Source organism: Heloderma suspectum, chromosome 2, assembly GCF_057233095.1.
Source record: "Heloderma suspectum isolate Gila_16-S chromosome 2, 16-S_ref, whole genome shotgun sequence".
NCBI classification, from domain to species: domain Eukaryota; kingdom Metazoa; phylum Chordata; class Lepidosauria; order Squamata; family Helodermatidae; genus Heloderma; species Heloderma suspectum.
The window spans coordinates 46,746,039-47,034,396 of NC_139459.1; the positions used below are offsets into that span (position 1 = coordinate 46,746,039).

General features: G+C 42.1%; 1 protein-coding gene across 5 annotated transcripts; it reads left to right on the forward strand.

Moving 5' to 3' along the window:
• The first annotated feature begins 23,466 nt into the window (after positions 1 to 23,466).
• On the forward strand, positions 23,467 to 234,277 carry AP3B1 (adaptor related protein complex 3 subunit beta 1). Of its 5 annotated transcripts, XR_014787618.1 has the most exons (28): positions 23,467 to 23,681; positions 47,804 to 47,879; positions 52,451 to 52,525; positions 55,887 to 55,982; positions 58,163 to 58,323; positions 59,124 to 59,190; positions 67,673 to 67,855; positions 87,502 to 87,660; positions 89,184 to 89,281; positions 90,178 to 90,232; positions 90,327 to 90,398; positions 93,321 to 93,383; positions 94,114 to 94,246; positions 100,321 to 100,430; positions 119,597 to 119,773; positions 125,769 to 125,955; positions 126,917 to 127,047; positions 128,058 to 128,181; positions 130,966 to 131,116; positions 133,252 to 133,420; positions 143,893 to 143,965; positions 145,465 to 145,571; positions 186,838 to 187,069; positions 194,965 to 195,049; positions 204,618 to 204,701; positions 208,696 to 208,793; positions 214,654 to 214,792; positions 233,514 to 234,277. XR_014787618.1 is itself a non-coding variant. In XM_084833384.1 (27 exons), exons 1-27 carry the CDS (start codon positions 23,551 to 23,553, stop codon positions 233,665 to 233,667), a joined length of 3,306 nt encoding a protein of 1,101 aa, XP_084689510.1. In that variant the 5' UTR covers positions 23,467 to 23,550; the 3' UTR covers positions 233,668 to 234,277. The 5 variants fall into 5 exon arrangements, 4 of the variants coding, with proteins under 4 accessions (XP_084689510.1, XP_084689511.1, XP_084689513.1 ...); XM_084833384.1 differs by lacking the exon at positions 204,618 to 204,701; XM_084833385.1 differs by lacking the exon at positions 204,618 to 204,701 and having other exon boundaries at positions 214,654 to 214,739.
• Positions 234,278 to 288,358: the final 54,081 nt, after the last annotated feature.

The window sequence follows — 288,358 nt, forward strand, 5'->3', positions numbered from 1 at the left end:
CTTCCTCCCAAGCTATTCCTTCCAGGTTTGTTGTTGGCATTAATGGGTCAACATATGGGTGGAGTCCCTGCTTGAAGGGAGTCGGTCCCTAGGGGGATGCAGGCTCTGAGGGTATGGACTCCCGAGGTCCCATTTCAGGGGCCCCTTAGACAGATGGCCTCCAATCGAACAGGCTCAGACCCGGTCATGATGTTGGAGACTGGGTTGGTTGCCAGCTGCTGTTCTTATGGATCTGGCTGGTCCTTCCTCATTGGAGACTGAGTTCAGGTGGATGGGGGTCCTAACGCATGTTGGTTAGGCTGAGAGTCAGTGACTGGCCCAAAGTCACCCAGTGATCTTTGTGACAGAACGGGGACTAGAAGTTAGATCTCCTAAGACCCAGTCCAACACTTTAACCACCACACCACACTGGCTGTCTAGGTTTACTACATTATGTGTCCCATTTGAACTGAATAAACATGCTTAGGATCATGTATCACATGTGTAAATGTGAGACTTTTTATTACTTAAATTTCCATACTTTCTAAAAAGCAGTTTTAAAAAAATAACATATTCTATTAATGTCTCGTTTTGTTCTCTTGAGAAGGGAGAGGGTAAGAATAGCAATTACTAGTGGATAATATGATGCAAGGCATTCCTTAGCTGACCTTGGAGAAACCATAGAATTTATTGTTGAGCTTAACTATAAATGTAGCTTCTTTTCATTTAAGAGCCTGTGGAGTGCTGAGGAAGGGGGGCAGAGAGCTCCAATTTCATTATTATTGTAGTGATAATTAAATATGCTTCAAGGTGGCTAACAATATCAGATAACAATAAAAACTATTTAGAAGGTCAATAAGGGGCTGCTGATAAAACAACAAAAGCCATTTTTAGCCACCTTGAATGCTGGTTCTGCATGATGTAAATTATGTAAATAAATAAAACACACATTAAAACAATCAATTCTAAGGGAGATCAAAATGTCACCTGGCATGTACCACTGGTCGTCATGGCTAAACAACCCCTGATGAGCCCGGCATGTCATGTGAGCTAGCTAATGAAAACAAATTCCAAAAGAGCCATGATAAAACACATCAAGATAATTTTTTTTAAGTTTTGAAAGCAGCAACAGTAATTTAAAAGAATTTCTTTTAAAAGAGACACATTTCCCATGTTTTCACTGCTTGGGTATTTGTCTCTTTTAAAATCATTTTAAATTATTATTGCTGCTTTAAAAATCATTAAAAATTATCTTGATGTGTTTTATCATGGCTTTTTTAGTATTTGTTTTCATTGGCCCAGTTTTCAAAAGCAGCCTCAAGGATACCATAAAAATAAATAAAGCAAAGTTCAAATACTTTTAAAGGCCTGGGAGAATGAAAAGGTCTTTGCCTGGTGCTGAAGCATCAACAAAGTAGGCACAAAATGGGCTCTGTAACAGCACTGGGGGTGGAGGGTTAGGCTGCATCTCTCTAGATATTTGATGTGAGAGCGGTGTATTTTGGCTGTCTACTGGAGTGTTTAAGCTGTTCCTCCAGCTATGCTCAACCTCTATGTTTGTAAATAAACTCAAATATTACAGAAAGCTATAAGCATTCAGTGACCTTCTTCCAAAGGAAACCAAACCTGGATAAGCACTGCACACCTGGACCTTCTCACTGCTATGAGGTGAACATAATTTATTTACAATGTATATATTATTTACAAGATCTATATACCACTCTTCAGCCAATAAAATATCTGAGAGGTGAACAAAGAAAGGGGAGAAATAACAATCACTTGAAATATAGAATTAAATCCTTTAAAATCAGATTGTGTCAATAAAACCATGGCTGGTTAGCCAGGGAAGGCTTATTTAAATAAAAATGTGCAGGTGCTGAAAATGAAACAATGTCGATGCCTACCTCACATCAACAGGCACGGAGTTCCATAGAGAGGGAGCCAATACACTAAAGGCTGTACTCTGAGTGGACCTTAAATGGACCGCAGGTGCATATGGAACCACCAGGACTGCCTCTTCTGATGACCTCAGTGACTGGGCAGGCTTGTAAGGGAGAAGACACTCTCTCAAAGATCCTGGGTCCCAATAATACATATAATGGGATGTGTGAGGTATTGCATTATCCGCTACACCTAATTCTCTGGTTCATCTTATTGGCCCTCACTTTGGTGAAATCCAGATGTGTAAAAAAAAGGTAAAGGTGTCCCCAACCAGTCGTGTCCGACTCTAGGGTGTGGTGCTCATCTCCATTTCTAAGCCAAAGAGCCAGTGCTGTCCGAAGACGCTTCCGTGGTCATGTGGCCGGCATGACTGAACACCGAGGTGCACGGAATGCTGTTACCTTTCCCACCAAGGTGGTACCTATTTATCTACTTGCAATTTCTTGCTTGCGAACTGCTAGGTTGGCAGAAGCTGGGACTGAAGATGGGAGCTCACTCCGTCATGCGGCACTCGGGTCTCGAACTGCTGTCCTGCTGACCTTCTGGTCTGCAATTTAGCGTCATAACCACTAAGCCACCACGGATGTGTAGCCAGCCCATATTCACAGTGTTAGGTGTAGAACCCGTGTAGGCTGTATAGTCCACATGGCTGGCTCAATGCAGGGTGTCTTAGGGGAAGACAATACGTATATTTCCCCCTGCAAAATATATCCTGTACTCTAGATGCACACTACAGCACTGAATCAGGAACAGTGGGAAGCTGCTTTCCTGATGCGTTCAAGCCAGCCTATTCAGGACCAGCCCAAGGCATTGTCCTGCCTGAGACAGAGCAGCAAATGGTGTTCCCCCACCCATCCATCAAGGTGCATAGTACCCAGCCAGCCTAGCTATTCCGGCACATGAGGCAGAAAATCCCCAAAGCACCTTTCCCCATCCCTGGCAGTAAAACTGTTAAAGTAACAAATTAATTAACTATGTATTACCTTTTTCTGCCCCTTCATGGATCACTGCCTTGTTGTGGCGAAGGGGCTTGCGTAACTCAGTGAAGCCATAAGCTATGCCGTGCAGGGCCACCCAAGACGGACAGGTCATGGCAGAGAGTTCTGACAAAATGTGGTCCACTGGAGAAGGAAATGGCAACCCACTCCAGTATTCTTGCCAAGAAAACCCCATGGAACGTAACACAAGGCTAAAAGAGATGACACCGGAAGATGAGCCCCTCAGGTCGGAAGGTGTCCAATATACTACTGGGGAAGAGCAGAGGGTATTTCCAAGTAGCGCCAGAAAGAGTGAAGCAGCTGGGCCAAAGCCGAAAGGACACTCAGCTGTGGATGTGTCTGGTGGTGAAAAGAAAATCCGATGCTGTAAAGAACAATTTTGTTTAGGAACCTGGAATGTCAGATCAATGAATCAAGGTAAGTTGGAGGTGGTCAAACATGAGATGGCAAGATTGAACATCGACATCTTGGGAATCAGCGAACTAAAATGGACAGGCATGGGCGAATTTAATTCAGGTGACCATCATATCTACTATTGTGGGCAAGATTCCCTTAGAAGAAATGGAGTAGCACTCATAGTCAACAAAAGGGTGGGAAAAGCAGTACTGGGGTACAATCTTAAAAATGATAGAATGATCTCAGTACGAATCCAAGGCAAACCAACATCACAGTAATTCAAGTCTATGCCCCAACCACTGAGGCCAAAGAAGCTGAGGTTGATCAGTTCTATGAAGACCTACAACACCTTCTAGAACTAACACCAAAAAAAGATGTCCTCTTCATCATAGGAGATTGGAATGCTAAAGTAGGAAGTCAAGAAATCACTGGGATAACAGGCAAGCATGGCCTTGGTGTAGAAAATGAAGCAGGACAAAGACTAATAGAGTTTTGCCAAGAGAACACGCTGATCATAGCAAACACTCTTTTCCAACAGCACAAGAGACGACTCTACACATGGACATCACCAGATGGTCAATATCAAAATCAGGTTGATTATGTCCTTTGCAGCCAAAGATGGAGAAGCTCTATACAGTCAGTAAAAACAAGACCTGGAGCTGACTGTGGCTCAGATCATGAGCTTCTTGTTGCAAAATTTCGGCTTAAATTGAAGAATGTAGGGAAAACCACTAAACCATTCAGGTATGACCTAAATCATATCCCTGATGAATATACAGTGGAGGTGAGGAATAGATTTCAGGGATTAGACCTGATAGACAGAGTGCCTGAGGAACTATGGACGGAGGTCCGTCACATTGTTCAGGAGGCAGCAACGAAATCCATCCCAAAGAAAAAGAAATGCAAGAAAGCCAAGTGGCTGTCTGATGAGGCTTTACAAGTAGCTGAGGAAAGAAGGGAAGCGAAAAGCAAGGGAGAAAGGGGAAGATATATCCAACTGAATGCAGAGTTCCAGAGAATAGCAAGGAGAGACAAGAAGGCCTTCTTAAATGAACAATGCAAAGAAATCGAGGAAAACAACAGAATGGGAAAGACTAGAGATCTCTTCAAGAAAATCGGAGATCTCAAGGGAACGTTTTGTGCAAAGACGGGCATGATGAAGGACAAAGAAGGCAGGGACCTAACAGAAGCAGATGAGATTAAGAAGAGGTGGCAAGAATACACAGAAGAACTATACAGAAAAGATCTGAATGTCCCTGATAGCCATGATAGTGCGGTCACTGAACTTGAGCCGGACATCCTCGAGAGTGAAGTCAAGTGGGCCTTAGGAAGCATTAGTAACATCAAAGCTAGCGGAGATGACAGTATTCCAGCTGAGCTATTTAAAATCCTAAAAGATGATGCTGTTAAAGTGCTGCATTCAATATGCCAACAAATCTGGAACACTCAACAATGGCCGCAAGACTGGAAAAGGTCAGTTTACATTCCAATTCCAAAGAAGACCAACGCCACAGAGTTGTTCGAACTACCGCACAATTGCGCTCATTTCACATGCCAGCAAAGTGATGCTCAAAATCCTACAAGCTAGGCTTCAGCAGTATGCGAACCGAGAACTACCGGAAGTACAAGCTGGGTTCTGAAGAGGCAGAGGAACTAGAGATCAAATCGCCAACATTCGCTGCATCATGGAGAAAGCAAGAGAATTCCAGAAAAATGTCTATTTCTGCTTCATTGACTATGCTAAAGCCTTTGATTGTGTGGATCACAACAAACTGTGGCAAATTCTTAAAGTGATGGGAGTACCAGACCACCTTACCTGTCTCCTGAGAAACCTGTATGAGGGTCAAGAAGCAACAGTAAGAACCAGACATGGAACAACTGATTGGTTCAAAATTGGGGAAGGAGTACGACAAGGCTGCATATTGTCACCCTGCTTATTTAACTTATATGCAGAGTACATCATGAGAAATGCCGGGTTGGATGAATCACAGGTCGGAATTAAGATTGCTGGGAGAATTATCAACAACCTCCGATATGCAGATGATACCACCCTAATGGCAGAAAGCGAAGAGGATCTCAAGAGCCTCTTGTTGAGGGTGAAAGAGGAGAGTGCAAAAGCTGGTTTGAAACTCAACATTAAAAAAATGAAGATCATGGCATCTGGCCCCATCACTTCCTGGCATATAGAAGGGGAAGAAATGGAAGCAGTGACAGATTTTACTTTCTTGGGCTCCAAGATCACCGCAGATGGTGACTGTAGCCATGAAATTAAAAGACGCTTGCTCCTTGGGAAAGCTATGGCCAACCTAGACAGCATAGTAAGAAGCAGAGACATCACCTTGCCGACAAAGGTCCGTCTAATCAAAGCTATGGTTTTCCCAGTAGTAATGTATGGCTGTGAGAGCTGGACTATAAGGAAGGCTGAGCGCCGAAGAATTGATGCTTTTGAACTGTGGTGCTGGAGAAGACTTTTACGAGTCCCCTGGACTGCAAGGAGGTCAAATCAGTCCATACTAAAGGAAATCAACCCTGAGTGCTCATTGGAAGGACAGATACTGAAGCTGAAGCTCCAATATTTTGGCCACCTAATGCGAAGAGAAAACTCTCTGGAAAAGACCCTGATGCTGAGAAAGACTGAAGGCAAAAGGAGAAGGGGACGGCAGAGGATGAGATGGCTAGACAGCATCACGGATGCAATGAATATGAACTTGAGCACACTCCGGGAGAGAGCGCAGGACAGGAAGGCCTGGCGTGCTATGGTCCATGGGGTCATGAAGAGTCGGATACGACTGAACGACTGAACAACAACAACACATTTTCTGACCCCAAATCTGCTGCCTGAGGTGGCCGGCTCGCTCTGCCTAATGGTAGATCTGGCCCTGAGCCTATTAACCAACTAGCAAGACTCCTGAAATCTGCAAGTGCTCTAAGCATGTTATTACGGATAACTGGAAAAGTGTATTGCATCCCAGAGTCCTGCCACTTGACTTAGGGAGCAATCCTATGGCCACTAGACGGAGGCTAGATGGCCATAGGATATCTTGTTATCCAGGAACCAGCCTCGGAGCCCGTGCTCCGAGGTTGGTTCCTGGAGAACCGACCTCCCCCCACTTCCTTGCTGCCCCAGAGGCAGTGTGGAACAGCCCTGTCCTCTGCGCTCTGAAGCGGAGCATGGAGCAACCGAAAAGGGGCATTCTGGGGGGCGTTCCAGGGTGGGGAGGGTGGAAATGCCTGTACGACACATCCAATGTGTCGTACAGCAGCCTCCTCCCCTGCTCCATCCTCCTGCGGCTCGACAGCTGCAGTCAGATGTCTAGCCAAAAATGCAGGGCAGGAGAAGTGCAAAGGGAATGATCCTCTCTGTGCTTCTCCTGCTCTGCATTGGATAGGTGGTCGCCTCTGAGTTCAGAGGCGGCCGTCTATCTGGATAGGATTGCGCCCTTAAAGTTCCTGAACTATCTTTGTTAGTAGATCTTTAGAATGTTCTACAGTTACTGGGAAGTCTCTCCTTCATGGGTCAAGTTTGGTAAACCTGATTGGTTCAGGTTAAAACAGAAACAAAAGCACAATTTCACCAAAGTATTTGGAGTTGATAACTTTCTCTGATAACTTATTTAGTTTCAACATTATTTTACTAGAAGTCATCAAAGTAAGTTTACCTACAACCCAAGAATGATACAATTAATTTTCAGGAAAAATGAATTTGCTTTTATGAGATGCCTGTGAAATTAAATTGAGTTGTTCTTGAAAGGTATGTATGTGTATACATACATACGTATGAAATCTGCCATTTTCCCTCTCCCATTGGCTTCATAGTACATTTGGTTCTTTTAAGACAGAGTGGGCAACTTGTGATCTTCTGGATGTTTTGGCTTACAATTCCCTAGCCCTAGCAAGCATAGCCAATGGTGACTGACGATGGGAGTTGTAGGCCAAAACATCTGGAGGGCCACAAGTTGCTCACTCCTGTTTAAAGATTTCTGGTTGGGAAAGCACATACTCATCCTCCATTTTTTCTCTCTCCTGATGGCAATCTTGATAACAAACAATAGCAGTTCCAGTAAATTTAAGGTGGATTTCCAGTGTGTGTGAGGGGGTTCAGTTGGGAAATTTTAAAAGTTTGATTCACTGTGTTACTATAAATCATATACCCTCCTTGGGAATAAAAATGAGAGATCAAAAATCTCTGTATTAACATACTTTTTCAGTTTAAAAATATCTATGTTTTACACATAGTACTTTTCTTGTGATATGGTTTTGCGTTAGTCCAGTTTCTGTTTTTCCTTGCATTTTCTGTATGTCAGCAAAACAGGGAAACCTTTTTGACCTAATCATGGATAGAGGGGCCTTGAATAATTGGTCAACAATCACCACCTAAAAAGAAAATCGGCATACAAAAGGATAGAATAGACTGGAATGTCTGAAAGCTTCCGACTCTCACAGTTGAGTGCAATATAGACTCTGCAATGAGGCAAACTGCGAGACGAGCCTGCAACAAACAGCCTGATTAATTTTCTGCTAGTCTGAAATTACCATCTGTGTATCTAGTGTTGTTTCCAAAATAGATCTTTCAAATTCCTCATCCTTGATCTGCCAAGAAAATAATTTATTGGCCTTTTCACCTCGTTCATATAAAAGTGCACTTGAGTGTGGCAAATGCTTACAGATCTGATTCTCAGACAATTTGTTACATTCCACCCAGAACCCATTTATAAATTATCAAATATTAGAGAATATTTTACACTAGGGCAAATAAGTTAAGTGTTTCACTCTTAGCAAAATGTCATCGGCTCCTGGACAGTCTGCTTTCCATCCCTTTTTTCTCTTCATTATTGCCCAGCAGCAAATTTCCTTGGGTTACTAATACAAAGAATCCTGGTGGCTGGTTCTGAACTCATAATGGGGCAACTGCAAATAAGTAGGCAGCTGGTTGTCTGTAGCTTTCAGGAAGGTGGTACCACATTGGCACATCTGGGGAGTGGCAACAAGCAGCCAACTTCCCATGTGGATGATGTCACCTTGCAGGTAGTTTATGAGTGGCCTCCACGCAACAAAGTCATAGTGTTCATGTACCATTAATTATAATACTCATCATGTTGTTGTTGCAACCCCAAAATGTGTTGTCTCTTTTTCCATGTTTTGTCGCTGCTTTCAGTTCACAAAACAGAGCTCTCTTATGCCTATGACCAAAATAAGAGTACTGCTGAATTAGGCCAGAAGTATGTCTAGTTTAGCATCCTTTTTCTATAGTAGTGCCCAGCGAGGTGCCTCTGAGAAGTCCACAACCAGAGCATGTGGTTATGGATTAAAGGGGTATAGAATATGGTCCAAGTGCGCTCCTCCTCAGTTCCAATTATGACTCTAACTTGTTTTAGTTATACCACTACCATAAGATACTCTGCCTCGTTTTAGCTATACCGCTACCATATTCCATACCATAGAACAGCTCCAACAGTGGAGTCTTCTGCCTGTGCATCTGCCATGGTGGCAGTGTCTCTAGCACTCCATCAATGTAGCAGGACTTTCACCAAATCTTATGTCCCACTCAGCTAGTGGATCTTGAGTCTAGGATTGCTCTGTGAACTTCCATTCCTATGCAGGCTTGCTTAGAAGTAAGACCCACTGAGTTCAGTAAGACTTATTTCCAAATAAATGAGCACAAGATTGCAGGCATAGGTTTGGGGAAACAGCTATGTTTTTGGTTTGTTCTCAATGCTGATTGGACTGGGGTGTGTGTGATTTATTTATTTATTTGTTCAATTTATATACCACCAAACTGGCAAATGCTGTAGAGGTGCTTTACAATCACAAGTTCCGTCATGGTTGATGATGGAACTTCTTATGGAACTGCTGCTACGTGCTTACATGTAAACATATGTGCCTGAATTAATGCTTTTACAGTGTAATCTTAATCATGTCTACTCAAAAGTAAGCCCCATTGGGTTCAAGAGGGCTTACTCTTAGGTAAGTGGGTATGCGATTGCAACCTTAAAAACTATTTTTGTATTAAGCATTTCAGAGTTATACACTCAGAGAAAAAGCAATCAACCTTCAAAGAGATGGAACAACAATAACAAAGTACACTTTGCTAGAAAATAAGTATAAAAACAGAGTGATACATAAAAGCATAGTCACTAGACGACATTCTTTAACATTATGAAGAGATCACATCTTCCAGAATGTGGTCTGAGACTGAGCAAAAACCTGCGTGTCCGGGTTTCTTTTAGCATACAATATGAATGGGAGCCGCTGCTCAATAAAGTGATCATTCTATGCCACAACATAAACTACATGAAATTGCTGTTTGTCTTTGTAAATAGACAGGTTATTGTATGGATACTGTAAGTCTCCAGTGTCCTTTTCTGCAAAGGAAACTGATCCTATAAAGGTTATGTTGAGCTTTTCACTGCTCAAGAGGAAAGACAGAGCAAAGAACAATATTTTAGCAAGTAGAGGTTAAATTGCCTCCTTTTTTCTGAAGCCAGCACATATTGCCTAAACCTGACTCAGATAGAGCTAAACCTTCCTCACCATTGTAGACAGATGATGACACTTTTTATTTGGCTTATGTGATCCAGGTCATATATGATGACACTTTCGATTTGGGTTATATGATCTAGGTCAAAGCTGAATCAAGATGGAAAGAGTAAACATGAAACCACAGTGGAAAAATGTCTAGTTATTTTGGATTCTTCAAGCATGCCAACAAATGCTCCGCTTATTTCCAAGACAACAACAACCCCCGTAAAAGATGGCATATTTTATTGTTCTGTAGGCATTGCTGTTGTTGTCTTTTTAATTGTCTAATCTTAAATAAATGAATTATGCTACTCTTTATTAATGCAGCAAAATCTTGTACATAATTTCCCTCTCAGTAAGAATTCCACAAGAGACAAATCACATTATAATTGCACTGCATAATAAACAAGTAAAGCCAATTATGAATCTATGCTGCTGTCAAACTCTTGACCTATGTCCCTTTTGTGCATTGCTATTTCCTTGAGGGCCCAGAGTGCTAGACGTGGCAGCAGACTGACAGCCGAATTCTATGCCGAATTAGGCGCCCGTAACACCATTAAAATAAATGAGCTTAGAAGTGCCTAACTCAGTATAGGATCAGGGTGTGAGTCAAATGCTTTACTTTCATTCTGTAATACTGCGAGGCACTGTTTGCAACTAGGTTACCAGCCAAGAAAGGTTTAATATTTATTATACTATTAGAAGTGTTTTCAAGATTTGGAAAGGCTAAACAACTAATCAACAAATAGTCCTTTTTACCACACTAAAATGGAATAGAAACCAGTGTCTACCGCTCTCTATTTCTTCAAGCACAATTTATATGAACAATGCTGTTCTGACGATTGATTAAATAGCCATGATTCCTGCGTGCATTGAGAGCTTGTGCTTATTACGGTTGAGTTTTTTTACCATATTTCAGCCTTCCCCAACCTGGTATCCTCCAGATGTGCTGGACTACAACTCGCTGGGCATTTTATTTATTTATTTATTTATTTATTTATTTATTTATTTATTTATTTCATTTCTATACCGCCCAATAGCCAAAGCTCTCTGGGCGGTTCACAAAAATTAAAACCAAACAACACACAATAAAACAATTTAAAATATATAGAACATTAAAACCACAATATAACAACACAACCACAATAAAACCTAGCAGCAGTACAGGAATTTAAAATACAGATTTAAAACAGCAAAGATAAAAATTTAGAAAGCTAAAAAGCCTGGGAAAATAAAAAGGTCTTCACCTGGCGCCGAAAGGAGTACAATGTAGGCGCCAGGCGAACCTCACTAGGGAGCTCATTCCAGAGCCGGGGTGCCACAACAGAAAAAGCCCTCCTCCTAGTAGCCACCCGCCTCACTTCCTTTGGCAGGGGCTCACGGAGAAGGGCCGCTGATGATGATCTTAAGGTCCGGGCAGGCACATATGGGAGGAGGCGATCCTTCAGGTAACCTGGCCCCAAGCCGTTAAGGGCTTTGAATGTTAACACCAGCACTTTGAATCGGGCCCGGAAATGGACCGGCAGCCAGTGCAGCTGGAAAAGTACTGGCGTAATATGAGCTCGCAGGCCAGTCCCTGTTAACAATCTTGCTGCCCAATTTTGGACCAGCTGAAGTTTCCGAACCGTTTTCAAAGGCAGCCCCACGTATAACGCATCGCAGTAATCCAGATGAGAAGTTATCAGAGCATGGATAACTGTAGCTAGGCTATCTCTGTCCAGATAAGGGCGTAGTTGGTATACCAGCCTAAGCTGATAAAAAGTGCTCCGTGCCACTGAGTTCACCTGTGCCTCAAGTGACAGTTCTGGATCCAAGAGCACCCCCAAACTACGAACGTGATCCTTTAGGGGGAGTGCAACCCCCTCCAGAACAGGTTGAATATCACCTAGCCGGGCAGACGAACCACCCACTAACAGTACCTCCATCTTGTCTGGATTGAGTTTCAGTTTATTAGCCCTCATCCAGTCCATTACCGTGCCCAGGCACTGGTTCAGAACAGCCACTGCCTCACCTGGGTTTGATGAAAAAGAGAGGTAGAGCTGGGTGTCATCCGCATATTGATGGCACCTCAGCCCACACCTCCGGATAACCTCCCCCAGCGGTTTCATGTAGATGTTAAACAGCATGGGGGATAAAATAGAGCCCTGTGGAACCCCATGGCACAATTGCCATGGCACAGAGCAATAATCCCCCAGCACCACCTTCTGGAATTGGCCATCCAAGTAGGAGCAGAACCACTGTAGTGCAGTGCCTCCAACTCCCAACCCAGACATCCTATCCAGAAGGATACCATGGTCGATGGTATCGAAAGCCGCTGAGAGGTCCAGGAGAATCAACAGGGTCGCACTCCCCCTGTCCCTCTCCCGGGACAGATGACAGAAGTCATCCCACAGGGCGACCAAGGCAGTTTCTGTTCCAAAACCAGGCCTGAAGCCCGATTGAAATGGATCTAGATAATCCGTTTCATTCAAGAGTGCCTGGAGCTGTCCTACAACCACCCGCTCAAGCACCTTGCCCAGGAAGGGGATGTTGGCCACTGGCCTATAATTATTAACATCCTCTGGGTCCAGGTTAGGCTTTTTCAGGAGTGGTCTAATTACTGCCTCTTTTAAAGCAGCAGGCACCACTCCCTCTCTCAAGGAGGAATTTACAACCTCCTGGACCCAGCCGGACAACCCCTCCTTGTTTGATTTAATAAGCCATGAAGGGCAAGGGTCAAGCACACAAGTGGTCGATCGGACTTGGCCAAGCACCTTGTCCGCATCCTCAGGCCTCAGTAACTGAAACTCATCCAATAAAACTGGACCAGATGGTGCTCTGAACGCCTCTACCAATGGAACTGCATTAATGGTGGTGTCCAATTCATGACGAATCTGAGCGACTTTATCCTCAAAGTGCCGCGCAAACTAGTCACAGTGTGCTACCGAGGGTTCCACCGTCTCTCTCCCTGGCCCAGAATGTAACAGGCCACGAACCACTTGGAAAAGCTCCGCTGGACGACACTGAGAAGATGCAATGCTGGTGGAAAAGAACTGCCTCTTTGCCACCCTCACCGCCACAGAGTAGGCTCGATAGTGGGCTCTTACCTGTGTTCGGTCAGACTCAGCACAAGTTTTCCTCCACCTGCGTTCTAGCCGTCTCCCCTCTTGCTTCATTGCTGTCAGCTCAGGTGTATACCAAGGAGCTGGCCGGGCTCTGCTCAGAGGGAGAGGGCGCTTGGGCGCGATTGTGTCAACCGCCCGAGTCATCTCTGCATTCCACAGAGCGACCTGGGCTTCGACAGGAGCACCAGCCATACCAGCAGGAAAATCCCCCAGAGCCCTCTGGAATCCATTGGAATCCATTAATCTCCGGGGGCGGACCATTTTAATAGGTCCCCCACCCTTGCAGAGGGGAAAGGCCGCCAGAAGTCTAAACCTCAGCAGGAAGTGATCTGACCATGACAAAGGGACAGATGTTAATTCCTCCACTTTCAGATCACCATCCACCTGCCCAGTTGAGAAAACCAGATCAAGCGTGTGTCCTTTTATATGCGTTGGGCCGATGACATGTTGGGACAGCCCCATGGTTGTCATGGCGGCCATGAAATCCTGAGCCGCCCCGGATACAGCGGCATCGGCATGGAAGTTGAGATCCCCCAGGACCATCATCCTAGTGGTCCTCAACACCAAGTCCAAGACCACCTCCGTCAGCTCAGGCAGGGAGTCTGATGGGCAGCGGGGTGGGCGGTACACCAACAGAATCCCTAATCTGTCCCGGGTACCCAACACAAGGTACAAACACTCAAGATCTGCACTCGAATGAGCAGGAAGCCTGGAGAGGGAGATTGAATTCCTATAGACCACGGCAACCCCACCTCCCCGACCCGCAAGTCGGTGTTGGTGCTGCACCGAGTACCCAGGAGGGCACAGCTGGGAGAGAGTGACCCCTCCCAGTTCCCCCACCCAGGTCTCAGTAATACATGCCAGGTCAGCTCCCTCATCCACAATCAAATCATGGATGAGGGAGGTCTTATTTTGGGCTGACCTGGCATTCAGCAGCAGCACCACCAAAACTGAGGGCAGACTGGTAAGGCTGCCAGGAACCATCAGGTTGGGGAAAGAACCCGAAGAGGGGACAGCTGTAAGGTGTCTAGCCCCTCTTCTCCTCAGCTGGCCTGTTAATCCCCCAACGCCCTACCTCCCCCTGCGCGTGACCACAGTTATGGTGGCACCTCCCCCACCCCCTGAGTTGCCCAATAGTCCTCCCAGGCACATATTAAAATATTAAGATATAAAATACACAACAGTTTAAAAGAATATAAAAGAGATAAAAGAGAACAGCAGCTAAGAAGGAGCAGATAGTCCACGTTTGCCCCTTCCCCTTGTCTTTAAAGCTGCTGCCCTCTGCTGCTGCTGCTATTTGCTGCTGGTATTGTGGCTGCTGGTGTCTCTGGAGAGGCAGGTGGGTAGATCTTCAGGTTCTATGCGACTCCAAGTGCGACGCTAAGTGCGCACTTAGCGTCGCACTTGGCGCGATGCCGAGGCGCTGCCTCTGGCAGCCCCGCCTTAAGTACCTGTGGGCGGGGGCAGAAGCAGGCTCAGGCTCACCCGGTGCAGCTGCTGGCTGGTCCTCCTTCCCGAGCAGCCTCTGGCAGCCCCGCCTTAAGTACCTGTGGGCGGGGGCGGGGGCAGAAGCAGGCTCAGGATCACCTGGTGCAGCTGCTGGCTGGTCCTCCTTCCCGAGCAGCCTCTGGCAGCCCCACCTTAAGTACCTGTGGGCGGGGGCAGAAGCAGATGTGAGTTGTCATCTGGAGGGCATCATATGGGGAACCATATGGGGGAAGGGCACCACCCGAATATGCATTATTAGTTCAATGGGCTTTTATTTCACAGAAATATGGTACTGTCTTTACCATCAGATGGATAGTTATATTTGGTATAAGCATCTTGTGCAACATTTGGCACTTCATAAAAAATAATCTCTGCTTGCAATCCTATACACACTTATCTTGGAGTAAGTCCCATTGAATTCAATAGGACTTACTTCTGAGCAGACATGTATCAGACTGCACTGTCAGCTGGCTGCTACTGGAGTGAAAGAGAGAGTTTCCCGTGTGTGGATTTCTACATCAAGACTTTAGTCCTGCCCACTATTACTTGTCACTTCAGTGAAACCTACTATTCGAATGGACAGACAGATGCAAAGTAGACAGGCTCTTGCACCATTCAAAATGGTTGTTCTAGAAGAAGATATTTTGGCAGAAGAAGCTGGTTGTGTAGGAATGAGAAAAGCTGCACTTTTTGAAATTTCCTTGGCTATACATCAGTGCTTTGAGTGCAATTTTTAGTTAGAAAGGTGGGCTACTAATCAAATAAACCGAATAAATAAACCTCTTTCAGCCCAAGAGCCAAATTCAATTTCGGAGACGCTCTTGGGGGCTTTATTCCAGTGGTGGGTGGAGCTGAAGGCACAGGGTATGGGGCCGACAATATAAAAAGATACCAGCATAGTTTGGCTTAAGGGTGTTTCTACATTAAGAAAACCCACCGCAAAACCCCATATCCTTTCTGGAGCTTCCTGCTTTTGGTTTCTTCGCGGGATTAGGAAGGGCTTCTTTACATGACAGCCACTTCGCAGCCATCCGTGGTTTTCTCCCAGAAAATGCAGATTTCTGAGGAGGCGTTTTGCTGTGATTTTTTTGGTTTGCTGAGGGTTTCCCCACGGTTGCGAGCCATCTATCTCTTCCCCGAACTGACTTCACATTTTGCGATGGGCGTGTTATAGGTGTGCATAGTGCTTGTGTCACTCTGTGATGCCCCCTTAGGCCCCCCATCCCTTTGCAGCTGCGCAGTTACAGAGTCACAGAGGGGCATTTTCATTTATTTAATCACACTTTTGCAGCTTCGTATCTTCACAACAGTTGCTTTCGGACTCAGTGCCCAGGGGCCGGGGGGGTCTTGGGGGAGGACCAACTTCTCTCCGGCCTCCATTTTGGAGCGATGGGTAGGCACGTACTGCTCACGCAAACCATCGCAAGAGTTTCAGGCTGGGTAACTGACAAACAGATGGCATGCAAGTGAAGGAGCACAGAGCACCCACTTTTTACCTAATGAGGGACAGAAAGACACAACAGAACACCTAAAATACAAAATAGCTATTGCAGTGTCGCACCCCCACACTCATGGGCTGCACAGCTGTGCATTAAAGTATAATGGCAAAAAAAGGGGCACGGTGGAGTCTGTTAGTGAAGTGTTCAGTAAATCACGGGTGTATACCTCCAGCAGCTAATTCAAAGCTGCAATGCTGCGCAGTTGCGATGGGCTGGGGGGTGGGGTGAAAGTGGTGCCATGTAAATGGGGCCCCAGGGAGCAAAGAAAGGGATTAGACAAAAATCCAAATGAAAGAGAACAATGCCCTAAGTATAAGGAGAATAATGCATAGATGCAGATGCCATTCAGTAGACTTCGCAAATACAGAACTGGGAGTGTAAAAGCACTATGAAATAAAATGTTATGATGAACAAAGTTCTGGTTTTTCCTGACTGGGAATTAAAAAATTTGAATCTAGGGTCATTGGAACTTGCATGGCTAGTGTGAAAATTGATTATGTTTCAGAAACAAGAATCAGATTACTGGCTATTGATCAGGCTTGGAAATGGCTGAGGTTTGTGGCATTTTGTCACTGAAAAGAAAATATTATATAGCCGATTAATTGCAAGTGTGTGTGTGTTTATATAAGCAAGGTCAGTTATATCACACACCCATACACTAATTTAAATTAACTCAGTGAGGCTTGCTTACAAATAAACATGAATGGGATCAGACTACCACTTTATACATGAAATTATTACAACCTATTTTAATTTTGCAGTTCACAACCTGAACCACAAGAGGGAACCAAACAAATATGCAGTACTACAAAACACATAGGTATAAAGAAATACATAACATATTCCAACGTGATATTATCATCATCATCATCATTACAATTTATAACCTGTGCCTTCAGCACAGCACACAAGTTCTTGCAAGTTGGTTCACAATAAAATAACAAAAACAATCAAAATAACCACGTAAGACCAGTAAAACAGCAGTGTAAAACAAATAAAACATAATAAATAAGACAACATAAATAAAAATGTTCACAGTGGCTTAAAACGTGCATGAAGTTAGAATGGGCTTTAGCTTGGGGTACTGCATTATTGCTGGATACTTAGGTGACATCAGTATGTTGTGGTGCCTTTCTCAAGTTTTGGCTGGCACTCCAGAATCCCTTCTTGGAAGCAAATGACCTTGTCACAGATATTCATGCCCAGGTAATATCCTGCCTGGATTACTGTAATGTGTTGTATTATGCTGCCTTGGGAATGGATCTGAAAATTTCAGCTGGTTCTCAATGTGGCAGCCAGACTGTTAACAGGGATGGGGAACCTATGAGCTATTATGCCAGTACTGAAATTGCTGCCTTGGCTACTGGTTTGTTTCCAGGCTTAATTCAAGGTACTGATTCTGGCCTTTAAAGTCTGAATTGGCCTGCGCCCAGGGTATCTGAAGATTGCTTTTCCCTGTCTTCACATGATCCTATAAAGCAGGTTTGCAGGAACTGCTTCAGGCTCGTTGGGTCTACTTTGGTTTTTACAAGAACACTGAGGTCTACCAAGTGGAGCCAGGTGCAAAACAGTGGCTCAAGAGGCTAAGAATTAAGAAACAGGGTGCCTCTGTGCACATGCTCAGCCCAGGAATTTGTGATCAATACCAGGGCCGTCTTTTCACACAGGTCCTTTCACACACAAAATCCACTCCTAGTTTTCCCTTGAGCATTCTTTTTCGGCAATGTAATTTAGGAGAAAAAAGCTTTTTAGTTGTTGCTATTGTTAGACTATTAGGAGTCCAGAAACTCTTGCTGATCTACTGCAAATTACCCAGAAATCTACCAGTAGATCCTGATTTACCTTCTGCCAACCCCTACTGTAAAGAAATTAGGGTCTTAATGTGAGTCCCTTCTCCAGGTGTTCCTGCCTTCTGAGGTTAGCTACCAGAGGGTGGCTGTTGGAGAGAGGACCTTCTCAGTGGAGGCACCCAAATTGTAGAACTCTATTCCTAAGCAGGTGCACATAGCACATTTCTTACTATCTCTGAAGCACCAGATAAAGTCCATCCTGTTTTCTTAGGCTTTAACAGCATACAAAGCTACCTTTTTATTATATGTTCCCCCTGGTTTGTGATCTGTTTTTACTGGGTTCTGGCTTGTTAAATATATTGGTCTTATGCTGCCTGTTGCTGCTTTTATTGACTGGGATCACACAACCCAGCAATCCACAGTTCACAACCCAAGAACAAACGATTGGTTCTCTTTGTGGATTGTTCATGGTTAACAAACCATGGTTTGTTATTGCAGCTGGGTTTACATAACTCGGCAACCCATATTTCAACAATAATCCATGGTTCAATAAGCTTGGTTCAACAAGCTTGAGTGTGGGTTGTTGTGTAGTGTGAACCCGTTGTGAACCCAGTTGTGTGAACAACCGTGTTGTTGTTATGTTTTATTCTGTCATTTTATTCTTAGCTGCCTTGAAACATATGTTGAATGGTGGGATAGAAATCTTAAAATAAAATACAAAGATTACAAAGCCTGGGAGAATAAAGAGGTCTTAGCTGGCACAAAAATGACATCAATGTAATTGCCAGGCAAGCTTCTCTGAGTATAACATTCCAAAGACAGGGTACCTCACAATCAAGAAGGCTCTCTCCACTGTAACCACCTTGCCTCAGAAGGTAGGGACACACAGAGGAGAGCCTCATATACAGTCTCAGTGATGAGGCAGACTAGTATAGGAAAACATGGTCCAACAATGGATGTGGTTATTTGGTTAATTCTAATTAGGAATGGCAATACTAATCCTGTTTTATTAGCTGTATGCTTTTACAGGGAAATCCCACAGTTGAGTTACACCAGCTGAAAAGCTATGCTGGTGGAATGCAAGGTATGCTGCTGACATGACAAGTATGCCGATAGAACTGCCCAGATACGTTGGTGGAACACTCCACCAGTGTAGCTGAAATGCCAGCAAAGGCATATTGGCAGAATGGCAAAAATAGGATGACATTGTGAGACAAGGGTGGCACAAGGGAGGAGAGCACTTAAGCTCTATCCTATGTTCCTCCAGGCCATGGCCATGCCCTGGTGCAGCTTCACACCAACCTCTGACCTGGTGCAAATAACTTCCCTCCCATTTATTTCAATGGAGGGGGGAATTAAAAATAGCCACTTTTGCATCAACAACTGTTCTGCTGACATTGCCATGACAAAATATAGGATATGGTATAACCTTTTTCACACCAACCCAGATACCGCCATCCATATATAAAGAATACACAAGGAGACCACAACTTGGATGATAGGGCACACACTAGAGCTCACAAGGGGAAAGTCTGGTGAGGGAAAGTTTGTAGAAAGAGCACTTTGCACAAAGTAGCCTGTCTCTCCAGACCACGCCTGTGACTTTGAGAACGTTGCTAGCTCGTCTCTTCCTAGAACCTAAAAGGTACTTTGCCATCTGACTCCAGACACAAACACCCATTCCACTCTAAACTGGGGATGCCAGGAAAGAACACTTCACACAGGTAAGCAAGGGAAGGGGGCAAACATGCTCCAAAGCATGTCACCCTTTGGTCTCCCCAACACTCTCTTTGCCATATGTTACTACTGTTTCTTGTCTGAATTCATTGTTCTAACTTCTAATACTCTTTTTCCTCCCACCCCCACAGTCCAGCAGATAGCAATGTCTCCCATGCACAGGGGAGGCCCTCACCCCCCATTCTCCGGTAAGCTATTTGTATTGGCAAAGGCTAGGCACTCTGCTCTAACCCTTACTGTTGCTGGTCAAACACGAGCCCTTTGCTTTTCAGGATTACAGCTAGGATTCATGGAGCAGAACAAGCTGTCATCACACACAGAGCGTTAAACAGCCATCCCCAAGGGGGAAGGGGCAGATATGATATACTTAAGGTCATTGTAATCTCCCCCTCTCCCCCACTGGTGGAGGCTGCGGCATGGGGCACAGGTTTAAAAAAAAGAAAACACCTGGGGTCCTAGAGTGCAAGAGTGATTGTGGGGTGGGGGTGGCTCTGGAGCCCCCTACCTCTCACTACTTTTTTCTCATTTTTTCCCACCAATATTTTCTTTTTTTCAATTAAAAAAATGTTTTTACCTGTGTCTTTGAGTATGCAGAAATTATTGTGGATGGGGGTGTGGGGGCTCCTTCACCTCACTACTTTTTTATCCCATTTTTAATATTTTAACTGGTGTCCTGAAGGGGGGGATTGTGGTTGGGAGGGGGGCTACCCCTTGATACTCCCCCCCTTTTCCCCCACTTCTTTAAACATAGTCCCAGTCTGCCTTTCTGTAAAATGTGTTCTGCTGGAGCAGATAAATGTGGGTTCAAAGGAGTGGGTTTGTGTTGTGGTGCTCAGATCCCAGGGACCCATGTGAGTGGTGTGTCTTCTCCTTCCTTCCCTTTATGTGTGTTGTGTTTCAAAACGATGTTTGTGAGTAGATAAGGGGATTGAATTCCCTGCCTACATGGATTGGCTGTACCAGGGTTGTTGCTGTTGTGCCATTGGGGTTGTTAAGAGTATGGCTGCATGTGTTGTGTATGTGTTGTCCACTGTATGTGTTGTGATGCAGGTTGTGTGATGGGGATGTTTCCCATTGGGTTGAACTAATTGGCTGCCTCGGTATGTGGGTGTCTTCACCAGCACAGTCCCTGATTAGTGGGCTTGGCAGTGTTTCCAGGGATACTGGGGGAGTGTCTGTAATTTTCCCATATTTTTTGGAAATGTGACCTGTCTGGTTTTTTAACTCCTGTCCTGGGCTCAGCAAGCTTGGCATGTAGAGGCCATTCTACTGGCTTACTGGTAGTGTATCTCCACGATTGCTTGCCCGACCTCTAGGATAGTTTGGATGCTTTAAGGCTGCTAGCATAAGCACACTTCCTAGGGAGTATGACTGCAGTGTTTAATACATTAATTGGCTAGATTACTTATTATTATTTAACTGACTAAATGCTTTCAATTAATCAGGCAGCATATTTCTTTTTAAAATATTATTGTTAATACATGTACCTATAAAAACCACAGATGGCAAGCAACATCTGAAGAGAGTTATTTCTCCTTTTATCTCACACAGGAAGGAATGCCTCTTTTAAAAAAACTCCTGCTACAATGTGTGTACATGGTCTAAAAACAAAGTATGCTTCCTGCTTCAGAACTATTTTTACCCATATGAACATTTAATAGGTACATTAACAAATGTACTGAATGAAACTCATAATACAATTACGGTGCAATCCTATGCATGTTTAGACAGAAAAATAGTCCTACAACTCCCAGCATTCCCCAGCCAGCCATGATGGTTGGGGCATGCTGGGTGTTGTAGGACTTTTTTTCTTTCTAAACATACATAGGATTGTGCCTTTAGGACAGAAAACAATGAAAACTTTTGGCGCACCTTAAAGATCAACAAATTTATTCTGCCTTAAGCTTTTGTGGACAATAGTTCACTTCATCAGATGCATGGAGTGTTACGGAGAATTCCTGAGAATTTTATACAGTACATACGGGGGTGGGGGGATGAATTGTAAACAATGAGGTCAGAAGGAAATTTAATGCAGAATTTACCTCCAGGAAGGAGTAAACTCCACTGAGCTCAGTGGGACTTCCTTCTGAATAACCATGCTTATGAATGTGCTGGATGTGAGGTAAAAGGTAACTATCTACATTAACCTTTCTTAAGCATGGACCATGGATGATGGTTATTGTAGAGTTCAAAGTCTATCAAATTTAACGGCTAGAAGAATGGATGACTACATTGAAAATGTATCTTCACTTTCTTCTTCCTCCTCCTCCTCCCTCCCTGTGACACTGTGGGTGTCCATGGACTCCCAGCTGGTGGGAAGTAGACCACCTAGAATAGAGGTGGGCAACTTGTGGATCCAAGTACATTCCTCACCATTGGCTATGCTGGCTAGAGCTGAGAGTTGTAGGCCAAAACATCTGGAGGGCCACAAATTGCACACCCCGACCTAAAATCATTGTTACTTTTATTTATGTATTATTACATTTATATCCAGCCTTTTTTCCTCTTGCAAGGAACCCAACATGGCTTACATGGTCCTCCTCCTCTCCATTTTATTCTCAGAACAACCCTGAGAGTTGGGTTAGGCAGAGAGTTAGCGGCTGGCCCAAAGTCACCCAGTGCACGACATGGCAGAGTGGGGGCTAGAACCCGGATCTTCCGAGTCACAGGCCAACACTGTAACCACTATACCACACTGACTAGTAGTTTGCCCTCACTACATTACATTTGCTTCTTCTGACTTTTTGCCTCCCAGGAGAAAAAAATCCTGTCTAGGAGGAAAAGATGGAATAGCTGCACAATGCCTTTTGTAGTGCTAGCTGCTCTGGAAGCACCTTAGAGAACTCAAGAGGCATCCATTGAGAATCAAACTTCCTCCCACGTGCATAACCATATCCAGGGTTTTTTTTTTTGGTCATGCCAACGTCTGACATAGTTTCGTGAGAGCGGGACGGATATTTGTATATTTTATTATTACATTTATATCCTGCCTTTTTTCCTCTTGCAAGGAACCCAACATGGCTTACACGGTCCTCCTCCTCTCCATTTTATTCTCAGAACAACCCTGAGAGTTGGGTTAGGCAGAGAGTTAGCGGCTGGCCCAAAGTCACCCAGTGCACGACATGGCAGAGTGGGGGCTAGAACCCGGATCACCCGAGTCACAGGCCAACACTGTAACCACTATACCACACTGACTAGTAGTTTGCCCTCACTACATTGTCTCCAAACAGAGAGTTTTACATTTGCTTCTTCTGACTTTTTGCCTCCCAGGGAAAAAAAATCCTGTCTAGGAGGAAAAGATGGAATAGCTGCACAATGCCTTTCGTAGCGCTAGCTGCTCTGGAAGCACCTTAGAGAACTCAAGAGGCATCCATTGAGAATCAAACTTCCTCCCACGTGCATAACCATATCCAGGGTTCTATTTCTTGGTCATGCCAACGTCTGACATAGTTTCGTGAGAGCGGGACGGATATCTGTATATTTTATGTATTACTACATTTATATCCTGCCTTTTTTCCTCTTGCAAGGAACCCAAGGAGGCTTACATAGCCCTCCTCCTCTCCACAACAACCCTGTGAGGTAGGTGAGCCCGAGTCAGCGACTGGCCCAAAGTCACCCAGAGCCCGGATCTCCCGCGTCCCAGACCGTCACCGTAACCATTACACCACACTGGCTCTCCTATCTATGGGGTAACGAGACCAGAATAGAAGAGCTTGGCTTGTACACGCCGTGCCGTCAAGTACGTGCGCGCGAGCCGCCGCTCGGTCAGCGGGTGACGCGGCACCGCTCAACGGCCTCTCTACGCCCTCGTGACCGCGATGCCGTGAGAAGATCTCCTCGCGACGGTGGGCCGAGCCCGCAGGGCAGGGCGGGAGGAGAGCCCTGCGTTTCCTTAGCAACGGCGGCGCTGGGAGGCAGGCCGTAGGAAGTCCGTTGGGCCGCTCTTCCCCGCCCCTCTCGGCGATCACGTGACCAGCCTTCTGGTGCTGTTTGCCGTCCGCTTCCGGGAAGAGCCGGATTGTGAGGGAACAGCGGGAGGGCGGGTGAGTACGGTGCGGGCAGGCGACGGCGACTGTAGAGGTAGCAACGGTTCGGTGACATGTCGGCCAACAACGTCGGTTACAACGAGCAGGCCGGGGATGCTCAGCCCGAGGTGGGCCAAGAAGCAGCGCCCACCGCCCCTTCCTCTGCTCTGGCGGCCTTCGGGCTCTTCAGTAGCGACACCAACAAGTAAGTAAAGAGCGGCCGAAGAGGGAGTGAGGCGGGCGTGGGCAGCACTTTGGGCGGCCAGAGGCCGGGCTTCCCTTTTCAGGAACCTTTCCCCGTCCTCCGAAGAGACCAGAAGCTGAATCACCGGTGGTTCTCTCTTCTTTCTGTTCTCTCTCCCCGCCCCTCCGCCGAACTTTAGGTCACGAATACGCTGTTTGTGGTCTGTGCCTTAAACTTACCTAAGTAGTTGTTTCTAACTGACCGACACGGCTACCTGAGATTTTTGTCTGCCTTGAATGTATGAGTAAGGAAAAAGTTGATTCTGGATTGTTCTTACTATGGTGGGAGAAATTTTTGAACGAGGTTTGGTTGATCGTCATTATGGCGACCACCTACTGAGTGGGGCTGTCACGGTGCTTCTTGATCTGCCCAACCTCTTGAAAAAAAGTTTGGTTATAGGATATAAATACAAGGAAAGGGGCATGCTAAAATGGAATGGCTACAAAGTGCCCATTGAGAGCAATGTAAGAACTATCTCCAAAATCTCTCTTTTCTGATTACCCACTTTTAGCTGTAATCCTAAACACATTTACTAGGGAGTAAGTCCTATGTGGTCAGTAGGATTTTCTTCTGGGTAAGCAGGAGTATGATTGTGTTATTGAGGGATCGGAAAGATTTGGGATCAGGAAAACACTGTGGCAGAAGTTATCCTGGAATGGTGATGGGATCACAGCATTATTTCTTGACCCACACTGTACTTTGGATTGGCCAGCGTGGAGAGCCTGGACAAACCTTTGGTTCATTGGGTGTGTGTGTGTGTTAATTTCTTATGACTGCTCCTGCCTGCCTATGGAATCTTTTCCATTGTTATACCAGCCTGTCAATATTTCTAGCATTATAATAAAAAAGATTATAGTTGGGACATACATTGCAGCAATGTGCACTTTTTCTCTTCTCTTTCCCTGATGTTTTTATTTTCTGACATTTGACTAAAATGGGGGCTCCATTCCCACAAGGATGGGGTCTTGTGCCTTCTTGATAGTTCCCAAATATCCATTGTTTTTAGAAGAGTTCCTTTATTCTGTTTTATCTCCTCTGTAAAGTATACTGGAGATCCTTTTTTTGGGGGGGGGAAGACTTCAGTTTCATAAAACCTGATAGAGCAATACTCTGGTGCTTGTTATGTTAACGTTTCAGCTTTGACAGTGCATTTCCTATGTCCATTCCTTTCAGTAGCTTCCAAAGGATATTAACAATTAAGTAAATTTCAGATATTGCTTATAAAAAACAAGTGTCATGCATAGAATACTTAAATCTGCTGGTTATTGCTTTATAAATCTTTTGTCCAATGTGAGTGAGTAGTCTGTCCTTTTGAATCATGCAAAAATTAATTTAGAATGGTTTTTAATGATCAAAAGACGTTTCTTACAAGACAGTGCAGTTCATTTGTAACAAAACCAATAGCCAAAATCAGAAGGTATTATGTGTTTTCAACTCAAATTTCAAAAGAATTTCAGTTCATAAACATTTCCCTTCTGATGCATAATAACTATATAGTGGGATAATCTTGATAGCGTTCTTGCCTGAGAATAACTGGCCACGTTATTTAGCCAGTTTATAGTTTTGTTTACCCATACAGACATGCACATGTGTTTGGGAATGGATCCTACATAGATGATTTCCTGATTTTGCAGAAGTGGAAATTAAGGGCAGTATCCAATTGCGTGCTTGCATCCCCACCAGTTCTGTTGCGCCCTGCTGATTCCCTTCTGCAAGTGGCATCCATCACTTGCAGAACAAGCTTTAGGGCAACCAGAAATGAGAGAAAACCCTAGTTTCTGGAATGGGGCAGGTCAGTGGAGCTCGCATAAGGAAGCTCTGCCGACCTGTCCCGATCCAGAAATGAACGTTTCCTCTCATTTGGGTGCTTCCTCTAGGAAGTGTTAAATCTCTGTTGCAGAAGTGGTGGGTCCCGCTTGTGCAATGGAATCAGTGGGACCTACTGCTGAACAAAGGGGCTTTCTTGCAAGTAAATATGCATGGTATTATAGTCTTAATCTCTAACCTGTTATCTCTTTGATTTGTCTCCTGCAGTATGCTGTTCTTTGCCATAAATTCTTTTACTTTTGTTATATAGATGGTACTCCTTGCTTTCAGTCTTCCTTGACATGTCACTTTGAAATAAAGAAAAGTGGAATATAATTATAAATAAATAAATATGCTCAACTCTTGTGAAACCTCAATGTCCTAATCCTGTCTAGGGCACAAAATGCTGATGAATAGTTTAGAAGTATTAATAACATAACTTCTGATTTACACTTTATTTTCTACCAACATTGAAAAATACTACTTTTGAATGACTGGATATTTAATTTTATGTGAATTTCACTCCCCAAACAAAATTTGGTAGCTAGTACTCAACCCATTCAGAAGTGGCGCTGACAAAGATCTTAAGATATAAGCGTTAGGGCCAAACTACACTTTATCTTAAAAGTGTAGTATGATGTTGTGTGGTTCTTTAAAAAAAACACAACAACTTTAAATAGCAGCTCTGGGGAGGTGCCAATCAGGATTGGGACTGTAGTGAGCAGGGAGGGTTTTTAAACCTTTTTCTTCCACACAGTGGTCTTGATGAAAATCTGTCTTTTCCAAGCTACTATTGTGTCAAGAGAAAAGCCACTGTTAGTGCCAATGGCAGCTTCTCCCCTGAAGAGTAATGCGGGCAGGGCAAATTTCTTGGGAGGAAATTGTTTAAAAAGCCTTCTCCTTAACTCTTCCCCACCCCACCCCTGGCAGCTGCTGTTTACATTATTAAAAAATATAGTGCAATACCAAACTATATGTTTAATTTTACATTTCGTTTGCCCCTTAAAGTTTTGTAGCAAGAATATTTAAAGTGGCCCTATGGTTTCTGTGATATTGATATGGGAGGAGTTATTAATACATTTGATGGCTCATTGAAGAAAGTGGAATTGGAAGATAGTGCACGTTAGAATATGTCAAAAACACTGTTTTTGGTTGGCAGATCTCACAGGTACAATATGGTGCCTTCCAGATGTTTTGGACTTTAGCTCCCATCAGCCCTAGCTAGCATGGCAAATTGACAGGAATGCTGGGAATTGTAGTACAAAACATGTGGAGGGTACCAGGCTCGGGAAGGCTGGTCAAAGGACTTGTAGAGCTTTGTGCAGGAGGCAATTCCATTTAGTGTTAAAATTCATTTGTTATGTAATCTATATTGGCAGCCTTGTTTTAATATGTCTTTTAATTACTAAATAAGATTTCATTACATTCCGTAAATTAGGAAGTGTTGTTAATGAATTGTGTGTTTTTGTAATCCAGATGTTTCCTCTGTTTATATCTAATAAAATGTATCAGTACAATTTGACATTTTCAAAGAGTTGCTGCTGTAAGTGAAGCATTTGCTTCTGAAATTGTTGAGTTTATAGATAAAGTTGAGAATATTAGCTTTTATTTTTTAAAAATGTTGTGCATAATCATTATGAGCACGCAGGCAAATGTTAGATTATCAAGGGAAATGCTTATAGTAACTCATAGTTTTGGGTTGCTGATGGTTCATCTTGGATTTAAGAGAACATTGGTAATTTACCTCCAAAATACATTAATTTGTTATAAGTGGGATGTAGATGCTTCATGCAAGCTGATCCAGAGGATTATTGCCAACAGATTTTGTATTGCTAAAACCTCAAGGAGAAAGATAAATGTTCATGCTTCCAAGAAAAGAAATTGATTGACTATGCAGTATGAGATTGCATAGTCTATACTCTACCTTGTACTCCTTTATTTACTGCAGGCCATCACGTTCTGAAGAGATCCCAGCAACAGTCTGTAAATCCTCTGCTTATGTTAAGTGTTGAACTTGGTTAGTTGCAATCTGACACCTAGTAGTTACTCATTAATTAATTTGTCTATAATGGAATTTACATATCTCACAGATAAGTGGCATCACAAGACCGCATCCTATTTTTTGTTTGTTTGTTTAGGCCACTATCTGAAGTGACTATAATACTTGTACTAATCACTACACTTTCTGTGTTTGACTGAGAATTAGTTATATTTCCATGCATTGGATAGTTTTTCTACACATTCCAGCATGGGCAGTTTCCATACCCAGCTGTTCATCTCATTAAAATGCTGCCTGCATGTGGAATGCTCCCCCTCTTCTGTGGGATTTCTCATGAGATTGACCAGAGCCTGAGCATCTTTTGAGAGTACTGTAATCCTTTTTTAATCAGGCTAGTTTCTGGTGGCCTGTTGATGCTAGAGGTGGTAGTGATAGTTACGTGTTTGTTTTTTGTTTCTGCTCTTTCATTTATATGCTATTTTACTAGAAAATCATTGTGAGTAAAACTAAAGTCAAGTTTAACCAGAGCAGAATAAATGTTTTAAATGATAGAGTTTACGTATTTTTCATTTATATATGATTATATATATATATATATATATATAATCATTATACGTGATGGATGTTGTAAGGCTGTAATGTTTCCAACCATATACTGCTGTGTTGATTTTCCAAAAAAAACAAAATCATATTTAGTTCTTTCTTCTCTCTCTCTTCTACTCCAGCCAGTTCTATGACCTATGGCCCCAGAGGTTATCAGTCAAATGAATTATGTGATTTAAGCAGGCCTTGAAAGCATGTTGTCGCTATAAGTAGCATAAGACTTTCGTTAGAAATGTGGATGAAGTATGAGATATTGAGGGAAATGGATTTGAATGAAGGCATAGCTTTTATACATTAGAAGTTTTCCCCTACATCACTGAAGGCTAGAAGCATGCAGTGTCAAAAAAACAGAATGAAGGCTGCTTCATGCAGTACAATAGATGCTGCATGTGAGATTCAGTTTCCTACATGGATGAGAAACGCCGGGTTGGATGAATCACAAGTTGGAATTAAGATTGCCGGGAGAATTATCAACAACCTCAGATACGCAGATGATACCACCCTAATGGCAGAAAGTGAAGAGGATCTAAAGAGCCTCTTGTTGAGGGTGAAAGAGGAGAGTGCAAAAGCTGGTTTGAAACTCAACATTAAAAAAATGAAGATCATGGCATCTGGCCCCATCACTTCCTGGCATATGGAAGGGGAAGAAATGGAAGCAGTGACAGATTTTATTTTCTTGGGCTCCAAGATCACCGCAGACGGTGACTGTAGCCATGAAATTAAAAGACACTTGCTCCTTGGGAGGAAAGCTATGGCAAACCTAGACAGCATAGTCAGAAGCAGAGACATCACCTTGCCAACAAAGGTCCATCTAATCAAAGCTATGGTTTTCCCAGTAGTAATGTATGGCTGTGAGAGCTGGACTATAAGGAAGGCTGAGCGCCGAAGAATTGGTGCTTTCGAACTGTGGTGCTGGAGAAGACTCTTACGAGTCCCCTGGACTGCAAAGAGGTCAAATCAGTCAGTCCTAAAGGAAATCAACCCTGACTGCTCATTGGAAGGACAGATCCTGAAGCTGAAGCTCAAATATTTGGGCCACCAAATGCGAAGAGAAAGCTCTCTGGAAAAGACCCTGATGCTGGGAAAGACTGAAGGCAAAAGGAGAAGGGGACGGCAGAGGATGAGATGGCTAAATAGCATCACCGATGCAATGAATATGGACTTGAGCACGCTCCGGGAGAGAGTGCAGGACAGGAAAGCCTGACGTGCTATGGTCCATGGGGTCACAAAGAGTCGGACACGACTGAACAACAACAAGCTTTCTGATAAATGCAACAGACTTTACATCTGTTGCCCAGTTCTGAGAATTGAAGCCGTATGATGGCTATATGGATTCCCAGATTTACTGCCTGTTTTAGTTTAGACGTTTAGTGGCATTTCTTTCTTTTATGAATAACATTATTTATGTTAATGGGGCTGCCTGTATATTTAGTTTGGAAACTTCAGCTGATACAAAATATGGCAGCCAGGTTGGCCTCTGGGACATCGCACAGAGACCATATTACACTGATTTTAAAATCTTTACACTGGCTGCCAATTTGTTTCTGAGCAAAATATAAAGTGTTGGTTCTTATCTTAAAAGCCTTACATGGTCTAGATCCAAGGTACCTTAGGGAGTGCCTCATCCCCTACATCCCAGGCCACCACCTAAGGTCCTCTGAGGGCTCTGCTGCAGCTGCCTAAGACTGGCAGCCACATGCAAGAGGACCTTTTCCTTTGCTGCCACTCAATTGTGGAATGACCTGCTGGTTGAAATGCGCCTGCTGACCTCTTTGAAGGTTTTTAAGCTGGCGTGAAAGACTCTATTATTCCAGCAGGCCTTCCCTTTTTAGAACTCTTGTTCCTTTTGCTGACTTCTGTATACTGTTTTTAAGCTGTGTTGTTTTGTTGTTGGATTTATTAAAAATTGTTTTTAGATCAAAGTTCTTTTTAGTTATATGTTTGTATATACTGTCCATATGTTTTTATGTCAATGGTTATTAAACTTTGTATATTGTATTTTAATGTTTTAATTTTTGTAAACGGCCCAGAGAGCTTCAGCTATGGGGTGGTATATAAATGTAATTAATAATAATAATAATAATTTAATCGAAGTTCAGAAGCAGAGAGCTTCTGAACTATTTGGCACTAGCGCTGACATAAATTATGTTGCACTAGCATAAGCTTTCTCAAGTGCAACACCTTTAGCATTTGCTGGCCTGACCGGTTTCCCTGGAAATCCATCATGCCAGCAAATGCTATTGGTGTTGCACTAGAAATAGCTTGCTGTAGGGTAAGGCAGTTTAATTTACGTTAGCTCTAGTGACGAATAGGACACTGCTCATATATTTGGACCAGCTTCTAGGTTCTTCCCATGGCAAAATGACAGGCCAATTCAAAACATCACTGCAGTAGTATAGTTGGTTCTGAAAATTGATTCTAATTGATTCGGCACTATTGGGATGATAAGTCTGGATTTGAATTCCTACAAGAGTTGGTTGTATTTTGTGGCAAATACCTTTGACAGCACTGCTAGCCCACAGGGATATGCTCTGTTGGGGAGGTTATCTAACACAGGATCCAGGCAACCAGTTGTGAAACCAAATCCAGATGTTTCCACAAATGTATTGAGGCCTGCATCATGGAAGCTGTGCTTTGGTAGCAACCATGCTATCATTATATTTGAATTGGCCCAGTTCGTGGCTGTTTCTAGACTTGTTAATATTTAGATGTGTGTTCATAGGAGGAATTGGAGAAACTTTAGGTGAGGGTGAAGTTTCCCTCATCTTTAGTACTTAGTAGTGACAAGTTTATATTTTGCTCTTGTATTAATAAAGGAAGGAGTGTGTGTGTGTGTGTGTGTGTGTAAGGCCACAGGCCTGAACCAAGCTATTAGTAGTTTTAGAGTGGCTTAGATCCATAATGCTTTCTGCCTTTGGTCAGAGGCCTGCCTTTTCCCTTCACCGGCCTCTTGATGTAGCCAGATGAGTCAAAAGGGTGAGAAGTGGCTCCAAGAACATTGCTTGCTAATGAGAAGAATGTCTTATCACTGATGTGCCTGAGAAGCAGAGTTTGTTTACCTTAAAGCTTCAGGTGGCTGTGCTGAGAACCTAGTGCTGTTAATCCATGCTGGGAATGCCCACTAGGGGGCGCTTGCTGCTGTTATGCTGCTTATTGCTAACATGTATTGTATAAAACCCATTGTACCCCATGGCTCTTGGTTCAGAGAAGCTGCCTGATCCAACCATTGGGTACTCCTGTGTGCTGTAAGTTACTCAGTAAAGACTCCTTGTAAGTAAACCATTGAATCTGATTTATCACTATCTTGGCACTTCTAACCTAAGAGTTCAATGCCCACTGCGGGGGCAATACAGTGTGTGAACATATGTCTGTGTGTTACGCCTATACAATTATTTTACTATAATATTTTGCATAACTGAAAACAGTTACATGCCCTGAAACTTCCTTGAGCATAGGTAGGGAGGAATTTGAAAGACCATTCTGAATTGGATTACATTGGAAAGTGGAGTACCTCTACACCAATCTTCTATATTATGGCGCTTTGACCAGAGTTGAAGAATATAACCAAGCTATTCAGTATGCATTGCTTCTAACAAATATTTTGATTGCCAGAATCAACCCAACCATATCAAGAACATAAGAGGTGAGTAACAAGGCTTGTTCACCTGAGGGTAGAATGGTATGATGAGAAAGTAATGGTTCAGATGTCTTGATGGAATAGAAAATTGGTTTAATGACTGAGTAGTATTGATAAAAGTTCCATAAATCAAGATGTAATTTGGTCACTTATCTAAACCAAGAACCACAAGCTTTATATAAGATTCTCATGCAATTAAAATAGCCCAAACTGATCCTTCACCTAAAGTTTATTTGATTGGAAATTAGGATTTTGTAGGTATTAGTGGAAAGTTGCTAGTACAAGACTGTTCATTCACCATGGACGATCACTTGTCGCTTATTAGAACTACTGCTGAAACCAGCATATGACTGTCTTGATTTAAAATAAACATGTTTGGTAAGCTTAAGCACTTTTTATATATCTGCATTCAGTAAAAACTTTTATGTTCTTTACCTTTGGAAACTGTATATTAGCAGTCAGCATTAAAAGTGTTAAAATCTTTAATCAAATGTCAAAATTTGGAGACAGTTCATACGCAAAAGATAAGTTCCTCCTGATAGGCACAGTATATGAATATTTGAGCAGATGGCAAAATTTAGCAGAATAATGTTCAACTTCACCAATTTGCATCGTTAGGATAGGTTCCTGCCAAACAAAATGCATTTCTAATTTATTGGAGCCTTTTTCCTTAGAAGGGGTATATGTATGTTGCTAGGATATATGGTTGGAAATATAGTTGGGTAGCAAACTGTCTTTACTGAGTTTTACAAATGGCTCCTTTGCTAAGAACTGAGCAAAGATGGTGATTTCAGTACAATACTGAAACAATTCTTGGGTTTTCTGTGAAGGAGACTACTCTGAATTAATGTAAAAACTTACCTCAGCTGCTATGTAAAGTGTTTTTAGAATTGTTAAATTAATTTTGTTTTGGCCAGGTATAACCTATTTAAAAGTCGTGGGAAGGTGTAGAGATAAATGGATGAATTTTTTGCAGAGTAGTCCAGCCCTAATATTTAAATATGATGCATATACTGGTTCATTGGCGTGTCTGCAGTCAGGGCCATCTGTTAGAGTGGCACTGTGCCTCCTACTATAGTGGTTTGCCAATTTCATTAGGCATATGAGCCAGAAAAGATGAATGGTTTGGATGGAGTAGCCTATAAAATAAGTCCTTAATGAATTTTGAGTTAATAAATCCACATGATGTAATCCAAGTCTCAGACTGTGGCACAATACTAATAAATAGCATAAAATAATGGAAAACTTTGCCGGTATTATTCTGACATGTGGGGATGGGACAAGGGTGTGGTTCAGATAAGGCTCTAGTTGAGTAAAGCCTAGTGCAAGGGTGAGGAACCTGTGTCCCTTGAGATGTTTGAGTCCAACTCCCATCAGCATGGATAATGGTCAGGGATGGGAATTGTAGTCAAACATCTTGAGAGCCACAGGAAACCTGCCCCTGTCCTATTGCATTGGAGTATTGGGATTGACCCCTTTGTGCCTCCATGTCCATGGCTTAGATGTAGGATACATAGGGCTTATGTGGATGGAGTCTAATGTGCGTAGGCCCAAACTATCTTCTTGTATGCCTTTTGAAAAATCTCGGGAACAAGCATACAGATTGGGCCTGTGTGCTGGGCTTGGGTTTGAACAGAGGTCCAGAGTTGCATTGGAAATACAGACCTAGTTGTGTGGGTTTGTGGGGGGCGGGGGGGATCCTGGCCTCTGTAAAGACTAGTGCAGAGCTGATAAACCCAATGTCATTGAGCTACCCTTCAACACCAAACCTCCTCTTCACCAGCATTGTCACTGCCCACAGCTTCTATTGCACAGCCGTTAAGTTGTGTCCGACTCTTTGTGACCCCATAGACCATAGCACACCAGGCCTTCCTGTCCTGCGCTCTCTCCCGGAGTGTGCTCAAGTTCATATTCATTGCATCGGTGATGCTATCTAGCCATCTCATCCTCTGCCGTCCCCTTCTCCTTTTGCCTTCAATCCTTCCCAGCATCAGGATCTTTTCCAGTAACTTTTCTCTTCGCATTTGGTGGCCCAAATATTTGAGCTTCAGCTTCGGTATCTGTCCTTCCAATGAGCAGTCAGGGTTGATTTCCTTTAGGATTGACTGATCTGACCTCCTTGCAGTCCAGGGGACTCGTAAGAGTCTTCTCCAGCACCACAGTTCGAAAGCATCAATTCTTCGGCGCTCAGCCTTATAGTCCAGCTCTCACAGCCATACATTACTACTGGGAAAACCATAGCTTTGATTATACGGACCTTTGTTGGCAAGGTGATGTCTCTGCTTCTTTCTATGCTGTCTAGGTTGGCCATAGCTTTCCTCCCCAGGAGCAAGCGTCTTTTAATTTTATGGCTACAGTCACCGTCTGCGGTGATCTTGGAGCCCAAGAAAGTAAAATCTGTCACTGCTTCCATTTCTTCCCCTTCTATATGCCAGGAAGTGATGGGGCCAGATGCCATGATCTTCATTTTTTTAATGTTGAGTTTCAAACCAGCTTTTGCACGCTCCACTTTCACCCTCAACAAGAGGCTCTTGAGATCCTCTTTGCTTTCTGCCATTAGGGTGGTATCGTCTGCGTATCTGTGGTTGTTGATAATTCTCCCAGCAATCTTAATTCCGACCTGTGATTCATCCAACCCGGCATTTCTCATGATGTACTCTGCATATAAATTAAATAAGCAGGGCGACAATATGCAGCCTCGTCATACTCCTTTCCCAATTTTGAACCAATCGGTTGTTCCATGTCTGGTTCTTACTGCTGCTTCTTGACCCTCGTACAGGTTTCTCAGGAGACAGGTAAGGTGGTCTGGTACCCCCATCTCTTGAAGAATTTGCCACAGTTTGTTGTGATCCACACAATCAAAGGCTTTAGCGTAGTTAATGAAGCAGAAAGAGACATTTTTCTGGAATTCTCTTGCTTTCTCCATGATCCAGCAAAAGTTGGCGATTTGATCTCTAGTTCCTCTGCCTCTTCGAAACCCAGCTTGTACTTCCGGTAGTTCTCGGTTCGCATACTGCTGAAGCCTAGCTTGTAGGATTTTGAGCATCACCTTGCTGGCATGTGAAATGAGCGCAATTGTATGGTAGTTTGAACACTCTTTGGCATTGCCCTTCTTTGGAATTGGAATGTAAACTGTGCTATTCCAGTCTTGTGGCCACTGTTGAGTGTACCAAATGTGTTGGCATATTGAGTGCAGCACTTTAATAGCATCATCTTTTAGGATTTTAAATAGCTCAGCTGGAATACTGTCATCTCCGCTAGCTTTGTTGTTACTAATGCTTCCTAAGGGCCACTTGACTTCACTCTCTAGGATGTCCGGCTCAAGTTCAGTGACCGCACTATCATGGCTATCAGGGACATTCAGATCTTTCCTGTATAGTTCTTCTGTGTATTCTTTCCACCTCTTCTTAATCTCATCTGCTTCTGTTAGGTCCCTGCCTTCTTTGTCCTTTATCATGCCAGTCTTTGCAGAAAACGTTCCCTTGAGATCTCCAATTTTCTTTAAGAGATCTCTAGTCTTTCCCATTCTGTTGTTTTCCTTGATTTCTTTGCATTGTTCATTTAAGAAGGCCTTCTTGTCTCTCCTTGCTATTCTCTGGAACTCTGCATTCAGTTCGATATATCTTCCCCTTTCTCCCTTGCTTTTCTCTTCCCTTCTTTCCTCAGCTACTTGTAAAGCCTCATCAGACAGCCACTTTGCTTTCTTGCATTTCTTTTCCTTTGGGATGGATTTAGCTGCTGCCTCCTGAACAATGTTACGGACCTCCGTCCATAGTTCCTCAGGCACTCTGTCTATCAGGTCTAATCCCTGAAATCTATTCCTCACCTCCACTGTGTATTCATAAGGGATATGATTTAGGTCATACCTGAACAGTTTAGTGGTTTTCCCTATGTTCTTCAATTTAAGCTGAAATTTTGCAAGAAGCAGCTCATGATCTGAGCCACAGTCAGCTCCAGGTCGTGCTTTTACTGACTGTATAGAACTTCTCCATCTTTGGCTGCAAAGGACATAATCAATCTGATTTCGATATTGACCATCTGGTGATGTCCATGTGTAGAGTTGCCTCTTGTGCTATTGGAAAAGAGTGTTTGCTATGATCAGCGTGTTCTCTTGGCAAAACTCTATTAGTCTTTGTCCTGCTTCATTTTCTACACCAAGGCCATGCTTGCCTGTTATCCCAGTGATTTCTTGACTTCCTACTTTAGCATTCCAATCCCCTATGATGAAAAGGACATCTTTTTTTGGTGTTAGTTCTAGAAGGTGTTGTAGGTCTTCATAGAACCAATCAACCTCAGCTTCTTCAGCCTCAGTGGTTGGGCCATAGACTTGAATTACTGTGATGTTGAATGGTTTGCCTTGGATTCGTACTGAGATCATTCTATTGTTTTTGAGATTGTACCCCAGTACTGCTTTTCCCACCCTCTTGTTGACTATGAGTGCTGCTCCATTTCTTGTAAGGGATTCTTGCCCACAGTAGTAGATATAACGGTCACCTGAATTAAATTCGCCCATGCTTGTCCATTTGAGTTTGCTGACTCTCAAGATGTCGATGTTCAATCTTGCCATCTCATGTTTGACCACCTCCAGCTTACCTTTGTTCACTGATCTTACATTCCAGGTTCCTAAACAATATTGTTCTTTACAGCATCGGACTTTCTTTTCACCACCAGACACATCCACAGCTGAGTGTCCTTTCGGCTTTGGCCCAGCCGCTTCACTCTTTCTGGCGCTACTTGGAAATTCCCTCTGCTCTTCCCCAGTAGTATATTGGACACCTTCCGACCTGAGGGGCTCATCTTCCGGCATCATATCTTTTAGCCTTGTGATTCATTCCATGGGGTTTTCTTGGCAAGAATACTGGAGTGGGTTGCCATTTCCTTCTCCAGTGGACCACATTTTGTCAGAACTCTCTGCCATGAACTGTCCATCTTGGGTGGCCCTGCACGGCATAGCTTATGGCTTCACTGAGTTACTGAAGCCCCTTCGCCACAACATGGCAGTGGTCCGTGAAGGGGGAATTGTAATTTAGGATATTTGAATTACATCTTGAGTTGGCTTCATTTATGCAAGCTTGTGTCAGAAGAACTGGATTTGTCTACTGTTTTTGAATTACAGACATTCCTTTCTGTGATGCAGAGCTTCTAAAGGGTGTCTTGTTCAGGGTTGGGCAGTCAGTTCTCGTTATGAAGCACTATATGTTGTGATCTGTAATGTTTGGACATCGGTTTTTCTTTTACAACATAATCAACTAGATGGCTTTAATTTTTCCACATTTTAGTACAGTCTCCCTCCACACTGCTGCTCCCGGCATTAATATATTGCGAACAAATTTTTTAACTTCATATCTGGTCAAATATTTGATATTTCATTCTTAAATAGTATGTGCGTAAAAAAACAACAACACCCACTACCACTATGCACTTTACTTTTACTGGTTGTCAAGTTAAAGGTTTTGCCCTATTTGTATCTTTTGGAGCTTGATCCAGACAAGGCAGAAATACTATTAGTTGGAGATTCTGGTACTCTTAGAATAAGTGTTCGCCCTGTCTTGGGCAGGGTTTTATTCCCCTTGAAGCAGCAAGTTTGCAAGTTGGGAGTATTCCTGGATTTGGACCTACTCAATGCCCAGGTGATGGCCAGAAGGGCCTTCTTCCAGATTTGCCTTCTATATTAGTTGCACCCTTTCCTGGAAGAGCTAAACCTGGCTTTAGTTATTCATGCTCTACTCACTACCAGGTTAGATAATGATAATATGATCTGTATTGGCCTGCACTTGAAACTAATTCAAAACCTTTCGTTGGTTCAGAATATGGCTGATGGGATTTTTAACTGGAGCAAGGAGAGTGGATCACATTTCACTGATCCTTTATTTGCTTCACTGTTTACCAATTTGTTTCCAGGCTCAATTCAGGGTGATGATTTTGAGTTTTAGGCTACAATCCTATACCCACTTACTTGGAAGTAACTCCCATTGATCTCAGTGGGACTTACTTCTAAGTAGACGAGTATAGGATTGCACTGTTAAAGTCTTAAATGGCCTAGGACCAGAATAACTTAAGAAATGGCCGCTCTCATATGAACTTGCCTACGAGCTCTGTTTGACTTCAGAAGCCCTTCTTCTCCCATTCCCCCTGCTGTATAATGGGTGGCAAGTGGGCACCATAGGTAAGGCCTTTTTGGTTGTGGTACCCAGAATTTGGAAGAGCCTTCCTAGAAAGGTATGACTGGCTCTGAAGTTTTCTTTCCGTAGGATGTTTTAGGGTATTATTTTTAAGGATGTGCTGCTGCTTTTATCTGTTGCTGTTTTGTTTTTAGCTTATTACTGTGTGTTTTAACATTTATAGGCTTCTTTATATTTTATAAAGGTGGGATAGAAATGTAATAAATGAAATGAATTTGATAGCATGGTTGATATATGGTATAGTAATGCAGAGGTACACCACAAGATGTCACTCAAACAGCTATGGTACAACATGATGGCAGAAAATGAGATTTAAGGCTTGAAACATTTTATGCACATTCTGAATAGATTTTGAACATGCATGTACTGGAGCATATTGCAAGATAAAAAAAAGCATTACTCTATTTTAGATTTATAAAATTATGCTTTGTTTATTTAAGGTAGCATTGCTGTAACTAAGCTATACGTGTATAGAAAAATAAACTTTCCCCCTACATTAATAAAAAGTGAAATATTATTAGGATTGTGGGACAATGGGCAGTATCCAATGATGTCATTCCACTTACACTGTGCTAGAATAAGGGACCTGTAGAGCAGTGCCACTAGTGTTAGCCTGTGGGATGAGGAAGGTAGTTGTACAAGCTGATGCTGTTGGTGTTGCACTAGAGGTCCAGCATAATGTATTTTGCATTAGCGGAATGACATTGTTGGATACTGCCCAATATTTTTAGTTCAGTATGTGTAATGGACTTAATTAACACTGTTGCTCTAATGTAGTCATTAGGAGAGACCCTGTGCTTGTGACATGCCTGAAATCTAAAACAGTGATGTAGTTAAGTCCATTAGTTTAAATGGACTCAAGTGTTCCTGTGCTGGATTAGAGTAGACTAATTTGTGAAATTTAAATAGCCTACTTTGATATAGGAGGTTTATAGAAAGACTAGCTTGGTGCAGATATAACACTAATCATAGTTAGTGTTATATATCCATATGTATGAACCATGGTTGTTGCTAACAAGGATTCCATAGTAACCAGGTTTTGCAAGCAAGGCATAAGATCTTGACTAGTGTTAACTATAAGTAGAACCAGTGCACACATAACAAACTATGGTTAAGGATGGAAAAGGAGTAGAGAGGGATCCCACAGCCTGCTCCTTGCCTCTTAACCGTGGATAAGAGATCAGCAGCGTTACATCTGCACTGTACCAGTCTTGTCCAAGATTATAAACTAAGTAAGGGAGGATCAGGAGTTCATTGCCTATCTAGAAGCTGTCATTTATATTCAATGTTATCATGTTTTCTTTCTTTACATTCTGATAATCCACCCTTCCCCAACCTGGAGCCTTCCAGATGCTTTGAACACAACCCTCTGCATTTCTGACGATTTTCTATGCTGCTGGGGCTGATGAGAGTTGAATTCCAAAATATCTGGAGGGCACCATGTTGGGGAAGACCGTGATAATGCATTCATGTATCATAGTGTAAATCAGCCATTCTGTATTAATTAGGTTTATATAGCATTTGAAAAACACTACAGTTTTTTTAAAAATGTAAATTTATTTATGTAGGGTGCATGTAGGCCACCTTTTAAGGGCAAATCCTCACACAACAGCTTCCAACATAAAAACACAAAATACATAATCAAAATTTCAAAGAATTACCAAGATCACCATAAAATAGCAGTAGGAATCAATAACAATAAAGTATGAGTAAAACAACGTTCAACCTAGCATAATTTCATTTTAAAATCTGATAAAATCATTAGGCTATTTCAGCACCAATTCAGACAGCAGCAGCATAACAGACTTTTAAGGAAAAGTGACTCAAACAGGTAAGTCTTTAATGCCTGTTTGTAGGCCTGTACAGATGGGCTATCTGTACCTCAGTTGGAATAGCATTCCATAAACCTAAGTTCACTGAGAAGGCCCACTCCATCATGCCTGCCAATCTGTTTGATTTTGCTGCCAGGCACATAAGCAGTGCCTCTGTGGCTGATCTCAGGACACAAACAGGTTGTTAAACGTGAATGTCCCAAACCATTTAGGGCTTTAAAAGTCAATATCAGTACTTTGTATTGGACCTAGAAATGTACTGACAACCAATGCATCTGGTGCAGTATTGGTGTCATATGATCCAGCCAACCTGTCCCTCACAACTTCTGACTGGTCATATTCCACACCATTTGAAGTTTTCAAACTCTTTTCAAAGCAGTCCCATGTAGAGTGTATTACACTGGTCTAGTCTAGATGTCACTGGTGCGTGGGTAACTGAGGCTAGTTTCACCATGTCCACCTTTTCTAGATAGCATCACAGCTAGCTTACCAGCCTAAGCTGGTAAAAGGTACACTTAGCCACCATCACCATGGATAGTGCAAGTCCAGGAAAAAAGACCACATTCCAAACTTGGTTCTTCAGGGGAAGTGAAACCCCAAGACCAAATGCAAACGTCCATTCAGATCAGTTGGTTTCCCCACCACCATCTTGGATTAAGCTTCAGCTTTTTTGCCTTCATCCACCCTAAAACCACCTCTAGGCATCAGTTCAAGAGTTCTGTAGCCTCACTGGGATGAGTGGAAATGAGAGAGGGGGAGAGAGAGAGAGAGAGCGCACATATTAGTAAACCATTCCATTTCATTGTCCTGTTTTGTTTTTAAATATAGGAGATATTGAAGTCTGCATTCATGTAAAGTATTGTAGATTGTAGCCCATGTCCTGCCTGAATACTGTTGATTGTTTTATGAAAAGTACCTCTAATAAAGCTGGATATTGTTTGGCTTGCACGGAGAGGATATAGGCTAAACATCTTGGCAGTTTGATCAAAAGATATACAGGGCACAAAGAAAGAAAAAGTAATAAAAATGTTTTAAGCAGTGATTCAACTTGGCAGAAGGTTCCGGCTCTTTGTGGCTATTTTGAGATATAAATCCTTTGGAATATTACTGGTTTCTGATCCTGGGTACAGGATATTTTAAGTTGCATTCTGAGTGGGCAATATCCAGTGCAACAGTACTGCTAACGTAAATAATGTTGTGCTAGCATAAACAGCCTCTAGCGCAATGCCAGTAGTGCTTGCTTGCACAAGTTTCCATTGAAAATCCATCGGGAGAGCAAGTGATATTGGTTTTGTGCTAAATTAGCGGTAGTTGCATTGAATACTGCTCCATATCTTGTTCTCCCATAGTTTCTTCTGTCATCTCTAACTCTGCACATAGCATCTTTCTAGAATTCAAAATACTTTCCAGACTTGTGTAAATTAGTTTTTACACTAAGATAAACTGTACTTTTCCTTTAGTTTGGCCTGTGTATATCAAGGTCATCTTTCTAAAGAGTCTAGGAAACTGGGGGGAAATCCTGTAATTTCAAATGGACTTTTAGAATGCAGCATAAACTGGAAGGAGGGATCTATTGTATGTTACTTCATCTTTACAGCTAAATAAAATTCCTGGTATGTTTCTGAATTCTGGTTGAGAAGCTAAAACAAGCAATATGATAGGAGTGAAAAGTATTTGCTGTATGTTTTGTTTGTTGAAGTTGGCTGGTAAGATGTGCTTTTGTAAGGAAATGACCTTTGATATAGTACACATTTTCTTCAAGTGAAGGGAGTGGGTATCCTGTTACCTCATATGTTTTCAAATCATACTGCAATCTTGATACTGCTAAGTAGGTTTGGTTACCAGAGTGCTGATTTCTTGTTTCTAAGTGTGGAAGAATGGAGCACGAATCTTCTTTGTTGAGTAAAATCAGTGGGGCTGCTTGCAACATTAAACTTATTCTTGAAAAAGCAGAGACTCTCCAGGTTACCCTAAAACCAGAGCCTAGTATAGAAGAGAGCAGGATTACTAGTAGTTCTGCTGATCCATGTGAGGAAAATACTATTTTGTAAGTATTATAATTGTCAGTGAGCTTGCTCTTCTCCTTTCTTGTGATGGCTACTTTTCATACAGTTCAGATCCAGATTGACTAATGCAGCCTTCCCCAACCTGGTGCCCTCAAAATGTTTTGGACTTCAACATCTATCACCCCTAGCCAGCATGGTCAGAAATGCTGGTAGTCCAAAATATCTGGATGGCAGCAGGTTGGGGAAGGCTAGACTGTGTCATGCTGTAAATGGTATACAAGTTAATTAACCTGGGCTAGACCACTATATTGAACTGCATGTTGTATTGCTCATTGAAACAACTATTTTTTTTTATTTACTAGTGAATCTCACCAGGAGGCTTATTATCTGTATTGGCTACTGCAGTCTTTCCCAACCTGATGCCCTCCAGGTGTTTTGGGCTACAATTTCCAGCGTTCCTGATCACTGGCCATATTGGCTGGAGCTGATGGGAGTTGAAGTCCAAAAGATCTGTAGGGCACCAGATCGGAGAAGGCTGGGCTAGTATATTGAAATTCCCTTTACAGATTAAACCTTGTTTTTTTCTGTAGTCAAGTGCTTATGTTACAAATAAAAAAAATCATATGCTACTATTCCCATTTATAAAATATGCCTTCTGGTTTTTTTTTTTTAAAAATCATATGCTACTATTCCCATTTATAAAATATGCCTTCTGGTTTTTAAAAATAAAGAAGAAAAATGCCACTGGTTTTTATGACTTGAACATTCTTCTGGCTTGTTTCCTTGTTTACATGGTTAACAGCATATTAATGACGAAATGTAAGGGATAATAGTGAACTGGCCTCCTGAGAATGTGTAGCATTTGTTGATCTAAATCAGGGGTGTCAAACCTCAGGCCTGTGGGTCAGATCTAGCTGTCCTCATGCCCCCTTCCTCTGGCCCCACCACCTTTCCCCTAACTTCCAGTTGTTTGGTGATTTCACTGCTTTTTTTCCCCATTCTAAAAGGTAGAAATGCCTTTCCTAAAGCTTAGCTTCTGGCAGTAAGAACTTTTAGCTGGTATTTTTGGCCCTGCCCCTTTTGCCTTTGTGGCCCCTGAGAAATTCTTCATACTAATTTGACCCTTGGGCTGAAAGAGGTTCTTACTGTCAGTAGCTAAACCTTAGGAGATGCATTTCAACCTCTTAGAATGGGTAAAAAATTGTACAAAAGCCAGAAAACCATCAAATAATTGGTGGTTGGGGGAAGGGGGCATGGCCATCTGGGGAAACCCAGAGGGCTGTATTCACTCCATGGGCCTGAGGTTGCCCAGCCCCTGATCTAGATAAACAGTTTCTTCCAAAAATCCCTGGACCAGTATTCAACAACCCTGATCTAAATATAACAGTAAAGTATGATCTGATTTGGGATAGTGCCTGTAATGCTGTGCTTCCAAAGTGGCTAGAATCTTAAAAATCATATACCTTGTTCTGAGTGGCAAAAGAATAGTTGTGTTTTTCAACATTATAAACTTTTTAAAAATCTAGGACTTCTTGATCTGTTAAGGATATTTCATGGGGGCTTTCTGTCAAAATGGAAGTCAGTAAAAAAAACAAACAAACAAAAAACTCATGCAAATCTTTGATCTCTAAGTGCAATGCTACATATTGGTCCAGGGATTTTTGGAAGAAACTGGTTATCTAGATCAGGGGCTGGGCAACCTCAGGCCCATGGGGTGAATACAGCCCTCTGGGTTTCCCCAGATGGCTATGCCCCCTTCCCCCAACCACCAATTATTTGATGGTTTTCTGGCTTTTGTACAATTTTTTTACCCATTCTAAGAGGTTGAAATGCCTCTCCTAAGGTTTAGCTACTGACAGTAAGAACTTTAAGCTAAAATATGCTGGTATTTGTTTTGTATTTTTGCCCTCACCCCGTTTGCCTTCAGTTCCACCCACCACTGGATTGTGGCCTCCAACAGCTTTTCTGAAATTGAATCCTGCCCTTGAGCTGAAAGAGGTTCCCCACCCCTGATTCTAGGTTCTTTCCAGTCAGTCTTTTGGACTGGTTTTGGGACTGAACTGCCATGGTTGCCCTGGTTGGATGACTTGCACCAGTAGATAGACAAGGGGAGTGTGATCCTGTTGATTCCCCTCGACCTCTCAGTGGCATTTCATACTATCCACCATAGTGCCCTTCTGGACCACCTCCTAGGAATAGGCATAAAGAGGGCACTATGTTGAGCTGTTTTGCCCACTCCTGGGAGGGAGGACCCAGAAGGTGGTGCTGGGGCACCACTGCTTTTCCCACTTGAATTGTGGGATTCCACAGGGTTCCATCTGTTCTCCTATGCTATTCAGCATCTACATGAAACAGCTGGGTGAAGTCACTTGGGTTGTAGAATTATCAATAGGATACCCAGCTCTCTCTCTCTCATTTTCACCTCCCTAGGATCAGAGGTAGTGGAACCCTTGAACTGTTCTTTGTAGGGCTGTGCCCAGACCCCCCAACCCAATATTGGGCCTGATCTGCTTCAGACTGTTTTGGACCTGATCTGACCTGATTCGGACCTCAGATCAGAATCAAGATTCGGAAATCCGAATTATTCAGATGTTAATTTTCTCATTGTCTTGCTTTGGAAAACAGAAACCGTTATCGCCTGTTTAGTTTTAATGATAAATTCATGAAATTTGGAGACCTGGCAGTGCTTAAGGAGGTGATTGAACCTGCCAAGTTTCACACAGATAGGTCCAGTCGATTTTGTGGTAGCCACAGGTAAAATTGGCTTTTTTTCAAGAAAATCTGTCAAAAGCAAAGACCTATACTGTGCTTCCACATAAGTGCATGGAATTTGGGGACGTGACAGACCCTGTGGAGGTGACTGAACCTGCCAAATTTCAGACAGTTAGGTCCAGTAGCTTCTGTACTAGCCATGCATATTATGTATGTATGTGTCTGTCTGTCTGTCTGTCTCTCATTTCTATACTGCCCAATAGCCGAAGCTCTCTGCATAAAGTTTCCTTTTCTCAAAAGGTAAAAAAAACTGTCAAGCCACACAGGGGATTAGAGATCCTAATCAGAAGGTGTTTAAGGTGACAATTAGGAAGTCACTGTCCCTGTTCTTTGGTATAGGGTTTTTTGAATTGCAAAATAACCCCTCTCCCCTAGTACTTCCCTTTTGTCTGTCCTGAATCTGCCACCGTTCAGCTTTACTGGGATGACCTGAAGCTCTTCTCATTAAGGGAAGAAAAAAGTTAAACCTCTCTTTAGCTGCAATACACATTACCTGGGAGTAAGTCACACTGAACTCAATGGAGCTTATTTATTGCACTACTCTACTTTCTCAACTCCATATAATTTTATAAACCTCCCCCCTTATTTTCCCTTTTTTCTAAACTAAATAGCCCAAACATTGAAGCCTTCCTTTATAGAGGAGTTGTTCCAGGCCACTGATCATTTTGGCAGCCCTTTTCCCCATTTGTAAAAGGAAGGGTAAGATGAAGCAAACATTAAAAAATGCATATAGCCTAGCCTGATCATATTCTTCTTATGATCATTTGATGTACATAAGGGAGAACAAACGACAGGCAAAGTGTCTTGGAAAATCAGCAAAAGTGAGTAGGTATAACTTCTTTGTTTTTTAGTATGGGGACATGAGCTTTGGGGACATGGTGGTAGCCCCTTCAGAAGTAGCTGACAACCCTGCCAAGTTTCATAGGTAGGTCCAGTGGCTTTTACCACAGGTAAAAGTTTTCCAGTGTTTCTTTAAGAAAAACAAAACAGGGGCCATCATAGAGAGAGCTAAGTCATCACCACTAGCAGTACCAGCCAGCCACCGCTCAGGTGGGCATGCTGAAGGCTGGCACAGTCCCCCTGGCAGTGGAGGAACTGTGCAGAAGTTGGTGGAGGAGGAGGCAGCAGCAAGGAGGGCACTGTGCAGGCACGGGGCTGGGGGAGAAGCAGAGAGCAAGAGAGAGATACCCGTTTAAGGATGGCACAGTCTCCCTGGTGGCAAAGGGACTGTGCGAGACAGGCTAAGAAGAGCATCTTGCTCGTTCAGAGTTGATTTACTGCACCGAGGGAGATGTGGTGAGCAGGCATGGGTGGCAGAGGCTGACAGAGGAGGAAGGCAGAAGCAGCAGTAAGGAGGGCCCTGGGCAGGAACTGGACAGGCAGAGAGGCAGGCTGTCAGGCAGAGAGGAGGAGAGGCAACTATGGGCATGGGTGCAGCAGTGTGCAAGCATGCCATAGGCCTGTGGCATTAAAGTCATCAAGCCCAACTACATCACCCTGGATTTAAAGGAAAGGGAAGACTGCGAAATGGAATTGAGAACGGCTGGGTACTGGGAAGAACAAACAAATAAAGCTGCACTAGCACAGTTCAACAAAGACTCAGCAATAAATAACTCTCCTCCTACACGTCTTCCAAATCTTTCTCACACTGGAAAATGAAAGCAGAATCTCTGGTTATATCCAACCTCTCTTCCATCACTGTGATTAGAGACTGCTGGGTTAAAGGTTCAGCCCTATTAGCAGCTAAAGATATCACTTGCCAAGGCTCAGTTCCCCCCTCCCTAATCTTAAACAAATAGTTATATTTCTCAGACAGGCTGTCTGGGTTTAAGAATTGTCTGGATTGGTCCGAATCGATCCGAATCCAGATTGATTTGGTCCAAATTACCCTGCTTTGGTTCAGAATTTGGATCCTAGTTATTTGTCAGCAGTGAAGGACTGGATGGGACAAAACAAGCTGAAACTTAATCCTGACAAGACAGAAGCATTGTTGTGGGTAGAATATCTGACTTGGGGTTGGGTGTCCAACCTGTTTTGGCTGGAGTTGCACTCTCCCTAAAATACCAGGTTTGTGATCTGGGAGTGGTCCTCAATCCAGTGCTTCTGCGTAGGTGGCATGAGAGGCGATTGGTGCTTCTTTCTAGCTTCAGCTGGTATACTTCAGCTGCATGTTTTTTGTTTGATATGTGTGCATTTAATGCTGTTCCCTTCTAGTTGCTTGTACAGGTTGCTATGCTGTGTTTATATGTTTATTTTATGTTCTTAATTTTTTTTGGTACATTGTTCTTGTTTTAAAGATGTTTGCTTTGTGAGTCCTTTTGAGTTTACTCGGGGGGGAATGGGGTTAGCATTTAAAATAAATATGTCTGTTCAGATGTTAGCCCAGTTGAGTTCAGTGGGATTTACTCCCAGGTAAATAAGTGTGTACAGAATTGTTGCCTAAAGTAACTATTTGGATCTTGGCCAGTGTTAAGAAATAATATACTCGATTTCAACAGAGGGGAATGGCTTTCTTCCCTCAGTGAAGGACTTGACTTCTTTTTCTCACTTTTCCCTCTTCCCTGTCCCCTTGTCCTTTCTGTTAATGTGTGAGTGAGCAGTGATGAGTGTCAGAGCATTCATTCACCTTCACTACTGTTAGAAGGTATTTTCAACATTCTTTTTGTTAATAGGAAGAGAGAAGGCTACCCATATATTGCTCTGTGTAAACTACAGCTATCCGAGTGTGCAGGAGTAGAAAATTACCACAGTTATGTACACAATTACCACAATGAAGCAATTTGTCATTTCTTTCCCATTTTCTTTGGAAACATTGTAAAAATCAAGCCAGTCCTTGTCTGGAAACATGGTCTCTAGCACCAGTATGTTTGGGTGTTGATTTACATAGTCACATTCTGTAAAATCAATAACAATTAAAGTTCAAAAAGTAACCAGTTGTAAGTGTATGTATTGTATGTATAAGGGATTGCAATAGCTAGACTCCAATAATCGTTTGACCCTATATTAGCACTTAACCTTCAAAACATGTTCTTTGTATTTGTATCTTTTAACTTTGATTTCTTGGGGAGAGGGTGGTAGGCAGGCAACCTATATTCCCAATAGGTTGATTTCCAGCATCCCACTTTTTTGGGCAAATACCAGCACTATTGCAACATTTAAAACTATGCGGTACATTGGAACACTTATTAATTCACAACCAGGTTGTGGTACCAATGAATTACACAGTAGTTTTCTCTTCCTTTATAGAAATGAAGATCTGAAGCACATGTTGGAAAGCAACAAAGATTCTGCTAAGCTGGATGCTATGAAGAGGATTGTTGGGGTATTTTAATGTGTATATAATGTTGGCAGCTCTGAATGTTTTGTTTCTTCACATTTTTAACACACACATAGACACACATAGTCTTACTCACCAGGTTTATTCTGAAAGTGGTGGAAGTTTTAAAAGTAGCTATTGACATAAATATGCTTTTGCTTATTCTTGTGTCCGCTTTAATTTCTTCATGAAATTAAACGTGTGTGTGTGTGTGTGAGAGAGAGAGAGAGAGAGAGAGAACCTTATTGACACAGTATATTAACACTACAGACAATATTAGTTGAGAGCCAGATGGAAGATAGAGTGGACATATATCTGTCTAGCTTGAGCTTCTTGGCTTTGGATATAATTCAAATGTTTCCTCTTGATTGCACTTCTGTGGTTATTTGTGTGATTGTTCTTATTGACCTGGTTAGCATGTAATGACAACCCATCGGTTTAAAAACCAATAGGCTGTCATGCATGAACAGGCATGATGCTTTCAGCATTCCCGCCACTTCTGCTTTTACTGCACAACCCATGATTGGCTCCTTCATAGTTTGTGGAGCATGATGTGCATACCCACACAGCTGGATTGTTCAGGGGCTAAGCAACCCAGTGGTTAACCCATGGTTTGTTGTTAAGTGTTGGGTTGTTAAGCCCCTAAACAATCTAGCAGTCCAGGTTTATACGTCATGCTCCACAACCTACGAAGGAGCTGATTGTAGGTTAAAAGCAGAAGAGGTGGCACGCCCGCTTGTGCACAACAACCTATCTGTTTTTAAACCAGTGGGTTGTCATTATGTGCAAACAGGGCCATTATTTTGAATACTGGAGACAGATGTCAACATGGGTCCAGTCACAGCTGTCTTGACTTTCTTACATACATCCAATGGACACCAAAACAGCAGGCCTCACCACCACTTCCACTCCAAGCTATATCACAAACTGCTTCTGAAACTCTGCTCAGTTTTAAAAACAATCTGCCATGTGCTGCAGTTCAAGAAAAACAAGGCAAAATCATCCTTTGGCATGTAGACCTACACAATTAAAAACTAGCGTGGAAAACATCATTAACAATAAAACCAGCAAAGGAATATGCTAGAAGGCATATGACAGCAAGTCATGTATTTATTGGTGAAGTATTCCTACTTGGTCCTAGGGATTAACAAGTCATCAGAGGTATGAGGATCAAGGAGAGGACATTTACATCATACCAGGACCATCCATGCAGCCCATATGCATGAACTTGTGCTCCCACTGCATCTGCCTGAGCTCTGCAGTGTGTTGAGTACTCAAATTAGGAATATTTTTTAGTCACCAACCAAACAGCACAGACATTTATTTTCCATATAATAGAGGAACACTATTTTATTCACTAGTTACTAGTACTTGCTTTGCAAACATTTAATACATTTGCTGCCTATTCCTATTCAGCTTTACTTACTTTACTTAGACGAAAATCCCACTTTGTTTACTGGGATTGACTTCTAAATAAGTCTGCATAGGATTTAAGCCTTAGTCTACAAGTCAGTAATCTTCTTTAATATCCTTGCATGCGTATGCGTATGCGTCAAACAATTCAAGAAACAAACACATTTATTAAGTACAGTTAAACCAAGGAAAAACAATGAACTGAACAAACAGCTCAGCATAAGAACCTCAAAATCCTACCCCAAAGCTAACTTGGTGGGAGGAGTTGAAGCTGGTGCAATTCTACAGTGGAAAATCATGTGGCTTGCATGACCAAAGGAACATAACACAAACTCAGGTTGTATAAAGGTACTGTTTAGTTGCAAATGAGTATGTTTTATTTATTATAGCAAACACTTAGCTGACATGCTTGTTCAGGAAATATATGAATTTTAAAACAGAAAATTTGGTTTAGATCAGTAATTTAAACATTTTCTCTATTTGGTGTGTGATTGAAATCATGATTTAAATTAAACCACCATGCTAGATCCTGAAAGTAGATAATGAACTGGAGTGCATGTTGGAGAGACTGCTTGATATGATAGTGAGAGGTAACACCTAGCTTTATAATGTGACAAAACTAAAGGTGTGATCTCCAGTGTAGATTTTATACTCAAGCTACTTTAGGTTGAACAGCTGTGTTGCTGCTTGTAAAGGGTAACACTGGCTACATGTAGCTGATGTGCAATGTTGAAAACTGCAACAGGTTAGCAAAGAAACTTGCATACTCTAAAAGCGTTATCCCTCTTTTATACAGTATACAAGACTGGAGCTTTTAACACACAGGCTATTTAAAGCTGCTAAATTGAAATGATATCTTAGTCTTTGAAAGACCCATTATGTTCTCTTGGGTTAATGAGCCATGAACAAAGGAGGATTTACACTGATCATTATGACTTAATGAGACAAAATACATTTTTAAAAGATCCTAAATACATATTTACATGGTACACTGCAGCTATTATGGTTGGTCAGTTAAATAATGCAAGTTACACATGTGAATTTCCATGATACATTTTAAAAATCTAGTGATATTTTAAATATTAAATACAATAGGATGATGTGTTTTATACCAAATGTGTCTGAAACTTTTTTTTCGCATATTGTAGTATTAAATCCAATATTTGAATTATCCTAGAATTATTAGAGAGCAATCCTATGGTCGCTAGACAGCAGCTAGACAGCTATAGGATACGCTGTTTTCCAGGAACTGACCTCAGAGCCCACGCTCCGAGGTCGGTTCCCGGAAAACCGACCTCAGCAGCGCGGAACAACTCCATCCTCCATGCTCGCAAGAGGAGCGCAGAGTGGCTGAAAAGGGCATGTCTGGGGGCGTTCTGGGGCAGGGAGGGCGTAGCTGCGTGTATGACACATCCAGTGTGTCATACAGCAGCCTCCTTCCCAGCTCCGTGCTCCTGCAGCTAGGCAGCTGCAATCGGCTGTCTAGCCAAAAAAGGAGGGCAGGAGAAGCGCCGAGGGAACGATCCCTTCTGCACTTCTCCTGCCCTGCTTAGGGTAGGCGGTCGCCTCCAAATTTGGAGGCGGCTGCCTATCTTGATAGGATTGCGCCCTTAGTGTGATATTTGTGATCTCTGGAAATAGTTTGATTTCCAGAATAATTATCAGAGCAACATTTTACAGGATGCTTATCCTTCTAAAGGCTGGAGAACCTGGCAGGGAAACAAATTGTGACCAACAACTTTGAGTGGAAACAGCAACATTATTCTGATAAATACAACCTTCCTCCTGTGTATATTACATTCTTGCTCAATAGCTACACAGAATTGCTTGTTTGTTAATATTTGGTACACTTTTCAGATCTTAAAATTTTATATACTGCCCACATTACCAGATGCTTTTCCTTGATCATTTTGAAATGAAATGGCAATTTTTCATAATTTTGCTCCTCCAAATTAGGAGATATTTCTTTACAAAAGCTTAGAATTTAGGATTTCGGATTTCTCTTTAGTGTAGGTATACAGCCGTGCTGGGGAATCATTTTCAGCCTGAGGGCCGAATTGGTCCTGAGCTAGGAGGTTAGGGACCGTAAGCCAGAAGTGGGTGGAGCCCCTGCCCAATGTGGGCCTCTCTACTGCTGGAATGTACCCCTTCCCTTTTTTTCACACCTCATTCATATATATAAGGAAGGGGTGCATGCCAGCAGTAAATATAGCTACGCCAAAGAGAAATATGAAGTGTGTGTGTGTAGTATGTACACACACATACATACACTTTACCCAGCCCTACCTCCTCAGCTGATCTATGCATATCAGCTGAGGGGGAAGTATTTTCCCTGCTCTGTACCATGCTGAACAGGGAAAAGGGCTTATCTTTTATTTGCTGCTGACTAGAGATAGGCCCTTTCCCCTCTCTCAGTGCTGGGGCAGGAGAAAGGGTGGGGCTGGGGGAAGAAGCTTGGCAGGACAGATGGGGAACACCTGAGGGCCATATTTGGCTTACAGGCTGGAAGTTCCCCATGCCATGTTACCAGTGGCATACTTATTTGGAGGTTCCCTGTGCTATATACCATGTTGCCAATGATTTTGAAAGGACATACATATTCAAAGATGATTTTGAAAGGACATACATATTCAAAGCTTTAGGGTGCAATCCTGTGGGGATAGGCAGCCGCGTCCGAACTCAGAGGCGACCACCTATCCAGTGCAGGGCAGGAGAAGCATGGAGGGGATCATCCCCTCTGTGCTTCAGCTGCCCTGCATTTGTGGGTAGACAGCCGAGTTTGGCTGTCTAGCCGCGAGAAGGTGGAGGAGGGGAAGCGGCTGCTGGAACGACACACAGGATGTGTCATACTGGCATTTCTGCCTTCCCTGCCCAGGAACACCCCCCGGAACACCCCGTTTTCGCTGCTCCACACTCCTCTTCTGATCGCAGAGTGCGAGGCCATTTCGAGCTGCCTGCAAGGCAGCGTGGGGGGGGGGGGGGTTTCTCCAGGAACCGACATATCCTGTTGCTGTCCAGCTGCTGACTAGTGGCTATAAGATTGCTCTCTTAAAGAATTTGAAATTTGCAGTATCATAGTAACAGCATATGGTCCATGATGGCATAATGATTTTATTTGAAAATAGCATGTTATCATAAATACATGTTTCATTTTTTGTTTTAAGATGATTGCCAGAGGGAAAAATGCATCTGAATTGTTTCCTGCTGTAGTGAAGAATGTAGCAAGTAAAAACATTGAGGTATGGTAACAAATCTTGTCATTCTGTTATTTTTAAATGCAACTTTTAAAGCTTCCAACTTCATCCCATAAAATTGCTTTTTATCAGAGTTCATCACAGTTCAATTCCAGTTAAACCTGTGTAGAAATATGAAGTGAACTAAATTAGAAGCTTCTTCTGGTGAGGTATTCTTAAAAGCCTTTGTAAATCACGAAGCGGTGAAATACTTCCTCGCTGAGTAAACAGTATGTTGGATAGGAATGGAATTTATTTCCAACATGTAGGGTTGGGTCTAAAGAACAATGAGCACAAGAAAATAATCTCTGGTGATGTTCCACAAGCACTAGCAGAAGACCTTGCACAATGTTATAGTAGGTAAATTTTTATAGCAGGTCTCATGTTTCTACTTGTTTCACTCTTGCACAATGCTCTAGCAATAGGTATAAAATAGAAGATGCCGTCTGCATATTGGCCACCTTTGGTTCCAACCAATTTTAAGATGTGAAGTCCTGTATCGAACACTTAGCAAATATTCCACTACCTTCCTCTTTAATTGATCACTGCAGATAAACTTCGGCCAAGTGATTGAAAGTGGTTTTCTTGTTGGTGGCCATTCCTGTATACCTATCCCTGAAGATGAGGGAGAAAGCATTTTCTTAAGTAGAAACGGTTATCTGTACCTATATTATGGAAAATCAATTCAAAATAAAAGTGTTTGTTTTGTGGTGGGATTTCCAGTTAATAGGATCTCAGGTGGCAGTGCTTGAAAGATTTTTGCCTGAGAGTCACCACCCGTTGGAGCAGATAGCGCTGTCACGTATGGAGCATTTGCCCATACCAAAATATTTTAAAAAGATCCTATGTATTTGTGTTTCATTTTCGTTGGGAGGAGTTAACATACCACCACATCAGTTTTAGTCAAACTCTTATTCTGTACCAGTCTATCTTTATGTTTTATTCCCTTAACATTACTTTTTTAATGATGAAAAGTGAAAGTTTATTGCTTGATACACACTGTATCCAGACATCCTTATAATAGTTAATGGAATGTGCTGCTATTACATTTATGAAAGTGCATAGTATGTTGTACTTCAACTCATATATTCAACCACCATGGCCATTGACCATTGCTGGCTAGGAATGATGGGAGCAGTTATCCAACCCATCTCGAATGCAGCAATTGGGGGAGGCTGCAGTAAATGCTGTATAGCTCTTCAGCTGTTTGATTTGCAAATATGAAGCTAGTTGTAATCACTTTTCATCTTCAGCTAAGGAAGATTGTGGTAAGATCTGTTTCTACCTGAATGTGAGTTGTAGAGAGTATATTTGCTTTTAAAAAGGGGACACACACACACACACCCCGGTGATGCAAAATACTTTGGAGAAGAAGTCCAGCTACCTGATCAGCAATTTCATGTAATATTGGTGGTGCAAAACACTACAACATTTCTACAAAACTTTGGCATAGATTTTGAGTGCAAATGACCGTGTTGTTTTTTGGGTGCTCAGTAGGGCCCCATAGTCAGGTGAACATTTGTGAGTGGTGGTGCAAAACACTGTTGAACTACTGCAAAACCTTGGGATAGATTGAGTGAAAACGACAATGTTGTGTTTTGGGGGGTTAACTAGGAATGCCGAGTGGATATGTCAGTTATACACTTGCAGGTGGCGGTGCAAAACTCAGGGTTGGCAGTGCAGAACACTATAAAACTAGTACAAAACTTTGGCATAGGTTTTGAGGGGACACCAAATTTGGGGGTTTGTAGTTAACAGAGCTCTTGTAAGATGCTCAGAAATTGGTGCTTCCAAGAGCCTCTAAAGCCTAGAGTGAGGTCAGAGACAAGTCCCTTTGAGCTCAGCACAAATAAGTTTACTAGCCTTGCCACTGGTGAGCTCATTTGTGGGTCCTTAGCATAGCCCTCTGACATGCTCATTTTAAACATGCAGGAGGTTTTTACATGAGGGACCATTCAGACATGTGGTCCCCTACGGGCAGTTTGAAATGGTGCAGTCTAGCAACAGCTAAATCATGTAAAGCTGTTGATTGTACTGGCTTAGAATTATCAGTGCATTTCAGTGGACTGTGGACTTTCAGTGGTTATCTGTAGTACATAAATCAGCACTCTGAAATAGCTGTGCTTCAGCAGTAGAACTGCATCATATGCATAATATATTTAAGGTTCAGTACACTTGCTATTTACAGGAAAAACCTGCATTACTAAGCAAGGCTTCAGGTCTTGCCAAATGGCATTTTGGCTGCTGGGAGAGTAGCTGGCTTGCCATATGACATTTTGGATGCTGTCCAATCACCCTAACCCTATGTACTCTGGCTAAATAGTATCTGGGTAAAGGTTTGGACATGCTCTCTCCATATATTTTATGGTTATTGTTCCTACTTAGAATTCCCTTTAAAGTGGGTTTTGTCTACAGAGTGAGTGGCAGGGGATCGAAAGGATTTCAAAACTACTGAAGGACACTTTGTTATAGAGTCTAGTAAAATTCATTTTCATAAGAGCACATTGCCCTAGGCTTAGTTATATGCCTCACGTCAAAAGATACGGAAAAGTGACCTAGAAAGCAATTGGTGGAGTAGAACAGAAATAATCAAAGGTTTAGTCAATAACTCATGAAGTTTGATATACGTGTATTGATAAACTAATTAAATAGATCTGCCTGTGTTCCTCAACTCTAATGTGCCTCTGTTAGTATTAGTTTTAAAGGGAGGAGTGCTGTAACATTGAATGAAGGTAAATGATAAAAGAATGGTGCAGTCACGAAACTGAAGTACTCCTGCCTCTAGTCTCAGAGTGGTTTCAAGGAAAGGAGGCTTTCTCTGCACACCTGCAGTCATTCACTATATAGGCCTCTTGTTGTCAATGTTGATTGCTGCTTGTTCATAGTAGAACAACAAATACTTTACTGCCTTGTAGCCTTCTGTGATTTAATATCTTGCTTTTTGGCAGAATGAGCAGAAAAATCTTTCTTCAGATAGTGACAACAATTATAGCACAGCTGTAGTTAAATGTTTTTCAGAGTTTCTATTATAAACCCTTATGGTCAGTTTATAAGAAGATTTTTTTGTCTGTGCCTAGGTTAAGATACACAGGCTTTGTTTAGAACTTAACTAAAACATAATTCCTTTAAGACATAGTACTTATGAAACTATTTGAGAGTTTGGAACCTTTTAATATAGATGTATTGTCCCAGGGAGTTAAGAATTACCATTCCTCATGACTGTTACTTTTGAGATATACACAGGCTACAAATATATTGCATGAGTAGTTTGGAATGCAGACTTTTTCCTGATCATTTGTATGGGTGTAAATTCTGAACAATGTTAGATCATAATATTCAAATCTAAATGAACTAATGTGTTTTTCAGATTAAAAAACTTGTATATGTTTACCTGATGCGCTATGCAGAGGAACAGCAGGACCTGGCACTGCTGTCAATTAGCACCTTTCAGCGTGCTCTGAAAGTGAGTAAATATCAAATTAACAGTGCTTCCTGGAATGTTCTGTCATTACAAAGGAATAAATCATTTTAATAGAGAAAAACAAAACCAGAAGAATATCTAAGATCTAAATTGTCATAGGACCCTGTTATTATGCTAACCTCCTCGGTTGCCATTACACAGTGCCCCAAATCCATTTTGGGAACCAGCATTGCTTACAAAATACTCTAACATAAATCTAACATAAATGTCAAGTATGTGACATTTCCTTTGTTTAATCCTGTTTGTTATACACAGGGAAAAAGTTTAGTGTATTTTGTCAAGTATGCTTTCTCTCATTCTTAATTTAAAGGTGAATTAGCTTCTGTAGCAGAGATATGGTTCATCAACTCTGGTGTGATGTCATTCATGACTTGCCCACCTCTCTTTGGCTCAGGGACTTGGGGATCTTGTCAACAAGGTGGGATGTTTTAAGTTTAGAAGAGTTGGGGGTAGCTTAGAAGCTATGAAGTCAGTGCTGTCTCTTTGAAATGGCCTGAACAAAGGATTTTGAAACCTGTAAGTCTCGAGCCCTGCTTCATACTGAGACCCAAGCTAAGCAATTCTTTATTTTGCTGTTTCACACTATTTTCACTGCTTCTCTTTATTTCATTAGAATGTTGTCTGAAAGGGTATCAATTTTCCACCCACATTTTACAAGACCCTGCTTAGATTGCTTGGTAACATACTTTCTTGAAAAGGGCTTCATTCCCAGATGAGGAAAGGGAACCGAGAACCTTGGCTGCTACAGATACAGTGGTACTGGGCTTTAAAGCAGTTCTTTCTCATGGTTTGGATTTGATTTTTGGGGTTCAGGTGGCTTTAATAATTTGGAGGTATTAAACTACAGTGCAATACTTGTTGCTAGCAGACTTAGGGCGCAGTCCTGTTGGGAGTCCCTTCAGCCTCCAAACTCAGAGGCTGATGAAAATCCTATGCAGAGTGGGAGGAGTGGGCAGGGAGCTCAGACTCCTGGGTCTGAGGTCGGAGTGCTGTCCAGGATCCAGGACTATGTCTAGGGGCCATAGGATCGCTCTCTTAAGCATTGAACAGACTTGGACTGAGTGTCATACTCCTGTGCAAACAGATCAGGGAGTTCAAAGGCAATGAAAAAGGAGGGACAAAGTGTAAGTCCTAGATACTTTAAGTACAGTAACAAGCAATTTAACTATATAGTAATGAAACAAAGCCAAGATTTTTTAATTTAAACTCTTTTATATTAGGTCAGATTAAGAAATGCCCTTGAACAATGTTGAGTACTTGGTCTTAAGAATATCTCTTTCTATTAATGATGAGGAATAAGGGCCAACTACTGTAGTTGCTCAATACCTTTAGGAATGGAGATAATACTTTCGATGGTTTTGGACTCTGTCAGTTTGATTCTAAATATTTCTGATGGTGTATCTCCCTAGGCTGGCTGACAAAGTAACATCCCTGTAACACAGTGTAATGTCTGAGTATATCTGTTTCAGCTGCATGTGTGGCCCAAATGAAATTTATTTTCTTAGCATAAGTCTTTAGTGTTTGCCACTATAAAACTTAATCCTGTTGCTTTTTGAGATGGTGCTGTTTGGTGTATAGGTAGCTGGACTTGAATCTTGTATACCATGGCTCAACTTTCTCCTAATTCCCAAGGCAGCAGGATTGAGGTATTATAGTGGCAAACAAAGTGATTTACCTCACAGGACTATGTGAGCATGATACAAGTGTTTGCATTAGTAGCTGTACGTGGAAGGCGCTCTCTTGTAATGGAAACCCAAACAGAAAATACTCTTGTCATTATAACTTCTTTGCCATCATTCAGTGCTCAGCCAAAGCAATTAGTAATGCTCCCAACAAGGTGCAATTACCACATGGTAGTTAAAACAAACATGAATTTCTCTGTGTAGGTCAGCTTCCCCTCCATTCTATATAATGGCAGAACTTTGTGTAGCTGAAAACATTTTGTACCCCTTTCAGGTATATCATTAAGGAAAGGATGTCTGCAACAGGACTGAGGGCTGGACTAAATGATACTGTTTGAGTCCTTTTCCCCCTCTGAGAGCCCATTTCACAAGCTAAGAAGTGGGGTACAAATTTGGATGTGTGTGTATATATCTATATCTATATATAGATTTCTGTCATGCATTTATCTGAAGATTACAGGTATTTTATTTTCGTTTTAGGATCCTAATCAGTTAATCCGTGCAAGTGCTTTGAGAGTTTTATCCAGTATCAGAGTGCCAATTATTGTTCCGATTATGATGCTTGCTATCAAAGAAGCATCAGCTGATTTATCACCTTATGTAAGAAAAAATGCCGCCCATGCAATTCAAAAGCTTTACAGGTAAGTTCTCTATAGCCATAAATATAGAAGAGATGTATTTAATGCTCAGTAGAGTGTGTTATAATGAAGTTTAGCTACAGCTTATGATAACTGCCTTCTGCTAATGGGCATAAAGTCAGCAAAACGACTTTGACTAAAAGGTCTGTGTTAACATAGTTGGAGACCAGACAAGGCTGTATATGTGAAATGTTGTATGAATTTTATCAAAGTGGGCAGCTGAAAAAAAAATCTGAAATTAATTGTTTAGTGTCACCCTGCCTATATAGTTTATACCAGCATTCCCCAACCTGATGCCCTCCAGATGTGTTAGACTACAACTCCTATCATCCTCATGCTGGCTAGGAGTGATGGGAGTTGGAGGGCACCAGGTTCAGGAAGACTGTTATCCAGTAGAGCAAAGAAAACTGGGTTGGATCCAGATTTAGTCATACTGCTATACCTATTGAAATCAGTGGGACTTGAGCGAATAATGACTACTACCCATTTAGTCTGTAGCTTGACAAAATATTCAGTTCTTCGAAATAGAGCTTTAATATTGTATTTTTGTGGGCAAGATTGAAAGGGCTATATGCAGGATTTCCACACCTTCACAAAAGCTTCATTGTGCAGCTATTTGTGTCCCCCATTCAAGCTACTCCCTTCCCAAAAGTCATATAAAATTGCTGATGTTCCTCTTCATTCTGTTTCCCCTTTTACATTCTTTCACCTAGTCTTCAATATTCTTTTCATGTAGGATATATACTTAGTACAAAATTGTGGAATGTCTTAAAATGATAGAATCTTTTTCATTCACTTTTTAGCCTTGATCCTGAGCAAAAAGAGTTATTAGTTGAAGTGATAGAGAAACTTCTGAAAGACAAGAGCACAGTAAGTAATACAGGTTCAGCTGCTTTATAATGTAATTAGTACTGTGAACTTTTCACCTTTAATGTTAACCTATTTTAAACTTTAATCTGAACAGGGTAGAAGAAGTACAATGGCTAGGGAGGGGGCAGGTTTTATATGTAGCATGACTATTGCTGTAGAGCAGGGTGCAAAAAATGCTGTCTGTAGATGGCCCCCCCATGCCCTGTCTTGGGGGGGGGGGGAGGGGAAAATGCTCTAAGAACAGGCTCTATGTTTCTTGCCATAGAGCAGGAACCTCATTGCTGGAGTATCCCAGGAAGCAGGGTTGATGGTTCCTGCATACTTCCTGCGATGTTCTAGGAATGAGGTTTGTGCTCTATGGCAAGAACCATAGAGCTTGTACCTAGAGTGCCCCCCCTTTTTTGGTGATTGCTTTGGGGTGGTTGAGGCTGGGCAGGGACTTTGGTACCTTGATGCTGTTGCTGCAAGACCAAGCTCTGTTGCTGCTGGGGTGTGTGTGAGTATGAGGTGTGTGTGTGTGTGTGTGAGAGAGAGAGTGTTGTATGTGAGTGCACATGCATGTATGTGTGTGCGCATGTTCAGCCCCTGCCACCCCAGCAGACACCTGATGCGGCCCTCAGAACTGAAAATGTTGTTCACCCCTGTTGTAGAGTGATAGCAGCACTACTTTACTGCAAAAAAACAGATTGGCAGTGTTGGCAGAGGAGCCTGTTGCCAGTACCTCAGTTATTTCTTGTGGGTCCCAGACCATCCCTGTCCAAACAGGCTGAGAGTAAGAAGTGACATTTTAAAAGCAAATTCTATTTATATGAAACTGTGAACACCTTCTAAGCCACAAGATCTGTCTCTCCACCTCCTGTGAATAGCACCTTAAGTGTGAATGCTGGAAGTCAACATAGCTTCATACATAGCTACTTCATAGTAGCTTTGAAAGATGTTCAGGCTAAATGTCAAGGTAGTTCAGATTTATTGCATTCATGGCATGATCAGAAGAGCTTTCCTGAAACTGCAGTGGGTTTCTCAGTTATGTAACTCCTGGGCTGATTTGGGATTTTATAGGCCACATGCAACACCACAAATTCTTTAGTTAGTGTAGATCACTCTGTGTTACCAGGAATTAGGCTGCCATATTCTGTGTCAGGTGTGGTTTCCAAGAAGCCTCATATGGAGAGCATTCTCATTGTTCATACTCACCATTATGAAGGCATGCATGATTATTGCCAGATGTCATTCAGAGAATAAGTTTCATCCCTTTCAGAGTTGGAGAAAAATGCCCCTAGTCATAGTTTCAATATGGGTCCTAGGATAAACCAAGACTGAAAGTAAACATAGTGAGCGTCACCAGTCACCATTCTATGGACTTGTCACATTTTGTCTCCCCTGCATCTTGAACAGAAACAAAGTGGTTTTCTCTCATCCTTAGACACAAGATGTGAATGTATGTGGAGAAACAGGATATCTTACTGCTTATTTTATAGCAGATTCTGGTTCACTGATGTTCAAAGGGCTTTTGAGGTCTCCAGCTGTGAGTGTAAATACATCATTCTTTTACAACAAATTGAGTACCCGTGTGCCCTGTGAATACTAGATAGGATTATCTGTAACAGCTGACTCTTGGGAGGTCAAATAATTTGCTTGTTAAAAATGAGCTGAAGAATTGGTGATGGCTTTGTGATGAGATTACTGATGTGTTCTAAACTGGAATATTGCCTTTGGGAAAATGGAGCAAAGTAAAGGTGCATTCTTTAACATATTTAACAGTTATGCTAGAAGTAATGTGTAGTGTTCAGATTGCAAATGTGTGGGTAACCTAGTGTTTTCCAAAGTTATTGATCCAGTGTTGGTAAAAGATTTACTGTTGTAGGGAAAAAATAACTGAGTTTTTGCAGATGCTATATTGTGATAGATCTATTATCCAGCTATTAGAAGATAAATGACTGATCTTTACCAGCTTCCATGCTTCCAGAAAATTGAAATAAGAAGGGGAATATCATTTGGGCTGTATGATTAGGGCAGGTGGGATGGCCATTAATTTAAGAGAAGGAAACGTTGGCAGCACAGGCCAACATGCACAATATTATCAATCAAACCTTGATACACTTCTTGTGATGACCCAGCACTCTCAGGTTTTTGCAGCATTAATTAGAATTCATGACAAAATAGATGCAAGGAAACGTTTTGTACCCTTCATAATTTTATAGAAAATTTATTGTTATTAGAGGAACCATTTGCTTAGTGTGATTTTTTTCATTACCAGCTTGTCAACTAGCATAGATAATCTGGAGAAAATATGAACTCCATAGATTGGGTGTCACTTTTGTTGATGGTTCATGTAGTTTACCTTGGAGCGCAGCTAATGGCTGAAGTTCATAGCAACAGCACAGAAAAACGTGGCAACCAGTGAAAGACAAATGAAGCATGTTTATTGCTTTAATATAAAAAATACATAAATGGAAAGCTGTATTTGAATTTGATGAGCTCATTGCTAGTTTTGTAGGAATGATTTATTTTTACTTGTACAAAAAGGCTACTATTTAATTTTCATCTCACTATGTCAATGACATTGTTTTGTAAGCTGTTTTTGTTATTTGTTTTATGTTTTGGTTGGATCATTTTATTTTCATTCCCAATATTTTTATGGAATGTTGAGCATTTAATAAACTAAGATCATCAGCTGTTCCTCAGATATTTAAATATGGAGTAGTTCCTACTATAGCAGAAATTGTTGGGAGATTTGCTTTGAGATAGGTTCTTGCCTTCTCTCACTGTCTTTGGGAAAATATATAACATTATTGTTAGCTTTCCCCATTATTCTCTCTGAATATTAAAATCTCTGGAAGTATAAATTACATTCAAATTATAGCTTGAGTTTTAAATTGGAAAGAACTTGTTGATGTTAACCACTTAATGTTTAGCACAGAACATGTTTGCATGCAGAAAGTCTGTAAACTTGTGGGGCAGGGAGGGGATCCTGTTACACAATGATGTTGTTGAAACAAATAGGTTAATATTTGTATCTCTATTTTTGCATAAATAAGATTAATACTCTAAAGTGGATGCCAAAAATATACTACTTGTGGGGAGGAAAAACACATTCCTGTATAGTAATTTAAACATATACATGTTGCCCCACCTCTGTGTGTATGCTACTGATTTTCAAACCCTCTTCCAAAATGTGTAGGAACAAACAGCATCTTGTAGTGTAATCCTGTACATGTCTAATCAGAAGTAAGTCCCAGTGAGTTCTCCTAGGTAAGTCTGTATAGGATTGCAGCCTTCGTTTATCTTGAGCGGTAATGGAAACATCAATTTCTGCCTAACTTCTAGTTAGTTATGTATTTAAAGGCAGCATTGCCAGTTTTCTTGAAGAGCAATCCTACCATTTGCAAGCCCCTGCTAGTTGGAGCTCCAATGTTGGAGTCTCCGACATTTCCAAAGTAATTATGGATTTGGTTTTCATTATTTTCCCCTCTCCAGGGTTTTTTTTTTTAACGCTTCCTTTTTTAAAATGCTTTTTTGTTTATGCATTCTCTGAAGAATGGGGGGAAATTCATTTTGACCAGCTCCGGGGTTGGGGGTGTGGTCAGTGGCTGGGAGGGCTGTGGATACTGTGGACCCACAGTTACCCCCCCACACACGCACACACACAGAGCACACCTTGACATGCCTCTTTTTCCTCTTCCCTGAGGTCGAAGTTCCTGGAACGGGCAGGAAGAGAAGGTCTATGCTTAGATTTTCCCCTCTGAGGTTAGAGACCTGTCTACAGCCTCAGAAAGGAATATCTGAGGAATATTTGACACAGTCATTTTGTCCCTGGGACACCCTCCGCAGGACCATAGGATTGCTCTCTTAGTTGAGCTTTATTTTTGGAATAATATGACATTTAAATAAATTATCAGCTAAGGAAGAATAACCCTTCTTCAGCTCTCTTCCCTGTAATCTTGCCCAAAGAAGTAGCAGTGGTCAATAAAATGATTAAAATATATAGGTTGTTTTTGGTACCAGTCTGTGAATCTCCTAGAATTTGAAAAAAAAAAATGGAAAGGAATTTTTTTTATATGCAACATTTAAGGTTTGTTAATTGCAATATTTTTATTTTACCTGCACGTTTTCATGTATGCTCTGATAATCCTGATAACAGTAACTAGTGATAGTGTTAACAAAGATAAGAACTGTTTCTAACAGTTGTACAGAGAGAGGGGAAAAGATTGTACATGTCAACCATGGAAATAATTTTTTCTCTACAAGTGATGTGACAGAAAACAAATGTAACCATAATGCATTTTCTTTAGTCCTTTACAAATAATCAATTCTCGTCTTTATGGAACGAGTTGTATACATGCTGGGACCAGCAGGTACCAGTACATAGCAGGGCTGAAGACAATAAATGCAACGTCACGTTTACAGTTATTGGTAATTTATAAAATCCCCACAGGACTTGAAACTTGTTTAGCATAATAGCAAGGCTATATTCTGAGCTGTTTTCTTTCCATTGTAATGGTAGGTGCATACTAATAAACCAAGTGTCAACCAAAAAATAGGGAAAAACTCTAACATATGAATATCATTGTATTTAATATTTTTCCAAAAGTGCCATTTCAATAAATTGTATTTCTATTTAATTGCTTACTTTAAATCATTGGGGAAATTTTAGAGGTTGGAATGCAGATCCCCAGTGCTCTGCCAGAATGTGACATTAATTTGCTGCCAGAAACCTGCTTCATATGCATGCTTAACTGCATACATATCATTTGCTTCATATACAAACCTCATCAGAGTAGCTATTTTGCACAGTATGTGGTTTGAAACAAAACAAAATGACATTTAATTAAATCAGTTAGAAAAAAAGATAATAGGTAACACGCAGTGACGAGTTATGTCATGTTTGCAACTGATAGCTGACAGAGGCAACTAGATCTAGTATTTTCAGTAGTTCTTGTACGTTCAATAACTCTTGTAGAACACTGAAAGGGTCAAAACAAACTACAGTTGGAACAGCAAAAAAAAAAAGTTTTGAAATATTGAGGAATCTTGGGCTTGTTCTTGAAGCCAGTCTGAAATAAAATGGTATATTGTGAATAATTCAGGGAGGGCAGATTTCTCCCCAACCTGTTGTCCTTCAGATGTTTTGGAATTTGACTGCCATCATTCTCTACAAGCATAGTCAATGGTAAAACATGTTGGGAGTTTTAGCCCAAAACATCTGGAGGACAACAGGCTGGGGAAGGCTAAGCTAGGGGCTAAGTCATCCTTGCATTTAACAACTTGCCTGGTCATTACAGAATCATAGAGTTGGAAGGGGCCATTTAGGCCATTGAAGTTCCCTGCTCAGTGCAGGAATCCAGTTTAGAGCATCCATGACAGATGGTTGTCCAGTCTCTGCTTGAATATCTGCAGCGACCGAGAGCCTTCCATTTCCCCAGGCAGTTAGTTCCGTTGTCTGACTGCTCTGACCATTAGGAAGTTTTTCTTGATATTCATCTGAAATCTGCCTTCCTGTAACTTAAGCCTGTTATTCCGTGTCCTACAGCCTTGGATGATAGAGAACAGTTCGCAGTCCTCTTCTGTGTAATAATCTTTTAGGTACTTGAAAAGTGCTATCATATCCCCCTAAGTCTTCTCAAGGCTAAACATGCCCAGTTCCTTCAATCTCTCCTCGTAGGGCTTAGTTTCTAGTGGCCTGATCATCTTTATTGCCCTTCTCTAAACTTGTTCCGATTTATCTGAATCCTTCTTAAAGTGCGGTGTGGTTTGCTATTACAAACTTTGGAAAACATACATCATAATAGTAAAACATAAATTTATACTTAAAGCTGCCCTCTTAAATTCAGTTGTAGCTTCAGCAACAAAAAGAACAAAACACACTAACTTAAGCTTATTTATTTATTTATTTATTACTAAATTTATTAATCGCCCATCTGGCTGGTCACCCAGCCACTCTGGGTGATGTACAACATACAATAAAAACAGTTTAAAACAATAAAATTCTACAATAAAAACATTTTCTAAAATACCCTAACCCACCCCAAATGCCTGCCTGAACAACAACGTTTTTAATGCACGACGGAAGCTCATTAAAGAGGGGGCATGACGGAGTTCCCTAGGGAGGGAGTTCCACAGAGTGGGGGCCACCACAGAAAAGGCCCTCTCCCTCGTCCCCACCAGTCTAGCTGTCCTGGCTGATGGGACAGAGAGAAGGCCATCCGAGGCTGATCTTGTTAAGTGGCCTGTCTGGTGCTGCTGGAGGCGCTCCTTAAGATAGGCTGGGCCGGAACCATATAGGGTTTTAAAGGTCAAAACCAACACCTTGAATTTGGCCTGGAAAACACCTGGTAACCAGTGCAACTCCTTCAGCACTGGAGTGATGTGATCTCGCCGGCGGCTGCCTTTAATCAGGCGAGCCACCACGTTCTGTACCAGCTGCAGTTTCCGAACCGTCTTCAAGGGTAACCCCACGTAGAGCGCATTACAGTAGTCTAAACGAGAGGAGACCAGGGCATGTACTACCGATGGGAGCAGATGGTCGGGAAGGAAGGGGCGCAGCCGCCGTATCAGATGGAGTTGATACAGCGCTGTCCGGCTCACAGCTGACACCTGAGCCTCCATGGACAGCTGGGAGTCCAAAATGACCCCCAGGCTGCGGACCTGGTCTTTCAAGGGTAGCCGTACCCCATTCAACACCAGGTCAACATCCCCCAGCCTCCTCTTGTCTCCCACCAAAAGTACCTCGGTCTTGTCAGGGTTCAGCTTCAGCCTATTCCTCCCCATCCAGCCACTCACCATCTCCAGACATTTGGACAGGGATTCTACGGCCAACCTTGGTGAAGATTTAAACGAGAGGTAGAGCTGCTTGTCATCCGCATATTGATGACACTGCACCCCAAACCTCCTGATGATAGCCCCCAGTGGCTTCACATAGATGTTAAATAGCATCGGGGAGAGGATGGAACCCTGTGGCACCCCACAAGTAAGTGGCCACAGGTCCGAAACCTCCTCTCCCAGTGGTACCCTCTGGTACCTGCCGGAGAGGAAGGACCGGAACCACCGCAATACAGTGTCCCCAATGCCCAACCCCTCCAGGCGGTCCAGGAGGATACCGTGGTCAACGGTATCGAAAGCCGCTGAGAGGTTGAGGAGAACAAGGAAGGAGCATTCACCCCTATCCAGAGCCCTCCTCATATCATCTACCAAGGCGACCAAGGCCGTTTCTGTCCCATGCCCAGGCCTGAAGCCCGACTGAAATGGGTCTAGATAATCAGTTTCTTCCAAGTGTGCCTTCAACTGCACCGCCACCACCCGCTCAATCACCTTGCCCCAAAATGGCAGATTTGAGACTGGGCGAAAGTTGTTCAAAACTTGAGGATCCAAGGAGGGCTTCTTTAAGAGCGGTCTTATCACTGCCTCCTTGAGGCCTGATGGCATCACTCCCTCCTCAAGGGAGGCGTTCACCACCACCTTGATCCCCCCACCCAGTCTCTCTCTGCAGCTCATAATGAGCCAAGATGGGCAAGGATCAAGTAAGCAGGTGGTCGGCCATACCGATGAAAGCACCTTGTCCACTTCATCAGGAGAAAGAAGCTGGAACCGATCAGAATAGGAATATTAATCCTATTCAAGGCATTAAAAACATTAATTCTGGTTAGCCAACCCCAATTCTGATACATCATATCTTTTTATTTCTCTGAATATGCGCATAAATCGAACACTTGAAAAGACAATGAAGAAGATCCTCTATCTCATTTCTTCCTCAAATACAAAATATCTGCTCTATTAGTCTTCTCATATATCTTCCCATGCTTCATATGGAAGGGTTTCCACTCCCAGTACCTTCACTGTTCTTTTTTTTTTTTACAACCTCCTCTGTTCTGCTGTATTGTCAAGACTGAACAAACAGAAGTGCATATCCCATGGATTTATATAGTGTCATTTTGATAGTGAGCTTGATCTGAAAAGCCAGGATAGCATTGCAGTGGCTCAAACAAAATTGTAGTCTTGATGAACAAAAATTGGCCACTAGGGAAGATGGTAATCTTTTCATGTTCTGTCACTGTTTCCCACTCTCCGCACTTGCTTATGACTGTTACATGGCATCTCTCGCATTTAATACCTTTTCTTGCAGAATGGTCCTCTGTGGGTGAGTTGTTACTTCTGGATTGATCACATGCTCACTTCTTTGTGAGAAGTGTAATTTTAGACGGAGCATTGAATACATTTGGAATCATGTGTCTAGAGAGTGTTTCTGCAGGCTGGCAAAATAAATGGATAAAGGTCACACACCTGTGCAAGAACATAATTTGGGAAATACTCAAATGTACAGCAATTGAAATTCTCACAATCTTGCTGAGTAATCATAATCTTTCCCTTCTGTGTTCTTCCTTGTCACCCCACTTTCCTTGTCGCACCTGTCATTACATTTAAATTTAGATGGCAAGTTCTTTAGAAGAGTTACTGATTCTTTTGCGTTTAAATTCTTGTTTTCTAGCTTGTAGCAGGGAGTGTTGTGATGGCATTTGAAGAAGTATGTCCAGACAGAATAGATCTGATTCACAAGAACTACCGAAAGCTCTGTAATCTGTTGGTTGATGTGGAAGAATGGGGACAAGTCGTCATTATCCACATGTTGACTCGATATGCACGTATGCAGTTTGTGAGCCCTTGGAAAGAGGTGAGAAGTTTTAAATAAAACAATTATTTTGGGTATTTCTGCTTTGCTAAAAGTAGGCTTTTTGACATATTTTCAGGAGTATGTACCAATATCATTGAACTAATAACATGTATGCAAGTTTAATACTTTAAAGTTAACTACGACTAGAACTGCCAAGACTCTTTGAAAGCAATGCTGCTTCCCTCACTAGTACTGCTGAATAATGGGTGATAGCCTCCCCCTACCAAATCAGTTAATATTGTCAGTGATGGCACTGCCTTTAAGGGGTCCTTAGGCCAGAGTTGGGGTACCTGTTGCCCTCCAGATGTTGATGAACTACTGCTTCCATCATCCCTCACCATTGATCAGGCTGGCCAGGGCTGATGGGTAGTGGAAGCAAACAACACCTGGATGGTCACAGGTTCCCCAGCCTTTCCTTAGGCAATGCAAGAGTAATTGCCCAGGGAATATGCCTGAAGGTTGCTATATAGGTTGTGGTTCTTGCATTGCTTACAGCAGCCAGGTGCCCTCTAGCTGATTTGTACTACAACTCCCATTATTCCTGATCATTGGTTATTCTGGCTGGGACTGATGGGACTTCAAGACAAAAACATCTGGAGGGGCAGAAATCATGAAAATAGTACCACCTGTTGGCTGTCTGTTGGAATAGGAAATAAAGGAGGCTGTGAGAAAGGAGAGTATCAGATGGATGTAGAGGTGAAGTGGATAGAGTCCTTCCTTCTTCAAAATATATACACACCCTGTGCATCAAATTAATGGGCTGTTGGCTAGTGCATATGTAACAAAGAACTTGCTTTCTGTTCTTCAAAAACCTGTGCTAGCCTTGTACACTATAATAAGAAGCAGAAATCAACCTAGCTTACAAACACAAATTAACATGTTAATTCTTGGAGTAATATTCTCTGGTGATTAGGGTATACCATGTTTAAATTGAAATTTCATTTCAGGTTCTTGGTGTTCTAAGTTTAAACAAGTGTGTGATGAAAAGTACTGTGCTGGTCTCAACATTTTCTATCATACCAGTTCAAAAACATAGATATCAGTTGTTTAAGAATCTGGATGTAGAGCAGGAAGGGAATAAAATACTAGGCTTTTTTTTATCATATTGGTGTCCCATTCTACCCTACACACTCAGATTATGCTTTCAGCATCTACTTAAAACAAAGTTTAAGAGAAACACTACAAAATTCAACCATTCAGAACATAGCAGCTTTTCAGTCGATAATTTGTTTCTGGGATCCTACCTGGGGCAGAGGAATATCAGGGGTTCATCTCAGGCTTCTGCTTTCCTTCCCTGTTCCCCTCACCATAGAGAGAAATGAATGAATTGTGAAGCTACAGTGTTTTAGTCATTTCTCTATGCAGCAAGGCTAGTGACGGGTGGAGAGAACAAGGTTTTGCCCTGTGCTGTGTGGCACAACCCTTCAGATATTTAAGAAGTGCCTTCATGTCCCCCACTCGGTCTTCTCTTCTCCAGGCTAAACATACCAATTCCTTCAACCTTTCCTCACAGGACTTGGTTCCCACTCCACCGACGACGCTGGTTTGCTTACCAAGCTTTTAGCAGCAAACAGAACCAATTTCACTCAGCCTAATTGGGTACATAAGAGGTACCAAAGGTGGTTTGGAGGCCTGACAGAGCACACTGGAATCACGGGGGAGGCCCAGAAAACAGTTGGTTTTGGTCAGTTTTTCCCTTCTTACTTAAATACTGTACCACAGCTCTCTTGCTGCAATGCCTGCTCTAGCTACCAGAGGGGACCTTTCTTAACAGAGATTATTCCTCTGCTTCCTTGTTGGGTTCTCAGCAGGCCAGCCCTTTAGTCTTCTCCTGTAACACTCATAGAGCACTGATGCTGAGGGCAGTCTGGTCTCCAAAATTAAGCAGCCAGGTCTTGCTGAACTTTCCAGCCATTTTCCTCAAAGTAAGCACGAGCAAGGTAAAAGAGACTGCAGGTGGGGCTGGTCCTCCGAGTCTTCTTCCTCGCCTCAGCCTAAGCATAAATCAAAGCAAAAACAACTTAAATTAAAATAATCCCAGAAGTAGTCAGACATGTGGTACCACGTTCATCAAAGGAGTTTGCAGTGGACTCATCAGACCCTATTGTAATTTCAAGGGAAAGGGGAAAACCTTTGCTGCTGCTTCTAAACATTCTAAAGTATAACATTCTAGTGACTGCTAAATCCTTGTCTAGATCTCAGGATCTTCTGTGAAAAGGAAGGGGGTTCATGGTCAGAGACAGGACCCATTTTGAGGCACGTAGTCCTAGACCGCTGAATATCGAGGATTATTATCGAAAGCTATGGCTTCCCTAGGTGCAAGCTACACCTCAGGAGTCACCCAAGTCAGCGCTGAGAGCCTTTGAGTGGTTCTTGGAACCCTCCACATCAAACAGGAAATACCTTTTCCTCCCTTTGATAGGCTTGTCCCATTCATAGATACTCTGGTGGCTGCTTTTCTTTATAGAGCTGTAGACTGAAAGACAGGGATGCACCACTTAAGGATCTGGGTGAGAAGCGATTGAACACGGCCCTGTGAAAGATGCATGGGGTTGCTCCTTTAGCATTATGTGCTTCCTCCACATCTTCATTCTTTATGAGAACCTCACTTCTTTGGATTGAGGACCTCATGAATAACAAAGATCTGGACAGTAATACCATCTTCAGTGGATTGATTAAGCTCCACATATCCCTTGGTGGTAGATGTCCCCCAGGACACAGTTATCTATGTAGCTACGTCTATAACAGCTACAACTATGGCTCAAGCATGGACCATGGACACTTATTCCAGAGGCAACCTGGTGACAGTCCCTTTCAGAGAGGCTCACCTTTTGGAGAAGTGGCCTTAAAGGACATTTTATGAGACAAAAGATCAGCAAAAATGCTTTGCCTTCCTCTAACAAAAAGGATGTGATGTGCTGCAAGTTTTGGATGGAAACCCTCCAGACCATCAAATAAGACCTCAAACTCAATCACTTGTTGGCACTGATAGACCTTATAGAGGCTCATCTGCTCGATGCATTCCCATGTATTCCCCTCATTGCATGGATACTTTGAAAGGACAGGAAAGAATATCAGTGGTTCTGCTGGCTCCTTACAGGCCCAGAAGACCCAGGTTTTCAGAGCTACTGCTACTATCCCAAGGAGACGCATGGTTCCTTCCTGTCAAGCCTTACCTACTCTCTTAGACCCCACTGTGTCATCTCAATCCAGGCTGGCTGGGCCTAGCCATCTGGCCTCTGAACAGAGCACCTGTCTCATCTTAGGCTACACAGAGCAAGTTACCATGGTTCTCTTATCTAGAAAGGCTTCAAAAAACCAGAATTTATGACATGACTTGCCAGCCATTTCTGAAATGATGAAGAAGGAGGTCTTATGACTATAAGAAAGCCAGTCTAAAAGAACGTCTCCTCTTTTTGCAGCCAGATTTGGAGTTCAGCCTTAGTGCTAACACTGTGTAGACAGACCTCTGCACTATCGTCGGTCCTTTCGAAACAAGGGCACAAACCACTGGGGATGCACCCTCATCTAAATCTTTTTGTCTGAGGGGTCTCATAGCTCTCCCCTCCAGTGTTGCACATGTTTCCCTCATAGAGTCTGCAGGTGGTCCTCACTGAGTGCATGAAGACATTGTTTGAACCCTTAAAATCCATTTCACATGGTTAACTTCCACTGGAAGTTTTGTTCCTAGTTGTAGTCACCTTGGCTAGATGGAATCTGGAGATTTCAGCCCTACGAGAAGGGGGTCATGTGTGTATTTTCCAGAGAACTCTTGTCAATCTCCATCCTGATCATTTTTTTCTCTCCAAAATGACATCGGTCTTTCACAGATCTCAAGCTCTCATACTACCTTCTTTTTGTTGCAGCCCCTCCCATCCCTCTTGAGAGGACATGGCACAAGTGGGATGTCTGCAGAGCAGGCAAGATTTACGTTAAGAGGACAGCTGATTTTCACTGCTCTGACCCTTTTCTCTGTTTCTTTTCACCCAGCAACAATGAGTAAGAATGTTTTCAGCCTCACATTAGCTAGGCAGATCAAATCCTGTATCTTTATGGCTTACAAGTGGCTATAACATCCCAAGCCATCCCATGTCACAATGCATTCTACAAGAGGAGCTGCATATTCAGCATTCAGTATCAGCCTCCTTATCAGAAATCTGTAGGACAGTTACCTGGGTCATGCCAAACACCTTTTTGAGCATTACAAATTGGACACATGTACCTGATGCTGGGAAAGACTGAAGGCAAAAGGAGAAGGGGACGGCAGAGGATGAGATGGCTAGATAGCATCACGGATGCAATGAATATGAACTTGAGCACGCTCCGGGAGAGAGCGCAGGACAGGAAGGCCTGGCGTGCTATGGTCCATGGGGTCACGAAGAGTCGGACACGACTGAACGACTGAACAACAACAACAATCTGCATAAATGGTATTTGGAAAGAGGGTGCTTCAGCAGGTGGTGCCTAAAGTATAGACTCAGCTTGTATAATGCCCACTCTATATATGGTCCAGGTTGGATACATCCCATCCTGAATGTGACCCTCTCTCCAAACACGGAACAGATACTCACTGAAAGTTCCTTCTGGTTTGGTGCAAAGGAGGCATCCAGGCCACACTCTAAATTACTGGCAAAGTCTGTCAGTGCTTTTCATTTTTGTGATGCGTATATTCAGCTTGGTAGCAACTTCTGTTATGTCCTTTTCAGGCGGGTTGGAACTTTTATCCATCCTTTTCTCATCCTATTTTCTACAAATCCTGTTCCTTATCGGTCTGTGAAAAGACTTCCCTCTCTACTGCTTGGCCATGAATGGAACGGGAAGGGAGGAGCCAACAGTGTCAGGACGAAAGCAAAGGTTCTTGGTCATGTGATCCCTGCCTTGCCCTGGGCAGTGGGGGGACATAACCTATTCTGGATGCTTCCTTTGCACCAAACCAGAAAGAACCTTTGTGGTGAGTATCCAACATTCTGTTCTCCATTCCCCCATCCACCCGCCTCCCCCCAGCACTGTTCCAGAAGGTCCCCCAACCCTCTGGAGTAGATACTCAAAGGGTACAGGAGGCTTGAAGGGGAAGGAGAATTGGCAAAAGTCACCTCCCTCCTTTCCCCCAGTGGTACTGTGCCAGCTATGAGTGGGAGGGGGAGGGCAGTTTCCTGGCTCTGAGCTCAAAGCACTGTCTACAAGCTCAGAGCCAGCAAACCAAAAAATCCTATGAGAGTGTCTAGTGGCCATAGGATTGTTCTCTTAGTTAACCATGATATCTATAATCATAATAATGAATGAGATTCATATTTGATTCCTGCATTGAGCAGGAGGTCAGGCTAGATGATCTCCAAGATCCCTTCCAACTCTAAAAATTTTATGATTCTATATTTATAGTTAATATTTACAGTTGGATCAAAGGGATTATTTGTGTTACCTTGCAAAAGCTTATAGATGAGGCAAACTAGTAGGGCATTCTATTTTTATAGAGGTTTGCCTATGTCATCAGAAGTTGTGCAATTCTTTTGCAGTGTTGTTGTGGAGAAAAGGTAGTAAAAATACTGTATTAACTCATTTGGGGGAATATTCTGATTGGATCTTAGCATGGAGCCTTGTAAATTTATCTCCATTAGTCAGGGTTAAGATTGCATTATGCTAAAAGATGACACGTAAGTCTTAAGTACTAATGTGGGTCTAAGTAAGTATTAGCATCAAGTATCAAGAAGTGCTCTGAATCCATTGAAGCTTAATCTAGAGAACGTGAAGTTCCGAGTGGGGTCATGTTCCCTTAGAAGGATCATGGTTGTAATTTGGGAGCGCTGTTGGATCTGGATCTGGACTGCCTCCTGAACATTCAGGTTGAGGTAGTGACCAGGAGGAATATGTTTTATCAGCTTCAACTGATTTCTCAACTTTACCCCTTCTGGCCATGGAGGTGCATGCTTTGGTAATCTTCTGATTAGGTTACTTACTGTAATGGAGTCTAAATGGGGTTGCCCTTGCAGGCTCTTTAGAAGTTCCAATTAGTCCAGAATGTGACAGCCGGAGTGATCTCTCGTGTAAGCTGCAGGGAACCCGTGACACTGATTCTGTTTGATCTTCATCGGTTACTTGTTTGTTCTGTCCTAGATTCAAGGTGTTGGTGTTTTACCTTAAAGCCCTTTAATGTTTGGTACAGTGATACTTGAGGGAGCATCTTCTCCCATATGTACCTCTTCCTGTTTTAAGAACTGGTACAGAAAAATCTTTTGATGGTTCCGTACTCCATCAGGTTGATGGCCAGTGCGGAGTAGGCATTGTGGCTCCCAAGTTATGGAATTGGCTATCTGCTGAGTTAGGAATTTATTTTTAGACAGGCCTTCTAGGTAGTATCCAATTGATGTACCTCTGCTGACAGAAGGCATTGTTCAGCGGAATGGGGAGGTGGTGATTCCCCTTTCCCCATGCAGCTCCCACGCCATCTACCGTGCTGTTCCAAAGGGCCCCCCAACACTGGGGGGCACAGTGGGTTGTAGCGGGAGGGGGGATTACTGAAATTCGCCCCTCCCCGTTCTGCAGTCAGATTCGTTCCGTCAGCAAAGGGACACTAATTGGATACCACCATCTGTAATTAATGTGCTTTTATTTGTTTGTTTGTTTTATTTGGTGTATTGTGTTCTGTTCATCTTCTCACTATTTTCATTGAAGGATTTAGGCTGATTTTGGAACTTTAATTGTTCCCTGACTTGGAAATTGCTATATTGAAAAGCATGCTATATAAAATGAATGAATGAATAAATTAATTAATTAATACCAACGCTCCTACCACAGGCAGAAATTAGAATGCATATCTGTCAAGGTGGGGTAGGATTAAGCTATATTGCATTAATAAGGTATATTCCATGTCCTTGCTGTAGCAAAATGTTTACCATTGGGAACTCTGTACCTATAAATCAGGAGTGGGCAACTTGTGGCTTCCCAGATGCTTTGGTGTACAACTCCCATCAGCCCTAGCTAACATAGCCAATAGTGAGGGCTGATAGGAATTGTAGGCCAAAACATCTGGAGGGCCACAAGTTTCCCATTCCTAATATACATCAGTAGGAAGCTTGGCCTCAGTTCTTTCTTGTAGCCAACTGTTCTGCTGTACCTTCAGTTGAGGCAAGCCTCTGCTGAATGTCCAATGGGTGAGATCAATTCTCTCTGTAAGCTCTCACCCTGTCTCTTCATCTCCTCCTTCCCCACTTTTCCCAAAGCTGTATGTGTGGGATAGTATTTTTTTGGCAATTGTGTAGTCTATTTAGAAGCTCTCATTTGTACATTTGCCTGCCTAGAATAAGATATATTTTAATAAACACTGGTTTCCTTTTTATTCCTGTCCTAATACCCTACTCTTTCTGAACTCCAATAAAGCAACCCTTATGATTTAAGATAGCTTTTGTATTTGTTCCAATAGCTTTTTACCCCACGATCATCAGACAGCTCTGAGACTTGCTATATGATTTAACATTACTATACAGTTAAGGACCCCTGGAAAGCATCAACAGCCAGGCTCATGTAATGGTAGTAATTAACACTGCTATATAATGTGCCCCCCCCACTAGTTTTTATTCTTTTCAAATAACAATTTGGAATGACAGTATGTACTGCTTAGGACTTGGGCTTCAGCTCTCAAAGTGCTGCACTGAAAAGCACATGAATGGGCTTTGGGATGACAGCATTAAGGATTAGTGCTTCAAGTTTTAGCACGTTAAAAGAAAACTGAATTGAGTATATATAGTACTGAGTATGTAGTACAGTTGCTAGTGGCATAAGCCTGGCAGAAAAATGGAACAGAATAAAACAAAGTTATTATGATATGCCAAAAATTTATACTTTAAACCACACAGTGTACTCTAGATATCATTAATGTCATTGTTTTCATCAGATTCGTCCGTGGTGTTTTCCAGATTCTCACACATCTCTTCATGGCAATTGCCACACTCTTAATGCATTTTAAGTCTTGTTTAGAAGATGAGCAAGGTCCTGTACTAAATGGATGCTTTGTTGACATCTTGGATTTATGCCTAATAATATTAAGAATGCAATCTTGAGCAGCTGCCTGATCAGACACAATAGGAACAAACCTCCTTCTCAATTTTCCAAACCCCTTCCTTCAGAGGTGTGTGTGTGTGTAGATTCTGCCACAGATTACCTGGAAATATACAGTGGAAATACATTATTGTTTTGTTGGTGTAAGTTTTTGTGTTTGAGGTTTCCCTGTATCTATAGCTTCCATAATTGTGAAATAACTCAGTGAGTGATTGGGTTGATTCAAAAGTGCCATTCTGTTCATGGAAGGACCTTCAATCCAGTGGAAACTCACGCTAATGGAACAGGTGGTGGTGATATTTGCCAATACCATGTCTCACCTTCAGCCCCATGCTACCACTGGCCGCAATGTTCAGAGTCCTCCAACCCTCCAGAGCAGTTTTTCTTTTGCGGGGGGGGGGGGCAATTTCTGGAGTCAAGTCCAGCTGAGATCAATGAATAATGCTATAAACCTATCTTCATTTTGTGAGTGCCCTTGAAGTATGTGTTGGTTACTTATGAAAGGTGTAGCTTTGTTTGCTGAGATGAAAACTGTGCAGAAGTATTTGTGGTAAAGCAATGAGGTCTGTTCAGTCCTTTCTCCCTAATTATCATTCCTCTCATTATATGTACATATGATTTTATCACAAGATGGTAATGTGTAATGTGGATATCTTCATAACCTGGATGCAGAGCATCAAGTTACGTATTGTCAGCACAGGAAAGACAATGCTACTTCCATAGATTGAAAAACTAGATCTTTTGCTGTTTAACCTGCACACTGATATTACTCTGCATATCCAGATGTCTTCTTGTTTGGCATAATTTTTTCAATACATTTTGTGGCAGAAGATGATTACGCTTGGCACAGATATATAACATATATTCAATGATTCAGTCAGCTTGCTCTATACTGGCTTCTCTTATCATCCACACCTTTCTGTGTTTTTGCCTGACTACTTCAGAGCAAATAATAACTGCTAAGAGGATTCCATTTCTTATGCGTCTATAGAACTTGAAGTCAAAGAAAATAATGATGTATGTTATTGTAAAAACATTTCAGATGAATTGCATCCACAGAATTCTTGTCCATGTTTTATCCCAGTCTTTTTTTCTTGTAGCTGATACAAATAAACCTGGATTTTGGTGTATTTTGGAGAAGTTATTGTAGTTGTCTTCATCCTTCATTCAAGCCCTTTCCTTCTATACCATTTTTCGTGGGCATCTTTAGCTTCTGCTACCAAACTAATAGCAGGATATTACTGTTCCTTAGGGATATGAAATATCACTAGCTGATGATTCATAAATGCATGATAGAGGCCCAGTGCAATTTGCGGTACTGCCCGTCTCCTAAATGTGGTTAAGAGTCTGGGAGTGGGCCATGGACTTGCATATTGCATTTCCTTCACTTATCAGTGCTGTGGTCTAGTGTTACAAGTGCATTGGTGCTAACCCAGATTAGTGCCGGTGCAGATGTAATACTACACACTGGTATATACACACTGGTATATATGACAAAAAAGGGGACCTGTGGCGAGCTCCCATTTTGTTAACCATGATTAAAAGATTGGCAGCATTATGTCTTGCAGGGCAGGGAAGTTCAGATACCAGAATGGTGTCTTACTAATTTAATTGCTAAAATAGCAGAAGGAAAACCTCTTTGATATTAGCAGGTCTCCATGATTTTTTCAATAGGTTCTTAAATAAACATATAACAAGGCTTCTTGTGTAGTAGAACAGATTTTTAATTTAGTTTATTTGCATCATTATAGATCAGTATTTAGACTGTTTATATGTAAATGTATGATTTGAGGAACAATTAAGTGTTGACAGAGTATACTGCGGTCATATCAATTGCAGTGCATTTTCCATAATTTTTCTAACTGACATCTTTGATAAATAGTGGTTGCCAAGTCAAAACCGATTATACAGTGCACTAGGAATTCATGGTGCTGTCAGGGAGAAGACCGATTGACTTTAAATTTACATATTAATGAGAAGATTTGTTAAGGGGGTGCTTGACTATAGAAAATAACAGCATATTTATAGGGCACGACATTTTATAAATAAAGCTGATGCAGGAAAATGGAAATTAAACCTTTCAGATTAATACATTCAAGAATGTTAAAATGCATATTTGCATTTTTATTTTCTGAATTTACCTTCCTTTCAGAGCAGCAGATTTTGTACTCCCACCCCCTGCCCAAGTTATGTGTGCTGCTCTATAAGGATTAGTCATTTTGAATTATTTTGTATGCCTCAACAGGTAAAGGGACCCACCAATAAACAGAGAGGAAGAACAGTTTCCAGTGTATTTCTTAATTCTGATAACAAGTCCTGTTACCTTCATTCTAAGAAGAGAATAAAGATACATATCCATATTAGGAATCTGTGATAGTTCAGAACTGCTGGTCATACTGATAAAAAGAATTATAACTATATGGGTAATTTTTACACACTGAAATGTAACTTGTTTCATACAAATGAATTTGTTGAAACAGCTTTTCATTCAAGATTCAACAATTCATTAGCTGTTAGGTTTTAAAATGTGAGTTCCAAGCTTGCTTACACAGAGTCACTGTAACTTTGGGCAGATTTGTTGGAATGGATGTTCAGATCTTGTCTGGCAAAATTGCCTTTGGAAAATAACAAAAAGTTAGTAAAAAGTTAGATTCAAGCACCATGAATCAAGTTTTAGTCCATGTCTGAGGCTGTCTTCATGGATTCAGCCATTTCAGTGATTTGCCAGACTCTGACACAATATGTCTGGAAGATCCCCCGTAACACTGAAAGCAGATGGAATTCACCTGGATTCTTTCTCACTGGCATGTTTTTATAATTGTTTCTTGATCATCAGCTCAGTGAAACTGACTTCTCATTTCCCTGTTACAATCACCATTGCCTCTGCTTCATATCTTACATAAAATATGTCCTATTTTAAAGTTCAGTGGCTTCTACTGGGATGATGAAGATGCCATCTCTGTACATTCAGGAGAGGTTTTCTGCTTTTGCCTATAGCATTGAAATATACAAGCCTGTATTTATACAGCCAGGGCCAGAAATATTGGAACAAGGATAACTGTTTTGGGAGTTGGCCTCTGTACACCACCACATTGAAGTTGAAAGGAAACACACCCAGATGGGAGTGAAGTCAGGACTTTGAGCAGTAATTCAAAGGCTTTGACAAAAGTGAGGCACTAACCGTTCAGGAAGGACAGCCAGTGGCATACACACACACCCATCGTTGGTGGCTCATAAGTAATAGAACGAATGACTGACAAGCAGCTGCATGGCTAGGTGTGGCATGTTTCCTGGGTACCCCATGACAAATCAAGCAGATAAAAGGCCTGGAGGTGATTCTGAGTGTTACATTTGCATTTGGTAGCTGTTTCCTGGAACTCCCATCATGAGGTCCAAAGAGGTGTCCATGCGAGTGAAGGAGGCCATCATTAGGCTGAGGAAACAACATAAACCCATCAGAGAGATACCAAAAACAGTGGGAGTGGCCAGCACAACAGTTTGGAACATCCTGAAAAAGAAGGCATTAACTGGCAAGCTCAGCAACAGCAAAAGGCCTGGAAGACCACGGAAGACAACTGAAGTGGATGACTGCAGAATTCTGCTCATGGTGAAGAGGAACCCTTTCACAACATCTAGCCAGGTCAAGAACACTCTTGAGGAGGTAGGCATGTCATTGTCAACATCTACAGTCAAGAGACAGCTTTATGAATGTAAATACAGAGGCTTCACAACAAGGTGCAAACCACTGGTAACGCTCAAGAACAGACATGCCAGCAAACACCGAAAAAAGCCTGCCCAGTTCTGGAATAAGATCCTTTGGACTGATGAAACCAAGATTAACTTGTACCAGAATGATGGGAAGAGAAAGGTATGGAGAAGGAAAGGAACAGCTCATGATCCAAAGCATACCACATCATCTGTCAAACGTGTTGGAGGCAGTGTTCTGGCATGGGCATGTATGGCTGCCAATGGAACCGGGTCACTGGTGTTTGTTGATGACCTGACTGCTGATAAAAGCAGCAGGATGAATTCTGAAGTGTATAGGGCTATACTTTCTGCTCAGATTCAGCCGAATGCCACCAAACTGATAGGACGCTGCTTCATACTGCAGATGGATAATGACCAAAAACATACAGCAAAAGCTACCCCAGAGTTTCTCAAGGCAAAGAAGTGGGATGTTCTTCAATGGCCAAGTCAGTCACCTGATCTCAACCCAATAGAGCATGCTTTTCACTTACTGAACACAAGACTGAAGGCAGAAAGACCCATAAACAAGCAGCAGCTGAAGGCAGCTGCAGTAAAGGCCTGGCAAAGCATCTCGAGGGAGGAAACTCAGCATTTGGTCATGTCCGTGGGTTGCAGACTTCAGGCAGTCATTGACTGCAAAGGATTTTCATCCAGGTATTAAAGGCGATCCTTAAGTTTGAAATGATGTTGGTTTGTTCCATTACTTATGAGCCACCAACGATGGGTGTGTGTGTATGCCACTGGCTGTACTTCCTGAATGGTTCACTAAGTTTAAATCCCCATTCCAAATAAACTGTCTTGCTATGTGTGGTTCCTAGGGGCATAACCTCTGATTTCTTCCAGTTCACTCTGTAACCTGAGGCGTTGCTATATTGGTTTAGTGCGCTAATTACCTTAGGTAGGGACTTTGGAGTGTTGGAAAGGGACACCAGGGCATCATCCACATACAATAATGTTTTTTGTTCGATGTCACCCAGTGTAATCCATGTAATTTCTGGGTCTTCCCTCAGTGCACAGACCAATGGTTCTGATGACAGAGAGTAAGGGGGACAGCTCTGGCGTGTTCTGATGACAAAGAGTAAGTGGGCAGCTCTGGCGTGTCCCTGTTTCTATGGGTAAAGGTTTAGAAATCAAGCCATTAGTTAACACTCTTGAGGTGGGTGAGCGATATAGAATATTAATCCAATTTATAAACTCAGCGAAATTGAAAGGCTTCTAATGTTTTAATAAGGAAGTCCCAGGAGACCCGGTTAAAGGCCTTCTCAGTGTCTATGGCAATTAGGGCACTTGGTGGTGCGTTAGGTGGAGTAGAGAAAATTAGGTCTATAACTGTTCTGATATTATCTGCTGTGTGTCTGATGACCCTGTTTGATTAATGTGTGTTATACTTCTAATGATGCCTGCACTCTCTCTGCCAATATGGCTGTTGGGATTTTTAGGTCTACATTAATGAGGGAAATAGGCCTATAGTTATTGACCAACGTTGGGTCCCTGCCCCCCTTAGGGAAGACAAGAGATCACTGCCGCATATTGGGAGTCTGATAGTCTGCCCTCACAAAAGGAGGTTCTGTATGTGTCCAACAGCTGGGGGGTCAGTGTCTCTCCAGTGGCTGTATACCACCCCACTGGAAACCCATCCAGGCCCAGTGCTTTACCTGTATGTATTGAGCCCATTGCTTGGTGAACTTCCTCTAAAGATACTAGTGCCTGCAGAAGTTCCCATTTGGCATGACTCAGGGTGGGGAGGTTAAGGGAGTTCAGGAAGGAGCCTGGATCTGCTGCAGTACTTGCCCCCTCTTTCGTGTATATAGGTTTCGATAATACTCATAGAATGCGTCTTTTATTTTATTTTTTTTGATCCATGGTATGATCAGGGTAACTTGATACTTGGGATTGTCCTCCGTGAAGTGTTTAGTTTCAGTTTGTAGGCCAGGAGCTTTCCTACCTTGTCTCCCAATTCCCAAAATGCTTGCTTAGTGCATTGCATTAAAAACCCTGCTTTTAGGGCATAGAGCTTGTTAATTTCAAATTGGGCTCTACATCTTATGTAGTAAAGAGGGGGTGGGTGAGATGTGCTATAAGAATCTGTGAGTTCCCAAATCAGTCTCAAGCTGTTTAAGTTGCTGTTCTTTAGCCCTTTTAGTGTAGGATGCGAAGGCAATAATTCTGCCCCTAATGTAGGCCTTGTATGTATTGCAGAAAGTTAGTTGGGATGAGACTGATCCCTGATTTAACTTTAAAAATTCCTCTGTTTCCTCTTTCGTCTGTTGTATAAAAACCAGGTCACGGTGTAAAAACGTATTTAGCCTCCATGAGCGATTGGGGGGAGGGAAATGTTTAAGTTGCAGTGAGATAATGATACTACCTATTTTTACCTCCCTTATTAACGGGGCCATTGTGTCAGACAACAAAAAATAATCTAGTCTGGCGCAGAGTGGTAGGCGGCAGTATTGCAACCGAAACTCTCCCCATGACCTGAGTTCGATCCCAGCGGAAGCCGGGTCTTGGGTAGCCAGCTCAGTTCGACTCAGCCCTCCATCCTTCCAAGGTCGGTAAAATGAGTACCCAGCTTGCTGGGGGAAAGGTAGTCACAACTGGGGAAGGCAATGGCAAACCACCCTCCTATAGTCTGCCATGAAAACGTCAGCATAAGCGGCGTCCCTCTAGGGGTCAGTAATGACCTGGTGCTTGCACAGAAGGATCCTTTCCTTTCCTGAAAAAAAGATATATTCCCTGTCTGAGGGATGGATAAGTCTCCAAGGGTCAATTAGTTTCAAATCACGCATATAATCCAATAGAGCTGCTCTCATGCCTGTGTGTGGTTTAGTTGGTGGAGAGGAATTTCTATCTAATAAAGGGTCTAGAATTTTGTTAAAATCCCTGCCCCATAGAACTGGGGGGACAAAACAACTATCTTATTAACACATTCTCTCAGTGTCTATACCGAATCAACTTGTGAACCATATAAATTTGCCAGAATTAGGGATTGCCCCTCTATACTTGCATCTAGCAATAAATATCGGCCCATTGGGTCCACTACAATTTGATTTGTATGTTCATGTTTTTTTGGATAAGTATTGCCACCCCTCTCACCCTTTTTGAGGAGCCAGCTGCATACACTTCCCCCACCAACTTGGACGTAGAGCCTGTGTGCATCTGAGGGGAGTAGGTGGGTTTCCTGCAGAAATACTATGTCTGCATGGAGCTTCCTTAACTTTAACAACACCTGTTTATGTTTATGAGGGGAACCCAGACCTCTAACTTTCCATGTTGTTACTTTAAGCATTTGAGATGCGTCAAGGTATGAAAATCAGACATAAATACTTGCTCGTTGCATTGGAGCTAGGTGATAGCCAGTCCCCTGGGGGAGCGAAGCCAGAGAAACCTTGAAGCCAGTGTAAATAATTTCCTATGACCAGGAAGGAGCGACTCTGATCTAAATATACAGCGCACAGACAGGAGAGGAAGCCCCAGGATAGATGTTTCATTGCCTTCATGACTGCATGTTGAGAGGGCTTTCTGCAGGGAGCCATTTGGAGTGGAAAGAAAGTAGGTTAACACCTACATAATGATAAAAGAAAATGTTCAACAAACCCCTACGCCTTAACAGGGTGTAACACAAAATCCCCAAGTACAAATAAAGCAGTGGAACAAATTCCATGCTGTACTCTTCCCCACCTTGTAAGAACAGGAACTTTCTGGCTTTCCAGGCTCAAAAAAGAAGTCAACCCCCCTTTGCCCCCCCATTACAGAGTCCAAACGTCTCAGTTCTATAAACCTCCTGCAGTTCATAGAAACCCCATGTTTAACAAGCTGCCTAATTCCCTTGTATATAATTGAGCAGATATACCCAGCCCATGGAAGGGGGGGGGGGAGAGAGAGAGAGAGTGAGTGTGTGTGTAAAACTCACCTGGCATGGATTTTTCCATGCTCCCCTGGGATATGTCACCATGGTCAGGTGAAGGGAGGAAAGGAGCCCCCTCCTCCCAACATTCAATAGACTATTGGTAGTTAAAGGAAAAGGAAAAAAAACCTAGTAGAAAACTTCTCATTTTCAGTTCCAATTTGCCCTCAGCTATGGGGCTGAGAATTGCTCTCAAAGTCATGTTCTAGGAAATGCTCAGAGTACTCAATAAGAGGGGCTGTATGAGTATGTTCCCTTCCCTCAATGTCATGAAAGATATGAAATGCATGTCTTAATCATTCCTTTCCCCCTTCTCTTTCTTCTCCTTTTTCTCCCACCCCTCTTCTTTTCTTTTCCCCCCGCCTTTCCCTCCCTTCCCCATTCCACCCCTCATCTCCTTCCTTCTCTTCCTCTCCTTCTCCTTTCCTCTCTCCTTCTCCCTTCCTGGTTAGTATTGTTTCTTCTCCTTTCTCATTGTTCTACTGGGTGGGGGCTCTGTGGGTCCAGACTTAAAATATAGTCCTCTGCTTCTGTCGAGCAAGGAAATGTGCATATCCTCTCCCCTTGCTGGATACAGAAGACTGCTGGGAACCTTGTGAAATGTTGGAGGTTGCGTTCATGAGCCATTGCCCATGCTCCCATGAAGGCTCTTCATTGGTCTGCTACCTCCTTGGCAAAGTCTGGGAAAATATTTATTCTGTGCTGGTCTGAACCCCATTTTAATGGAGCTTGCTCTTTTGCCTTCCACAGCAAGTCATCACATATTGGATACTTCAGGAGCTTGATAATAAATGGCCTGGACTTGTTATTATCTCGGGGTAGTGGTCCTGAAGCTCTGTGTGCTCACTCAATGTCCAGTTCATCTGTTGTCTGGGAGATGTAGGATTTCTCTAAGTAGGACCTGTATAAAAGTGGTCAGGTTACCCACTTCCACTCCTTCTTTGACCCCCACCACTCTTAGATTATTTTGTTGGGAGCGTCCCTCCAAATCCACTAATTTTGCATTAATTTTGGTTTGTTTCCTCTTCATCTAATCCTCCGTATTCTCGAATGCAGCTACTCTATCCTCTGCAGAGGCTATTCGGATTTCTATTGCCTCAGTCCTAGCACCCAGAGTAGTCAAGGAGGTTTTAATATCTGCCACCTCAATTTTCAGAAGAGCAACATCTGATTTCAGAGACGATGTGTCTGCTGAGATTGATCTTAACAATGTAAGGGATTCCCCCTCTCCAGAAATATTTGGAGTGTCAGCGGAGTCTTTTTCAGTAGAGGTGTCCGAGGGTGGTTTGGATGAAGTTTTGTCATGTTAAAGTGGGGTCAGTAATGTAAGTACAGGTCTCAATGTATTATTATTGATTTTGGTATGGCTCCAATAAGATATCACAGGCCAGGAAAGGTTAAAAGACGCTAATTTTCCATACAGATACCAGTAAGCAGATCTGGCCAATCTCAGAAAGAGAGGGGAAATATTAGGGAGGCTACCAGTTTGAATCTTATCTAGCAGACAGAGAAAAACAACTGAGCAAAAAGAGGAGACTTTACTACTATTAAATGCTGTACTTTCTCTTGTCTCAAAGTGGGTGGGTGGAGGGAGAGATATTTTTCAAGTATGTCCCCTTTGTGTGGCTTTTTCTCCAGGGGTGGAGTGGGGTCCCCTATCCTTCAAGGCCTTACCCTCTTGTGGGTTTCTTTGTGCTGTGTGGGGTCCCGTTTCAGCCAGGCCCTTTCTAAGGTGGTTGAGGGGTGCTGTACTTGCCCATTTATGCTTGATGGCCAGGGGCTGTTGATTCAGGAGTAGGAGGTACATTAGATGGATCCCTCTGATTTTTTCTTTGCTTCTGGAGTGCAGATGGTGGACCCCAGAGGTCAGATATGGCAAGGCTTTGCTGCAGTGGAGGTTGTCGGGCCTAGGATCCTGCTGTGCTATTTTCCCCCCTGGAGTGTTCCCCGTCTCTGTGGAGGTGCTCTGAGCCAAATGAGTCTCGAACCTGTCCCCTCCCTGTGTTCAGGAGGTCTTAGGGATCATGAGTGGGGGTTTTGTGGGACAGATGCAGCCCAAGAGAGGCAGGATTATGCCAGATTGTCCGGTGTGGGTAGGAACAGCTGTGGTTTGCTTCCTAGTGCGCCACGATCTTCGCTGGAAGTCTTTTTTCTCCAATGTTGTTTTACATTTATATGAAGCCATTAGAGGGGACATCAGGAGATTTGGGGCAAGGAGATTTGAGGCATTCAGATCTATTTCTCCGTAATATCTGAATTGGGAGAGGCCGTGCACATTCTGAGCCAGTGCCTGGATGCAGTTATGGGCTGGATAAGGGTTACCAAATTGCAGCGGCATCCTGACAAGACAGAGATACTGTTCGTGGGTGGTTCCCAGGCCCAGGAACTGGGTTGTTTGCTGTTCTGGATGGGGTTCCACCCTCTCTGAAGGAACAAATGCATAGTCTGGAAGCAGTTCTGGTTTCATCATTGTCACTAGAGGCTCAGTTGACCTCAGTGTCTTGGAGCCCCCATTACTAGCTTTAGCTGGTATGCCAAGTATGCCTATTTCTGAATAGGAATAGCCTAGCTACTGTGATCCATGCACTGGTGACCTCACAATTAGGCTAGTGTAATGCACTCTACATCAGGCTTCCATTCTGCCTGGTTCAGAAGCTGCAGCTAGTATAGAATGCAGCACCTAGAATGCTCAATGGAGTACCTAGTTATATACATATTACACTTGTATTAAAATAACTGCATTGGCTGCCTCTTAGCTACCAAACCATGTTAAAGGTTTCGCTGTTGACATACAAAGCCCTAAGCAACTCGAGACCAGAATACCTAGCTGACCGTCTTCCCTTATATGTATCTACTCAACCTCTGAGATTTACTGAGGAGGCCTTTCTGGTTGTTCGGCAGCCAACAGAATGTTGCCATGTAATGATGCATAAATAGGCCTTCTCAATGGTGCCACCCAACCTTTGGAATGCTCTCCCATGTGTGGTTCTAGAGGCAGAAACGGTGGCAAGTTTTAAACACCTCTTGAAAACACATCTATTCACACAGGCTTTCCCAGACTCTGTGAGAAACTCTGTTACTACCCTGTTGTTGTTATTATAGTATTGTAATGTTTTTAATGTTTTATCTGGGCTGTTATATTGTTATGTTGTATTTTTTAATGTGTTTTAATGTATACTTTTAATGTGAACCACTTAGGGATTTAATATATTAAGCAGTACAGAGGTATTTTAATAAATAAATAATTAATATTTTTGTGTCCTTCATATTTTAAATGATACAGATATTTTTAGAGTCTTGAACAGAGATACTTGGGCGCAAGAATTCCCCATCCCTGAGCATCATCACATTACAGCCTTTTAAAACATATCTCTCCAGATCGTCTGCCTGTAGAGTATGAGAGTTAAAATTTTGAACTAAAACATAATCTTTCATAAGATTCCAAAGGTTTCTTTCAAAAGAATAAACTAGTGTTTTCTGTGAACTCTTGTTCTCATACTATCTCCTGAAAGTCTCTGAAAAATGGGTGTTCAAGCATATTTGGAAGTGTAGGTGTGTTATTAGGAACAGGTTTATTCCCGGGATACTTCACTGATCTCTAAAGTTTCATGCTGTATTTCCTACTAGGCAGAGTTCTCTGTTCTGATTTATGGTGCTTCCTCTGCTCTACTGTGTAGACATACTCGTTATTAGGTTTTTGCTTGGTCAGCTGAGTTATAGAGGCCCATGCTTTGAATCTTTTCTTCAGCCTCTGAGAAAAAGCAGTCTTTCTGTCGTTAAATTGTTGAGAATCCCTTGAGAAATTTAAGATGTACTTTGAATTCAGTGTTAGAGGAAATTTAGAAGATGATATACCATATAAATGATTTTGAAAATTATAAAAAATATATCTGAAAATAAAAAGTAAATGTGTGTCTATGTTTGTTCTTCTTTGTCTTTATAGGATGGTGGCCTGCAAGAGTATAGTGAAAAGAATTTCTATGAATCTGATGAAGAGCAGCAAGTGAAAAATCAGAAAGTGAACAAACCCTATTCCATGGATCCAGACCACAGATTACTGATACGAAATACAAAGCCTTTACTACAAAGCCGGAATGCTGCTGTATGACTAATTCCATTCATAAAATGTCTTTTTTTTTTAAAGGCTGTATTTCTTAGCTTAGGCCATAAGGTAGCCTCTAGAGCTAAGCATGTGTAATGGGGAGTAGGGGGAGGGGAAGTCAGTTTCCATCAGCCCCATTATGCCTGCTTACCTCTAGATTCAACACACTGAAAAGAGTGCATACTCCAATGTATCCAGTTTTAACCTTTGGGTAGAATATTTATACAAAATGATATCTGTTATGTAGTTGCTATTCATATTAAAAAAAATTCTTAAAATATAACTATTTTTTGTTAGCACTCCTTTGATAGATTTTCTTAAAACAGACGTATCCTGAGTGTAATTTTCCCAGGTATCAATAATATGAGAGACAGGACAAAATATCAAAAGGGGAACCATGTGATTATAAAGTGGGCATAATTACAAATAAACACCAAACATCTCGTCAACAAACCACAACAACTGTAACCATTGTTTTTATACAGTGCATTATATTTTTGGTGTTTATAATTATACACACTTTATAATCACAGAGTTCCTTTTGATAATGTTTTACCTGTTCGTATTTTGCAAACCTTTTCCTTTGTGTTACCTATATATGAGAGATGCATTAGGCATTGTAAGAACTTGATTGTGGCTATAGTATTTTAGGCTGTTAATTAGTCCCCTCAAGTTAAGCAGGAGCAAGTCTCATTGCTGCTAATTGTTAAGCTTCCCAGAAACAGTAGAATAATGTTACAAATCTATGGTAATTAAAAATAAATCTGTCACACATTTTAGAGAAGCTTTCACTTTATAATGGATAGACTTAGTTTTATTATTTGACACTATCCTATGCTTTCCTACTTGGCTATTTTACTAATTAAAAAAAAACACCTCTTAGTTAAATACTACATGAGTTTTTGGACATTGGGCCTACATAATCACCCTGATCAGCAAGGAAGATCTGTGTGCATAATTGATGTGTATGCAAATATGCATCTGAATGTGTAAATCAGCGTCATGATGCTCATCTGGGCCACTTTGAACTGACTGCATGTTTCTTTTGATGCAGATGGAGATGCTTATCTTCATCCACATCAAACACCCTTATTAAGTTCAGCGTGAGACAGATACGTGTTATAATGTTGTCAGCTGTGCACACAGTTTTTCTTGCTGTAGTGAAGTAAAACAGGTTTATTGTTAAGTTTAGATTATAAAATAAATTTCATAGACATTAAGAGCCTGGTATCTTTTTCAGTATACCTTGTTCCCATATAATCTTACTGGTTTACTAAATCTTGAAGTTTGATAGTTAGAATTTGAATCTAGCATTTATTTGCAACTGCTTTGCCCTCTGATATGAACAGCTGTTTATAATTTGTTTTAAGTAAAGAAAATAACTTCTGATGTCTTTGAATGTGTTCCTTTGCTTCAGGGAATGTTAGAAATTAATGTTTTCTGAAGGTAAATACATTTATACTGCTTTAAAGTATAGCATAATCACCAAGTCAGTGAAAGTGGATAGCTGCCTTTTTTTTCAGGTGGTGATGGCAGTTGCACAACTTTATTGGCATGTGGCACCTAAATCTGAAGCTGGAATTGTTGCTAAATCATTAGTGCGTTTACTTCGCAGTAACAGGTAAATCAAGTATACTCTTTCTGCCAGCTGTTTCTCCCAACAGTAGTGGGTATGCAGTTACGAAAATTTAAACCCTATTCAACTATCTATTGTAAAGAGACAAGCTGAAGTGTATTAAAAATAGTTTTTAGTTCTATAGGAAAAGCAATTAGGTATTCATCATTCATTCATGGATATGATCAATATTTACCAAATTTGAAAATTATTTATAGTATTTAATGAGATCGATTTTATAAAACCTAGTGGAAAAGTAATATACAGTACTATTATATTTATACAATTTCAATTTTGCTCAAGTCCAAGGCATAGTGCAACCACACAATGTAAGTAGCATTTAGAGCTCAAAGTACAGGAGTTGTGCATGCTCTCTACCACCACCAGTCTCACGTGTTAATTCCATACACTCCCCCCCCCCACACCTTTACCCTGGTTTGTCAACCCATATTAAAATAAAATGAAAACAGTTGTGCTCCTGTAAACTCACTTTGAGAATCTGAGTTTCATTAGGATTCTCAAAGGTTTGTTTAGCAGTGTACCAAGGTTCATTCCAAGCCAGGTTGGCAATGTTTTCAGTAACATGGACCTAGTTAGTACTTTAAATTATGAGACTTGGACACTTTGTTATGGATTTTGACTGGTAGAAAAATTCATTTCTAGTACTGGCAACCAAACGCTTGCATACACTTTTGACATTGTTTATAAAATGAATATTGTGTGTTAATAATGTTTGTAGATTCCATCCCTTTAAATACATATTCAAAATCCTTCTAAGAGCATTCTAGTAATTTATCGAAGGACAGTCTTAAAATTTGATATCCAGTTCTTTTTTCATTAAATGCTTCTCATGGAAAGATATGTGAGAAAGTTGCATATTAATTATCAGTGTTTACTTCTAGGGAGGTACAGTACATTGTTCTCCAGAATATAGCAACCATGTCGATCCAGCGCCAGGTTTGGCATATTGAATATATAAATTCAAATTTATAATATTTAACCTCAATACAATTGATAATATTGATTTGTGTTTGCATCTTTCCCTCCACAGGGCATATTTGAGCCTTACTTGAAGAGTTTCTATGTTAGGTCAACAGATCCAACTATGATCAAGACATTAAAGGTATATTTGTTTTATGTAAAATTAACACTGTTCTGAATCATATGAGTAGATGTGTTCTTTTAGCATTGGCCTTGACAATACTGCTTTGCTAATATTAAAACAAAAGAACAAAGTTGTCAAGGTTCCAGCTCATCAGTTGCAAAAATCTGGTTCTGAGCAGCAATATGGTTATACTGTGAGTTGTGAACAACTTAAGCCAGGTGTAGGCCACCTGATGCCCGGCAGATCTTTTGGACTACAAATCCCATAAGCCCCAGCCAATGTAGCCAATGGTCAATGGTTATGGAAGTTGTAGTCCAAAAGATCTGGAAGGCACTAAGTTGTTTACCCCTAATTCAAACTCTGACAGCACATGTTCTCTGCATATTGAGTCAGAAGTAAATGTTGCTGTTCAGTGGGCCTTACTCCCTAGTAAGTGTGATTAGGATTGCTGGCTGAGTATCTAAAAGGAAGCAAAATTATTTTTGAATGTAGAGCTTTAATGCAAGTTATAATAAGTATTAGTAAAAAAAGACTTCAGTTTAGCTCTGCTAATGTCAGAGGACAGAAACACTAAATGGCTATAATGTTTATTGTATTTAAACGATCTGTTGAAGTAGAAGGTAAGGATGATAGTGCAGAGGAAAGAAGAACTTCCTAATGTATTTTGGAAATACTTAATTTTTGGAAATAAGCGCTGCAGTCTTAGACAAGCCTGTGTGTATTAGGCTTCCACCATTGCAAATGCAGATGTGGAATTATGAATTGAGCACATAATGAAGTTTCTTGAGAGAGGCTCCTCCAAATTATATTTATAAAAACGTGTTTTTACATTTATGGTTGCAAATATGCAATGGCTGAAAAATTTGGGTTGGCCTTGCTGGCTAACCAAAAATTTGCTATCTCCAGGCATCCATGGGACAGGGTCTTGTCCCTGACATGTGCTATGTCTCTGAAATGTAGCATGAGGGCAGGGGAAAATCTCCAGCTCTTCTCTCCAGCTCTGATTTTGGAACTAGGGAATGAGGGGGCAATAAGTAAGTCGTCATCGACCAGCACTTAAGAGTTGGAGTGGGGTGGGGGAGCAGAGGCTGGTATGCCTCCACCTTCCAGTTCCACCTCTGAACTGGGAGGCAGAAGTGCATTGGCTGGCTGCAATATGTGGAGGTTTGATCTCACTCAACAGGGCTTGGCTTACCTCCTTTATGGCTAGAAGGGCTAGTGAGATTATCAAACCCTGAAATATGAGATTGAAAACTTCTAGTAAAATATCAAACCAGAGAGGGCTGAAGTGAATTTCATGTGGTCAGAACATAGGCTTCAGCAAGGGAGAGAAGGAGTGAAGGCATCAGTATGAAAACAAAAGAGTAAACCTCCAAGGTGCACTAAAAATGTGTAGTTTATTAGACCGAGTGCATTTCATGTGAAGAATATTCATCAGAGGCACTGGGTTCTATATTTTCTGTTGCAAACACGTTGTGCCTACTGAGCTAGATACTTTTTGTGTATCTTGGAAATTTTCTGTTTTGTTGATTCCACTTGTTCAAGCAGAACATAGTGGACTCTCGTCACAAAAGCCTATGCTATAATAAAATCACTATTTATTATTATAATATTTATTTATTTATTTCATTTCTATACCGCCCAATAGCCAAAGCTCTCTGGGCAGTTCACAAAAATTAAACCAAAGAGCACACAATAAAACAATATAAAATATATAAAACATTAAAACCACAGTATAACATTACAACTAGAATAAAACCAGAATAAAACTTAGCAGCAATGCAGAGATTTAAAATACAGTTTTAAAACAGCAAAGCTAAAAGTCTAGAAAGCTAAAGGGCTAAAATGCCTGGGAAAATAAAAAGGTCTTCACCTGGCGCCGGAAAGAATACAATGTAGGTGCCAGGCAAACCTCACTAGGGAGATCATTCCACAGCCAGGGTGCCACAGCAGAAAAGGCCCTCCTCCTAGTAGCCACCTGCCTCACTTCCTTTGGCAGGGGCTCACAGAGAAGAGCCGCTGAGGATGATCTTAAGGTCTGGGCAGGCACATACGGGAGGAGGCGATCCTTCAGATAACCTAGCCCCAAGCCGTTAAGGGCTTTGAATACCAGCACTTTGAATCAGGCCCGGAAATGGACTGGCAGCCAGTGCGGCTGGAAAGTACTGGCGTAATATGAGCTCGTTGGCCAGTCCCTGTTGGCCAGTCCCTTGCTGCCCTATTTCGAACCAGCTGAAGTTTCCTGACCATTTTCAAAGGCAGCCCCACGTATAACGCATTGCAGTAATCTAGACAAGAAGTTATCAGAGCAGAGATAACTGTAGTAAGGCTATCTCTGTCCAGATAAGAGCGTAGTTGGTATACCAGCCTAAGCTAGTAAAAGATAAAAAGTGCTCCGTGCCACTGAGTTCACCTGTGCCTCAAATGCTATAGTCTTTGAGGTGCCCCAAGACTGTTACCTTTGCATTTAGTTTCACAGTTCTCCAGTGTAAAACAGCACTTAAATTAGTAAAAGACATCTTCCATATGCAGAAGGGAATTTTGAAATGTAGCCCATACTGCATGGCGCAACATAGGCATATTGCTTCCTTTTCCAGCTCCTCTGGCAGACTTAGGAATAGTTTGAGAGCATCTATACACGACCCAGGTAAAAGCTTCAATGAACGTTGCCTTTAGGGCACGGACTATGTTAGGAGTTCTTACAGTCCACGTGCATCTTACGTTGCGCAAGCTGGATAATATGTTGTTTTGAATACTGATTCCTTTAATCTTGGAGATAGTTCTTCTCAGTATGTTAAAGGTTTGTGGTGCTTTATGTTTCAGCCTTCAATTTGCTGAAGGTTTTGTTAGGTTTAAAGTGGTAATTCTGAATGGTTTACAGTGTAGAAAAACGTTTTCTATTCTACAAGCTTTTCCTAAACAGTTTACACTCTCTTCTAGCTTGACATCTTAACTAACTTAGCAAATGAAGCCAACATATCAACTCTTCTCAGAGAATTTCAGGTTTGCACATTATTTGTATTTTTACTGCATGAAATTTCATCTGATGTGTATGTTTAAGTTGATTTCAGATGGTCCTGCATAGGAAAAGCAGCACTCCTTTAAAGTGTCTGAAACTTGTATCCATAGATTACAAAATAAAATTTGTTTTTGTAGTAAATCAGCTTGATGCTGCTGCAAGTTGTAGATGGGCAAAACTGTGTGGAATATTGCTTCCTGTAGTTTAGAATACCAGAAAGGGATTATCTTGTTTCTTGTAGTATTTTTGTATTGACACACACCGTTATTGACCTAAGGTAATTAGTTTCAGGGCATATTACTATCTACCATACATCTGTATCTATAATGTTCCAAGGACAAGCCAGGTTTTCCCTTCATCAGATATAACAAATGTTTTAGTGTCTCCGGTTCCTTTTGTGTGTGAGAGAGATTCTTCTGTTTAAGTAGACAGAAATGTTTCTGAAAATAAATTCTGAATCACACTGTTCTTGCACGTATACTAACTGTTGGCACTGAGTTACTACCCTCTACTAATATCATGGACTCCATCCCAACTAATATTCTGAACTCATTGGCTAACTAAAGGTAGCATGTTACCCTGTTTCTAAGTAGGGTTACTCTTACTCACATATTCACTAATTCAAAAGACTGAGTATAGTTTTCAAAGAGCATTATTCCTCTGTTAAACTAATAAGGCCAATGTGTTGACAACTGAAATTCCAATTTTCTTCAGACCTATGTGAAAAGCCAAGATAAACAATTTGCTGCAGCTACAATTCAGGCAATAGGCAGATGTGCAACCAACATCTCGGAAGTGACTGACACATGCCTTAACGGCCTGGTATGCCTGCTGTCCAACAGGGATGGTAAGCTAATTGTTCTATTTTATGTTTTGAGTGATTGATAGCTTGTATTCTCTGGTGGTATTCCCAGATCGAAATGGATTAGTATATTGAATTGTGGTGTGTTTCTGGACAAATTGTGGCATTGTTCTATAGTTCCTGTTTGTAGCTCTTTAAAATGATTTCCTTTTTTCTTAATTATTAGCATGGGTTACTGTCAGTGCACAGTTGATACTGATATCTGAAATTTCTTAAAGGACAATAGTTAAAACCTGTAGAATGTTGTATCTTCACATAGAACATAAATAGTGAGGGTTTTTTTTCCCCAGTTGCATTTAAGTGACTGTACTGCAGAGGGTGCTACAAGCAGAGAAATGTGGGGGTTTGTGTGTAAGTGGCTAAATAAGAGTGCATATCAAACAGTTTCAGTAGTCACCAATAAACTTGTGAACATTTCATAATTTATTTTCCTTTAATATACAGAATAGGAAAAATTACAGACACCTATAAAACCTCAAGATGCAAATATCGTGAAAGCCAATAATATGCAAATCTTACCCCAAAAATGTGTATGGTTAAAATCCTACAGAAGGAAAAAATGTGGTAATCAGATATGTTTATAGTTTCACCAAGTGTCCACTTAAGTTGTGATATTATTTTTCACTGAAATTAATACTTTTCATATTAAAATGTCATTGATATATTCAGTTGGATTGGTCACTGCCTTTGACCTGCCACTTTTACCCTGCAACTCCATTGCACACATGGGTCTGGAATCCAGGTTCTGGGATAAGCAACTGGGAAGGGAGTTGCAGAGGGAACGCAAAGGCCAGGGCTTGGATTAAGTATCCTTCACACCTCTTCTCTCTAGAAAATCAATGCCTTCTGATGCCACATTGCAAAGTAAAAGTGGTGGCCAGATTACAACAGAAGATGTAACAGTTAGGGCTGGAACTAAGCTTGCCTAAGACTGTAGTCTTGAAAGGATGCTAAGAAATGCATTACATAAATACAAATAAATAAAGTCCCTGGATGTAGAGAATCTCCCCTACCCCTCTCTGGTACCTTTTTCCATGAGTAGGGGGTGTGAAACTGTTTTCCAAGGATTGTTCCCAACTTCGCAAGATGAGGATATAAGTGCACATTTCCCACTTTCTTGTATTAACTACTGGATGCAACGTTAAGTGTAAGGAAGTGGAATTTGGAGGGAGAAGAGTGGGCCAGGGCAAGACAATTACTTACGGAGGGAAATTAGTATATATTAGTAACATATGCTAAGCTTAATCTATTCTAGGAGTTATTCAATCTCATAGCACAACTCAGTTTGAAATATATTAAAAGTACACGGGGTATTTTAAAAATGTGTTAGTAATAAGGAAACACCGTGCTTTCCAAAATGGTCTGTACTGCATATCGTTTTGGAGTAAAGTATTTGGCTTCACTGGGTGTATCCATTATAAACTTCTTCCACAATTCTCATTTTGATAATGAAGTCCAAATTAACCAGTTTTTCATTGTGTCCAGACACTAAATGTGGTGCCTTCAAGATGTTTTGGACTAAAACATCCTGCCCTAAACTATGGTTCATTTTTGGTTTGGGGAAACAAGCCAACTTCAAAAACCACAGTTTGAAGTTGGCTTGTTTCAATAAATCATAGTTAAGGCTAACCAGTATGTCCAGGTTCAGACACAATGATACACTGCAGTTAGTGAAAAAACAGAAGCAAAAGCTTGTGGACTCTGCTACTGCAGCTGCAAGAAGGAGAAGAGGAAAGTAGGGGGCTGATAAGCCTGAGGCTGATTCATGTAATGGTGAACATTTAGCATTTCATCCAAATAAGGTCAGTGAGTTTTCTTGTGTTTTAATGTAGTTACTGTATTAATTATTCATGAATTTTCTGGTCAAGCAAAGAATTGCTGCCTGTCTACCTGTTGAGATCTTTCATAATGCACTCATGTTTTCTACTTCCTACCATCCAAGTGTTTGTGCTTTGTACTTGTGAAGCCTCTACTGATAGTGATACCAGCTTACAGTGCCTGACAATTCTTGATGGGTGTTACATTGTCCTGGCTTTGGATTAGTGTTGGGAAGATACATTGTTACTCAGATAATATAGAACAGGGGTCTCCAATCTTTCTGGACCCTTAGGCACATTTGGGAATTTGAGAAACAGTGACCTAAAAAGGTTGGGGAGAGAGAAATAGCGAGGCTGGGAGGGAAGGGGAAATTCAAGGCAAGGGGTTGGAGGGGAGAGAAAGAGCAAGGCTAGAGGCTAGAAGGGGAGAGAAAGAAAAAATGCTAGGGACAGGGAAGGGAGAGAAATAGTGAGGAAAGGCATTGTGGGGAGAGAAAGAGCGAGGCTAGAAACTGGGAGTGGGGAGAGAGAAAACAAAGGGGAAGGTCTTTGTGACCAGAAGACTGAGTGAGTCAAGAAAGCAACTCTTTCCTTCTCTGCCTGCCACCTGATATGCAGCAGGTTCAGGAACCAGAAGGAGTACCTGTTGTCCTAACATTTTTCAAACTATTCTATAAAAGCATCTACTCACCTGTTTACTAGATGGCAATGTAAAAGCTTAGTGATATTAATACCAGGGGTCTAGAAATTACAGCTGGGCTTGGTAGCCAAGGTTTGGTTTCTCCTAGCCAGCTGTGAAGTCGAGTCCCACTACGATGGTGCAGCAATATTACATGCATTTGTCAACACAGATATTGGGCCTGTTCAGACATCATGCTAAGCCATGATGGTTAGAGTTTTTGAGCTAGCCATCATGGCTTAGCATGATATCTGAACGGCGTTTTTCCCAACCATGGTGGTTGGGAAAATCACAGACTAACCACGCTCACTAACCATTTGCTGCAAGATGGCTAGTGGGGTTTATCATGGCTTAGCATGATGTTTGAACAGCCTCTGTGGTTAATTGACAGCTGCCATAGAACTCCATGGCAAGAGCAGCCAAAGAAGAAGTAGCTGCTCATGTCTGAGTGGCAGATCTCTATGGTCGAGATCTGCCTAGCAGCAAATGACACGGCTGCTGTGAGCCCGCTGATACGCTGCCCCTGGCAACAGCCCACTTGCATGCCAACAAAGAAGCAAGCATAGAGCTGCTGCTTGCAGCCGCTTGTGCCAAGGCCCACCACCACTATGGGCACGGCCAGGTGCGATGGTGCCTGTTGCAATCTGACTGGAGAAGCAGCATGGACTCCAGCACTATACCTGCAGTGGCATAAATGGTCAGCAGAAGCGATTCCTGATGGCCGTCTGCATCCATTTGTGCTGCAGGGGTCTGTTGAATGTGCTATGCATTGGGGCAGCGGATTATGGCAGTGAGCAGTAATTATAGGCCTCCAGAATGGGAAAGATGGATCTCAGACTGTATGAGTCTATGCTGTGGGAAGTGCCTGGGGGCCATGTGCCATAGCACAGAGGGAAGCAGGCTGCTGCAGTGCCAAGCACCAAAATGACCAGCAGCACCAAGCATCAAAATGGCTGACAGCACAAAGGCCGCCGGGATGCATGGCTGCCCATCCGGAGGACTGTGGGCTCCTGCGGGATGGAAGGTGGCTAGAGAATGGTTAGTCTAATCATGTTGAAGAACATGGTTACTTGAGCGTATGGCAGTAGCACTTTCAGTGGTTAGCGGTAACCACCATGCACCATGGTTAGCCTAAGCATCCTCCCCCAATGTGCATCTGAACACGGAGTGATAGAATTGATGAAGTTTAACTCGGGCTGCAACCTTATACATACTTCTGTGGGAGTAAGCCCCATTTAACTTGTGTAGGATTGCACTGCCAGGCGTTATGTAGGCTGATGAACACATGACATTTCTGCTTTATTTTTTAACCTGTGCTTAATTTCATAGCTTTTGATAGGGTTTTTCCCTTTCAGATTTTTAGGACTATTCTTTTTTTCCCTTCAGACAAATATATATGTTTTATATATGGTCAAATGTTAAGCAACATTTACACTTTTTAACACAAACAAGAAAACATTTATTTTGGTTAGTAAGACGCCTATTCTAACTATCTGTCTTAAGACATTTTACACAAAACTGAAGTAATAATGGCCAGTTTTTCAAGGAGGAGTTCTGTAGGACCTTAAAGATTATTCTTCCTTAAAGACTAAACTTTATGTGCCATAAAAAGCATGACCTCAATCCTGTGCGTAGTTTACCTGGTAGTAAGCTCCATTGAACTCAGTGGTTCTTAACTTGTGAATGCATAGTTCAACTAGTAAACTGCATTGGGTTTTAATAAAGGATCTTCAGCCAGCTGAAATGCAACATTTAGCTTTTAATTAAGCCCTTTTCAGGTTTTCTCCTGAATGCATGAGGGATTAAAGTGGGTAGAGGGCCAAGGCCATGCATGCTGACCTCATCCCCTATGTCTCTGGGAGTGCTGGCCCCACCCCCTTCTGTTCAGACCTTGTAGGTTCAAAAGGGATTTCTACTTGTGTTCACTGTTCAGTCTCGGGCCTTGCTTTATCAGGGTCCTTGATTGCAGTGTTCCACTCACATTCAAGCAAATGCAAGTAGAAGACCCTCATTAATCCCTCAGCGTTGGGGTGAACACCTGAACAGGGCTATAGAAATGCAAACAATATTACAAAGAAGTGTTACCACTTAAACTGCTAGCCTGAAGTAGGAATTCTATTAATTCAGAAAAATGCTTTCAGTTATTTCAGTGACTGGAAGGGTTACAGACCAAAAGAGAGGATCAAACTCCGCCCTCCATTCCCCCAGCCTTGTTTTTAATTGGAGTTTTTTGCTTGCTTCAGTTGATTAGCATAGGTAAAATAACTGAATGAGCATTTTTGTAGCCTAGATCAGCTTCCTCTATCTCCACACTTTTCGAATTTGAGCTAATCTATCACAAACAGTAGTATAAACTGGAAGCCTCATTATCACCTCATTCACTCACCAGAGGAGGGAGAATTATTGCTATAATTACCCTAGCGAGTACTTTATGGAAGCCTGATTAATAGTAACAAATATCAAGCAAAATATCTTGCTTTTTTATTAGAAGGATTACAGTAAGTACACTGTTTGGTTAAACTTTGACCAGGTTACCATTTTCCTTTCAGCTTAATTCTTGCATAAGAATCACAATGTGATTTATTTACGGAATACTGTAAATGTAATGCAGTGGCATAGCTGACCAGTTGTGCACTTTTTCATAAAAGCACCAAATTTACACTACTTGTGGACTAATGCATAGTGGTCATATTCAGATATGGAGGCGTGTGGTATTGCCCATGTATATTCATGTGCAGACAATCAAACTTTGGTGCTTATTAGCTTGATCAAACTTTGAATGTTCATTGTTATGGTAGCTAAGTACTTTGTTGCATAACATGAGTGTAAACCTCTGAACAACCAACCTATTTAGGATATTCATTTGCACTTCCTGAGCACTGGTATACTCTAATGACCTGTGTGCTTAATTTTAGAACTAGGGTAAAGGATGCTAAGTAATTAGATACTAAATTATTGATAACAGTTTTCAGAACATGGCTAACATAAATCAATATGACTTCATTTTTCAAATGTTTTGCAGATGATCACCAAGCTTTGATTATGGCTTTTGCATTGTATGTTTCAAGATTTTGTATTTTCAGGCCTTCAAACATATAGCAGAAATTAAAGTATTAAAACTGAGTAATAATACACAAAAAAGGAAGTAAATTGCTTCTATGCGGGTGGAATTTAAAGATTTTCAGGACCAAGCCTTTTTCCCCTTTATGGCCCCTTTATTTTCTCGAAGGGACATGTCTTAGAATTTGAAAACTGATCTACATCTGATGCTAAAAGAGATATTGAACTGGTTTGCACATAACAACAACCCATGGGTTGTTTAAACCATGGGCTGTTGGGCACAAACGGGAGCATGCACGCTGCCTCTGGCGTACACCTCACTTCCACTTTCAGTTAACAACCTATGATCACGCGCCCCCCTTCATAGCTTGTTAGCATAGTGTCCAAACCCAGACTCTCTGGGTTGTGATAATATCTGACTTCTCGTAAATTGGCTGTGGTACATGACAAATTTTATGGCACTATAAACCTTTAAAATTGTGAATTCTCTTTGTCTTTACCAGAAATAGTAGTTGCTGAAAGTGTAGTAGTCATTAAGAAACTGCTGCAAACACAGCCAGCGCACCATGGTGAAATAATTAAACGCATGGCCAAGCTCTTGGACAGTATTACTGTGAGTATTTATAAGATTCTGACTCTTAGTTACCCAAATAATATTTTGGAGAAATCTAGACTTGAAAGAGTAATATTAGGATGTACAGTGTGGGGACAAAATGTGTCTTGACTACTTTTGTGGATAGATAGTGGGGTAATGTTTTGTCTCACCAAATAGTTTTGACTATGTTAAACACCTTTTAAAATGAATACGTATACTGTATTGTAAACTTAAGCCACAGTTAACTCTGCCCATAGTAGTATCAGCATAGTTCAGGTCTGTTTGATTATGTCATAATCACATTCCAGGTTATATTGCAACAGAGTTGCATTAAAGTCGCATGGGAAACCTTGTGGTTTTTATCAAAGCAAAACAAGATGACTTGGTAGTATGATTCAGATGTTTAGGGTTTGATTCTGAAATGCTCAAACTGGATCCCGCTGTGAAGAGTAACAATGTATACCCAAGTGTATCAAGTTCATTTCATTGTTTTATGTATCACTACATCCAATATCACTATTGGATGTTTTGTGTGACAAACATTAGATCTTGTTTGCTACTTGTTTAGATACCCATTTCCTTCAATGAAAAATCTAAATAAAATTGAGTGTACTTCAGAGGGCTTTATCATGAAATAAGGTGAGATATTGAAACACAATAGCTTTCAAACAGCTGCTTATAGTGATCTATAAAATCCTTCTAGATGTCTGTCTTTGACTGTTTTGGAAAACTAAGGTTTCATTGTGTTGTTTTTTGCAGACTGAAGTTTTGCATTAACCCAAGTTAATGGGTTCAAATAGTAGCAAAAACTGCTTTCTGACACAAAGGTTTGAAAAGTGCACTTAACCACTTGCTCAGGCTACATAGAATATAAAATATCAGACGGTGCAATTTCCAATTCTGTTTGGCCTTTGAGAATAATGCAAAGTAGAGTTATATAATGAGTTATATAATGAATATATTATTTCCTGTGTTCTTGTAAATTCAAGGTCCCCACTTATACAAAACTGGAAAAGGCAGTGAAGGCCTTAACACAGTGTCATACCTTGTTAGCTGTCTGTAAATTATTTAAAATACCATGAAAAAGGTACATAGATTATATAGAAGCTTTTACATGTTCAAGAGCTTGGAAACAATGGCTTATCTCCAGAATTTGCTTCTACAGAGGATTTGGCTAGAGATGCTCCCACTAGTGGAAGGGGTGTGTATCTTTTGCTGATTACTCCCTCCTTCTGCAATGGTTTGTGTCCTCCGAAAATCTGCTCTAGAGACCCTCCGGACCATATTTTCAGAGGGTGCAAGCAGCTGCAGGGTTAGGGAGGTTCAATAAAAGTCTCCTTCCTTCTAAAAAATTAAAAGTCTTTAATGAGCTTCCATCATGCATTAAAAATGTGGTTGTTCAGGCAGGCATTTGGGGTGGGTGAGGGTATTTTAGAAAATGTTTTTATTGTAGAATTCTATTGTTTTAAACTGCTTTATTGTATGTTGTACATCGCCCAGAGTGGCTGGGTGACCAGCCAGATGGGCGATTAATAAATTTAATAATAATAATAATAATAATAATAATAATTCCCCCTCCCCACTTCCACCACTGAGATCTTTCCACTGGAACAAACATCTTTTGTGAACAGAAGTAATCCTTCTGTTCATGGAACACCAAGACTTGGTTCGCATGACATGAGAACCCACTATGGTTAGTTGTCATGTCATCTGAACCTGGAGCATTTTCTGCAGGGTGGCTTATTTTTCGCGAACAAGCCACGCAGAGAACCCATGACTTGTTGTGGGGTTGTTCATACCCATGGTGGATTGTCATGCCGTCCGACCCTGGTAGACCGATTTTATCGTGGGCTGCCCATGCTGCTCGCTCTTGGCGAACTTGCCAGTGACTGCCGTTCTCCTGATGCTGAAATGGCACTTTGGAACAAGCATCACTTGTTCCCCGACTTTTTTCTTCCATTGCCTCAGAAATGTGCAATTCGGGTCATTATTTTTTAAAATTATTATTTTTGTTGGTCTTTCCCAAGTGCACACTTAACAGTTCTCCGATATGTGTAGTGTTGTCTGGTCAATTTTCTTGTATGTTTCAGCTGTGAAAGGGAGCAGGGAGGTGGAGTAGGTAACATTTAAGAAAACTGAGAAAACAAGGTTGCATATAGGCAAAATGTGTGCAACTTTAAAGGCTAGGGAGTAAATGGAAGAGAAATATGTGCTCTATTACTACAGGCATGCAAATTTCCCCGCCATTTATATTGCACAAATATTCCCGAGAATTGGAGGAGGAGGAGGAGGAGGAGACTTTAGAGGGTGTCAGAACTGGACAGAGCAAATGGGGCACCAGCAGTACTTACATCCGACCTCCAAATGGAGTGCCTTTTACTCCATCCCATGCAACCACCTTCTCAGTTTCTTTGTTTTTTAAACTGTCAGATAACTGCAGTAACTGTTCTGAAAAGGAGCCACCAAAAGCGGGAAGTTAATATCTCCCCTTTCTGGAGTATCTGGAGACTTGGGGAAGTGTTGAAAAGCTCATTCAACACTTAAAGTCCATTCAGCACTTAAAAAGTGGAAAAGTCCATTCAACACTTAAAAGTGAGAGGATCGCATTGCCAAGTCTGGATCCATATGATGTAATACTGATGTTATTTAAAGGAAAAATAGCTGTTTCAAACTGTTTAAAATTTTTGGATGTTTTAATTTGTAAATTTTATGTCACCTTGAGTCTTTTTTTCAAGAAGGTGTCTACGAAATTTAATAATAACAATTATAATACCGTGTTCATCAGTTCTGTAGATATATTTTATTAAAATGTTTTACATGGCAGTGGATTTGGCAGATTTTAAAAGTATTATTTATTGATTTCTTAACTGCCTTTCAAGACTATAGACTTCCCAAGGTGGCTTACAAGCATATTAATAAAACCATATTAAATATAAACCATTTTAAATAAAACCACTTCCAATAAACTTCTATTGAAAGATACCTGTCAGCAGTGAATAACTTAAACATTTTTGATGAAGGCTAGGGAGAACAGATGAGTTTTGTGGCTACTCTTCAAAGTAGCCACAGATGGGGTGAGCTGTTTCTTTCTCTCCGAAATTCCATAGTGTAGGGCCCATTGCTGAGAAGTCCCTGCCTCTAATGCTCACCGACCTTACTGATCTTGGTGTTAGGCCTGGAAGGAGACCCTCCGAAGATTATCTTAAATCACGGGCAGGTACATATGGCTATATGAAGTCCTTCAAATAACCTGGACCCCAACCATTTAGGGCAGGGGTGCACAACCTCATGCAACCCTCGGCCACTCCCCATGCAGACTGCAAAGCCAGAAGCACTCCAGACATTTGTTCCTGCAGCCCAGCTGATCCACCTACCAGCTTCTTCCCCAGACCCTGCCCTTTCTCCCAGTAAGGAAAAGCTCTTATCTGCGACCAGACTTTTCCCTCCTGGGGAGAGGAAGCAAGGCCTGGGGAAGAAGCTGTTGAGTGATTCAGTGTTCCTTATTTCTGAGGCTTGTCCTGCAGAAGATTGTCCTGAGTAGGTATGCAGAGGCTTGCCCTGCTTACTTGGGAATAGACATGCTGCTCGTGCTTACTTCTAAGTAGACATGGCTTGTTTGGGATACTCTTTGTAAGTGCTGCTCAGTGATTCAGTTGTGCTTTCTTATGAGTAAAAAAAAGTTACCCACCCTTCTAGGGGTGGTGGGGAAACTACATGCCCCACCAGTGGCAGCGTGTGTGTGTATATATGTGTGCGTGCATGCGTGCATGCATGCATGTGAGGCCCATGTTCCCTACGCAGATACTGGATGCAGGCCTTGGACATAAAAAGGTTGTACACCTGTTTTAGAGCTTTAAAAGTCAGTTGGACTCAGAAATGCCCTCTCAACCAGTGCAGCTGGTACAGGATTGGTGTAATGTGAGCTGACCATCTAGCCCCAATGAGAACTTGAGCAGCCACATTCTGTACTAGCTGAAGTTTCTGAGTCATGTTCAAAGGCAGCCCCACGTAGAGCACTTTACGGTAGTCCAGAGTGGATGAGTCCAGGTCCACTTTCCCTAGGTAGGATTGCAGCTGATGTATCAGCTGAAGTTGGTAAAAGACACTCCTGGCTACAGTTGCCACCTGTGCTTTTGCAGTCAATGATGAATCCAGAAGGACTCCCAAGCTATGAATGTGGTGCTTAAAGGGGAGTGCAACCAGGTCTGATGCCAATTGAACCTTTTTATTGAGATGAGCAGAATTTCCCACCCAAAGTACTTTCATCTTGTCTGGATTAAGTTTTAGGTTGTTCACCCTCATCCATTCCAAAACTGCCTCCAGCCACCTTTTCAGGAGTTCCACAGTTTCCCTGAGATTAGTTGGTGGAAATAATAGACTTTGTTGCACAAGACTCTTGGGACTGGATCTAAACTAAGAGACTTAAACTTAGGTGCCTTGAAATCAGTGAAACCTAAGTTGGACTAACTCCAGTGCAATCCTGTACGTGTATACTCAGAAGTAAGCCCTATTAAGTTCAGTGGGTCTTACATCCAGGTATGTATGGATAGGATTGGAGTCTTAGTCTGGAGCCAGCCTTTAAACTTGACATAGTAACTAGCCTAGGCTGAATGAAAAGGAAGATCTGTCACAAGGCAGCATTTTCTGACTATGTTTATTTATTTACAACATTTGTATACCACTCCACATCTGAACAGATTCCAGAGCAGTGAACAACAAGAGATAAAGTGAACAAAAGATAAAAATGAAGAAACATATTAAGATTATTCTTTAAAAAACAGAGTACCAATAAAACCAAGGCTGGTAAACTAAGGAAGGCTTCCTGGAAAAGAGCTGTTTTCAGGAGGTGCAGAGAGCAACCCAGTGTTGGCACCTGCCTGATCTCCAGAGGAAGGGAGTTCTATAGGACTGGAGCAACCACACTGAAGCCTCTTCTCTGGGTGGACTCCAGTGGGGCCATAGGTCCACGTGGAACCACCAGGAGCATGCCCTCCGGTGACCTCAGTGACTGGGTAGGTTAGTAAGGGAGAAGACGCTCACTCGAGTATCCTGGTCCCAAGTTGTTTAGGGCTTCATACACTAGTACCAAAACCTTTAACCTGGCCTGGTAGTGAATAGGCAGCCGGAGCAGTTCCCTCATTAAAGGAGTTGCATGCGGAAAAGGGGCAGCTCCCGACAACAGCTGAGCTCTTGCATTCTGCACTAACTCCAGCTTCCAGAGCAGCCTTAAGGGCATCCCTACATAGAGCGCATTGCAGTAATCCAGCCTTGAGGATACTAGCGCCTGGACCACTGTGGCCAGGATTAGCCATAGCTGGCAAACCAGCTGAAGCTGGTAAAAGATAATCTGACCGCTGTGACCACTTGGGCCTCCAGCAACAGTGATGGATATAGGAGTACCCCCAGAGTACAAACCTGATCTTTCAGAGGCAGTGGAACCCCATCCAGAACAGGCAATAAACCTATCTCCCAGACCTGGGAACCACTCACCCACAGGGCTTTCGTCTTGCCAGGATTCACCTTCAGTTTATTGACCCTCATTCAGCCCATTACTGAATTCAGGCACTGGTCCAGGACTTGCACAGCCTGTCTTGATTCAGGTGTCACAAGGAGATAGAGCTGTGTGACATCAGCATACTGATGGCACTTGGCTTCAAATACCCCAATGACCACTCCCAGTGGCTTCATATAGAACTTAAATAACATTGGGGAAAGAATAGTACCCAGCAGAACCCCATAGTTCAATTACCAAGGGGCTGATGAATGGTCACCTGATGTTACTTTCTGAAATTAACCCTGCAGGTAAGACCGGAACCACTGTAATACAGTGCCCCCAATGCCCATCCCATGGAGTCAATCCAGGAGAATATCATGGTTGATGGTATCAAAAGCCGATGAGAGATTGAGCAGAATTAGCAGGGTTGCCCTCCCCCTGTCCCTTTCTCAATAAAGGTCATCCATCAGGGTGACCAAGGCTGATTCAGCCCCAGGTCAAAACACAGATTGGAATGGGTCTACATAATCAGTAACCTCCAAGGGTCCCTGCAGTTGTTTCACCACAACCTTCCCTAAGAAAGGGGTATTTGCAACTGGGCAGTAGTTGTCTAAACCCATTGGGTCCAGAGTGCGCTTCTTCAGGAGTTGTCACACTACTGCCTCTTTAAGGACAGTAGGAACCACCCCTTCCCGTAGAGAAGCATTCATCACACCATGGACCCACCCAGTCATACCCCCTCGGCTAACTTTTATTAGCCAGGAGGGGCAAGGATCAAGAGGGCACATGGTTGGTCACATTGCTGCAAGCACCTTGTCCACCTCATCAGGCTGCAGCAACTGAAACTGATCCCACAAAATCGGGCAGATGGTGGCATCAGACACCTCAACTGGAACTGTGCTAACTGTGTCAAGTTCACTGCAGAGATGAGGAATTTTGTCTTCAAAGTGTGATGCAAAAAGAGTGTTAACAGCCCCCGGACCACCTGAAAGAGCTCCACTGGACAGCTACTTGAGGACACAATGGAGGCAGAAAAGTAACCCTTCTTTGCTGCCCGCACCACCACCCAATAGGCACAATTATTGTTCTGTGCTCAGTCATCTTCACTTTGAGTCTTGCACCATTTGCACTCTAGCTGATGTCCAGCCTGTTTAGCTTTCTAGTATACCAGGGAGCAGAGCGGGCTCCACAGCACTGGCGAGGGCACGCAGGTGCAATCAAGTTGCTGGCCCTCCACATCTCACTGTTCCACAGCGAGACTACAGCCTCGTCTGGATCACCAGTTTTCTCCACTGGGAAAGCCCCAAGAGCATTCAGAAATCTATCAGATTCCATCAGTCTCCTGGGGCAGACCATCTGAATGGGTCCCCTATCCCCACAGGAGTGAAGGAATGCCCTAAGTTCAGATCTCACCAGGAAATGGTCTGACCATGACAATGGGATTACTTGGAAACCCCCCCCCTCCCCATGTTCAGATTACTCATCTGAGAGCTTGGAGCAAAACCCAAATCAAGTGTATGCCCTACTTTGTGTGTTGGGCTGATGACAAATTGAGGCAGCCCCATGGTTGTCATGGAGGCCATGAAGTCTTGAGCTGGAAGTTCCGAGCTAGAATGCCAAAGACAGCCTCGGCATGGAAGTTGAAGTCACGTAGAACCATCATCCTGGTTTCTTCCAACACCATACTTGAAACCAACTCCTCCAGCTTGGTCAGGGAGGATGCTGGGCAGCAGGGTGGGCAGTACACCAGCAGCATCCCTGATCTGTGTCTGTGGCCCAGTATCAGGTGCAACTCCTCAAGGCATGCTCCAAGATGGAGTGGTTTCTTGGTGAGGAAGATGGAAACTTTGCAAACCGTGGTGACTCCCCCTCACCTGGCTCTCCAGCCTATGTTGGTGCTGCACCAAGTACCCAGGTAGACAGAGCTGGGTCAGGTCAACCCCACCCAACTCGCCCACCCAAGTCTCAGTAATACATGTCACATAGGCCTTCTCATCCATGATTAGGTTATGGATGAGATCTAATCATTAGGAGTGCTGTCTAATTGCAGGCTGTTGTTGTTCAGTCGTTAAGTCGTGTCCGACTCTTCGTGACCCCATGGACCATAGCACGCCAGGCCTTCCTGTCCTCCGCTCTCTCCCGGAGTGTGCTCAAGTTCATATTCATTGCATTGGTGATGTTATCTAGCCATCTCATCCTCTGCTGTCCCCTTCTCCTTTTGCCTTCAGTCTTTCCCAGCATCAGGGTCTTTTCCAGAGAGTTTTCTCTTCGCATTAGGTGGCCAAAATATTGGAGCTTCAGCCTCAGTATCTGTCCTTCCAGTGAGCAGTCAGGGTTGATTTCCTTTAGGATGGACTGATTTGACCTCCTTGCAGTCCAGGGGACTCGTAAGAGTCTTCTCCAGCACCACAGTTTGAAAGCATCAGTTCTTCGGCGCTCAGCCTTCCTTATAGTCCAGCTCTCACAGCCATACGTTGCTACTGGGAAAACCATAGCTTTGATTATACGGACCTTGGTCGGCAAGATAATGTATCTGCTTCTTACTATGCTGTCTAGGTTTGCCATAGCTTTCCTCCCAAGGAGCAAGCGTCTTTTGATTTCATGGCTACAGTCACCGTTTGCGGTGATCTTGGCGCCCAAGAAAATAAAATCTGTCACTGCTTCCATTTCTTCCCCTTCTATATGCCAGGAAGTGATGGGGCCAGATGCCATGATCTTCGTTTTTTTAATGTTGAGTTTCAAACCAGCTTTTGCACTCTCCACTTTCACCCTCAACAAGAGGCTCTTTAGACCTCTTCGCTTTCTGCCATTAGGGTGGTATTGTCTGCATATCTGAGGTTATTGATAATTCTCCCAGCAATCTTAATTCTGACCTGTGATTCATTCAACCCGGCGTTTCTCATGATGTACTCTGCATATAAGTTAAATAAGCAGGGCGACAATATGCAGCCTTGTCGTACTCCTTCCCCAATTTTGAACCAATCGGTTGTTCCATGTCTGGTTCTTACTGTTGCTTCTTGACCCTCGTACAGGTTTCTCAGGAGACAGGTAAGGTGGTTTGGTACTCCCATCTCTTTAAGAATTTGCCACAGTTTGTTGTGATCCACACAATCAAAGGCTTTAGCATAGTCAGTGAAGCAGAAATAGATGTTTTTCGGGAATTCTCTTGCTTTCTCCATGATCCAGCAAATGTTGGCGATTTGATCTCTAGCTCCTCTTGCCTTTTCAAAACCCAGCTTGTACTTCCGGTAGTTCTCGGTTCACATACTGCTGAAGCCTAGCTTGTAGGATTTTGAGCATCACCTTGCTGGCATGTGAAATGAGCGCAGTTGTACGGTAGTTTGAACACTCTTTGGCATTGCCCTTCTTTGGAATTGGAATGTAAACTGACCTTTTCCAGTCTTGTGGCCACTGTTGAGTGTTCCAAATTTGTTGGCATATTGAATGCAGCACTTCAACAACATAATCTTTAAGGATTTTAAATATCTCAGCTGGAATGCAGCACTGCAAGATAGGCGGCCTCAGTGGATGAGCTACCAGGTACATGAGAGCTAGAGGAGAGAGGTAGAAGGGGAACAGTGTATAAACATCAGTGATCCATTCTGCTTTGATGCCCCAACCCCCTCCTCCTGCCATATCTCCTTTTGCCCCAAATCACTGGGATAGAGGCACCATCTCCATGGATCCCTGCATTTTCTAAGCCACACATCCTTGCCACACCAGAACTTCCCATAAACTCTCAACACCCACTCACAACTCAAACATTCAAATTCAATACAAAACTTGCATACTCCATTCATCCAATCAATTATCTACAGCCAACCCGACACAAGCACAGATGATAATTCATGGTATAACCAGCCACTGGTCACATAGAGGATGTCAAGCTTGTCAGCCCACCAGCAGGAAAGAAAATAAATTATCTCCCAGCGATTTGCAGCTACTTCTGCTACATCATACACACTCCATCTCTCACCTGGAGTGTTACAAACACTTCTCCCCCTGTCTCTCACCCAGAGAAATCCACTTCTAGCCACCACAGGCTCCCACCCTGGGCAGAAGATGCTGTTCTAGTCCACACAGCCCCTAACCCCTGTCTCTCACCCAGAGAAGGCAATTGTTGAAGATAGCTACTATCAACAGGAAACCCCCTACTCTCATCCAGGGAACCTCCCCCCCCCCACACACAACAGGTATTAAAGTAAACAAGCAAACACAGGCAACAAACAACCAAGTGTAGAGAAAGTGAGAGGTGCCCCCGTGACATCTGTAAGGGGCAAACCAAAGGGGCGCACCCCCTTTGGTGTCACCCCCTTCAGGGACTCCCCTGCCAGGGTGGCCCACCAGTGGCAGCCCACTTCCTCACAGCAGGGCCGCCTTGATCTCTCTTGGGCCTGAAGGTGTCCAGTGGCTGAGAGAAAGCATCCTGCTTTGGCCAGATGGATCCTCCAGCAGGTGTTTTCACTGGGTAATTAGTGTGAGTTCCCCCAGGAAAGATTACTGCATGTGGGGGTGGGCAGTTGGAAAGCAGTTGCAGAGCAGTTCTTGAAGTTCTTAAAATAGTAAAGTTGGAAGGGGCCTATAAGACCACTGAGTCCAACCCCCTGGGCCAATGCAGGAATCCAAGTCAAAGCATCCCTGACAGATGGCTGTCCAGCTTCATCATGAATGCCTCCAGTGTGGGAGAGCTCACCACCTCCCTAGGTAATTGGTTCCATTGTTGTATTGCTCGAACAGTCAGGACATTGTTCCTGATGTTCAGCTGGAATCTGGCCTCCTGTAACTTGAGCCCATTATTCCATGTCCTGCATTCTGGGATGATCGAGAAGAAATCCTGGCCTTCCTCTCTGTGACAACCTTTCAAGTACTTGAAGAATACTATCCTATCTCCCCCCAGTCTTCTCTTCTCAAGGCTAAACATGCCCAGTTCTTTCAGTCTGTCCTCATAGGGCTTTGTTTCCAGTCTCCTGATCATCTTTGTTGCCCTCCTCTGAACCCTCTCCAGTTTGTCTGCATCCTTCTTAAAGTGTGCCCAGAACTGGACACAGTACTCCAGATGAGGCCTAACCAGTGCTGAGTAGAGGGGAACTAGTACTTCCTGGGATTTGGAAGCGATGCTTCTATGAATGCAGCCCAAAAGAGCATTTGCCTTTTTTGCAGCCACATCACATTGTTGGCTCATATTCAGCTTGTGATCGACAACAATTCGAAGATCCTACTCGCTTGTAGTGTTGTTGAGCTACGTATCCCCCACCTTGTAACTGTGCATTTGGTTCCTTTTTCCTAGGTGCAGAACTTGGCATTTATCCCTATTAAATGTCTTTCTGTTGTTTTCTGCCCAGCGCTCCAGTCTATCGAGATCACTTTGAATTTTGTTTCTGTCCTCCAGGGTATTAGCTATCCCACCCAATTTTGTCATCTGCAAATTTGATAAGCATTCCCTGCACTTCCTCCTCCAAGTCATTAATACAAATGTTGGAAGAGCACTGGGCCCAGGACTGAGCTCTGCAGTACCCTGCTCATTACCTCTCCCCAGTTTGAGAAGTTCCCATTGATAAGCACTCTTTGAGTCCAATTCCGTAGCCAACTGTGGATCCCCCTGATCATTGTTTCATCTAGCCCACTTTGAGCTAGTTTGCTCATCAGGATATCATGGGGCACTTTGTCAAAAGCTTTGCTGAAGTTGAGGTATATCATGTCCACAGCATTTCCACAGTCCACAAGGGAGGTTATCTGATCAAAAAATGAGATCAGATTGGTCTGGCTTTATTTGTTCTTGACAATTCCATGTTGGCTTCAAGTAATCACTGCCTTGTTTTCAAGGTGCTTACAGATTTATTGCTTTATAATCTGCTCCAGAATTTTCCCAGGGATTTATGTCAGGCTGACTGGTCTGTAGTTCCCAGGTTCCTCCTTTTTACCCTTTTTGAAGATAAGGACAACATTAGCCCTCCTTCAGTCATCTGGCACTTCACCCGTCCTCCATGATTTCTCAAAGAAAGTTTCAGACGGTAGTTCTGAGAGTTCTTCTGCCAGTGCCTTTATTACTCTAGAAGGCAGTTCATCTGACCCTGGAGATTTGAACTCATTCAAAGTAATTAGGTGTTCCTTGACCATATGCCTGTCGATCTGAAGCTGCAATCCTGCCCTTTCAGCCTGTACTTCGCCTTTGCCAAGGGGGTCATAGACCCTCTTTCAGGAGATGACTGAGCCAAAGTAGGAATTGAGCACTCCTGCCTTTTCTTTGTCATCTGCTGTCATTTTGCCATCCTTATTTAATAGCTGAACCACCATTTCTTTCCCCTGTCTTTTACCATGCATTTTACTGAAGAAAGCCTTTTTGTTGCTTTTCACATCCCTCACTAACTTCAGCTCATTCTCAGCTTTAGCCTTCCTGACGCCATCCCTGCAATTCTGTGCTACCTGCCTGTACTCTTCCTTTATAGCTTGGCCTTCTTTCCACTTCCTATATGTGTCCTTTTTTGTTTTCAGGTCATCTCTAAGCTTGTTGTGAAGTCACATTGGCTTCTTTTGTTGTCTTCCACCTTTTCTTCTTGTTGGAATTGTTTGTAATTGTGCCTTGAGAATTTCCTTTTTAAAAAAACTCCCACCCATCCTGGACTCCTTTTCTCATTAGAGTCACTTGCCATGGAACCTTACTTATCATTGTTCTGAGTTTATTAAAATCAGCTTTCCTAAAATCCAGGGTATGTGTTTGGCTACACATGGCTTTTGCTTCCTTTAGAACCAAGAACTCAAGTATAACATGGTCACTTTCCCCCAGAGTTCCCATAACTGCTATTTTATCCACTAAGTCATCTCTGTTGGTTAGGATCAAGTCAAGGATAGCCGATCCTTCCTCTACTTTCTGTAGGAGGAAGTTATCAGCAACACAAGGCAGGGATTCCTTGGAGGGGCCATCTTTTACAGAATTTGTCTCCCAGCAGATATCGGGGAAATTGAAGCCCCCCGTTACTACTACATCATGCTTCCTTGGAACCTTGGCAATTTGCTTTTCAAAAGTTTCATCCTTGTCTTCTCCTTGATTGGGTGGCCGGTAGTAGACTCTGACCACCATATTCCTTTTATTCTTTGCTCCTTTTATTTTTACCCAGATGCTCTCGATAGGGCTACCAAGCTCATCCTCCTGTACTTCTGTGCAGAGATACGTATTTTTAACATATAGTACAACTCCACCTCCCTTTCTGTTCTTCCTGTTCTTTTTGAACTTCTTATGTTAGGAGAGATTCATATACATATATTTATGTAAATTTATATATCCAGGTTTATGTTGTTCATAGTCTCTGTAAAGTCTCATAACTGAGCCTGCGAAGTGCATATCTATGAAACCTCTGGCTCCTTCCCTCAACTAGAGACTTGTGTCATGTGCATTGCATTGTACTGTATTGTATGCTTTTAAATATTTGTATTGTATTGTATATTTTTAACTGTTTCTGTAGTGTTTTAGACTTCTAACTGTTTGTAATCCACCCAGAGAATATTGGTTAGTGGGTGGGTTAAAAATGTAATAAATAAATAAATGTATGATATCTGGTAGAATTGTAACACTAAAACACAAATGCATTACATTTCTTGAGGTAATTTATTTAGAAGTATTTTTCAGTTCTGCAGGCAACTTGAACTTCTATATTTGAAAATTCAATGTACCACTCAATTACTGTTCTTTAGCCCAATTTAAAATGATAGTTTGGGAGTAAGGTCTTAATGCAGCGTAACCTCTGGAACATTAGAAATAACCCCTTTCCCAGTGTATACTAATGACATCAGTCTTACCACATCTCATTTAGCAAATGTACTCAAGCATTTAAAACTTTGCATAATAGATGTTCAGTGCAACTTTTTGTGTTGTCACTGTTTTAAACCTGTTTTAAAATGCTACCGTCACAGTATTGCATTTGTTATATTTTGAATTAGATCAATTTTTCCATAAGATTTTGTCATGATCTATTTGAGTTTTTTTCTTTGGCAAACCTTAAGTGGGAATGTGCTCAGGTCTTTGTGGATCTGTGCAGCTGAATGAAGTATAGAATAAAACACCATAGGATACCTATATTGTAATGGCATGCCATTTGGAGCCATGTGTGTAGTAACCAGGCACATTCACTCAATGAATTCTATTAAGTAAAGCAGTAGTTTCTTTCTAGAGTGAGAAGCTTTGGTTATTACTAGTAAAACAGGAAATGTCCATGAGGCCAGATGCTCTGTGAGCACTGAGAAGCTCTACTTTATTGAAGCTGTGGAAAGGATCAATTAATGTTTGGATCTGTGAATCTTTAGAAAAACAGAAGCAAAAGCTGTTGTTAGTAGTGATGAACTTACCCCTCAGAAATCATAATTTCTTCATCGATTTAGGAATCCCTCCATCCAATCTTGGACAAAAGTCCTCCATTATTCTGAGATCTTGTTGTGTATATACAAATTGCTGTGAATGTGCCTCAACAAAGTTCATCTTCAGAGCTGTAGTATGGCATCATGCTATGCATCATAATGTCATGCATTACTATGTTGCTGTCACAAATAGATCATTCATCCTCCCTCTTCCCAGTCAACACTACAGAGAGTCAAAGCTTCAGACTATTAGGCCTTTACTTTGCTAAAGACTAGCCTTTCTACAAATGCAGATTCAGGGAAATTCTCAGACTGCCCCAGGCTCTGAACGACTAATCTGCGATCTCCAAATAGAGAAGACAAACAGTAGAGTACTGAAGTTGCTGACAGTTTGCCCATGAACCTTACAGCCAAACTTGCTTCACAGTGACGCCCTCCCTTAGGGCATCTTCCTCCTATTTTGGCTTCTAAGAGTGGCTATTGGTCTCAGTCCCATCCCTAACTTTTCCCACTTTGCCTTGCAACTCTCCCTAGTGTCTCTGAAGTCACACCCCTCCTCCTCCTCGGAAACTTGAGTTCTCACAGGGGAGGGAGGAGGCAGCGAATGGGCCTGGGCCATCTGTCAGTGCTTTGGGGCTCTGGGGACAGTTTCTCCCCCTGACTAGCTGTTCCAGCTCTGATTCAAAATCGGAGCTGGGACATCTCAGGGGGCTTGGACTCATTCCTAACAGTTATGTTCTCCCCTCTGACTGTTTTCATATGCCCTACTGTTTATCCTACTGTCGGTATGGAGCTGGTAGAATTTTTAATCCCTTTTAATCCTTTTTGAAAGGTGGAAATTCATACCCTGCAGCATTTAATTGAAAATGTATAATGACATGTAAAACTTGGAATGTTTTCTAATAACAGGGTTCTGCATCTCAAGGGTTTCTTGTTTGCTTCTGTTCATATGAGCCATTTCTCTTCACATGGACAATGTCTGGGTTTGCACGACACGTCAACCATTGTAGGTTGTTGTGTGAAATGAGTTATGGTGGGTTGTCATCTTATCCAAACATAACATAGACTGCTTCCTACAAGGTGGTTTGTTTTGGGTCAATAAGCCACTCTGACAACCCATGGCTTGTTTTAGGGGTTGTTTTACCCATGATGGGTTGGCGTGTTGGCCGAACCCAGCAGAGCCAACCCATTGTGGGTTGCAGTGATTGGGTACAGAGCCACACTGTAAGAGCAGCAAAAAACCCTGCTGCTCTTCCTGATCACACCAGCCTGAACTGCCTCAAGCCTCCCTCACCAATGACAGCCCCTCCAACAATGCCCAAATGGCACTTTGGGGAAGTGTCACTCATTCGGAGCAGTTACTGCCACCATTACTGTGAATGGGAACCTCAAAAAGGTTGGGGGAGCCTAGATCTCTCTTAAAAGGAGTTGTTGGAGGTTCAGGGAAGTGTAGAATGGAAGCAGAGCACCCACAAGTGTCAGTTCAATACTTAAAACCCTGGGGTCCACCTTGATAAGTAGGTGATCTTGTCCCCTTTTCCTGACCTGTCACTGTCAATATGTAGTCTTGCCTTGCCAATTTCTTTGTATGTTTCATACTGCACTTCCTTCCCTTTGACAGCTGAAACTTACAAAGGCATTGACAAGGTAAGGTTATATATATTTGACAGCTATAAGTGTGCACTTGCGCAGCTGTGAAAGACCGACCAAAAATAATAATTAAAAAATTACAAACACATTTGCACCAATTCCTGGGGCCAAAAACATCAGAAATACATATATTACATCCCCATTTGTGCAAATGTGAGAGGGTGTTTGGTGTTTTTTTTTAAAGCTGGGGAACAAAAACTGGGTCACGATCACAGTGGGGAGGGGACAGGCAGACTAGAGAGGTTCTGCCACACAGGACATTGGGATACTGGGTGGAGGGGGAAGGAGGGGGGGAACAACCCACAGTAAGCCCGATCATCTGTCGAGCGCACCCTGGGTTGTTCTGAAAGTAACCCAACTGTGTAGCTTATCCGCAGGGTGGGTTATCATGTTGTGCAAACTAACCCAATGACTGGGTTTGCATGACTTGACAACCCACCATGGGCAGCTAGCACCAAAAATGGAAGAAAAGGGCGAATAGAGTAAGCGTACCAGAAGCGGAAGGGACAATATTTGTTCCCTGACAATGTGATCTGCTCACTTTTGAACACTTCCCTGAGTCTCCAGCTACTCCAGAAAGGGGAGATATTAACTCCCCACTCCCCATTTTTCATTGCTCCTTTTCGGAGCAGTTACTGCTGTGGTTATTGCATTTCAGAGGATATGCACAAATCTTCTTGACAGTTTTTTTTTTAAAACCCTGAGGGTGCAAATTTAAATGCTGGGAAGTAAATGGAGGAGAAATCTGCTCAAATTTAAGGGCTTGGAAGTTGAGGGGGGCGATTTATGCACCTGCAGTAACTGCAAAAGCAGCAATGAAGCATGGGGGGAGTCAATATCTCCCCTTTCTGGACTTGCTGGAGACTCAGGGAAGTGCTGAATGGGAAGAAGACACTGAGAAGTGTCAGTTCAACACTTAAAAGTGAGAGGATCACATTGCCAAGAGGAGCTATTTTCCCTCTCACCCTTTTTGGTGCAGTTTGTTCACTTTTCTTCCCCATTTTTGGTGCTTCTGAATTGCGCTACTGGGTCTCTCCTTTCTCTTACAATTATTTCTCCCCTGGTCCTTCGCAGGTGTGCACAAATTAGCCTATATGCAGCCTCATCTTGTCAGTTTCCTTATATGTTACCTACTCCACTTTGGCACTTGCTTTGACAGCTTGTTTTTGTGGTGAACAAAAAGGGGTAGCAATTTGAGCAGATGGGGGCCGGGATGAGGAGACAAGACGGGTTCTACTGGAAAGGTGCCTGGAATATGGCTTGTCTCCTGACAGGAGTGGACCTTTGAGAATAAAGTACACCAGTGTTCCAGGGCCTGTACTATTTTCCTGGAGCCTGCCAAACAATTCGCAGTTCTGGGTTTGATCCATAACCCCCTACATGACCTGGGTCATACAAACTTCAGATAGCACCATCTTCTGTGTGACAATTAAAATCAATTGAGAACACATGCTTTACAATACTATGAAGCTGTTCACCTGTAACAAACACCGAGAGTCCTCTTTAAGTCTGAATGCAGGATGATGGGTTAATTGTGGATTGTTAACCATGAACAACCCTCGTTACGGCCAAACCCAGAATTGAGGGTTGTCTGGGGGTTGTTTTGTCTGGCTACAGAGGCAGTGGACAGGAGCAGTCAGAAATAGTCCACTTTAAGTGCTGCTGTGCAATGTTGGTAGCACTTCTGCCTTACATGCAGCTTAGTTGTATTTGCAGTGTAGGGTGTCCCCAAACAAACACAAATCATCTGTTTTCTTTCTCTCTTTTTTTAAAATATATTTTTATTTATTTTATCTTTATAAATAAAATAAACAATACCAAAATTACCAACAAACTGATAAATACTACAATTTCCCAACAATGCAATATTCTGATGAGGACACCACAATAACAAAAAGAGAAAGAAAAAGGAAAAGGAAAAAGGGAGGAGGAAAGGAAGTGAAGAAAAAAAAGAAGAAAGTTCTTTCCCCTTCCCTCCCCTCTCCCTCTCCCTCTCCCTCTCCCTCTCCCTCCCCTTTAAAGAATTAAGTTTAAACTCCAGTACCCCCCAGTCTCCGATGCCATTCTATTTTAAAAACTATTTCTATAACCTTAAGAATCTTACAGTTTAATAAACAACCTTACATTTCAATATCATCAATCTTATATCAAAGAAACAGGTCTACAATACATTCCCAGAAGCCATTATTATTATTATTATTAATTAATAGTAATAATAATAGTAATAATAATTAATAATAATAAAATATAGCGTTATATAATAATAAAATTTAATATAAACCTTGAACAGTAATATATTTTATACTAGATATATAAGTACACAATATACCCTCAAACAATAAATTTAAATACAGCATACCATATCTATTTTGAAATAAAAAATATAAAGAAAAGCAAGAAAAAACAAAAGATGAAAGAGAATAAATGAATATATGTATAATCATTTATCTTCTGACCTAGCCTGGATCATGTAGACTAAACCCAAACAGTTCACAAAGCTTGTTTAAAGATTCCAGTTCATGGGGTTGTAACAGAAATCTTGCACATTTTTACGTTCAGCCTTGTCTCTGCCATTTCATGATTTAGAAACTTCTTCATCTGACCTTCAGACATAATACAAAGTGTAGCAGGATATTTAAGTAATATTGTAAGTTCATGTGTTCTGCCATATTTATTGCTTTGATAAATTGCCTTCTTTTATTCGCCATCTCTTGATGTGATCTGGAAATAACATAACTTTATCTTGTTTCCAGGAAAGGCTTCCACCCTCTCTTGCCAAACGCAGGGTATAATTCTTTGTGGAGACTTTTGCAAATTGGACTGTGATCGTATAATCAGTCCCTTTAGCATTTAGCACACGAAATGCCTGCTCAATATCAAGTAAATAATCAGATGGGATAGGGAGTATCTCATGCAAAAGTTTATCCACAAAAATAGGCAATTTTACATCATTAGACAGATTTTTAATCCCAATAATACATACATTGGATCTCTTCGCGAAAGCCTCCAGTTGAGAAATTCTATCAGAGGCATTTTTAAAACAAATTTGTATTGTAGTTTCATTTTCTGCCACTCGGTCTTCTAGCTCATTAATTTTCGTCTCCATTTTTTGTCATGACGCATTAATTAAATTCACAGCTCCTTGCAAGGTGGTGATGGAATTTTGGATTAAATCCAACCTTTTGCCTTGCTCCATAAATTGCGACGTTAAAGTCTTTATAAGAGTAAATAATTCTGCTATATCTTCTGTTTTTGAAACTTTTGACACAGGGGGTGTGGTGGGAGTTGATGCCAGCTCCTTTGTTCTCGGTGCAGTCATGTTTCTCTCAAACAGATCTTGCAGGTCCTCAGATGTTCTCAATATTGTTAACATTTCTTAAATTATCCCTCATAAGTTGTTGATATTTCTTAAAGCATATATTATTATGGAACACGTCAGCCCTCTTTTCTACTATGAAATGGGAGTCTCAGTAGAAAGAGATGTCTTCTTTAAACGGAGTGTTTAAATGTTTAGATCTCATACTTGTGCCTCTTACTAGCTCTAGATACGTATTTGGTAGGTACTGAATGCTTTTAGTATGTGGAGGTTCTCTTTCAACCACCTTAATTTTTTTGCTAACTTGTAAACAAATTTTTAGAAATGTATTTCATGGCTACATAAACTGTTGTTTTGGCTCATGTATTGCTTAAGGTTCCTGTGGCAAGGGCCAGCATTCTTTGGCTTACTGGAGAATACTGTGAACGAGTTCCAAAAATAGCCCCTGATGTTCTAAGAAAAATGGCCAAGAGCTTCACTGCTGAAGATGACCTTGTAAAACTGCAAATTTTAAATCTTGGAGCAAAATTGTACTTAACCAACTCAAAACAGGTAAGGTTGAAGAAAATTAAACCACCAGTATGTTTAGCCATGTTGAGGGACATAAATTAAGAGGAATTGTGTTTTATACTTAGTCATACCTCTTTAATAACCTTTGCTTCTCCCTCCTGTGCACATTCCTTGGCTCAGAAATTTATCAAAATACCCAAAGTTGATAATATAAGAAAACTAACAAAGAAGAAAAGGTGAATCGTAAAACATGACTGAAGGCCCAAAGAAGTTCACCCAAAAATGATTATCTGGAAAGCATATGTATAGAAATATATGGTGTCTAAAATCACAACTGCACAATGTTGACCAGTGAATGGATACAACTCAATCCATAAAAACATAGTATACTCCAACTTGGACATAAATGCAGAATCCATAGATACAGAGTTGAATCCAAGGTTGAGTGAGTAGAATGCTACTCACCCCACCAGGTTTTTCCATGCTGCCTTCTCCAGTGCAACCCAATAAAACCGAGGCCGCTAGACTACGGAAGGTTTCCTGGAAAAGAGCTGTTTTCAGGAGGTGCCGAAAGCAACTCAGTGTTGGCGCCTGCCTGACCTCCAGAGGAAGGGAGTTCTACAGGACTGGAGCCACCACACTGAAGGCTCTTCTCTGGGTGGACTCCAGTGGGGCCATAAGTCCATGTGAAACCACCAGGAGCATGCCCTCCGATGACCTCGGTGACTGGGTAGGTTGGTAAGGGAGAAGATGCTGTCTTGGTTATCCTGGTCCCAAGTTGTTTAGGCCTTCGTACAGTAATACCAAAACCTTAAACCTGGCCTGGTAGCAAATAGGCAGCCGGAGCAGTTCCTTCAGTAAAGGAGTTGCATGCATAAAAGGGGCAGCTCCCAACAACAGCTGAGCTCTTGCAATCTGCACTAACTCCAGTTTCCAGAGCAACCTTAAGGGCAGCCCTACATAGAGCACATTGTAGTAATCCAGTCTTGAGGATACTAGTGCCTGGACGATTGTGGCCAAGCTATCCCTGTCCAGGATTGGCCATAGCTGGCAAACCAGCTGAAGCTGGTAAAAGATAATCTGACCGCTGTGACCACTTGGGCCTCCAGCAACAGTGATGGATATAGGAGTACGTCCAGAGTACGAACCTGATCTTTCAGAGGGAGTGCAACCCCGTCTAGAACAGGCAGGAAGCCTATCTCCCGGACCCGGGAACCACTCACCCACAGGGCTTTCGTCTTGCCAGGATTCACCTTCAGTTTATTGACCCTCATTCAGCCCATTACTGAGTTCAGGCACTGGTCCAGGACTTGCACAGCCTCTCCTGATTCAGATGTCCCAGGGAGATAGAGCTGTGTGACATCAGCGTACTGATGGCACTTGGCTCCAAATACCCTAATGACCACTCCCAGCGGCTTCATATAGATTTTAAATAATATTGGGAGAAGATAGTACCCTGCAGAACCCCATAGTTCAATTACCAAAGGGCCAATGAATGGTCACCCAGTGTTACTCTCTGAAATTGGCCCCGCAGGTAGGATTGGAACCACTGTAACACAGTGCCTCCGATACCCATCCCATGGAGTCGATCCAGGAGGATACCATGGTCGATGGTATCAAAATGAGAGATAGAGCAGAATTAGCAGGGTTGCAATCCCCCGTCCCTCTCTCGATAAAGGTCATCAGGGTGACCAAGGCTGATTTAATCCCGTAACCAAGACAAAACCCAGACTGGAATGGGTCTAGATAATCAGCATCCTCCAAAGGTCCCTACAGTTGTTCCGCCACTAACCTTTCCAGAACCTTCCTTAAGAAAGGGGTATTTGCCACTGGGCAATAGTTATCTAAACCTATTGGGTCCAGAGTGGGTTTCTTGAGGAGTGGTCACACTACTGCCTCCTTAAGGACTGCAGGGACCTCCCCTTCCTTAAGGGAAGCATTCACCACATCCTGGACCCGCCCAGTCATACCCTCTTGGCTAGCTTTTATTAGCCAGGAGGGGCAAGGATTGAGAGGGCACGTGCTTGGTTGCATTACTGCAAGCACCTTGTCCATGTCATCAGGTCGTAACAACAGAAACTGATCCCACAAAATCAGGCAGATGGTGGTGCCAGACACCTCAGCTGGAACTGCGCTAATAACAGCAGCAAGTTCACTGCAGAGACAAGTGATTTTGTCCTCAAAATGCAATGCAAAAAGGTCACAGTGGGGGACCAGCGCCTCATTTGCTGGGGAGAGTGTTTACGGTCCCTGGACCACCTGAGAGAGCTCTACTGGACGCAGTGTGGGCAGCAAAGTAAGCCTTCTTTGCTGCCCACACCGCCACACAACAGGCACGATTATGTGCTCTAGAGTGTGCTCGGTCATCTTCGCTTTGAGACTTGTGCCATTGGCGCTCTAGCCGACGTCCAGCTTGTTTCATTGCCAGTATACCAGGGAGCAAAACGGGCTCCACAGGACCGGAAAGGGCACTCAGGAGCAATCAAGTCGATGGCCCTCTGCATCTCACTGTTCCACAGTGAGGCTAGGGCCTCAGCTGGATCACCAGCTTTCTCCACTGGGAATTCCCCAAGAGCATTCAAAAATCCATCAGATTCCATCAGTCTCCTGGGGTAGGCCATTCGAATGGGTACCCCACCCCTGCAGGAGGGAAGTAATGCTGCGAGTTCAAATATTAATTGCTAGAATAGACGCTGCTTTCAAGTGGTAAACAGTGGAAAGAACTAACAGTGTGTGACTGAAAAGGACATGGAGTATTTTGCATATGGTAAAGATAATACATCTTGAGAATTGAGAATTTCATAAAATGTAAGATACTATGAAACTGGGTTTGGTCATTTAAACATATTGTGCAAGATACATATGTATAGAGCAGGGGTGAGCAACTTGTGGCCCTCCAGATGTTTTGGCTTACAACTCTCATCATCCCTCACTATTGGCAGTGTTGGCCAGCATTGCTGGGAGTTGTAGGTCAGAACATCTGGAGAGCCACAAGTTGCCCACCCCTAGTAAAAAACATTACTATTTCAAATTATCTAAATGTAACATACTGACGTCTTTTAAAATAATTCTATATGTATTATTTTAAAAAGAGACATCCAAGAGATATCCATATGTTACATTTGATCATTTGAAGTGTGCACGTGCTGTTATATGTACACATTCACACATACATACAAACAAAAATGTCTCAGAACATTCCTTGACAACTGGTCTCTCAGATTTGTCACCCAGCATTCTAGATTGTCCTCTCAGATTCCTCAATATCAGAGGATAAGCTTTCCCCCCAGGATTGCCTTCCCCAAGCTTGCTACGACCATGGAGACCCTAGAGCTCAAATCTGCAAGAGATCGGTCCCAACCGTTGTCTTCAGAAATGGCAAAACCATAGGAAGACTAGCTTTCTAGTAGGCCCCAACCTTGGTGCCTTTTTCAGGTTGCTTCACCAATATACCCAAGAAGGAATGGCTGAAGCCCGCCAATTCAAGATCTCATCATTTCTGTGACAAATTCCTTCCACATTCTCCAAGCCCCTCCCCCCTTCGAACTGGATGAATTTCCTGTCAACCAACATGAGACATGAGAGGAGCACTGAAGCTATCCTAAGCAAAGTTTGATGCATCTGTCAGGGGGCCCTAGCTGGCCTCTTTCAGTCTACTCCAGTAGCCAACTCCAGATACAGACAAAGGATTCTTTTCAAGGCTTTATTCCTTTTATGACTTAATAACTATCACCAGCGACTAAGCTATGAACAGCAGAGTAACCTATGCCCCAGGTTGGAAACAGTTGGTCCCCATTTGAACGAGAATCACTTGCAGACCCTGAACTTATGGGCTAGGGAGAGTCCCTCCCCTTTTCCCTTGGGTCCTCTGGACACAACCGTTGCTTGCGTGCCAAACGGGCGCTACACCTCCTTTCTGCGCCCTCCATAGCTCGTCGCTCTTTGCGTCTGCGTCGAGCATCCAGCCAGCCCTCCTCCCGCGCTCTTTCACTCCCAGGACCGCTATATATCTCTGGAATGCCGGCAGGAGGAATCTCTGCCAGCTGCAGGGCCTGGGAGGGATGAGCGCGCTCCTCTCCCATGGACAGCTGTTCCTCCTCAGAATCAGAACTGCTCTGAGGTTCTATGGGCTCAATGTCCACCCTGACAGCATCAGGCATAGCCTTTAGGACTTACATCTCAGTGTTCACCTGGGGCACTGAAATTCTAGACAAGGATTACCTGGATAAGGAAACCAGGCACTACCTCAGGAAACTTTCCTCCCCACAGCCTTCTTGGCAGACACCTCCGTTGACATTCTGCAGCAGGAAGCCAGTTCCATGGCCTCCAACATAGTTGCCATGAGAATCTTTGGCTTCTGTTTCTGTGGGATGGGTACCCAGAACAACCCAGAGTTCACAACCCAACAACTAACCATGGTTTCTCTTCCTGGGTTATTCATCGTTAACAACTTAAAACATAGTGCAGGGTTCGCACGTAACGACAACTCATAACCCATACTCTGGGTAGTCATTATGCACAAACCAGGCCATTGTCTGGCATCAGTAGCATTGGCAATCACAGCAGACTTGGTGGATTTGATTAGCTATTTCAGCAATCTTCTGTTGATGTCTCAGTGCTGTAAAGCCCTGAAATTCCCAACTTGCCTCAATATTCCATAATCACTAGAGGCCACAGTCATATCCAACTTGGCCCACTTAATACAGGTTGGTAGTTAAAACAAATTATTCAAAACAACATTGCCTATCTGTGGAAATTTATGCAATTACTCTTTTGTAGAATCATATTTTTAATAAAGCATTTATATTAAACTAAAAAGGATAGATTTTTCTTGACTATTAGGTAACTTCAAAGAATATTGTCCAGTTACATGATATACCGCTTAACATTCTATAGGCATAGTTATGGAGTAAGAAAAGCATAGAACTATACTTAGAAAAATTCATACAAGTAGATTGAGCCTTTTCAATATAAATTTTGTTGATAAATAATATGCTTATACATCAGAGTTTAGGTCTGTGCACTGGAACGATGTCTTTATAAGGGTTTTCAGCTTAAATAATATTTTCAGCTTTTCTTCAACTGAAGAAATATACTTATTTGCATAGTTTACCTTTAAATGGTGCAGTGTTTTGATCTTTCTATCTATTGCATTTTTGAAGGCATTTACTGAACAGAATGTAAAATGTATTCAGCAGACTATTTTTATGTTTCCAATTTTCTGCTTTGCAAAAATTCAAACTTAATGTGCATTGAGTAATTTTAATAATTAATATTCCTACACATCAAATTAGAGAATTTGGTTATGCTGTAAAAATCTGTGATAATATAACTTGCTTTTACGTATATAAATAAATGACCAATATTACCACAAGCTTTAAGCTGTGAGGGGGAAAATAGAAGAAGTCTTTTATCCTGGTTTTTAGAGGGCATCAGCAGCTTGCTTTTATGAAAAAGTAACAGCTAAATGCACTGCAAATAATTTGCAGTAATCCAGTTCAGTGATTCATGTGTCTGCTTTAATGGGTCATAATTCAGAGTAAAGTAACTGAGTGCAGTCAGAGTGCAGACAGTGCTTATGCCAGGGACAGTATCTCTTCATAAAACACACCTCAGCAGAAGCAGTTTGCCAGCCTCCTAATACCCTCTGATGTTTTGATGTCCTGCATATTTTTCCGATTAAGTTTTGAGTGCCATGTTTTTAGTTGTATTTCCACATTCATTATTCTCACGTAGGCCCTTCAGCGGGTTTGCCATATATGATTATTTTTTTAATGATGCCTTTCTTTCCACTTCAGCAGTTTAATAATCTAGCACATGGCTGCTTCTCAGTACTCAGCATTCACCTCCCCAATGCAGAAGAGGACATGTGCTTTGGCTTCAAAATTCCATTTACTGCTTTAGAAATGCATATTCCCTATGGAACGACATTTGTTTGACATAACCATTCATTTTTATTACCTCTTTAAATATGTTTATCCAGAGTTATCAATAATCATAAATAACCTGTATTCTCTTCTTGTCCTGTTTTTCACAGACAAAATTGCTTACCCAGTACATATTAAATCTCGGCAAGTATGATCAAAGCTACGACATCAGAGACCGTACAAGATTTATTAGGCAGCTCATTGTTCCAAACGAAAAGAGTGGAGCTTTAAGCAAATATGCCAAAAAAATATTTCTGGCACAGAAACCTGCCCCACTGCTCGAGTCTCCTTTTAAAGGTATGTCAGTTAATTTTTCTACCAAATCTTAACTGAGGCTATGCATATCTGTAGTCTTAAGTTACCAAAACTCATGTTGCAAAATGGTCAACTTAAAAATTTATATATGAGCAATATGATTTTCTTTTTTCAGTCTTTTAAGAGAGAGTGATCTTTTCTATTCTGACATTTAAGTATAAACCTGGTAATTTACAATGATATAAAAGCTCTGCTAGTTGTGTATATGTTATAATTTTGTTTGAGTAATAAAAACCTATATTTTTGTACTAAGCATAGTCTATGTAGAAGATCTTTAGCTCCTCAAAAGACTTGTAACTTCAAAAGTAACTTTTAATTATTACTTCCATTGAGAAACATTATACTGAAGCCCTTCCATATGTAGTTTCTCTTGGTATGCCACAATAAATGGTATTTTGCTTCTAAGCAATTTCAAAAACAAGGCTGTTTTGCAGTGCCCCCTCCATTGCTCCCTGCCCAGATTGTTTTAAAATGCTATAACCCTGATTAGTGATTTTATTATGTTAATTATCTGCATTTTGAATTTTCCCATACTTTGGTGTTTTAGTCTTGCTTTATACTGTGAAAGCAGCACTCCTTCTGAAGGAAAAACTATTAAAATTCTGGATGTGTTTGTGCCAAGACATGTATATGGATTATTTAACTGTGCTGTCATTCTTAATATTCACAGTAAAGTAATTTTTAGAGAAGCTACATTTCAGAGCAACACCTCTAAACACACTGACTGATTAGCTTTTTTATTGACCATTATGGGGGAGATTATTGTAATCTATGGACTGGAATCAGTTTTTTGACCTATGAAGAGCTTCCTAGTTTATATTTATTCCATGACATTTTAGGTAATGTAGCACCAATTACCTTTAGTTCTGATTAAGATTGCTCTTTGTAATATAGTGCTCATGTCTATATTTTTCACCTCTTCCCTGTCCTCACTCCCCAATAGATAGGGAGCACTTCCAGCTTGGTACTTTGTCTCATACCCTGAACATGAAAGCCAATGGCTATCTGGAGTTGTCTAATTGGCCAGAGATTGCACCTGACCCTTCAGTGAGAAATGTAGAAGTAATTGAGTCGGTATGTTGACTTTTCAAAATAATATTTTATTATTTGGGAACTAGGAATTGTGTATCTGTGCGAGTCATTTTTTCCTAAACACAAAGATTTTAAGTGAGTTGCAATAGACATGTCATAAAATAGGGCCTTTCTTCTGTAGATGACTACTTTGAAACTTTTCATATTCTTCTGCTGAAGTTCAATGTATCTTAATATATAACTTCAGTCACCCTGCTTCCAGCTTTGTTTGCTGGTCTTTGAGCACCTCCAGATATTTATTCATTCTTCCCAGTTTAATCTGAATATTTGTAGCTTTTTAGGATAAGCAAGCAACAAAAGAATGAATAGCTGTCTCTGGATAATTGCAACCCCCGATACATCCTTCCCCTTTACCATCACGAGTAGCACCACCAAAATGCTCATAAGTGGCCTAAAAGAGGTAGCCCACTTTGGCATTGTTCAGAGATGGCTATCCACAATAGTTGAAGAGAAGTTTTGCCAGCTTGGTAGAAGGGTGGATGGAATCAGGGCAGATATTTGAGGCCTTTTGCAGGTTGGTATAACCATGTTGGTCTCCTGCCTTCAGACACCAAGACAAAAAAAACTGCTGGCTGGTTGGGAGGAGGGGCAAAGCCAGGACACATGTTGAATTATCCCTATTATTAAACAGGTTAATTGTTCAGAATGATTTATTCAGCTAGCTTTCTCATTTTTTTGAAAAGTAAAGATGGATGAGCTAACAGTTTATTCTAAATTGTTTGTGGTGATGAAAAGTGGTTTAATCATTTTTTTTATTGTAAGGTACCAGATAATTCTAACTGAAGAGCAGGATACAAATATTTATCATAAATGATGTTGGTATTGGCTTTAACTACATTTTCCCTTATTTTATGCTCTTGATTTCAGCTTGCTTCTTTATTGCTGTGAATGTGCTCCTACATGTCTGCTCAAAAAAGAGAGGTACATAGTACTGACAAGTCTAAATCTTATCTCTCAGATTTAACTATATGAACTTTTAAACTTATGAACAGAAAAAAGAATGGACTTCAAAATTAGAGAAGGCAGAGAAAGAGAAACCCACTGAAAGGTTCTACTCAGAGGAGGAGGATGACAGCAATGAGGAAAGTGATGATTCTTCTAGCAGTAGTGACAGTGGTATGTGTTGACACAGAAAGATCATAATCAAGTACTATCAATAAAGGTTTTGTGCTTCCTCCAGTATGTTCCATTGCTTAAACCTTAACTGCATTGCAACCGAATGCTTTCAGCTTTTAGGTAACAGCAGTTGTACTGTCATCAGCTGGTGTAATAGACTTTGCTACAAGTGCATTCTTACTGTTACTTAATGTGGTTTTCCAACTTAAAGCACAATGCTGAACACATTTATTCAGAAGTAAATCAAATTGAGTTTAGAGGGTTACTCTGACATTAAGTGTACATAGATAGTAGCCTTAGCTACACTTTCAGTGCTCATCTGTGCTTTCATGATCATAGAAGTATGTTTTAATGGGCACAGGTTGTGATTATTAAAAAAATTGTCCAGCCTTTCTCCAAATAGCTTAGAGGAATGTACTGTTTTCCTCACAACAATCCTGTAAGGTAGGTTAAGCTGAGAGATGGTGACTGTCCCAAAGTCATCCGGTGAGTTTCATTTTAACCATAGTCTGCACAGTCCTATGTTCAGTACACCATACTGGCTCTCAGTGTTTGACTCTTTTAAAATACACAGAAAATTATTATTCTGAATTATGAATAGGAACCCCAACGTTTGATGTTGGTTACATAGCTATTATACACAATAAAAGGAATAGATTAATGGTAGAAATTATCAGACTACAAACACATGTGTGTTTCCTCTCCTCCCTTCTAGAACATAACCTGGTTCACGCATAATGGTGGCAAATGGTGTTTGGCAGCCATTTTGAATCAACCCCTGATTGGGCTGATCGAGGTTGCTACATGACATCTGAGCCCAGACACTATTGGTTAATCATGGTTAAGCAACCAACAGTTAACATATAATTAGTAGTTAGGTTAACTGTAGGTTGTTTAACCCACAGTTAACCTATAGTGTCTGGGTTCGGAAGTAACATAGTACACCCCCCCCCCATCCCAATCAGCCCATTCCGGGGTTGAATATTCAAAAAGGCTGTGGAACGTGACTGGTGTGTGCCCAGATCATGGGTTAATTAGCTATGAACAACCCCCATGTCTCTTAACAAAGGACATGCCCAAAGATGGCAGACATCTGTAGATACCAAAACTTTGCATTACTCCACATCTAAGGTTTGACTTCCCCCTTATGATTCAGCTTTAAGTACATGTAGGAAGCACCTGAAGGGTGCACAATTAAGGTCACTGCAGGTTATTTATTGGTCATTTTGAATTTCCAGACCCTCTCTGGGAGTTGCCCATCCCCCACTGAAATACCCGTGCTTGTGTAATCCTTCAACTTTGAACAACTGGTTAAGCCTAAAAGTAATTTTAAATAAATAAGAGTCAAGACTAGACTCTTCCATTCCCAGATTCCCCCCGCTCCCCAGCACAAGCTATTTTGGTGAGTTATTCTTAGGATTTAGGTTCCTGAAAAGTAAAGTATTCACTAGTTGATTCTGTGTTTCATTTTGTTTTAAAAGCAACTGATCATTTCTAAACATCTCTGCCTGGTTCTTGAATAAATATATTCAATTGGAAACTTTAATTGATTCAGTTCTTTTGCCTAGCCTTGAGCTTGGTCTTGCATGGTGGACTACTTGGCACACATGTTAACTTGGTTTTCACCGAAATTAAAAGAAGCTCTGGAAAAGGGCTCTATCCTTCTCCCTAGGTATAGCCCATAAGCCTGGATTCCCATCTCTTCAGGCTGTTCATGATTGATTTCGTAGGTGGCAGCAGCCTTACTTCTGAAATAGACAACAAAAGGAGTCTTACAGCCTGCCCTCCCTTGCAGGGCTGGAAGTGCAGAAGAGTTCAGTGGAAATATTAAGATATGCTTTAAAAAATTAAATTTGTGCTAAAGTAAAATGTTCTTAATACTTTAGGTCTCTGAATGTACGTATGTACGTCCGTTTGCCAGTCTGCAATGTGTTAGAATTTATTACTTATCTGGGTCCCGAGTACTTTCATTTATTCTTCCTAAAGCTTTCATTCTGGTTGTATGTAAGTCATGTTGCATCTGAAATTACTTTCTTGTGGTGAATTATGAAAAACTAATATATACCACAATATTTTCCTAAAACTCGCAAAATTTGAAATTGGAGATCCTATTGAAAATATGAGGTGGAAGGATTTAACATGTGTAATGCCATATAAGTCTTTCCTTAACCATTCATTTTGCCTTGTTGTCAGTCTGGATCCTCAAATCCAGCATTTGAATCTAATGAAGTAACCTAATAAATACAGACACACGTACATATAGATATAGAAAGGACATGTTTTAAATCCAGTTGGGCTACTCCCCTGAACACTGAGGACACAAGAGAAAAATTGTTAAGGGTTATAACTAAAAGCAATGGACTGAAACTGGGAAAGTGTACCTTCAAGTGAGATATTAGAAACACTTTCCAGCTGATTAGAAAGTGAATAACTTGTTTAAATTCCTGATTAAATTGTCATCACTAGATGTGTGTTCAAGAACAGATTAAATACTTAAATATTGAAGATGATACTATGTTAGAGCAAAGGAGTGAGAGTAGAGGACATAGGAGGTCATGTCTGATTTCTTTCCTGCCTCCACCCCCACCGCAGTATGATGGCCACAAACCAGCTCAGTAAGTGCCTGAATTTTAACAAATACGTTGTTGTAGAATTAAGAAAAAAGAAGTGGTCAGCCTTCACAGTTTTAGTGCGTGGATTTTGTCAGGATGTTTAAACATCAATTGACTTCAGTATTATAAGTAATTCACTTCAGTTGTTTACTGAAGGCTTTTTTCATTCTAGAAAGTGAATCTGATAGTGAAGAAGAAAAAAAGGAAGGGCAAGAGGACAGCAGTATGGAAAGTAGTGAGAGTTCTTCTGCTGAAGATGAGAGTAACAGGAAATCAAAGGCTAAAGCGGGAGTCTCAAGAAAAGGGACTACAGTTTTACAGAGGTATGTATGTACTTTGATTATGATAGACAGTAGTTCGGGGCATTGAAGCTTCAGAGCCTATGCAACAAAAACATTCAACACTGTTCTTCATAACAACATTCATTATGGAAAAATGCTAGGAATTTCTATATTTTCAGATTATATATGTTACATGTAAGTTGAGTAATTCTTTTTTATGTTGAATATTTAGGCAGTGAGCAGTGTATATTAGCATAACCTTGGGAGGCTGAATAGTTATCGGCTACTTTGTGAAACACTGAATTACCTTATACAGCAATTTTGCTGAGAGCTAAAATTAAATCCTTCTATATTCTGCCATTACATAACTAAGGCAATTGATTCTTCCCTAAATAATGTTATATTAAAAGGATTATGATCCAGACATTGGAGGCAAGTGCTATGAAGGGAGACGGTCAGAAGCTGCTTAAGAGTAAGGGCTTTTTAAGATTGCCTATTACCAACAGAGTTAACATGTATTAAAATATCATTAAAATTTTAAGTAATTGGGGCTAATACCTTGGATTGTCTGAATCTGTTTCTTCCACTTCTGTTAGCAAGTGGCCTCTGCAGACATGATCACCCTTTTACTCTGTAGCCTGCTGCCAGCTCACTTGATGAGTTTGCAGCTCAGCTCAGTCGTGGCTGACAGCGCTGATTGGGGCACAGGACGCACTCTGCTCCTTTTGTTACAGACAGTAATTAAAGCAGCTCGCCCTGCCACTTCCATAACAAACACAGCATAATGCCCTAATTATGACTTTATTAATTTAAGTCAGGATTTAATGATTTTAAAAGTGATTTATATTGTTTTTCCTGTTCAGAACAAATGAAATCTGTAGGTTAAATTAATACAGGCTTTTCATCATTGCAAAGTTAAAAAGCTAGTTACCAGTAAATTTTTTTCATTAGGTTAACATCTGAAACTCTTAAGTAGTAAGGTAAACAATGATTCCCTATCAAAGTGAGTAATGAAATAAGTTTGCCCTGAAAAATCTTATCTTCAAATTAGAAATTGTGTATATCTCAAATAGTTTTATTTTACTGAAGAAATATTGGACTTACACTGAATCAGTTCAGGAACTAATTCTACATTTTAAATCTTATGAATTAGGGGGGTTGGGTGGGATAGAGATAGAATTTGAGGAAGTATTGCGCACAGTTGCATTTACAGTTGAGGAACTGTGTTTTGGAAGGCTATAATAGAGTTGCATTTTTCTGGAATTGCTGTTGTATGTGAACGTTTATTTATTTGTTTGTTTGTTTTATATCCTGCCTTTCTCCTATAGAGGTGGGGTTTTTGCTTCATAAAACATTATTCCTGGGAATATTAGCACAATGTAGTGGTTACTGTCTCCAAAGCCTTAGCAAAAATATCCAGACTTATGGCTAAAGCCACAACCGCTACCACCCCAGTAATCAAACGTTATCATTTTAGTTGTATGGTACGGATGTTTCTGTTTAGTCAAGTAGCTGAAATTTCTGTGGTATGGTCCATGTATCACATTTCTAAAACTGTGCCGTATAATTTAGTTTATAGTACCTATAAAATGTTTGGTGAGCTGCCAGAACTAAATGTGTAAATAGTCCATTATACATGCTCGTAGGCCTTCACTGAATCGACATGGCCAAAACATGGTTTAGTCACCAGGAGTGTGCTATGGGCATACATATTCATAATCCCCTTGCATGCACCACTTCTCTTTCCCACACCTAGTTTGAAGTAATCACGTTTTGTGGTGATGTCCGAGTCAGTCATATTGTGGCTACTTGTAGCTATAGCTTGTGTTGAAACCAGAATGGGGAACTCACTTCAAACCATCACTGCAAACTGTGGCCACTGTGCACCAGAATATGGAGGAGAGAATCAACATCTGTGAGGGAATGGGGGGTGGGGGTGGGGGGAGCACGCAATCCCACAGAGCTGAGCCATAGCTGGCAATGTGTGAACCAAGCCTCACTGTGTGCCAGTTTACTTGTAAGATTACTAGTAAACTCATCCTCAGAGTTCCAAATTTTTTTGAAGTGCTGTTAACAATATATGAAAAGGCTATATAACATTCTACATTTTTATTAAGTTTAGTTAATAGATTGCATAATTTTCCATGGAGTTTCTTATACATTTATTTTATATTTAGTGACTCTGAAGAGACAGAAGAAAACAAAGTGAAGTATCAAAAAGCACTAGGTTCTTCAAACTCAGAATCTAGCTCAGTTGAGGAAAGTTCTTCAGACTCCAGCTCAGAAACTGACTCTGAAAGTAAATTGGAAGCTAGAAAAACAGCATGTGCTGCTCTTTCTCCAAAGGTATATCTCTGTTCAAATGTGTTCTTGAAGTTGCATTTGCAATACCTTTATGATATGTGGAAGCAGGACTTCTCAGAATGAGTTGTATGTCTGAATTCTTTATTTCTGAGTTGCAAGTCCTTTGCAAAACATTTATTGGAAGTTAATGAAAATTAATATGCTGTTACTTTGCAATTGTGGAAGGAGGTGTCTGTTTATAGCCAATTATTAACCACTGTAGAATACACTAATGGAATATTTCTCAGTTTCCGTTATATGAAATGTGTGTTGTAAAGTACAAGAAGTTATAGAAGCCTTTTTCATTGGAAAGAAATAGATGCAAAGTGTTAAGAATGTAGTTGTAAAAATTCTTATTATAATACTACATTATTCATGTTGCTGTTCAACTACATATCTGTATAACTAATGTTCCAGGATTAAGATTCCCATCATTCTTAGGGGGTTGTTTCGATAGACCCTTTGGAAGTTAAAGGAAATAATCAAGTAAAAATTGATAGCTTGAATGTTGTAATATTAGCATCCCTGAAAATTAACTTTAAATTACTAATCACAGTGTTTACCCTTACTTGTAGAAACACAATTTGGACTTAATATGCACATTGTGTGTGGTTTGTATACATTCAATTAAATATAGACATCACTTGGAGCTTTTGGCATTAGTGGAGTGGTAGGATTGGGCAGAGGGAGTGAAGACCTGCATTATATTGATGCACTTGTGGCTGGGAAGTTAAAGGGAGATTCTTTGAAAACTTGAACAGCTATGGAAGGTGCTTGGGGCTCATAGTAATAAATAAATGGTAAGAAATAGTATTAATCACATAGCGCGTAGACTTTCTGGGTAGGATCCAATGGTGCCCTACTGTTGGTGGCCAGCACCACTGGTCCTGGTGTGCACACGGTTGGCTCCACCGGCGGCAGCAGCAATGTAGTGCTTCCAGGGGCAAACCCCCAAATGACTGGAAACTCAAGTTTCTGGATGGTGTGACCTGCTCCTTCCAGAAGCTTGCATTTCTGGTTGTTTGGGGGGCTTGCCCTTGGAAACGCTACATTGTCTCCACTGGCGGTAGGGGTTGCGTGTACTCCGGGAACCAGCTTCGCTGGCTGCCAGCGGTAGGGCACCATTGGATCTTACTCCTTATATCCAGCTTCTGGAAGCCTCACTTTCACATTCATTTAGACATTTTATGACGGATTAATGGAAGTGGGAGGAGTTGAGATTCCAATATATTGTGCAGTTCACGAGATTCCACAAATGTGGTGGCAGGTTGCCATTGGTGACTGAAGTACTGCCCAATCCTAGCATGATGTGAGAGATCCTTCCCCTCCCCCAATTCCTCTAGAATTTGCAAAGGGGCACAGTCATTCATTCACTTTGTGCTGGACTTTGCAGACCCTTGGAAGCAGCAGGAATCAATCTAGCTGCTTTTGAGTGTCTGCAGAGGCTGGTGTGGCTGATCCCTCTGCTGAGTCTTCTACACCACCAAAGAACTTGGAGAGGCGAGGCTGTGGCAATCACGGGTAATGACTGGCTACCAAGGTCAATCAAAATTTGTGGACTTCTGGCAAATATATATAGGAAGAGAACTACAGATGGAAGCTAAACGTGTTGCTGGAGAGTATCTGACATATGTAAATGGACCATGGAAATAGTAGTTGTTATCTTGAAAGGTTGTGGTATGCTTAATTACTGCCAAATGATAAGCATTGCATCCATGCTTATAAAACCTCAGCTGTGGCTGACTCTCAAATACTGAAGGTTGTATTTTATGGCCAGTTAAAAACAAGACACCTGCTGTCATGGTTGGTGAGAATAAACTGCATAAAGGCACCTTGTAGTCAAATTCAAAAGCTTTATTTCTGTACTTGAGAGTAATAGCAAAGTTGTTGTGTTTTTTACTTAAAAATAAGTTCTGCAGAAATCAATAGGGCTTCCTTACAGGTAAAACAATTTATTTTATTTATTAACAGCACTTTTATACTGCCCATTAACAAGTTCTCTGGGCAGTATTTTAGTTAGTGTGCAAAAATTTGAGCTTCGGCTTGTAGTGTTGACAGCTCTAGATCAGGGATGGGGAATTTCAGGTTTCTTGTAAATCACTCTGTCAGCCTGACTGCTGACCCGTCAGTATTCAGTGTGAACTATGATGGAGGGCTGACATGCACCATTTTTCCCAGCCAGAACTCCTTCCAATCTACAATATGGCGATAATGAAGTGCATTTATCTTGGAATTTGCCAGTTCTGTGTTGTTTCTTTAGAGCAGGGATGCAGACCCTCCAGGCCCTGGGGCCTTAATACAGCCTATGAAGGTTCTGCACCTGGCCTGCAGAGCCTTGGGTTCCTCTGTGTGAAGATGCTTAGCCTCAATCCCATCTCCTGGAGGAATCCCTGCTGTTAACTCCATTCAGAAATAACTGCAGGCAGTGGCGGAAGTTGGCTGGCACGGAGAGGAGCCATCTTACCTTCCTGGCGCTGGCCAAGTGGCTTTCACATGGCACGCACTGCCCCCATGGGAATGATATGTGCTGCGCAAAGAGAGGGATTGTCTGGTGCCTGCCTGCTAAGTCTTTTTCTCTGTGCGTCACTTAGCATGGAGGAAGGCAAAATGGGGGAGGGGGATGAAGTCAGTGACCGTGGTCACACCCCTTGACATAATCTGGCCCATGGAGGGCCTGGTGGGGGGTGATTTGGCCCTCCACCCAATTCTGTTTTAGCACCTATGTTTTAAGTGTTGAAAAACTTAGAAGTTTTTAACTTTTACACTCAAGACTGAAGTTAGAAAAACCATTTACTGCTATCATCTGGGGGCATACAAGCTCGTGCCCAATCACAACTAAGTTTAAAATCTTAAAGTTCTCCATTTTTTTCTAGAGGCTGCTTTTACTTGCACCCAAGGGGATATTTTAAAAATCGATGAACCAGGAAAATACCTATCCAGACGAGATAGGTCACTTTACACTTTTTATGTTTCTTCCTCCATTCATCTTTGCTCCATCAGTTCCTTAGCCAGACTCTACTGTGCAAGCTCTTGGATGCACTTGTTCTGAGGAGGAGAAGGAGGAAAAGGCACCAGGTAGAGCTGATATCTTCTCTGAGGGATTCTAAGAGCAAGGGCTTCTTTTAAACACACCCCTTTCTAAAACATTCTGAAAAAAATCAAACACCAGCATAAAATAAAACTTTCAACAAATAACTGCAGCTGCAACCTAGTCGGATAACACATAATCAGGGAAAGGCCAGAGTAAAGCAGTACGTTTTCAGGGCCTTCTTAAAAGCATGCAATGATGGTGCCTAGTGGACCCCAGATGACAATTTGTTCCAGAGGTGTGAGGCCACTGCAGAAAAGGCCCCCTCTCACGTGGGTGCCAGCCTAACTGCTTTCACAGGGGGGCAAATGGGAAGGGCCTCTCTTGCTGATCTTAAAGTGAGGGCAAGCTGATCTGGGTGAAAGTGGTCCTTCGTGTAATTTGGTCCCACACCGTTTAAGGCATTAAAGATCAAAACCAGCACTTTAAATTGGGTTCAGAAACACACTGGTGCATAGGATTGCACTGTAAATCTTCCTTCAGGTTTTGTATAATCCTTAACTTCACCTGCACCCCCACCATAACTGCATTTCCCTAAAAACACCCAACATCTAGCAAATTGAATGGCAACATTGGGCTACGCTTCAGGGATGGCATACACTACTCTCTCTCCTTCCCAGCAATTTGGACATAATGTTGGGTTTTATTTTTATTGTCAGGTGATTTTTTTAAAACACAGTAAAAAAAGTTCCATGAAAACCTGAACTAGAAAGTACAAGAACTACCTACTGCTACCTGTTTTGGGCTGGATATGCTGCTGAAAATTCTGGATTTCTCAGTTGTTTTCTATGGACAGTAATCACTGTTCTATAAGGGTAGACTAAAAATGGGTTAAAAATGAAGCAAGAGGTCCCTTCTGAAGACAGTGGTTACTCTACACTTATCTCTATGGCCAATACTGCTCACAAGTTGGCAGTCATAACTGTGACTGTATTGGCTAAACACTAAGGTAGTAGCTGACTTGTTTCTCACAAAACAATTGGACAGAATTGTGTCTGAACATTTTGTATTGCATCACGGATTCTACAGGGACTAGAGGTGTGCTGTTTTTTATTTGAAAGCTGCGGATCTGGGCTAGCTAGTGGGCTCCCCAAGATGGTCGGCTGGGAGAGGCAGTCTTAGCCCAATGGTTAAGCCAGCCATGACTGGTTGCAAAGGAGAACTTGAGCATTCTTGCTGTTTTGTACCAAATGTGTGTTCATTATCATTCCTTTATAACTATCTTAGTTCTAGTAATAAAAGTGCAAATTCTGTGTTGCTGTTTATAATTGTGGCTAGAAAATAGCTAAAGCCTAATCTATGGAGTTTATAGTTCACTAACATTGTCCAGCAACTGGTCAGCAGTACACCTAGGGCTGGGCCTTGGGGCCGAAGTCCAAGACCCCAGATGACCACCCAGAGAGCAGCAGATGATAAGGGCAGCTGCAAACAGACCCACCCATCAGTATCTCGGCTGGCATGGCCATGTGCCCACTAGAGCTGGTGCTGCTCTCTACAGCTTGCTTGCTTTTTCTTACTTAAAAAAAACATTTTATAGTAGGATGACTGGATGGGCATCAGGTGCTCATTTTATTATTTTTACTTTAAATATCTATTACCCTTTTCTACAACAAAATGCTGCTTGTTCTCAAGTAAATGTTGTTTTAATATCGGGGCAGCAGAAGCAAACCCTGTTTTATTCCTATAGTCATGATAGTGCCATGATTTAAAATGCAAAACTGCACATGTTTTATCATGGTGAACAAACAGGTTTTTCGTTTTGTTGCTGTAACATATCAGGACTATAGAAGCAGTTATAAAGCATAGAATGGTGGTCGTGGGAAGAAGAGAAACCGTAGTTGTATGCTTTACAACTGAACATGGCATTCTAAGTGGGGGGCATAAGAACATCAGCTCCAGGATCTAAAATTACCTAGCTGTTCCACTGCAACTGGTGGTTTGTGACCCACAATGGGTTGTACTGACCTAAGGTGGAGTGTGGACAGGGAGGATGGTGGACAACAAAGAAAGGGAAGGAGGAGAAAACAGTCAAAAACAGATATAGATTTAGATGAATTAATTAATTCTGTATCTGAAAAGCTTGTGTAGAACAAGTTGTTATGCACTTAAATAGTCAGATGCCTCTCTGATATTAACATAATGTACTTTTAAAGTTGTGTGTATATTTCCATATACATTACTGGAAATAAACATAATATAGCTGTATTATCAAAACATAGAATTTTGTTTTGTAGCTCTACATTTCAGCACTCCCAATGTATGTTCCCCCTTGGATTTTAGAGTTTAGCCTTTGTGGTGGTTAGCACAACATTTCTAGAAGTGAAGTATGCCAACTGATGCTGACGTGATTCTTTCCCCACATCTTGCTTTGGTGTATGTGTGACCAGAGATCAATCTTGGACTGAGCAGTCATGGTTATCTTGATATGGACAAGCAGTGAAGCTGGCTGCCTAGTGCAGTAACATTTTTAGGACCGGAGGTGATGAATAGTGTGAGCCTGTTGCCACAGCTCTGTGGCAAGAGCTGTGTTCCAGCATCTTCTGAAAAATTAAAGGGGTCAACTCTTCTTAATTGTGTGGCACAGCCATTTGGGCACCAAATGTTGTAGGGACTGAATATATCAAATTACTACATTCAGGACAAAAAACATAATGTAGATGTGTCTTGTATGTGTTTGTCATGTTATCCCTTGGAGATATCAGGCAGAGCAATGTTTGTTAAAATGGTTAAGTGTTTTCTCCCTTCATATTGGAAAAAAAATCCAATCGGTTGGATGTAGAGAAAAGTGCACATAATGGGTGTGACGGAAGCTGATTTCCCCATCCCTCCTCTTCCCAGCAGCTGAAAAGGCTTTCCCGAGGTTCAGGGGATCCTGTTGAAAGGGGTGGGCTCTGGTGTGGATGGCTGAAGGGGAAGGGGGATCTCCAAAAAAACCAGCAGAGGTACCTTCTGGGAGTGTCACAGAAGTTCCCTCCGTCTGACTTTTGGGGCTCCCCTCACACCATACCTCACCCCATTCAGCAGGGTACTGCCTGGAGGGAGAATGGGGTGGGGGAAGTCTGTTTCCGCCTGACCCATTAGGCATGTTTTTCTTTAGATCCTACCCAATACATTTTAATATAATCACCCTTTGGCTTGCCAGAAAAAGTATATACAGTTTTGCAGTTTACTATATTGTTTAGTCGTTGCTTCAGGAATAAAATGGCTGCAATCCTGAAGCAGTTCATTTTGGAGTAGTTTTAGGCTACAGTCCTATACACACTTTCCTGGGAGCATCTGATTGAGTCAGTGGAGCTGTGTGCATGACACAACAGTCCACTGTAGTTTATTTAACCTACAGTGAGGCTGCGGAGCATGCAGGGCACGTGCGACTGCCATTTTGAATATGTAACCCCCCACTCAGGTTGCTATCATGCGAACCCGGTGAGTGTGGGTTAAACAACCCTTGCATAACCCATGCTTGCGAGGTTCGCACAACACGATAACCCCCAAGCGGGGCTTGGATATGCAACTTGGCACCCATAAATAACACAAGATGAACCATAGCATGTCATCCAAACCCAGTTATTGTCTGGGTTCACACAAAACAACAACCTATACTCAAGGTTGGGTGTGGGTTGTTCTTGAACCGTGGGTGGTTGTGTTGTGTGAACCCACCCCTGCTAAAATATCTAATTATATACTGAATGTGCCCTCTACCATGTGAATTTGTAAAATTCTGTTGTGAAAAAAATTGTTGTATATCGTAAATGTAATTCTAAACAGCTTGAACTTAGAGAAAAATCCAAGTTAAGTTTCATTTTAATAATCGTGAGAAAAGCTGTGTGCATTTGAAGACTTTGACCTACATTACTATTTTAAATCTTGACTATTTCTGTATTATGTCAATTTAAAATGGAAATTGCTGTTTTTGATGTGAGCTTCTGTTAGATCCAAAATATATTTTATTATAAATGCAAGCACCTTTGAAGAGAGGAGTATTATGGAACTCTTCATGATTTATAAAAAACCAAAATAATGTTGAGGTTGACCTATAAAACAAATATTAAGATGAAGACATATTGGTGTCAATAGTTATAAATTTCCAGTTATTTATTTATTTTTACAAAACAGATGTAAAACATCCCCTGATAATGACCATAGTTTGGTACCTCCAATGCACTGAACACATACAAATGCAACTGCTGTTGTGTACAGCTAAAACACAGCAGGTGATCTCTTTCAAAAATAGCAAAGCATTTGGAAAAACATAAAATACTGAAATGCTCAGATACATAATCACATAACGTTAAAAATGAAATTCAGATTTGAGTATGATGCATGAGTAAATAAGACCCTCTGCAGTGGGATTTTAAAATCAGTTACTGTTGGCCTTCTATACAGCATAATACAGTCACTCAGCTGTTAAAAACCTGATCCACTATTTAAAAATATATATAAAAACAAATTGTCTATCTTTCTGCCTGATCTCTTTTCAACTGCTAACACAATGGAAACAGTAGGTGATCAGTCAGTGCATTTGGTTTGTCAATGATGGTTTTGTATAAATATTGGAAGGGTGAGAAACAGAATTCGCACAGTAAAATATGATTTCATCTGCCTCTTCTCTGCAGTTCCATGGCTCATGCTGCGGTGTGAAATTCTCATTTTACACACTTTGCAGGCGGAGCACATGAATTATGCATTGAGCAAGAGAAATCTCCTGCTTCAAGTCCTATATGCATTTACCCAGGTTCTGTCTCTATTATCAAGATGAATTGCAAATGGAGAAATGTTTGAGGGATATTGCTTAACTTCTTTGTTTAGCATTCAGCTTTGGATTGCATTCTCTTCTTTAAGAAGGAAACACATTTATTTTTTGTGTGGATTGTAATTTTAAGAAAAAAACAAAGAGATCCATTTTTAAAACTCACTTTCAATTAAACTGTCTATAAATGGAGGACATCAAGTGGGGGTTTATATATTTTCTTAAGTTTTAAATTAAGTTTTAAATGACCTTGGGCCAGTCCAGAATGTTGCAAATATAGTTCCCATTTGCAGAAGGAAAATAGTAAAATTATCTTACAGGGGGACTGGAAACCCAATTGTAGATTGTAAAGCACTTCATATATATCAACTGAACTGCCTGCTGATCCATTTCCAAGCACAATTTAAGGTCCTCGGTATTACCTTTAAGCATTGTGGCTTGGGGCCAAGTTACCTAAAGGACGGTCTCCCTGCCATATGAGCCGGCCCATTTTCTAAAACCGTCTGCTTGTGCCTTCTGAGGCATGGCTGGTGGTAATACGTGAGATAATCTTTTCTGTTTTGGTAAGCAGTCGCTTGAATCCAAAGGTGTCTTGAGTAAACAGAAAGGCCCTTCCACTTGCATAAGGCAGTCCTACCACATTCTTCCAATTTCACTGTCTTTCTGCAGCTCCCACCCATTCCCACCACTGCAGTGCTCCATTCCCACACCATTCCAGAGGATCCCATGACCCCCAGGAGCAACTTAAAGGGGGCAGGTGGTGGTAGGGGGAGGAATCAATAAAGCCCTGTTGTGCAAGAGGAGATCTGCTTTCTGTTCTCTGGATCCACCCCAGTATGTAGAACTCCCTGCCACGGGTTCCTCTCTACCAGTGTTCTGCTGTCACTTGCAAACTTTCCTTTTTCACAAGGCTTCTCGTTTCTCTGTTGCTTAGATTTTTGTGTATTCTGAATTGACTTAGTTCTCTGCTCCTGATTAGTTTTTTTATGTTTTATATTAGTCACTTTGGCATATAAATAAATAACTATAAATAATAACTTATTTATAAACAAACATGTCACTAGCTTTCTGTTTTCAGAATTTTTTTTTAAATTATATATAGTTTTATAAATGCCATCACAATTAACTATGACTTCCACGTTCTGAAGTGGACAAAGATGCCTGAGGATTGGTCCTGAGACTGATCCAGCTAAAGTTAATCCCACTGAAACCCATTACGTTAGTTGTAATTAAGTCCCATTGCTTGTAGTGAGAGATAGTCACAACTAACTTGAACTGGATTGGAACCCATCTATTTGGTAAAGTGAGGTTGTGCTAAAGACTGAAGTGATTTTTCTCTTGGAGAACAGGATCTATAAATGTCAGCTAGTCATGGTAACCAGCCATTATTTGCGGTTGTTCCCTCCCTCTAAAGCCTCTTGCACATGCAGTGGATAGAAGGACAGAGCCAAACTTACATTCCATCAGGTTTAGAGACCCCCTTCTCTCTAAGTTCTCTTCAATGTGCAGAGACCTTGGAAAGGGGTATTTTATGTAATGCTGAGTTTGGCAGAGGGTCATCAGGGAGAGACAGTCATGGTTGCCAGTGGTGAACACATTTGGGGAAAAGGCTCAATGGGCAAGTTGGCTTGGTATTTTTATGGATCTGCTTAATCTCTGCCAACAGAGATTACACTTTCCTTTGAGGAAAAACACTAGTTCTTCTAGCAACCTTCTAGAAACCTAGATATTGGCTATGTCATTCTATAGCCACTAGTGAAGTCTGTGCAATTATTTGATGATGTTATACCAGGGTAACATGCTTTTTGGTTTCTTGCTCTCCTTACACATGTTTGTTGAATGATATATTTGAGTGTCAAGTATAGAGGCAATAATATATAAACACAGTTTCTTTCCTTTTTGAAAGTGCTTGTTTTATCAGGTCTTTCAGTCACTCTGAAAATGTGTTGAATGTTTGATTAATGAGAAGTCTCAATTCAAAGACTTTTAAAGGCCAAAGATATCTGGGCTTTATCCCAATTCTCATCTGGCATTATTAGCTCTCTGTTGATTTGCTCACACGTCACAAAAGAAGCAGACCAGGTATCCCAACCTCATGCTTTCCAGGTGTGTTGGACTATATCTCTTATCCAGATGTGCTGGATTATATTGACCATACTGGCTGAAGATGAAAGGAATTGTAGTCTAAGACATTTTGAAAGGTGGGAATACTGTGTTAGCATCTGCCAAGGAAAGCCTGAAGTTAACTTAGACCCTCAGGATTGTAGGAAAGAAAACTGTGCTAAATGCTAGCATGAAAAGCTGCTCTCTCATAAACTATATCAAAGCCATCAAAATGCTTTTTAAAACTAAAACATAATAAGCCGATAGCACAACTAAGTCCTTAGAGCAGGACACTGACCTGCTGTTGAAGCAGAACCGCAAACTATGACATAATGTTGATGTCACGAGATCATTGTGCTAGTGCTTCAGGCAGATAACTTCAGAGCAATGGTGTTGAAAAGGATTCATTTTTGTGAATTTTTACCATGTGACTCTTACAGAGATTGAGCCCAGTGAGTACAGTCTTTTAGGTATAAAACCTGGGAAATGTTTTTACTCAATGATAAAAAGCATCAAATATTTATATGCTTTTTGCAGAAAGAAGAGAAAACTTTGCAAGAGAAAAGAGCTCCTACTAAACAAGATGTGTCGCTCTTAGATCTGGATGATTGTAAGTACTTCAGATATTTGCCCCTTCACATGATATTTTTACTTCCCTGAAAGTTAAGTCAATTGACTTAAATTGTGAAAGGCTTGAAGTAATACTTTTTGTCTCATATGTGTATAGTTGAATATATACATGCACTTTAGCTATGCATTTGTCAAATTGTACAAGAATTGTACACATTTTTTTAAAAAAAACCTGGATAATCTACTTGATTCTCTAAACTATTCTTTCTGAACAATTTCATGTTGAATGTGGGAATCTCTCTTTGGAGTTCCTTAAAAGTTTTCGGTCTATATCAAATACAGTCATCAGTTCATTGTAATACTGTTATACATTTTATGTTTAAATAAATATATAGTTTTCTAAGACAAGGTAGTAATTGGGCACACAGGGAAGTATCCTATGCTGTTCACACGCTAGTGGACATACCGCTGGTGCAGCGGGGAGCTAGTGATTGGTAAAGTAACCCAAAATGAGCAGAAACATTTGTTTCCGGAACAAGGCAGGTCAGCGATGCTCATAGAAGGGAGCTCTGCTGACCTGTCTCAATCCAGAAATGAGCATTTCTGCTTGTTTCCAAGGTTCTTTATGAAGCGCTAACTACCTGTTGCACAAACAGTGGGTCCTGCTGGTGCAACACAATCAGTGGGAGCACCATGCCCTGTTGGATACTGCCAAATATATCTGGAAATAATTCAGAAAAATTGTATGGTGGTGTGGGGGATGTAAATCACTGTCTGATTAGTAGTATGGAAATATTTACCAGCCTCAAATACAAACAGAATTTGAAAAGCATCACAACTAGAAATGATATTTTTAAAATTATGGGTTGGATGCAAACTTAGCCTTCCAAGAACAGAAGGGCTCCTTCCATCCACCATTCAGTGGAGGGTTCCTAATGGCAGAAGTGTGTGGGGGGTGGGAATGATTTTTGCCAATTTCCCTGTGCCACTCACAGAGCCATCTTCCACACTGTTCCAACCCTCCCAAGCAGCTTTTCGGAGGGCAGAAGGATTGCAGGTGGGGGTTGCCTCCCCACCTTCCTCCAGCAGGAGTGTCCACTGAGCAGAACTCCACTCAGGGCATTCTCCTGCCAGCAAGGGCAATGTATGAATCCAGTTTTCAATGTATGTTTTGAAAATAACTGAGACTCCCATTTTTGTTTTTAAGCTCTCAAAATACATTTTGGTTCATTTTTTAAAAATGTGTTTATTCTATAGCCATGCAGCAAAGCAAAGTACAGAATCCTGGCCTTGAAAAATAATCAAATAATATACGAACATTAATTTCCCATAGTTTACTTTCAGTTGGGAAGTCTTGTATCCATATTACAAAGTATGTTTCCTATTTTATTAAACATTGGGGAGTATACAATAGACAAATATGAGTCTAGTTTTTGATTTGTTTGAATATAACATACCACAGAATCATTCTATCCTTATAATGAACTTAAGAAGTTGTATTAAATTCAGTTATTTAACTATTCTGTTTCTTTTCTGCAGTTAATCCTGTATCGGCTCCAATAGCACTTCCCAAGCCAACTGTTCTCTCTCCCACTTTAGCTGCTGACCTACAAGGTTTAAGTTTATCGAGTCCTTCTATTATTGATGTAAGTAATTTTCTCATGGGCTAGTTTATTTTTCTAGCTCATTCTCTCTTTTAAAGTGCACTTGCATCTTGTTCCATAATTAGCTTACAGGCTATTCAAATCCCCTCACCTCTTTAAATGTAGATGAAAGGCAAACATTGGGAACAATATATTGTAGATTATTTTTAAAACCCTGTGCCTACATGATAAAGTTTGTAAAATAAGCATTGCTCTTTTGCTAATCACTTTGCTAACTTTTGGCCCCCATAAACCTTGCTTACAAAGATCTTAACCACTTACAAATTCTGGACAAGTGTCCTAATTGCTAAATTGTCCTAATTGCTAAACTGCTAAACCTATGCTAAACTAGTAGCACAGAAACATATTTGCTTCTTACCAAAGGTATTCTTGAACTGCCTCACTTTGAGAAAAGAAGGTCTAATTTAGATTTTTAGATTTTTTTTCTGAAATCCTATGTTAACTCTTGAGAAACTGCTTATCATTTTTCTGGAGTGTCTGTGTACTAGTGAAAGTCTTGACCTGGCAATTAATGATGACACTTGGCTCAAAGCAGGCCTCATTAGGAAGTGCCTTCCACTGTCAGGCGGGGGAGGGGGGCACCACTGAAAAGGCCCTGTCCTTTGTTGTCATCCTCCAAATACCCCTCAAAGGAAGCACTTTGAAGAGCACCTCAGATGTTGATCATAGTGTACAGGTACGTTCATAGCAGTAGAGGTGTTTCATCAGATATTGCAATCCCAAGATTTATAAGGCTTTATAGGTCAAAACCAGCACCTTGAATTGGGCTCAAAACGTATAGGCAGCCAGTGCAAACCAGCCAGAATTGACATTATATCTTCGGATCTTCTGGCCACCACATTTTGCACAACTGCAGTTTCCAAACCAAAGGCAGCCTCAAGAAGAGCATGTTGCAGTAATCTAACCTGTAATCTAACCTGGAGGTTACCAGAACATACATTACTGAATCCAGGTTATCCCTGTCTAGATAGGGGCATAGCTGTGCTACCAGCCAAAGCTGGTGGAAGGCTTTCCATGCCACTGAGGCCACCCAAGCCTCAAGTGACAAAGATTACTCCAGGAGAACCCCCAGTCTACAAACCTGCTCCTTTGCAGGGGGAGTGCAACACCATCCAGGACAGGCTGAGCACCCTCAATATGGACCGAGGAACCACCCACTAACAGCATCTCGGTCTTGTCTATATTGAGCCTCAGTCAGACACCGATCTAGCACATCCACCACCTCAGCTGATGAAGATGAAAAGGAGAAATAGAGCTGTGTATCATCGGCATACTGATGATAACACAGTCCAAAGCTCCTGATTACCCCACTCAGTGGTTTCATCTAAATGTTAAATAGCATGGGGGACAAAATGGAACCCTGTGGAATCCATGAGGCCAAGCAATAACACCCAAGTACTACCTTCTGGAGCTGACCATCCAAGTAAGAATGAAACTACTGCAATGCAGTACCTACCACTCCGAACTCAGGCAATTGCCCATACCATGGTCGATGGTATTGAAAGCTGCCAAGAGATCAAGGAGAATCAACAGGGTCACATTCCCCCTGTCTCTCTCCTACCATTGGTCATCAGATAGGACAACCAAGGCTGTTTCTGTGCCAGAACCTACCCTGAACCCCAACTGAAATGGATCCAGATAATCAGTCTTATCCAAGAGCCTGTGGAGCTGGTCGGCAACTACCCAATTAAGGACCTTGCCCAGGAAAGGAACATTTGCCACCGGCCAAAGTTGTTGAGATCTTCAGGGTCCAGGGAGGATTTCTTCAGGAGTAGTCTTACTGCAGCCTCGTTCGGGCTGCCCAGGAGGACCACTCCCTCTCAGAAGGAGGCATTAATTGCCTCCCTGGACCAGTCAGCTGTTCCCTGCCTGCCAGTTTTATTAAGTCTGTTTTAATAATAGTGGATGGAAACAATAGGCTATTACAGTTGGTTTTTAATCCTAAAAAAACCCCTTAGCATAAAATGTAACCGAGATTCAAACAAAAACCTTCAAAATTACCCATATGCGAGGCAGCTTTTACCAAGGCAGGATACAATTGCCAGACAAGTCTAAACCAATTCAGTAAAAGTAGATGAGAAAGCAGCTTGTCTGGAAGCAACTGAGGCCATTGTGAATACATCATTTATCTAATGGTTTGTATTAATCTTATTTAGCTTTAAGGTTTGTGTGCTAAGTATTTTTGGCCATGTACAGTAAGGTAGTTTTACCCATGCAAGTCCATAGTATTGAACTGCCACACCAATGTAATATATCTTGTTTACACCATATGTGATAGGGACTGTAATAAGAGTGCCAAGAGCTAAAGTCCAATCAGTATAGAAGAGAATAGGTCTCCTATCGGAGCCTGTGTAATGCTCACTGTATTCATGTAGCCAGAGAAAATATATGGATGTCACTCCTAATTCCAAATAGGAATTATATAGTACCTGGTAAGTACCACCTCAGAATCATTTAAAAACTTATTTTATGTGCATACTAAATAGAAAGGAAAGTAAGCAACCTTCTAACACTTGCCTGATTGTATAGGAGGAGAGCTGAATCTACTATTTTTAGTGTACGGGAGCTTCCTCCAGAGACAGAGAATAATAGAATTATCGAATTTTAAAGTTGGAAGGTACCTTGGGGTTTCTAGTCCCTTGCTCAATGCAGGAATCTTGCAACTACAGCATCCTTGACAGAAGTAATACAACCTCTCCTAAATACCTCCAGTGAAGGAGAGCCAACCACCTCCCAAGACTGAAATATCAACATTTATTCATTTTATTTATGTAAATATTTCTGAACTGCTTTCCAGTCAATTTGAGATTCAAAGCAGTGTACAGTACAAAATTTAAAAAAATTCCAAATCATAAAACTTAAAACATAACCTTAAAATCTTGAAAGCAGGGCAACACAGGAACGAGAGCAATGATCAGTCCATACTGCCAGTTAAAGGACAGCCATGCTGACTAAAACATCTTTACTACTCTCCAAAAGGCAAGCAGTAAAGGAGCTTATCTAATCCCTTTGGGCCCTATCCCCACCAGCCTAACCTCATTTGGGGGCGGGGGCATGGAGCAGAGCCTCAGATAACTATCATAAAGTATGGGCAGGCACATATGAAAGCAGGTGGTCCTTCAGATATCCCTGCCCCAAGCGGTATGGTTTCTGTGCATCACACATGCAGGTTCTGCGCCTGCACAGAACCTTCATCATAACTTTGTAGAGCTAAGCCTTTTAGGCAGGAAGCCCACCCCCACCCCCATGCATGTCTAGAAGATGGCGTTTCTACCTTTCCCCTCAGTTTCTCTTTGACTGCTGTAGCTGCAGTATCGTTGAGAGCTTTCATCTGCTAAATCGCTGATATATCTTTTGGGAGATTGAGCTAAGTCTTCTCCATTTTTTTCTTCCTACCTATCTTCTTATTTTGTGTTGGGCTTTTTCACTCCTTCAAACTGTTTAGAGTTTTCTTTCCCTTTCGTGTGATACTGCCTCGGTGGGCCTCTTCAACGGCCCGTGGCCCTTCGGGGCCCGTTCCATTAATGTGCAGACTGTGGGAGGAAACTACTGTTGACAGATGGCCACAGTCTCTGCCTGTTCTGTTTGGGTGAAGGACATGTGGTAGAGTTGTGTACACATTGCCAAATATTTTCTAAACAAGCATGGCATAACCGCATTTCCCGCCTTCGTGCAGTACTGTGGGAGCATGACCTGCAGTCGACAGATCCAGTAAGATAGTCAAGATTACATGCAAAGCTGTCCCCCTCAATGGCTGTGGCATCATCATTGGCTTTAGTACCGTCTTTGTCAACTTCACCCCAACCATCAGTCTACCACTACAGTACCAAAGGGTACTGCGCCAGGGACCTACCCCTAGGCGGCACCTGCTGATACTGGATCACCCCATCCCTGAAAGCACCAAGTCCAAGCATTCTGCACTTACCAATACGATGACTGAGCCTAAAAAGAAAAAGAAGTCGAAGCCAAGAAATCGGGATACATGTTCACCAACACCCATGCCCTCACCTGCTTTGCAGGATGAGATGGCTGTCTCTCAGCAGAAACCTTTTCTGTCACCACCTCCTTCCTTGATGCAAAATCCCCCACAGATCTTCCCAGTATCTCTAAACGAGACTCATATTGCTGGCTCTGCTTCAAAGGGATAAATAAAGACTCCTCCCCCTGTCACTCTTGGACAGCTACCTCGTGCAGAGGCCCATGCACTGTCTCTCCAATACAGTTGTTCACTGGATTCCAGAAGGGACTTATTAATCTTCTGCTACTTGAGATATTCTGACTGGAGAAAAGAGATTGAGGCTCATCCTAGTGAGAATCATATAAGAGGAGATACTCTCGCTCTCCATCCTGTTCTTGGGACTGAAGGTAGCCAACGAGGGAAGCCCACCAAGACACTACAGAGAACATCCATGGTACTTTGAACTGTATCCTCCTTGAAGAGCCTTGCCTCTTATCAAGAAGGTCTCCACAGTACAAGCCAGCTTCTTACAAAAGCTTCAGTCCACCTCAGCAACTCTAACAAAATCTCCAGGATCAGAAATGGTATCACAGCTGTTACCCATCCTAACCACAGTGCTCCCAGCTGGCCCAGTAGTCTCAGCTCTTGAGGTATCATGGACACCAGTTCCTGTCACTCAAACTATGACTGTCATCACATGTGCCTCATACTGTCACTCTGGAAAACCCATTGGACCAGCCAACGCAGATAGAGGACAACTATCATTCAGATTTGTCTGAATCTGAGTCAGCCTTTCCCTCAGCTTCTTCTCCAGACCAAGCAGTTGGGGGTCATTCACTGCCATCACCTGCAGAGAGCAATCACCCCTACACCAAACAACTAATCTATATGGCCACATCCTTAGGATTAGATGTCCAGTGAGTTTTGTACCCCAATCAATGACCCAGTAATGGACTTGGTCCAGACTGAGACCATGGGACCTGTCGCATTAACTGTCCTCCTTTTTTTTCTCAAGGTGGCAAGGGAGTCCTAGAAAAAGCCTTCCTCTGCACTGCCAATGTCTAAACGAATGGAGAACGTCTACCACATCCAACACAAGGATTGTGCCTTTCTCTTTCAGCACCTGGACCTAACATCCATTATCATTGAGTCTGGCCTTAACAAGGCATCCTCAAAACCTCACTCTGCTCCAACCGACCACAAAGGGCACAAACTGGACACGACAGGATGAGAAAGGTATTCCACTGCTGCAGTATTGTTCGGCATCACAAATTACCAAAGATGCATGGCCTGCTACCAGCTCTTCTTGAGGCAGAAGACTGCCTCTCTGCTCAAATATCTGCCAGATGACAAGAAGGAAATGGCACATCTCTTTAAAAACAAAACTGTGACCTTAGCCCAGCAACAAGCCAACATGACCAAACATACAGCACATTGTGGAGCTAAATCAAAGGCAGGAGCCAATGCGCTACAGAGACATGCGGGTACAATCTGTAGGACTCGCTAAAGAGGCTTGATCCCACTTAGAGCATATGCCCTTTGTTGAACAAGGCCTATTTAAATCAACAACAGATGACACCTTAGATCATGTCTAGAAGATCAAGACCTCAGCCCAAAAGATGGGTGTGGGCATACCACAACAACCCTATTATTCACACCCTAAACCCTAGAACAGGTCTCAGTGCCAGCATCAGACGGCTTACCCATCCATTGATAGTTCCTTTTGAAAGTTGAGATCTCAGCAATCTAAACTCCTGTTCCTTTGATTCAGTACAGACAACAATTGCATTGAAAGTAAGGTGACAGAAGAAACAGCATCTTTGACCCACCAAGACCTGAGGGTACTGATTCCTTGACTGTTGGCACCCGGTTAAGCTGGTATTATGAGCCCTGGCGCTGCATCACCACCGCCAAACGGGTTCTTGCCATTGTGCTATATGGGAACATGACTGAATTCTATTCTCCCCCTTCGAGTCACCACAGGTTACAGTCCCCACTCCCCCTCACCTCATTGCTCCAGAAAGGGTCCATCAAGCAAATCAATCAAAGTTTTCATGTCCCAGTATTTTATGACAGAGAAAAAGATGAGGGCCTTCGGCCTATTCTAAACTTAAGAGACCACTCCACTAGGGCTGTTGCGTCTTCAGTTGCTTTTTTCTTCAGTTGCTTTGTTTCTCTTCATGAGTTATGAAGAGTTGCTACCTGGTCCCAGGCCATGATATTTGTCAAGCACTAATGCCTTGTTGTACGAGCAAGGAATGATACTTCCTTTGGAAGGGCAGTGCTTTCATCGATACTAACGGCATCTGATACTGGAGGTAGCATATAGCCATCTGGACTAGTAGCCATTGATAGCCTTTTCAATCCCCTTTTAAAGCCATCCAAATTGGTGTCCATCACTACATCTTGTGGTAGCAAATTCCATAGGTTAATTGTGTCTTCAGAGAAGAGAGTACTTCTCTGTGTGAAGAAGTACTTCCTTTTATCTGTCCTGAATCTCCCACCAATCAGCTTCATGGGACAATCTCAGGTTCTAGTATTATGAGATAGGGATCTGTCCACTTCCTCCACACCATGCATAATTTTGTATACTTCTATCATATCTCCACTTACTTGCCTGTTTTCTAAGCTAAACAGCCTCATATGTTGTAACCTTTCTTCATAGGAAAGAGAATTTAATTGAAAGGCAGAAGCCTAACCAAGAAAACGATCTATAACCAGACAGTATCATCATTCAGATGTTACATTCCTGATCCTCTATTGGCTGAATTCAGACATATTCCTCAGTCTACCAAACTAGACATGCTGGCTGGAGATGATGGGAGCCATAGTCCATAATCTGGCAGGCACCAGGTTGGGCAAAGCTGCACCATGATTTGGAGGATCTGGAGTAAATGATTAACTGTTCCCTCCTGCTCTCTCTTGCTTGCCTTAATGGAAGATTTCTTAGTGTGCTCAAACATAGTTTGCTGCAGCATCTGAACCTGTGTGCAATCATGGTTTGGTTGTTCAAACCACAGTTTGCTAGTTTTGAGTTCATTGCTTTCTCTGGTTTGAAGAAATCATGAAGTATTTTATTAAAACATAGAAGAGAGCACAGGAGGGGAGCACTCATGTTCATCACTCATTGCTCATATGATGTCTGAATGCAGCCAAACTAAAAATACCGTATATGAGCCTAATATTAAAGAAATATAGCAGTCACTAAGAGTATGTCATTCTGTTGAAAAATTCATAACTGCTTAACATTGTCAAAAGTTACAAATTCATAATGTGAAGGATCTGTTCAAGCTGACAAGTAACTGAATGCTTCGTGTTGTCTTCTCCACAGAACATTTGTTTTAATTAAAATAGGATAAATTTGTGTTTGTATAACATAGAGGTATGGAAGTTAATTAGCATGTTTTCAACAGATACTGCAAGGATAGCATTTTAAATTATGGTTAGTGGTGGTGAGACACAAATTCGCCTAGCACCCATAATGTTAAATAATATATTAACTTACATGTTCTGAAACTGACATAGAAAGTGTATACACACACACACACCTCAAATATGTGTGAGTTTTATAGTTCTTTTTTGTGCTGAATGGTCCTAGTGACCCTTGTAGAAGAGGATTTGTTGGATAGGGCTGCTTCAAACTTGACAGGTGTCCTACATATACTTTCATGAGGAAAATTGTATGAATGGTTCTATGATTCATTAGCTTAGCTCCCTAAGCTAAGGATAAAGGGCGAGTTTTGTATGTGCTGAGTTGGAGAAGATAACATATAACAAATATATGAGCCCCAAAACCACAACTATGTTTCCTCATGAAATATAGAAGGATAGACACTAATGAAGGTCTGAAATCTTGTCAAGATAAAACTGCCTAACATGACTTATCAAATGCAAGCAATGAATGATTCACAAACATTACAAATGTAATTGCTTAATATCTGAAAGTGTACAGTTGTTTTAAATCATAGTTATACATGACTACTCTCAATGAAACTTTCCAGTACATAAATTTCTAGGACTTTCTGTTTTCTAAAAAGCTTTTGTTTTAAATAAAAAACACATTGAATTGTGCTGATAAGATAATGGGAAGCCATGGAAATTATCTTTAGGTAATGATTTGAGACAATAACAAAACAATAACTCTATGTAAGTTTGTCATCTCAGAGAACTAGCTCACCCAGGGAGTTTGTAGCAGGAATGATAGAGCCCTGACAGAATCCCAATAGTATCCCGTCCTCCAACACCATGTCTACAGCATTGTATATAAGGGAAGCATGGTAGTGGATCGCTTCCATAGCTAAGGCAGCTCTACCTATCTTCACCATTCTGCACCCTAAGTGCAGTGTGCCTAGTTGGTTCCAGCTAGGTGCTTTACAGTATTTGTCAAACAGTGGCCCTGATACCTCATGCACTCATATCTTTTTAATTTGCATGTGGAATACCTCAGTATTAACTATTGAAAACCTAAGAAGAGCCCTGCTAGATCAGTCCAAAGGTCTGTCTAGTCCAGCATATTGTTCCACAGTAGCCAGCCAGATTCCTATGGGTAGTGCACAAGCAGGAGTGTAGTAGCACCCTTCCATACATGTTCCCCAGCCGTTGGTATTCAGATGCATACTGCCACTGATAATAGAGGTAGTATATAGGCATCATGACAGGTAGCCATCGGTAACCTTATCCCCATGAATCTATCAAGGTTAGGTTTAAAGCCATCCAAGTTGGCCACAGTCACTACATTTTTGTGGTAGCAAATTCCATCATTCGACCATGCAGCCTTTGAAAAAACATTTCCCTTTGTCTGTCCTGAAACTCGCACCTTTTACCTTCATTGGATGACACTGAGTTCTAGTATTATGAGAGAGGGGAAAAAATTATCCCTTCCACTTTCTCCACACCATGCATAATTTTATACACCGCTATCACATCCCCCCTTTTTTCCTCAGCTAAAAAGACAAAAATGTAGTAACCTTTCTCATAGGGGAGATGCTCCAGCCCCTGGAACATTTTGGTTGCCTTTTCTAAACCTTTTCTAGCTCTATGATGTCTTTTTTGAGGTGCGGTTATGAGGACTGTACACAATATTCTGGTTACACTATAGATTTGTATAAAGGCACTATGGTACTGGCACCTTTATTTTCAATTCCTTTCCTAATGATCCCCAACATGGATTTGCCTTTTTCATAGGAGCCGCACACTTGAGTCAATCTTTTCATCGAGTTACCACTACAACATCAAGGTCCCTTTCTTGGTCAATCTCTGCCAGCTCAGACTCATCAGCATATATGTGGAATTAGGACTTTTTGCACCAAGGTGCATCACTTTACACTCCTTTATATTGAATCACATTTTCCATTTTAATATCCATACCCCCAGCTGAGAGATCTTTTTTGGGCTCTTCACAATCCCTTTTTGTTTTAACCACCCTAAATAAGTTAGTGTTGTCAGCAAACTTGATCACCTCACTGCTCACCCTTAACTCCAGATCATTTATGAGCAAGTTAAAAAGCACTAGTCCCAATACAGATCTTTGGGGAATCCCCGTGTTCACATCCCTCATTGTGAGAACTGTCCATTTATTCCTACTCTCTGCTTCCTGTTCTTTAACCAGTTAAATGATCCATTGGGTTTTTGGTGACGGACTTTATCAAAAGTCCAAGTAAACAATGTCTACGGATCACCCTATCCACATGCTTCTTGACACTTTCAACCAACTCTAAAAGGATAGTGTAGCAGGGTTTCCCTATGCAGAAGCCATTTTTCTCCTTCAGCAAGGCTTGCCCTTCTATATGCTTCATAATTTTATCTTCTATAATCCTTTACACCAGTTTACCCAGAACAGACTTTAATTTAAGTGGCCTGTTATTTCCTGGATCCCCCCAGATACCTTTTAAAAAATTGGTGTTACATTGGTCACTTTCCAGTCCTCTGGCACAGAGGACAATTTTAGGGACAAGTTACATATTTCATTAAAGCAATTTCAAATTTGAGTTCTTTAAGAACTCTTGGATGGATACCATTTGGACCTAGTGATTTGTTCGTGATCAGTTTGTCAATAAGGTCTAGAATTGTATCTCCTATCATCATTATTTGCCTCAGTTCCTCAGAAGTCCTTCCTGAAAAAGTCAAATAAGTATTTCAGGCACATGTGTCTGCCCTGTATCCTCTGCAGTGAAGAAAGATGCAAAGAATTCTTTTAGCTTCTCTACCATCTCCTTATCTTCCTTTAGTACTCCTTTAATTCTCTTGTCAACTAACAGTCCAACTGCCTTGCTAGCTAGTTTCTTGCTTCTGATGTATTTAAATATGTTTTTTATTGTTGGTCTTAAGTTATTAGCAATATGCACCCCCAAATTCTTTTTGTTTGTTTTGCATCTCTTATTGACTGCTTGCATTTCTTTTGTACAAGGTTGTGATCTGTTTTGTTTTCCTCATTGGGGCACGACGTCCATTTTCTGAAGAAAGCTTTCTTTTTTCTAATGGCCTCCTTGATACTGCTTGTTTACTTATACAGATGATCTCTTGGACTTGGTGGTACCTTTGCTGACCTGTGGTATACATTCTCACTGAGGTTGTATTATTGTAGTTTTGGGTAATCCCCAAGCATTCTGGAGTAATTTGAGCCTCTTGACATTCCATTTCCTTTTCCTTTTTACCATTCCCCTCATTTTTTAGAAGTTTCCCCTTTTGAAGTCAAATTGGACTCTGTTGGACTTCCTTGGTAGTTTACCACTTTTATATAAATTATATGTTGATAGCACTGTGGTCACTGTTTTGAATTGGTTTAACATTTACATTTTGCACTAGGTCCTGGGCAACACTTAGGATTAAGTACAGGGTCGCTTCCCCTCTGGTCAGTTCCATGACTAACTACTCTAGGGCACAGTTGCTTAGGGTATCTAGACATTTTACCTCTTTGTCATGACTGGAGCATGTTTTTACCTAGTAATTCTGAGGATAATTGAAGTTACCCATTACTACAATCCATTCTCCTTTGGATTCCTCCCTGATTTGTTTTTCATCTCAAGATCACCTGAAGCATTTTGGCCAATGGGTCACTAGCATGTCCCCAGTACTAAATTACTTTTGGGGTCTGGTATTGTTATCCACAGTGATTCTGGGGAGGAATCTGCCTCTCTTGAAGTTTCTAGTTTGTTTAGCACTATATCCTCTTTGACATATAGCATCACCCTACTCCACAGTGCCTATCCTTCCTGTGGGGTATGTATCCAGAGATGATCATATCTCACTTGTTCGCTGTGTTACACAAGGTACTGTGTGCCTACTATCTATGTTCTCCTTTAAAACTGAACGCTCTCAACTACCCCCATCCTGGTTCAGAGGCTTCTAACATTAGCACAGAAACACCTGTACATACTGTCCCTCTCCAAATGTCTCCAACTTGTGCGTTTTCCCCTATTGCCCTTGAATCTCTTTGGCTGTCATGTTCTATTGTATGCTCATGGCCTGTTTCTACCCTGTCCTCCTTTGGGCAATAAAAAACATTTTCACCCTCTTCCACTAGGGATGATTCATCCAGAACTGGAAGCTCCCCAGGGGTCAGATTAAAAGCTGCTTTACCAGCTTTTTGATGTTAAGCACCAGCAGTCTGTTTAAGACTTCCCTGTGGGGCTAGGCATAGAGGATAGAAGTATGCCATACAGGAAGATCTTCCCAGCCCAGTTACCATCTAATTGAAGTTGAGAGAGAATTCTGCCTTTTCCTCAGAAAAGATGATCAGTTCAGACTTTGCATACATGCAAACAGGTCCTACCTGTAAAGTACTTGAAATAGCATACTGTTCTTTGAGTTGTCCCATACATTTGCACACCTATATGATGGCTGCCAGGCAGCTCTCAACAGGACCTGTAAAAGGCAAAAGGGAAATGTTCATCTCTTCTATGAATTTACAAAAGGAGTTAATTTTCTGATAATTCAGATGATTGTGCCTTCTGAAATACAGTCTTCTACAATAGAGTTAAGACCCAAACTAGATGTGGGACTGAATCCAGATTTAGTCAAACTTAGAGCAGACCCATTGAAGATGGGAGTTAAATTCGTCTGACTAACTTAACTTCCACCAATTTCAGTGGGTCTGCTCTAAGTATGCCCAAATTTGGATCCAGCCAAAAAATGATATTTCTTTATATGCTTGGTGGCACCCAAAAGCAAAAGGGTTATATAGGTGAGAGTTGCTGAATCTCCCACATCAGCATGGCTTAACCTCCAACCCAGGCTTACTTTCAGTATTGAAACTAGTTTGGAGAAAAATCATCTCAGAAGATAGACTGAAGGCAGTTGAGCCACAGGTGGGAGAAGGAGTCATCTCAAACACCCAACCATCCCCCATATCCTCTTTGCTGTTTAAATCAAATCAACACACACTTTATCTGTGATTGGAGCAGACCTCCATTTGAGATGGATCTACCGCTGTTATGTCTTTTTGTTAGAATATTTGATTTATTTAAACTTTTATACTACTATTTTCTTTATAAAATCAAATCGAAGGGGCGTCTCCCCCAATTCATAATACATAAAACACAATAAAAACACTGGAAAATGCAAAAATCAGTCTCATACATTAAAACCTAAACAGTTCAGCATAAACATAGGGAGATAAAACATTAGCCCACACATGGCCTGGTTGCATGATCAAACAGCTGTGGCCTGTGCCAGAAGCCATTTTGAATATTCAAGCTGCAACCATAGCTTGTTGTGTTGTCCAAACCCAGCGCGGGTGGGTTGTGCAAGGGTTAAATAACCCTCACAGAACCCATGGCCTGTTTTAGGGTTGTTTAGCCCTCATAGAACCCATGCCCTCCTGGTATCGTTGACATGACAAGTCACAGCTTGAATTTTCAGGATGATGCCCATGGGCACTATGGCTCGCATTGGCTTAAATAAGCCACAGTGAGCTGCAGCAATCATGAGAACCCAGTCACTGAAAGCTCATCAGAATAAAAAGGTCTTAGCAGCTCACTTAAAGCTTAAAAGAAAGGAAGCCAACTCAACATCTCTAGGGAGGGATTTCTATAACCTCAGTGCTGCAATAGAAAAGGCCCTTATTTTTCTGCAGAAGCCAATTGCTGAGAATCATCTGTTGGTTCTGAAATGATTACTGTGTCTGAGAGTTCCAAACTTTTGTAACAAGGGGAATCACTTAGCAGCTCTTTGCCTGATACAAGGACCTTGCTTCAGGTGAATAATAGATTCAGGTAGGGAAGTTTGTGTTTTGCTGCAACATACTAACCTATCCAGTGACTGCTTATCTAGAACAATGCCTCCTACATATCATACAGACATGTAGTAAAAACACAATCTAAACGAGAAAGTAATGGGTGAAACCTTCAAGATTATTTTCAGGAAACTGATAATAAGAGTAAGAACATTTTTACATTTGCACTCCCATTTGTTCATCTCTAACCTAATGCTAGTTTCTCATCTGTATAGCTACTGAGCTAGTCCTAAACATGCAGAGTCTAATTGCTTTAATGTTCATGCATGCTACCTTTCCTTATGTTCAAAACGTTAATGTATTTTAATATAATTGTCCCCCTTCAAGCTTCTTTATAGGGAAGCCTTTCGCACTTCAATTTTTCTAAAATAAGTTCCTGTTTACTGGAGGCTAACTATTTTTCATATTTAAGAAATGTGTTTGAAATAGTGCATATACGGAAACACTATTCCTGAAGAGGTCACACCTCTCATAATTTTTTTGCCACAGATTAAATGATGAAGGTATTTTGGGAACTTTGTATACATCAAGGATTATAAACCCATAAGAAATCAAGATAGTAGCACTGCCTTGTTATCCTTCCTTCAAATATCTCAAATTTTTATCTGTATGACTGGCATATTTAAATACAAAACTACTATTAGGATTTCAGGTATAAAATGTAAATAATATGCATAGCATTAGTCCATGTGTGATTGTGGTTATGGATGGTTTTTGTTAGGAAATCACAAATCTTACATTTTGTCAATAAAATCAGTCTCTTTAAAATTTCAATCACATCGTTCTAAGGTAACATTTACCTCCTCACATCTTTAGCAGCTATCAGACATGACATGGGACATATTCATTGACCCTAAAAATTTTCATCAGATTCATGCACTGAAAGGGGGCAGCCCCAGCCAGACAAGAGGCTCATTTCAATTTTAACGGCTGTAATTAAAGGTTAATTCACTGAGTCAGGATTAACGAGGAAAGTACAAATGATAGGCAAGCAGCTGCCTTTATAATACAAGATTAGAACAATGCAATTACAATAAGAATTAGAAAAAATCAACTTCCTGAAAGGTTCTGTAATGAATGAACTGCATTTCTCTGCTGCTAATTGTGCTACTTAAGCATGAGGATGGTACAGCAATCATTTTATTGTAATATCTCTTGATCAACAATGTCTAACAAGGTAGTTTTCTAAATACAGCAATCACAATAGATACATTGAGAACATACTATGATCATTGACAGTGGTTGAAAAGAGCAATGATTGCCATTATGCTATGCTATTGTGAGTTTCCTAAACTAGTGTATACACACATGTGCGCATGCGCGCGCACACACAACACTCATTTTAAGCTGCTCTGGGATGATTGGAACACTTTTGCACTCGAGTTTGTGTTGGTAAATAAAGTTAGTTTTTTGTATATCTTACTACAGGGTACCAACTGGTATATGTATAATAGTGATTCATTTAAGCATAGAGGAGGGTGTCATGTGAAAAGCAATAGTGTTTCAGATATTCTTTAAAAGATCCTGATTTTGAAGTAAACTGAAGTATTGCAAGGTATTTTAGGGAATAATGCTATCTTTTTAAATGGGCCATTTGCCACTGACATCTTAAAATTGGTGACATATATGTTACATTTGGTTTTTTGTCTGGTGTCATAGGATTCAGAAAAGTTGAAAGCGTTTGTGCTTATAGATGCAAAGAAAATAATTGTACATCATAAATTGGAGATGTAGAAAATTACCCCTTAAACTCAGTTTCCATAGAAAGAATTTGCATTTTGTCGATCATTTTTGAAGTGCTTTAGGATAATAAATCTGTATGCTGGGATACATAGGAGTATTGATGCTTAAAACCTAATAATCCAGCAGCATCGTCCCAGGAAAAATATATAGTGCTGTTTGAAGATTATGTAGCCCGTGATATGAAAAGCCATGAGCTCAATGCTGCTATTGCTGTGGAAATGGATTGTAAGCATAATATAGATTTGCTTGATAAAATTATTATTTTTGCTAAGCAGATGACAGCTGGCAAATCTGTCTCATATATACTATAAGTCACAGAAATCTATGGATTATCATTGATATTTAGATCAACCTGTATTGTTTGGCTCAAAAACTGGGCCAACATGCTGTTTCTTACATTATTTTGACATTAAGAGCTCCAAGAAATAGTATTTAAGCTGCTTTTGGTACGGGCAGTTGATAACTTTTCATTCATAATTAGCTCATAGAGAACCGAGAGACATTGCAGGGAAATTGAACTGTCAGTGGGTAGAAACAAGCATTTGACCTCATCACATTGAGTGGGGCCCATCATAATTTGTTCATTTGGTGCCCATCAGCCCAGCCTCATCTCTCATACGGCACCTCGCTGACCTTCCCTCTCCAATTCCACTCAGTTCAGCTTTAATTATGACTCTGCAGACCCGAAGAAATATTGCAGCTTGCTCTCAAAAACCCTGAACTGCCACTCACCAAAAGATTGGTTTTTAACAGGTAATAAATGCCCAGAGGAAATGGTGCTGTGTCCCACACAGAGCACAGGAGCTCCTTTGGAGATTTTCCTGTCTCTCAAGTATCCTAATGCCTAGTGGATTTTTTTTTATTTCAGAAATAACATATTATGCTTGTTGACAAGCTCAGTGCTGTGCAAAAACAATGTAAGCTTTATTGAAAAGGGGAGGGGGGCTTCAGCTAGGTCAAATAGTTATTCTGATAAGCAATTTTTAAGAAACTAGTTAATGAATTGTGGCTGAAAGTTTTAATTGACTTAATCAACTGGTAATCAACTACAGTTTTAAACACAGATTAAAATTTGCCCTTCAATTTAACCAGTGGGCCCCCAAGTTTGAAGGCACACCACTGTACAAATCATGCAGACATGTTGGCTACCTCCACCTAGTGCTAAATTCGGTGGAAAAGAAACTTAAAGGTTGATTTTGCTTTTAATGTTGTATCTAAACATCACATCTTATTTTAAATTCTTATGTGAATCACTATGCCTTGCCTTAATAAGAACCAAAGACGATGTAAGGTGACTGCTGAAATTAGTCATCTTACACATCTGGATTTTCCACCACACTGCTGAGGTTTGAACTTGTTTGCTTTGACACCACTGTAGCTCTAGCAAGTTACAGTTAAAGGGAGTAGTCACTATTTTAGATTACCAACTTGAAGAAAAATATTAGATGGCCTTTCTTTTAAACATGAAGAAATAACTTAGAATTTGATTAACAAAAGAAGCTGCAGTCTTCAGTATCTTCAATAGGACTGTTCTATTCATGCAGATAATGTGAATTAATTTAAATGCAATTAATTAAAAGCCAGGTGATCAGCTTGTTGTTGTTGTTCAGTCATTAAGTCGTGTCCGACTCTTCGTGACCCCATGGACCATAGCACGCCAGGCCTTTCTGTCCTCCGCTCTCTCCCGGAGCATGCTCAAGTTCATATTCATTGCATCGGTGATGCTATCTAGCCATCTCATCCTCTGCCGTCCCCTTCTCCTTTTGCCTTCAGTCTTTCCCAGCATCATGGTCTTTTCCACTGAGTTTTCTCTTCGCATTAGGTGGCCAAAATATTGGAGCTTCAGCTTCAGTATCTGTCCTTCCAATGAGCACTCAGGGTTGATTTCCTTTAGGATGGACTGATTTGACCTCCTTGCAGTCCAGGGGACTTGTAAGAGTCTTTTCCAGCACCACAGTTTGAAGGTGATCAGCTACAAAATTTTAATTGGTTGACTATTATTATACCATTTTAAAACTAACAGTTTCTTGCCTGAGGTTTTAAAATATTTGAGCTAGGTACTCAAGGAAAATTAGAACTGCAATGCTACTTTATCTCAAATTAAGTAAATGTGCATTAAATTTTGTACACACTTAGTAATTTTGCTACTCTAATAACCAGGTTTTGCATTATTCAGTGTTCTGAAATCTTTTAGTAGAACTACAGTTCACCGCTACCAATTGTTCCAAGATGGGTTTGTTCAATAACCTTTGAGACATAGATTTGACAACACACTGCCAAAAAAACCCAGTTCTGGCTCCAAAAATGTGTCCCTAAAGACTCCAAAGCAAATAAAAGTATTCAAAACTACAGTGTATCCTTGTAGTGAATGTGAAACTGTCAGCAGGATTTTCAGGTCATTTGACAAAAAGGATACAGGTGCAGTAGCTAGCATTGAAGGTGACTGCTATTTTCATCAATCACTTTGCCTTTCTTTAAGTTGATACATAATGGACCCCTTCAATCAGCTTCCTTGTTCTTTGTCACTTGTTTAGGAAAAAGAAAAAAAGGTAGAAAGGCTGGGCTTTAAAGTCAAGGTTAAAAAATGAATTGTTTCTTATTTACACAAGGTGGGGGATGTCGGTGTGAGCAGGGGCTCTTCATAAAATGTTGAGTTTGTCAATGGGTGATAATAGTCAGTTTGAAGCTTCCTTTATACAGACCTTGAGCAGTGATGGTGCTTGTCAAAGCAATGCGTTCAAACAAGAATTTGGAAGTAAGATGTTGCTCAGTGGCAAAGCTGAAACACATTCAAGACAATGCATTAATAAATATAAACTTTATGTTTTGAGGTCACAATGCGATTCAGTGCTAACTTTGTTTAATAATTGGAGAAAGAGGGCGAGAGACTGTGTTTATACGTAGGCTCTGGGCTTTCAGACAGTGTCATGCTTTCCTGATGTACTATTCATAATTTCATGTACAAAATATTGCAGAGCCCTCTACCCCCAATCTTTAGAAAAAACCTTACTCTATACTGGGGGCAAGCAGCCTTTTGAGAAACTGTCCTGAGCAGTCATGGGAGGTGTGGCAATGGACAAGTAACCTGCCCAAAAGACTAAGTGAGGCAGAAGTGTGGTCTGAGCCCCAACAGACTAAACAACTCCTTTGAACCCACAGTTTTTAGCACCAACAAAAAAACCTATTTCACAGCAATCCCAACTGCTGGTAAGAAAATGTGTTAATTAAAAAAAATAAGTGGGAGGTGTAGGGCATCTTGGCAGGTGCCAAGAAAAGTGTCTGAGGGTGCATTTGTGCCTGCAGGCACCATCTTGCCTACCCCTGCTCTATGCTACCAAACCTCTTCCTTCACACCAGACTGGCTGCGCTGTGAATGAGACACCTCCCTCTACATGTATACAAAATGAGCCCTAAAATCAGAATGTGTCTGTGTGTGCATTTGCATGTTTGTGCATGTGCTTAGTGTCACACACACACATACTCTGCAAGGTGTGTAAGTTGCTTTCGAAACCTACAGTGCATAATGTGTTCATTTTGAATTTCTTACATAAAATGCATAAATCAAAAGATAGGGCAATCACTGTTGTTCCCGAAATTCCCATATCTGATACAAGGTGAGTTCTGTAAAATAGTCTAATGGTTGTTGAACACTACGTTTTACTTATTTTTTTTATAAAGTCAGCAAACAAAGATTAGATCCGGACCCAGCATACTTAGAGTTTTTTTGTTGTTTATTCGATCAGTTGCTTCCAACTCTTCATGACTTCATGGACCAGCTCACGCCAGAGCTTCCTATCAGCCGTCGCCACCCCCAGCTCCCCCAAGGTCGAGCCCGTCACCTCCAGAATATCATCCATCCACCTTGCCCTTGGTTGGCTCCTCTTCTTTGGCCTTCCACTTTCCCTAGCATCAGCATCTTCTCCAGGGTATCCTGTCTTCTCATTATGTGGCCAGAGTACTTCAGTTTTGCCTTTAAGATCATTCCCTCAAGTGAGCAGTCTGGCTTTATTTCCTGGAGTATGGACTGTTTTTATCTTCTTGCAGTCCAAGGCACTCTCAGAATTTTCCTCCAGCACCACAGTTCAAAAGCGTCTATCTTCCTTCGCTCAGCCTTCCTTATGGTCCAGCCCTCGCAGCCATAGTTTACTACGGGGAATATCATTGCTTGAACTATGCGGACCTTTGTTGTCAGTGTGATGTCTCTGCTCTTAACTATTTTATCAAGATTTGTCATTGCTGTCCTCCCAAGAAGTAAACGTCTTCTGATTTCCTGGCTGCAGTCAGCATCTGCAGTAATCTTTGCGCCTAGAAAGACAAAGTCTGTCACTGTCTCCATGTTTTCTCCCTCTATTTACCAGTTATCAATCAAGCTGGTTGCCATAATCTTGGTTTTTTTGAGGTTGAACTGCAACCCAGCTTTTGCACTTTCTTCTTTTACCTTCGTCATGAGGTTCCTCAGCTCCTTCTCACTTTCAGCCATCAGAGTGGTATCATGTGCATATCTGAGATTGTTAATGTTTCTTCCAGCGATTTTAACTCCAGATAGATCCATTTAAATCAGTGGGACTTCAGTTAGTCAAGACTAACGTTTCATTGATTTCAATGGCTCTACTCTAAGTATGGCTAAGTCTAAATCTAACAAATTGAACAATCAGTATTTTTTGCCCTGATTCTTTTTTTCTTGACTCCTCAGGCTATCTGTAATGGCTCCTCATTTTCCTTGCAACATTTTGCCTCAGCAGTGCGATCTAGAAAAATCCTGGTAAAGGAGTTAGGTACATGACTATTGGGTCCAAGAGACTCTCTTCTACATAAATGAATAGCTTTCTACTGGTGTTAAGGATCTTTCCTAGAGGTTGGTATGATTCAAATGTAGGGATCAGTAGGGATGGTGGGCACAGTTCAGGTCTCTCCTGCCTTTATTCATGATTTTGTTTTGGGTGCCACAATCACTGTTTCAGTTCAAGCTGCTATTTCCCAGTAGTTAGTTGACATTCTGAGGGTCAGTTGTCCACACAGCCACTTTCAAACTAGTACAGTCAGGGCCAGAAATATTGGAACAAGGTTAGCTGTTTTGGCAGTTGGCCTCTGTACACCACCACATTGACGTTGAAAGGAAACAGCAAAGGATTTTCATCCAGGTATTAAAGGCGATCCTTAAGTTTGAAATGATGTTGGTTTGTTCCATTACTTATGAGCCACCAACGATGAGTGTGTGTGTATGCCACTGGCTGTCCTTCCTGAATGGTTAGTGCCCCACTTTTGTCACACCCCTTGAATTACAGCTGAAAGTCCTGACGTCACTCCCATCTGGGTGTGTTTCCTTTTAACTTCAATGTGGTGGTGTACAGAGGCCAACTGCCAAAACAGTTATCCTTGTTCTGATATTTCTGGCCCTGACTGTATGTAGTCTGAAGAATGCAATCCTGCACACGGTTCATGGGTACTTCCTAGGAGCCCACCTTAGGCAGGGATGGGCAACTTATGGCCCTCCTGATGTTTTTGCCTACAACTCCCCATTATCCCTCACCTTCACTATGCTGGCTAAGGCTGATGGGAGTTGTAGGCCAAAATATCTGGAGGGCCCATCCCTGCCCTTAGGTAATACCTTACATTTATTTTTTTGATTTGTATCCCACCTTTCTTCCAAAAAATGTCACTCATGGCAGCTGGGACACTGAAGCTGTCTGGTCATGAGTGAGATCTTGATCCAACCCCTATTACACCTTCAAGTGCCAGAAAAGATTCTTCCACAGTGAGTAGCTTCATACAAAATAGAGATCTGCAAGGGATTTGAATATCCTGTTCCCACCTACATCTCTGCCATGTCTGAAATCACAATTTGGGAGAGCAATCTCTTTCTCTCATTGGTAACAAACATTAATAGGAAAAGAGGGTGGGATGAACACAAAAGCACAGAAGATGCTGGTCTCTTCTCTCTATTATTTATTTATTTGAAACATTTGTATCCCACCCTATATTATTAGGATCTCAGGGTGGCGTACAGATAAAATCAGTTTAAACAGTGTAAAACAATAAATAATTGAAATCGCTAAAAACATATTAAATCATTACGCTAGCTAATACCAATTTAAAATCTAAAACAATAAAACAGTTAAAAGAGCATGCAAACACAGGGAATCCAATTAGCCCTTAAAGGCTTTGGTAAAAAGCCGTGATTTAACTTGGCGCCGAAATGAAACCAGTGTCTGAGCCAATCAGGCCTCCAAAGCCTCCACAACTGGGGTGTCACAGCAGAAAAAGCCCTCTCCCACATCCCACCATAGAGTATGTCTCGCACTGGTGGGACGCAGAGGAGGCCTTCTCCAACAGATCTCAGTCCTCCAGTAGGCATATATCAGGGGAGGTACTCCCTCAAATATCGAGGTCCCAACCTGCTTAGGGCTTTAAATGTCATCACTAGCACCTTGAATTCTGACTGGAAACCTATTGGCAACCAGTACAATTCCTTTAAGATTGTGTTATGTGATCTTTACATGCTGTTCCAGTGAACAGACTAGCTGCTGCATTTTGTACTAGCTGCAACTTCTGAGTCATCTTTGAGGGCAGCCCTACATAAAGTGCATTGCAGTAGTCTAATCAGGAAGTTACCAGCCCGTGCACTACTGTGGCTAGGTTATCCCTGTCCAGGAAAGGCTGTAGCTGGTGGATCAGCTAAAGCTGGCCCCAAGTACTCCGGGTCACAGAGTCCACCTGGGGCTCCAGTGACAGGGATGGATCTAGGAGTACTCCCAAGCTATGCACCTCTTCCTTCAGGGGGAGTGCAGCCCCATCCAGGACAGGTCGCTTACCCAGTTCCTGGACTTGGGAACCACCAGTCCACAGAGCTTCCATCTTGTTAGGATTCAGCTTCAGTTTATTGGCCCTCATCCAGCCCATTACAACCTCCAGGCACTGGTCCAGCACCTTCACTGCCCGAGCTGATTCTGACGACAAGGAGAAGTAGAGCTGAGCATCATCAGCATACTGGTGACACCCCACCCCCAAACTCCTAATGACCTCACTCAATGGCTTCATATAGATGTTGAACAGCATGAGGGATAGACTAGAACTCTGTGGCATCCCACTGCTTAATAGCCATGGGATAGAGCAGGAATCCCCCAATACCACTCTCTGGAATTGGTCCTACAGGTAGGAGCGGAACCAATGTAGCACAGTGCCCCCAACTCCCATCCTGCTACATTCTCTATGTCAGGTTCCTTCATCCACTCTCTCTTCGCAATCAACATACTCCAAGATACCAGGCTTCAGGCTTACTACTTTATTAGTTAATAACCGGGTTCTTTGCAGATGCAAATTCTAGGAAAGTCTCAGGCTGCAAAGGAAACAGCTACTCCACACAATTATGAATACTAATTGAGGAGCCGAAGTGGAAGTGAGAGAAGTTGCCAGCAGTTTGAACAAAAGCTTCCTGGCCAGACTAATTTAGGGGGGACGCCCCTCCCTTACGGTTGCCCCCCTCCCCACATAGGCTATCACGCATAGCCAACCTGGAGGAGCATCTGAGCTCCACCTCTAACTTTTCCCACTTTGCTCTGCGATGGACCCTAGCATCCCTCAAGTCATGCCCCTCACTCTCCTCCTCCTCCCCCGAGACCTGGGTTCTCATGGAGAAGGAAAGGGGGGGCCCTTCAGGTCAAGCCTGTGTGCCAAGGTCTTGAGAAGAACCCCTTGCCATATCTGAGCTCACTAGGGAGGGCCGGTTCTGGCTGTTCCCATTCCGAGTCTGAGCTGCTAACTATCTCCACACGCTCAGATTCATTCCTGACTCTCTGTACATTTCACAGGTGGGGCAATTATGGGAATTACCAGCTCTGGATAGGATTGTACTCCTTGTGAAGGAGCAAGTTCACAGTTTGGGGATGCTCCTGGATTCATTGCTGTTATTGGAGGCCCAAGTGACCTTTGAGGCTAGGAGCACGTACTGTGAGCTTTGGCTGGTATGCCAACTGCACCCATTTTTGGACAGCGATAGGCAGGCCACTGTGATCCATGCACTGGTAACCTCAAGATTAGATTACTGTAATGTCCTCTATGTGGGGCTGCCCTTCAGGCTGGTTCAGAAGCTGCAGCTAGTGCAGAATGCAGCAGCTAGGTTACTGACTGGAGTCCCTTGCCACACGCATATTACACCTGTGTTAAAGGATCTACACTAGCTGCCATTCGGCTACTGAGCTAGGTTTGAGGTATTGGTATTAGTATACAAAACCCTATACAGCTCAGGACCAGATTAGCTCAAGGAACGTCTCCCCTTATACCAACCTCCCAGGCTATTGCAATCTTCAGGGGAGGCCCTGTGCTATAGCCCATGGATTTCTGTTTGGCAGCAACACAGATGTGCCTTCTCTGCAGTAGCACCTGCCCTGTGGAATGATCTCCCCTCTGAGGTATATCAGGCCTCAACACTGGTGTGTTCTAGGTGTTTATTGAAAATGTATATGTTTACTTTGGTTTTTCCATAGGCATGAGTTTTGTGTACCAGCCTTATGTGTATGGATGTGTAATGTATTCTTTTGTAAACAGCTTCAGGAATTGTTTCAAATGAGAAACTGTATGTCAATAATGCTAATAAACAAATACATTTCTCTGCAGAGAAAAAGAGGAGGCTTAGAAGTGGGGCGGGGTTGGGAAATCTTTCTATTCATGAACAGTGGTAGTATGTGCATTGGCAATTCATGTGTCCCTCACCACTCTGCCTCCTTTCCTTATTCTCCTGTACTTCTCTCTTCTAACTGTGAGTGATAGAAGGGGTAGGACAACTACCACTGTACTGGGAAAAATCCCTAAAATGATGAACCGTCCGCATTCGTATACGTTTTGTTTAATGCTTATGTTCGCTAATCTTTTAACTAAAAATAGATACAAATAGTTGGCCTGTGTGTTGTGTGCAGCACCATCTGTGCATCCCTACCATGTATAGTGTATGGAGAGAGTTGTCAGACACATACAGAAACCTGGGTCTGGGATGAAGGCATATGTATGGTGTCTGAAGACATGAACAGGCCCCAATAAAAGTCAACTGTTGTCCTTATTGCACCGTCAAACCTGCAGAAACATTCTTGTTACATGCTCCCGATATGAACCTGCCTGTAAAAGATCTTTCTACAGAGGACCTGTTCCAGGTGGGACAGGGCTTTTTCTGTGGTGATGCCGCTGCAGCTTTGAAACCCCTTCCTCAGAACAATTTGCAAGGTGCCAGGTTAAAACATTGCAATTTTGCCAAGCATGTATTGATATGTGGATTATTAACTTAATTGTATCTTGCTTTAATAATCTTTGCATAATTTTAGATTTATTACTATTCTGTTTAATATTTTATTTTGTAAGCTGCCTTGGAGACCTTATGACTGAAGAATGAGATTAAAATATTTTAAATAAATGAAGGGTTGCCCTTCAAAAGGGTTTATCTTTAAAAGAGTTTAACATAATTTCTACCCTGCTTCTACTTTCAACAAGATCAAATATGTTGCTTTTTTAAAAAGTTTTTTTTGCTAGTGGACAACTTTGCAAGTTAATGACTGATTCAGCAAAGCGCTTAAGCATATTTATAAAACCAAAGCATATAACTAGTCTCAGTGAAGTCAACTGTTACAAAAGAAATCTGCGGCATATGACAGACCTTAATATTCATGAGGAGTACTCATATTTCAAAGCACTCTACTGGCACAAGCCACATTCGCATTACTGCACCTCACATTTCCTGGGCTCTTGGAAGATTTGGCTTTATGAAGTATGTCTGTGTAAAGCTTTCAGGTACATCTTGTAAAAACCAGTCATAATGTTTTAGAAAATGTGGTGAATCATATTTCATTCTTGTTCTTAAAATATGATATGTTAAGGAGTACATGCTCTATTTTAACAAATCATTGAATTACTTAAATATGTAAATAAATTATGGGAATTCTCTGGCATGTTGAATGTCTAGAGTAAAGGCCTGGATTTTGTCAGTTTAGTTGAGTCCTATTTACCCAAATACATGCTATGTATGAAGCTCATAATTGCAAAGAAGCAGCACCTTTTAATGTGCTATTTATTAGAAAGATTAAAGAGAAATAAAAAAGAGGGTAACTGATAAGAACAGAAGAAGAGCCATGCTGGATCAGACCAAGGGTCCATCTAGTCCAGCGTTCTGTTCACACAGTGGCCAACCAGCTGTCGACCGGGAACCCACAAGCAGGGCATGAGTGCAATAGCACCCTCCCATCCATGTTCCTCAGCAACTGGTATACATAGGCTCACTGCCTCTGGTACTGGGGGTAGCACATGGCCATCAGGACTAGTAGCCATTGATAGCCTTTTCCTCCAGGAATTTGTCCAACCCCCTTTTAAAGCCATCCAAATTGGTGGCCATCACTACATCCTGTGGTAGCAAATTCCATAGTTTAACTATGCACTATGTGAAGAAGTACTTCCTTTTATCTGTCCTGAACCTCCCACCAATCAGCTTCATAAGATGACCCCGGGTTCTAGTATTTTGAGAGAGGGAGAAAAATGTCTCCCTAGCCACATTCTCCACACCATGCATAATTTTGTGTAGACCTCTATTATGTCCCCCTTTACCCTCCCTTTTTCCAAGCTAAACAATCCCAGCTGTTTTAACTTTTCCTCATAGGGGAAATGCTCCAGCCCCTTCATTAACCATGCCGGTGACCTCTTGGACTTGGTGCTATCTTTCCTAACCTGTGGTATACATTTTAGCTGGTCTTGATATCTCAAATGTTTTTATATATAAAGTTGGAAATGGTAATTGGAGAGAGAAATTACCTGCTAGCTTTTTAAAGATTTATTGTGAACCTTTTGGCTTACAAAAAGGCTATACCATTTTTATGCCCATTTGAAATCGCACAGATAAACTGACTAAAGAACAGGGTTGACTTAAAAGATCAGTATTGATTTATGTATGGAAATAGATCAGAAGTTGTAAAAGCTAAATGTGGTAAGGCTGGGGCCTGATGCAAAATTCTATTATTTCCTCCCAGTATTCTGCTACATTTAAGTATGGCCAAGAATTGGGACCAGGGTGGGCTTTTTTATTTGCAGAGTGTGGGAGGAGGGCTGGCTCAATTCTTAGTGGTTTCCTTCTTAAACTTCTCTTCCTCCCCCCCCTTTTTATTAGTATTATTATTAATATCATTATGGGATTATTATTATTACTATTACTATTCCTGGTTGGCTAAACCTTTAATGTTTATTAATACGCGTTAACTGAATGGTAATTTATGGCCAATGGAAATTGATTGTTTGCTTCTATTTCTGTGTTATAAGACTGTTTAGATATTTGGTTTGTTCTTATTGAAGTGTAATATAATTCTGGTTTTTTTTTTCTTTTTTTTTCTCTTCCTTCTTTTGCTGTCCTCCCTTTTTTATTTTTCTTAGAATACTGTAATGTTGGAAACTGAAGATTCTGATTATATTGTTGGTAGTGTTTATTTCATTTATAAAAATAAAAAAATAGATTTTAAAAAAATCTTAGTGGTTTCCATAGAATTCTGTTGGGTAAAGTAAACAACTTTCAATCTTGCGCACAGCTTCGGAGGCAAACCCTGCTTCTTATAACTTACATTTTATTACATTTTAAAAGCAAATACCTTCAACTGCTTCTTAACCAAATACAGGATCACTGGGGGAGGCAGTAGGTTTGACCGATATCCCAATGGGTCCTGAGTGCATACCCTTTTACTTTTTTCTGTAGAAGCGAATGAGTCCTTTTTTCCCTTAGGGGGAAAAAGTAAAGTGCTACGCTTGAACCTACCCACTATGAGTGAGCCACCCACTATTCTTAATAGTGGGTGGCTCACTCAGCACAAGGTTAGGTCATTCTCCCTCCTGAAAGCAGCTCCTGATGCTACAGGGCATGGACAAGATGTTTCTGATGCTTCCCTCACTGCAAACAGGAACCTGAAGCAGAGCTTTTGACCTAGTAGGGGGAATGCCTTCCTTACCTGTTTCTCAAGGTCTTCGAGGCCACAATTGATTTGTTGGAATAGGGGATAAGGCCAGATTTGGTACAGCACACCTGGCTATGCCCCTTACTCTTCCTATTGAAGCGGCCTCAGTGATGGATGGGAACACTTAGAGTGGGTAAAAAAAACTCCACCTCCACTCTTCCATCTTTCATTGTAGCCATTACCATATTGGTTTTTATTATATGTTTCAATGGGATACTTTCTGCAATCTACAGAAGTGATCATGGTTCTTATAGAGGAAACCTACCACTTGCATACTTGCCCTTTGCCTTTCCTGGCTAATTAGAACCATCAGAGTGGGATAGGTGTCTTTGGTAGTGGAAAGTGTCTGTGCACCCTTGAGAGAAGTTGTGATCCCAGCAGCTTTGAAGGAGGCCACTGTGAGACCCCTTCTTTAAAAAGTCTTATTTGGAGTCAGTTAGCTAATTGGGCAAGTTGTTTGAGCATGTGATGGCAGTTCCTAGTGTTCCTGGATCTTGATTATTTGGATCCTTTTCAGTGTTGATTCTGGCCTGGTTTTCAGATCCAGATTGCCTTGAACTCTCTGGACAATTACAACAGGAGATGGACAGAGGGAATGTGACTCTGGTGATTTTCCTGGATCTCTCATTGGCTAAGGAACATTGGAAGTTGCTTTATACTGAGTAAGATCATTGGTCCATCTAGCCCAATATTGTCAGCACTGACCTCTCCAGGGCTTCAGACAGGGTTTTTCCAGCCCTACCTAGAGATGCCGGAGATCAAACCTGGGACCTTCTGTGTGTAAATCATGTACCCTGCCACTGAGCTATGGCCCCTCCCCAAATGGGGCTGGTTCACAATAGTCGTAGCTTCCAGAAACATTGTCCTTGGTATTCTTCTGGAACACTTTGTTGAAATGGGGCTAGGAGGCACCATATTTCATTGGATTAGGTCTTTCCTGAAGGGTAGGTCTCAGAAAGTGGTGCTGAGGGACAGCTCCTCCACCTTATAGTTGGTGTGTGACATTCTACAGTGGTCCATCTTGTCCTTCATGCTATTTAACATCTGCATTAAACCACTGGGTGAAATTGCCCAGAGAACTGGACTGAAGTGTCGTCTGATGATGATACTCAGCTCTGTCTCTCTCTCTCTCTTCTTTAAAATTTATTTACTTACTTACTTACTTACTTACTTATTTATTTATTTTCCACGCAGTCGGTGGAGTTCTATAACCAAGGTCAATGATGGCCTAGATATGGATGGAGAAACTGAGGTTTAATCCAGACAAGACAGAATAATTGTTGGTTGGGAATTCTGTTGATCTGGGTTTAGGTGTGCAGCCTGTTCCGAATGGGGTTACACTCCCCCTTATTAAGGGGCACAGTTTGGGAGTGCTGCTGGAGTGACAGTCCATGAGCGATTTTTAGCAGCTGCAGTTGGTGATCCATTTGTGTCCCTTTCTGGAAAAGATGGAGCTTGCCATAGTTTTTTATGCTTTAGAACAAGACAATTATAACGTGCTGTGTATAGTATTGCCTTTGGACAAAGTTTCTGGAAATGTCAGTGTTTCAAAACACAACGGCCAGATTCTTTGCTGTGTGGGATGCTTAAAGCATGTTACAGCTGTGTCATCTACTCTCCATTGGTGTATTTCTAGGCCCAATTGAAAATGAACCTACTCATGTAACTCACATCAAGCACAGAGGTCTTCCTGTGTTAAGTACGGCATGTAGGAATATGAGACAGGTCTTTCTCAGCTGTGATGATGCCTAGCTTCTTAAACTCTTCATAAGCAATAAACACTTGACTTTTTCAGCAGAAATTTGGGCTTGGGGGTAAATTGTTTTTTGTACCTTTTGCTCCATCAGTAGTTTTTGCTTTCAGTACCATTTGGTTCTGGCTGTGAATTGTTTTAGTTTAGTTTTTGTTGGCTATGTTTTGTTTATTTTATGATTGTTTTAATGGTTAACATAGTTAGCTACTTTGACTGTCTTTAGACTGGAAAGTGCGTAAAATGTGGTGTTAAATTGAAGTAGATTGAGTGAGGCCTACTTCTTCTCTTGTAGAGTGGGGGTGGTGAATGAGTTTGGAGAAAGGTCTAGAAATCATCATACATCCTCTCATGGGCATACTTGTCCAAACATAAAGGCTTTTGATTCAAATTAATCATTTTTGGAGCTACTAGGTGAGGGCTGTGTGTTGGTACCCATAACATAGTATTTGCTGGAAAGCATTCCTGTGATGACATCAGTGTGAATGGTAGTCATCTGCTCTGATCAAGGGATTTCGCAGAAAGATGCTACTTAATATGCACAGATTCTAATTCAAGAGAGAGAGAGAGAGAAAGCCACAGTGCAAAGCATCTGTTAACAGCAACTGGGTAAGTAATACCCATAGCCACAACTAAAAAGAACCCCACAATAGGCACAAGACATACCAAATGTAGGCCATATTCATACACATGTGGCCAGTGGAAAGAAATTACAAAAAGGAACAATCAGGAATGTTGTTGACATGTGTCTCAGTGTGACCGACACTGCAACTAGTAATTGAAACACATCTTACATCATAAAATAATATACCCTTCTGCCATATTCTTCATGCTATGTCTGCTTGAATGATCATGCACAGGAAAACTGTAACCAAGCTCCATTGCACGTGCATGCACACACACCCAAAACCTTAAGTATCAGCCCCGGACAACTTAATAGTGTTCAACACTCTGCTTGGTGTTGTATTTGTTGGTGAGATAAATCTTTTAGTAGCATTGCTTAACACTCACCAAAGGCTGGCTAGGCATAACAAAGCACGTTTGCAAGTAGGTATTGCAAGTTCAGCTCCTGCAACCCTAAAACAGCCCATGGGTTCTGAGTGGCTCGTCAAACCACCGCAACAACCCATCCTCACCAGGTTCGCATGTAATGGGGAGCTGTACATGACACCTGCAGCCACCAACCCACCATGATCATGCGAACCAGGTGGTTAATAAGCCATTGTGGCTTGTTGACCACCCTGCACATGCTGGTCGTGTGCTGGGGGTATTAGCATAACTACCCATGGCAGTGCAGTTTGCCGTGAAAACCCAGTGAAGGTGGCTTGTTACCCACAGCAACAAGCCACCCTGGCCAGCTTCGAACAACATGACAATCTGTGCTGCTGAGGGTAATTATGCTAATCACTTCTGGCACTGAACTGGGCCATTACGTACTGAGTTATAGCCAATCTCTAGACGGTGGTTTGGATCCAAAGAAACACACATGCTCTCCTGCCCCCTTTTACAGTACAGTTTTCAAATACACACCCTAAAAGCTGCTCCTGGCGTTGGGGGAATGACATGCAAATATAGTATGAGAGATCAGCGGAAATAAATCCTATCCCTGTGCCAGAATGGAAGCACCTTGCACTTTTGCAAAAGTCCTTTGGGTTCATCTGGTGGTGGTGTGTGTGTGTGTGTGTGCATGCGTGCGTGATTACTTCGGGCAGTATCCAGCCAACTTACCACTAGCATAAGTGACCTTTAGCGGCACACCAATAGCATAAGCTGGCGCGAAGCGTAAGCTGGCCCAACCCTGGAGGAAAGCCAACAGGAGCTGTGAAGCATTCTGCTTCCCAGGTTCAGTTTGAATCTTCCTTAGGGGATGAAGTTGAAAATGTTTCTGATTGCCCAAGGGGGTGGGGGGAATAGGCCATGAGCATATGGTGAAACATGATGGCCAGTCAAAAAGGTCTAAATAACATAGCAGAAGATGCACACACCAGAGACATCTGGGCAGGGATACCATATATAAGTATTTCTGTGAAAATGCTAAAAGCCTGTGAGCCAAAATGGGAGAGTTGGAGTATCTGGTTTGAAAACCTACATATAGTGGGCATTATGGAAACCTGATAGAATGGAGAGAACCAGTGGGATGCATTCATCTCTGGATATAAACACTTTAGGAAGGACAGGGAAGGGTGTACTGGAGGAGGTGGTGCTGTGTATATCAAAGAGGGCATAGTGTCGAGCAGACTAGAACACCTAAAAGGAGCAGATTCTTCCACAAAAGCGGTATGGGTGACATACCGGGCTCCAAACTAATTCAGTACTAGGAACGTGCTATCGTCCCCCAGACTAGAATGCTCAGAGTGATCTTGAAATGGAAAAAGATATCAGGGAGGCCTCCAAATGAGGAAGTGTTGTAGTAATGGGTGACTTCGATTACCCCCACATTGACTGGATAAATGCATGTTCCAGTCACGACAAAGAGGATAAGTTTCCTTATGCTCTAAACAACTGTGCCCTAGAACAGTTGGTCATGGAACCCAACCAGAGGGGAGGCAATCCTGGATTTAATCCTAAGTGGTATCGCGCAGGACCTAGTACAAGATCTGAATGTTGTTGAGCCAATTGGAAACAGCGATCACAGTGGTATCAGATTTTATATATATTTAAGTAGAAAATTGCCAAGGTAGTCCAACACAGTCACATTTGACTTCAAAAGAGGACACTTCTCTAAAATGAGGGAACTGGTAAAAAGGAAGCTGAAAACGGTATTCAAGCAGGTTAAATCCCTTCAAAATGCTTAGAGGTTACTCAAAACCACAATTTTAATGCTCAGATAGAATGTATACCACAGGTTAGGAAATGTAGCACCAAGTCCAAGAGGTCAGCAGCATGGTAATGAGCAGTGTCAAGGAAATTATTAGAGAAAAAGGCGCTTCCTTCAGAAAATGAAAGTCTTGCCCCAGTGAGGAAAACAAAAGAGAGCACAAGCTTGCACAAAGGAGATGCAAGCTGACAATAAGAGATGCAAAAAAGCATTTTAAGGAGCATCTTGCTAACAACATCAAGACCAACAATAAAGAATTCTTTAAATATATCAGAAGCAGGAAAGCAGCTAGGAAGGCGGTTGAACCGTTGGATGATAATGGAGTTAAAGGAGTACTAAAGGAGGGCAAGGAGATTGCAGAGAAGTTGAATGCATTATTTTCATTTGTCTTCACAGATATAGGACAGATATCTGTACCTGAATGGATGTGTTCAGGAGTGAAGTCTGAAGGACTGAGGCAAATAGTGGTGACCAAACTTCCTACTTCATGTATAAGCTGATGGGATCTGAGCTAGCAGAAAGAGATCTTGGGGTTGTGGTGGACAGCTCAATGAAAATGTCAGCCCAGTGTGCCGCAGCTGTGAAAAAGGCAAATTCCATATTGAAAATAAAACTGCCAAGATTATACTCCCCTTATACAAATCTATGTATGACCACATTTCGAATACTGAGTACAGTTCTGGTCACCGCACCAAAAAAAAAAAGAGGATATTGTAGAGTTGAAAAAAGTGCAGAAAAGGGCACCTAAAATGATCAAGGGGCTGGAGCAATTCCCCTGTGAGGGAAGGTTACAGCAGTTGGGATTGTTTAGCTTAGAAAAAAGGCAAGTAACGTGGGGACATGATAGAGGTCTACAAAATTACGCATAGTGTGGAGAAAGTGTATAGGGAGACATTTTTCTCCCTCTCATAATACTAGACCCTGGGGTCATCCTATGAAGCTGATTGGTGGGAAATTCAGGACAGATAGAAGGAAGTACTTCTTCACAAAACACATAGTTAAACTCTGGAATTCTGATCCAGCGTGGTTGTTCTTAGGTTCTTATGAAGGGTTTCCCAGGGAAACCCATCACACCAGTTTACACTATTGGTATATCAGTAAGGTCACGTACACTTCTTTTTGTTCAGTCGTTAAGTCGTATCTGACTCTTCGTGATACCATGGACCATAGAACACCAGGCCTTCCTGTCCTCCGCCCTCTCCTGGAGCGTGCTCAAGTTCATATTCATTGCATCGGTGATGCCATCTAGCCATCTCATCCACTGCCATCCCCTTCTCCTTTTGCCTTCAATCTTTCCCAGCATCAGGGTCGTTTCCAGTGACATTTCTCTTCGCATTAGGTGGCCAAAATATTTGAGCTTCAGCTTCAGTATTTGTCCTTCCAATGAGCACTCAGGGTTGATTTCCTTTCAGATTGACTGATTTGACCTCCTTGCAGTCCAGGGGACTTGTAAGAGTCTTCTCCAGCACCGCAGTTCGAAAGCATCATTTCTTCGGCACTCAGCCTTCCTTATAGTCCAGCTCTCACAGCCATATGTTACTACTTGGAAAACCATAGCTTTGATTATATGGACCTTTGAAAAGGTCTTATATGGACCTTATACGGAGCCCAAGAAAATACAATCTGTCACTGCTTCCATTTCTTCCCCTTCTATATGCCAGGAAGTGATGGGGCCAGATGCCATGATCTTCGTTTTGTTAATGTTGAGTTTCAAACCAGCTTTTGCAGTCTCCACTTTCACCCTCAACAAGAGGCTGTTGAGATCCTCTTCACTTTCTGTCATTAGGGTGGTATCGTCTGCGTATCTGAGGTTGTTGATAATTCTCCCGGCAATCTTAATTCTGACCTGTGATTCATCCAACCCGGCATTTCTCGTGATGTACTCTGCATATAAATTAAATAAGCAGGGCGACAATATGCAGCCTTGTCGTACTCCTTTCCCAATTTTGAACCAATCGGTTGTTCCATGTCTGGTTCTTACTGTTGCTTCTTGGCCCTTGTACAGGTTTCTCAGGAGACAGGTAAGGTGGTCTGTCACTTCCATCTCTTTAAGAATTTGCCACAGTTTGTTGTGATCCACACAATCAAAGGCTTTAGCGTAGTCAATGAAGCAGAAATAAATGTTTTTTCTGGAATTCTCTTGCTTTCTCCATGATCCAGCGAATGTTGGCGATTTGATCTCTAGTTCCTCCGCCTCTTCGAAACCCAGCTTGTACTTCCAGTAGTTCTCGGTTCACGTACTGCTGAAGCCTAGCTTGTAGGATTTTGAGCATAACCTTGCTGGCCTATGAAATGAGCGCAATTGTACGGTAGTTTGAACACTCTTTGGCATTGCCCTTCTTTGGAATTGGAATGTAAACTGACCTTTTCCAGTCTTGTGGCCACTGTTGAGTGTTCCAAATTTGTTGGCATATTGAGTGCAGCCCTTTAACAGCATCATCTTTTAGGATTTTAAATAGCTCAGCTGGAATTCTGTCATCTCCGCTAGCTTTGTTGTTAGTAATGCTTCCTAAGGCCCACTTGACTTCACTCTCTAGGATGTCCAGCTCACGTTCCATGACCGCACTAACATGGCTATCAGGGACATTAAAATCTTTCCTGTATAGTTCTTCTGTGTATTCTTTCCACCTCTTCTTAATCTCATCTGCTTCTGTTGGTCCCTGCCTTCTTTGTCCTTTACCATGCCTGTCTTTGCACAAAACGTTCCCTTGAGATCTCCGATTTTCTTGAAGAGATCTCTAGTCTTTCCCATTCTATTGTTTTCCTCGATTTCTTTGCATTGTTCATTTAAGAAGGCCTTCTTGTCTCTCCTTGCTATTCTCTGGAACTCTGCATTCAGTTGGGTATATCTTCCCCTTTCTCCCTTGCTTTTCACTTCCCTTCTTTCCTCAACTACATGTAAAGCCTCATCAGACAGCCACTTTGCTTTCTTGCATTTCTTTTTCTTTGGGATGGATTTCATTGCTGGCTCCTGAACAATGTTACAGACCTCTGTCCATAGTTCCTCAGGCACTCTGTCTATCAGGTCTAATCCCTTAAATCTATTCCTCACCTCCACTGTATATTCATCAGGGATATGATTTAGGTCATACCTGAATGGTTTAGTGGTTTTCCCTACATTCTTCAATTTAAGAATTTCAAAATTTGAAATTTTGCAACAAGAAGCTCATGATCTGATGAGTCAGCTCCAGGTCTTGTTTTTACTGACTGTACTGGTGATGTCCATGTGTAGAGTCGCCTCTTGTGCTGTTGGAAAAGAGTGTTTGCTATGATCAGCATGTTCTCTTGGCAAAACTCGATTAGCCTTTGTCCTGCTTCATTTTGTACACCAAGGCCATGCTTGCCTGTTAACCCAGTTATTTTTTGACTTCCTACTTTGGCATTCCAATCCCCTATGATGAAAAGGACATCTTTTTTTGGTGTTAATTCTAGAAGGTGTTGTAGGTCTTCATAGAACTGATCAACCTCAGCTTCTTCAGCCTCAGTGGTTGGGCCATAGACTTGAATTACTGTGATGTTGAATGGTTTGCCTTGGATTCGTACTGAGATCATTCTATTGTTTTTGAGATGGTACCCCAGTACTGCTTTTCCCACCCTTTTATTGACTATGAGTGCTACTCCGTTTCTTCTAAGGCAGCAGTTCTCAACCTGTGGGTCGCAACCCCTTTGGGGGTCGAACAACCCTTTCACAGGGGTCGCCTAAGACCATCGGAAAATGGTCCTTAGGACCTAAGGCATGCTGCTGGCGGCCGCGGCCCTGGAGGTGGCCACCGCCGCGGGGCTCAGCAGCGCCTGGCTGAGGGCGCGTCCCGTGGTGCACGTGGTTAGGCGGTGCGGCAGCTTTGTAGCCCATTGTTCCCAGGCTGGTTGAGCGGCCACCTTTAGCCGTGGTGCGTTTATTTTCCAGACCAGTGCACGAGCTGCTTGGGCACTGGCTGGCTGGGGGATCCTGGGAGTTGTAGGACTTTTTTCCTGTCTAAATAGCCCAGGATTGCGCCTTTAGTCACACAGTTGATGCGCCGTAAATGTTTATGCTGGCGAGATGGGAAAATCCAAATAGCTTAGGCTCTGCGCTCCTCACGGCCAGCCTTCGGGTTTAGAGTGACTGAAACCAAAAGAACTAATAGTTGGCTGCTACCACCATGCCCTCTATGGATGCAGAGGATAAAAACAAGACACAATAACCACAGTACCAGAAGGCTCACGAAAGAACATTATGCATGAGAATATCATGTTAACCATTTTGCAAATGTCTTTATTTGAATTCTCTATTTCTGAAGGATTGTGTCAAGATAAGAGTTCATGCAGCACTTCCATTATGGACTTTCAAATGTCATGCAAATTATGATAATGATAGGTCATTGAGGGAGCAATCCTATGGCCGCTAGACAGTGGGACTAGATGGCCATAGTATATGTTGCTTCCTGGGAACCGACCTGTTGCTTCCTGGGAACCGACCCGGAGAACCAAGCTCTCCCCGCTTCCGCACAGTCCCATCCTCTGCACTCGCAAGAGGAGGACGGAGCGGCCAAAAAGGAGCATGGCTGGGGGTGTTCCATGGAGGGCGGAACTCTGTCGTACAGCGGCCTTCTTCCCCGCTCCGTGCTCCCACAGCTAGACAGCCTCAATCAGCTGTCTAGCCAAAAAAGGGCAGGAGAAGCACAGAGGGAACAGTCCCTCTGTGCTTCTCCTGCCCTGCTTTGGATAGGTGGTCTCCTCTAAGTTCAGAGGTGGCAGCCTGTCTGGATAGGATTGCTCCATGAACCACAGAGATTTGCCTTGGTCCTAACTAATGGCCCTTAGGAGGGATTTCATTGACTTTGTTTTTACCTCTATTCTGGGATATTTACTGGGAATATTCCCAGCATATGTACTGGGAAATTAAGGTACCATTGAGTTGAAGAATCTGTACTTTCTTGCAAGTGTGATCGCTTGTTTGCATTTATAACTAGCAAAGTTGAAGTTGAAGCGGTGTTTCAGCTTCATGATAATAATGGATAGTAGATTAAGCTGAGAGATAGAGATCCAGCAGCACATCATTGGTTAATTAATCCAAGATTTGCCAGGGTCACATGCCACCACCATTTTGAATACGCAACCTCCAGTTGGAGGTTGCTCCATGCATAACTCGGGGAACCATCCTCCTCCATTCAAAGACCCTCCAGCCCAAAAAATATGGCTTTACTGGACTCGGAGGATACTACCCCCCCATGCAGTCCTCACTGCCCTCATGTCGTAAGAGCCAGTGGCTGCAGAATCAGGCAATGGCTTTTTAAGCAAGCTGCTGAGACACTGAGTCAGTTTGCACGTCACAGTATGGGTTAATTCACCAGGCTTTTTACGCATACTGTCGCAAAATGTAGCAATGTAGTTTACTGTTGTTATATTAAGAATGTTACCCATTCTACACCATGCTTCAAGACAAAATTTCATTTATTTGTAATTAGAAATAAATATTTCACAATATATAATTACATATTGTTTTTGTGATTAATCACTATGCTTTAATTATGTTCAATTTGTAACAATGAAAATACATCCTGCATATCAGATATTTACATTACGATTCATAACAGTAGCAAAATTACAGTTATGAAGTAGCAACGAAAATAATTTTATGTTTGGGGGTCACCACAACATGAGGAACTGTATTAAAGGGTCTCAGCATTAGGAAGGTTGAGAACCACTGTTCTAAGGGATTCTTGCCCACAGTAGTAGATATGATGGTCACCTGAATTAAATTCGCCCATGCTTGTCCATTTGAGTTCGCTGATTCCCAAGATGTCGATGTTCAATCTTGCCATCTCATGTTTGACCACCTCCAGCTTACCTTGATTCATTGATCTGACATTCCAGGTTCCTAAACAATATTGTTCTTTACAGCATCGGAGTTTCTTTTCACCACCAGACACATCCACAGCTGAGTGTCCTTTCGGCTTTGGCCCAGCCGCTTCACTCTTTCTGGCGCTACTTGGAAATCCCCTCTGCTCTTCCCCAGTAGTATATTGGACACCTTCCGACCTGAGGGGCTCATCTTCTGGCATCATATCTTTTAGCCTTGTGATACGTTCCATGAGGTTTTCTTGGCAAGAATGCTGCAGTATGTCAGTATCACAAGTGGAGAGGCAATGTTGGATACTGCCTATAGTTGTGAATTAATAGCAAAAGCTTTTTAGAAGTACTAATGTTAATCTGTTTTCCCTCTTGATTTTCTTGCTTATTGCAACTTTCCCCTTAATGCCACAAAGTTACAGGCTATTTGCCTCCTTCCTTTAAACTGTAAATTAATCACATGCTGCTTTCCCCTTCTCCTCCTAAATATTCCAGGGTTACTGAAGCATAGCCTTACAGTATATGTAAGAGGAAATAGCTCATAGCTCAGTAGGTCATTCTCAGATTATGACATCAGTAGAAGTTCCTTTATTTAAAAAAAAATGAACCTGCCTTTCAGGGCCAAACGCAGACTGGAATAAATGAGCCTTCAAGGTTTTGAATTTTTTTAAAGCTAGTAGCAATGAAGCCATACATATCTCCCTGGGGAGGGAGTTCCAAAGGTGTGGAGTCACCATTGAGAAAACCTTGTCCCTAGTACTCACCAGCCTAACGGCTCTTCCTTGTGGGCCAGAGGGTATGGCCTCATTGAAAAGTAATTTATGAAGAAATATTATTTAGCCCATCACTCTTACAGAAGAACATGGTTTAAAGGATTTCCATGACTGTAGGAGTTCCTTTAATATCATTCCTTGAGGGAATGATCTTAAAGGCAAAACTGAAGTACTTTGGCCACATAATGAGAAGACAGGATACCCTGGAGAAGATGCTGATGCTAGGGAAAGTGGAAGGCAAAAGGAAGAGGGGCCAACCAAGGGCAAGGTGGATGGATGATATTCTGGAGGTGACGGACTCGACCTTGGGGGAGCTGGGGGTGGCGACGGCCGACAGGAAGCTCTGGCGTGGGCTGGTCCATGAAGTCACGAAGAGTCGGAAGTGACTGACCGAATAAACAACAAAGGAGTTCCTTTAATAAAATGTATATGTCATCCAGTCACATGTCCTTTTTTGTACATGTTGCATACTATCAATCTAAGTTTCTCATCACGCCTGGTCAGCCATCTGTCAGGGATGCTTTGACTTAGATTCCTGCATTGAGCAGGGGGTTGGACTCAATGGTCTTATAGGCCCCTTCCAACCCTACTATTCTATGATCCTATGATCACAGCGTTATTAAACTGGAAAACATTCATATATATCAAAATAGGAAAGGAGGTAGGGAATGGGTTGGGAGGGTACCATCTCAATATCAATATTTTAGAAAAAAAGGTTACATTATAGTGATGCTTTAATTCTAGATAACATGATTAGGCATTATAGCAATGCCTTAATTCCAGATAACATGGTTAGCCGATCTGTATTAATCCCAAATAGAGATTCATGTAGGAGTTTCTGTAATTTCAGTTGTATTTATTTAAATCATGAATAATATTTGTTTAAAACTGTTTTTAATGAAAAATGCATTTGAATGTTCAAAAGCAGTGTGAAGAATTTTCATTATTAGCATATTAAATTAGGTGTCCTTAATATTTATCAGTTTAATGCCTTATAAGTGCAGTTTACATAGGGAGATAAATCCCTCACAACCTGTGACCTACTAAGCCAAATGCAGCCAATGCCATGTGTGTGGGCTACCAGACTTTGTGTTTTTGTAGTCCCAGAGAGGTAGCAGTAGGAAGTTTATTGGGCCTGTAGTGGGCTGCCATAGATGGCTGGTAGAGTGCATTGGGATTGGTAGTTCACAAGTTGTGCAGGGCTGTCCTTGCAACTGTAGGCATTACTTTTTTGATCCTGATGTTTTACTTTAATTGAACTGCTCAGTTCTTATGCAGAGAGATACCCATGAAGTAACCTATACATTACTACCAGTCTGTGCAGTTTCAGCCAGTAACATAGGTGATCTGATATAAACCTGTTAAACTCTCTCTTAAACCTAGAGCTGTTTTCTTCATTTCAACTTAACCTGGAGTGATCTTGTGAGTTAATCACATCTGAAATAAGTTATTCAGGAATTGTTTTGTTTTCAACTAGCTCACACAAAGCTATAATAATGCTTGATGTTTGCAGCCAAAAAAGTGACCAGTGGACTACTTCCTGTCATTGCAACACATAATCTGGCCCCTGGTTGGGCTGCTGAGTCACACATTTTGAAAGAGCATCTCAGAGAACAGCAATTTGAAATGTCACATGTCCTTTTAAAAAACAAAAACCTGTATTTCAGTCACTTTAAGCAGTGGCATTAAAAAATTCACAATTTTTATCTTAAGTCTACCCCCTAAGAAGCAGACATGCCATGTCATAAAATAACTATTGGTGATTAGTTTGTATCATATAAATCTAACTTGATAATATGGTCCATTACCAGCTAACTGCACAGAGTATTCTTCATTTTACACTCCTCAGTTACTTTTTAGTGAAGTGTTGAAAATATGAAGCTTTTCTCCTTTCTAAAATTGCATGCTGTCTGTCTGTTATTAGGGAAATAACAGCTCTTATAAATGTTTCAGTAAGCACTAAGTAGACAGTTATGTGCACTCTCATTCCACGCTTATTTGCTTACTGTAATAAACTGATAAAATATGTATGGTTTGTCTCTCTGTATCTACAGGCACACAGATTTCCTTTAGAAATAATGTTGTGTCTGCAGAATTGATTGGTTATTTTCGTAAAACATCCAAAAGTGCATAGATGACTTTCTTAAATATATACCAGTGGGATACATAGTGTGTTATCTTGCAGTTACTAAATGCATGCTAACCATTTAGGGAAGGGGTTATTTCAATATGTTTACAGCACTTGTATTGAATCAGTCCTGCATGAAACAATTCCATCCACTCAATTGGATATTGTTTTGAGTTCCATCCATTGTATAGGTCGTGCTCCATTAATGATGTTTTATTTCAGGCAACTGACAGGTTAAAAATACTGCTTGACCTGGGTGCTTATATGTAATATCTAGGCTGTCTTTGGGCAGCAGCAGAAAAGTGTCATGTGTGAATGTTCAAGCCCTTACTCAAGCTATGTGCATGAATAGCAACATGAAACAGGTTTCTACAGGTGGAACAGTTTCTCTGGATGCAGCTTGATTTTTCCCTCATCCAAAATGAGCTATACACATAAGGAATATGCAGCCCTATAAACTTTCTATGTGCAACAGAAGTTCTCTGAATCACAGAAACATGATCATACATATATGTATGTATAAATATTATTTTAGATAGGTTAAAAGTTAGATGATTATCTGACAATGAAATGATTAAATGTAAACTCAAAGATTTAAATGTGCATATTTCTTGTAGCTTGTTTTGAGGTTATTGACAAAAAAGCACATTTTCTCAAGTTGGGAGAATTAGGGAACAGCATTCATCCGTGAAACAGATCCCCCCCCCCCCCGCTGCAGATCCAGACCCCCCTGGGACCCTGTGGAACAGATTTCCGGGGGTGGGGGGAATACAAGGGAGGAGAGGAAAGGTAAGTTCTGCACCAGCAGAAGTTTGCTCACGCGATGTTGGATATCACTCTTCTGCATGTTTCCCAGGCAGTGGTTATTGTCTTACAGGTTTTCACTTGAGAGCAATATTCAGACTAATTGTGTACACCAGAATTTCCTAAATGTTCTAGCTGTGCATAGAAGCTAGCATTGATTTCTTGCATCATATTCTTTCTTGACCACCACAAGACCTTGGTAGTATATATTCACTAACATTTAGTTTTTCACATATAACAGGTCAGTACTCCAGTCTTTGTGCCAATGAGAACTCATGAACTCCTTCACCGAATGAGTGGAAAAGGATTAGCAGCTGATTATCACTTCTCAAGACAGCCGTGCATTTATAGTGATCAAATGGTTTCTGTCCAAGTAGCATTAACTAACACCAGAGACCAGAAGATAGAGAATATCCACTTCAGTGAAAGAAAGCTGCCTACTGGCATGAGAGTGCACGTGTTTAACCCAATAGGTAAACTGAACTGTCCTCTTGAAACTATCTGTGCAGCCTTTTGTTGTTGTTGCTTTTATTCCATGAAATAAAAAGTAATTATTTCGATGCTAAATAAAAAACAAAAAAATTCAAACTTTTGGTTCCAGAATCTGGTAGATCTTTTCACTATTGACAGTTTTCTGTGGTTTGTTTTGATAAATATTCACATTTGTAAGCCGCCTTGGGTTCCTTGCAAGGGAAAAAAGGCGGGGTATAAATGCAATAAATAATAATAATAATAATAATAATTTATTTAATGACTTACCATCCAGTTCTTAGTTATGTGCACAATCCTACTGGTATCTACGGTACTTGTGTGTATAGCTTGCTTCACATACTTCTAAACGGCTCCTCTGTAGGCAGTCATGGTGGGAAAACAGGTTAATTTTTCATTTCAAATGTATATACCATGTTCTTTGCCAAACAGATAGCATCTGAATCAGTGAACAATCTCAGTAAAACAGATAACAGTAATAAAACAATATGAGTTGGATCCAGAGATAGAAGAGTGGAACTCAGCTTGCACAACAGGGCTTTCCTAGCTTTCCTCCCCGCCCCCCGCCCCCACACACTTCAATCCCCTCCCCTCCCAAAGCCATTTCAGAGGTATGGGGACCCTCCAGAATAGTTAGGAAGGGAGGGGGGCTGCACGGTGAAATTGGCAAATAATGCCTCCCCTCACAGTCTTTAGCTGGATATCTGCAGGTTCTCAGTCACTTTCACAAGCAGAAGGAACCTTTCTAGTTCTGAAAGGGCAAGTCTATAAGATCTAAAAAGAAACATTTTATTGCCAACAGCATAGAGGAAAGATTAAAAGGGGTATAAAAACTATCAATACATTAAAAACTAGTAACATTAGTAATATTAGTATTAGCAGTAAAGTTAGCAACATTACAACTATCCAAAACACACTTATCTGAACATATACAACAGCCATTAATTGTACAGGAAATCAAAGAGCAGGATCCAACGGGGTGTTTATGCCTCCACCAATTCTCTTGTGCCCTGCTGATTCTGTTGTACAAGCAAGCGGTGGGTCTCATTGCTTCCGTTGCACAAGTGGAACACACTGCTTGCTCAACAGCGATTTAGTGCTTCCAAGAGGAAGTCCTGAAATGAGCAGAAATAATTCTTTCTCGATTGGGGCAGGTCAGCGGAGCTCCCTTATGCGAGCTCTGCTGACCTGTCCCATTCCAGAAATGAGCATTTTCGCTCATTTCTGGTGACCCAGAAACACTAAATCTTCCGTGTGCGGTGTGTCTTGCTTGCGGACAGGAATTGGCGGGGCATAAGGGAATCTGGATTCTGCCTGGAATTATAGCATTAACATCGGTTAATATTATTGAAGAATAGATAAACTATAATTCTTCATAATAACAGTACCCCAAAGGAAGTTCATCAGCATTCATGCTGATGAAGTACATCATGGAACATATTATTCCAAAACGGTATGAATATTATCCATTTATCACATGTTTGTTGTTCTCTAACATGTTCATAAAGAAGCTTCATAATAGCTACATCCCAAATTCTAAAGAACCAATCAGAGGACAACAGGGTTGTTGTTGTTTTTTGCCATTATGAGGCTGTTGAGATTTTAGCAGCTGTAAGCAAAGGAATAACCATTTCTACATCATTATTTTGTACACATCCTTTCAAATAATTCAATGGAATTCTCAAAGAATCCTCTGGAGTTTGTACCCATGCTTTGCTCAATGTAGAATAATACAGAATGTCAGTATATTCCCTCATTCCCAGAATGCATATAAATAGTCAACATGCAGCTATCTGCAGTGTTAACATTTATCCTCTGATTAAACCATAGATCTGGTTTATTTTATAGAGGGTTAAATACCATTGGTGTAATGTCATCGTTGTTGTTTAAATTCTTTTAGTTTCATTGCAACCAAACTTTTTTCTAATATTCTCCTCCACTTCCCTTTCCCATTTTTTTTATAATACATTGCTAGGTCTCCAGTCTGTGTATATCTTAATATTGTATGCCTCTTACCAATTAAGTAGTTGTAGGCATAACTAGTTGTTCCATTTGTGATAATTCTCTAAATGAATCGTATTTCCTAATAAGTGAATACAATTTAAAACAAATAGGTAAAAAAAAGAAGAAGCCATAAGACATCAACAAGAGTTCCAGCAGAGAATAACTCCGTCATTAGCCAGTTAAAAATACTTGCTGAAAAAAACGTGTTTCAAGTAGGTACTGGAAAGCTAGCAGAGATCTGGTCAGATGTGTTTCAAGAAAAGGGCAAGGCATAAAATGGCTTCTAGGGAAAAAAACACAGTTCTTACATTTGGAAGTGGCCGATATCGAGTAGTAACTTCCTCACCAATTAAGACAGTGAGAATATACATTTTGTTGTTGTTGTTCAGTCGTTAAGTCGTGTCCGACTCTTCGTGACCCCATGGACCATAGCACGCTAGGCCTTCCAGTCCTCCGCTCTCTCCCGGAGTGTGCTTAGGTTCATATTCATTGCATCGGTGATGCTATCTAGCCATCTCATCCTCTGCCATCCCCTTCTCCTTTTGCCTTCAATCATTCCCAGCATCAGGGTCTTTTCCAGTGACTTTTCTCTTCACATTAGGTGGCCAAAATATTTGAGCAAGAATATACATAGGGGAAGCATATTCTATCATATAGAGACCCCATATGAAGTAGGGCTTTAAAGGTTATCACCAGCACTTTGAATAGGGTCTGGAATCTAATAAGAAGCCAGTGCAGCTAAGCCAGAAAAGGAAAAAGCTTCCAAACCATCTTCAAAGGCAGCATTCTACAGAGTGCATTGTAGTAGTGAGTATAAGAGATTTCCTCACTGTACCTACAGTGTGAGATGACACAGGCATGACATGCACATACAGTTCACAAAAGACTTTCTGCCTTCAAAAGCGGAGTGTGGAGGAGAGTGTCTGAATTGTCTGCATGTACAGCCACATCATATGTTGAGTGTTCATGCTTCTCCACAATGCCTATGGAGGGGCTGTTTGGTTAAGACTGCAGTCATAAAACACACTTAATGGTATGTAAATCCCTTTGAACTTATTGAAATTTATTTCTAAGTAGGCATGTGTAGGATTGTGCTGTATGTTTATGAACCAGGCCTATGTAACAAGGCTGGATTGATTTAATTAAAATCAATATACCCATAGTTTCCCCAGAATTTTTCTGTAGAATGCAGGGGGTGGGGGAAAGTATGATAGGCTAAACTGACTAATAATCATTAGTTGTATAAAGAGCTTTTAGTGAAATATAAAGTAAGAATGGTCTTGGTAGTTAGAAACTGCATTGAGCTAGGGCACACACAAAAAATAACACCTAAGTACCATGGAGTATAAGCTTCTGTTATGAGTGAATCAGACCAAGTCTGCAGTCCTATGCATACTAACCTGGAGGTAAGTCCCATTTAACTTAACAGGGCTTACTTCTGGGTAGACATGTATAGGATTACACTGTAAAAACCAAGATAGCTGTTTTCTTGTGATCAAAGTAATCAGTGAATTTCCCCAAGAGTAATAATATGGATCTGTTTCGGATACAATTTTTCTAAAATCACATTATGTAATGTATAGTATTAAAGTAGTTAACCTTATAACTTCACCTGCAATTTATGCTGGAATATTTTAATACAATAACCATGAATTATGAGATAGTAGTATAATATATGTAATATATTATACAGATATTGGGCTGGTTTGAACAATCGCAACGAGGTAAATAAGCCACAGTGGCTTATTTCCCCTGCCATCTGTGCCAGACAGATTTCCACAATTACCGTTGCTGGCGCAGCTTGCTGTGTTACCTGAAGTGGGCGTTGTTGTTGTTGTTCAGTCGTTAAGTCGTGTCCGACTCTAAGTGACCCCATGGACCATAGCACGCCAGGCCTTCCTGTCCTCCGCTCTCTCCCGGAGTGTGCTCAAGTTCATATTCATTGCATCGGTGATGCTATCTAGCCATTAGGGTGGTATTCCTGAATCACAGGTCGGAATTAAGATTGCCGGGAGAATCATTAACAACCTCCGATATGCAGACAATACCACCCTAATGGCAGAAAGCGAAGAGGATCTAAAGAGCCTCATGTTGAGGGTGAAAGAGGAGAGTGCAAAAGCTGGTTTGAAACTCAACATTAAAAAAACTAAGATCATGGCATCTGGCCCCTTCACTTCCTGGCATATAGAAGGGGAAGAAATGGAAGCAGTGACAGATTTTACTTTCTTGGGCTCCAAGATTACCGCAGACAGTGACTGTAGCCATGATATTAAAAGACGCTTGCTCCTTGGGAGGAAAGCTATGCAAACGTAGACAGCATAGTAAGAAGCAGAGACATCACCTTGCCGACAAAGGTCCGTCTAATCAAAGCTATGGTTTTCCCAGTAGTAATGTATGGCTGTGAGAGCTGGACTATAAGGAAGGCTGAGCGCCGAAGAACTGATTCTTTTGAACTGTGGTGCTGGAGAAGACTCTTACGAGTCCCCTGGACTGCAAGGAGGTCAAATCAGTCAATCCTAAAGGAAATCAACCCTGAGTGCTCATTGGAAGGACAGATCCTGAAGCTCCAATATTTTGGCCACCTAATGCGAAGAGAAAACTCTCTGGAAAAGACCCTGATGCTGGGAAAGACTGAAGGCAAAAGGAGAAGGGGACGACAGAGGATGAGACGGCTAGATAGCATCACCGATGCAATGAATATGAACTTGAGCACACTCCGGGAGAGAACGCAGGACAGGAAGGCCTGGCGTGCTATGGTCCATGGGGTCACGAAGAGTCGGACATGACTGAACGACTGAACAACAAAGGGTGGTATTGTCTGCGTTTCTGAGGTTGTTGATAATTCTTCCGGCAATCTTAATTCCGACCTGTGATTCATCCAACCCAGCATTTCTCATGATGTACTCTGCATATAAGTTAAAGAAGCAGGGTGACAATATGCAGCCTTGTCGTATTCCTTTCCCAATTTTGAACCAATCGGTTGTTCCATATCTGGTTCTTATTGTTGCTTCTTGACCCTCATACAGGTTTCTCAGGAGACAGGTAAGGTGGTCTGGTACTCCCATCTCTTTAAGAATTTGCCACAGTTTTTTGTGATCCACACAATCAAAGGCTTTAGCATAGTCAATGAAGCAGAAATAAATGTTTTTTCTGGAATTCTCTTGCTTTCTCCATGATCCAGTGAATGTTGGCAATTTGATCTCTAGTTCCTCCGCCTCTTCGAAACCCCGCTTGTACTTCCGGTAGTTCTCTGTTCACGTACTGGTAAAGCCTAGCTTGTAGGATTTTGAGCATAACCTTGCTGGCATGTGAAATGAGCGCAATTGTACGGTAGGTTGAACACTCTTTGGCATTGCCCTTCTTTGGAATTGGAATATAAACTGACCTTTTCCAGTCTCGTGGCCACTGTTGAGTGTTCCAAATTTGTTGGCATATTGAGTGCAGCAAATTAACAGCATCATCTTTTAGGATTTTAAATAGCTCAGCTGGAATACTGTCATCTCCGCTAGCTTTGTTGTTAGTAATGCTTCCTAAGGCCCACTTGACTTCACTCTCTAGGATGTCTGGCTCAAATTCAGTGACCACACTATCATGGCTATCAGGGACATTAAAATCTTTCCTGTATAGTTCTTCTGTGTATTCTTTCCACCTCTTCTTAATATCATTTGCTTCTGTTAGGTCCCTGCCTTCTTTGTCTTTTATCATGCCCGTCTTTGCAGAAAACGTTCCCTTGAGGTCTCCGATTTTCTTGAAGAGATCTCTAGTCTTTCCCATTCTATTGTTTTCCTCGATTTCTTTGCATTGTTCATTTAAGAAGGCCTTCTTGTCTCTCCTTGCTATTCTCTGGAACTCTGCATTCAGTTGGATATATCTTCCCCTTTCTCCCTTGCTTTTCGCTTCCCTTCTTTCCTCAGCTACTTGTAAAGCCTCATCAGACAGCCGCTTTGCTTTCTTGCATTTCTTTTTCTTTGGGATGGATTGAGTTGCTGCCTCCTGAACAGTGTTACGGACCTCCGTCCATAGTTCCTCAGGCACTCTGTCTATCAGGTCTAATCCCTTAAATCTATTCCTCACCTCCACTGTATATTCATCAGGGATATGATTTAGGTCATACCTGAATGGTTTAGTGGTTTTCCCTACATTCTTCAATTTAAGCCGAAATTTTGCAACAAGAAGCTCATGATCTGAGCCACAGTCAGCTCCAGGTCTTGTTTTTACAGACTGTATAGAGTTTCTCCATCTTTGGCTGCAAAGCACATAATCTGATTTCGATATTGACCATCTGGTGATGTCCATGTGTAGAGTCTCCTCTTGTGCTGTTGGAAAAGACTGTTTGCTATGATCAGCGTGTTCTCTTGGCAAAACTCGATTAGCCTTTGTCCTGCTTCATTTTGTACACAAAGGCCATGCTTGCCTGTTATCCCAGTTATTTCTTGACTTCCTACTTTAGCATTCCAATCCCCTATGATGAAGAGGACATCTTTTTTGGGTGTTAGTTCTAGAAGGTGTTGTAGGTCTTCATAGAACCAATCAATCTCAGCTTCTTCAGCCTCAGTGGTTGGGGCATAGACTTGAATTACTATGATGTTGAATGGTTTGCCTTGGATTCGTACTGAGATCATTCTATTGTTTTTGAGATTGTACCCCAGTACTGCTTTTCCCACCCTCTTGTTGACTATGAGTGCTACTCCATTTCTTGTAAGGGATTCTTGCCCACAGTAGTAGATATAATGGTCACCTGAATTAAATTCGCCCATGCTTGTCCATTTGAGTTCGCTGATTCCCAAGATGTCGATGTTCAATCTTGCCATCTCATGTTTGACCACCTCCAGCTTACCTTGATTCATTGATCTGACATTCCAGGTTCCTAAACAATATTGTTCTTTACAGCATCGGAGTTTCTTTTCACCACCAGACACATCCACAGCTGAGTGTCCTTTCGGCTTTGGCCCAGCCGCTTCACTCTTTCTGGCGCTACTTGGAAATTCCTTCTGCTCTTCCCCAGTAGTATATTGGACACCTTCCGACCTGAGGGGCTCATCTTCCGGCATCATATCTTTTAGCCTTGTGATACGTTCCATGAGGTTTTCTTGGCAAGTACTGGAGTGGGTTGCCATTTCCTTCTCCAGTGGACCACATTTTGTCAGAACACTCCGCCATGACCTGTCCGTCTTGGGTGGCCCTGCACGGCATAGCTTATGGCTTCACTGAGTTATGCCAGCCCCTTCACCACAACAAGGCAGTGATCCGTGAAGGGGTACCGACCCTCAGATAACCCAACAACAGCCCATAGGTGATTTGAGGGTTGCTACCCCCTCAAACAAGCCATGCCGCCCGGGTTTGTACAACATGGCAAGCCATGCCAATGAGGGTAATTGGGGAAATCTGGCGAGCACGCAACTGGCACGTGCGGCAGGGTGAAAAGTTAACATTTTTAACAGTAGAACTATTTCAAGTTCTGTAAGCTGGCATAATTGTTTGATAAGATTACTTGTTCACAACTTACTATAGCAGATATACTTTGAAGGATTTTCAAACACCAGCTTACCAAGGTCATCTCAATATCTCCAGTGTCATTACTGACACTGATGATATAGATAGATAAATGCAGCTTACTGAAGAGAACCCAAAGGGATCAGTTAACAGTTCCTGCTATCTAATTATTTTCCTCATGATTTCAGTGGCTAATATTTGATCAAGACACCAACCAAATATTTGTTCCAAAACTGTGCAAAGTCAGTAAACATTTAAGGAATAAGATAAAGTAAGCAGAACATAGTGCAAGTTTTTAAAAGGCTTTTTAATATCTAGATAAGATGATTTATTGCAACTTTTTCAATGTTTAACTTCATGTTCAAAACATTCTGTTTACTAGAATCTCTTGAACCTGGGAAAACTACTACAGTCTCAATGGGAATTGACTTCTGTGATTCTACTCAGGCTGCCAATTTCCAGTTGTGGTAAGTTATGCTGTAGTGGTAAGTTCTGCTATAATGGCTTTTCAAAACAGCCCCTCTATGTGCATTGGAAATGAAACATTATTAGAACTATATTTAATTGTGCTATTTGAGTATTAACATATTAGATTGCAGCATTTCATTTTAGGAAAGCCTTTTAAGGCTCATCAATATGCTCAGTTTTGAGGAAGAAAAGTTCTCATAGTGGTGGGTGTTTTTAGCTACTTCAGTTCTATGTGGAGAGCTATTTTGGAACATTTGTCTCAAATCCTCTCCATGTCGACCTAGTGGGCAGCTGCTGTAAAATGATAATGTTGACCTAGTGTGTGGCTGATGTAAAAAAGGAAACTCTATGTTAGGCGTAATTAGGAAAGGAATTGAGAATAAAACTGCTAATATCACACTGCCCTTATATAAATCTATGGTGCGACCACACTTAGAATACTGTGTACAGTTCTGGCCACTGCACCTAAAAAAATATTGTAGAGCTGGAGAAAGGGCAACTAAAATGATCAAAGGGCTGGAGCAACTCCCCTATGAGGAAAGGTTACAGTGTCTGAGACTGTTTAGCTTGGAAAAAAGGTGAATAAGAGGAGACATGATAGAGGTGTACAAAATTATGCATGGTGTGGAGAATATGGATAGGGAGAAATTTTTCTCCCTCATAATACTAGAACCCGGAGACATACCATGAAGCTGATTGGTGGGAGATTCATGACAGACAAAAGAAAGCACTTCTTCACACAGCGCATAGTCAAACTGTGGAATTCACTACCACAAGACATAGTGATGGCCACCAATTTAAAAGTGGGTTGGACAAATTCCTGGAGGAGAAGACTATCAATGGCTGCTTGTCCTGATGGCTATTTGCTACTTCCAGTACCAGAGGTGAGCCTATGGACACCAGTTGCTGGGGAACATGGGTGGGAGGTTGCTATTGCACTCATGTCCTGCTTGTGGGTTTCCTGTGGGCAGCTGGTTGGCCAGTGTGCGAACAGAATGCTGGACTAGATGGACCCTTGGTCTGATCCAACATGGCTCTTGAAAGTTGCCAAAATTGGCACATCATTGAGGGCTTACAAATTAGCATTCTTTCTGATGTGGTAACTTTTAGTGGTTTCTGTCAAGGGTAGAATTGTTAAACATCTAGAAGGGCAAGTTTTGCTGAGGAAGAATCAGCATGGCTTCTGCAAAGAGAAGTTGTCCTGCACCAACCTTTAGAATTTTCAGGAATGTTAGCAAACAAGTAGGCATGCTCATGTAGGCATGCTCATACTTCAACCTTTTGACAGAATTCTTTCACATGGGCTCCTAAGAAAACCCTTCAGTTAGAAGAGGGCAATGGAAGTAAATAACGGACTCACACAAGGCAATGTAGAACTGGTCCTGTTAATTTGTTTATAAATTATCTGGAGTCAGGGTAGACAGTGATGTTTTAGGTCCAAAGGGAGGTGATTTGTGTATATATGGAATCAACAGGAAAAATTGTGTTTTATTGTGTTTTATCATGTTTTTATTGTGTAAACTGCTTTGAGGGCGTGTTTTTTTTTTTTAATGAAAAGTGGTATAGAAATTCTCTTAAATAAATCTGTGTGAAGTCTAAATCCCAAAATGATTTGGGCGCTTTTTAAGATCTGTACTTTTTAATATACCTGTAAAGCTGTACACCTGCATTCTGACCAAGCTGAAACCGTATGACTTTCACTCAGCATATATATTGGGTTGGTTCACACAACACAACAGGCCACTGTGGGTTAATTTACCCATGGGGGCTGTCACATTGTGCCAGGCACCTTGCTATGGGTTGTCATGTCATGCAAACCCAGGCGGAAGGGGTTTGAGGGTTAGACAAAAATTCACAAAAAGTTTACAAAAATTAAAACCACAGGTACAGAATAAAAACAATATAAAATATAAAAGCTTAAAACTACGATATAAAAATACAACTGGAATAAAATCTAGCAGCCATGCAGAGATTTAAAATACAGTAACAGATTTAAAGCAGCAAAGTTAAAGGACTATAACGCTAAAATGTTGGGAAAATAAAAAGGTTTTCACCTGGCAGTATGCAGTAAAAGCATTAAAATGACATGATCTCCAAAAACAACAAAGTTGAGCTATGGTTGAAATTTATTAGGAAAGGGAGCTCCAATAAATGGGATTGCAACTGAGAAATGCTACAAGATAGGGTGGGGATCAATATTAACTCAGAAAAGGTACCTGGAGAAGGACCTTTGAATTGGACCTGGGCAAGGGTGCACAACCTTTTCAGTCCCAAAGACCACATCGGGTGTATGCTGAGGTGACGGGGGCTGCACCTGCACACAATCACCCCAGTAGCAACCGATTTTGGTCTTGCAGCAACAGCATCAAGGTACTGAAGCTCCATCCCAACTCAGCCATTGCAAAACCAAGAGGAAAAAATGCTCTAGGAACAGGCTATTGAGCAAGAAACTTTCCTAAAGCATGCCAGGAAGTAGGCAAGAACCTTCAACCACTGCTTCTTGGGACACTCTAGGAATGAGATTCCTGTCGTATGGTATGAACCATCGAGCCTGTTCCTAGAGCTTTTTTTTTTTCTTTTTTTCCCTTTACCCTTTTTTTTTTTGGTGGCTGCAGATACTGGGGGTCTGGGAGCCACCTGTAGCCATACTTTTTGCACTCATGGATTAGGGAGATTGATACAGGAGAAGGTATTCCCTAAGAGATGCAGAAACCAGACAAAGTAGTGCTTTAAAGCTGATCACCAGACCCATTTATTCTAAACAGACAGCTCCACGTAGAGAACATTAAATAAATTTATCTGTATGAATAACAATTTTGAGGTCCCTCTTATCCAAGTAGAGCCACAGCTGGCAAGTCAGGGATAACTGATAAAAAAAAAATCTTGATGACAACCTTGAAGGGAGCATTTTATGTATTCTACTGAGCCTCCAGGAGTTGGTTGGGGGTCTAGGAGCATCCCGGACTACAAACCTTCTCTTTCAAAGACAGTATGATTTCATTCATTGCAGGAAAACTAATCTTGAATCACACGGTCCTCAAACCTTCAGTTTTTCTGGATTCAGTTTGTATTCTCATCCAGTCCACCACACCGTCAACCACAAATTTAGGACCTGCACTTTTATTCCTTGATCTTTCTCCTGCTTTTCAGAACACACTACCCTCACAAGGAGGATTAAATAAAGTTTTAAAACTTGTACGAATAGCTACATTTTAACTATTAATTTAAAAGCATTACTTTAAAACCAACAGCAGCTAAATCTCTTCAAGCACAGTACATTAATTAATTAATCAAATACAGCCTAGAATAAAACTGTCTTCAGAGTTTTCTTAAAAGCCAGCAGTGTTGAAGCCGTAAGTATTTCCCTAGGGAGGGATCTCCAGCGGTACTACAGAGAAGACTCTGTCCCTAGTACCCACCAAAATAACAGCTCCAGGTTGAAGAACAACACCTCAGATGCTGATCTTAACACTTTGGCAGGCTTGTACAGGTGGAAGCACTCCTTTAGATAACCTGGTACCAAACTGTTTAGAGCCTTTAAAGGCAAAACTAGCACCTTAAACTGAGCACAGAAACAAATAGGCAGGCAACGAGGCTAGTAAAGGTAAAGGTGTCCCCAACCAGTCGTGTCCGACTCTAGGGTGCGGTGCTCATCCCCGTTTCTAAGCCGAAGAGCCAGCGCTGTCCGAAGACGCTTCCGTGGTCATGTGGCCGGCATGACTGAACACCGAGGTGCACGGAACGCTGTTACCTTTCCCGCCGAGGCGGTACCTATTTATCTACTTGCAATTTCTTGCTTTCAAACTGCTAGGTTGGCAGAAGCTGGGACTGAAGACGGGAGCTCACTCTGTCACGTGGCACTCGGGTCTCGAACTGCTGACCTGCCGACCTTCCAGTCTGCAGTTCAGCGTCTTAACCACTAAGCCACCACGGCCCCAACGAGGCTAATACAGAATAGGTATAATGTGATCAGCATGCTTAGCTCCCACAAGCATTTATCCAACACACTCTGTATATCAATTGCAGTTTCCAAACTGTCTTCCAAGGACAGCCTCACATAGAACACACTACAGTAATGTAGCCTGGACATAACTAAAACATGTCTTGTATTCTAGCTTATTTTCTTGGTTCATTGACTGACAGAGTTCCCTGATTGGGATATAATAGGGACTTCTGACATAATGAAAGCCAGGAACGTCACAACAGTCAGTGTTCAAGTAGAAGGTTTTTGAAGGTTTATGGTTTTATGAAGCCCAGAACTATCATCTGAACAGAGCCATTGTACGAGTCCAAAATAATCTGAAGTAAGCCTCTGTTTCTCAATAGATTATGATATGGTTTGTCTTCTAGTGTGGCTCAGGAAGGAGGATTATTTTTATTGTATGTGATAGAATTCAATCATGTGAGCCTCCTGCATGGCAATCTGGAATGGTACAGCCCAGGCACAGGTTTACCAACTCAGTAGGAATTAGGCCTATGACATCCTTCCACATATCTCAAAAGTTCTATATTAACCAGAATGTTCCATTTTTAGCCCTTTTCTTATATTGCCCTTCATTGGCTCACTTTTACATTCAGCACTGTGTATGCTCTGGAAACAGCTTTGCCCCTTGAATGTCACAAAGTCTTTCTCAATTAGTTCGTTAGACTTAGAGTGCCATCTTTATTTGCTGAATGTCCAATATGCTAGTTAGTTCTTTGCTGGAGTGGTTATCTGCTTAATCTTCCTTAAGATAATCAACACATCTGCTATAATTTCAATAAGCTACTTAATTTTATATTTGCTTGTCCATCAACCAATAGGCCATATAACCCTTTTTGCAAAACCTAAGTAGTGGTCTCGGAAGCAGCTAGCCAAGGAATTATGGCAAATAAATGTGCTAGAGATCTTATAGATCTTATAGTAGTTTACATTCTGGCTCTCACTTCTCTGATCCACAGATTGACTGGGTTCGGACAACACGCCATGGCTCATTGTGGCACCCGTGCGTGCCAGGTTGAATATGCAATCCCCACTCAGGGATTGTCATGTTGTGTGAACCCAGCAAGCATGAGTTACGTGGGGGTTAAACAAAAAGAGATCATGGGTTATGCGAGGGTTGTTTAACCCTCGCATAACCCAGGCTTACCAGGTTTGCATGACATGACAACCCCCAAGCAGGGGTTGCATATCAAAATGGTGGCTGCACACAGTGCAGCCATGGGTTGTCATGTTGTGCAAACAGCCCCATTGAAATTAACTTCAAATTTTCCACTTTCTTCTTTGGGGACTTTTATTGTGTGTTTTAAAAAAAATAACTGCTAGTTCCATTCTCATCTTATTTTAGCAGATTCTAGAATGGAATCAAAATTTTATCTGCAACATTTTCCTGTGTGATACAGTAACGGTATTCAGAATCTGGTCTTGAGCATCTATGATGGCTAACATACTGTTGCTGTATGGTATTTTGATCCTGTGTCAAATATTGCATAAAATGTTTTTAAATGTTCATTTTTACTAAGCATGTGCACTCTTAAGTGCCCCTTTCTCAGCATACTAATAGTTCAGTTCCAGACATAAGCTACTGAAGGCTTGAGATTCTCTGCAGTGATGAATATAAGCAATGTAGCATAACACATTGATTTTATGCAGATCATCACCTTTATGTTTTGGGAGGTCTGGTGTATTAGTGATATATAAAAACTGATTACTTTCTCCAACGTTGCCTAGTAATTGTTTATTATTTTCCTATTAGACAAACAAGAAAGATCGATATTCCTCAACCCTGGTCTATGAGTAACGTCACTGTAAATAGATTTGCCTCAGACACCAGTGGTGTATTCATTTTAATGATTTGGACAATGTGAACTCAATGACACAGCTCAAGCTAAGCACTGAGTTTATAGCTGAAATAAGAAAACACAATAGTTGCTTTTCTGTTGCCAAGTTTTGGGCTTTTTAAAGCACTTGCAAACACTGTTAGAACAAATAAAAAATTGTAAGTATCTCAGCTAGTAAGTTCTGTTCCGTAATTAAAATAAACATTTAATTTGTTTTAGAATTGTTTATATTGATAAAAGGAGGTTGGAGTTTAATAATTTAGCTAGATGAATATTTTAAATAGTACTGAATGGGACAATTTTTCCCCCTACACTTCCTAAATGGGACATACAATGCCCCACAAGGAACTCAGCAGTGGAGGTAGGGAAGAATTGCCAGTGAGATGAAGGAGACTATATATCTGCACACACACATCAGTTCCTCACCCAGCAGGCAAGGAGACTAACATTGCTGGGACCATGACCCCAAAGCTCTAGAAACCTAACATCAAGCCACCTCAGAATCCCTTCACCTGATGGATCCATGGAACCCAGATGGTGAAGGGTACTTTGGTGCAACAGTCACTGTATCCCAAGACTTCCAAGGACATCGCACCTTCTGCTCACTGTCCCCTGTAATGCGTTCTGAGGAGAGTGAGCTGCTCTCATTACCTGGGAAGGCATTCTAGCCCTCATGACATTCATGTGCAGGCACTCAGCAAGTTCATCATTCTTCAGCAGAAACCTATTAAAGAGGTTTTTGCTGGGCAGAGGGGAAGCAGCCAGTAGGCTACCTGCTTCCCTTTAGCCACTCAAAGTATGAGCCCTAAAAGCCCAAGGTTTTTCCTTATGTTCCAGCTGCTGCCAAGGATTCTGCTGCCACTGCTGTGCTTTGGTTTGGTTTGGCTTTGTTGTTCTTTTTGAAAAAATGGAAGGTTTCTACCAGGGGTAAAAACCCTCACCAATCCCAGACCCTCTTCCTCATCTTCCATGTCCACATACATGGGAGGGTCAGAAATAATATATAGATTTTTCTCCTACACCTTCTAAATAGGGCATATTTTTCATCTACACAAGATGAAGTGTTACTAATTATCACTTTAGATATGAGTTGTTTGGAATATGCAAAGCTGCGGAACAACAAAAAGTATGTGTGATGTTGGTTTTATACTTAGGGGAAGGTTCACCCCATAAACCATTTCTGATTATAATTATTTTCCTTACATTGTTCCAAAAGGAGTACTTTGTCTTACATCAAATGTAATTGATCCTGAAGCAGTGTAATCACAATTACTCACTTTCTTAATTAGCCTGCCCAAAATCAGAAAATGGAAACCGATCGGCAGTGTTTAAATCAATAACTTTGTAGTAAGGCTTGTGTGGGAAGGGAGATAGTGGTAATGGGTAGATCAATTGGCTTAGATGCCAATCATTGACTGTGTGTTTTGCATAGCAAAATCTACTATTCTTGTAAGGTAACCAGTGTACTGGAGCTAGTGATTCAGTAAAAGCAACCTGTATAAAGAAAAGGAAAAATGTGTAATAAAACATTAGGGTTTTTAAAATAGTTACTTGTGTAAATAATGGGAACTGAGGGAAGATCTAATATAGGAAGTTAAAAGCTGTTGAAAGCACTGTCTGGCAAGCACTATTTTTTATTAACCAAAGCTTTTCAAGAAACGTATCTAATTAAAGATAGTAGAGAGAGAATCTTTAACTTGAATATTGGACCTAACACTTATTTAGCACATTTAGGAAGATGGTCACCGTACCTATTCATAGCAATACCATCCACTTTCTTTCTTGTGTCAGCAGACACTTGAATGTTTCCATGTATGTTTCAGTTTTACAAAACCATTGCATATTTCTGTGTTAAGATGGCAATAGGGTAAGTTAAAGCTCATTTTTGACCTTCCCCCTGCTTTCATTTACTTATAAACACATAGGTACTTGCTGTGATGAAAGTGTCATTAACAAAGTCACGATGCAGATGAACAAAATAAGACAGTTAGCATATCTTCATCTTTTGTTCAGTTGTATTATTTTATTGTGCATTATTTAACGGTTATGACACTCTGTGTGCCAAGAACTGCACTCCTTCATTAATCTCTGAACATGTAAATGACCATTGATTTGTCTCTGGCACACACAAACATATAAAACAAAGTAACCCATCAGGAGAAACTTCCTGACTGTTAGAGCAACACGACAATGGAACCAATTACCTAGGGAGATAGTGGGCTCTCCCACACTGGAGGCATTCAAGACGAGGCTGGACAGCCATCTGTCAGGGATGCTCTGACTTGGATTCCTGCCTTGAGCAGGGGATTGGACTTGATGGCCTTGTAGGCCCCTTCCAACCCTGCTATTCTATGATTCTATGATTCTAGTCCATAAGAAAACCAAAATCCAGTCAATCAATACTCACCTTTACTAGGACTAACCAAATATGCACAAAGTTGTAGGCAAGCTTTCGATATCTCTTCAGCAGACAAGATGTTACTAAAAGCAGGTTGGGTGTGGGGCTCCAAGAGGACGGGAAGAAGGCTGACCATGACTTCAGTATCAGTGCCACATGGTCCTGCCTGATTGCCAAGATAGTCTTCGGAGGCTGTTCTCTGGGTGCCACCACCAGCAGTGGTACAACAACTGGCTATCAGGGAAAGAATCTTCTCTGTACTGACTCCCTGTCTATTGAATGACCTTCCCAGGGAGATCTGCCTGGCATCCTCATTGAATACATTTAGACGCCAGGTTAAGACTATCCTCTTTAAGCAGGCACCTCTAATCTGTTGTTTTCTTAATTTTACTGCTGGCTCTGTAATGTTTTCAATGTTTTTAATATTTTTAATGTTGAATAATGTATTATTTTGACACCTGCATTGCTGTATTATTTTTATTTGTTCTTGGTTACTTGGTTGTTGTTTGATTTTATGATTGTAAACCACCCCGATGGCACTTTCCAGTTGGGTGGTATACAAATCTAATGAATAAATGAATAAGGAGTGGAGGAAGAGGTGCAGACTTCAAATAGATTAGATGTTATGCTGGTTTGAGGTTATACCTAGGAAAGTTTGGACAACCAAAAACATAATGGGTGATTCCCCCATTTTGAAAATATGAAAGGTTTCTTGGTAGACAGAGAACAAAAATAAAGAGAAACATAGCACTTTTTTTTATTAGCAAAGTTGGAGATGGAGGGCACAATCCTATTGAGATAGTTGGCAGCCTCGGAAGCCAAAGGCTGCCAAGTATCTAATGCAGGGCAGCCGGAGCACAGAGGCAATCCTTGCCTCCATGCTCCAGCGACCCTGTAGTTTTGGCTAGATGGATAATTTTTCCTGTCTAGCCATGGCTTCGGGAAGGGGGAGGAAAGAAGGCCAGGATGTGCATTGGAAGCTGCTTAACATGGCTTCTGCAGTCCCCTCCCCACCCCGGGCACCGTGCCCTTTTCCCCATCTCCATGCTCCATTTCCGAGCACAGAGATGTAGCCAGCGTGGAGAGAATAGTGCTGGCTACAAGAGGGGAGGGGAGGAAAACGTGGTTTCTGGGTTCCAAGGTTGGACCCCTGGTTCCGACCTCAGATCCCAGAAACCAAATTATCCTATGTCCCCCAGATGCTGTCTAGGGGACATAGGATTGCGCCCTAAATTGGATTTTGTAATTTTAAAAATGAGTGAATCGGGCATTACAGGTTTTTGTTTCAGCTGTCCTAGATATCATCTGAAACCTGCATGACACGTAATAGAGCCTCTCCTCTCCCCCAGCTCCTGCTTTTTGTAACACTTTTCCTGATGAAGAGGCCTGGAGACCTCGAAAACTTGCCTACAATTTTGTGGGTCCTAGTAAAGGTATTGCCTGACTGTGGATTTTGGACTAACAATAGCTGTTGATTCTGACTCCTTAATGTTCGTTGTCCCCTTTGTAGTTTCTTCTCAGTGGTAAAAAAAAAGTGTTCCTTCTTGTGCCTCTACTTTAATTCCAGCTGCCTTGTTAGTTCACCTAACCTCACCTTCTAAGGCAAATTGCTTCACTGTGGTATTACTTCTTTTTGGCATATCGTATCTAACATCTCTGTCTTTTTTATCATATAATTTGGTTTTCCAATTTAAACAAACTGCAAAAATATATTTAGTTCAAGCACTTGTGGTAAAAGTTAGATAAGCTACTAGTACTTTTCTTGTCTATGTGGAATATATTGCATTGCTTTGGCAAGCTACTCAACCACAGTTCTGATCAAACAGTATATTTGCTGTACCAAGGATGTGATTTGGGGAATATTGAGCTGTTCTAATAATATGCAGAAATTTGAGAAAGCACAGCATCCTACTCCTTAGGAGGGCTACTAAAGAGCCATTCTTCTCATTGGATTGTTAAGTGTTGAACCTAAGAGACTGGGCAGATTAGATTTTTAATGAGGTTTGGTTTTTGTTTTTCTGATGTGTTTGGACTATTCTCCTAGATTCATTTGTACTTTCAAAGGCCCATTGATTCATGTTCTTCAGTGGAATTTAGGATTCACAATCTTCTTCCGGTAGGATTAAGACTAAACTTCATTGATGCTTCTATTTAATTATTCTGATCAGCTGGAATTCTTAAACCCATTGCTGGTGCAACTTGTAAGCTAGCAAGTATTTCCTATAAACAGCAGTATATTTTACCACTTTATTTTTGAACATTAAAATGTCCTTGTTTTTGGACCACAATATGCCTTTCATTTGCTGAAAATAAATTTACTAGATTTCGAGGTTTTGGCAATTCTAGCTTAGTCTATGTAATCACTGCATCTAAGCCACAGAAACAGATAATGGTCAGGAGTCAAGACAATCAGTACAACTGAGTATTTGTTTTCATTTTTATTTACCTGATGCAATTAGCAAAAATGAATGGTTTTACCCCCAGACTGCAGCTTATTGGGGGGGGGGGGGAGTTCAGGGCAAAAGCAAGCAGACTTCCTGTCCTTTTGTCCTGGCACCATATATAAAATGGACTTCTACAATTTCATTGTCTTGCTATTGTGAAACATGGCATTTTTTTTTAGATATATGGGGTTGGGGGTGTAGATCACTGCATGAACCCAATCAGAAGTCGAGAGTATTTTACTATAGATTTATTGCATAAGTTTTTGAAACCAGATTCTATTGTAAATTTTAAAACCACATCCAAAAATAAATCTATTCATCATAGACCTCCCTTAAAAATGTTAGTTTTACTAAATGATAGCTGAATAAAGTATACTAACAAAGTGTTTAACAAAATTATAAGATATTTATTTGGGGGAGTTTTTGTTTTTGTTTTAATTTTCTGGTTGTCTGCTTGTCATATAATCCTTAATAAACCAACCACACCTTCTGTATTTATCATTATATGTTGCTTATCTCTCAACCAATCTAATCTTAGAGTTCTAAGGTTAAAAAGCTGTTAAAACCAATAACAAATGTTTGAAATTAATTTAAATACCATGGATATTAATCAGTTGATTTTTCTGTTAGAAACTATTGTACCAATATGTTTAAGTAGGACAACTGAGGCTTCCCACCAATCAGTTTTTTATGATTATTTGCAATGCAGGCTAAAATAAAATTTTGCTACCTCTCTGAAATGTGATTGTCCAATGCTCAAAATGCATTTGTAATGATCCTGACCTATTTGACAAGTGTGCTACTATTTTCAAATGCCCAATCTCCACTGTGGGAGACCACAAAGCTTGCACAATTAATTAGTCCTATTTGTTATATGTATAAGGTTGATTCATCCATGTCACAAGGGGTAGGTGATGACCCTTTTCCCAGTCTTTGAAGGTTTTAGTTTTTTTTTAAAGGGGCAGGACTGGTGGATCTTGTGCTGAATTCTTTGCTGCAGAGGTGACAGATGGGCTCTTCTGTACATGGAGGTCCTAGGTACAGTGCAGACAGTGCCATTTTGAGCTTTTGAACAGGTTTAAAAGCCTTGGTTGGTATTTACATTCATGCCAAACTGTAAATAAATGTATCAGCCTAAGCTGATAAATAAATGTATCAGCCTTCATTTTGATCCACAGTTGTCCTATGCTTTTCTGATTCTTTATAAGAAAACATTTCATATTTTGGCTAACAGGTATCAAGTTTGACCCATATTTTGCCCAAGAGATTGCATAGATTGCTTGATTATATGCTTTGTTAGAAAATAGCTTTATGCCCAGGTTAGCAAAGTGAACCCCAAAACAGAATAAGACAGACAAGGGCATCTCAGGCCTCAAAGCAATTCTTCCCATAGTTTATAGTTACTTTTCAGTTGTCCAGAGCACCCACATGATTCTGGTAATAACAGCTGTCAGAAATAATCCTTTCTGCCGTTAAATTGCTGAGTGGACTTGGACTTGGTGTGTTCTTCTATAAGCCAGTTGTCCCACAGGCAGTGTGCTAAATTTGGCCCTTGGAAATATGAGCTTGTATCCTAGGTCAGCTGTGTACTTATTGGGTAACCATAATGAAGATACTCTCATCTCTGTTCTCTGTGTGCAGAATGTAAACAGAAGAACTACTTCATCAGTATCTCTAGTTTAAATACTGCCCCCCTCCCCTTAAATGTAGAGTTTCAAGAAACAAGTCGATGCAAGAGGAATGCCTGCCCGCAGAGGTGGCTCTGACTGCTGCAGCATCACAGAGGAATCTGTATAACCAGTCCCATTAAAAAATAAATAAAATTGGATACTATATTTCAGTTTCAGAAAAACTAACAGTACATTTTCAGTAAATATAACAATATATATTTAAAATTCCCAAAACTTCTGACAGAATATTGACAGCTCAATTAGGTATGACGTCTTTATTTTCACATTTCTCTGTTGCATGTGATAGATAGGCAAATGTTCTCTCAAAAGTCTAGTGGAGGTATAATATCAATTAGGGACTGGGAGTGAGCCATAGTTTCTGATTAAACTTGGGTTCTGAAAGATAATTTAAAACAAACCTAGGAATACTCCTAACCAGTTTTAGCAAGTGGTCATGCATAATCTCATAATAAAGTGGGGCTGCGGTGGCTTAGTGGTTAAGAAGCTGAACTGCAGACTGGAAGGTCGGCAGGTCAGCAGTTCGAGACCTGAGTGCTGCATGACGGAGTGAGCTCCCGTCTTCAGTCCCAGCTTCTGCCAACCTAGCAGTTCGAAAGCAAGAAATTGCAAGTAGATAAATAGGTACCGCCTCGGCGGGAAAGGTAGCAGCGTTCCGTGCACCTCGGTGTTCAGTCATGCCGGCCACATGACCACGGAAGCGTCTTCGGACAGCGCTGGCTCTTCGGCTTAGAAACGGGGATGAGCACCGCACCCTAGAGTCGGACACGACTGGTTGGGGACACCTTTACCTTTACCATGCATAATCTCAGACAAGTTTAGAAAGGAATAAGGGGAATTTGTATGCAAAGCAGAAGGATGCGGCAGAGGGGATTAAGTTTAACACTACTTGGTCATGGGTGCCCACCATATCAAGTATTTCAAAATGTACTTTGCAGATGATTGATGCTACTAAATGAAAATAATTGCCAGAGGGGTAGTTGGAGTAGCTTTAAATCACTATATCTCAGTTTCATTCCATAGTGTGTAAAATAGGAATAATAATGACCTACTCCATAGGATTGTTGAGATGATGGATAAGCTAGGGAAAAGTTCTCTTATCAGAGATGATAAGAGAGTGAACACCCTAGCTATAGACTGCTAGAAATTAAAATGAGGCATGCTCTTCTTTTGGTGAAGTCTGGTGAAGTTATGTTTTTAAATTCAGTAAATGGATACATTATTTCATAAGTCTTGGTAAAACAGAGGACATACTAAACTATTTGTTCAACATTCTGTGTTCTGTTTTTTCACAGTACAAAGGATGATCAATTCAGTGTTGCTATTCAGCCCCTTGTTGGAGAGCTACTCTTACCAGTAGCTATGTCAGAAAAGGACTTCAAGAGAGAACGAGGTGAGAAATAAATGTAAAATAAGATGAAAGTTTTGTTTTTTACCTTTCTGCAAATTCTATAAATATAATTTTATTGTAAAATGCTGTGTGCATTCTTTTCTAGTCTAACTATACTATTTTGTTGAGAGAATAGCCACAGAATTGACACACGGGTCAGGTTCAGACTGTCGTTCAAGTCTTCATCAGTCATGGTTTCTGAAGCTGTGAACAAGCATCAGGGTTAAACACTCCTCCTTGTCCCCCTTCCTCCTGTTGCACACTGGTTTCAGCACAAAGATGCTAGCTTGTATTAAGCCCGAGTTCCCTCTACATCCCAATCAGGGAACTCTGGCCCGGGATGTTAACTGATATTAAGCCAGAGTTTCCTGATTCAGACATAATGGAGAATTCTGGCTTAATACAAGCCAGGATCTTCCCACCAAAGCTAGTGCACAACAGAAGGTGGGAGAGGAACGGCAAGTGGAGGAGCACTATCCAGCGTGGCGTAGTGGCGAGAGGGTCGAACTGGGAGCCGGGAGATCCGGGTTCTAGTCCCCACTCGGCAACGGAAGCTCACTGGGTGACTTTGGGCCAGTCACAGACTCTCAGCCCAACCCACCTCACAGGGTTGCTGTTGTGAGGATGAAATGGAGAGGAGGAGGATTATGTACGCCGCCTTGGGTTCCTTGCAAGAGGAAAAAGGGCAGGGTATAAATGTAATAAATAAATATCCCAAATATTCATTCTTAGCTTCAGAATCCATGATTTATGAAGCCTCAGACAATTGTCTAAAGTGGGCCAGAGTGTACATTCCAATGATACTTGTCAACTGATTGATACATCGAGGAAGAGGAGGTATTTGGCTGTATCCAGTGTTTGGCCCTGGGAATTAAGGGGTAGTATCCAGTGCTGTCACAGCACTACTGCTACTGACGTTGCACTAGCATAAACCAATGCTACCACAATGGCAGTAGTGCTTGCTAGGCAAAGGGAAAACGTGGTAGTTTGCCTCTGAATTTTGGCGGCAAACCATCGCTTTTGCCTAACAAGTGTTAATGACGTTGCACTAGCATTGGCTTATGCTAGCACTGTGACAGCTTTGGATACTGCCCAGGGTTTCCTACAGTGATGCACTAATGCATTTCATATTAGTACTAATGGCTGGAATATTGGCCTAACCTCACTCTAAGAAATAAGTCAAACCATTAATACTTTGCTTTATATTTCTACTCTTCATTCTAAGGCTTCTGTTTGTATATAGCTAGTATACTTTTCCCAACTACATTAAAATTCATTAGTGTTACCACATCTGACAGCACCATTTAGTATTAAAGTCTTCAGTTTTCTGTTTGAAAAGGATGGTATTGTTTAGCAATTTAGTTGGCACATTTTAATGTCATGCTTTTAAAAATACAGAAGTCTTTAACTTGCAGGCTCTTTGCATGGCTTGGCTAGCATCAAATATATGTGAAGAGCCTTCTATAGTACAAATCCTTTTGTAAAAAGCTTTATCTAGTGCTGTATTTAAAGAAGACAAATAGTATGTGTTTTGGTTTCTTTATAAACTCACGTTGACATTTCCTGGATGAAAAAAATATTTAGGTTTTGTTGTACATTCTCATACAGGCAGTTATATTCACCAGACCCTTCTGTCTATTATATCACACGGTTCTGGGAAACTCAAAAAAACCCTTGTGTATTTATTAAAGCAGTCAAGAACCTCCAGAGTAATGCTATATTTGTTTAATGAGCATTTTTACATCTCTTCCGTTTGCCTTTTTCTGCTTGAAATAATAAGATAGCCTTAGAATCTATTTCGTTTCCATTGTTTTCCTGTTGTTGATCCTTGCAATAAAAAGTAAGGGCAATGATTTTCTTCCTTAACCAGTTGATAACTATTTGCTGTTCTTACTCTTTGCTGGCTAAAGCCTGCTTTACACGTGCTCAGCAAACCAAGGTGAGTGAGTGACTAGGCTTCGTCATATTTTGTGATCTACTGCTTCCCCACCTTCCCTTAAACTGTCATCTAACAGTGCAATTTTAAGTAAAACTGGATATTGCACTCTGTCTCTCCCTCTCCCATTCTTGTTGTATGCTTGCTTGCTTGGTATTTTGATTGAGTTTTGTATGCTTAGCTGTGACTGAGAGCTTTTTTCCCCTGGCTGGCCATTCAGAACCACGAGTGCATGGAAGAGGTGCACTTTCAGAATAGCTGTAGTTCTCTGTGGAGTTGTTGCCAAAATTCCTTTTTCTTCTGCCATTTTACTTCTGTGGTTGTTGATTATTTGTCTGACTAAATCTGGCAGCTGTTTGCTATGTTTAATAGAGCAGAAAGGCTACTCTGAATAAAGCTATTTGAAAATTTGTTTATATGAAGTATTTGTAAATCCATGAAGGTCTCTTGGCATTTCAGTATTGCTCTTTCTGTCTTCCTGAATTCATTCTTTGATGCAGGACTGATGCTGGCAAATCTACCACAGGTTTAAAAACCTTTTTCTTTAGTATCTTCTTAGTTAAATGTTTCAGCTGTTTTAGAAAATTCATGATAATAGAAGTCTCAATTCTCAGCTTTACGTATTTTCTAAACAAGATTAAGGAACAGCTTAGAGTATTTTGGGAGAAGTCTGAAACGGAGTTACTAAACAGTGACTGCGATCCTATACATGACTACTCAGAAGTAAGTCCTACTGACTTCAGGAGGGCTTACTTCCATGTACGAGCATACAGGATTGCTGCCTGAATATCTCATTCAAATCAATTTCCTCTAATTTTCACTAGTCCAACCTTTACTAAGAATGCCATGCCTGATTGTTCCATGTCTAACTTAATATCTTCCAAATGGTTCTGAATTATACAGCTGCTTATGAGATTTTTAAATATTGTTGTCCAGAGTTTCTTTCCTTCATGCAGTGCCTCAAACTTTCATATCTAGAAATGCTTTGTTTAAATATGACAAAATTAAGTAAGGAGATGTAGATTTCAAAAAGCAAACATGTAAGTACATTTTTGTTATTCAGAACTAAAAAAGTATCTTGAGACATAGATGTCTAAAAATCAATAACAAAAAGCTGTAGAGTTTTTACAATATGAAGAAAAAATATTTCTACACTGTGAGGTGTGTATTGCTTTTCTTTGGTGGAGTTGGGCAAAGGCAGCAGGGGAACAAACTGCTGAATATTCATTCTTGTTAGAGTTTTCTAAGCAGCAGTAGAAGATGGAAAGCTGCATTTATGTGCATGCTGTTCATGATATGTTAAGCCCTGCCATGCTGTTTCACTAGGTTCTCAATTCTGAACTGAAGAAAACTCTTTAAGGGTAATTCATTCCCAGTCCTCCTAATATAATTCAGAACAGCAACTGTGGTTATCTGATTTTGCAGTTTGGGTTCAAAGTAGTAAGATGTAATTATCATTGTCCTTTTCCTTATTTTTGTTCCCAGACTTTAAATGCTGACCAATACCTCAAATCTATTAACTTCAGTGTGAGTTCTGTCTCTGTGTTAAAAAAAAAAAAAAACGACACACAAAAACCATACTGCACTGTATCCTATTATTTTGTTTTCCCTAAACTTAATGGCAACAAGTCAAAGTTCATTGGGAATAGGCAGTGAGATCTAATCTCTGAAAGATCCTGATTTTGTATCCATAGTGCTTGTAATGTTTATGCTAATTAAAAACCATGAAAGCTTTCTGTTTTACAGCTTTGTACTTAAGATCAGTTTGCTCAGATACCTGCGAGGCATATACTACTTTAAAGGGTACACATTCTTAAAAATGAATAAAGGTTGCGCATACTTTTATTATTGGTTATTAGAATTTGCAGCATTAACTTTTCCTGAAACCTATCTCTTTACAGTAGTAATTCCCTCTTCTAGATGTTTTTCAAAGATAAAATTTTGGTAATTTAAATTGGCAAGTTTCAAGTATACCCAATAGACTTCAATTTGGAAAAGCCATGTCTTTAAAAAAGAAAACAACCTACAAAATGTTTTCTTGATTTTATCAAGATTTATGCTTACAACATTTTCTATTCTCCTAACAAGCAAGGTGCTAATTCTTTAAATGGTCAGACATTCACTATTTTCTGGCCCTTAACTACCACAAGCAATCATATTTGATGCCCCTTAATTAGAGCACCTTTTTTTTCTTTTCAGGTTCTTTTCCACCTCAGCAATCGAGACAATACATTTGCTTACCATGCTAAGTGTTCTTTTGCATGTAAATTAATCTTGATTCAGTTTACACTGTCATGCTGAGTGGTACAAATTGCCTATAACAATAAAACAGCATGAGTTAAAAATAAAGGGGTGGGGGGGAAGGCAGATTGAATGTGTGCCTTACTTGATAGGATGTTACTTTGCTTTATGCCAATACATTAGCCAACTATAATGAATCTTCTGTTCTGAAAAGCATGGTTTAGTTGCTTTTTTTAATTTTACTTCAATGGAGCAGTACCTTGTCTATATAGAACAAGTTAGACAAACCATTAATGACAAGAGTGTTAAGGTTAAATATGAAGCAATGCATTCACTTCTCTGAGTGCTATCCATCTTTCCATTTACAGGAGCTTGACAAAAGTACTGGCTTTGTACAACATTTCCTTTAATTACATGCTGCGGGAAACAGGCTTTTAACATAAACATAGTTGCATTCATTTATTCAGCATTTGCTCTTCAATAGAGCTTAATGGAGAAGGTTTAAATCCTTAATGAGTACACACATCTCTCAGCAGTGTTATGTCAGTCCTGTGCTTTGCTTAAAAGCAGCCTTAGACTGATTATGTACTTTTTTCAAAGCATTTTCCTAATGTAAAATTTAAACCATCTGCAACAAAATGTACTGTTCCCAGCTAAAGTTAGTTTTTTTAAAGCTAAATAATAATCATGGTTTCTTGAGTAAAACATGTTCTTAAAAAACCCTTTATAGTTTGTTTTCTTTAACATTTGTGCTACAAACATTTGCCTTGAAATTATACTAAACAGGTTAAGCACCATAATAATCTTATGGAGATGCATGTTCTGCCTCTAATGCTAAATATTACTATTTATTATCTGTCTGCTTAGGGCACATCTGAATGGCCTTTGGAATGGGATTGGATGTGCTTGTTCAGTACATCAGTTCCCAATAGGCAAAGGGCATATGTGTGTCAATTCCTTGTCTGTCTGAACAGCAAGGTCCTATGGCATATTACCTTATTGTGGCAAGAGTTTTCATAAGGCTGCAGCCTACTTTAACAGATACATATTGAGGTATGGGTGTTGACCCTGTGTAATGCCTTTGTCTTGTCTCCTACGTTTGTTTTCAGTATTCCTTTCTTAGTTATTGGTTTGACATTTTGTGTAAATGCCCAGAATAATGTGTTAAATCTATCAAGTTTGAAAGTGCTGAATGTGGATCAAACTTTGAGGGAGGAGGGTAGCTATGAAATGCCTTGAGAAAAATAATTCTCAATAGCTTGTGTTCAGAAAGGAAATTTACTTGATGATTGCTAAAACACTGAAATTAGGATACTGTTCTAAAAATAAATTTAGTATAATAGACTTTTTAGCACATAATTTAAAAGGTAAATGGAAAAGCTGTATCTGTTTGGTGCTTAAATTACTTTATGCTGATTGTTCAATTAATGTATGTTTTGTAAATACTGTAATTAAGGGTGCTGTTTATGAACATGCATGTGTGTGTGTGTATGATATTCACATATATTCATGCTGCAACTGCGTAAGCCTTCAGTTTTTGGTATTTTATTGCCAACAACAGTGGGATTATAGGAAAACACCTAAGGATATCTTCATGAACATGTAGGTTGAAAATTACAGTTAATTGACTTATGTATTGTGAAACTGACTGCATAGATACACGAGTTTTATGTTTTCCTGTTTCAGGAAGGCTGACTGGTATGAATGAAACATCCGCTACTATTACTGTTGCACCACAGAATTCCACTCGTCTTGTAATATTGCAGAAGATGGTAAGCGTAGCAAACCTTGGTGTGATTCCCTCCAGTGAAGATAATGTTCACAGGTAATCTAAGTGTTAGGGTTTCTTGTAAGACTTGAATAACACAATTCCAGTATTTGTAATCCCATATATGAATGGATGGACATTTGGGACCTCACTTGAAAACAGCCAGGAAAACAAAGTTTCAAAGAAGTTTGGTCTTTAGCACATTTGGATAGCTGGTGGAAGCATGGGCTCCTTTCTTACATGTTTCCATTTCTCGATTTAATCTAACAGTCCATGTATAAATAATGGGTAGATCCAATGGTGCCTTATCACTGGTGGTGAGCACCACCAGTTCCCAGCACATGCGTGGCTGGCCTTGCTGGCGGAGGCGCACACCCAGTCCTACTGCCAGCAGCAGCGATGTAGTGCTTCCGGGGGCAAGCTCCCAAATGACCAGAAACTCGCCGTCCAGAAACTTGCATTTCTAGTTGTTTGCGGGCTTGCCCCCAGAAGTGCTACATCACCGCCACCTGTGGTAGGGGCTGGCCACGCATGCACTGGGAACTGCGGTGCTCACTGGCCAGAGGTAGGGCACCATTGGATCCTACTTAGTGCTCCCCATGTATGTGTGTACATGCTTTTTCTGTCTTCCCCTAAATTACTTTGCTGCTCCAAGGATATTGCCAAATTGAAAACAAATCACTGGGCCTAGATGGTATCCATCCGAGAGTTCTTAAAGAATTCAAATGTGAAATTGCTGATCATCTACCAAAAATATGTAACATATCCCTGAGATTGGCCTCTGTACCAGAAGACTGAAAAGTGGCCAATGTAACACCAATTTCTAAAAAGCGATCCAGGAAATTACAGGCCAGTCAATTTCATGCAGCTTTCCCAATCTGGTGCTGTCCAGATATTTGGGACTACAATCTGCAGCATTCCTGACAATTGGCAGTGCTGAGTGGGGCTGATGGGAGTTGTAGTCCAAATCATCTGGAAGATACGAAGTTGGGGAAAGCCGGATTAAAGTGAGCACCAGGTAAATTGGTGGAAAACATTATTAAAAATAAATGTATCAAGCATATAGAAGGACAAGTCTTAAGAAGAATCATTGGCTTCTGCAAAGGTAAGTTCTGTCTCACTATCCTTTAGGAGTTCTTTAGGAATGTCAGCAAGTATGTGGATAGAGGTGATTTGGTAGACATTGCTTGGACTTCAAAGGCTTTTGACAAAATACCTCACCAAATGTTCCTGAGCAGACTTGGCATTCAGGGATAAGAGAAGTCTTGTGGATCAGTAACTCATTAAAGGAATGGCCATTAAAATGTGATTCAGCGTAAGCAAGTAAAGTTAATTGGGACAAAAAAATCCTAACTTCACATATACTCTGATAGGGTCTGAGCTAGCTGTGGGATCTTGGGGTCATGATGGATGGCTTTAAGAAAATGATGACCCATTGTACATCTTCTGTGAAAAAGGCAGATTTGATGTTGGGGGTCATTAGGAGAGGAATTGAAAATAAAATTGTCAATATCATAATACCAATATAAATCAGTGGTGTTGCCACACTTGGAATACTATGCACAGTTCTGGTCACCTCACCTCAAAAAGGTATTATAGAACTGGCAAAGGAACATAAGAATTTAAGAAGAGCCATGCTGAATCAGATCCAAAGGCCTATCTTTTTCAGCATTCTGTTCACAAAGTGGCCAACCAGCTGCAGAAAAAGGCAACCATAATGATCAAGGGGCTGAAGCAGCTCCCTGATGAAGAAAGGTTGCAAGCCTTGGGGATCTTTACCTTTTAAAAAAATGGTAAGTACTGGAGTACATGTCAGGTTTCTCGATCCCCCCCAGTGCACACGCTCAGGCAGTCTGACACCTGACACCCAGCTCAGTGAGATTTCTTTATTGGAGGAAGTCCCACAGCAAAAGCTTAATGGTTACACTCTTCAGAAGTCATATAGCTGATGGTCAGTAGCTATAGGCTCTATGTAATTCCAGAACAGTCCAAAGCTAAACACCACTGCCGTGACTGAGATCCTCATCATCGTGGTTTCCCCATAGTCATTCTCCGTGATTCTGAACACAAGGGAAGGGATTCTGGATTCCTGAGTATGTAATCCAGGCAATCCTTTCATGGGGTTCCAACCCCAGACATGGAAAGGGAATTATTCCTTGTGTGATCCCTCAGACAGTCAAGGGATAACTTCTTTAAAGGCCAAAACAAACCACACCCATAGAGAATCCAACTTTGAATCTTTTGTAACTAGGCTACATGGTCAAGGCCTATGAAGATCAAAGGAAGGGTAAACCCAGACACACAGGGAGTTCCGTGCCACCACTTTCTCATTGGTAACTCCACATTGCATGTGTCCAGGCAGAGGAAAGTCCAGAAGTCATAGATCAAACCCAGCCTGCCATTATGCTGAGCTGACAGCAAACAGACACAAACAATCCACAGCAATGAGAGTTCAAGTCTATGAAAAGCCTCACAATACTTTTCATGGCAAGTCCTTAACAATCCAAAGTTCCAGTCCATGTGCAGAGTGCCTCCAAAAGCCCAGATGATGATTGATCCAAACAGAGAAGTCTTCAAGCAACGAAGATGAGATGTTCCTAGCAAAGGCTCTTTGCCTTTGTATCAGCTTAAAAGGGAAGGCATGATACCCACTCCGGATCCCTTGAGAGACCGGATCCCTTTACCCTTTCAGCAAGGCCCCTGTCTAAACAGGGCGTCACCACTGAGCCTTCTAGCACTGACGCTTCAACCTGGGTGACCCTTCTGCAAACCCTACCCCACCTCTGTCAGGTTCTCACGGACAGCTTCCAGCCTCCCTGCCTGCCAAGGCCAGACCAGCAGGTGGACAGGGAATTGGGTTACTCCCCCCGGCTCTGCTCTGAGAACACTGACAGAGATAAGCTCACACCAATTCTGACATTCCAGAGGCTGAATAGTCCCAAGCCCGTCCAGGCTACTTCTAATCAAGTCTTAGCTATAGCTTACAAGACCCACTGCAGTGCTGAAGCTGGGCCCTGACACTACATAGCAGAGTTTTATAAAATTATGCACAGTGTTGAGAAAGGGGATAGGGAGAAGTTTCTCTCTCTCATATAATACTAGAACCTGGGGTCATCCAATGAAGCTGAATGTTGGGGAGATTCAGGGCAGGTAAAAGAAAATTATTATTCATGGTGCATAGCTAAACTATGGAATTCACTGCCACAAGATGCAGTGATTGCCACTAATTTGGATGGCATTAAAAGTGGAATAGTGAAATAGAGGGTAAAGCAATGACATGGATACTAGTCATGATAGCTATATATTACCTCCAGGATCAAAAGCAGTATGGCTGTGAATATCAGTTGATAGGGAACATGAGCAGGAGGGTGCTTTTGCACTCATGTCCTGCTTCTGGGCTTCTCACCGGTATCTAGTTGGCCACTGGGAACAGAATGCTGGACTAAATAGGCCTTTGGTCTGATCTAGCCAGCTCGTCTAATGTTCTTACAGTATGTTACCATATATATTATTCGAAAAGTCAGAGGGAATGGAAATTAACAGGCTGGATTTGGTACTTCTGTGACTATACACCTCAAGAAATACCATCAAATACCTTTGCCCCTTAGGAACCTACAGAGTAAAAAAAAAAAAAAGAGTAAATAATTGGGCATTCAACCATTATTCTGTGTCTCCTCTTAAAGCTATTTGCGTCACTCCTCTAGCAATAGCAATTATTCCTGTGGTGCTGAATGATTAGGCTGGGCCAGTTTGTACGATACAACAGCCCACCGTCGGTTATTTAACCCACAGTGAGGCTGCTGCACATGCAACCACCGTTTTGCATATCTACCCCCAACTTGGGGGGTACTGTGTTGTGCAAACCTGGCTCACATTCCCTAGCAACTGGTATTCCGAGGCATCCTGCTCCTGCTCCTGGAGGTAACATATAGCCATCATGACTAGTAGACATGTTCTAGCTCATCTTCAGTGGGCAATATCCTGTTGTGCCTGTGTGCCAGCCAGAGCAACCACTAGTGCAATGGGAGTTAGCAGTTCTAAAAGCAACCCAAAATGAGCACAAATGGGGTCAGCATAGCATAACCCTAAAACAGACCATGTTTTAGGTGAGTGGGGGTTGGATATGCAAAATGGCAAACGGGGAGTGGATATGCAAAGGGGGTTGGATATGTAAAGTGGCACCCACAGGCGCGTGGCTCATCATAGAGTAAATAATTTACTGGGTTAAATAATGGGGAGAGCAATCCTATGGCCCCTAGACAGCGTCTGGGGGGGCCATAGGATGGTTCGGATTCCTGGATCCAAGGTTGGAGACAGCACTCCGACCTCAGACCCAGGAGTCTGAACTCCCCCCCCCCCTCACAGCTGCCTCCCTGAGCTCACAAAAGCAACCTCGGAGATGACTGAAAGGGGGCGGTTCTCCAGGTGGAAAGGGGAGGGGACTGGAGAAGTAGGGATATGAGCTATCCCCAGCCTTCTCCAGGCTCCTCCCCTCCCCTCCGCAGAGCCCAAGCTAGATGGGCAAAAACACCCATCTAGCAAAGATGCAGAATGGAAGAAGTGTGTAGGCGATGCATCCAGATAGGATTGTGCCCTTACTAATTTACTGTAGCTTCTTGTGTTTTGGGAATGACTGCAAGTCAAGAACATCAAGGGCATATTCTAATATACAGTAGTAATACTCTCGAATTGCTCAGAGAATAAGTTATCCTTCACATTATAGGAGCAGTGTAGGAGCTAGTTGGTTTCCAGTCATCACTCCTGAAGATGTCATGGTAAAGATCTGCATGATTGAGCCCAACCACACAGTTGTAGGTCAATAAATAGTAAAACAGGTACGGACTCAAGGAAAAGCAACTTCCATGTAGAACTGGGGAAAGTGTTAGCCATTCTTTTCTGGGGTTGTTGAAAAGCAGCTGTAGATGTCTCAGTGAAGCCTCTCTAGGAAGAGGGGTGGGGGCTTGTCAGAGGAAGTTGTCAGAGTCTTAGAGGGTGCACAGGAGGTGCAGGGAAACTCTGTGTTGGATATCTTCCAACCCATATGACCTACCCAAACCCAAAGTCATTATACCTTTGTTGCAAATCTGAAAACAATGGAATAGTTACTTCCTGCCTTACCACCTGAGTTACGACTAACCCAATAATGAGTCAAACGTGGGAGGGGCCATTGCTCAGTGGTAGAGCACCTGCTTTGCATGCAGAAGGACCCTGGTTCAATCCCGGTGTCTCCGGGTAGGACTGGGGAAAAATCCTGCCTGAAACCCTGGAGAGCCACTGCCAGTCAGTGTCAACAGTAGTGGGCTAGATGGACCAATGGCCTGATTTAATATAAAGCAGCTACCTATGTTCCTGTGTGTGATGTGCTGTAGTGAGTATAAGCTATAGAGGGGTTTGGAATTTGGTGGTGTTCACTTGTTGAAACATATGTGATAGTTACACTGGAAATTAGAAGGGTATAACAAACGCAGTTGACATAGCACACCAGTAAAGAACAGCTCTTTCATTTTGGAGCACTTTCCTTCAGTTGGAATCTGTCTTCCAATGTCCACTTGAGAACCCTGCACACGGTCATTTTAAATCACACCCCGTGCTAAATATGGGGTGAGAAATAGGTAGAAGTCTCTATTTTCCAATATCATAAATGCAAACTGTAGAGAAAAAAGTGTTTGTTTTAGTTCTCTCATCCAATAGTATAAAAGTGTGCCTTGATTCTTGTATAGTAAATTGCAGTCTTAGAGAGTTAACAATCCCCAGCTTCATGTATGAATGCTATGATCACCTAATAACGATAGACAAAAACTCTAGAATGTGAATGCCTCAGCTGTTCTTACTGCAGCGTGCTGATTCCATGAATGCCCAGCCATTTTTGAAGACTCGGATTTCTGTGAACAGTTGGAAGATCTGCTGTGCAATGTGAAAGCCACAGTTCAGAACTCCTGCTCCAAACTGTGATTGTGGGAGTCATGCTATGAAATATGAATATTATGAAATAAGGTATGGAGAACAAATCCTAGTCAGGGTGGCACATAATATCAAAGGCCAGGATCCTGAGTTTGCTACCACTGGCAGGAGTATCCCTTTGACTGGAGCTCTGCTGATGGACAATCCTACCAGCAGAGGAACTGCCTGAAAATCTGCTACAGACAGCTGGGGGCCTCTGGAAAAGCAAGGAGCTGCAAGGGGAGGGGGGAATTGGTGAAGATCACCTTCCTTCCATTCCACTGGCGGGATCTTCCACTGGATCTCATCTGTGAATAGGAGATTGCCTTCTCTCTCTTTCTTTCTTTCTTTCTTTCTTTCTTTCTTTTATCTACAATATTTATATACCGCTCCACATCAGAAGATTTCGGAGCGCTGAACAACATGATAAAAGAATAAAACAACAGGTTAAAAGAGTTAAAATATTACCCCCCCCAAAAAAGATAAACCCCAACAAGGTGGAATTTAACAAACCACGGCTGGTCATGCAAGGAAGGCCTCTTGAAATAACAATGTCTTCAGGAGGTGCAGGAAGGAACACAATGTTGGCCCCTGCCTGACCTCCAAAGGCAGGGAATTCCACAGGAAGGGGGCTACCACACTGAAGGCTCTTTTCCTGGTGGACTCCAACCGGGCCATGGGTCCATGCGGAACCACCAGGAACATGACCTCCGATGACCTCAGTGACCGGGCAGGTTGGTAAGGAAGGAGGCGCTCTCGGGTATCCTGGTCCCAAGTGGTTTAGGGCTTTGTACACTAGTACTAATACCTTAAACCTGGCCTGGTAGCAAATAGGCAGCCAGTGCAGTTCCCTCAGCAAAGGAGTTACACGCTGAAAAGGGGGAGTTCCCAACAACAGCCGTGCGGCTGCATTCTGCACTAGCTCCAGCTTCCGGACCAGCCTTAAGGGCAGCCCCACATAGAGCGCATTGCAGTAATCCAGTCTTGAGGTTGCTAATGCCTGTACCACTGTGGCCGAGCTATCCCTGTCCAGGAGAGGCTGTAACTGGCGAACCAGCCAAAGCTGGTAAAAGGCACTCCGAGCCACTGAGACCACTTGGGTCTCCAGTGACAATGATGGGTCTAGGAGTACCCCCAGACTATGGACCTGATCTTTCAGAGGGACTGCAACCCCATTCTGAACAGGCAATGAGCCTTTCTGTCAGACCTGGGAACCACTCACCCACAGGGCTTCTGTCTTGCCAGGATTCAGCTTCAGTTTATTGGCCCTCATCCAGCCCATTACTGAGTCTAGGCACTGATTCAGGACTTGCATAGCCCCTCCTGATACAGATGTCACTGGAAGATAGAGCTGCATGTCATCAGCATATGGATGGCATTTAGCTCCAAATCCCCTAATGACTGCTTCCAGCAGCTTCATATAGATGTTAAACAACATTGGGGACAAGATGGTACCCTGTGGCACCCCATAGCTCAATTGCCAAGGGGCTGAGGAATAGTCACCCAACGTTACTGTCTGAAATTGGCCCCATAGGTAGGACCGAAACCACTGTAGCGCAGTGCCTCCAATACCCATTCCACAGAGTCAATCCAGGAGGATACCATGGTCAATGGTATCAAAAGCCAGTGAGAGATCAAGCAGAATTAACAGGGTTGCACTCCCCCTGTCCCTTTCTCGATAAAGGTCATCCATCCATCAGGGCGACCAAGGCTGATACCGGTGGGTCCAGTGTGGGCTTCTTCAGGAGTGGCTGCACTACTGCCTCCTTAAGGACAGCAGGGACCACCCCTTCCCGTAGGGAAGCATCACTCCCTGGACCCACCCAGTCATACCCCTTCAGCTAGCTTTTATTAGCCAGGAGGGACAGGGATCAAGAGGGCATGTGGTCGGTTGCATTATTGCAAGCATCTTGTCCGCATCATCAGGCCGTAACAACTGGAACTTACCCCACAAAATCAGGCAGATGGTGGCATCAGACACCTCAACTGGTACTGCACTAACAACAGCATCAAGGTTGCTGCGGAGACAAGCGATTTTGTCCTCAAAATGCGATGCAAAAAGGTCACAGCAGGTCCTCAACGGGGCCAGGGCCCCATTTACTGGGGAAGATGTTAACAACCGCCGGACTACCTGGAAGAGCTCCGCTGGACGGCTACTTGAGGACACAATGGAGGCAGCAAAGTAAACCTGCTTTGCTGCCCACACTGCCACTCAGTAGGCACGATTATGCATTCTAGAGCATGCTCAGTCGTCTTCACTTCGAGTCTTGCGCCATTTGTGCTCTAGCCGACGTCCAGCCTGTTTCTTTGATCGCAGCTCCCCAGTATACCAGGGAGCAGAACAGGCTCCACAGTGCTGGAGAGGGCACTCGGGTGCAATCAAGTCGATGGCCCTCCGCATCTCACTGTTCCACAGTGAGGCTAGGGCCTCAGCTGGATCACCAGCTCTCTCCACTGGAAAATCCCCAAGAGCATTCAGAAATCCATTGGATTCCATCAGTCTCCTGGGGCGGACCATCCGAATAGGTCCCCCACCCCCTCAGGAGGAGAGTAATACCGTAAGTTCAAATCTCACCAAGAAATGGGCTGACTATGACAATGGGGTTACTTGGAGCCCCCCAATCTTCAGACTACCCATCTCACAAGTTGGAGCAAAAACCAAATCAAGGGTGTGCCCTGCTTCATGTGTTGGGTCGATGACATACTGAGACAGCCCCATGGTTGTCATGGAGGCCATGAAGTCCTGAGCTGGAACTCCGGAGACAGCCTCAGCATGGAAGTTGAAGTCACCCAGAACCACCGTCCTGGGTTCCTTCACCACCACACTTGTGACTGCCTCCGCCAGCTCAGTCAGGGAGGATGCTGGGCAGCAGGGTGGGCAGTACACCAGCAGCATCCCCAATCTGTCTCTATGGCCCAACAGCAGGTGCAGCCCCTCAAGGCCTGCTCCAAGGTGGAGCGGTTTCCTGGTGATAGAGATGGAGGTTCTCTGAACCATAGCGACTCCCACCCCCGCCCCTCCAACCTATGTTGGTGCTGCACTGAGTACCCAGGTGGGCAGAGCTGAGTCAGGTTGACTCCACCCAGCTCACCCATCCAAGCTGCAGTAATACTTGCCAGGTTGACCCTCTTGTCCATGATCAAATCGTGAATGAGTGCAGTTTTATTGCAGACCGATCTGGTGTTAAATAGCAGCACCGCAAGACAGGAGGGCACAGTGGAAGAACTACCATCTACATGAGAGCTAGAGGAGGGGGGCAGAAGGTGAACAGTGTATAAACACCTGTGACCCATTCTACTTTGATATCCCAACCCTCTCCTCCTGCCGTATCTCCTTCTGCCCCAAGTCACTGGAATAGTGGTGCCCCCTCCATGGGTCCCTGTATCAGAGTCTCCTAGGCACATCCTTACCACCGTAAAAATACCTACACACTCTCAACAGCCACCCACCATTCAAATATACAATCAACCATTCAACACATACACTCCACTCATCCAACAATCACTCCCAACCAAACTAACACAGTCACAGTTGTAATTTGTGGTCGTAACCAGCCACTGGTCACAGTTAGGACATCAGGCTTGTTAATCAACCAGTCTTTGATTAATCTTTGATTAATCTTTGATTCACATATGCTTAGTTAGGATCCAAGCTACAGAATGGTAGGGTCCCAAAGGCCATAAAGAACAATCCCCTGTTGAAAAGCTGGGCCATGCCCAAAATGGGCCTCTGCAAATCAACTTGCATAATGCAGATCATAGTATGCTATAAGCTGAATGCAAATAAGCTGTAGTCAGGTTCTTGCATACCAAAAAACTATGGATGATCGAAGCAAGTGAATCTATCTACATGCTGCAGAGAAAGCAAACAAAATCCAGGTGCCACCAGTCAAAACTACGTCTGATCAAAACCTTAGAAGGGAAAAACCCATAAAATCTTGAGAGGGAACCTGACCTGAGACACTAGAAATAAAATGAGACATACTTCTTAAATGTATCCAGCACTATTTTGTAATCCCATGAGGTTCTTTGTTCCCTCAACTGTTCATGGGAGACTATTCAAGAATTTTAATATTCTTAATTTTTCAAAACAAAACACCTAGCTTTCCAATCTAGAACGTGTTAATGGCCTCTTTGTAGCCATTAGTTCTTATACCCAGACTAGTTTCAAACCATAACTGTTTTCCCCCCTTAGTTTTTGAATTGACTGAGTGGTTCAAGTCAAAATACATTCACAAAGCAGTGAGACCTTTTCCATCATGCCACTCAGTTTTAAAATTACCTAAATGTGGCATTAATTATTCTTACCTTCCTTATACTTGACTTCTGAAGTCAATAATGACCTTCAAACATTTTTCCCCAGATAGTTAATGACCATCCAGTTTTAAACCTATGGCCTTCCACTCCTCCAGTAATTAATAAAGCACCAGGACATCTTTGTCATTACTCCTTAAGGAAATGCCCTGTACATCTTTCCCCGAACAGAAGAAAAGCGAAGCAATGAAATAGGCAAATGTCTAATATATTTCAATGGGGATGCTGGTGATCATAGTCAATGTTTTGATGGTATTTTCCCCCATATATTTTAGGGGGCAGCGCAGGGGTACTGTGAAAGCCTATATGCCCATAACTACTGTGATTATGCCTGTTGAATGTATCTCTGTCTAAAAGTCTTGTTTTGCTAAAAATCTGATTGTTATCTCTGCAGAACTTTACTACTTATGGAGGGGTCTCTTAAACCCAAATATCTATTAAACAGAAGCTGTATGAGTGATCTTGTGTGTGTGCGCGCGAGCACGCATGCATTTACATACACGCACACTCACACTATTTGGATGTTGAAATGAATCAAAATAGGTTATACCACCATCCTGTTTGCTGTCCACTAGAGGACAGCACTGCTTCTGTATCTGAAATTATAAAGTGCAAAATACCTTGATCACTTACAAGTAAAAGTAAAATCGCATTATGAGTTAATTCCTTAAGTGGAATGCATTTCACATATGTAAAACAATTTTATTTTTCTTTAAACCTCTATGGAATATTTGTGCAAAACAAACATTTTTAACTCCCATATTCAGTTATACAAATTGAAATTTATAGCTGCTCCTACTAGATGGAAAGTAACAATTCTTTTAATCTAGTTGACCCTTTTTAGATACTGAAAATTCAGCAAATTTTTAGATACTGAAAATTCAGGGAAGCCAATGCTTTTTAATGGGGGAAAAAAACTCACAATAACATAAATGATATATTAAAAAGCCAAGTTAATATAAAATGATTGATATATACCGAATAGTGTTTTCAGTGTTCTTAAGTACTATTAGAACAAAACAATGGAAATATGGCCCCCATGTGTGTTTATGCTTAGATTATACATGTGGTTTTCTTGCCCATTTTGGGATCTCACTAGATTTCAATGGAAGGAACCACTCCATAAATAGAGATATGAATGGGTCCACATCCTTTACTGCAATTGTTGGGGGAACTCTGAATGCTCTGAATTAATTGTTGAATCATGGCAACTATCTTTTTAGGTTAAAACAAAGCTACATTGATACCTTGGTATTTGTATGTTATGACACCTGAATTTGGCAACAGAGCACAGGGATGGGTTGTGGGATGTTACAGGGAGAATTAGTAGACTTTGCTTCCAGTGGCTTCTAGTTTGGGAGTACAGCTGTGGAAAAATAGGATTAAAAACAGCCAGGAGGAGGGAGACTTCAAAGGGAGAATCCATTGGAGAATGAAGCCCCCCACTCACCGATTTCCCCCTGCAAATAACTCTCCCATCGCCATTCATTAACATTATAAGAGAAACTTGGGGTTAGAAAATCCTTGTTTAACTTTTAACATGTAATTAGATTCTAAAAGTACTTTTTGTTAACATTCCATATGTTTTATGTCATATGACAAATATTCGATCACTTTGAGAACCATATCAAATAACTTTGAATTGCTTTGTGCTACGTTCATTATAGGTTTACAGCACTTATAGGGTATTGATTGTTATCGATTCTTTATGTCTTTGCTCTAATATGATACAAATCATATGTTGTAGCCTTTCACTCTGATATTTGGGATTAGGAGACTAATTCACAGCAAATTTCTTATGTACATTCATTGTGCAACTTCATTACACATTTGTCAACTTTGGGCTAATTATTTTTGTACAGCTAGGGCTGGGCATTGCATCTTGTGATCGTCTTTCTTACTAATAGGATTCTATCTGCTTCAGCAGGCAGTAATTGAAGGCTTTATGTACAGAAGGAAAAAAAAGTTTTAGCGAATGGGCCATTATAAGAGCTTTTGGTGACTAGCAGATCTGAAAAGAAGAGAAAATTGAACTTAAAGCAGAAGAACTAGGAACCAGACTAATAAAAAGAGAGAACATGGTGTAGTATTAGTTGAAATAAGGGTTACAAATATTTTATTGTAAACAAGTCTGTTCTGTATGTGAATAATCTGTTGGAGGCTCAGGTTTTTCAAATGTTAATTTTAATGAAGACTGGACTTTTTATTGCAAAAGGTCAGAATTCAAGGGCACCTTATAAATCTTTATAATCTACATTTTGAGAACAAAGAAAGCACTTGGAATAGTAGCAATGACTTAAAAAGTCAGCAGTTGTGATCAATACTGTGCTTGCTTTAGGCTGCTAGATTTAACAGGAAAGGACCATATCTAACTAGACATTGCTTCATGGCATGGATTGGGGAGAAAGCTTGAGTGCATGTATGCTTATGGATTTTATTTTACATGAAGTCTATCTAAACATTTCTGAAAATACAAAGGTTGCTTTTTCAGAGTTCAAGATTTTGTAGCTGTTGAAACATGATACATTCACCTGTCATTTCAGTATTCTTTTCAAAGTAAAAGAAAAACATAATTTATGTGCCATTATATCTAGAACATCATTGTACAAGTGAATAGTAGTAGTGGGGAAAGACTGGAAAGAAAATATCTGCCTTCTATGTTCCCTGGAGTATAATTCTTATATACAATTATATAATTGTATATAATTACTTGTATATTGTATATCATTCTACAGATAATTGTATAAGAATGTGTATAAGGAAAATGTTATATATATGTTATGAATTTCACCCACATTATACCTGTATACACTGCCAAAATAGGGAATAACTTAATTTCCAGAGGGGTCACTGTTAGTCTGTTACAGCAAAATAACAAAGAGCCTTGTGGCATCTTAAAAACTAGCAAATTTATTCTAGCATAAGCTTTCATGAACACTGTCCACTTCATCAGAAATGTTCCCCCATTTCATGCTCCCAGGACACTCTGTCAATGTCCTTAAGGTGTCCATTCTTCAACAATGAAATTTCAAAGACAGATATCCACCTGAATTTGCTGAAATTTAGTTTATCAAGAGATCATATTCTCTTTCCTGTGGTTTGAATAAGGACAAAGGTTTTTTAAAATCACACTACATATGTTAATGGGCTCAGGATTGCAATTATATCTGTGTTAATCACTCAGAAACGTTTTGTGAATGGCAACTGTTCAGGTTATTATCACTGTCTGTACTTCCTGCATTTCAGTTTCCTCTGACAACACAGTTTATACACACACCCACACACACACACACACACACACACCCCTTGTGTGTTTGGAATTAGGAATGCGTATTTGGTATTTGGAATTAGCACTTCGTGCATCTGATGAAGTGGACAGTGTCCATGAAAGCTTGTGCCTAAATAAACTTTTGTTAATCTTTAAGTTGGCACAAGAAATGTTATTTTAGATACTCCGGTGTTACAAATCAGTTTTAACTTATTAGCTTCATATTTATGGAGCACAGCACTTAAATTAAGAAGAATTAATCTAATGAGGAATAAATGTATGGAGTGACTGTAGTTGTGTTTTGGACCCACTTTTGACTACCATTTCAGGTTTTTGTAGTGGGGACAAAAACTTAAAGGTGGGTCAAAAGCCATGGCAAAGTTCAAAAAGATGTTCTTTGCTGTATTCAAGATTAAATATCAAAACAGAAATGGCCTTTAGGTGCTTACTTTTAACTTCTGCTTACTTTTCACCTTCATAAGTAAAGAAAGAGGTGCTTTTGGAGAGTTTATATATGGTCTGAAATATGGGAAGCATGCTCCTCTGCCCTCCCTAAATGGTGTCCCTGGCTTTTGGCCAGAAGCTGGACTAATTGAGTTTTTAGCTATCTTCTAGCTTTGTAGTGATTGAGTTTTATTTGCAATAGCCATGTTTGGATGGAATCCTAAACTATGGTTTAATATTACATGAACGAATATTGGGCTCATGTACGCCCCTCTTCTCCTCTGGCATGGCCGCAAGGAGATTGAAAGCTTTTGCGTCTATTCTCATTTAATGCATCTGAACCCTAACCATGGTTCATCTTAACTAAGGTTTACTGAAACAAGCCAGCCTTCATTAAACACAGTTTGAAGTTGGCTTGTTGCAGTAAACCATAGTTAAGACTAAACACTGTTTGTCCAGATTTAGACATCACACTAAATTACAGTTAATTCAAAATGGAAGCTAAAATTTCTGATCTTCTTGAGACTGTACCAGAGAAGTGAATAGTGGGGGAGAGTATTAGTCTGAGGTTCATTAAGTAGCAGTAAACTCTGGTTTATTTGCAAACGTAGCTACTGTATGCTTTGATTAGCAAATTATTTAAGTGGCTGCATTTCCATGTTTGTTCTCCTAAGTAGACCATCATCTTCTTAAAGCCCTTACATTCCACATTTAGTGGCTGTTCTGCTAATGGGCAGTTTTCTGTTTTTCATAGTAGGAACTCCACTGACTACCTGGGAAAATGATGTAGCAATAGGTGCTGCCCTGGTTGTTATTATCTATATGTTCATGAGATCACAGCCGTATCTGATCAAACCAAAGACCAGTCTAGTCCAGCATTCTGTTCCCACAGTGGCCAATGCCATATGCAGGACATGAGCACAACAGCACCCTTCTCCTCATGTTCCCCAGCATACCATGCCATTACTGGAGGTAATATATAGCCATCATGACTAGTAGCCATTGATAGTCTTAGAACCAGAGGAGGTAGGTAGCATTTGCTGTACAGAAGATTCACTTTTGTTGATGAGAAAGCATGGCTTTTTTTGATCAGTCATTCTAAGTGTATTATCCCAAATAATAGTTAAATAAATAAACATTAATTATTTAAATAAATGTAGCTTTGCTGCTTCAATATTTAAAGCTTCTGAATTATAGATATTAATGATATACTGACCATCACACTTGTCACAGAAACTAAGGCTTCCTATTCAGAGAGGCATACTACCTCTAAACCAAACATTATTTCCTAAGTAGCACAGTAAACTAAACTTAAAACTACAAGTGATTATAGCAGTTCATTTACACAAGAGTCTGCCCTAATCACATATGAAGGGGAAGGTGGGGCCTCAGATTTGATTGTGCAAGTGGTGTGCAGGGGTGGGGACACTAATCCTTCCCTGTCCACAGCCTAAGTCTCTGAAGTCTATCTCCCCTGGCTCTTTCTCCCTCAGCCAAGCTTTGATATCTGGGTGTGGCTGGGGGAAAGTGCCCAAAGGGAGATAGTTGTTGTTGTTGTTCAGTCGTTCAGTCGTGTCCGACTCTTCGTGACCCCATGGACCATAGCACGCCAGGCCTTCCTGTCCTGCGCTCTCTCCCGGAGTGTGCTCAAGTTCATATTCATTGCATCCGTGATGCTACCTAGTCATCTCATCCTCTGCCGTCCCCTTCTCCTTTTGCCTTCAGTCTTTCCCAGCATCAGGGTCTTTTCCAGGGAGTTTTCTCTTCGCATTAGGTGGCCAAAATATTGGAGCTTCACCTTCAGTATCTGTCCTTCCAATGAGCACTCAGGGTTGATTTCCTTTAGGATGGACTGATTTGACCTCCTTGCAGTCCAGGGGACTCGTAAGAGTCTTCTCCAGCACCACAATTCGAAAGCATCAATTCTTCGGCGCTCAGCCTTCCTTATAGTCCAGCTCTCACAGCCATACATTACTACTGGGAAAACCATAGCTTTGATTAGACGGACCTTGGTCGGCAAGGTGATGTCTCTGCTTCTTACTATGCTGTCTAGGTTGGCCATAGCTTTCCTCCCAAGGAGCAAGCGTCTTTTAATTTCATGGCTACAGTCACCGTCTGCGGTGATCTTGGAGCCCAAGAAAGTAAAATCTGTCACTGCTTCCATTTCTTCCCCTTCTATATGCCAGGAAGTGATGGGGCCAGATGCCATGATCTTCGTTTTTTTAATGTTGAGTTTCAAACCAGCTTTTGCACTCTCCTCTTTCACCCTCAACAAGAGGCTCTTGAGATCCTCTTCGCTTTCTGCCATTAGGGTGGTATCGTCTGCATATCGGAGATAGTATGGGGAGGTAAAATGGGCAGGCATTGTGAGGATTCAGCTGCCCTCATTCAAATGCCCTTTTTGTAGAATAAAAATCCCAAATCCTTTCCCCACCCCATTTTTTATGTGATTGGACCAGACCTGGGCATGCTTCCAGAAGGAGGGCTCCTGGCAATACCCACTAGAAGGCATTGTGCAGCTATTCAGCCTTTTTTTCCCTTAACAGATTTTCTGCAGTAAAAACCTACAACAGGAGAAGTGATGGGAAAATGCTGGAGGGTTTTGAGTGGAATACATGGACTCCCCGTAAAATTCATTGAATGAGGCAGGGCAACAGCATGATAGAATCCTCATCTAGAAGCATAGTGGGTTTAAAGAAATGAGTTTGCGACTGTCCAGTATAGTTTCAGTATCAATTTACCATGCCACTAGTCCATAATAATTTCCGACCACATTTGCTTTCCATTTTAAATAGATTTTTCTTTAACGGTGAAGTGTCATGCAAGATTCTACTAATCATCTGATTTCAGTAAGTGTTTCCAACATTAGTTCCCCTTAGACACAAAAGCAACATTAATCCCTGCTACATGGGAAGTTACAATTTAGTCTTAAAACAGATTTTACTGATTCCTTATTAGCTGACAGACGACTCATTCAAAAGGGGGATTCTGAGGTACTCATTTCAAACAAAATTTCCTTACCTAATTGCTTAAGTGACACACAAAGATATCCGGCTAGAATTGACCCCCATTGTGCCTTTGGGCTATGTTTGCTTTTATAATAACATTGACTTTATATCACTTGCAGTTTAGATAAGAACATGAGTAAGATGGGCCTTGAGGCTATGAAAAACCATGGGAGCTCCAGCACTAGAGCTTTTATTGTGTGAATTCAGGGATAATCTGCTTCTGTAGTCCCAAGACACAAGAGTTAAATAAATAAAGAGACTAATAAGACTATTGTTTACATAATTATTACCCTTTCCAAACTGATGGGAGAAAAATAGATTTTAACATCTTGGTAAAAATACTAAATGGGACTTGTTGGTATTCCTTTGAAGCATTTGATAGGGATTTGTTTTTGTGGGAATTGTATATATAATCTAAATAAAATACATATATTGACCTGTGAAGAGTGACATTTAAGAATGACTTATGTTTCCTAAATTAGTGTAATGTGTTACAAGATTTTGAAGTTGATATGCTTAATTTAAAAAAAAGAAATTACTTTTCATTTAAAGAGAATCTGCTTCCTGCTGAAGAGGCTAATATTTTAATTAAGTCTAGAGTGAAGCTTTTTGAGTGTCTGCTGATAAACTCCCTCTTTTATGTTGATGGTAATTAAACAGATCCCTAAGGAGCCCAGGAGGCGCTGTGCAAGGCCCATGCTAATTGTCAGACATGAGACACTGACCAGTTGGTTTGCTCTTGAATAGCTGATGGCGTGCTGTCAGCACAGCAGTTTTATTTTTATGTATTGTGAGCCGTTGTCAGGACTAACTGGGTCCTATTGTGGCTGGAGATGTTGCGCAAATTGAGGCAGATGGCTCTGATTCAGACACGTGTCATTCAGAAAGGGGAGAGGGAATTGGCCCTGCAAAGCGGGGTCATGGAGGGTCGCAGACCTGCTCTACACTTGTTAGTGTTTTCAAAAGCCCATGTGCAGCAACTTTGTTGTGTTCCGGGTTCTTTTCTTTTTTTCTTTTTTAAATGGGGGGTGGTATGCTTTGTGGAACATGGAAGGGTAGGCTGTTGCCATCCCTTTCCTTCCTGTCTCTGGGGCCAGGCTGTGCATGTAGAATGAATTAACAGGATTGACAGAAGTTCATTGTGCCTAAAATGGCTTTTCAGTCAATTGCAGTGCTTAAAAGACTAGTTTTGCTTTTAATTCCATGTAACGAGCAGGTTTTTCATGTCTTGGAATTTAGTAATAGAGGATTAGATCTCAAGTTTCCTTTCATTGTATAAAGTTGTTAAAAGTGTATTTAATGTTCAGATAATTAAAAAGGAAGATTTGTTAATTTAGGAAGCGTGTCTCTTTGTGTGTGAGGGTGTGTATTGGGAGGGCAACTTCCTATTGACCTGTGTATTACTAACTTTGGAAATATATATATACGTCAACAAAACTTAAGCTCTTTACTTTTTGATGTAGTTAATAGGATTACCTTATGAATGCAACTAACCCTAAATCATCTGTGTTCTCTTAGAAACTCTGTTGGCTTTCAGACAAAGTTCAAATGCTTACTATACCAAATTTCAGACTGTGAATCTGACTGCCTTCCTTTTTCAGCATGTCTTGAGTTTTCATACTTTTCGTATATTTAGATTGTAGCATTTTTAAAATATTGTATTATAGTACGTCAATGTTTTGGAAAAGCATTCCTGTTACAGGGATGTCTAGTGATACTTAAACTCATTCAACTTTTAAGGAAATGTGGCATTTGGTTTTGGTGTCTTATAAAGGTGTTCACAGATTCTGTTTTCATCCTCTAGGTTTGCAGCTAAAACTGTGCATAGTGGGTCACTTATACTAGTCACAGTGGAGCTGGAGGAAGGGTCTACAGCACAGCTCATCATAAACACTGAGAAAACTGTGATTGGCTCTATTCTACTGCGGGAGCTGAAGCCTGTCCTGTCCCAGGGGTAACTTGCTTACATCTGGACTTCAGAATCTGGCACACAACAAAAGTGCCTGGCATCCACTACTGCTGCCTTTCATTTATAATAATAGCCTTTCCATCTGGCAGTGGGGGAAGAATACACTCTTGACATTCTTGTCTCCTGTTTTAGAATGCTATAGTATGCATCTACCATGCAAGCAAGTACTTTGCATCTTTCCCCCCTGCTTTCTAACCAAAGAAACATGTATTTTACTATCAGCTAAATTCTTAAATGTTTTTTTATAGGGAGGTTTCCTTAGCCTGATTCTCTGCTCTGTTTTCATCACAATTTTTCTGTTTTGTTTTCTGTCCATGAAAGCAGGAAAAGACTTAGGAATAAGATACTGGGGAAAATAAGCTTAATCAGAACAATAAAATCAAATTGGAGAAAATCAGTATGAAGAACTACATCATGCAGGTTCACTGTGTTGGTTGGGGGAGGGGCAAGTTGAGAGAGGTAAAATTTTGCAGTGTTCATTTTCCAGTGACTATCTGCTTCTGTACTTGAGTATATATTTGTATCTTATTGTTCACCACCGCTGCCATAGCTTTCATTTTCTAAAAACTGAGATTCTAATAAAGTCATGTTGTCATAAATACGCTTTTTTTCTTTTTAATTACAAAGTGCTTTTAAAAAATAAAATATTCCAACTTGGTATTCCTTGAGAACGCCAGTGTTTTATAAAGCACCGTATGCTTTATTTGGGGGGAGGGGAAATAATGCCAAGAATCATTTATACTCTGCCCTTCAAGTGTTCTTTCTCTTAAAATGTAGTTACATTTTAGTATATAATTAAGTAAAAATGTAATGCTACTGTATAGTTAGGACTGAATTTTTACTTTTCATGGACACTCGGATGTTGCCATCAATTTCATTAGCTAAGTTAATACTGTCTTAGTTCTGACTGCTGGAACATTTGCAAATCTACCCAAGACTTTAACTTGGACTGTACAGGTGTAAATCCTGGGTGTTTTGTTGTGCAGTTTGAAGATGGGAAATGTATACATTCTGTCCAGTCCAAGACTTCCTTGATTACCGAGCCAGTTATCACTTGCTGATAGATTTTAGCTTTATGTAGGAGCTTCTGTGTTCTGGAGAAGAAGTCAAAGTGCTGTGGCACCTTAAAGAGAAAAGAGGAAAATCCAACATCACTGCTCATGCAATAGGACTTCCCCATTCTCTCCTCACCCTTGTGCCCCCCCCCATCTGCTCTGGGGTGTCATCCAACTCTTTGGAGCTAATTTTGAGGGTGTTCAGGGGGCTGCAGGAGGAGAACCACCTCTTCCCATTCTGCTGATTGAAGCCGTTTCGGCAGTATTCTAACTGGATTACTATCCCTATTGGTTTATTGTAGTCAATAGCTTCCATAGTCAATAGTCTATTTCATCCAATACATAAAGTAGATTTGTGTGTCCACAAATTTAAATACTGCTTAGGGAGAAAAATTGTTGCTTTATTAATGGTAGCAGACTGCACTGTGATCACTACAGCACTAAAGGACAAGTACTGTGCATAGTCAAAATGGAGACCACGTAGCTTTTATTATTCCTTATTCAAATACTATTAAAATTTTAATACATTCTAATTCTGCAATCTGCTGTTTCAGCAGTCTTACATTTGTTCAGTTCAGCTTGTGTGGCATTGGTCAGAATGGGTTTCTGCATGTTGCCATTTTAATAGGTTGTAACCAGTTGGTGTCCCTCCACTGACAGAATGCTCTTTGATCCAGTAGAGGCATCCACCAGTGGAATGAGGGAGAAGGGTAATTGCTGAGAATTGCCTCATTCTGCTGACTGCAGCCTCCATGGGAACAAAGAGCATTCTGTGGAGGCTTCTGTTAGCACAAGGCAATGCATCAAAGCACCTGGACGTCTTGATTGGTAGGGGCAGTATCATATGCCACCCCCTTCAGGCTTCTCTGTTCCTTCAGAGCTTAGCTGCAGTCCTCACAGCTAGGGAAAATGGGTTATTGTGAGCTGTGGTAACGCAAAGTATTTCGAGGTGATTTGGGCTTGAGTAATAGGGTTCTACCATAAAGACAGCCTTAAAATCCTTTTAAAAGGTAATTCAGATCCATTAGCTTTAGAAAAGACACATGTGCACACAAACAGATGGATCAACACAGCTCCTGGCATTTTTGCACTCTCCTTGGGGGCATGTGTATTGGGATTGTCACAGTGAACGCCTGTACGTCAACCTTTACCAGTACACCATCGTCCATCAGCGGAGTGACACCATTTGGGTACAACCCAATGTGTCACCATTCATTTCCCTATACTGCAGGGGTAGGCAGCACACATCCCACAGGCTGCATGCAGTCCCTACTTCCCCCAGAAACTGGGGGGAAATAATTACCAAAAAATTGTGTCTGTAGTGCTACGGAGTGCCCAAAGGGTCAAATGTATCTTGTTTACAAGTTAAATTTGAGCTTTTTTGTGCTCTGATGCCTGGGGGGCGGGGTCTGAGGGAGCGAAAGAACCCCCCCCCCAATCTCCCAAAGTTGCCCCCCAGCTATACTGGGACTGCTGCATTTGGCCAGTGTAAACTATTCAAGGTTACTCTTGGCAAGTGATGACATATGACAATCATGGACATACATGAGAATGAATAGTTGATATTATGGCTGATATTATTGGATTCAGTAATAGCCTCACCAAACATGCAAAGCCTTGTGCAGAAGCTGGAGACATGGAGGTTAGCAAAGGGGTCAGTAGGTTTCCAATAAAAAGAATATTTTATGTGCCCAACAGTTGTACTGCGGTGTCCAGAAACACAACAACACACGTCTGGCCCTCTGGGGTCACCAGACGGCCATGTTCTCTTTCCCAGGTCACCAAGTGGTTCCTGCTTCCCTCCCTGCTTCCACCCCACCCCACCCCCAGATTGTTTGGTGGTTTCCTGGATTTTGTGCAGGTTTCCCCCATTCTAAAAGGTTGAAATGCCTCTCCTAAGGCTTTGTTGCTGACAGTAAGAGCGTTAAGCTAAAATATGCTGGTATGTTCCCCGTGCTCCTTTTGCCTTCCAGAAGCAAAATGCCAGAGAATAAGGTCTGAGAAGGGTCTTTTTTCCTCTATAGCATGGCTCCCATTTGAAAAGTGCTTCTCTGGGATCAGCATCTATGTTACCTCTAACCAATAAATATACCAAACATGCTGGCCACCTGGATTATGTGCAGCTGTACACCATCCTTAGGGCCCCTCATGTTAGTATGGGATGTACCTACATGATCAGTACTTTTACACATTACCAGTGTAATGTGGGACCTGACGACAGGGAAGTGAATTTTATCACACCACAGAAGTAATGTGCACATTCGTCTGAATACAGCAGCTTTTCTGGAATCTGTATGAAGAGTAGAGATAGTATGAAATTCAAGAGATTTTCATACACGCAGCCATTGTCTCCACGCTACCTTATCTTCTGATTGGTTTGCAATCTGTTACCACTCCAGACACTCAATCTCTGTAACTTTTTCTACAGCATGAACAACACACACTCGGCATATTCTGAAAATCCAGCCATAACATCCCACCTGGGGATAGGTGAGCTTCGCTAAAAGAAGAAGTCGATAGCAAACAGATACTAGTATTCATATATTTATTATGTACAACATCTATATACTGCTCCACATCTGAACAGATTCCAGAGGAGTGAACAATGGAATATAAAAAGAATAAAACACCATATTAAAACGTTTGTTTTTAAACAATACCAGTAAAAATGGTGGCTGGTCAATCAAGGAAGGCTTCTTAAAAATGTTTTCAGGAGGCACCAAAAACAACACAATGTTGGTGCTTTCCTGACCTCCAGAGGCAGGGAGTTCCATAGAAAGGGGGCCACCACACTGAAGGCCCTTCTCCGGGTGGACTCCAGTAGGGCCATAGGGCCATGTGGAACCACCAGGTGCATGCCATCTGATGACCTCAGTGACCTGGCAGGTTTATAAGGGAGAAGGTGTGCTCTCAAGTATATATTATGTTGAGCCAAGAAAATAAAACCCTAGGAAAAATAATGTTAATTATGATCCAGTCAGAATCACTTATAAAGAGGCTACACATTCCATGATGGTTTCACCTGAAAGCCATTGGGTCACTGATGATGCTTTAGGAAAGCCATGTCAATTTGAAGACCATGGCAAACTTGCATAGTTGCTTAGCAGTGCCTAGAGTTTTATTTATTACTGAGGATCTCCCAACCCTCTAGATCAGATTTGGGGGGGCATGCAGGACTGCAGGGAGAGTGAGGAATCGACTAAAATTGCCACCTCTTCCATTCCACCACCAGGATTCCCCCACTGGGTCACATGCCTGCCATGGATGGAGGGAGCCCTGCCATCTTCAGGAGCCTGGGTCACAACCCATTATTTATATTTGATAATTGCTTCATAATATGTGCTCTCTAGGTGACATACAATTAAGATTAAAACAAGATTAAAACTTAACTTCAATAATACAATTAAATGCAGCACTAAAATTTACTGCCAGTACAGAGAAAATATGTAGTTGAATGAGTTGAGGAGCCACGAGTAGTTTGCTCTCCAACTTAAAGGGGGGAATGCAGTAAATTCAAATACAAGGATACCATTTCTTTACATCATTCAAGTATACATCAAGCATTATACTTCATATATACACACTGAAATAGTAATATCCTGAAGTACCACAAAATTAGGGCATCTATTATTAATCCCATTCTTCTGGAGAACTTTATCTTGGGATTTGGGGTCCAAATCCACTTAAATGCTGATATCCTCATTATGAGAACATCTGCCACAGTTTAATCTGAGCTTTTCTTCCATGTGTCAGTTCAGATAAAATGTGTTAATTAGGGCAAATGTTTCCAGCTTTAGATATCTGAGTATTAAAATATTGATATTTTTAATGTGTTCGTTTACAATTCAAGTCTTCATTGTGTTTACTGGGTAGACTACACATTAGTAAATATTACTATTTCAATGTATATGGCATAATTTCTTAAGCAAAACAAGACTCATTCCTGCCCACAGGAAATCTGGAGTTAAAGAAACTGGCAGAATGTCCCTGAGATTAAAGAATCTGCCATTTAGATGAATCTCACTGAATTCCAGCTAAGAGAATATGAATGTGTTCCTCCAGAAGTAAATGGTGCCATATTTGGAGAGCTGAGTTAGTAAATCCATCAGAGCTGGAGACTTTTGGCATTCTGGGTGGTGGTGTGGTTGTAAAGTTAGACAACAGGTGGGTTCACACGATCACAGAGGGAAAATAAGCCACAGTGATTTATTTTTCCTCCCCATGCGTGCCGATCACAAGCCACCTAAGAAGCATAATTACCCTTGCCAGGCACAGGTTGTTGTGATGTCCAAACTCAGCAAGGGTGGGTGGCTGGGGTGGTTTACAAATCACTGTAAAACCCATGGCTTGTTCTAGCATTGCTGGGTGTTTTGTAAACCACTCACACCACCCATCCTTGCCAGGTTTGGATGTCACGATGACCTGCACCTGTGTTTAAGTAATTAGGTAGATCTTCAGGGGTGAGTTTGGGAGGCCCCACTATATAAAAGGGTCAGAAACTTTGTGAGTTTGGTCTTCACCATATGGTTGTGGGGAAACATGTCATGCCAGAATCAAAAGACATCTCTGAGGACCTCAGAAAAGTAGTTATTGCTGCTCATCAGTCTAGAAAGGGTTACAAACCCATTTCTGAGGATTTGGGGCTCCACCAATCCACTGTCAGACAGATAGTCCACAAACAGAGATGGTTCAAGCCCACAGTCACTCTACCCAGGAGCGGTTGTCCTACCAAAATATCTCCAAGAACAATCCAGCGCATCATCCAGGAAGTCAAAAAGAACCCCAAAGTAACATCCAGGGAACTGCAGGCCACTCTCGCCTTGGCTAATGTGAGTGTTCATGACTCAACAATCAGAAGAAGACTGAACAAGAATGGTGTTCATAGGAGGATAGCCAAGAAGAAACCTCTGCTCTCTAAAAAGGACATTGCTGCCCATTTGAAATTCTCTGAAGATCACATAGATGATTCCCAAGACTTCTGGAACAATGTTCTCTGGGCAGATGAGTCAAAGGTAGAACGTTTTGGCCTCAATGAGAAACATTTTGTTTGGCGAAAAGCAAACACTGAGTTTGAACAGAAGAACCTCATCCCAACTGTCAAGCATGGTGGTAGGAATGTGATGGCTTTGGCCTGCTTTGCTGCCTCAGGACCTGGACAACTTTCCATCATTGATGCAACCGTGAATTCTGCAGTGTATCAGAAGATACTAGAGCAGAATGTCAGGCTGTCCATCCGTGAGCTGAAGCTGAGCCAAAAGTGGGTCATGCAACAAGACAATGACCCTAAACATACAAGCACATCTACAAAAGAGTGGCTGTGGAAGAAGAAATTTGGTGTTTTAGAATGGCCTAGTCAAAGTCTGGACCTAAATCCCATCGAAATGTTGTAGCAGGACGTGAGGCAAGGTGTTTGTGCAAGGAAGCCCTCAAATGTCACTGAGTTGAAGCAGTTCAGTAAGGAGGAATGGGCCGCAAATCCTCAAAACCAATGTGAGAGACTGGCCAGGAAATGCTTACTTGAAGTCATTGCCAGTCACAGACTCTTAGCCCAACCTACCTCACAGGGTTGTTGTTGTGAGGCTAAAATGGAGAGTAGGAGGATTATGTACGCCACCTTGGGTTCCTCAAAGAGGAAAAAAGGTGGGCTATAAATGTAAATGTAATGAATAAATAAAATTGCTGCTCAAGGGGGTGCCACCAGGTACTGATTCTAAAGGTTCACATACTTTTCACACATGGATGTTGAATGTTGAATCAGTTGTGAAGAAATAAATGTTGAAAAAGCATCATATTTGTGCGTCATTTGTTTAATCAGGTTATTCTTTATCTAGGATTTTGGGGTTAGATTAAGATCTAATATCAATTTGGTTGGAAATATGTGTCGCCAAACACAACATGAATACTCTGTTCCACAGGTGAGTGTGTGTTAATTCTCATGTACTCCCTGCTGCTTCATACAAGGATCTGTAGATTTAGCTGGCATTCGAATAGCAGCACCTATTCTGGTGCTGTCTTCTTTCCAAATCAGGCAGGGATGATGGCACCAGCAGTCCAGTCATCTCCATAAACCCAATTCAGATCAGTGAGGGTCCTCTGTCAGAGGTCATTCAGGCTTCAGGGAGGAGGAAGGTTCCACCAGTCTTGGGTCTTATTATGCTTCCCTGGACCCTTGAGTACACACACCCTTCAAGTGTCCCATGCCTTCCCAAAGGGCAGGCTGCCCCACTGTTTGAGAGCCACTGCGTATACAGGATCTTCCTTTACCTAGCAGGCTGAAGTACAGAAAACCCACAATTTTCAGCTTCTGGAGAATCTCAGCTTCCATTTTTTAAAGCAAGTTTCTAGCTTGAAAATAACCAGTGCCTGGGGATTTTTCAGAATACAGTGGCAGAAGTACTTCTCCACTCTACAGGAAAATCTCAGTGTATTTCTAAGGCTCTGAAACTTAAGGTGCAATCCTATACAAGTTTAAACAGAAAAAAAGGCCTATGACTCCTAGCATGCCCCAGCCAGCCATGCTAGCTGGGGCAAGCTGGGAATTGTAGGCCCTTTTTCTGTCTAAACATAGGACTGCACCCTTAGAGTATTAGCATCAAGTGCCTTGGCACATGTGTGTCCATGAGGTTTAATGTTCAGAACGTTGCTGGACTTCTGCAACTGAGCTTCTGGATTCCACAGAACAAAGAGCCTTTGCTTCACGTTGAAGAAAGAGCTAGCAAAACAATTAAAATATCTCTTACTAGATGAGCAAACACAGCTTGCCCCACTATATTTCCATCAGTTCATTGTCCTGAAGACCCCAAAATACCAGAGGTGACCAAATAAACTCTGAAATTAATCTTTACAGAAATTCTATGAAACCTCACTAACAATCCTCTCTGGATGTGTTAGAAAAAGAAACTCCATAACCGTTGGCTCCTCAGTTACGTAGGAGCCCGAGTGGCGGGAAAAATGTGGGCAGAGCAAAAAGGAGAACCATAATGACGCGCTCATGACTAAAGGCTTGGTAAGCTGATACTGACTGTTTATTGGCTATTGGCAAGAACAATAGAAGTGATAAGGTATAAAAGGCTTTTGCACACGTGTCTCGGGGTCCAGACTGCTCTGCACCCGTTTTGCAAAACGTTCAATAAAATAGTGTTGGATCCACTGCTGCCTGCCTGGCATCCTTTTCTTTTAAACCGAAAGCAAGAACTTTTTATCTGACAATTTGGTGCCGTGACTCGGATCCTGCTTCGGGGAGCGTCCCCTTCGCGCTGAGCCGAGGGGCCACGGAGGAGAAGTGGCCACAGGCGGTTGTTTTACACTGCCTTCTCCTCACGTCAGCGGCGGCGGAGGTGCTTGGGGACCAACGCCAGAGGGAGAGGGAGACGTGATCACTCCTTTTTGGCACCGGCAGTGGATCAATAGGCAGCTGGACGCGGCTGAGGGCGGGACAGAGGAGGCCTCGGGGTAAGTGAAACAGCTTACTTTAGGGGATATTCGCGGGACGGTGGTGTGTTTGTGATTGTGTGAGACGCCTATGGGCGAAGCGAGTGAGGAGCCCCGATCTGCATTTCCCTGTCTCGGCGACGGGCTGGGTCAGAGGAGGGCGAAGCACGAGATTTGTTGAGTGAAATCCCACCGTCATGGGCGGGTCCCAATCCAGGCTCACGGAAGAGTCCCATACTCAAGAGCCCTTGGAGTGTTGTTTGTGCAACTGGTCACATTTTAAGCAGGATTATGGAACTAAGATGACGAAGGATCGACTTGTCCTTCTTTGTGCCCGGGAATGGCCGGTATTAGAACCCAAATGGCCACCCGAGGGGTCTTTTGACCCAACCCTGGTATCTGCTGTGCGCATAATAATAACGCAGAGGGGAAGTTGGGATCAGTTCCCCTATATTGATTCATGGGCAACTTGCGTACCTCTTGGCAGCAGGCCTGCCCCGTGGGTAGTTAAATGTATGTCCTTGGCCCTCCCTGTGATAACTGGAAAAAAACTGACGAGGAAGGGAACACCTAGGGTGGCAGCGACGGCCTGAGGATCCATTGCTTCCTCCTCCATATGGGACTGCTGTCGCGGGGAGACTACGCCCGCCCCAGCCCCCACCCCCCCAAGGGAGCCTGCCCAAGAGTTGCAACCATTAAAAATTCCTGAGATTGGGTCTATGACTGAGTTCGAGGACACTCTCCAAGATCGTTTGGATGCCCTCGAGAAAAATTTCAAAGAGATGAAGGGTGCTTGGGGGCCTCGAACCCAGGAAAAGGTGCCTAATAAAGAGGAGGAAACCAAAGGAGGGCCTAATTAGAATTTACGAAAGGACCCTCAACCACTAATAAAATTGACCTTCCCTATTAGAGAGGTCCCCGATCCTACCGCCCAACATCCACAGGGGACAATGTTTGTTTACGTTCCCTTTACAACATCTGATTTGTACAATTGGAAACAGTTCAATCCTCCCTTTGAAGAGGACCCTGGTCCACTGTTGTCCTTAATGGAAAATGTGAGGCTTACACACAATCCTACCTGGGATGACACACACATGTTGTTAAACACTTGCTTCCTTAGTCAAAAACCAACTATCCTTGCGGGGGCGTGAACTAGATTTAGAGAAGAGAACCCCCAGGCGACTGAGGAGCAAATGGCAGAGGTTTTGCCTATTGGGAGGCCTGACCGGGGAGTGGCCACGGCAGCGCAAAGGCAATTACATGCCGAATACTTTCAGCTTGTTTTAGCGGGCATGAAACAGGCCGCTCGAAGGGCTCCCAATCTGCAAAAGGTCTTGACGTTGAAACAGGACAAAAGCGAGCCCCCCGCCATCTTCCTCCAAAGGCTGAGAGAAGCCTTTGCTAAATATACTGACATCGACCTGAATGACCCAAATAACCTACGAATTCTCACAACGCAGTTTGTAGGAAATAGCTGCCAAGATATTAGAAAGAAGTTACAAAAAGTCGAAGGAGGACTGGCGGCTGATTTGGGAGTCCTGGTTGAGGTAGCCCAGAAGGTCTATGAACGATGAGAGGAGGAAGAAGAAGAAAAAGATAAAAGGCAGGCAAAACTACTTGCTGCTGTTGAGAAACTACTTGCTGTTTCTCAAGCCAGAGAAAGGGACTAAGAAGGGTGGAAAGGGGAACAGAAAAGGGCCTCCCTTAGGAAAGGATCAGTGCGCTTTCTGTAGGAAGATTGGGCATTGGAAGCAAGACTGTGAAGCCCTGAAACAGAAAGAGAAAGAAAGCAGGGGGGAAGAACAAAGAGTGTTGTATGAACAAGAAAGAGATTAGGACAGACTGGGGCCCAGACCCCTCTGGGCCATTTCCGAGGCAAGACGGGACCCCATGGTCAAAATTAAAGTTGGGGGTCGCTCCTATGATGCCCTTGTGGATACAGGGGCTGCCTTGTCCATACTCCCCCTTAACAAGCCACCAACGGGAAGTGGGGGAACTACCACCATAATGGGGGTCGAGGGAAGGGCAACGCGAGTGCCCCTTTCTCGTCCTTTGTTTACTAAAATTGGAAAAACACACCTAGAACACGCGTTTGTCTGTACACCCTCCTGTCCGGTGGCATTGTTAGGGAGGGACTTATTGACTAAGCTCCAAATTGAGATCACTTTCACCCCTGATGGAAGAATGGAAGTACAACTTCCGAAAGCAACAGAGCAGCAACTATCAAATGGCCCTTTTTAAAGCCATGGAGGAACCCACCTCAGAGGCAAATGAAGACTGGTGCTTAATAGAAAACAGAGTCAACCCACTGGTTTGGGCCGGGGTTGGAGGGGCCTCTCGTGCCAAATCGGCAGCACCATACAAAATTCCTCTCAAGGAAGGGGCGAAACCAGTTCATATGAAACAATACCCCCTTTCACGCCAAGGGAAGCTGGGCCTACAACCAGTAATAACGAAGCTCCGAGAGGAAGGCCGACTCATCGAGATAATTTCCCCCTACAACACGTCCATTATTGCTGTGTCGAAAGGGGGGGGGCAAAGGGTTTCGCCTTGTGCAAGACCTCTGCCTCATTAACCAGCAAATCGAGGCCCCCCACCCTGTGGTCCCTAACCCACACACCCTTCTCGTAAGAATTCCAGAAGATCATGCATGGTTTACTGTCATAGACCTAAAAGACGCTTTCTTTAGCATCCCACTCCACCCTGACTCGAGGCCTTTGTTCGCCTTTGAGTGGGAAAGCCCAGAGGGTGAGTCAAAGCTTCAATTAACATGGACAGTGATCCCTTAGGGGCTCAATCTTTCACTGGTCGTTTTTGGTCAGCAACTTCAAAAGGTCCTCGAGCCTTGGGTCCATCAGCACCTTGAGGTGCATCTCCTCCAATATTGTGATGACCTCCTGATCTCAGCCAAGGCTAAGGATATGTGCCTAAATGGAACAATTTCCCTCCTTAATCATCTAGCATAGAGAGGCTATAAAGTGTCAAGGAAGAAGGTGCAGCTAGTCCGACCAACTGTAAAATTCTTAGGTTACCACTTAGCCAAGGGGACCCGAAGCTTGGGGTCAGAAAGAGTCGAAGTCATTCGTGACACTCCTGTCCCTACATCCCCCCGTGAGCTAAGGGCCTACCTGGGATTGACTGGATTCTGTCGGCTGTGGATAGCTGACTATAGGGAAATAGCACGACCACTATATGAGGCACTGCAAAAGGATAAATTAGACAAATGGAAATGGACTAAAAAAAATGAATAAGTCTTTTCTCAGCCTTAAAGCTGCCCTTGTGTCACCACCGGCCCTCGCCATGCCAAATTCCAGTCGACCGTTTAGACTCTATGTGCATGAGAATAAGGGCGTAGCCTCGGGGGTACTCTGCCAACGGACGGGCCCTTCCTGGAGGCCAGTGGGTTACTACTCCAAAGTCCTTGATGTTGTAGCACGAGGATGGCTGAGCTGCTTGAGAGCGGTAGCAGCGACAGCCTTGATCTGCACTGAAGCTGAGAAAATGACAATGGGAGGGACCATCGAGGTCTGGGTGCCACATGGGGTGCCACAAATCCTAGGGTCAGGGGGAGGAAGCAAATTCCTCAACCCGGCTCGGCACTCCCGATATGAAATAGGCTTGTTAACGAACGAAAGCCTCATTTTCAAAGCCTGCTCTAGCTTCAACATCGCCACCCTGTTACCGGCAATACAGGCCACATGTGAGCCAGGGCTCCCAGATCATGATTGTCTTGAAGTACTAGACTTGGACACCAAGGGTCGGCCAGATCTTGAAGATGAACCGTTGGAGGGGGCCGAAGATTTGTTTGTGGATGGGTCCAGTTATATTCTAGACGGGAAGTGTTACACAGGGGCGGCTGTCGTCACCCATAGCGAGAGTGTCCATGAAGAACGACTGCCTCCTCATTTCTCCGCCCAATCCGCTGAACTGGTGGCCCTGACAAGAGCTTTGCAGGCAGGCAAAGGAAGGCGGGTAAATATTTACACTAACAGTAAGAATGCTTTTGCCGTTGTGCACGCTCATGGACAGTTATGGAAAGAGAGGGGATTCCTTACAGCAAATGGATCCCCAGTTGCCTATGGCAGCTTAATCGTAAACCTCTTGGATGCCCTCCAGTTACCCTTACAAGTGGCAGTTATCCATGTCCGAGCCCATGGAAGGGAAAAAGAGGAAAAGTGGAGGCAAGGAAATCAAAGAGCTGATGAGGCCACAAAGAGAGCAGCCAAGGAAGGAATCCAAGGAACATTCCTTGTCTTACCCAGAAGGGGGGAGCGCCCCATATACTCCCCCTCTGAGTTGCAAATGGCACAAGAACACAAAGTGAGTCCTCGCGACGATGGATGGATCCCGATGATGGATGGAAGACTGCTTCTTCCACAGACCCTGCAGGGAGCTATCCTGGAACAAGTGCATCACTCTCTTAGACACCCTGGGGCATCAGCCATGATTGACTATTGCAAGAGGCTATTTGTCTCCCCTGGCCTAACTGTATGCGCCCATCGACTAGCCACAACCTGCGAGGTCTGTCAGAAAACTAATTCCCCCAGAGCCCCCCCTCCACCAAAAGGAGGGCGACCATGGGTGTACTATCCCTTCCAGATGGTACAGATCGATTTTGCTGAAATGCCACCGTGTAGGGGTTACAGGTATTTGCTTGTAATAGTGTGTCAAATGACGGGGTGGGTAGAAGCGTTCCCATGCAGGAACTGTCAAGCAAAAACTGTAGTTGCTAAATTGTTACAGGAGGTGGTGCCCAGGTTCTCCTTGCCTGAAGTTATAGAATCCAACCAGGGCTCACATTTCACTTCAGCTGTTACGGAAGGGTTGGCACGAGCTCTGGGGGTAGAGTGGCACTTACACTGCCCCTGGAGACCCCAGGCGAGTGGGCAAGTTGAAAGAACCAATCGGAGTCTCAAGGAGACTCTAAACAAGCTCCAGCAAGGGGTAAGACTCACTTGGGTTGAGGCTCTGCCAATAGCTTTGACAAAGCTTCGAAAAATGCCAAGAAAAGACATAAAGCTGTCCCCCTTTGAACTAATGTTTGGATTCCCGCCTCGGGTACACTGCGGAAGGGGGGAGGAGGTCAAATGGGAAATGGGAGATCAGATGTTAAGGGGCCAGTTGATTTCTCTACAGTCTGTTCTTTCACAGCTACGAGCCTACTCTGTCCCATTCCAGAGATTGCCACTAGATTCTCCCATCCATCTCTTCCAATCGGGAGATGAAGTACTTCTGAAAAAGTGGAATTAAGAACCTTTAAAGGAAGGGTAGGAAGGACCCTACCTAGTGGGACCAACCAGCCATTCATGTGTAAAACTTGTAGGTTCTAGCAAATGGACACACTGCAGCCGGTTGAAGCCATTTAGACGACCCCTGCCTCCTCCTGTCACCTGGAGAGAACAGGAGGACACGGGCAACGGTCCTTTGCTCCCTGGCACCCCCCAGGAAGCTGCCAGGGATACAGGCGAAGAAGCCATCCAGGAGCCACAATCGCCTCTTGTCTATAAATCCCAGCACCTAGGAAAGGCCAAGATCCGACTTAATCGAGCTTGATAGAATAGCTACTCTTGCTAAAATGAAGTGGCTGTAGATCCTAACATTGCTTACCTATGGAGTAATGGGATCAAAACAATCTTGTTGCCAAGAAGGGGGAAACACAGTCTTCAGAACTTCTCTAGGGACAGAATACTACAAATCCATGAAGTCTATCACTTGCTTAGGAAAGAAGGTTTTCGAGATACAATTAAACAAACCCTACACCTATTATACTGGTACTCGGAAAAGCCAATTACCACTAGGGGCCAAAGTTTGCCTCACTAAGGGAGGACAGTGGGGATTAGATCGATGGAGCCCGCCGCGGGTCCATCAGACCATTAAGCAAGTTGTGCAGCAAGCCAGGCTAACCCCTGCAGCCCCACGTCCGCCCCCCTTAATAAAGATCCCAGAGATAGAGAAGCGCCCCTGGAAAGCCAGATTAGGGGTCCCAATAACAGAAGAAACTGATAATGTGTGGCTAGAATGGGTAAAGTACACCGCCAAGTCCTTAAATAAGTCTGACTATTTTATTTGTGCTGCAGGAAGATCGGTAGCAAGGGTACTGCCTTTTCCTCTGGGATGGGAGACTCCCTCCCTCCTCACCTGTGTGATCCGTTTGTTCCAGCACCCTAACGCATGGGGAGAGGAGGAGAGCCAGACTCTTAATAAGTTGTACCCTCCTCTCAAATTAGAAAATCGTGTTATACCTCCTGTAGCTTTTGTGCAACAAAGAAACCATACTGGATGTATATACCAAAATCTTATAGGGGGAGGGGAGCCTGTAGGGAACCTGACAAACAAATGGAGATGTGTTAATTCCACTAGCTTTAAAAATGATTCCCTCCCAATCCCACGGGCTGATCTCTGGTGGTACTGCGGGGGTCTAGAGTTGTATGAAGTATTGCCCTTCAATTGGGCAGGAGTGTGTGGACTGGTCCAGTTGGCAGTCCCCTTTTCAATCGCATTTCATCCAACAAGGGAGACTAGCCAACCCCGACAGAAACGATCAGTAACCCCTTTTGATAATCGAATATACATTGACTCTATAGGGGTGCCAAGGGGAGTGCCAGATGAGTTCAAAGGGAGAAATCAAATCGCTGCAGGATTTGAGTCTACCCTGTTTTGGTGGGCGACCATTAACAAAAATGTAGATTGTATCAATTACATTTATTATAATCAACAAAGATTTATAAATTACACCCGTGATGCTGTAAAAGGATTGGCTGAGCAGCTAGATGCCACTAGCCAAATGGCCTGGGAAAATCAGCGTGTTCTTGATATGATGTTAGCAAAAAAAGGAGGGGTATGCATTATGTTAGGTGGGCAGTGCTGCACCTTCATCCCTAACAACACTGCCCCAGACGGCACAGTGACAAAAGCATTACAAGGTCTCACCACCTTATCTGAGGAGTTAGCCGAGAATTCAGGGATTAACAACCCCCTGACTGCCTGGCTAGAAAAGTGGTTTGGAAAATGGAAACACCTAGCAGCCTCAATCCTTATCTCGCTTGTAGTGGTGGTAGGAGTTCTGGTATTATTTGGTTGCTGCATTATCCTCTGTGTCAGAGGCTTATCCCAGCGATTGATAGAAACCGCTCTGTCAAAACAGATGCTCTTGCTTTATTGTACCAATAAAGAGGCTCTGTTTTAAATGCTTTAAGATGTGAGTAAAGACTTAAAGGAGGGAATTGTTAGAAAAAGAGATTCCATAACCGTTGGCGCCTCAGTTACGTAGGAGCCCAAGTGGCGGGAAAAATGTGGGCACAGCAAAAAGGAGAACCATAATGATGCGCTCATGACTAACGGCTTGGTAAGCTGATACTGACTGTTTATTGGCTATTGGCAAGAACAATAGAAGTGATAAGGTATAAAAGGCTTTTGCACACGTGTCTCGGGGTCCAGACTGCTCTGCACCCGTTTTGCAAAACGTTCAATAAAATAGTGTTGGATCCACTGCTGCCTGCCTGGCATCCTTTACTTCTAAACCGAAAGCAAGAACTTTTTATCTGACAGATGTATGTACTGGCAAGGAAAGAGATTATCACATAAATTGTTATGAACTCTACCTGAACCCATAATTTTGTTAACAAGGTTTCTATATGTAATTAACATCCCTGTTAGTGAAGAACCTTATTACCAGTTGAGCAATACACTAACATTTATTAAATATTTCATTGGTGAGTAATAGGTTATTTCCTCTGGCTAATTGAATCACAATCAGGTGGGGTCTGATATGGTTGTTTTATCCTTCCTTGTGACTTTACTCTTTTAAATGGTGACTTAGCTATGTGTCTTAGGGATAGAGAAAACTCTAAGAGCCCCTTGAGACAGTGAGATTCCTTCTTGCAAAGCAACATGTTGAGGAAGTAAAATCTGACCCAGCATGGCCAAGGTTATAGGTACTGCTTCCAGGAAGTGATTTGCTTCAACACAATGGCACATTTTAAACTACTGAGCTTGCATGTATTGCCATCAGGAAGTAGTGCCCAGAAGCAATAAATTCTCTAGCTCGGGGATGGAAGACCTGTGTCCCTCCAGATGTTGTTTGGCTACAACATCCCTGACCATTGTCCACGGCTGAGACTGATGGAAGTTGGAATACAACAATATCTGGAGGGACAGGTTATTCCCACCACGACCACCACTCTACTTTTCCTATATTGGGCTACTCCTTGTAGACGGATTTCAAAAATCTGAACCAGCCTATATAAACATATCTGCCATTTTCCAACATTGTCACACTTTACTGCGCTCAAGAAACACATGCCGATAGGAGTAGGCTTTGGTCATCCTTGACAGGTATAGCCCCACCCCAACAGAGTCCCTGTGTGTACCCTTTACACACACACACACACACACACACACATGCACACGCCATTAATTCCTATGGGAGAAAGTAAAGTACTAGTCTATAATGAATGGGTTAAGACTCAGCTACCCTGTTGTCCCCTGATTTAGACAGGGCTTGTCCAAATAGTAGAAATACAATTTATTACCACTTCCTGGTTTCATAAATGCATGTTATCTTTTGTATTGCATCCATACTGGAGAAGTACTGGGCATTTTCTAATCCTGCAAATGTCATATCCCCCTGTGCCTTAAACTAGGGCTGTGCACCGCTTCGGCCCGAGGCCCAAACCTTGAGTTGAAGTGGGCCGCTTCCAACTGTTTCGGGCCCCTTCTGAGGTGAAGCGGAGGGAACACGAAGCGACCTGGAGCAGGTCGGGGGCTCTCCAAAGAGCTTGGTGCACTTCAGAGCTTTGACACCCCAGCCCAGCCATGCTGGCACCTCCAGCTCCTTACCTGAGGTAACTCACAGGAGTCGCTGCCACCGTGGCCTCCATCACCGCTGCCATCAGCGCCCCCGCTGCCACTGCCGCCACCATTATCACTCCTGCCAAAAAGAGCCGGCACTCATCCAGGGTTCGAGAGCTGGCAGTGGCCGCGGGCAGCAACAATGGCGGCAGCAACAGCAGCAGTGGAGGTGGCCTCCACAGCTGCCTGCAGCCACCGCCAGCTCCTGAGGCCTGGACATGTGCCGGATCTTTTTGGCCATTTTAAAAATGGCAACTCCCTGCAACAAGAGCCGGCACATGGCCAGGGCTCAGGAGCTCGCAGCGGTGGGCAGCAGCAATGACAGTGGTGGCGGTGACACTGGCAGAGGCAGCAGAGGAGGAGGCGCAGTGGAACCAGCAGCCCAGGTAAGGAGCTGGGGGTTTCCACGGGGACGTCAGGGGGCCCCCGAAGCAGAATTCGGATGGCCGAATCTCGCTTCAGGTTTGGGGCTGAGTTGGGTCATCCCCCCCAAATCAGCCCAAGCCAAATCGGGTCCTCCTCTAAAGCCATGAAGCAGCTTCCGAGTCGGATCAGGGTGTCCCTGCACAGCCCTACCTTAGACCTTTGAGGGTACCAGAAGTGGCTTCGAGGATACTTCGGAGGATGTTGTGAAGGTAAGAGTTTAATCAGTTGCTCTGATAGTGGGAAAATAATTCACTTGGGGGGGGGAGAAAAGATGTTAAAAAACCCCATGTTCTTGGTGAATGAAGGGAGAAATGTCTTGGTTTATTTGAGGAGGAGATTATAGGCCTCAAGGACAAGGATGTTGAAGAGGAAAAAGAGATTTTGGGAGTGATCAAACAAACTTTAAGTGCTATCCTGAATCAGGTGTTCACAAAAGTAGAAAGCTGTGTAGGTTTCTGTAGCATTTTATTAAGGCATTACAGAGGTGCCTGTGTATTTGCAAGGAATATTGTAGGTCAGCCTTTCCCAACTTCATGGCCCAAAGATGTTTTGGATTTATTCCCATCACTCCCACCAGCCTCAGTCATCCTGGCCAATAGTCAAGAATTCTGAGAGTTTTTAGTCAAAAGCATCCAGAGGGCACCGGGTTGGGGAAGGACAATCAACAAACCTCTACACTTTAAACTTATTTAGATGAGTGTGGATTGATACCTTGATGGAGGTGTCTATTATCTATTTTTCTTTGGACAGAAATTGAAGCCACTCTCCAGTACGTGATCTGTAATCTTGAGAGAACACTTTACCATGTTGGAGACTATTTTAATTTCTGTGCAGAACATTAAGCTATTGTGGAGTTAATACCCATCAAGGAAGTAACTTTATGTTGAAGGATTCAAGATAATATTAAAAGACATATCTGGATAGTTGCCTCATTTCTGAAAGACTTAAAACTGTAGTGATTACACCTTCCCCATGGAAAAACCGTTGTGCCAGTAAACACCATTGGTGTTGAACTAGAGGTAGTTTACGCTGACGTAACGTTTTTTATGTTGGCAATACTGTTACATTGGATACTGACCCTTAAAATTGAAGAGGAAGAGAACCATGCAACTTGTTTCACTATGCAGCAGCAATGACAGTGGTGGCGGCAGGCAGCAGCAATGACAGTGGTGGCGGTGACACTGGCAGAGGCAGCAGAGGAGGAGGCGCAGTGGAACCAGCAGCCCAGGTAAGGAGCTGGGGGTTTCCATGGGGACGTCAGGGGGCCCCCGAAGCAAAATTCGGATGGCTGAATCTCGCTTCAGGTTCGGGGCTGAGTTGGGTCATCCCCCCCAAATCAGCCCGAGCCAAATCGGGTCCTCCTCTAAAGCCATGAAGCAGCTTCCGAGTCGGATCGGGGTGTCCCTGCACAGCCCTACCTTAGACCTTTGAGGGTACCAGAAGTGGCTTCGAGGATACTTCGGAGGAAGTTGTGAAGGTAAGAGTTTAATCAGTTGCTCTGATAGTGGGAAAATAATTAGAATTGAAGAGGAAGAGAACCATGCAACTTGTTTCACTATGCACAACTCAGATCTTGAATGTTGATAGAGAACTTTATGAATAATCTGCAGACTAGGCCTTATGCTAAACCAATTTCCAAGTAATGATGGATAATTAATAAATGTAATAGCTCACAACCTGTGGCCAACCTGTGGGGGTGATAGTGAATAAATGAGGTTGTGCTTCTTTGCCAAGAGCATATTTCCATCCAGCCTTCTCCAACAGTCCAGACGTGTTGGACTGTAGGCCCCATCAAGCCCAGCCAGCACAGCCATTTTGTGTGCTGGCTGTGGATGATAGGAGATGTAGTCCAACATATTGAGAGCACCCAGTTGGGGAAGGCTGGTTTAAAATCTGTGGTTCTCCACAGTATCCCTAATGGTATGTTTCATTACTTGGACTCTTAACTGACATGGTACTCTTTTTGTAAGAGATCTTTCTGTCTCTGAATAACACACTGCACAAACCAAATTCTAAGTACCCTTTAAAAAGTATAAAAATCTATCTTCTGATTGGGTAGCTGTGGGAGAAAATTAGTGGGGTTTACTACTAAGTACTTGATTAAAGAAATCTTATTTGATTAACCATATAGGTTTTAGTTGATCAATCTATTACATTTGCATAGATTTGCATATAAGTAAAATAATTCTGGATGCTTTGTTTTTAGGTGATACATGTATGTATCACAGTAGACACCAGCTTAGAAGAGGCATTCTCTTCATCCTTCTTATATGACAGAAAAGGGAGAATGCCTCTTTTTAGATAGTGCTTACCATCTGTAATTTTTATAAGTACTTTTTAAGAGTCTGCCTAATATATTCTTAATTAATTAGTTAACTAGTTAATTAAACATTGCAGGCCTAATATTAACTAGGTAGAACACATTGATGCAAGGAAGATCTATTACACAGTCTGGAGCACATTGGTTGTCCTGTGGAGCTGAAGAGCTCTAACTCAAAACCAATAGTTGCATTAGCTCATCAATCGTCACTCCGTGAATCCAGACCCATCCTTGAATGATAACCTTACCGAAAATGTGACATATCACAACCCTCTTCTGTAAAAAGAAGTTCAGATAAACAAAGTGAAGATAAAAGCAATTATCTAAGATCAATTTAAAATTGCAAAGTAGAGTTCAAGTTTGGCCCTGGGTGTAAATGGACTAAATGAGCCCAGTTTGAGCCCACTCAAAGCAGTGACATCAGCAAAAGATGAAGATGTTTTTGTTGTTTTGGTTTGTGTTAGAGCTTTGTCTTCATCAGAATTAGAGGGAAAATACTACTATGACTTAAGTTCCATAAAGTTCTTCAAAGCACCCTACCTTCATTTAGCCCTTTTTGCTGCAGGTCTTTGTATAGTGTTTGTTTGTTTTTGGAGAAAAGTTAGTTGACAGCTTAACTTTGAGTAATTGAAAGTAATTCTGATTTCTGCAGTGTGGAGTAATTGCCTAAAAATGTTATTTGGTGATTATGATTCTGGAGTGAATTGTGTTCTTTGGGTTCTTGCACCGTTCCTCCATCAGGGACTTGGTTTCAGTGGTGTGCAGCTGCTGGAGCTGATTTACAGTGCTGCGGCTGTGGCTGGTCATAAATAAATCCTCTTATATAGTTGTTATGAACACCTGTTAGATCATCTGTCAGCAAAGCGCTGTTCACATTTATCATGGTGCGGTAGTTATTTTACTTCAATCCATTTCCAACTGACTCGGCCTCCATCACTGGATTACTATTACCACACCATAATCGCTCGTTTCCACTCCATGTTACAACTTGCAGATAAAAGATTTCACTACTTGGCCAAATTTCATAAATAAAGGAGCAGTTCAGTGCAGTAAAAGTTTATTTTTGTCATCATTTGTCACCCCATTATTCTATAAATCAAATGGAATAGCACTATTGCTAGCTCAGGCGTTGCTGTCAGCTCTACGTGTGGAAATGGTCCGTTTCTTCTTTTTAGATGAGATGACATGTCTTTCAGACTTAACTGGCTTATGGCTTTGTTTCACCCATTTTATTTTATTGCCCCTTCAGAAAATTCCTTGGGGATGCAAGAGACTAAAGGAGCAAAACGGAATTGGAAAACACAGTAAAACATCCTTCTCTCACTGTGTTATGTACATTTCCCACCCTTGCAATTGTTCATTTACAAACTTGGCCACAAAAATAACGGCGCTGGAGATAAAATAGCTCCTAAGCTTTTAGCAACCTACTTTTAAATCACACCTTTCAAACTGGAAGACAAAGTAGAAACCCATTTGGATTCTGTTCAATGTGCTTTGTTTTAATTCATTCATTCTCTCTCTCTCTCTCTCTCTCTCTCTCACACACACACACGCACACACACCTTTAAAGAACATAAAGATTTCCATAAATACTTGAAGTTGTGTTGCATGTTATATCACATTATGTCACATATACGAGTCACATCCTATTGAATATCCCTTTTGTTTAAAGGGTGCTGTATATTACAAAATTTAACTTCAAATTATCTCAATTTGCTATGTTTAGTTCTCTTTTCAGGAGGCCTAGAATTATAAATAGGGTGAATCTTGAAGAAAGCAAATGTCCATTTGGTTTAAAAGAAAACCAAGGAAATAAAATATTAAAGGAACAGCCTAATAGAAAAAGGTTTATAGATATATTATACTTCCAAGTTGGTTCTAATTCAAGTTACATTCTTCATAGTCATTATGTAGCTCATAAATTCAATAAAGTGTTTTACTATTACTATAAAAATGACAGGAGGGGGGTTTTATGTTGTAAGTTTCGTTAGTTGCTCTTCCTGTTTTATGTGGAAGTTCTATCCCCATTATGTCATTAAAGTCTTTGGAGTCTGAAGGGCTCAGGCCTCACCATTACTTATGTCTGGCATGGGGCAAATGTTTACACTTCTGCTATAGGCAGTTGTCAACATCATTTATGAACAAGCCTTTCACCATCTTGTGGATACATTCTCTATAATAGGAGCAGATATCTCTTGCTTTGCCCTTTCAGTAGTGATGGCCTTTTCAAATTAGCTAGGGCCCCAATGGAGGAATCTTAAGATCAGTTGTCACCTCTGGATGAGTTAAAACCCACAGAGATAGGGATGGCCAAACTCTTTTTCTGTAAGTGTTGCAGTGCAGTCTGTGTGTGTGCGCGTGTGCGCGCGTGCGTGCATGTGAGTGAGAGAGAGAATATGAATATATACATATATTCATATACGTAGTATCTCTGTGCTTCACCAGTGGAACGTATTCATCAGGAAACCTCATCAGCCCTGAAGACAAAAGTAGGTTAAAGCATCCTACATTTCTTGACTGGACTGCAGGTTTCAAACACCAAAACAGTGTCCTCCATCTCCAAAATTTTAGCTGTCTGGATGTGTGCTTAAGTAGCATCATATGGATCTCTGAAACAGCAAATGTTACATCTAAATGGGTTGTACACCTCATTGAGTCATAGATAATTCTGTGAACTACATTCGTTTAGGAATGTAACCTCATCACATCTCAGCAAGTGGCTTGGATGGACTGTTGAGAAGAAATATATTCATGCTTGTGGACCTATTGGAAGAGCCTGTTCCTGGACAATCAATGTTGTGTCTGAAGGGGGCTGCATAAACCAGCCTTCCCCAACCTGGTGCCCTCCAGATGTGTTGCACCACAACTCCCATCACCCCCCAGCCAACATGGCCAATGGCCAAGCTAGCTGAGGATGATTAAAATTGTAGTCCCACACATCTGGAGGGCACCAGGGTAGGGAAGACTGGTGTAAATGTATATCACTATAACTATTGTTTATCCCAGCTTCTGGTGGTCCGGATTTTTGTGTAGCACCCCCGATGTACTGCTTAATTTCTAAAATTAAAAATTATTAGATTTTTAAGTATCCTCAAATCCTGATCTTGTGGGGGAGACTGGCTGCAGCAATTGGCTGAAGTTAACTACAGTCACTCAGTGCTAAAAGACAGGAAGGGCAATTGTGCATGTGGTCAACGCTACTGCTACCTCTATTATAATGTCACATGTCCCACATCTGAACCTTACTCTTTAAAATAGGTTCCAAATGCTATAGAAAAATTAATTCCAGCCTAACTTAAGCCTTGTCCCAGATTCTTAGATAAGTAGAATTATACCGCAGTATTTTGGGGAAAGTACCTTGAAAGGTGCCTTTTCCTTTCATATTTTTCTGGAAAGAGGGAAAAGGAAAGATTCAGAAATCAGCACAACTCCCCTGATGGTTTCTATTGGAAGGTGAAGCTATTGGGTTTGGAGTTGTGACCAAAGGCAAACCACTCCAATGATGTGCACTGTGGCAGAATCTGTCACCATTAAACAAAAAAGTATCCCTCCCAAATTCATGTAGTCATAAATCTAGTAGTGTCTGTCAGTACTGAGAAACTGGGGGTGTGGGGAAATCCATGTGATTTTTTACTACTAGAGTTGTATTTAATATTACATGGGGTGTGTGAGGGAGGGATGGAGCAAGGAATATCATACCCTCAAGCTGTAGGCTTTTTCCAGATGTTTGCTTTGTACACAAAATAACCCAAGTGGAAAAGAACCACTGCGAATTCTCTGGCCCGAATGCATCAAGGCCTTAATCTAAAGCCTCCCATCCATCCAGCTGTCTGGCATTTGCTATTATAGGGCACCCAGAGAGAAATGAGGCTGTGGCTTTATAGCTGCACCCTGGGTGACAACTTGATTTTCTGCTTTCCCCGTCAGCAGCAGCCGCCCAACATGATGGGGCTGTTAATTTGTGCATTTCATGGTGTCTGTCAGGGGGGCCAGCAGAGGAGGGTTACAGGAGAAGGGAATGGAGCATGTCCCAGCCTCGGAAGCACCTGTCTGCATTGATGGCACAGAGCACTTCTTATTAGCGTGCAGGTCTCTAAATGCAGCCCTGGGATGACAGCCTGGCATTCCCAGCACCCACACACTGTGACAGGCGCCGGCAGCCGGTCCCATTGTTTGCCCTTGATGAGCATGTCATTAATGGAAATGGAAGAAAGTGAGGGCCACATCAGTATTCAAATAGCCTCCATTCTCTCTGCCATTCATTTTGCCTGGCTGGGATGGGTGGCTGCAGATTTCCTTCCCTGGCTCCGCTTGCAGATTTTTATAGATTTATCCCTTGCATGCAAAATTCTGGGTGTCCCAGGCACCCATTCCCACCCACTCCACTCAAACACACACAGAACAGGCTCTCTATATCTAGAAATAAAGTGGGTGCGTGCTCTCTCACTCTCACCTCCACTGTTGTGAATTATTCTTGTTTAATTAGAGAATACTTGGTGCGTGCAGGCAATGAAGTTCCCATTGTTTAAACTTGCCCTGTGAATCAGAAGCTTAATTGCATCACATTTTCCAATTTTGTACTGAGCTGTATATTCATTCAGTCTAGGGTGGCCCATTCCCCCACCCGCGCCCCCCAGTTTACCGTAGCCAAGATCCACAAGAAGTTCAGGACCTGCAACTACTTTTCCTCCCCCGTAACTCCCTCCAAGATACTTCCATTAGTGCTCCCTCCCCAGCAATGGTTATCTTGTTCCTGTCTTTTGCTAAGCATCCACTAAACAAGGTGTTGCTTGTTTCATTCTGTCTAAAACCACCTATGCCTTGGGAAGCTTGGTGCAGGCTTCCACCTTCCAGGAAGTCCTCTTACCATTTTTCAAGAATATCAAAAGGCCGCTTTAGCAACTACAGATGGAAATTAAGCTAGACTTTCTACATAACTGTTGTTTCTCTTCTAGCCCATCTTTTAAAGTTTTGTGGGTAATGCCCTGCTGTGCAAAAAAGCATGTGATTCACTTACACAACGGCACCATAAGCACAGGTGAGATGTTTGCACTTGAAAATGCCTCATCGATCTGACCTTTGATTCTGGATTTCAAGAAGCTGTAAAGCTGTCTTCCCCAACTGGTACCCTCCCCAACTAGTGCCAGTGATGGGAGTTGTAGTTCAACACATCTGGAGGGCACCAGACTGGGAAAGGCTGCTGTAAGAGATACAGCTTCATGGACTGTATGGGGATACCACATGGAGAGACTGCACAAGGCTCTGAGATTATGGCACAAAGCCACACAGCACTTCAGAATGAACCACTCTAATACTGACGTAGACGGAGAGGACAATCACATGCATATTTCTTCAGGTGAATCTTTAAGCAAGTAATTGGCATCTGCCCTGGGCAGGCGCATTTTGGACTTTTTATATATGGTGCCCTTACTACAGTATCCAATACTGGCTGTCCACCAGTGCTCATCAGGTTACACTAGCAGGAATGCTACAGCAACCCAAGAATGTAGTTCAAATGAGCATTTCCTGAACAGGGCAGATTGTTTTCCCTTCTGGAAATGCTAGTCTGGGCTAGTTTCTGGTCACTGTAGCAAGCGCTGCCTTCCGATTACACTAGTGGTAATTCCTGCTAGCACAATGGAACCATTGGATATTGCCCATAGGCAGACACACACACAAAGAGGGCCATCGTGCTCGTTTTTAGTGACATTCCCAGAGGTGATACGGACTATCTAGTGTTGATGGTTTTAAAAGACATCGGCGACAGTGTTCTGCCTACACAGACTTACACATCTTGAAAAGTGGGTGGATGCACCTGAGAACGCTTTGTCAGAATGGGTCATTCATGAACATTCATGCTGAAGTGTTCCCATTACATAGAATTGCGCAGAAATCCAGCTTTAATTCTGCTTCTGGACTCATCTTTGAACAATTTGCACTGATGATACATTTAGCTAGAAACAGTTTTCACATGTGTGACTCTACAACTTAGACTAATTAGGGTAAGGGCAACAGGAGCACGTGTTGTAGGCAAACGTGAATAGGAGCAAAAAATGTACATCAGGGTGATTATATACATATATATATATATATATATATATATATATATATATATATATATATATATATAAAATTATTAGTTGTTTTACTATGATTGTTAGTCGCCTTGAAGGTCCCATTTTGGGGGTCACACAGATGGGGTATACTTAAAAAAAACACAAATTATATATTTAAAATATTAAAATCACATGATATTATGTAACATTTCCATTTCCTTTTCAAATAACTGGATGTGTTTCCAAGAGGGTCAATGACAAGCCAGATACTAGCTTGCTTAGAGGCTTAGTGAGGGCAGCTGGCTAGGCACAGACACAATTGCAGAGTCCCATTGGCTCTGTGCCCGCAACCAAGAACAGCAAAACATATGCAGCTATTTGATACTCCTGGAGAGAGGGATGAAAACTGTCTCCATGACTCTAGCCAGCTGAAAGTTGTTGGTTTTTTTGTGCCCAACAACTCCTGAGCAGACTTTGTGTAGAGGAACAGTATATCCGAGCTGTGAGAATGTAGCTGCTGTACTATTAAAGGTCCACAACTTTTCTTAACCTGGTCCAGATTTTACCAAACACTCTAGAGCTATCATTCTTGTTCTCTGTGTGTGGCTAGACTGGTACTGAAGACAATAAAAAGTAACAGAAAAAGAGGCAGAACTGTTTTGCTCCTTCATGTAGCAGGCTTCACAGCCTTCTATGGTATTTGGCAGGGACGGGGGGGGGGGGAGAAATCTATTCACCCAGCCCTCCCATTCATTCATATTGTTTAAGGCTTGCTGTGCGCAATCTTTCATTCCTCTATTAATTAATGGTGAAAATAGATATAGCCAGAAAAATGGCCAACGTAAGCAGTGCATTAATTTATTTTTAATAAATAGGGAATGCCTCGTCAGGGGAAAAAGCAAAAGCTTGAAGTATCTCTTCATGCTCCAGTTTCTATTCTCAAGCTGCCTGCATGGTTGCTCTCTGTTCCCCCTTTCTGTTTAGAGCTCCCACAATCAATTTATTATGACATTAAACAAAATATTGTGGATAAGGGGGGAAAGTACTTCAGATAAGGTATTCAGGGTGAACAACGAGAAAGGGAAGGAGGGAGAAACAGTCAAGACAAACACCAGTGTAATTGATTTTGTTTATAACATAAAATTGGTTCGAGCCAAAGAGCAGGAAAAGGCACTCACCTCTATTCTGAGAGTTTGTGGCCTGTGTTAAATGGAAAGAGGAGAAATCAGCTCTTCTGAGGGCCCAGGACATTAAGGGAAAATAAAAATAATTAGCTGTAGAAACAAAACTGGGTGAACTGCGTGAAGTGTTTTGCTGGGATTCCAAGAATGGCTGTTCTAATGAGCCCCCACACTTCACATTATGCCCCTGCTTTCCAAAAGCAGGTCTTTCCCTATTAAAAAACAAACAAGCAATCTTTAATGTGGTATTTCATTTACCGTCACTGCTTTGCTCTCGAGCACGTCAGTTCCACTAAGTGCATGTAATATTAGTACACTGCAACAATTCACCTCCCACGCGGCATAAGGATACCAAAGAACATAAAGGGAAGAACGGTACATTCTGAGCCAACTGTCCCCCGCAGATAGGAAAACGTGTTTTCCCCAGCCAAGCTCTGAGAGACCTAAATGAAACAAGCTGATTGAGGACAGCGTGGGGTGGGATAGCCTGGGGAAGCATGGAGGTGGGGGAAGAGAATCAATGGACAAGGGAATGGTTAAGCACCCTCACAATTCTCCTATAAATGTCCCCCCTTGCCTCTGCATTCATTGTCCCTTTGCAAAAATAGTTTTAGGAACATGCATTTAAGTTAGGGGTGGTGAATTTCAGGCGCAGCGGGCCCCACCTCCTTTCCCCCAGCCACACCCTCTGAACCTGGAGGTGACCACCTATCCAATGCAGGTCAGGAGAAGCACGGAGGGGATCATTCCCTCCGCGCTTCCTGCCCTGCATTTGCAGCTAGACAGCCTATTTCAGATGTCTAGCTGCAGGAAGGCGGAGTGGGGGAGGAGACTGCCGGAAGATACATAGGATGTGTCGTACCGGCATTTTTGCCTTCCCCACCCCAGAACGCCCCGTTTTGGCCGCTCCTCATTCCTCTTCCACGTGCGGAGCATGGGGCCGTTCTGCGCTGCCTGCGAGGCAGTGCAGAATGGGGGGAAGGTTGGTTCTCCAGGAACCAACCTCGGAGCACGGGCTCTGAGGTCGGTTCCTGGAAAACCACATATCCTATGGCCATCTAGCCACTGACTAGTGGCCATAGGATTGCTCCCTTAAGTTACTGGTCCTGATGCCTGTATGCTACCTCCAGTATTAGAGGCAGTATTTCTTTGTACACCAGTTGCTGGGGAACATGGGTGGGAGGGTGCTGTTGTGGGTTTCCCATTGACATTGGTTGGCCATCGTGTGAACAGAATGCTGGACTAGATGGACCCTTGGTCTGATCCAGCATGGCTCTGCTTATGTTCTTCTCTTCTTACAATATGCTGGGTATTTTTTCATTGTCAGTCCCACCCTTTTTCCCTTTGGCTCTTCCCCCTTTCCCTTCACCCCACCCATCACTGGAATGAGCCCCCCCCCCCACCCCCAAAGCTTCTCCAAAACTGAATTTTGCCCTTGGGATGAAAGAGGGTCCCCACCTTGATATGTGTACTTCCCTTTCCTATGGCAGCACTTGCCTCTTCCCTCCCCCCCCCTTACGCAAGATACGTATTACCTCCTTGCACTCTGCACAATTAGGTGATTTGAATTAATAATACCTGATTTCCATTTTCCTCAAACTGATTCCTCGATTTTAATTTTGAAAATGAGTTTGTAAAAGTACTATGTGAACTGTTTCCTCATGTCTCCTCCTACTTTAGACAAGATATCAGGCTCTAAACAACACAAGAAAAGCCTCACTGGCACAGACCTGGGGGCCTTCTCCTTGGAGGGGAGTGTGCTCAGCAACATTGTCTCATCAGACAGTGGGGGCTGTTCACACAACACACTCACCCACACTCAGTGGTTGGTTGAGTGTGGGTTGCTGTTGAACTGTGAGTAGTTTGTTGAACCGTGGGCTAACGTGTTGTCTGAACTCAGGACATTTTCCGCAGTGTGGCTTGTTAACCACCCTAAACAACCCAACAAGAAACCATGGTTCCCAAGGTGGCCTGTTTTAGAGAAATAAGCCACATTGCATGGTTAACAAGCCACCCTGTGGAAAATGTCCTGGGTTAAGATGCTAACCCACAGTTCAACAAACAACCCACAGTTCAACAACAATCCACACTCAACCACTGAGTGTGGGTTAGCATGTTGTGCAAACCCAGTCACTGTCTGGCACTGGTAGCCCAAGTCCCCAGCAAGAAAAAGTGACTGGGAGCACCTGCAGCTTCTGCTTATTTTTTTGCCTTGGGGCGGGGGAATAGGAATGCAGAGGCCGTTTGCAGGGTTGTGGTGAACAGGCTGTGAGCAGGGCTGTGTTTGCCCCAATCCTGCATGTGAGATTTGAACATGAGGGTTCACTTATGCAAGCACTTCTCCTCAAATGCAGCATCCCTAATAGGGATCCTTGGGGGATACCCACCCGACTTTCATCCATTGTGATCTGTCTTGTGTCTACTCGTACTCTCTACTTCCTGTTCTTTATCCAGTTACTGGTCCATAAGAGGACCCATCCTCTTGTCCCATTACTGCTAAGTTTGGTGAGGGACTTTGTTAAACGTTTTTGGAAGTCCAAATACACAGGGGTGTTCAGACAATCGCGTTGGTAAAAGAAGCCATTGTGGTTTCTCCCCCTGCCCCCGAGCATGACCATCATTTCCATAATTCCCCGTGATGCAGCGCAGGTTGGCATCGAACCCAGCGTGCAGTATCAGTAGCTTCATACCCACCCTACAACCTCTGCTGCAAGTCGAGGTTGTTGGTTGGGTTGTAGAGTGGGTACGAAGCAACTCCTGCCATGGCATGTGCACATGATGGTCGTGCATGTGGCATGGGCAGGGAGAGAAGCCACAATGGCTTCTTTTACCAACGTGATTGTCTGAACCCTGTCAGTGTCTACTAGATCACCCTTATCCCCATACTTGTTGACCCTCTCAAAGAACTACAAAAGGTTGGTGAGGCAGGGTTTTCTTTTGCAGAAGCCTTGCTGATTTGTCCCCAACAAGGCTTTTTCTTCTTATCATGGCTGGGGAGAGAAGGCTTAAATCCCCCTCCCCACAGCCTGCATTACTCCATAGGCTGCACTCCCCTCCTCCAAGTGCCTGGTATTTAATTTTTAAGCACCCATGACATGATTGCTACTCCCATCATTAATGTGCAGTTAGGCCTTATATTACAAACACCTTTGCAGAGCCTAATTCCATAGTGAAACTTCAACAGACAAAAAACTCTTGTTAAGACCGACACCTCAAACGCAGTGCAATGCATGCGGAATCACGCGCACATGGCACACACGAACACACACACAGACCTGGTGATTTTTTCATATTTGTGTCTGTGGTCGCTGTTCTAGTATTTGTATTTTTAATTTAAGCCATTTTATTCTTTATCCAGTATTTTGTTTTCATAATATCTCATTACAATATTTATTTCTTTGAATATTTTAGCCTACTTCTCAGCCAAAAAAGGCCCCTGGAACAGCTTACAATCAGTCAGCAAAAATTTCAGTCCCTGCCCATAGGCTTGCAGTCTAAGAAGACACAACACACAAGGAAAAAGGGATGGAGAGCGAAAAGGAAAAGGTTAAGTAGACTGTCAGCAGGGCTGATGGGATGGCCCTGCTTCCCCTTTCATCTCCCAGTAGGGTGGGGGCAATCCAGCTGGAGCCAAGCCCTGATGTCCCTTTTGCTTACGTCTGGCTCTCTCACTCTTTCTTTCCCACAGGTCCAGTGGAGGCTGGTGGCTCCGATGTCAGTGAGGCGGTGAATCTGCTCCGGTTTTCAGTCAGAACTAGTCAGAACTCTAAAGGGGCTCTCCAAGGTGTGATTGGAGAGCTCCTTTAGAGTTCTGAGTGTTTCTGACTGAAAACCGGAGCAGATTCATCGCCCCACTGACATCAGAGCCACCAGCCTCGGCTGCAGAGGGAAGTTGATGTCAGCCCTGTGGACAGTGGGGCAGTTCAACTAGAGAAGGCCTCTTGCCTGTTCTTGCCACCCTCGCTCCTTCTTCAGTTGTAATACTTTACACATACACACTCACACACACAATATGTTGCTATAAAAGGAACCAAATCGCAATGATTTATATACTTAAATTCTCTGTTTCATAATATTAATTTTTCCTGAGCAATATTGTTATAAACGTATCAATTCCAGTGATCAATAAGTTAGTCTGGGATATCTCACTTGTGTTTCAACAGCACAAAATATAAGGTGCTTTTGAGAATTTCCTGAGGTATGTTGTATCCTAACCTCTGTTGCAGATGAGAGGCAGACAGAACAGGTTCTGAATGGTACCTCTTGGTACCTCTGAAAAACAGCTTTACAGTTTCCGAAGTGTATACTACCTAAACTGGAATCAGATAATTTTTTATTAACAGAAAATCTCTCTTCCCCTCCCTGCCCCCCTTCTGTAGTGATCGGAGAGAAAGAGACACACACACACAACTATTTTCATGACAGGAATCACACTTTTATTCCTATTTGCTGGGGCCATGAATGAAATGAAGATTCTATTACTTGAAAGCAATGAAAATATGTATTATTTTCCTGCATCCATCATTTATGCCAGTAAACAGCTCCAGAGCAGAAACTCGTGTTTAAATCTCTCTCTTCTGTCAAAACAGGCATATTTTGAATACCGACATATTTTTAATGTCATTGAACATCGTAAAAAGCTACATTTCCAACAACATGGGAGAGCGCTAAGATTAACAGCTGCCAAAGCCAGGTTGCCATTATGACATTGTGTATTCTAATGGAGTAATAAGAAAAATGGTATTTGCCTTATGTTCTAGAGCAGGAATACCAAATGAACAGGCAATAATCTAGTTTACTGCTCTCAGAAATAAATTCCAGATAATTTAAAAGACTAATCTGGATTTTTGTTTAGTGCTATGCTAACATCAGTCCTGAGGTAGAACCAGAGGTGTGATTATCACCTCCCAAAGTAATTATGAGGTGCCAAATTATTAAAGTTGTTCCCAACAAATTTAAAAATGGTAGTTATATAGTGCTTTTGAGTGTTCAATGCATTTCACGTATGCTATGCTGTAATCATTCCAACAGAGGTAGGCAACAGGGTGCCCATGGACACTTTTCTTGGGACATGTCAAGGTCTTTTACCTTTCCCACTTAAAAACAAAACAAAACATATTTTCTTACTGGTGGCAGCCGGGATTACTGTGAAACAGGTTTCTGTTGGTGCCGAAAACAGTGGGTTCAAAGGCATTGTTTAGTGTGTTGGGGCTCAGACTGCATCTCTGCCTTGTACTCAGTCTTTTGAGCAGGTCCAGTTTTATTTGGACATCTGGCCTGTCCTAGCCCTAGGGCTTGAGGTGAGTTCCAACAGAAATGCACACAGAGTTAAAAGTAATTAAAGTTTACCCTTACACCCAGTTAAAAGCAAGCAGAAGCAGGACCAAGCACCTCCTGGAATGAAAACGTGGGCCTTTGGCAGGGCAATATTTAGGTGTCCCCTGTCCTTTCTCAAACATGGGCTCCAGGTCTCATCTCTTCTAGGGATGCTTGAGGAATTCGATTTTTGTGAATCTGATATGAACTGCCCTGATGTGCACCTCCCAGACTAATGCATGGATCAGAACATATTCTTTGGATTTCACATTTCTCTGAATTTTGCAATGCAGTTCTCAACTCAAAAAAGTATCAAAATCTATTTCAAAATGTATGTTTTGAGATAAATTACATTTAGAAGTGCATATTTTGTGAGAAAATACGTTTAAAAATACATATTTAAATGTGGAACTTTGGGGGGCAATTTCTGTTTAAAAACTGCATATTAATGAGGAAACTGGCAGAATAGATTTATTAATGAACACATGTGAAAATAACATGGACTGGAAATGGATTGATCCATCCATCCCTAAGCTCTCCATACAAGGCTGTTCCATCCCTTTGCACAAGGCTTCCTGAAAGGTGATAACATACAGACAGAGAATCTTCTTTTTCTCATTTTATCTCTTAGATTTTAGACAGGGTGTGAAGATGCATCTTTTTATTTTAGCCTTTTAAATTATGGGGTTGGATCCAGATTTAAGCTGGATCAACTGTGCTGGTGGAAGTGAACTCCCCCATGTCCTCTGGCCCCCTGAAAATGCTACACAGAGACCCACTTTGCACAATCATGAGGGCTGAAGCAAGCCACCATGGCTTGTTCCAGCCACTGTGATCATGGGAACCATGGCAGAGAGTCAGGAGACCCTGCTGAATGGGGTGAGCTGTGGTGTGGTGGCCCGCCCAAAATGGGCAGAGGGAACTTTCACAAGCAGAGCCTTCCCTCTCGCAGAAGGTCTCTTCCTCTCATGGAAAGCAGATCCTGGATCCAAGTCATGTAGTTTGAACGCTTAACTGCTTTTAATGTTCTTGTTTTTATTGTGTTAAGGTGCTGTTCTAAATTGTTGTATACCACCTTGATGGCTTTTTAGCAAATAAGGGGTATCTAAAAGTTAATAATTAATACATGAATGAATGGAGACAAGGCAGGGGAAGTGTGTGTTGGGGGGGAGAAAGATTAGAAAGGAATGCTGGTGTAGGCCCAAGAGGTATTCTGTCCCCTGGGGATATTCCCTGCTTTCTTCCCACTCAAGCTCTATGTCTAAATATTAACATTTTTGATGAATGTGAACGATCTTTGACAAGTTCCATATCAGTACAGCAGCCACAAAGAATCCTTCTGCATGTATCCTGTTTTCTATATTTGGTGTATGGGTGGAATCTTAAAGGGAGTCTTCTTGGTAAATGTAAGAACAAGAGAGATCAATAGTGGGTAATAGGCAAGGCTGGTGAAAGTATTCCATGATTCTACAATTGCACCAGGCAAACATGGAAATTAGTGAGTGTTTGGGTGCAGAACACAGTATTCTGAGAATCTCAGCTCTCACTTTTTAAAAAGTTGGAAAATGTTTCTAGTTTGAAAGTAGGTGTAGCCAGTGGCTGGTGAAATGGGTACCCACATTACTTAATGTGGGTAAGTAACTAGGCAAAGGTTCTGTCGTCAAGCAATGAGACTGCCATGCGCTGCATAGGTCCTTGCCCCCTTGTGATAGCTAAGACCAGCAAAATACAGTATGCAAAGTAAACAACTATATGTATATTACTCAGTTTGCCTCTATAGATGACTTAAAGGCTTGACCTACAGAATCAGAATGAGGTGCTAGAATGGACTGCACCACTTCTGAGCCCAGTTAGGAGGCACCATTTTTGAATGCTCCTCCAAATAAAAACTCCTGGCAAGTAGAAAAACAACACATGAAGGAGAGAGCTTCTAACTTAACCATCTGTCTGCCCCACTATTTTTCTACTTACAGCAAGGGTGGTGCTTTTGTTCTTTACATAGGGTGTATTGTATTCAGGTACAGTGACTTAAGGAAATAGTGCGCAGTTAAGAGCAGCCTAGATTGCATACTTCCCCCTCCCTCTCTTCCCATGGTCTAAAAGATACCCTGCTGCAGGCCTTGTGTTTAGAGCTCTACCGGGGAGCTGAATATAATCAATAAGCCTGTTATATTGCCAACACCTGTGTGGAGCTGGAAATCAATATTCAAGGTTCAAAGGAGTACACATAGGTGATCCCCCCCCCCACACACACACACATGCAACCTGCAGTCTGAAGTGGTATACTTAATTCTGCTTCATATATATAGACCCAGCCTTGGGCTATCTTGATGCAGAATGTTGGCTTTTCTAGCACTGAGTATGCCTAGACTTGAACACTGGAGAGCAACAAAAGAGGGGAGGTGACTAAGCTAACTAATCTCTGGATAGAAATCAAGCAAAGGTTAATTGTGAAAACCTGCTTCTCACATGAGAGAGACATATTACTTTGTTGGCATAGGGGGTGGCTATGTTTTGGCCCATCTTCTCACACAACAAGAAAGCAAACAAAGAAACAAAAAAAATTGGAATTAACTGCACCAAGATATTATACTAGTCTGCAAATCATATCCTGGTTTCTTCCTGCTTGATGTAACTTGGTGGAGGTTTAGAACGTTATTATTGCAATAGAAGATTATTTAGGTTTTATGACAAGGAGTTAGGGTCAAGATGAAAACTTTTGAGATTTACATTTTTATCCTGCACTGACCTTTTAGCTTCATTCCTTAATTGAGCAAGGCATGCTAAAGAAAGTGATTATTATGAGGCGGCCACATCCCCAGGGTGTTATGAGGTATCAGGCACAGTTAAACTATCTCAAGACAACCATGTTCTCTAGAGCTGCTTTATTGCTATTATAAAAAATCTTTATATGGTGAAAAATTTGTATTTTTATGCTGGAAGAAGATGAAGATGACAGTTTAGACTGTTGAATGGTAGTTTCAGTTTGAGCATTGTGCCCACAGAGATTGTAAAACATCTAAGACTGGGGCGGCCACTTCATTGGCTTCTTAAGATTCTAAAGGGGTAGATTAATCTCTGTGAAATTCATAGTTGGAACATTCTGCCATTAACTGGCACTTTCCAGTTATCAAGGTACTTTATGAAACTGAAAAAGTCCTATTACATTTGCTAAATAGGCAACTTTGGGGGTGTGGTTCTCATGAAATCATCACTCCTCCAGTGTATTAGCTACTCTTGACCATGTTTTGCGCTTGTTAAAACCATGATAGCAGCCTCTTTGTCAGATAACCTCATGTAAAGTTCAACCATATTCATAAAAAAAAAACCAATGTCAGGAGCGCCCTAGCAGCCTCTTTCAGTAGACTCCAATAGCCAACTCAAGACACAGACGAAAGGATTCTTTTCAAGGCTTTAATCCTTTTACAACTTCATGACTCTTTCAGATGCTAATCACCAGCGACTAAGCAAGGAACAGCAGACTGGCCTATGCGCTGAGTAGGCAGTTGATCCCCGTTTGAAGGAGAGTCACTTGAAGACCCTGAACTTATGGGCTAGGGAGAGATCCTCCCTCTTTCCCTTGGGTCCACGGGAGGTGGCCATTGCTTGCACGCCAAACGGGCGCTACGCCTCCTTTCCGTGCCCTCCATCGCTCGTTACTCCCTGCGTCTGCGTCGAGCATCTAGCAAGCCCCGTTCCCGCATTTTCTCATTGCTAGGATCACTATCTATCTCAGGAATGCCGGCAGGAGGAATCTCTGCCAGCTGCTGTGCCTGTGAGGGATGAGTGGGCTCCTCTCCCACAGATTGCTGTTCCTCCTCAGAATCAGAACTGCTCTGGGGTTCTATCGGCTCAGTTTCCACCCTGACATCATCCCCACTCCCATGAGGCCTGGACTGGGACTGGCGCCTCGATCAGGAGGCAATGCTCCCGGCAGTAGGGAGATGCAAAATCCACTTGCTGAAGCTCCCAAGAAATCTGAGGATTTTGCTTAGAGAGCCAGGAAACACCCAGCACAATTGGGTAGTGGGGAACCTTGGCCAAGTGAAACTGAATCTGCTCAACATGGGACTGGGCACGCAGAGTGAGCGGAGCTGTAATCCGGGTCACCGTGCCTGAAGAAAGAGGATGCCCATCGATGGTCTCCACTGCCAAGGGGGCAGGAAGAGCAGGGTAGGAATCTTGTGGAAGAGGGCAAAGGTTTCATCCATGAAACTGGTCGTAGCCCCCGAGTCCACTAAAGCCAGGGCCTCCACCCCACCCCATTGGGAGGAGCGGAGGTGAACATGCAATAGCACATGGGAGGGTGGGGGGGTTGCGGAAGGCACCCACTGACCCCGACACTGGAGACCCACACCAGGCTTGGGGGGCAGCCTAGTCAGGCCTGGAGGCGAGGAGGAGGATGGGGAAGAAGGAGAGGAGGGGGAGGCAGAGGAGCTGCAGGTCTAGTGCGGCAGGTTTTGGCGAAATGACCCAGTTTTCACATAGAAAGCATCAGCACTCAGCGTGCTGCTGCTCTAGTTCCTCTGGCGGCAGTGGGGCTCGGGTAGCTCCCAGCTGCATTGGGGTCTCCTCCACCCCCTCCACAGGGGCAAGGAGTGGGGGAGGGGGCAGGAAACGGGGGAAATGGGAGGAGGGAAATCTCGGCCCCCGGTGCCCCGCCGGGTCTGCCAGCGGCCCTCCAGCCGACTATCTATCTGGACGCAGGTCTGGATGAGGTCCTCCAAAGTACGCGGGCTAGGCGTGCGCGCCAACTCATCCAAGATCTCATTGTTCAAACCGTCCAAAAACTGAGCCACCAGCGGGGCATCATTCCACTGTAAATCCTGCATCAGCAAGCAAAAAGTTGTCGCATAGCTGGAAACTGAGTCCTTGCCCTGCCTGAGGCGGCGAATCTCCCAAGAAACCGTCTGTGTGCACAGGGGGTCACCGAAAAATCTGGCCATCGCTGTCATGAAACCTTGATAGTCCCCGAGCAGGGGGTCACTAGCGAGAAGAAGTCCCAAAGCCCATTTAGCTGCCACGCCTGAAAGTAGGTTAATGATGAAGCCCACACGAACCTGTTCCCTCAGGAAATCCTCAGGTCGAAAGCGCACGTACAGCTCCGATTGGGCCCAGAAAATCTGAAAAAGTCCTTTCTCCCCAGAAAACTTCTCTGGCAAAGCCACCGGGCACTTGCGGTGGGGGGGAATCAGAGGTGGCGGGCGTTGAACTGCAGCTTGCAGATTCTGTACGGCAGTCATCAGTTGAGCCACTTGATCATGGAGAATCTGGTTCTCTTGCGCCAGAGCTTGCACTGCCGGGTCCCTGGCACCCTCCATTCAGCAGGAGGAGAAAAAAAAAGAGAGGGAGAGAGAAAAAAAAAAGAGGAACGGGGATGAAGCTGTCAGGAGCGCCCTAGCGGCCTCTTTCAGTGGACTCCAATAGCCAACTCAAGACACAGACGAAAGGATTCTTTTCAAAACTTTAATCCTTTTACAACTTAATGACTCTTTCAGATGCTAATCACCAGCGACTAAGCAAGGAACAGCAGAGTGGCTTTTGCGCTGAGTAGGCAGTTGATCCCCATTTGAAGGAGAGTCACTTGAAGAGCCTGAACTTATGGGCTAGGGAGAGATCCTCCTTCTTTCCCTTGGGTCCATGGGAGGCGGCTGTTTCTTGTGCACCAAACGGGCGCTACGCCTCCTTTCCGCGCCCTCCATCGCTCGTCACTCCCTGCATCTGCGACGAGCATCTAGCAAGCCCGTTCCCACACTTTCTCACTACTAGGATCACTATCTCAGGAATGCCGGCAGGAGGAATCTCTACCAGCTGCTGTGCCTGTGAGGGATGAGCGGGCTCCTCTTCCATGGATTGCTGATCCTCCTCAGAATCAGAACTGCTCTGGGGTTCTATCGGCTCAGTTTCCACCCTGATACCCAACCATCAAATTTTGCATTGTACTTGGACTCCAGTTGTATTTAGAATGACTTCAGCACCTTCTAAGTGTGGTTGAGCAACACAAGACGTTACTCACAGTACCACTAAGTGAGTTTTCCTGCATCACATTGTACCTAATATTCTGAAAACTTTTTTCCATATTTCCAATTTAGTACTCAAGTGCCAAACAAGAAGTTAGGAAACGTCAATGGAGTTTTCATTGAAGATGTGTCTATCAGTAGTAACTCGCCATAATAAAGATTAGGGATGGCAGAGAATTCTGCCACGGATCACGGTGAGGCCGAATGCCAGTGCATTCGTCCCCCGAACTCCGTGGCGGAACGGCCTGCCCCCCCCACCCCGCGGATCCCCCCCGGGACGAGACTCACCTGGGGCGGATCTTCCGGGAGGTGGCGGCTCCAGCAGCGCCTCTGGTGGCAGCGGCGGCAGCAGCTGGTCTTCCGACCGGATGCCGCCACCGCAATTTCCACTCTGGTAAAAAAAAAGAAAAGAAAGAAAATGAAAGACGTGATAGGCTACGTAAATCTTTACATAGCCTATCATGGCTGGGTGGGTTTAAAAAAAAAACGTGTACGCAAATGGTGGCGGCTATGGCCGCCACCATTTGTGTTCCTTATTTCTGCCCTCTTAATCTACGTAAATATTTACGTAGGCTAAAACAGGGAATCAAAAAGGGTCGCAAATAGCGCCCGCTACGCTATTTGCGTTCCCCTTGATTTTCGCCGTCATAGTCTACGTAAATATTTATGTAGATTAAGAGGGCAGAAATAAAGAACGCAAATGGCGGCGGCCATAGCCGCCATTTGCGTACGCGGTGTTGTTGTAGTTTTTACCCAGAGCCCTCAGCGGCCGGAAATCCGGCTGCGGACAGCTCTGGCCTGGCCGAGCCTGGCCGGCTGCTCCACGGAGCTGCCGCGGAGCACAGCCAGCCTCGGAGAATTCCAGGGGGGAGGGACGGAACGCCCCCCCCATTAACATAATCTGCGAACAGGTAAGTGACTTTTGTACGTTCCTAATAAAGATGCCCTAAAGTTGCATTTGAATAATTATGTATTTGAAGCAAAGAGAGTGCCATGGCATTGTCAATATATACAGGATGCTTCTTTATATACTTTCAAATTAAGTCACATGATCAGTGTCAGTAGCTATGTAGCCTCAGCAACAACTAGGAACACAAGATGGGCTTCCACCAGCATCCCTCCCATACCACAGACTAACCTAGGCTACAGCGAAGAGAGGAATAATGTGGCTACCAATATGCATTCTCTTATCGTGGGAGTGCGGAACTGTGGTCCCCCAGATATTATTGGACTTCAACTCCTATCACCCCATCCTCTGTAAAGTAGGATACCTGGCCACCCTACCAACCACATTACCCAAGGCAAGATCAATGTTGGTAGCAGCAGCGGCGGAAGCAAGAGTAGCGGAAGCCCTCCTAACCAAGTACCCTTCAGAATTTCCCTTATTCTTTATTGTTCCACTATATTGCCCCATACCCTTCCGTGCCATTACCTGTGTGTTCCCTTCTCCCTCTTTCAGCCACTCCTGTTCCTGGCCTCATCTTGCTCCCCCCTGCAGCTTTTTGCAATCTTCTGTCTTTCCCCATACCTTGCTGTTCCCTCCTAGCCAGCTACTACTGCCAGTAGTGTTTTGTTGTTGTTGTTCAGTCGTTAAGTCATGTCCGACTCTTCGTGACCCCATGGACCATAGCATGCCAGGCCTTCCTGTCCTCTGCTGTCTCCCGGAGCGTGATCAAGTTCATACCCATTGCATCAGTGATGCCATCTAGCCATCTCATCCTCTGCCGTCCCCTTCTCCTTTTACCTTCAATCTTTCCCAGCATCAGGGTCTTTTCCAGGAAGCTTTCTCTTCGCTGGCCAAAATATTTGAGCTTCAGCTTCAGGATCTGTCCTTCCAGTGGGCACTCAGGGTTGATTTCCTTTCGGATTGACTGATTTGACCTCCTTGCAGTCCAGGGGACTCGTAAGAGTCTTCTCCAGCACCACAGTTTGAAGGCATCAATTCTTCGGCGCTCAGCCTTCCTTATAGTCCAGCTCTCACAGCCATACGTTGCTACTGGGAAAACCATAGCTTTGATTAGACGGACCTTTGTCGGCAAGGTGATGTCTCTGCTTCTTACTATGCTGTCTAGGTTTGCCATAGCTTTCCTCCCAAGGAGCAAGCGTCTTTTAATTTCATGGCTACAGTCATCATCTGCGGTGATCTTGGAGCCCAAGAAAATAACATCTGTCACTGCTTCCATTTCTTCCCCTTCTATATGCCAGGAAGTGATGGGGCCAGATGCCATGATCTTGGTTTTTTTAATGTTGAGTTTCAAACCAGCTTTTGCACTCTCCTCTTTCACCCTCAACAAGAGGCTCTTTAGATCCTCTTCGCTTTCTGCCATTAGGGTGGTATCGTCTGCATATCTGAGGTTATTGATAATTCTCCCGGCAATCTTAATTCCGACCTGTGATTCATCCAACCCAGCGTTTCTCATGATGCACTCTGCATATAAATTAAATAAGCAGGGTGACAATATGCAGCCTTGTCGTACTCCTTTCCCAATTTTGAACCAATCGGTTGTTCCATGTCCGGTCCTTATTGTTGCTTCTTGACCCTCATACAGGTTTCTTAAGAGACAGGTAAGGTGGTCTGGTACTCCCATCTCTTTCAGAATTTGCCACAGTTTGTTGTGATCCACACAATCAAAGGCTTTAGCGTAGTCAATGAAGCAGAAAGAGACATTTTTCTGGAATTCTCTTCCTTTCTCCATGATCGGGCGGATGTTGGCGATTTGATCTCTAGTTCCTCTGCCTCTTCGAAACCCAGCTTGTACTTCCGGTAGTTCTCGGTTCACATACTGCTGAAGCCTAGCTTCTAGGATTTTGAGCATAACCTTGCTGGCCTGTGAAATAAGCGCAATTGTACAGTAGTTTGAACACTCTTTGGCATTGCCCTTCTTTGGAATTGGAATGTAAACTAACCTTTTCCAGTCTTGTGGCCACTGTTGAGTGTTCCAAATTTGTTGGCATATTGAGTGCTGTACTTTAACAGCATCATCTTTTAGGATCTTAAATAGCTCAGCTGGAATACTGTCATATCCACTAGCTTTGTTGTTAGTAATGCTTCCTAAGGCCCACTTGACTTCACTCTCTAGGATGTCCGGCTCAATTTCAGTGACCGCACTATCATGGCTATCAGAGACATTAAGATCTTTCCTGTATAGTTCTTCTGTGTATTCTCTGCATCTCTTCTTAATCTCATCTGCTTCTGTAAGGTCCCTGCCTTCTTTGTCCTTTATCATGCCCATCTTTGCACAAAACGTTCCCTTGAGATCTCTGATTTTCTTGAAAAGATCTCTAGTCTTTCCCATTCTATTGTTTTCCTCTATTTCTTTGCATTATTCATTTAAGAAGGCCTTCTTGTCTCTCCCTGCTATTCTCTGGTACTCTGCATTCAGTTGGACATATCTTCCCCTTTCTCCCTTGCTTTTCGCTTCCTTTCTTTCCTCAGCTACTTGTAAAGCCTCATCAGACAGCCACTTGGCTTTCTTGCATTTCTTTTTCTTTGGGATGGATTGAGTTGCTGACTCCTGAACAATGTTACGGACCTCCGTCCTTAGTTCCTCAGGCACTCTGTCTATCTTAAATCTATTCCTCACCTCCACTGTATATTCATAAGGGATATGATTTACGTCATACCTGAATGGTTTAGTGGTTTTCCCTACATTCTTCAATTTAAGCCGAAATTTTGCAACAAGAAGCTCATGATCTGAGCCAGTGTCAGCTCCAGATCTTGTTTTTACTGACTGTATAAAGCTTCTCCATCTTTGGCTGCAAAGTACATAATCAATCTGATTTCGATATTGACCATCTGGTGATGTCCATGTGTAGAGTCTCCTCTTGTGCTGATGGAAAAGAGTGTTTGCTATGATCAGCGTGTTCTCTTGGCAAAACTCGATTAGCCTTTGTCCTGCTTCATTTTGTACACCAAGGCCATGCTAGCCTGTTATCCCGGTGATTTCTTGACTTCTTACTTTGGTATTCCACTCCCCTATGATGAAAAGGACATCTTTTTTTGCTGTTAGTTCTAGAAGGTGTTGGAGGTCTTCATAGAACCGATCAACCTCAGCTTCTTCGGCCTCAGTGGTTGGGGCATAGACTTGAATTACTGTGATGTTGAATGGTTTGCCTTGGATTCGTACTGAGATCATTCTATTGTTTTTGAGATTGTACCTCAGTACTGGTTTTCCCACCCTTTTGTTGAAGATGAGTGCTACTCCATTTCTTCGAAGGGATTCTTGCCCACAGTAGTAGATATATTTGTCACCTGAATTAAATTCGCCCATGCTTGTCCATTTGAGTTCACTGATTCCCAAGATGTCGATGTTCAGTCTTGCCATCTCATGTTTGACCACCTCCAGCTTACCTTGATTCACTGATCTTATATTCCAGGTTCCTAAACAATATTGTTCTTTACAGCACCGGACTTCCTTTCCCCACCAGACACATCCACAGCTGAGTGTCCTTTCGGCTTTGGCCCAGCCGCTTCACTCTTTCTGGCACTACTTGGAAATTCCCTCTGCTCTTCCCCAGTAGTATATTGGACACCTTCCGACCTGAGGGGCTCATCTTCCAGTGTCATATCTTTTAGCTTTGTGATACGTTCCATGGGGTTTTCTTGGCAAGAATACTGGAGTGGATTGCCATTTCCTTCTCCAGTGGACCACATTTTGTCAGAATTCTCCGCCATGACCTGTCCATCTTGGGTGGCCCTGCACGGCATAGCTTATGGCTTCACTGAGTTGTGCAAGCCCCTTGGCTACAACAAGGCAGTGATCCATGAAGGGGTTATTTAGACTTCTATGTTAAACAAGAAGCTTGGTGTATTTCTTTTAAAATATGAAAACAATAGAGTCCCAGACATGCACAGAAATGGGCAACCAACATAATCAAGGGGCTGGAGAAACTCCCCCATGAAGAAAGGTTGCAACTTTTGGGGCTATTTAGCAAGTACGGGGAGATATGATAGGGGTGAATAAAATTATGTGTGGTGTGGACAAAGTGGATAGGGGGAGGTTTTTCTCCCACTTTCATAATTCTAGAACCTTGGGTCATCCCATGAAGCTGAATGGTGGGAAGTTCAGGACTGTCAGAAAAGGAAGTACTTCTTCACACAGTGCATTGTTAAACTATGGAATTTGCTGCCACAAGATATAGTAATGGCCACCACCTTGGGCCCCTCTAAAAGCGGATTAGACAGAGTCATGGAAAATAATGCTATCAATAGCTACCAGGCATGATGGCTATATATTATCTCCAGTATCGGGGCAATATGCCTCTATGCTGTTTCTGTGAACATGAGCAGAAGTGTGCTGTTGCACTCATGTCCTGCTTGTGGGTGTCCCACAGGCATCTGGTTGGCCACTGTAAGAATGGAAAGCTGAACTAGATAGGCCTTTAGTCTGATCCAGCATGGTTCTTCTTATGTTCTTATGTAATCTTGCTCTTCTTCTCTAATGTGAACAGTTGGGCAGTTCAGATGAAATGGGAAGGCCATGGTTTACAGCTACGTGAACAAGCCATGGCAAGCCCCAGGTTCTCATGCGCCCCACTCTTCTCTTCCACACTGCAGGAGGAGGAGACTGGAAGCTTCCACCTCCAATTATAAACCATAATTCCCCATTCTGTCCAACAAAAACAAACCATGGTTTCAGATCCTGGTTTGTTTCCACCAACTAGAGTTTAAACATAGGAAGCTGCCTTATACTGGGCGGGTTCATAGTCATGGAGGGAAAATAAGACACAGTGGCTTATTTTCCCTCACTGCACTTGCCAGTCACGAGCTGCCTAAGTAGCATAAATACCCTTGCCGAGCATGGGTTGTCATGACGTCCAAACCTGGTGAAGGTGGCTGGCTGGGATGGTTTATAAACCATCCAGCAACCCTAGAACAAGCCATGTCTTTCAGGGTGGTTTGTAAACCACCCCATCCAGCCACCCTCACTGCGTTCAGATGTCACGACAACCCATGCTCAGTGAGGGAATTATGTTAATTAGGCGGTTTGCAACCAACACACATGGGGAGGGAAAATTAGCCTCCGTGTCTTATTTTCCCTCCATAATCGTGTGAACCTGGTCACTGCATCAGAAGAGTAGTCCATCTAGCTCCGTATTGTCTACATTGACTGTTAGTGGCTCTCCAAGGTTTCAGACAGGAGTCTTTCCCAGTCCTACCTGGAAATGCCAGGGATTGAGCCTGGGACCTTCTATATGCAAAGCATGTGCTCTACCAAGGAGCTACAGCCCAACACACAAATCAAAGTTTCTCAAGATTGGATGTAATGGGGAATTGTGGTTTGTTCAAAAATGGAAACCTACATTCCCAATCTCCTCCTCCAGGTGTGCAAAAGAGGAGGAGATAACAGGGGGAGCTTAAAAGGCTCACAATAGTTCATTCGCGTAGCAGGAAACCATGGTTTCCCATTACATCTGAATCAAGCCAAACTCAATGAAATACTGATTGGTAGGAACAGATCTATGGAAATATAAGGGTTGCTTCACAAATAGATAATTTCTACATAGAAACTGTAATTCTGTTTACTGTACTTTATACAGAGCAAATGCTTTTTGCAGCAGAAGTACACAGATCAGTCAGCCTATTCAAATGTGCTTGAGGCTCTAAAAACACTAAAAAAAATATCACACATTAAAGTAAACACGTATTTTCCCTGAGGATTCTGATTTTCTGCATTCCTTAAATACTCTGCAGTATGATTGGAAAAACGTATGATGTGCCTCAGTGGCTGATGACTGTATATGCCTGTCTTAGCATATAGGACTAAGGTGCAAATAGAATATAAAGAACTTAATGCATTCCACTTGCCAAGACACAAGAAATGCCAAGTACAGTATTCTCAGTATCCTCATCTTACTAAGGACTGATTTTCATATGAAGCCATCAACATAGTGCCAAAATGTTGCACTTGAATAATTATGAATTTGAAAGCAAAGATAGTGTCAGGGTATTTTTAATATATTAATCTGACACCACCATCTTTGTTTAAATGCATTTGGTAGCTTGTTTCCTACCATGTAATTATTTCTTCTGGAGGTTACATAGTCATTTTTTAGATGTCCCTTGATCCTGTTACATGCCCCCCTCCCCCTTCTCAGGAAGCTGGGCTCAGGAGCCCTACCCATGATGGGACAGAATATTATAGTGTGGTTTGTGCACTAGCATCCTTAATATTTCCTTTCTTTCAGAAGCAAATAGAGCGTACCCTTATCTGAATGCTAATTTCCTAGTTAAAACCCTCCCTTGCTGACAAGGGACTGAAAGAGTTTTAAATCACAGATGTAGAGTATCAAATGCAATAATGCTCTTGCAATAGTGCATTGAAGCCTCAATTAATTAACCCTTGGGCTAAGTAGGCAGGTACACGGTGGTGGCCACAGGCGGTGGATGGATGAGATTTAAATGTGTATCTCATTTCCCCAGCACGGAACATGCCGTTTGGTTCAGAAAGGAGTCATTTTGCACACTCGCCTCATTTACTCTCAGCTTTAATCCCTTTAATTCCACCTGAGATCCAGGCAAGAAAAGAGGAGGAAAGCGAGGTGTAAAGGCTGCAGAGCTGGCCTTTGTTTACATACTTTTTCCCTGGGGGACCCCCCACAACAGAGCTGTGGCTTCTGGCCTTTTCACTGGGCTGCAGGGCTTCAAAGCAGTTATCATATGGAAATAGTTAAACAGAGATTAGAGAAAGGAGTACTTCACAGCAATCCACCCTTTTAGCAAAAGCAAAAGAAGGGGCAGCAGGCAGGGATTGAGAGAGAAGGTGGGTTGTTGAGAGAACGGAAGAGCTCAATAGCAGCAAGAGGGTGAAGGGGTGGGACATAAGAGACCTATACACCTTGGGTCAGTAGGACCACAGCTGCTGCTTTTCTTTCATTTCCTCCCACCCAAAACACCCATATTTTCTGAAACAACAATAATATTCACGATTTATACAGGCATCTCATATGTAGCCTGAAATTACTTACTTTAAAACTGCACTATTAATAGGACAGCTCCAAAGTAGGCAGTTTGTGAATTGCAAGCTGGGTGTGATATGAACACGGGCCCTGACGGAGTGACTCTGGTGTGGTTGTGATAGTCTGTGCACAGAACGTTTCCCCTTTCCTGTCTATGAGCTGGAGAATGCCTTGTGCAAGTAATCAGGGAATCTCCAAGCATTCATAATCTGCACTAGTTTCTTGTGGCCTTTGGTGTACAAACCAAATAGATAGTCTTGTCCTACAGGGCTGGCTCTATCATTAGGCAGAGTGCAGTGGCCATCTCAGGCTGCAGATTTTGGATATTATGATGAAAGGGCAGCAAATTGCTAATTACTTAATTCGTTGTGATTGTATTTTTACTTTCAAGGAGGGGGAGGGGTGTTTGTGGGATTCTCTCCCTTAGGTGTCACAATAACCTGGCCAGCCTTGAGTACTAAGTGCCTTGATTTTTGGTAGGGGTAAGGATAAGCCATTTCCTTCTCTACCTCAGGCAGCAAAATGATGTGGGCTGGCCCTGTTGCTGTACAAATATACCATTGGCCCATCTAGTTCTGTATTGTCTAGACTGGCAACAGGGATTGAACCTGGGATCTTTTGTGTGCAAAGTGTATGTGCTCTGTCACTGAACTAAGGCCTTTCCCACCCAAACCCTATGTGGCTTAAGCCCTATATCTCAGAGACTGTCTCATTTTTTATGTTTAATTGCAAACATTATTGTAAGTGAAAGCCAGCCTCTTGAATGATCTCATGCATAGGGGTGCCTGTAATGGCTGCTGTTCAGATTTGGAAACTTGTTTCTTCATTGGCTTGCTATAATTTGAACCTGTTTTCTGGAAGAGATGTATTACATTACTATTTGAAACAACAAAGAGTCTTGCAGCACCTTAAAGGCTAACAAATTTATTCCAGCATAAACTTTCCTAGATACTGTCCACAGAGTATCCATGAAAGCTTATCCCAGAACAAATGTGTTAGGTGCCACAAGACTGTTGTTTTTGCTGCATCAGAGTAACAAGGCTACCCCTCTGGAAATTAGTGTTTGAGAAAGCATTTTATAGCCAAAGATGTGTAGAGGTGTGATTTTATAAGAATATTATATTCATCTGGTAGACTGTGGGCAAGGACATTGGAGAAGGAACATCTTTTGGATTTGACTGGGAAGCTAGTTTAGGATTTGGAGGACTCAGTTTATTTTGCTGTGAATCTGGTATAGCCTGTGAAGCAATAATGATTAGTATTCCATAGTTCCAGTTCTCTAGCATTAACTCTCTCATTAAACCCTTCTAATAGTGGGTTGTGCAACCAGGGAACCAGGAAGCACAAATGAGTTTACATGTTATGCTTTTGCACTTCTAAGTAAAGTCCCAATGGTGGGATACATTCATTTCCACTGTGGAGAATACGTAACTCCAGATGGGGAATGAATACATACCTTCCCATGGACTAGATGTGTCAACGCTTTCTTTGGGCATTGCACAGAAGTACAAAAATAGGAAGCACAATCTCACTAGTGGTTCCTGTTTGTTCCCCTTAAGGGTCACAGGCTACTCTGTACAGCCACTATCTGGCATATAACTCTGCCTTTGATTCTTATTATGAAATATATGCATATACAAAAACAATCCTGCTAGGTGTTTGTATAAACGTACACAGGAAGGGAATGAGAGATTGAAAATGAGGATGTATGGTTGCTTCATAACTGGGAAGAATGATAGAAAATTCTAAGTCAATTAGAAGAATTCATTTTTGAACCTCCAGTACATCGTTACATTTTTTATACACATCTTTGAATTTTCAGCTATTTTTCTGTGTGAAATTGTGTGTTTCAAAAATAGCATGGGTAGAACTTCTGAATGGGAAGTAATGGTTGGCTAAGATGAAATCAACTCAAATAGTTAACTTAGTCTCTATCCATTGTTGCAACTTTTAGCATTTCACTGAGAACAACTGCCCTTCTTCAGAGGCTTGCAACCTGACTGCAGCTTGTAGTGACGTCTACACTGATTCCCAGATGTTTTCAGTGTAGATGCTGAGATGCAGCTAAGTCATGCTCAACTCAGACCTCATCTGGAGTAATCTCATAATGTAGACAAACCTTTCCTCCCCCCCCCCCAACCATCTAAATCCTGAAATATCCATCTTTCATCCCACTTGCTGGAAGCTGCCCCCTTGTGCCAAACAAATGCCAGCGTCACTGGAATGGAATTAACGAAAGGAGGGGGAAGAAGGAGGGAAGGATTATGTGAGCATGGAAAAGGAGGGGGCTGTTGTTTGTTTCTCACTCAATTCTGGTTCTGCTGGTGGCTGGTTGCCTCCCCCCACCCCCTTCGGCATGGCCTGCACTCCACCGTGTAACTCTCCAGCTCATTTCTCTCCACGCGATTTACCATCTGTGAGCTCGTCTTTAACCTAATAAAAATCATCTAGCTTTTGACTAACAAGAAAAGGAAACAGTGTTCATTGTGGGGTTTGGGGAAAATGGCTTCACTAATCTGCAGGATGAGAATGGAGTGATTTATAGGCGGATTTAACTGGAGGCTATGATTAGGGGGCTGGTAGTAAGTGCATTAGATGTCTAAGTGTGGCAATAGAGTAAATAGGCGTTTTATTTATCGCAGTGCCAGGGGCCTCTTAGCGGAAGAGCGCTTCTCCAAATTGAAATATAGCAGAGTTTACACTCCTGATTAGGGCTTCAAGTGCACAGCCCAAGGCTATCAGCGAGCAGAATCAACGCTTGCTGACACCTAATTGTCACTGGATTAATGTGCAAACAGGGACAGCAAAACAGCCACAACAAATAACCTGGTGTCAGAGCTGTTGGTGGCACTGTCCACTAAATGACTGGGGGCCAAATTGAAGTTTATATCTCAAAATCCACTGAGATCAATGCATCAGCCGAGCTGGAAATATGGCACTAGTGTGTGTTTGCTAGACATTTGCATACCGCACACACTTGGTGGATCTAGAGAGACTGGTGTGTGGGCCTCCTAAGACTATACACTGTTTAAAGTACTGTTGTTGTTTTTAGTTGATTTGAAGTATCTGATTTTAACAAACTGATTGATAGATCTATAAAGTTGGTTAATATTTTCATTTGTCTAATTGTTTTTTCTTGACTAAATAGCACAGGGAAATATGCCTTATTGGGGAAATCTTACACACATTCTCACACACACACACACACACACACACACACAGTGCTGAAGGTATGATGAGGACATTCAGAACAAATCCATCAGCCAGAACTGCCTAACTGAACAAGTAGCCCAAACAGTTAAGTTTGGGTGATGATATTTTTAGGGTCACCATTCAAGAGACGTGTCCTAGCATTTATTGTGATATTGCAGGAGGCCAGTATGACAGATGATTGCCCTTTTCTGTACTCCCCTTTTCTATGCTCTAACTCAGAATAGCAATCTTGAACATAAAGCACAAATTCAGATGAATATAATGAAATATAGGCTTAATATAAATCAGTGTGTTCTATGTATTTGTGCAGATAATGTAGATGCTCATGTATACATGGTTAAAAGTAATGTTATACCATGCAATATATGTTTCTCTGAATAGACAGATCTACAGTCTTATGCAAATAAGAGCCCTTAACTGTCGGCAAATGCATAACATAAATAAATGTCTATCTGTGCTAGTACGTGTATAGTAATGTGTGTGTAAACTTATATTTAGGGTATCATTCAATTTATTTTCTGCTTTACACTTCACAATTCAGAGCTATTAAGATAGATTTATGTAGGGGAACGCCTTTTACTCTAGGATCTTGCAACTTCCACTTGCTCCTTGCCATAAAATTTTTATCACCCTGTTTGTGAATCAAATCATTCCAACAACAACAGATTCAATCTGGGACACCACCTGTCCAGCTTTGGACCACAGCAAGCCATTTGGGCAGCTGAGCTCTGGCCTTTCCATTTTAGAAGCCAGTTTGTCATTAGCAGTGTGCTCCAAGATATTTCTGAGCATTCCTAGGAAATACTTCAAAGGTAGGAAGAGGAGGAGGGGGATGGAAGACAAGAAGAATACCTTATTCTTTCCAACCTTCATTTTCCGTTAAATGGAAGAAATTGGTGTGCATCTCATGGAACAAACAGAATGATAATACCATGTCCTAAAACAAATGAAGGAATAGGTTACCAGCCAAGGAGCACATACATCCTGTCATTCGTCTTTTATAATTAGCCATTTAGGGAAGAAAAGTCACAAATATATGATTTACATCTCTAAATGTATTTCTAAAGTTCTTAAGTTTTATTGAGCATGAAAGTTGGTCTTTCCCTGTGGTAAGAACTCCGGAAGCTATAGAGCTGGCTAGTAGCTCAATGGTGCAAAGTCTTATGATTTACTCTTGACATTTGCAATTTTTTGCAGTAAAATATTACTTTTCTTTATTTCAGGCCTTTTAGCTGAAAACCTCGTAATTCCCTTTAAGCTCCATTTGATTGTCAATTGTACAACTCTCTCCAAAGCTTCAGGCTTATGGCTTTTCATACACATATGATTTCTTATCTGCTGCAATATAAGGTACCTTGGCACAGATTCTTCTTTCACAGATTCTTCATTCCTGAATCTCTCTTTTCTTAGGTTCTTTGAATTTTGTAGTGCCAGTTTTTGAACATGACAAAATTATTTTTTTAACATTAACCAACTACTTGATTTTTGTATTTTATTCAGAGTCGTATAGTCTGGGGTAAGGGGTATGTGTGTGTATGTTCACTATAAAAACATATGATTGATCCAAATATATATGGGAACTTATTTAAGGCTACTGTGACAGGGACTTATGGGTTGTATCCAGTGTTGGTCTAACTTAAGTCCCATTCATTTCAATGTGTCTACTCTAAGTAGGACTAAGATTGGATACAATGCTGTGTCACTTATTACCAGAACATGGAGACCCTTCTGATGCTAGAGTGGGCTCATGTCTCTCCCTCCATCATGTGCTTCCTATTACATATGGTACAGGGACTTTGCAAGCATGGCAATAGTCACTATAGCAGCCTTCCACAAACTGGTGCCCTCCAGAAGTGTTGGACTAAATGGCCATGTTGGCTAGGGGTGATGGGAATTGTAGTCTGACACATCTGGGGGTCACCAGGTTGGGGAAGGCTGCCAGTGGTTTCACACAATTTTTGCCCTTCAAAGAAGGAGGGAAAGAGCTGCAAACTGGATCATTGTACTTATGATCATATGCACCATCCCCTTACAGTTACTGGAGGTCTGTAGTGGACTGGAGGGGAAGAGTCTTGATCATCTGGTAATCACTCTATCACTTTAAACTGGGCCATATTTGCTGTATGTGGTGATATAGAAAGGAAAATTGTATTTAAATAAGCTGGATATTCAATTAACTAGGTTTTGAATAATGTCAGTAACTAGCTGGAAATTATCTAGTTGCAGGGCCAGAGATCAAGACTGACTAAAGGATACAAGATTCTAAGCCACTGTTACAATCCAGAATGGAGGCATCTTCCAAAGGAATGTCTCAACAGGGCTGAGACTCAGGAGAGGCGTGCAAGATGAGGATCTGGATTGGAACAATGCTGGGTTTAGTAAGCAGATGCTGTGAGAGAATCTTTGGGTCTTGGGGAAGTCAGCACTCTGTCCTTGGTGACTGCTAGGTCCCAGTAGCTCCCTATCTCCCTGCTTCCAGGGGGCTGTCCTCATGAGGGATTTGAGGCTGCGGATGATGTCAAGGCCAATCTGCAGCCACCCTGGAAATTTCTGGTGGAAAAGCCAGATCTTCTGAGATGACTTTTACTCCATTTTATTTCTTTAATTCAGGTTCTCTGTGCTTCTGGTGCTGTGTACATCCTCTGCATTTACTTCAGCATGATAGCCCTGCGGGGGGGGGGGGTGTCTTTCACCTGGCTGTGACCTCAGTGAGCCTTTCCAGACTCCAGAATCACCCTGCACTCCCATTTCGCCAGTAATTAGCCTCCGTGATGATGCACTTTTCTGATATTTGCATTTCTTCATTTCTCCATTGTTGTGTTAAATCACATTTCGGATATTGTGTAAAATCGCTTCTTTGATGTTATCTAAAGTCACTTCTCTGATCTGGCGACGTCTCTGGAGCCTATAATTGCAAGCAGGGAGAAAGTGCCCAGAGAAGGAGAAAGGCAGGATGGTGTGGGAAGCAATAACTCTGCAACAGTTTGCTGGAATGGGGTGAAATGGGGGGGGGGATGCTCTCAGGGGCATCCTTCAGATGCTGCACTCAAGAACTGGGGATTTTAGCTTCTCAAGGCAAAAGTGCGCACATGGGGAAAAATGGGGTGGAAGCAATAACTCCGTGACAGATTGCTGGAATGCAGCAAAATTGTGGGGGGATGCTCTCAGGGGGAGCCTTCAGATGCTGCACTTGAGAACTGGGGATTTTGGCTTCTTCAGGGAAATCTGTACGCATGAGGAAAAATTAGTTGCTCTCCATTCATAATAATGTAGTAGCACGGGGGAGCCTGGACATGGGCCAGGAAACAAGCCTCTCTCATTGGTTGAGCAGCCCCTGCCAGTTTGATAACGTTCAGTTCTTCTCCTCCCACCCCACCTGGAATGTTCCTTTCAAGTGCTGTGTGACCCCTGAAAATCGGATTTTAAAGCTATGATACACTCGGGTTATCTTGTTTTGTTTGTCCCTGACAGACCAAAGCTGATTTTATGAAAATACAGATAATACTCCAACATGCTTCTCATTCCCTTGTCATGAAGATCCCCCCACCCCCCAGTCTACAAAAGAGAGGGAAATTCTGCAACAATTACTACCTAGTGAACATGGAGAAGGTAGCAAATAATATATGGTTGTCAAATAGCCATTATTTTACTCATTCCAAAAGTAAAGCCATCTACCAGCAAGTAAATAAACTTGTGATCTGAAAAGCTAATAAACTTCTCAGTTGACCCTACTCCAGGCCCTAGGCTCAGATACCCCAGCATCACTTCTCTGGGTTTGGTACAAACTTCTAACATGCCACTCATCGTGAAAGGCCTTGTGTGTTTTGAAAAATTGGAGGATTGATAGGTGCCCTTTAGCTTCTTTTTGTTCTCTTTTTAGTTTAAGTTCCTTACATTTCTGGCTTCCTATATTTATAATCGACACGGAAGTATGACATGTATGTACTGTATATTAATCGTACAGAAGTGCACTAGAGTATACATTATATGCTAGGCAGGCACACAAGTCACCTGGTTACAGTCTGGCCAGGTGTCGTCTTTTACAGAGGACCATCCTCTGTTTGAAGGGCTCTCCTGTCCAATTCTAGTTTAAAGATAATGAACCATAAGAACTGTTACCCATCAACAGTTAGCCCTGGACAGCAGATTGAACAGGCAGGCATATAGGTCACCTGGTCACAGTCTCCACATGGTGAGATGTATTGAATTTCTGTTTACATTATAATTATTATTTCTAAATTTCTATACATATAAATTAGCATATGCAAATGTTATGGAAATCACACTCTTTTTTGGTGACGTGTTTCTTCTTTTTTTGGCAATGTGTGAGACTAGAGGACTTACTCATTCACTTAAGCATGTGCTGGGGCCTGTAAAACTTATCAACACCAGTAGCTCCCATTGTTTCCATGGTGCTTGCCCTTCCTGCTGTCACTCAGGTGCCAGACCCTGTTGGCTCATCCTACCAGTGCACAGAAAATGCCTGCGGGAAGAAAGGAATTCTTGGATTTGGAGTTCTTGAGAGCATGCCATATAGGAAGGCTTACTTTGCTGTGTCTCTCATAGCTCATGCCCTTAACCATTGTGCTATTATTAAAAACTTCAGGGTTCCATGTTTGATCTAATAAAGATGTATAAAGATGTTGCTCTGAAGACTGTTAGATCAGTGTAAAGGTGATTCTAGAATTCTTCTTTAAGATAGCACAACCTGCACCCCAGCGCTATGTTGTTAATGGGCATATCTAGGAAACAGTGAACTTACTAACTGGTGGCTGGGATGCAGCTTTCATGAATCGCAACCCAATAGTTAGCTATATGAGTGATTATGGGTCAATTTTTACTCGAAGCAAAGG

Excerpts from the sequence above, each read along its gene's own strand:
- AP3B1 (XM_084833384.1), top strand. The coding sequence starts at position 23,551 with ATGTCGGCCAACAACGTCGGTTACAACGAGCAGGCCGGGGATGCTCAG. Across the intron at positions 90,399-93,320 it reads CTATGATCAAGACATTAAAG|CTTGACATCTTAACTAACTT; the intron begins GTATATTTGTTT and ends ACTCTCTTCTAG. Across the intron at positions 127,048-128,057 it reads ATGTAGAAGTAATTGAGTCG|AAAAAAGAATGGACTTCAAA; the intron begins GTATGTTGACTT and ends ACTTATGAACAG.